This window comes from Onychostruthus taczanowskii, unplaced genomic scaffold (genome assembly GCF_017590055.1).
Source record: "Onychostruthus taczanowskii isolate IOZ18803 unplaced genomic scaffold, ASM1759005v1 scaffold8, whole genome shotgun sequence".
NCBI lineage: Eukaryota > Metazoa > Chordata > Aves > Passeriformes > Passeridae > Onychostruthus > Onychostruthus taczanowskii.
Window position 1 is genome coordinate 1,556,007 of NW_024505892.1, and position 255,803 is coordinate 1,811,809.

General features: G+C 38.3%; 5 protein-coding genes across 10 annotated transcripts; 3 read left to right on the forward strand and 2 right to left on the reverse strand.

Annotated features, from left to right (window-relative positions):
* Window positions 1–5,945: 5,945 nt before the first annotated feature.
* FRK (fyn related Src family tyrosine kinase) lies at window positions 5,946–52,774 on the reverse strand. The gene is made up of 8 exons (XM_041423748.1): window positions 52,347–52,774; window positions 30,521–30,642; window positions 23,749–23,909; window positions 22,967–23,135; window positions 15,238–15,396; window positions 10,134–10,315; window positions 8,037–8,202; window positions 5,946–6,139 (listed from the first exon to the last, which is right to left on the reverse strand). Exons 1-8 carry the CDS (start codon window positions 52,772–52,774, stop codon window positions 5,946–5,948), a joined length of 1,581 nt encoding a protein of 526 aa, XP_041279682.1.
* A 14,902-nt stretch (window positions 52,775–67,676) lies between these two features.
* NT5DC1 (5'-nucleotidase domain containing 1) lies at window positions 67,677–193,619 on the forward strand. The gene is made up of 12 exons (XM_041423881.1): window positions 67,677–67,920; window positions 69,833–69,924; window positions 71,561–71,632; window positions 73,148–73,254; window positions 74,911–74,990; window positions 78,704–78,785; window positions 148,824–148,998; window positions 153,463–153,560; window positions 175,160–175,278; window positions 176,103–176,261; window positions 182,220–182,388; window positions 193,398–193,619. Exons 1-12 carry the CDS (start codon window positions 67,828–67,830, stop codon window positions 193,511–193,513), a joined length of 1,362 nt encoding a protein of 453 aa, XP_041279815.1. The 5' UTR covers window positions 67,677–67,827; the 3' UTR covers window positions 193,514–193,619.
* Window positions 84,465–91,046, reverse strand: COL10A1 (collagen type X alpha 1 chain). The gene is made up of 2 exons (XM_041423880.1): window positions 90,908–91,046; window positions 84,465–86,392 (listed from the first exon to the last, which is right to left on the reverse strand). Exons 1-2 carry the CDS (start codon window positions 91,044–91,046, stop codon window positions 84,537–84,539), a joined length of 1,995 nt encoding a protein of 664 aa, XP_041279814.1. The 3' UTR covers window positions 84,465–84,536.
* An 11,286-nt stretch (window positions 193,620–204,905) lies between the features above and the next one.
* DSE (dermatan sulfate epimerase) lies at window positions 204,906–239,566 on the forward strand. Of its 6 annotated transcripts, none has more exons than XM_041423993.1 (7): window positions 204,906–204,998; window positions 205,581–205,650; window positions 217,611–218,079; window positions 229,496–229,749; window positions 233,454–233,693; window positions 234,687–234,894; window positions 236,559–239,566. In XM_041423993.1, the coding sequence occupies exons 3-7, from the start codon at window positions 217,664–217,666 to the stop codon at window positions 238,318–238,320; spliced, it is 2,880 nt and encodes a 959-aa protein (XP_041279927.1). In that variant the 5' UTR covers window positions 204,906–204,998; window positions 205,581–205,650; window positions 217,611–217,663; the 3' UTR covers window positions 238,321–239,566. The 6 variants fall into 6 exon arrangements, with proteins under 6 accessions (XP_041279927.1, XP_041279926.1, XP_041279928.1 ...); XM_041423992.1 differs by lacking the exon at window positions 204,906–204,998 and adding an exon at window positions 205,046–205,162; XM_041423994.1 differs by lacking the exon at window positions 204,906–204,998 and adding an exon at window positions 205,258–205,283.
* A 10,251-nt stretch (window positions 239,567–249,817) lies between these two features.
* On the forward strand, window positions 249,818–252,586 carry LOC121346306 (calcium homeostasis modulator protein 6-like). The gene is made up of 2 exons (XM_041424027.1): window positions 249,818–250,351; window positions 252,191–252,586. The coding sequence occupies exons 1-2, from the start codon at window positions 249,818–249,820 to the stop codon at window positions 252,584–252,586; spliced, it is 930 nt and encodes a 309-aa protein (XP_041279961.1).
* The last annotated feature ends 3,217 nt before the right edge of the window (window positions 252,587–255,803 follow it).

A 255,803-nucleotide genomic window follows, 5' to 3' on the forward strand; every position in this document is an offset into this window, starting at 1 on the left:
AGTAAAAGTGTGGCTTCAGGTGACACTCCCGACTTTGGAGGACTCAGGCCCATGTTAAGAAGAGGTACAATGAATGATGAAAGGTAAGTTTTTCCAACTTTTTATTTTTGGTGTAAATTAATCAAGAGTTAAGGAGTTCTAGAAGAACAAACAGGTTCAGGTTCCATTCTTCTGGCTTCTGAGAGGGCTGTGCAACTAAGATGCTGGTGATGACACAGAGCAGGCAGCTATTTCTTATAAGAAACTGCCTCAGAGAAAAACAACCCCTCAAATCTTTGTGTTCTTTTTTGATCTTTTTAAACCTTTGGCAGAGTAATAGAGCAGTTTGGAATATGAGTGGGTTTTACTCTTTTCACATGTAAATAAATAGATCACAGCGTAAAAACATCCAAGCAAATGTTTTTAAATATCAAGGACAGAAAAAAATAGTGGGAGAAAAAATTATGTTGAAAACCATTAAAATCATCATGACCAACAAAAGAAACTTTAGAAATTTTTTTAAAGGTAGTTTTAGGAATAATCTTTATAGCTCAACTATATTTTTTTTTTTTTACTTTAGAAAAAGAATAGAAAAAACCTCTTTATCTCTCAGCATAACTAAAGAGTCTTTTTACTCAGTGGTAACTCTAATCTTCCTGTAATGATATCAGTAAATAAATGGGAGAGGGAGAAAGAAATTAAGACGTTGTATCTGTCTTCTTCATATCTGCTTAATTTTGGAGAATTTATTTTGTTGGAAAGGTACAATTTGTATCACAGTTTTTAATTCTAGTGATGCTGAGATCCAGAAATTGGCTAAGATTCATTTCTGGGCTACTGAATGCTTCAAATATACATTTTAATTTTCTCTATACCAAACTAAGGCCAGACCAAGTCCTTCAGCCTAATATAGCTGTGAAGATTAAAATGCCAAAGTTTTTAGTGATTTCCCCAGCTTGCTCATACATGCCATTGATTTTTTTTTTCTATCACATTAGTCTTTCCTGAGAAGCCTGAGACTAAAAAATAAATTACATGGACCTGCTAATATTAAGTGTGGATAGAATTAAGTCTTTTTTCATAGATCCCAGTTCAGTATTTTGTTCAAGCATAGACAGTTCTTCTGAGAAAACTTTTGCAGCAGTGGCTGAGGTACACACTAGCCCAGATCTTGTTGGAACAGAATGAAAGCCATGCAGCTTTTCATAAAAATATACCAGATACTTATACCCCTTCAAGCACAGTGGAGCAGCTCCTACATGCAGCAGTTTTATTTGCTCCAAGATCTATACACTACAAGTAGCTGACCAGTCACAATGGCTGGGGGGCACTGAGTGGATGAGTTGCTACAGCAATTTTTAAAGTCATGAAACAGAAGCATGTGGGAGAGAGAGCACAAGGAGCAATCACTTGAATAAGTCATGTGCTCCATTTCTCTGTGCTGATAATTTGTTGAGTCTGAACCACCACAAAATAATGCACTCGACTGGTTCAGTTCCTTGTTTGCTGTAAGTTACAAAAATACGCAAAGAAAATTTCTTCTCATAGTCAAGTAATTTGGAGAGCAAGTATGGCATACAATGGATAGTAAAAGAAAGCAGTATGAGAGACAGAAGGTTTCCTGTTACCCTATCATGTTTAATACCCCTGCATATGTTGTTGAGTACAGATTAAGTGAAATGAGTTCTCCAAAAGAAGTAAAAAATAAACACCAGGGACTCTCTAATACTTACTTCTCAATTGCATTGTTCCATAACTTTCTGAGGAATGGAGAGTTTAAGAAAAATAGAGGTTCTTTCTTTATGGTTGGACATTTTTAAGTTATCATTTGTAAAACCACATAAAATGATTTAGTTGTCAAAGAATAACTGAATTACATAAATAAAACATTACATAAAAGACATCTCAGCGCAATTTATGTGAAGTGAATTTCACAAGAAGCAGTCTATTGTAGAAAATTCAACTTATCTCTTCCTGATCCTTTTATTCTATCTAAACATAGAAATTTATGTCAGTTCAAAAAAAAATCTATTACTGTTTCTCATAACTGAATCCATTATTTTCCCTCCATGATCCATCAGGTAAAAACAAGTGCAATAGACAGTTCTAGCAGAGCCTTGAACATAAAAGGCCTCAAGAATAGAATGAGATCTGTTAAACCTATCTTGCTGTGCACTATAACTGGAAATGATAACCTTGAGGTTTAATTTAAAACAAGTCATAGAAAAGACTTCTGACTGTAATTGTTATCTGTCACATAAATAAAATTATTATAAAAGGTACAATTTTGCTTGTTGCATTGCCTGTAAGCAAATTGAACTCTGCGAAGGTTTATCAGTCTTTGCTGCCTTCTTCCTCCAGTCTTTCTTAATAATGGATCCATTCAACTGCAAAAATATTGAAAGAGCTGAAAAACAATTATTAATTTTCCCTATTACTTTTTATTTCTAGAGCTTTACTGATTCTGTTGCATTTAGCCATTTTTGTCTCCTTTGTTCCCCTGCTAGCCCAAGTTAAAACAAAACAATCCAAAATTAGACCTCATATTAGTGGCAGTGTTTCCCTTGCAAGGCAGCAGTTTCCAGACAGGCAAAATGAGGGAGTCAGTGCAAGTGTGTGGATTAAGCCAGAAAAAGAAACCAATGGATCTCAGACCAGCACCTGCAGTTCCCAAGCTTGGCCTCCACTGGATTGTTCACAGTGGCAAAGGAACTCTACCAGGCACCAGATGTAGTGTAATTAGAGCAAGAGAAAAATGAATAGCCCACTTTCCTTCTTTTCTTTGCTTTTCAATTTGCTGTGAAAATAAAGTGCACTGGTCTCAGCACACATAACAGTGAGGTGAAAACAGAGCTCAGGCTTAGCAGACAAAGATTCACCACACCTTTTCACCTACAGTACATTTTGGGGAGGCCAGACATGCACAGGCTGCCTCAAAGATGAACACAAAATTAATTTACTTGCTGTAGTGCCTTGATAAGACACACCAAAACAAAACTACCTGCCACTCTTCAGACAGCACTGCAGGTCTCCCACCCTGGGCCAGCACGTAGGAGAGGCAGCTGGCAGACCCAAACTTCATTAAGCAGCTGCAGCTGTGCAAGCACACAAAGAAAAAGTGGAAATAGGATGGCAGGATGCAACAGGAGGGAAAGGTGCCTGCTGGCAGCAGCCCAGTGTGCCAGGCTGCATCACTTGGAGGCCATCACATGCAGGTGCCTGCTCCTCACACAGCTCAGCAGGGTGCAGCTCACCTGCAGTTTTTGCTCCTTTCGGCCTAAGGTGGCTCCTGAGGCTGCACTTAGTAGAAGGAGCTTGAAACAGCTGATTGCAGTTTGCAGCAAGTGGATTATTACACACCCTCCCCAGCAAATTCCTTCACAGCAGCGACCACAGAGAACTCTGCCAAGGGTCCTTCAGAGGAGAAATGAAGTTTTGGGTCACTGCTTCATCATCTCAAGGAGCCTCTCTCTCCTTTGACTATAAGAGAAATTAAGGAGACGAAGAAGTCAATTTAGCTGGACAACCAGACTTTCTACTCCATAAATGTTTGTTTCACAATATATTCATTGTGGGATTTCTTCAGAATTACTGATGTTACTTCAGTGGAGTTCTGCAATATCCTGTTGACTTCCACTCAAGGGCAGAGGCCAGCACAGAACAGCTTGGACCAAACTGGTGTAATTTGGAATTCTGAAGACTTTCCCAGCTGTCAATTTTTTTTTTTTCCTGGTAGCTTTTCTCCTGTGAAATGCACACATCTGTGCTGATCTTTCATCAGCAGTTTTGGTTTTTGGTTTTTTTGGTTTTTTTTGGTTTTTTTTTTTTTTTCTTTTTTGGTTAGTTCATTTTTTGTTTGTGGTTTTTTTTGTTGTTGTTGTTTGTTTTTGGTTTTTTGTAGCTTTTTTTTTAATCGGGTAAACTCAGCTTTTATTTGCGACATTCTTAATGTCATAAATCTCAAAAATCGGGCTAGAAATACTGCTTGAACAGGAAGGCCACAAGTTTCATGCAGAGATCTCTCCACATAACAGCATCCCTATTATCACAGAAACCCATTCTGTGGGGTTGGTTAACCTCATACTGTAACAGAGTTAAACACAGCTCCTAGCTAGACGAGAGATGCATGGATTGATGGAAGTTTGATAATCATAAACAACAACTTGTTGAGGTCATGAGCCAGAAGCTAGCACAAGCCTCAAAACAAGCATAGACGGAGGACAGCAGGAGACTTTGCCTGGGAATCTCCCAGGCCCATCCATGCCAACTCTTATCAGATGGGTTTGGCAAAGCCATTCAACCTCTTCTTCTTTCAGAGTGGATGATTACTTTCCAAAATCACATGGATGCTATGACAGCTAATTAATTATAGCTGTATTATGCTTTACAAATTTAATTAGTATAAAGAGGGTTAGTAGAGAGAAATGCTGCACAGAAAATTAAGTTTAACATAGACACAGTGCTGGAAAGTCACTGTAGTGAGATAGAAAGAGAAGAAAAATGATAAACAAGGAAAGGGCTTTTGAATAATGAGTACTTAAGAGGTATGTATGAAAGACATGAGCAGTGTGCTGCCATCCAAAGGCAGAGGAGGGGGAAAGCAAATTAAAAATTAGAAGCAAGGCAAACAAACTAGATGAATAGATTTGAAATATAAAGTGAAGATAATCATATGGAAAATATGTAATAAAAGTCACCCAGATCCAGTAATGGATCTTTCTGATATTAGAGGAAAATGGTAGCACACTTGTATTGACCTCACACTATGTTAACACAATACAGCTCATAATTCCTGAATTATGCTGTTAAATAATTAACTGATGAATCATAAGTAAATAATTAAAACTTGGTTCTGTAAGCCTCACAACTAAGAAAATAAAACTGTCACAGTGATACCAGATTTTAGCAGAACGGATATTGTAGTTAGGGAAAGGGCAAAAAAAAATAGCATCTATAGCTAGATATACAGACTGCTAGAAGAAGCACCTGGGCTGTATTTCTCCATGGAACAAAATAAAATGGATCATCTATTACTCAAATCTCCTCTATTAAAGTTGAACCTGAAGAAGGTTACTCTGCAAAATACCTAGGGTTGCCCTGTTGGAGAGGGTTTGTGATTTGGGGAAGTAGGATTGAAAAGGCTGTTACTCTAAAACACTGAGACAGTCTTGAGTTCTTGTTAAAATATATTTTCCTCCAATATCCCTAAAATTAAGAACCATAAAATAAATCCTCACAGTTCGATGGACAATAACTCATAGATATTTAACAATCTTAAGAACAAACAGCTTCTAATAATAATTCAAAATAATAATTTTGTTTATTCTTGTAAAAGGAGTACAGTAGACAAAATATAAAAAAGATCAGCCTTTGCATCTACAAAACCAAATAATTCCTTTTCTCCCATGAATATCTGTTTATTTTCAGATATAGCAAAAGCACATGTACTTCAATTCTAAGCAAGGCAATTAATTTGGATTCTGCCAAATCAGAGCCATCACAGTCACAGGATTACTTTTATTATTTTTTACAATGAAAAGACTCTGGGAGCACAGATCCTGCTGTGTAGAGCCATCACATTCCTTCCCGAGAAATGATAGGAATGAAAAGTCTAACAGTAAACAATTATTTCAATAAAGAAATTACAAAAAGCTACAATAGTTTCTTAGCTAGACTCATTTCAATTGTTTGTTCTTGCAACATGGCATTTTCAAATAAATAGAAGACTATCATTAAGAAACATCCAGCCTCCAGCTTCCTGATGCTTTGTTTTGCAAAACACTTGCCAGCAGCAAAAAAATTAAGTCTTTGAAGATCAGGGAGGGGATGAAGTGTGCCAGGATTCTTCAGCACCCCCAAATAACCCCATACCTGGGGTTAGGCCGACTCCACAGCCTCCTTTAGCCATGTTGGCTAGGACATGTCCTTCAGGAGCATCCTGAGGGTTCATGTCCCATGGCCTGGGCCTAGGCAAAGGAATAGAGCTCGTTGTTGAAGTAGTTCTCCAGCTGGTCACTGAGGGCCTCAAAGGTGGGCCGCTCCTCGGCCTCCGCGCTCCAGCACTGCTTCATCAGCTTGTACAGTGGCGCTGGGCACGTCTCCGGCTGAGGAAGTCTGTACCCACTGTCCAGCAGCTGGATCACCTGGTGTCCTGGCATACCTGCAAGCCAAAATGAGTTCATCAGGCTACTCAGGATCTGCTTCTGGGTGCCATGTGTTCCTCACTCTTCAGCACAGAATCACCACAGAACACTTTGGGTTGGAAAGGACCTTAAAGATCACCCACCCGGTTCAAGACCCTGCCATGAGCAGGGACAAATTCCACTAGACCATGTTGCTCAAAGCCCTTCCAGCCTGGCCTTGAACGATTCCAGGGACAGGGCCACATCTCTTACTGTTTACCGGCAATTAAAAACCACCTCCAACATTTTCCCACCACCTCACCCTGACTGTGCCAGCTGCAAAGCATCGCAAATAGGTTTGTCTGCGTGTGAGGCTTTTCTTCCACCATTTGGATTTCTCAACAATTTTCTGGCATCTATTTAGCTTAAATAGATCCTAAACGCCTCTAGTCTCAGTGACTACAAAATCTCCTAAGAAAACCTGACCAGCTGCTGAATTTTCCTCACATTTAGAAACTTTTTCCTAAAGTCAGCCCTCATTTCTCAAGGGCAGCTGAGCAATGGTATCCTTCCTGCTCCATTATCACCAGTCATGGAGAAGACTGGTGATCATGGAGAAGAAACCATTCATTTCCCTATCTTTGCTATACCTTTATATACTAAGATTAGTGTCCAGTTCTCTTCCAATTTTTTATTCTTTAAATTAAATCTTAAATTGTGCTAACTTCTTTTCCCTAGATCTCTGATGGTGTGTCCTTGCACATTATCCACTTCCACCACAAATCAACATAAACTCTTCTAACTGACTACTGGGAACAAACTCCTGAAAGTAATACCAAGTAAGCAAATAGTAAAATGACATTTTCTACTTTCAAGATACAGATAAACTATGCCTTTGCAAAGGGGTAATACTGAATGGGTTTTCAGACAATATCCAGAGCCACAGTGTTACATATTTTTTATACTAAAATGATGTATTTATGTGTGTGTGTGTCCATATGCACACGACTATAGTTTATATAAGACTTCAGGATATTTTGCTTTGCTTTTTTTTCTTCAGAACAATTTTGCAGGAGGTGAGGGTGGGAATCAAAAAGCAAAATCAATTTTTCCTTTTACAGAAAATATCAGTTTGGGACCCTGTGAAATGTAGTTTATGGCAAACGCACCACCCCTCAGGCCTGTACAGACGCAAAATAACTTTTTTTTTGCTTTAGTTCTTCCCTTGTGTTCTACTCACCAGCACAAAATGAGTCACAGTCAATCATCTCACTGATATCTTGTGTTATTGGAGCCACAGTTCCTTGAGCATTTCTCGCAGTACTAGAAATAGTAGCTGCTCTCAGACTACTATATCTACTTTTGAGGTTGGTGACATTTTATTTTTTAATTATTTAATTCTTGTGATCTATTCCTTTATGAAGACTTTTCACTGCAACAATCATATATGATGGAGGGGGGTAAAAGCACCCTGATTTATTTTTCAGACACTTCTTTCTGAAGTGCCTGTGCAGCACTTCACACATAATCTATTCTTCCATGAGATATACTAAAAAAAATTCAAAAAGGGCAGGTTGGGGAACAAAAATCCCTTCCTTTATTTCTTTCCTTTTTCACATTCCAAGAGTTGGCATCTTTGATCTGATGATGGAGGAAAATAGCCAGCTGGCTTAGGTGCCTCTGCAGTGCAGATTGACTCCATCAAGAGGAAGCTTGAATGTGTGCTAACCACAGCCTTTGCAAAGCTGCCAGGAGGCCCGGGGAAGCCAGAAGGTCTGCCCCACTACATGGACCTCATCTGAACAACCTTCTTCTTCTCTTTAAAATGTTAACCCTTTAACATGCCTATAGTACAGGCATTCAACCTTCTTTTTTTGTATTATTCTGAAATCAAGAAAAAAAATTAGACATCATTCTTTAGGTAAAAGTACTTACCATGATAAGGCATCTGCCCATAGGTAATTATTTCAAACAGAAGTATCCCAAAGGACCAGACATCTGATTTAATGCTGAATCTGTTGTAGCGGATTGCCTCCGGGGCTGTCCATTTCACTGGGAGTTTTGTTTCAGTCCTAGCTTCATATATTTTTTCATTTTCTACCTATCATGGGTAAAACAAAACAAGCCCAGTTTCAGATTTGCTTCAGCAAAGCACTTTAAGCATCTCGCTAAGCTCAGCGTGTGCTTAATCTTATCTTTTAACCAAACTCTTATTTTTCATGTAAGTACCCATTTTCTGAAGTCTACCATTGGATTCAGCTTTGCAGTTCAAAAGTGTGGAAGCTTCATCAGAGGAATTTGTAAAGCATTTTTCATTTCAAGCAAGCACATAGCACTGGAATGGCTCCTGATTAATTATGACTTGCTGCTGTGAATTCTGGACCTGGCATGCAAGATTTCAAAAGTCTGTCAGGAGTGGCAGTGTAAGCATCCCGCTGACACTAGAGACCAAATGTCTTCATGTCTGGTCTACAGTAAAGAGAGAAGGCAAGAGCAAGAGCTAATGAATTTCAGCACCTTTCTTCTGTGGTTTATCGTGATGTTGAAGGGTCATTGACTTTGATAACAGTGGCTTAAGCAGGTTTTTGGGGAAGAAAGAATAAGCTCTGGCTGATTCAAATTAACATATTAGTTTCCAGTGAGCTAATTAAGGTAAAGTGTAGGTGAAAGACGCAAAAAAATTGTTGAGTTGCAAATAAATGCAATCATGTCCTTAAAGGTTTATCACACAGACATCTAAATTTTGTGAACATTTATTCTCTCTGTAATTCCTACACATAATTTAGTGTACACAAGTAACAGTTAAGCCTCAGTCAAGTTTCTCACATGCAAGTCCAGATGGATGTGTAGCAGATTTTGCTTTTTTGATTGTTTAAATACAGAATGTATGTTTCCCAGCTGCAATGCTCATTAGTTTTGAAAGTACTGATTGTTATTGATTTGTATCTCTATACTTATACAGTTGGCATCTTGACCATAACACTAATCTTTAGAAACAAGAAACATATCCATTATGAGCAATTTTCATTTAAAAATATATACTTATGTTAAAGAACTAGTAATATGAACTTATGCATATTTAGAACAATCAAAAATTAAAATAATTTTCAAATTCCCTTGATGCCTTTGTTAAGCTATTATTCTATACTTCAGTATGTAATAAATCCAGTTCTGTTATGAACTTCAATTTCTGCTGTTTGAATGGAAAAACAAAATGAGAAACAGAAGACTTTTTTCTCTGTTTTTCCTTCTCAGTGCAAGAACATAAATAAAGAATAAAATCCAAGCGAACACAGACTCAGAAATTATGGATTTCATATTGAAATCCATAAAATTTGGTAAAAAAATCTTTCCAACACTGATTAAATCGTTTTCAGAGGTAGGAAATCTCATTTCTAAACCACAGCTCTTCCACAGGGTTACTTTGGCCAGTGATCCTTGGCATTCTCTGCCTTCAAGGACTAGAGAAAAAAAAAACCAAAACAGTGCAGTGGCAAAGAATTTGCAACTGCATCAGACTTGAAGCCCTGAGAGCTCACTTTATGAACTTCGCTGTGGAGAGGAATAAGGTCCTTTTATGATCACCACCTGTGATCACAAGCACTGTAGAGGCAGAGGGGAAGTGAACAAGTCAAGAATGTATGTCTAAACATTTTTATGTGCCTTCCTTTGCAGGCCCAGGTGTACAATCTTTCCATCATTCCACTCCATGTTGCAAACACTGGAACATGTTGCAAACACTGCAACATGGTCCAGCAAAGGGTATTGCTTGCCAGGATCCTTCCTGGGTGGCTGGGTTGGAAGCAGACCCCAGGATTCTTCAGATTGGCACAACAACACAGAACAGCGTCTAACCTTGCATGGGATAATGCAGGTAGAAGGTTCAAGTGAACAGGTTATGGGTCCTTTTCTCCCTGGGCTTGCCTTTGTCTCAATCCATTGGTTCAGGGCTACAATTCATTCTTTACTTGGCCTTTTCCACCTTGTTCTCCAGAGTTAAGAGCAGGGACAATTAACCCTTTCACAACCTACCTTAAAAACTCTTGCAAGTCCGAAGTCTGCCACTTTGTAAACATTGTGCTCACCAACAAGAACATTCCTGGCTGCCAGATCCCGATGGATATAGTTCTGAGATTCAAGGTATGCCATCCCAGAAGCCACCTGAGCAGCCATGTCTATTTGATGTGTCAGGGAGATTTGAGAGCCTCCATCTTCTGTTTAAAAAGGAGATGACAAGAACATAAGAACAAGAAAATGTTGATTTCAGACATAAATAACTGAAAACCGGCCTGGTTCAAAAAGCCAACACAAATAAACCAAACCATGCAATACAATAAAGTAACAGCCCAGCCAAATGACAGGGATTACTGAATTACATTACTTATTTCCTAATAACTGAGTAACAGTGTTTGTCCCATCTTCTCTAAAAGATAGTAGATAATACATGCAGGAGTTAATCTAGGCCAGGAATGAGCTGCTGACACAGTCCAAAGAGAAAATATTTTATCTACTGATAGTAACACAATATGCACCTCTTTGACATAAATGTTTCATAAAACTGTTCCAAACTGTGAGTAAGAGTTAATGTCAGTACCCAGTGGTTGTAGCCAGAGCTTGCTAAAGATGGAAAAACACAGAATTACCCTTGTTCCCGTTCTCCAATAACTAGGAAAAATACCCTCTGCTGTCAAGTATAACTCATTTTCACTTTCCAGTCCACTTGACTGCTTCACGCTGTTGTCTCTGTTGTTGCTACTCAAGAGTAGGACTCCTTGAGATGCTTTCAAGCTTCCTTCTTCTCCAGTAGAACTTTTTGAAGCAATGTGCATGTCATTCCCACCACACTAACATAAGCAAATTCCAGAAATTGAGATTTGGAAATCAAAGATCATCATTCAAACAATGCAGTAGATGAACTTTGAGCTGAGCAACTTGCCTCTACAGATGAAGGAAAGTCTCAGGCTGTGAAAAACTGCAGCCAAAAATTGCAAGACAGATAACAAAAAAAAAAAAAAAAAAATTGTGGTATAACACATTAGAGTACAAATTCAGGGCTTTTGTGGCATTTTGGGGACAACTAACCAACCTTCTCAACACAAAGAATTTAAACCTTGAGGTAATTGATAGTAAACCAAATCAATGTTACATTCAAGGACCACTTCACCCAATCCCAAATGCTGCATGACTGAAGCATGGCTTTCTACCTCTGTACCCTCTAACACCCAAAACTATTTCAACTTTGTTTCAGAACCTTAATATCAAAAAAGCTGAATCCTTGCTGCTAGGCTTATTGGCAGTTCTTTGCCATCAGGTTGGTGACTTTTACTTACTGCCTCTGTGTTAGAGAAATAAAACTTTTGTAGCTGGCAGTTTTCTCTCACTTACTTTTAATTGATTTGCAGTGATAGTGTATCTTAGCATTGTTTTAAATAGCCTCTTACCATTGTTTTAAATAGCCTCCTCCAGTTCTGGCATTTTATTTGATGGAACTTTGTCATCCCACTTTATGAAGAATGTGAAATACATTGTTTACTAATGTATTCTGCAACCCAGCCCTGAATTTCCTGCTTATCTGCATGCTCTGACATAATTAAGAAAAAAAAATTTATCCTGTATGTGTCATTTTTAAGGCTAAAAATTCCAACACTAAGATTATTTACTTCTATTGTTGACTCAGAATGTCTTTTCCTCTCCTACACATATGTTTCACACTGCCTGGACTTTTCAAAGAGAGAGGTACAAAAATTGAGCTGTGTGAAAATCCACTCAGTCCACAGAACAATACAACATTTTGAAGATTTTCTGTTCTGATAACTGGCAGGCATCAATGTTTATTATTCATCTTGTTAGACAAAGATAAAATCGAGAAATGATGCTGATGTTGAATTTAATTGGTAAATAATTAAATGTTTTCAAGCACCTTGCATTAGTACTTGGGTTTTGGAAGTTAGCCTATGTCAGCCAGCTTTAAATATTCTCTTTCACACAACTTCATCTGCATTTGTTGTGAACTACCTGCTGGTGAGAACAGACAAGGATACCAACAAAGTTGATCACATGTTTGTCACTGGTTGCTGATGCTCCAGGACAGCCTGACTTAAGCTTGCTCCAAGAGGCAAAATAAGGCAATGCCTTAAGGAGAAAGGGGTGACTCATCAGTCTCCTGTTTAATGAGAGCTTCAGTGCAGAACAGGAGTTAGAATGCTAAACCCCCCTGGTTTATTCCCTGCAGACACTCAGGTGCACCATGCTGAAGGGCAATGTAAAGATCCACCTCTAACACTGGAGTGGCACCTGAAAGACCATTTATTTCATTAGGGCATGTTTGGAATACCAGACTGGGCTAACCTACTGCCTCTAGCCTGTGGGCTGAGGGAGGGGAAGAGGCCACTGTTGCCCTGGCTGCTGCAGTATTTTTTGGATGATCTCTCTGTAAGCTGGTTCTGCACTGCAGTTGTTCTGGAGCGAAAGGGAAAGCTTTAATGAAGAGCCTCAGCTGACCAGGAGCTACAACTTGTGCACAGAAGATGAAATCACAGGTCTCTTTGGGATCTGAGGTGCAAATCATGTATGTCTGTCTCATAAAGATTTCTCCAGGCTGGGCCATTCAGAGCACGCAAGTTCAAGCACAACTTCTCTGGACAAAGTATCCCAGTACCTCACCACCCTCACAGTGAAGCATTTCTAAGAATTACCTAATTTAAACCTACCATCTTTCAATTTAAAGCCATCCCACCTTGTCCTATCACTACCTGGCCTTTTAAAAAGTCCCTCTCCAGCTGTTCTGTAGGCTCCCATTAGGTACTGGAATGCTGCTCTAAGTTTATGTCTAGCTAGCTAGCCTATAGCTATAGATATGTCTATATAACTTTCACACTCAAAATCAGGCACAACTGCTGAATTTATAAATTTATAAATAATCCTATGGATTGAGAAAATGTGGCACCTCCATGTCCTTTTTTACTAATATTTTTTTGACAAAACCCTCAACCTCACATGAAAAATTTATTAGAGAAAATATTAAAGAAGTCTTGGGGTCTGCACCCTGTTCTAAGCAATCTATCAAAATCGCTCATATAGAAAAGACAGGAAAATATTCTCATTGACAGATATCTGACAATAAAAAAAGAGAAAAATAAATAAGCAACACTTTCTCCAGTGAGGGCATTGCCTCCACAATAATTCACTGAATTGCAAGAATACATACCTGCCAGAACAAGCCCCAGGCCCATCAGAATTGATAAAAGCACTCATACATTTATGACAATTTCATTCACTTCCAATAACAAAGAAAAGTTTCAGGTGCATTTTTCTCATACTGGTGGCAGCTCAATAACTCTGCATAGCAGTGCTCATCAAGAACTCTCCCAAAGAACATTTACAGCATGCACAGGGAATTCCCATGTCCATCATTATTAAGTAGCTGTCATTATGGTGAAATGTGATAGTAACTGTGAATAAAATATTAGGGACTTTTAAAGCTGGAAAAGCATACCATATAGTTCTTGGAGGGGAATAGGAACAAAGAATATCTCTGGACTTTTCTCCACTCTAGTTTGCTTTATTTACCCATCGTGCACACAGAGACAGAAGCCTTCTGGAAATATTTTCCTGTTTTCTGCAGAGGCTGAATCTCAAGAAAACTTACCAGGAGCAGTGCACTCCAACTGATATAGATCACTTCCAGTCACAGAGCTCTATAAAAATTTCAAATCTCTTTCGTTATTAGTCTCACTGAGAGTAATGACTTTTCTCTGACCACAATATGTATCAAAACCCTTGGATCTCTGTCTCCACCTCTTAGTTCTGTGCACCTCCCTGTGCATCGGCCATCAGACAAGGAGGGATACCACTAGACTGGGTTTCAACTGGACATTTTTATAGATATCTTGATGGCTGCCTGGAAACCTGGTGACTTTCCATGGCCTCTGATGAAGAGCTACAGGAGTGAGCACTTAGGCAAGGAGCAGGGTGCTGTGCAAATGCTGGCAACTGATCCACACACAGGCTGCAGCACTGATATGCTATGGACATGTTTACTCTGTGCACATTAACAGACCAGTTTTCACCTCTGCAATAGCTGTGACTCATCCTGGCTTTCTCAGGAGATATTTCTCCAGTGCAATAAATGTTTCCATGCACAGCAATCATTTCCTGATGTGCCAGGCTCTTTCAATCATATAAGCTGCAATCTGCACACAAAGGTACCAAAGATGAGAATTTGAAGGAAATTTGTGCCTTGTTACCTCTGGCCAGCAAATGCCTACAAAACTGTGGATGATCTGGCCCAAGGTCATGGCAGACCCACTCTGGGCAGTTCCTGGTAGGGCTGTCTCTGTGTCAGAGATTTCTTTAGCTGCAATTGTGCATGGACAGACCCTCATTTAAAAAAGGTTCTGCAGAAAAGATCGGGGAAGGCATGTGTCTGTGGTATTACACAGGGCTTTGCTTTATGGGCTGTAAACAGAGAATTCAGCATGACAACCATGGCAAACATTTTGTCTTCAAGAAATCATTACAGCTTTAAAGACATTTAGCATCTCACAGACATCTGCTAAACTGAAAATGGGTAACAACGCTAGAATCAAGCATTTCCCAATAACAGGAGTGAACTTAAAAGTGAAATCATTATGCTAGTCTGTTCCAGGCTGTACAATTTTATTTTTAATTATTATTTGCCTTCAAAAGAGCACTTTGAAGTGCTGCTGAGATAAAAGCCCTGATAAGATAGGCAAGGGACAAATCTGTAGTGAAAAGCTATCCCTGACTAGTAATAGTTTTCAAAGCTGTTAAGTACATTTTGTGGAAGTGCTTCTATTTCATGTCAAATATGATGACCTATCCTTCTGGATACTTATATTTTTATTCCTTTGTTTATGTTCCCATCTACTCCTAAAACTGGATGAAAAAATATGGGCCATTATAAGGCAAGAATCAGACTGTGGATGTGATTCTTTCCTACTTTTTAAATATTTCAGTTGTCAAAAATTCATAAACCTTTCTACTTTTCTCACCCCCACAAATGGCAAATAATGCAGCTTTTACATTAAACCAGGGTGTTGTACCTCTGTCTTTTATGTTAGTGTATTTACTAAACTGCAGCATCCTTAAAATGAGGTTAGAGTAATTTGCTTACTTTTAAGGTATTCTAGAAGACTTCCATATCTCATCAGCTCAGTAATAATATAAATTGGATCCTCCAAAGTGCAGACAGCATAAAGCTGTATAAGCTTTGGATGTCTCAAGTTCTTCATTATTTGCGCTTCCCTCAGAAAGTCTTTTGGATCCATCGAACCTGAAACAACAGCATATAACAAAACTGAGGTTATTAAAGGGCTTTCTACCAGAAATCTTAAGGGAGAAACTGATATTGTTTTCTGTCTTTGAAAGTACATTAACATCTCAAATCTTCACAGTTCCCACAGAAAACAGACAGTGCAGCTGAAACAAACATTTAATGAGTGAAACATGCCAGTTATGTAGGGACAGAAAACATATGTGTACCAGCCACCAGAAAAAGAAAGGCTAAAATCAACCACCCCCAGGACTCCCAAAAAGAGGAAAAAAAGTGAGGCTAGAATGTTAAGGGATACCTTTTAAACAAACAACTGGTTAATGAAAGGATCAGAAACTGAGGTGAGAGTGTCTAGGTAATGAACATAAAATTTCGGAGAGAAAACTAGTTCTGCAATAAAAATTTGTTGCACTATATTTTCAGCTTCACCAGTTAAAGCCTGAAAGCACTGAAATCAGTTTAGCATATGCAGAGATGATGTGTGCATTTTATATATACAAAAACAAATAGCTATTTTTAATGATCATGCAATAGAACCCTATCAGAAATACCAATTTATGCACAGAGGTAACATTAACTTTACAATCCCTTAAATACCAAAGTGTCTTAACAGCAAATTATGCCAACTTTTTAAGTGTTACATAAGATCATAACATCTCTAGTTCTATTCATATATATATATATATATATATATATATATATATATATATATATAGTGAACCAATGCAAAAACTATGTCAAAGAAGCAGTCAGAAATGGCACAGGAAGCTAAAGTCATGGCAAATGTGGGATTAAAGGTCATATGTCCTGAATAGGGGATTGATTAGGAAAACATGAACAAATAAAGAATCAAAGCTTTCTAGATGAATGATCCAGTAGTCATCAGATATTGTCAGATGTTTGAGGAATTTGGTGAATAATATCTCCCTCAAAATGCCTGTGCAAGCAAATTTGAAATTATTCACTTACTCAAATGTCTCCTTCGTCACAAATCAAAATACTTTAATTAAGAAAATATTATGGTTAAGATTCAGGAGGAAAATATCTAGTTATCCAAGTTATTCTGCTCTATGCCATCAGTTTAAAAACAAACTCATCTTACTCAGTAAACAGACTAAGTAGTTTGAGAAGCCAAGGCTGCAAGAGTAGGAGTCTTCATGGGGTTTTTCTATATTAGGTAACGTATAAGGTTCATTTGGGAGTTTGATTCTGTTCCCAACATGGATGCTTAAATTAAGTTAAACTCTTGGAGGATGTTAAATGGCTCAGCAATAAAATTCCAACCGATAATCTGTTCTACAAAAAAGACTAGAAAATCAGCCTGTTCACCCAACACCTACCTTGAATGCTACCTCCTGAAAAATGCTCCAGCCTATTTCCCAAAACATAGGAATGATGTGTGATTTCTTATCCTCGATACAAGAGGAATGATTCAGAAATGCTTCTGACACAAACTTTATGAAAAAAGAGCCACTTGACATTGCTGCTTGGGAGAGCAAAGATTACATTGCAAGGAACAGGTACTCCTCACTTCTATTTCCTCATACTTCCCTTGGCAATCCCATATTGACCAACTTGGTGAGAATTTATAGGATGTCATTAGGAGGCGTGGTCAAAGTATTTGGATTTCCATCAATAAATGGCAAGCAGCCAATAATACATCTCCTCAACAGGTCCAAGCTATACTCATTTTCTTTACTCACTGTCAGAGGAAAGTGGGGGCCTGCACAAAGAGGAAATGACCACACCTGGTCTGGATAAAGCAGGGATTATGACAGGGAAAAAACCCAAAATACCTGTGATGCTTATTCTATATCCTTTTCTTGTTTAGAACAGCACAATCTTTACAGATTTATTCAAACTTTCCATAAATTCTAGATTAAAAAAATAATTTAAGAGTCATGGGTTGTCTTTATAGGGTTTGGACTCACTTTGATATTGATTTAAAATTTTGCCCCATTTACTTACTTGTTTCAAGATACATGCATTATCATGAAAATCAACCTAAAATCTACAGAGAAGCTGCATGGTGTGAAGCATTCTGCCTCCAAAAGCAAACGCATCAGCATGACTCATAATTTAGCATCAGTGCCAAAATTTGACAAGTTGATTCTAAAAAGGATGAACTACTTGCTCACTTAGGGCCTACCAAATCATGGACCCTCTATGGGTCTCTATACAGGATTTCTTCGCACCATAGAATTTGACAGTCTGATTTGTTTCCGCCATCAAAGTTTGCCTACAAGGAATTTCTCAGTTTAATCATGCTATAAACTTCTCCCAACAAACTGAAACCAAACAACATGCTTTCAGATATGACAACTTTCAATAAATTGATCAAGAAAGAACTGTTCCATTAGCTGAATAGCTGCAAATCTTTTTCTACACTGTAAAAGCAAATAACAGTGACAATAATTATAACAAACCAGAAAAAAGATCAATAAGTATTTCCTGCATGTTTTACAGAGCATATGTAACCTTCAGTTTTACTTAGTTTATATCTTTAAATAGTACAAGTAGCAGACAGCACCCCAATCCCCCACAGGCCTGTAGGTCTTATATTGCACTTCAAAAGAAGATTGGATGCCAAACGAAAAAAAATTAAAAGTGTCTTTATGATTGTTCTGCCTAAGATTATGTCTCAGCAACTGAATAAGCAAATTAAAAACTGCCTCTAAAAGCAACCAAACACACTTGTTACAAATTAGTTGGATAAAGCCTGTCACAATAGTGGCAAAGAATTTACACTACATCCCTTTGGGGTAGGAAACACATGCCAAAATGAGTTTCAAATAATTGAGGGCATTTTAGCTTGTAGTTGAATATGTATGTTTTTAATGAAATATACATTTTCACCTATAAGTGGTAAACACAAGACAAAGAGCAGGTTACTGTAAGTAGAAAGAACTTGGTCATAAAACAATTAGTTAACATAAGCTTTTATTGAAACAAGTGGACATTCCTTTTGGGTAAGATACCAGTTTGGGAGTGAATTTATCAGGACCTCAAGAAAATATGGTCTTGATAATCTGTTTTTTGAATGAAAAATGTTCTTCTAAATGTCAAAGTCATTCTTCAGAACAAAATGTTGGAATCTCTTTCTTTGACATGTTCTATATTGTGCTGCTTTGCCAGGAATCACTTCTAACTTATGCCTATTTAAAACAGATATATCAGTTCTGATTAACTTCTCTTTGAATATATTTTGTTCTAGATTGGAGGAAGCATTACATTCTAAGATAAACACTGATAACCTGGAAATGAGTTAGAGGGGAAGGTCAGTTGTTTTCCACTGGCCTAAATGTAAATGGCCCTTAAATATTTGATAAACCCACCACAAGACCCTTTGTTTGCAACTTTTCAATAAGCCTTCCCAAATTGCTTCAAAATACCCTTGTACTTCAGAGGAACCTAGTCTTCTAAGTAAAGTTTATAGAAAATTAATTTATGTGGAGACGGCATTAAGTACATAACTATGATCTTCTGAAGAAGTTTATGAGTAATAAAGAAATAACACTTAAAAACTAAGTATTTTGCAATACAAGAAACTAAAATAGCCTATTGATATTAACAGATGAATAATGTAAGTTTCTGAACATTCTCAAGCACCTTTGTCACCATGTAGAAATAAACTTATAAGTCAGTGCAAGGCCGCATTCTGAATTAAATGGAATAAAAAAAAAAATCTTTCTTTTTCAGGCAAACTGGGGTACTTCTCTGAGTGCAAAGCTTTTTATACTTCATATGTATTAAAGATATGAGAAATTAGAGAAATTAAAATGTTATGAAAAACTTCACTGGCAGTACCAACCCAGACAATATTTTGGAAAAGCCTCATGAAAAAAAAATCATGCTTGGACAGTTTCCATGCAGAGAGAAGCTTGGGAGATGCTTTAGAATGTGATAATGACAAATGTATGCCTCAGCTCCAACAGGCATAAGGAACTTTATCAGATACAATTAATTGGTGATGATAGATGTCTGCTTCACATGCTGACAGCTGGAGAAGCAAGCTAGCCCAGACAATAGGTTCTAGAAAATCCATCACACTCAACACAGGACAAAGTGCAAATCCCTGCTGCAATGATTTCCACTTAAATAGAAAAATCCAGTGTCTCAGTGAGGAAATAAAAAGAAAAATGTGCAATGACATGTTCAGGGACCTGCATCAAGACTGTGCTGTGCAGAGCCAAAACCAGAAATAGCAACTGCTGGTTTCTAGACTGTTTTCCTATCTACTGATCCCTGCACCTCTTTGAAAACTATGGGTCAGCAGCTCAAAAGTCAGAGATGTTCCTTAAGGCAAAGATGTTCTCATGTTTTGTTTTTTCATTCACACATTCATGGCTATGGTTGTGGCTGGTAAAATGTCACAGATGTCTCCAAAACAGAGACAAGTGAACCAGTGAACAAATAAGAGAATTATGCGAGCAAAAGCATCACATTACTACCACTTTCTGTTTACAGTCACACTGATCAACACATTGTAAAAGGAATAAGGAGAGGTAAAGGGCAAGACATTGACAATGATATTTGAGAGCAAAGAGTGGAATGACCTCAGGGAATTTCAGCTGTAATTGTGCTGGAGGGACAAGGGGTGGATTGTGTGCAAATTGTTGACTTTGGTTTTGTGATTATGGTGTTTTGCTTTTGACGTGGGGAATTCTTTTTCTGGACACAGGATCTGAGGTGTGGCCTCACCAGCACTGAGCACAGAGGGACAATCACTGCCCTCATCCCCCTGGCCACACTATTGCTGATACAGACCAGGATGCCATTGGCATCACTGGTTTTAAGCCTTTTAGTAGCAATAGCTAGAGATTAGTTTAAGCCCAGAAAAAAATTGCTTGAGAAATGAAAAGGACATTATATAACCAGAAACTGCATTTAGCCTTTCTAAAGACAACAGAAAATTGGTTTAACCCATGCTGTGTTTACCTCCAGAATGGAAAGAACAATTAATACATTCAAATAGGCTTTTATTTTATTACAAGAAGACATAGCAAGGGTTAAAGAGAAGACATCAGGCAAATTCAAATGTGAAATTAGGTGCAGATTCTTACAGTGCCTTCATCTTAGGACTAGAGGACTTCTCATTATTGTGTAGTCAAGAACAAGCTGTGTTTTGATTAAATATAAATGCTAATCTCAGCAGAGGGATGATGTGTAATGACATATAACAGCAAATTATACTGACTATATGTGGTCTAGAACAGATGTACACTGCAAAATAATGTTCAACAGGAAAACCCAAAGTAACAGAATTCCTTTCTGGCCTTAAGATCTATAAATCTATGACATTCTGATTGCATTATACTCTTCTCTATTGTTCACCATATGATTACCCTTGATCAACCTGCTCCTGCTTGGTAATAAGAGCATTGTTCCATTTCACAATTTCTCTGCTGGCAAAGCCTTTTTAGCAGAACCTTTTCCATTTCAGCCCCTTGTATTTGCCAGATCACTTTGAGTTTAACACATTCCTCTGTTTTTCTGATTACTTGCTTGTCCAGAGAGTCTACACTGTAAAACAGTGTAGTGAAAAGTCTGTAGTTTAAAATACACCCTCTCCTGCCCCAGTGTAAAGACAAGAGATTCAGGTCTTTGAGCCAAGAAACAGAGAGGCGTACTTTACAGTGTGTTACACTTGAAGCCTGAAACATTGCTTATGTGAATATTGGAAGCTTCAGTGATCAACCCAACGTATTTCTTGATTAATCATTAACTATATTATATATTATATTTTCTATTCATTTGTCAACTTTATGTTATGGTGAATGAAATTACCAACCCTTCCCTTTGCTGAAATTTTATTAGTACCAAGGTAAACATTTATTACTCAGATTAGGGTGAGGGTATTGTGGTTTGTCTTTAATTAGTGAATTGTTGTTCCTCATGAGTAACAATGAGAATAAGCTATGGAAAACCAATGTGCTGATTACTGTAAGGCACTCCAAATGCCTTTTACTATACAGTGAAAAACAAGGTACAGAAGAGGATAATTCCCTGAAGAAGTGATACTATAAGGTTAATTGCTTACATTTGTGACTGTTTGAACTGTTTTCGTAGAATGAGATAGTTCACAAAGTACAGTGATAAGAGATTCAACATTAACTACATAATTTATCAAGGTGCCTTTGGGAATCAAAGTCTTCATTCTGAGCAACACTCTGTGCAACTCACAGCTTCCTTATCTCAGTGTTAGGTCACAAACTCTCTGCTATCCAAGCACTGCATCCAGGTGGAGCTTCTGTCTGCCCTAACTCAATACAACCCAGCATGAAATCAGTGAAACTACTGCTGTTGACCTTAGCAAGAGTCAGACTAGAGAGGAAAAAAATGAGATAGAAAAAATATTGATTAATCGACCCCTTTTCCCAGGTGAACTATGATACTACAAAAAGAATCACAGTAGAAGGAGTTTCTTCCATTATACTGTGGTAGTCCATACATGATAACAATTTTGCAGTGACTCTTATGTTTATTCCAGTGAAAAAGAGATTTCAAGATGGTTTCTGTTTGCTGAGTCACTAGGGAGATGCACCGGTTCACTGAAAAAGTATTGTCTTTCATATGAATTATAGAAGGTCTTTAGTCTGAACAGTTTTTATATTTTCAGTTAAGCAGAAAAAAAAAAAAAAAAAAAAAAAAAAAAAGGTGCTTATTTTCTTTCAGTTTGCATGTCCCAAACCACGAAAGATATCCCAATACAAGAGAGCCTTAAAACATATGCTTAAATTCCTCCCTGTTCAGGAGACCATTCAAGCAGTGCTCAAGCATATTGACGTTTTATTGAATCAAAGGCCTGAATCTGTTCTGCTTCCCGAATCAGGCTCATTAGTGCCCAACACAAGCTTTTTCAATTAACCACAGCTCATGTTGTTATCTCTTTTTAAAAAACATGTATATCATCCAGGCTGCCTCTCTTATCTATGTGGTTCTTGCCATCTGCTGGCAGATATTTTATGTTGTCAATTGAAAATGCACAAATTACTTGAAGTTAATGAAACATAATTAAGAAAAATGCTAAAAGCTGTATTAGTTACAATCTTATATTACATGCAAATAGTGGGTATAAATGTTGTGTATCAAAAACTTTGAAAAATTTGATTCAGGCAATACTAAGATTAAAGCACTCCTTAAGTACAAACTTAGCATAGTAAATATTCTATTTTACCAAAGAAATCACTGCAGTATAGCACCAATCACTGGAAAAACCCTACAGATGACAAAGTGCTTGTAAATCAATTACTTCACCTACAGATTATTCAATCTACAGTTACTCATTTCCACACAAACAATACTGTAAAAAATAGGTACAACTCTTGCTGTGGTTGCCTTTTTATGTGATACAGATGTTGAATTAATTCAGCTCATCTAGAAACAGAAAAATGTATAAAATTCTAATTCAAAATACCAAAGACTATCTAGACCTAGACCTTCATGTCTAGGTGTATGGATTTTAAGAATGAATTCATACATACAGATAGACTCTGTTTGCTGCAGCATTTAAAAAGTAAAGAACCGCTCTTGCTAATAGCTCATTAGCATTTAAGAATAATTCACATACCTGGTTTTAATGTTTTGATTGCCACGGGGGTGGTATTATTCCACAGTCCTTCCCATACTTCACCAAACTGACCAGATCCTAATTTTTTCACCAATTTCAGAGATCGTCGGTCTATCTCCCACTGATCAACAGTTTTGTAAGACAAATCAAAAGTAGCAGGAGTTTGTATCTCATAAAAGAAAATAAATAATAAACTTCAACAACATATACAAATCATTGTTAACTATTTCATGTAAAGCTGGAACAGATATAAATAATGTTTCCTTAGAGTATACACATGCAATAAAGTGAGCCAAGAACATAAAATACAACCCTCATACTGGGTGCTCTTTGTTAGAAATAAGAAATATGCTAAAGAAAATATCCTCCCAATAACAGTAAAAATTAGAAATAATTCCTCTAGCAAGCTTTTTGAACAATGAAGTATTGGTTGCCAGAACCTTGTGGTTTTGTCTTAGTAATTACATATGGACAGCTAGAGTTATGAAGTTGGAGATTTCATTTCCATATATATTTATAAAAAGGTATTCATAAATCATGATTTGGCATATTTTCCCCACCCCCAAACACTTGATGATTTTTTCCAAGACGGCATGGTACTTTATTATTAATTTGTCAACCTCAAGAACAAAACTGTAACACTACCCAGAACTTTCTGAAAACATGCAGATCATTAACATTCTGAAATAGTAGAAGCAGATATGGGGTCAACACTTTCTGACAGATATCTAATGAGCTGGCTCACTAAAAATACTTTGCACAGGGCAGCATCCATGCCTTACCTTTAGGCATGGCTGTCCAAGCAACACACAGAGGCCATCACTGTTCTTGCTGTAATAGTCAACCAACATATTCAAAGTTTGAAAAGTTTTCCTTTTGGTTAGGAAAAAGCTTCCATCCATCCTTTTGATCCTGTAGTGCTTCACAGATGTGCCATCAAAAACTAAAAATATTTAAATAGATTAATTGTCCAGGAATTATTGAAGTGGTGCAATATCATTTATACCCAAACCATCATAATGTTCCTAAATATATTTATATATTTATATTTAAAATAAATTATTTTAGTTAAAAATACAACAACTATAAAAAAAACCTTCTTCAAACCAAAGCCCATTGTTCACATAGGTTAACACATCTTGCCTATCACTCTTCAGCTATTCAGATTTGGAGATTCTCCACCAAAAGAACTGATGTAGAAGTACATAAATGTATCTTCTGTGAGGCAGCTCATGATTCCCATATTTGAAGACACCAAAGCCAGCCAAAAGCATTTAACTGACAGCAATCATTTAGTCAGTTTTTAATATTTTCTTCATCCTCCTTTATTTTAGTGTTAACATTCCAAATAGCAGCTGCTAGGCTGGCAGGCATTTTAGAGGAAACAGATACACCCTCCACATAGCTGTGGCTCTCTGAAAAGTACTCATGTCTTCCAAGGGTTTTTTTAAATTTTGTGCATGTTTGGAATATGTAAAAATCAGGTGAATAATGCTGTGCTTCAGGTAGTTAATTAATTCCTTTTCAGTGGAATGTTTTTTATTCTAATCTGTTGTGTCTTAATCAATAAGGCTATTCCTTACCTCCTGTAAGTTATCTACTTATAATGACAGCCAAAGTGTCCCTCCCTGTGACCATTGGAGCACTCTTTAGCTGTGTCAGAAAAAAAGGCTGAGCCACTGCATGCTGGGGCTAGACATGGACCAGCACAAAGTTCAGAGACAAAAAATGTACATAAATCACACACACACAGAGACACACACAGACAAAAAAAAGTTTGGAGACCACTAGTTTAGAGATCTTTACAAAGGAATATCAGTAGAAGCAATAGCAGGCTCAGAATCATCAAGAGGACAGTTCAGAAGAGCTGAAAAGGTATTTATGTGGGTGTAATTTCCTAGAACCTCCATTATTTAGACAACACTGTCCATGTTCAGTGGGCAGTAGAGAGTTTATATTACATACAGAAGGGTAACTGATTCAGCTCCAAAGAAGTCCAGAGCTGTTAGCTCTAACATTAACAGAGTTCTACAATAAACCTAGAAGACAGATTCTTTATACTGTACCACTGTGTGCATCTTGGCAATAGCTTTGGTTATTATAACAGAAGAACACATGGTTGGATATTGTATGTAGAAAAAATATAGAACTGGTTGCATGAAATAAGCAAAGCTGATAGGAAGAATCAATTCTCTCACCATTTAAGTGGTGAAATCAAAGAGGAAATCTCTCCTTCCTTAAGCACTATTGTGGGTGATCAAATATTTTTGCACTGTACTGTGTGATTGTCATCCAAGACCACCAGAGAGCAGACAGGAGCTTTTCAAAATATTCCACCTCAGGTAGTATTTTTAGGAATCTGAGAATTTATAATTCTGCATGAGGACAGGAATGAGAATGTTTGTAAACAAAATCCATATTGCATTGCACTTTTCAAATTATATTTCTTTTTGAATTAACACCCATAATTACTACTTTTTAACTGTAAAATTTATGGATGTTTTTGTGATGTGTCCTTTGGAAATGGTGCTGAAGCAAAATGAAGGAAAGAGTAATTCAGTAAAAACAGACTGAAAATTTAATGACTTTTTCAAAGTTTACAGGAAAATTAATCCAGACAAATAAATTAGTCTTTATGATGCATTGAACAAAAGGCTGACAGGATGACTGTGTTAATCCAGTCTCAGTTATATATCACAAGTAATAGTAGTTTGACTACCTGATTTATTTATTAGCAGGATTATAACTATTATTTGTGAAGTAGCTAGCATTAATAATGCAAGAGCTGGTTTGAAGGATGTGCTCTAATTTCTTAAATGAGTCTTTTACAAGGCCTTATGATTGACAGCATGCAGGTCAGGTGGTGATTTGTGTGGAGAAGCTGGAGAAGATTTCTGCACTGATACTGTCTCATCTTGTAATAAGTATATTAAGCTGAGACTAGTGCAGTATTTGACAGGGTGTTGTTTACTTTTATTTTAGGGCTGAGTTTGGCTGTACAAGTCCTGCAGTACACACTTGGAGTTCTGCAGCATAGTGTGCCTCTTCTGCCAGAATTATACAGAGCACATATCACTCAGGAAAGAACTATCCATAACCCCTTCCAGTCATCTCTACATCCATGCCAGACTACTAACCAGGACAGGACTGTAATTTCAGTCTCACACAGTTTGACAGTAACTTGGTTTGAAGACTGCAGAGGTTTTCTCCTCAGCTTGCCCTTTCCAAAAGAATTACAGCTCCCCATTAGATTTCTACATGGTTTCAGTCTAGCAGAAGGATTATCCTCTCCCAGCTATCCGTCTTCACATGATGGATTAAGCAGAAGTAGATTTTGCCACCTGAAGAATGTGAATAAAATAATTTACTACTCTTTCCTCAGGGCACAAAAATTTATGGTGACACCAGCAGAGTCCACACCTTCACTAAATGAGTCATGGAGACACTAATGTTCCATTACTGCCAAAAACGATGTGTCCCAACACAGCTCCTGGGAATGCCCTCCCCCAGCACTCAGCATGGAGCACTGCCAACAGCACAACAGCACCACTGCTCTGCCTCCATGCCGAGAGTGGATGTGGGGGGAGGGTGACTCATGAGATCACTCTCACCAGCACAGAACAGGTACAGAGGCAGATCCAAAATCATCCCCTTAGTATGGCCATGATTTTGCCAGTTCCGTGAGTCTGCTGCCTTAAACAACTACCTGTTTTCCCTGTGCTGGAACCCAAGAGGAAAACACACAACATTCTTTTAGGAGCATGGAAAAAATAGCTGAAGAAAACACAAACCATTTACATTGTTATTTAATGCAATAAGTCTTTTCTTTTAGATACCATTATTCAGTGATGGACTAAGTACAGAGTCTGCTGCTATCATTGGCAATGACACTCAATTAAGCTGAGCACATCTAAATTATGGCTTTTAATTAAAATGAGGCAACATCTAAGATGGCACCAACATGCTTAAAATTTAATGCATTTCACACCAGATGCTGGAGTCATCAACATAAAAATCTGTCGGCAACATGTGCATTTTTAAAATGGGAAAACCTATTTTTAAAATGTCAAACACCCTAAATTTATAGTAACACATGTCAGGGGCCTATCTGGCTTGATGAGCTTTCCATTTCACTATCCACAGATGAAAAAAACCTTTCTGAACATGAATTTTTGTTTTTAATTTAATAATTATTTATTATCCAAATCTTACAAATTGAGAGTTTCCTAACAAGACAATTTAGAGGTTAAAAGTGTAATTTTCATTAAAGATTAACTTTTTTTTTTTTTTTTTTTACTAAGGAGATCACTTGTCTCCATTAACATTAAATCTCATATATCTCATTGTCTATATGAGTATGAAATCAAGCACAAAAGTGATAAAATCAGTTTATGGGCTCTTGGGTAAAATGAAAAAATCTTCCTCTTCAGCTTCTTTTTTTACCTAAATGTCATGTGGGATGCAGAATTAAAATATTTTCTTAAAGACCTTAATACTGAAAGCTAGATTTTCTCCTCAAGACATTATCATCTACTCTGCAATGAAACCAAAATCGCAATAAAAGCTAGAGCAAAACCAATCAGACCTACAGACGATGGGACTTTTGAAGTCTATTGTTTCTGGACTGAAAAATTGGAAACAGAAATTAGGGACGTATTCCAAAATATTGGGTGTGACTTCTCCCATCTGTGTATCAGCTACCATGGAGAGAAGCCATCCTTCCACCTCAGCTTTAGTGTCTCATAATTCCTACTGATAGCACAAACAGGAAAGATTCAGGAAAACTCTCTTCTCCACAAAACCTGGTGAACTGAACTACCTTCTTTCCTACTAATGCTTCCCGCTATACAAACTATTTCATTGTTTGCTTTAGAATGCACTAGCTTTCCAAGAAAAGTAAGAAATGAGATAATGGACATAAAACATCTAGACCATGATGTGTACTATTAGGTTGGAAGAAAAATACAAACAGATGCCATTCAGCTAAGCTGATTCAGTAAGCAGCAAATAATATTTAGCTCTTTGGGATGAAGTAACATGTTAAGGATAAATTATGTTCAACTCTGGGAAGCTGCTAAAGAATACAGCAGCACTGGGAAAGAATGCCACTAATAGCATCTACAGATTGCTTCAGTTTATCCTATTTCCTTGCTTAAAAGAGCACAAACATTTAATAAATCTGAGATGATACATTACATCCATGCATGCATTTTCAGAGTATAACCCATGTTTGTGCATGAAGGAGAGCTGGCTCCTGCAGCTGGAGCCTTGCCTCTCTGTGTATTACTTTCTTCAGTGCCACTCTACTATCTTCCTTAATCAAACAAACCACCATGAAACAAACCCACACTGTTGGTTTCATATCTTCCTCTTATCATTCATCATCAAATCTCCTTTTCCCAAATAAGCTTATAAAAAATGTAAATAAATGTCTACCACAAGCTTTCGTAATTGAATCAAATATACTAGATCAGATGGAATAAATTTTCTATCCAAAATTTGTAACAAAAAAACTAAACAGCAGCATCAAAGGATGATTTTATACCACTGCAAATGCTGGCCAAATATTTATTTTCATTGTCTTGGATTTTTCTCTAGTTTACCTAAGATACTTCTACTTTCCCGTTAGAGAAGTGGTCAGCGTGCAGGATAAATAAATAATATTTTAAATTTTTCCTAAAAGGAGAAAGAATAATTGTCGCCCTGATTTTGTAAGACTTTGTTAAGCCTTCTGATGTTTACATTCTTTCAACAAACTTTCTCACACACAGTTCTGTAAATAACCTATGTTTTGCATTCTTTCATGGAGGTGGAGAGAATTGATGGACCCTTGGTCTGTCCAGTGGCATTGGAGAGGTGGCACTGTCACCCTCCAATCCACTGTCACCTTTGGAAAACTATAAATGTTGGAGTCAGAAAATAAAGTTCTTCTTTTTTGTTCCCCTCGAGAGCAGCAGTGTCTGTGTCATCATTTCGTGCCTTATCACAACAAATAATAAAATAATTTGCATTTCCACCCCCAGGTGCACAAAAGAAAGATTTTTCATTGATGTTTAGTAATATTTACATGCCATCATTAAGAAGATAATACACGCTTGTCTTTCCTTCCTTGCATAACACCACCTTGTCACCAGTTTAGCCCAGTTCTTGGATAAAATCAGCTCACTGATGAACTCGAAGGAAGCTGAAACATGTAACACAGCAATAACTTGGCACATGTAGAGAAAGCATTTTGAAACGTCTGGGGCTGTAATACAGTCCTTGGACAAAAGTGTGCGCACACAAAGGGGCCACTTCTGCTCAGGAGCAGTCTGATTCCTTGCTAAAGGTGGTTTTCCTTTAAGCACTTCATGGCAAGGACCAACTTCCTTGAGGGCAAACTGAAAACTGTGGAGTAACCTCTCCCAGTACTGTAAATATCACATTTATTTCAATAAACATCCCTGTAATTCACATTTCTTTGTCTTGGCAATAAAAAACATTCCTCACATTACCACAAGACACTGCAGGTACATACACTCTAGTTATAATTGGGAGAGTGAAACCAAGAACATGTTTCTTCACAACCTTAAGCTGTGTTTCTGTGTATGTTCAGAAGGTGAGTGACACATAATCACCCAGGCAAAAGAGGAGTCAATATGAAAGAATCTGGTTATGGATAAGGTGCTTCTCATTTCACTTACATAATTCTGCACATGACTACTCATGGCTTTTTCACAAACATCAAAAAACTTTCCTGGCTCTGGAATTAGTATAGGTAGAATATATTAGGAAGTTTGGGTGTATAGCCCTGTTGTCACAAGTACAACACTATACTCGTGACTCGCAGTTGTGTGACAAGTTTGATGGGAAGTGTTCACAGAAAACAACCAATGAGCAATCACGTTTACTATACAAAATGGCAAATATGTACAGCATGAAAAAACATGATGTACTTAAATGTGAGTAAAATTATTAATGAATGTGTCCTAATTTGATAATAATTCAGATTCAAATAAAGAACTTAAATAAATTTCAAAATTATAATCAATCTAATTTTTTGCTGACATTTACAGTGAAATTTTCAATGAAATATCACTGATTCTAAAGTACAGCTTTGAAGACCTTCCTACAATTTTATCCCTGAAAACAAATAAAGACAAACCTAAGTGTGAGCTCTAACAGAAATCTCCTTTTCTTGAATTGAAGATATCTGTCAACATGCTTTTATTTTTATCTTTGTTTTGTGTAGTCAGAGCTGTAGTGTACAATGTTAATGTAATTATTTATGCTTTGGTCATGAAAATATATTAAGGCAGCTAGAACACTGGAAGTGCTAAGCATAAAAAAGTTAATTTCTGTTCTGAGTATATTGATAAACAAAGTCTATAAAATATAAACTCAAATTACTTTTGCCAAGTTTTATTTATGTACCTCCTGGGAAAAAAAACCCCCACATTATTATGAACTTAATTTCATTTTCATACCCACAGTTTATTGCTCTGGAAGATGAAAAAGCCCAGACCACCTGAAAAATTTTTAAAATATTGCTTCAGATGAAAAACTAGAATATACCTGAGAGTGAGTATTCGCCTTTTAGACTTTCACTTTCTCGGATTAGGAAGGCTCCTTCCTTGTTTTCTGGGTACAACAGTTGTCTCTCGGCATCTGCTCGTTTGATTGGGCCAAAGAACCATCTGAACAAATAAAAACCATTAATTTTATCACTCAGTGAAACATACCAGGAAGACAGTTTAGCTTTTATAAACATGCTGCATATTTACTAAGAGATAATCTGTGCTATGTTAATTAAATGTCAATAGTATGGGGGGGGAAAAAGCCAACAAGAACTGCAGAACAAATTTATTGCTAGAAAACATCGCTTACGCATTTGAGTGAAATCTGGATTTTATTGCTGATGAAAAGTCTTACTGCTTTCAAGGCAACAAGCATTCAGAAATGACAGACTGGTCTTGTCCCAGAAAAAATCACCAAAAGAAAATTTGCCAAGGCTACAAGGGCAGAAATTGATGCCAAGTCCATTGATGCCACTTGAACTAGGTAGAGGTGCGGGTATGTGCTAACAACCCAACATCTTAAAAGACAAAAATGTCTCAAACTGCAGAAGAGTTCTCAGATTCCAAGGTGTAAATCACCCTGCTTCCCCATTCCACTGCCACGTCAATACCTCAAAGGAGTTACTGGCAATTTTTCAGCTTTTTTTTGACACAAAACCAGTGTATCCCTCAAACCACTACAAAAATCTCTGCACCTGTGTTCTGTGAAAATCTACTACAATCTCTTACTTTTAAAACATTTTTCCTCACTCAACCCTGTAGTTTACAAAGGCTTGTTCAAGCAATAATTTTAATTTGCTCCTCTAAAGATAAGATTTAGCTCTCTTGCTGCTTTGTGCTGAGTTTAAATTAAAGAGACATAAGACACAGATGAGTCAGCATTTTCAGCTGGGGTGGTGTTCATCTTCCTTGCAGAAAACATGCAAAGCTCTTTCCAAGATTAGCTCCACCTCTTATTTGAAGCAAATGATGATAAATAGGTACCAGAAAGATGCCATAAGCTCATAGGAGAATTCCTTTTAAATTAATCATAGCTAAAACTATTATACAAACTTCAAGTATAAATCAATGCACCACAAGTAAGTCGCGTACTTGATTTGTAAATTACTAATGAAAGTACAGACGGAGTCATCAACAAACTATTTTAGTATCTGCAAGGCTTGTAGTCATCAAGAGGAATGGAGGAAATAAATAAGAATACTGGGTGATGCCTTAGCTGATCAAGCATGAGGACTGATAAATGGGTTTGTGTTAACAAAGAGGAAATAAAAAGAGGCAAATACAGACAGCACTAACCCACACTGAGTATGCTTTATTAACAAAAGAAAATTAAAGACAGATTTTTCCAGATCATATTCCTGTCTGCTGAGCTGAAGATGATTTGGATAAAATAGGTCTTGATACATATTTGGCAAGCAAAGTAATCTCACCAGAAAGCTGTAATGTGTTAGAAGTAATTTTAATTAGTTAAATGTGTTCATTAATTCAACTAATTAATTTAATTAATTCATTCATTAGACTGCAGAAAACTAAGTAATCAATAAATGTTCAAATCCTTGAGTAAGGTTCTTGTCAAAGGAAGGAGAGTACAAGTTCAACGGTATTCAAGTCGCAAAGAAAATCTGTCTGCCCTAAAATCTAAATTAGAATCATTCTGAAATTTATAAACATACTTGCTCTGAGAATGACATCTGAAATCTAACAAACTATATGAGCCAAAAAAAATGAATATTTTTCCCCTTGAAGTACTAGAACATTCAATCATGTTCAAAGTGACTAATCCTCATTAGAGTGTGTCAGAAGAGTTGTTCAATTTTTTGTCTCCTTTCTTTGTGGGTAACAAGGATAGTACCTTTTCAAAAGAATTTAATTTTGTACCAAACCAAAAGAGCTTCCAGTGCATTGTTAGCAAGACTGGATTTTATAGCCATAGTTACAATATAGTCTTTATGTGACTCAACTACACTGTTAGTAGTGCAAACTTCTAAAGCTGAATACTTGAGCAGTAATACAATCTATGCAACTAAAGGAAACTGTTGGTTTATTTTGAATATATTAATTAATACACTATTACTCTGTGTATGTAAAAACCACGTCTACAATATAAACCATGATTTGGGAAAATAATATGCACATAAGTGCATCACATTTAGCACAAGTATCTGCTTCTTTGATTTCAAAACATTTCAACTAATATGCTTATTTTTATTAGGCTGGAAAAACTTCACTGAAATCAATATGAAATTACCATTAAAGATTATATAGAGGATATATAATATGTAGGTTCTGACACCAGATGAGCCTAGCAGTTAAAAAGATCCTAACTTGCAAAATAATATCATTAGAGCAAAAGTATTAGAGGAGGTAAGTGTAACTGAAGCAATTATTATGAGGGTGAAAAGTGGATACATATTGTGTATTACCTCATTTGCCTGACGTTATATGATCTGATTAAAATGTTTCAGAAAAATACAGGGAAAATTACTTTTAATAGCACTTGAATATTTGATTCTTAGTTCAAAGCCATTTGGTTTGCAATAATAATTATACAGTACCAAAAGTAATACTGAATGTGAAAAAACAATCTCTTAACTTCAAAGCAAATAATTTAATTTGTTTTTCACTTTTTTTTTTAACTAAAGCACATCTGAATTTAAAGTACTATTTTCTGTGTAATGGAAGTTTAAATTCCTTTTATAAAGCGTGAAGAGCTTATTTCGATTTCTAGCAATTGAACTTCTGCTTCAAAAGGCATAACATTTTACTTCATCCAAAAGTGTGTATCTTAGAGGGAAAAGCACTCTAAAAAGTAATAATGAATCAAAGTAATTGCTCACCACAAGATATTGCTCTGCAGGATAGGAAGGTCAGACCAAAACAACACCCAATCCTCAGTAAATCTATTCATGTTTTATGGCTCAAAGACAGATGAACGTTTTAAAACAGAACACTTAGAAAACAAGAACTAAACATGAAGCACTATCCACTGAGCTGGTTAAGTAACTTCTCTGACTCCAGTGCAGTGTATTGGCAGCAGACAGTCCAGGAGAAGTTCGAATTAGCAATTCTTACACAGTATCAGCCTGAACTTCAGCTCACAGCCAGACGACTTTGGGTCATGACTATGGGTGCTGGATTACCAGGTACGGCACAAATGAGTGCATTCAGAATTGGGCACAATTTTCCACTTCTAGCAGGAGCTGTCTGGCTAGCACAGCAATAGCGCTCTTCTGTCAGCAAGACCCCGGAACATGCTTTCTTGGCCAACACTGCATCCCACACCCTAACTCCCTTTGAAGTGTAGGATGCCAGATCTGGTTTTTGGGGATTGTTTCTAGCAGCTTCCTCTGAATCTCTTGCTTACACCATCATTCATAGCTATTGGGAATGTGTTCATTAAAAATTATAGGGTATTTCCAGGTCATATAGACCTTTGGAGCCAGAAAACATGACCTTTGTATAGGTCCATAACAAACACAGTCCTCACTTGTTGCAGATGATGCTCAATACTGGAATACCAGTGAGATCTGTTGTGGTTATTGACAGCATAGTAATCACCTCTGTTTTGGCCACCAGTTCCACTAGCACATTTATCATCACCATATCACATCATGGATCATAGCAGGTTTTGTCATTGGATGTTCTCTGACTGTGACAGTATCACTGCTGAGACCTCTGAAGACCTTCTTCCAGCAAAGAAAATCTTCATCTAGCTGAATGCTGGTGGCTATACCTGAAGGGCATTTTTTTTAAAAAACAGAGATCACATCACCTTGCACTCATTCCTGCCTACCTATTCAGCCCAGTTTGAGTTAAGATGGAGTCATGAGCTCAAGGGAAGTTGGTAGTGCTACCTGGCTCCACCACTGCCGTTCCTGAGAAGCTTTCTGTCCTCCATGGTGTAATGCACTGCTGAGTCCATCTAAATGTCAAAGTCATATTTACCTGGCTTTGCTTTCTGTCTCCCTGTGCTTTGCTACATAAAAAATCTGCTAAAATAAAAGTAGTCACTCCTACTTCTACACTTCTTATAGCAGGAATATATGGCCAGAACTTCTGGACAGTAGAAGAAAGGAAAAGTAATACAGGCTAAGAGCTAAAGTAAAGAAAAATGTGGAGGCAAAATTCTCCAGTGGTATATCACTGGCACGATTTCCAGTGCCTGGTAACATGCCTAGAAAAGGACAAAAGCCTCAGTGGAAAAAACAAAACCCACAAATATCCCCATAACAAAGAGTATGCAAATGAGTTTTCTTCCATCTCATTAATGCAAAATCCACCTCTGATGAAATCTGTGCAATCCACTTACTTGTCTGAGATAGAGACTGAAGATTTTACAGAAGATCTCAACTAATCTGGGAACTATGGGCTTTTTCTGTTCTGAAATTAACTCTATCCAACACTCAGAACTAATCTCCTCCCAGAAAAAGGATCCTCAGCCATGCTCCAGATGAAAATGCTCTTAAGGGAAATATTTTTTTGGCAGCCAGCCGTTCCTTGGACACCCCTTTCACAGACCCCACACCTCCCTACATTCAACCTGTCTCCTTGGTCTCTCCTGAATCCCTAACATGCTAAATCCTGACTCTTAACACAAGGTGTGTGCTGAACCTTAGCCAAAGCACTTCACTCATGGGCCAGACAAAATATTTCTTTGGACATGACACTCCTTGGACAGATCCTTCACAATTGTATTCCAACAGAAACTCTAAATTTATGATTAAGGACTCTGTGAGCATCCTCCTTTGGGATGTGGGTAAAATGCTCACAACCAAGCTAAACATTGAGCCTGAAGTAACATCTGCAATCTTTAACTTTCTTGGAAATCCCAGCAGATTCCTCAATGCTCTTTTGCTATTCCCACTGAAAACCAGCAGAGAAAATGATGCAGAAGTTTTTCACCCATTTCCTTTAAAGTTCACCAGTTTCCCACTTTTATCCTCTACCGTTATTTAGATTTAATATGTACAGGAGAAAAGTCAGAATTAACTCTACAATATTATATCTGAAGTCACTGAATTTCCTTTAGTAAGTAGTTGTAGCTGGGAAATGAGGAGATTATTTCAGTTTTTCATTCAAGTTACAGGATGCTGGAGGTAAGATAAGGCTAAAAGCAGAGATCTGTGACATACTCCTAATTTTGTTAATGTTCAGTTAAAACCAAAAGCCCTGAGGGCTGAATCAGCAGTAAGGTAAAACAACATATAGAAGCTGTCATCATTACAACAGGAATGAAGAGGGAGGAAAGGGCAAAATATGCTGAAAAATAGCAAGGAGTAACAACAGAATGAATAACAGCAGATAAGTCACATAATATTAATTTTCAAAAATTACTGAAGATGTTAAAATGGACTACACAATCCTATCCTGGATCAGCACTTTGTAGCATAAGGGCATCTTGCTTCTCACTTTTCATAAGTGCTTACAGCTGGGGCTTACTTTCTCATGTTGGGGTAGGTCTCTTGAGGCTGCTAAATGTCAACAGCTGAGAGGGTTTGTTGAGATTCCTGTAGTTCTCAACCAGAAGTCTCCATTAGAGAACAAATGGTGCTGACAAAAAGGTTATCTGGCCCTCCAGAAGATTAACTCAAGTGTGTTAACTGTGTCTGTAGTACTGGGCTGATGAGAATGGGTTTCTTTGACTGAGAAAAGCAAAGAATTACTGCATTTAGAGCAAAATTCTTGGGTGAAGACAAAAAAAAAAAAAAAAAAAACCCAGATACTCTCTATACTGAAACCACATATATCCCAGTTTCTTCTGGAATGAAGAAAGCTTGTGTAAGAGCCAAAACAAATACAGAAAAGCTCCAACAGCATATGAAGCTTACATTTTAAATACCTCAAAATCTACTGTCATAGAAAGCTCTAACTGCACAGTGAAGTACTTCAAAGTTAGGAGATGACAATATTAATATTGCTTTCATGGCATCCACTCAGCCATTTTCAGAAGATCCACTGTGATACCATCTTTAATTACATGGTCATATCCAGTGCTCCCTACAGTGTTAATATGAATGCTGCTCACTGAATAGTTACCCTCTATTTTGTTTTGTCATTGCATAGATAGAGTTCATTTACTGTATTAAACAATTTATATTGTTTAGCATCTGCTCTCCATGCCAGTTACAAAATTACATGAATGGCTTCTTTCCTAGCAGCCTCTGTTACAGTGTTCATTACTGTAATATCCAAATGCTCTACAAATATTCTTTAAATACTTTTTATAGCTCTTTTCCTTGTAATATACTTTCTGCAGTGGAGAAACAGCCCAGAAAGGGACTAAGGCAATATGAAAATACTGTGAGTATTTTCTACTCATTTTGTATGTCCAACTTGAATTTAACATTTGCAGTATGTAGTGGTTTATTCGGACAGCAATAGGTGCTAACTTCTGTGCCACAGAAGACAAGGAGAGATGCATGGAAAGCTGAAGAGACAGAGACAGAGAGATCCTCCAGGGTCTTATTCAACTACTTTCATCATGTGACCACTGCACTTACTCAGCACATGGAAACCTGAACAGACTTGTGTGCACCACTCTTCTCTGCTGTCATCCATGCAGGACAAAGAAGGCTGCTGAACCAGCTTTTAATCCATGCCACGTTTGCAGCCTGCTGTGGGTAAAGAATAGTGCGGAAACCGGGGCAGAAGTTTACCAAGGGAGCCACAAGCAAGTCCTCTCTATGCTGACAGGAAGGCTCCAAGCATTTTTGGGTTCTCCCAAAATATCAAAAATAGAGAATGTAGATGTCAAATTTTAATAATATGTTCAGTTACTACTATAAAATATAATTTTATTTTAAAAGCCTTTGTTATTTTGAAGCAAAGTTTTCTTAGATAGCAAAAAAGCACACACTTCTAGCGCACCAATCTTCCCTACTAAATATCAGGCTCTTTCTCCAACGAACATGAACAAAAGATTTCTTGTATTGTTCTGAGACATATTTTTTGTTTCCAGGCAGAGGAAGAGGCACCCTGTGCCTCGTCAGTGCCTGGTATCAATCCTGGCATCAATCCTGGAAATCAATCCTGGAAAATTCACACCCAATCAGGTAAAGCCAGGAAAAGTTAAAAGCAGCTAAACAAGCTCTTCTGATAGAAAATATTAGGTTGTTTTAATTATAAGACTAATGAAGTAACAGCATTGCTTCAAGAGCTGATTTTTCAGAAAATTAGGAAATATCACTGCATAGAAGAAAGCCTTCCAGACATAACATACCTAAGAAAAAAATGTGCTTTACAAATGATGAGGTGTATGCATGAAAGAGAGAATGGGAGATGAGTGCTGGCTGATTCAATTTTTCCCTGTATAGTTTACAGTGAACCTGATGACAGTTTCCAGGGGGAAAAAAACAAACCAAAACAAACAAACAAAACAAAAAAATCAACAAAAACTCCCACAAAACAAAACAACAGCAAAACCAAAAAACCCCAAAACATATGAGATAAAATCAGCCAAAACCAGAAAAATCTTTAGTCTGGCTAAACCATAAAAATGAACACTTGCCAGCAAGATTCCTTTCAAGAGCATTTTCAAAAACACGGACCTTCCCATAAATGGCCTAAGAATCTAAACAGTGGGAATTCAGGGATTTCTCTAGGGCTTGCAGACTTTAACTGGGCAGAATCCAGAAAACCTAAGATTGGTTTTCAGGCAGAGCTCTTCCTCCTTACTTCTTTCTACACGCACGCCTGGGATCATTTTTAATTCTCTTTGTCCCCCACTGTCATTTACTATCAGATATTGAAGGGTACATGGAAGGACAAAATTTAAGAGGAAGGAATCTAAAGCAAATGGTAAAGGAAGTCATAGGACATTACAGGAAGAACAGAGAAAACAGAACAGTAAAAACCCAAAGCTGAGGGGACCATAGAATTAGCAAGTGGGTGGATTGAGAGAAGAAAGTCAGAGTAAGTAGACAACAATGAGAAAAGAAAGACATAGCTGAGGACTTCATTCAGTGCCCAAGGGCTCTAGCCTGCTGCTGAGCTGCTGCACTGCTCTGTAAATGCTGGTTTTCATCTTACCCTGTTCCCACAGGGAGCCTGGCCTTTGGCAGCCATTTCAGTCCTACTTGGGAAAACAATTTTACAGAATATCCCTTGAAACAATTTCACAGACTAACTCTCACTGTGAGGATTGCTCTAAACAGATCTTTTCTCTGTCACTTTCTTAGTTCATCACACCACTCATTTTTGTACTTGCCAAAAGAATGATTTGACATCAGTTTTCATCAGATATTTATTGTCTAGGAGTCTTTGCTTTAAACCTCATTCACCAAAATACCATCAGCAAAAAGCGAGTCAGTAGAGGTTGTGCAAAAACATTTCTATAACAACACCCTTCTCTGTCTACACAAGTAAATCATCTGAGATCTTAACACATTGCAGAGAGTACCTGACTTGGAATTGAATAAAAAAAACATTAAACTGTTTATATACAGTGACACAGCACAATTCTGATTGCTTATTTACCACAATAAAAAATCTAATTCCCTCCAAGTGAAACCAGAAATTCAGGTTTTCAGGAACAGTTATGTCAGGCATCACACTTAACCTTTGGCAACTACAATGAATTTGCTTCATACGGAAAGAACTGGGTCATGCATATTGCTCAGAGCCCTGCTGTTGAATAACTTATCACAAACTAAAATGAAGACTGTCTTGTGTGCGTTGTGTGTGGGACTTGGAGCTTCTGAGTCTTCACAGTGGATGGAATAAGTTTGTTTTCTTTCCACAGAGGAAAACACAGAACATGTGAATAGACGTATATAAAATAGTTGTGTAAAAAAAAAGGCTCATTTCTACACCATGTAAGCAGCAGAGATCTATCAAAGCAACAGAGCAACACTAGTTTATGTTTTTAAAAGTCTGTCTGTATGTTTGAAAGTGACTGTCTGTCGTAACAAGCACTAAGTTTTTCTGTATTTTCCACACTTTGAGATCAATACTGCGATTTTTCTTTGAATAACCATTACAGTGTGAAATACAGTTTTGGAAAATAACAGATCCCATTTTGCTCTTGGCTTTTGGATAACATTTTCATAGTGTTCTTGTCAGCAGATATAGATGACTGGTTGGTGTTTTTCCAGAAACACTAAATTTATGTTAGACTTGAGAGATTTTTATTGGTGAGATGGCAGAATATAAGAGGAGATATGAGAAGAGGCATAGAAGCAAAAAGGAAAAGAGAATTAAATTATATTTCTCCATCTATTTTCTAAACAAAATATTATAGTTTAATTTGAGAAAGTACTTCATTTGAATACTAATAAAATGTAGAGGTTTTGTTGTTATGTTTTCAAACAGAAGTTCCAACAAAATATAACCATTTTTTTCCTTTTAATTTTGTTCAGAAGTGATTATGTTATCTGAACATAAGACAAAACCAAGCAATACTCTTTACATTATTTTAGGGAATACTTTGATTTCATATAAAGCTAAAATGAAGGATTCTTGAGGAACCTCTCTGCTTCTTTCTTCCAGGAGAAAGGAGACATTTTTCCTTTCTCGTATCCTATACTTATTTGATAATGAATATGTACACTAGAATACAAGTGATACGTTCATCCACATAAAAGAGGATCTTTAGCTAAAACAAGGCAATTTAAACCTATGTTTCTAATATATTATAGTCACTATCTTGCTGGAATTTACAATGAGTATAGATGCTTAAACACTGTAATATGGAAAGCATAGTACTTTAATAAACAGAGGTAATATTTTGGGGACAGAATGTCTCTGAGCCTACCACCAAAATTAGGCATTACTTTTGCTATCATTTCTTTGTAGCAAGATGGGAATTTGCAGGTTATTGCCAGAAAAAAAGTCTTTATACTTCTAGACTGAAGGAGAAGATTCACCACATTTTCATTGTGTAGTGTATGGTTGTGTTCGAAGGGGTCCCAAGGCGAGGTGAGAGATGAGAATCTTGACTCCATGTTTCAGAAGGCTGACTTATTATATTATGATATTATATTATATTATATTAAAATGTGGCACTAAAACTATACTAAAAAGAATAGAGAGAAAGACCCATCAGAAGGCTGGAAAAGAAAGGAATGATAATAAAATCCTGTGACTGCTCACAGCCTCGACACAGGTGGCTGTCATTGGTCATCAAGTAAAAACAATTTCACGTGCTGGGTAAACAATTCTCCAAATCACATTCCAAAGCAGCAAAACATGGAGAAGATGAAGCTTCCCAGCTTCTCAGGAGAAAAGGTCCTAGCAAAAGGATTTTTCATAAAATATGTCCGTGACAGTAGTGTCTTTAAAAACAGATGGTTTCAATTTACTAATCACTGACAACTGGACTGTAATACTGAACAGTAGCTTACTCCACAATCCCAATGGCTGCAAACATAAAATTCTCACCTACCCTGGCAGACTGACCATATGTGTATCTGAGACACAAAAGGAGCCCCAGGCTTTACTAACAAATCACTGGGGCAGAGATGAAGAAACAGCAGGACATTACTTTCTCATGTGAAGAGGGCAACAGATGTGTCAAAAAGGACTCTGAGCCCCTAAAGTCTGTTTTGGTCCAAGAAATATCTTTGTTTTGTGTTACGCCACTGTTTTCAGCACAATAAATAAAGAGCTGTGCCCCAAATAAAGGACTCTAAATAGAGCACCCTAAATAAAGGGCCTGTCAGGGCTTCACAGGCTTTTACAGTAAAGTAACTGTGTGGGATTGTTTAGAAGAGGGAAAATTCAATAGCGAGCAAATTGGTTTAAGCCCATCACAATGGCAGGCATTTCCTCTTCCAGTCTAAAGCAAATTTACTATCTTGCAAACATAAACACCAAGGTTACTTTTGCATTGGTCTAAAAATCTGTGGCACACTGTGTGTAAACCTTTCCCACAAGGACATGGTGGGCCATGACCCTACTGTCACCTGTTGTAAGCGATTACAAATGATACTACACTCATTTTTCAGTAGTTGATAATGGCAGCTGATCACTCTGCAAACATGGAAATTTATTTGCTCTGAGTCTGCTGCAGGATGACAAACCATTGCACCTTTGGCCACCCTTGCACTCAGTAATGACTGGAAGTGACTGTTTCTCCTGTAGGAATAGTTTTATGAGGCCAAGGGCATGAGCTATGTAATTTAGTATAGCTCACCCAATACTGGGTTCACTGCACAACAGGAAACAAATCACAATCTGATAGCATTAATTTTTGGAAATATCCATAAATTCATCTCATTTTGTGAGTCCCTGTTTAGCTATTGTGTAGTTACTTTTAACATTTGTATTCATTCTCCACAATATTAGTAATCTGCATGCTGTATTATTTAATCTGCTCTGAAGTTCTTCTATATGAGAAAACAAACAGTAGGTGAAAGTGATATCATATTGCTTTTTGTGATGTTTTAGTTACACAAGTCCCATTTAAGAGATTAAATTCAATTGTATACATTTATTCTCTGTTATAGTTTTGCTAGTTTGTTTGTAGTTTTGAGGTTCCGTTGCACTTAAAGCTTGTTCTGAAATGACTTGCCTTTGGAGTCAATAAAAAGCTACCACTGTCTTTAGCACCCATTGCTTTAGGATTTGGAGTGTGAAATACAGCCATATAGTCACCTCTTTCAAAAAAAAAAAAACAAAACCAAACTTAAAATACATTCTTGAGATCTTATTTCTGCTGCACAGTCTTTCAAATAAAAAAGTGAAATCTTGCATCAATGTTAGTAGTACTTGTATACATTTGTACTTTTACACTGATATAATATACTGTAAAAGTAGCAATAACTGCTGTTCATAAACGAGGAACAAAGTGGAAATCTTGAGGTAGCCTTAATGTTAACATGGTACAGAGAACACAAATAACATGAATTGATTTAACACCATGGGAAACTCAAATAGACAAGAAAATTTTCAATCATACATCCACTTAAACCATTACAGCTTCCAAAAGCACTCAATTGATTTTCTTGAGAAAATCTTTCCTGAGAAATTATTTTCTTTTCTCACAGAAAAGAAACAGAAATAATACAGAAACCCTGAGAAAGAAATAGCCCCCGTGCCTGCCCAAGACACTGGTGGCAGAGCAGATATCTTCACCCGTATTGTGTAGAGCTCTCTCTTGGACATTCACTTGGGTTCACACCTCGGACTATTGCCAGAAGTGTGGTAGACTTGTGTCCTCTGCCAAGTCAGCTTTCAGTGGTGGACAATCAGGACACTCTGTCCCCAGAGGGAATCATGAAGAAACTGTGCAGTCTGGCATCCTCAGGTGACTCTAAGTCAAAGGACAGAATGGTTCTTTCATGGTGGGACAAATTACTTAAACAAAGGGTCTCCCACCTTTCAGACTAACCTTTTCAGGGTGACAGATGTGAAGGGTGACACAATAAATATACCTTTGACTTCCAGATGTAAAGCTGGAGCACATCAAACTCCATATCACTGTGTGTATTATCAGACCAAGACCCTCACACAGATTTCTTTTGCAGGAGATCACAACACCATGTAAGAGTTCTGTCAGCATCACAGGAAGTTTCTGGGTGATTTTTCAAGTATTTTAGCTCTGTAATAAAAAGATCTCATTTTTTCTTTTCTTTCCTTGCACATATTCAGAAAACTAATAATTATCTTATTATTATAATCAAGTTGTTATTCTGTAATAACATCCTGAATCCCCAGGTTTACATCCTTATCAGCTGCATAGTCCGAGTTTGCCTGTCATTTCCTGGTAGCTCATCAGCAGGTGTGACTGACTTTATGTCTGCTTATTGTCTTTGTTAACATTAACTTGTCAGTTTTGCTGTCTGTGTGCTTGTCTCCCTCCCTTTCCTTGTTGGCAAGGTCCTCAGATAATCCTGAAAAAAGAAATGTTCCCACACTCCACATACCCTCCTCTGTCAGTGCAACTGAGCAGCTCCTCCTCATCACCACACCCTCCTCGTGTGCCCCTCAGGTTTGTCTGTGTGTGCTTGTGTATGGCTCCCTTCACTACACACCCACAGAGGAGCAAAGGCTCCTTCCATGTTCCTTTACAGAGACTGATAAGATCAGTAATTTCAAAAGGAAAGCTGGGGTTAGTGAGTTCTCAACATTTCTGAAATTCATGGTACATACTCATTCCCGCATGTGAGTCTTAGATTTCTTTTTTTCTCTTCTTTTGCAGTGAGGTTTAATAAGCTGTGCTGCAAAAGTTTTTATGGTATAAATACAGAGGAAAAAAGTTAATTAAGCTAGGAATATATCTAATTTAGTGAGAAAAAGCTAAGGAAAAATTCTTGCTGACATTACTGCAGATAAATTTATAAGGTTAATTATTACAGAGTACACTGCACAGTAGTGGAATGTCAATTACTGCAATCCTTTATGGAGCTATCACTTATCACTTAAATCACTGATTTGTTTTTCCAGTTTTTATTGATCAAGATTAGTGTACCAGCATGAAAAAAAAAAAAAGTATGTATTTCTATATGGTTTAAGTTATAGAGAAAAGTAATACTTTTTCATTATCAATGTTTTGATCTTCTGAAGAGCTGCTTCCAGATGATTTCCAGGCCTGCTGGAGAACTGAAAACTGCAAAGACGTAAATTTCCATTCTAAATTCTTATAACACTCATGGATTTCTTTACACAGATATGAGTTGAACACCTGAATGTCAACATTTAAGAAAATTCTGGTGAAGGACAAACTTCTTATGTAAAGAAGTTTAATCACTTATTTTTAAAGTTTTTACACAAGAAGGATCTTTAAATATATCATATATAGTATTGTTTAAAAATAACTGAAAATTTATTTTTCTCCTTACACAGAGTAGTAAATATGTAATAATATTTTGTCCTTTTTTAAAATATTATTCAATAAATTATGTTCTTTCTCTGCTATGCATACCTTGCTTGAAAAAGAACAGAACATTTTACTACAGAAAAGCATCTGAGTCTGATGAATCATATTTTCTCTACTAATCTCTTTTAAAATTAAAGTGCAGGCAAATTTTGTGTCATCTAAACTATGCTGCTGGAAGGTCGCTCAGTATCAAGATCTTTGAAATGTCTATTATAGCCTCATGTTGAAGCATAATGTCTTTAGGGTAATAACATATTCTGGGTTTAGCACTGCAGCTTTGGTAGGGAGCAAAATAATTGATGGATAAATCTGTGAGGCTAAAGTCATTGATGGCTGCAGCTCTGGGTTGACTAAGAGGCATTAGTGTAGATGGGGCAGATAGTTGAGTTCTGTAAAGGACCAGTCCCTGAATGTCATAGGGACCTGTGCAGTGCTACCATTTCCTTTTGTGCCTATTTTCAGCGTGTCTTTTTTTTGTGTCACTCATGACTAAGCAAGCAACAATCTAGGAAAAAAAAAGCCAAACACTTGTTTAGAAATATAAAGTGTTCCACACAGATGAGAGGGTTTTTTGTGAGGTTGTTTTTTGTCCTAATAGCTTGGTGGTTGCCCACCAACAGAAGTAAAGAGTTGTGCAGTGTCAACACCTATGCTTTTGCTAAGCAGACTTGACAATAGGTCTGTAATTAGATGTGGCAGTGATGTACCCTTGACTTTGCTTATACAACAGTTCCAGCCTGCAGTGAAGTACAAAGGTAAGAAACCAAAGAAAGTAGATGGGCTTGTGCACTTTTCAGAAAATCCTTTCTGAAAGCAATGGGGTTAGAGAGAGCCATTGGTTTAACCTTGTAGGGTATCTCTTATATTTTTATTTCTTAATCTCTTCAGTACAGATAGAATCTTACACAAAGAAAGTCTTCTGTAACCAACAGTGCTTTTCACATGTGACAAAATAATTCTTCACAGAGATACCTGACCTAGTTTGTTTAAAATGAGCCCAGCTTTGGGATTTCTTAGCCTGGCTGAACTGTTGGTTACCATTTCTCAGTTCTAAACCTGCTCAGAGATCACTCAGCTCTGCACAGCTCTGTATTGTCTTGGGCAGAGAGCCATCAAAGACAGCTATTGAAGAAACACTGTACAATACCTGGAAAATGTTTTTGCCAACAACATTACTCAAACACAACTAATCTATGCTGGCATGCACAGTGTTTATTCATACTGAGTCAGAAAAAAAGTCCCCACCAAACAGGACTATCAAGTTGTTATGACCAGTATGTGGCCTTTATTTTTTTTTTTTTCCTCTAAAAGGCACTGTAAAGGCCACAAAGCCTTAGGGAAAGCTAACTAGCTGTGTTTGCAGGATGTGTTTTAAGAACATTTTTTTTGGTGTTCACATGATTCATTGCCATATTCTTCACAATAGGGTAATGAAAACTAATAGCTAGTAATTATAATATATAATACTCACACTAATTTTGAATAAAGACAAGGTAGGATAAAACTTCCTAATTTCTCAGAATTTGAATAGACAAAGACATATATATTTAGAACAATACATTGCCAGAAAATGGATGACCTTAATCAGACAAGTTTTCAAGAACTGCTTGTGTACAATGCCATAACTCTTTCCACTTTTCTGAGCAGAGACACATTTTCTGAACGTGGATATGCACATGGATGTATAAATAGTACTGGCACTTGAAAAAATGTGTCATTTTACAGTTTGGTAAACCATTTACTTCTGTGTTCTGTATAGTCTTTCAATATTTAAGAAATAAGCAGAAATTAAGTCAAAGTTTGATATGTGCTTGAAGACAGGACTGGAATGCTTAACCATCATTAAAGAAGTTAAATTATTAATTTAATGGTCTTTTTGCAGTATTCCATTGTTTACATTCAAAAAAGGCACTCCCAAGTCAAAAAACATCAAAACCATGATCTAGCTTAGCAATACACACCTCATCTCACAGGGCTTAAAAAGATTGCAAGATCTTAAAAATATCAGTCTTATAAACTTTCTCTATATTGTGTGTGTGTACACATGTATGCACACACAAAAACCAACCCCATGGATAAAATATATCAATTGAAAAAAAAGATGAAATTTCACATATAGGCTTTTCAATGTTTTATACTAAAGGCATATTTTTGGTGATAGACATCTTTTCTACCAAAACAAAAAAAAAAAAAATTAAGAATGACTTTTGTACTTGGAAGGTTCCAAGAATGTGCAAACAAACTACTAGAACTTTGTGCAGTCATTTATCAATGAACAATTTTTACAAGTTCATTTCAGTACAAGGGTTAGTGGTGATATTCTGGTGGTGTCCTCAGGAGTTTGCACTGTGACAGAATAAGGAACTATGACAGCAAAAGAGAGGGAGCACACAGAAGCTGCAGTGGATTACATTTCGTTTTCTGAGGTATTCAATAGAATCCAAGGTTTCACTTTTAAAAAATCTTCTAGACATTTTGACTGTAAATACCACTTTGAAAAAATGACCCACATGAACCAACGAAACCCCAAAGCCTGACTTCACAGGAAGTCTAAAACAAGTCAGCCCAGTGAGAGCTGTATTGTTCTCATACAGTATCTGAAATTCAGTCAATGTATGAAATAGTTAAAGCTGAGGCAGGTAACAGAAGATGAAGCAACTATGGAGATTGACAAAAATAACCTACTAGATACTTCTGCTTTCAGACAGTTGTTTATAAAGCTCACTGTGAAATTAACTGATGAGGTTTCATTGATTAGGTCTGGGGCTCAGTTTCCACCAACTGGGAAATAACTACATAAGATGTAAGAGAGAAATATTTTTGAAACTGAAAAAAGTTAAAAGTAATTGCAATGATCTTCTTTGACCCAATCTACTAGGAATTTGTATGGAGCTGCTTCTCTCAGCACAGCAGTCTTGTGTCAATAATGCTGGCATGAACGCATAGAATGAATGATGGCCAATGGCACCCTGGCCTGTATCAGCAATGATGTGGCCAGCATCAGGCCAGGGCAGTGATTGTCCCTCTGTACTTAGCACAGAGGGAGTCCTGTGTTCAATTTTGGACTGTCTCATTACAAGAAGGACACTGAGATCCTGAAGCATGTCCAGAGAAGGGCAGTGAAGCTGGTGAAGGGTCTGAAGCACAAGGAGGAGGAGCAGCTGAGGGAGCTGGGGTTGTTTAGTCTAAAGAAAAAAGGGCTCAGGAATGGTCTCATTGCTCTCTGTAACTACCTGGAAGGAGGTTGTTGTGAGGTGGGAGTCAGTTTCCTCCAGATAAATGCCAAGAAGAGAAGAAAAGTTGTGCCAAGGAAAGGTATTGGTTATTTTTCATGAAATTTCTTCATGAAAAGGATTGTCAAGCACTGGAACAAGCTTCCTGGGGAACTGGTGGAATCACTATCCCTGGAAGTGCCCAAAAAGGCATGTGGATGTGGCTCTTGGGGCCAGTGGCAAACACAGTGGTGCTGGGTTAATGGTTGGACTTTTAGAGGTCTTTTTCAGCCTCAGGGATTCTATGATTTTATGATTGAAAACTGTCTTTCAATAAACAGACAACAAGTCCGTCAGGATGGCAGGTGAGAGCCCTCTCCAAGAACAATCTATCTTTCCTCTATCAAAACCAGAATTCACGTCACTCCAAAAGTGAGGTGTTTTCTTTTATTTTTGCTTCATTAAAATTAACTGTAGACCTGGGCTGTATTTCTTGTCCAGAACAATTTGCACTATGTCACTTTCTTGTTTAGTTTAAACAACTGGCAGTAATAAAACACGAGCAGATGAATATGTTACTATGGTTCCTGTTTGTAGTGCAGAATAACAGACACAGAAAAAGAGCACTGAGACAGGAAGGTCATACTCTGCCAAGAAGATCTATCTTTTAATTCAGATTTTGGTATTTGTCAAGTTGATCTTTCTGATCATCCTTTGTTGGATGTGCAAATTAAATTATGTGATTCTATCTCAAATAACATTTTTTGCTTTCCAAGTGTTATATGTCTAAACACATAAAGAAGAGCATTCCAGATTCATGGGATGCAGCAGATACAACCTCATTCAAACTACCTTAGAAATGAAAAATCTGTCTGGCTCATGGTTTTGACTACTACCTGTGACACAGAAAGAAGAAAAGCACCAAGTGCTCTCACAGTTTTTAATTTATCATTAGCATAGTTTTTGTCTGCTTTTGGTCAGATATAATATAAAAGAATGTTTTCATGGTACCAGATTTATCTCCTCATGAAGAGAAAGTTCATTATGTGACTATGGTTTGCCAGATTAATGCTTCCACTCCCCAGCTGCTTTGTCCCCCTACCCCAGGTGAGACCAGGAAAACACACCTGTCTCCAGAGACACTAAACACAATTCCTTCACGATGTCTGCACCTGACAGGTTGTTTTTGGTATAAGAAGTACAGCAGGTGCTAGAAGAGCTCAGCAATGAGAAGATGCTTTACTGGTGAATATAAAAATGAAAGGCCATTTTCCCTCAGTCTGTCCAAAACAGACTTCATTGTAGCAGGTGTGCGCTCCTTGGATGCATTTCATCTTGTACAGCACATGTTTGGACTGAAATGATGCAGCAGACAGAAGTCATGCCATGGATTTACCTTTTTTCCCCCTATTCACACAGATTGTTACTAATTTCATCCAAGTCATCTGCCTACAAAGAGATCACTTAAGCCAAAGGAAGGAAGCAAAATGACATTTTTTTCTTAGTAAGAAATCGTGCACAAATAAGAAGTGTTTGACTTTTGATATAATTTAGTTCTATTATATAATATAAATATACTAGCAAAATATAAAAAATGTCCCCTTCAATTGTAGCACACAACTCCTACCAACAACTTCTACCAAGAACCTTTGGTCAAAAGAGAGCAACTCAGTAAAGAAATCTCATTCTTTCTCAGTTCTGATAGCCAAGGATACATCAAAATTGCCTTTGTTGTGAATAGTGTTTATTTTTTTGTTTTTCCCAGATGAGATATTGCAAATCCTTTCTGCCCTTTCCCCCAGGCATTGATCTGCCTTATCAGCTCTACTTCAGTCATATCAGACAGTCAGAGACACCCAGGAAGAAAAAAGAAGTTATCTAAAGAAGTTTCTTACTTTCCTTCTTGCTTTACTTCATTCTCTTTCTTACTCTAAGTAAAAAAAAAAAAAAAAAAAAAAAAAAAAAAAAAAAAAAAAAAAAAGCATGTCTTTCCCTCTGATAAAAGTTCACAGACAGCAAGGAGACAAACTGGTCTACTGCAGCACTTGTTGGGAACAAGCAATGACCCAGCATTATTCTCTGCCAGAACTGACAATTCTGTGCCAGATATCTGATCTCTAACTGTCTCTATAAGAAAGACCATGTCAATATGTTGATAAAAGAGGGTGAGATAGATTTGCTTGTTCATACTCTTGAAGGTCACAGGCAAAACTGAAATGATAAGCAAAAGAAATTTGACTGCTCTGCAAGCAGCTCTCAAGCATTTATTGGCTAAACTTACTGAGTGGCCCTGTCATCTCTCACTGTAGAACCTTTCATGCCCCTCTATTCCTTTGTTTGAATGACTTTACAGAGTAGCCATGCATGCATATGAATGCAATTTTTAAAATAGTTTCTACACAAGCGTGCTGAAATCAGCTGCTAAAGAATGTGATCAGTTTGGTTTTCTTTCCAAGCTTCCTAAGAGTCATACCATGAATTGAGTCTGTTTCTCAGAACAGAATAGCCAGTGTTTCTTTGTCTAATGAGATGGAGATGCAATCCGGAAATAAAATTCCTGTTGTCTCTGCAGATGTACAGAAGCTAGCTGCTGTTATAAATGTGCATTCAATTAAGTCAAAGAATGTTGATCAACTGTGCCTGGAAAATATTGCAAGCATAAAACCACACTGCAAATATATGGTAAATGAGCATTTTGGCAGGTAAACACAAGATTGTGAGTCTTCCATTCTTTGCCAGTTCTGTGCTGGGACCATAAAAGACCCTGCCATACAGGATGCAATGACACATTAGAAACTTTGCGTATTTCCACAAACGTCTACAACATGGCCATGAAAAATTCGCCAACACCTAAAGGAATTAAAACCAAACTAGAGAGACGAGAGAAGATAAACTCAGGTTGGGGTAGAGAGAATTATTTAATCTTTAAATTTTAATAAAAGAGATACTAGAACAACCTTTTTTTCTAATTGCAATCTTTAGGGAAAACAAAGGGTGGCTCTTTAAACCATCATTACTCTTGTTCTTACTGTTTCACTAGGATAACTGAGGTGAAAACTACAGAGGGTGGATGAAAGGGAATTCTTGGGAGAAACAGTAGCAAGGGATTTTCCAATTTGATAAAAAGCGATAAAAATCCTCATTTTGATGATGAACAGCTCAACTGGAAATGCCTAACAAAGCAAAGAAGTCTATCTTTATTTTGGCCATGTTTGAGTTGTGATGACTCTTCTGCAACATTTCTTGTAACTTAGTCTTTACTATAAAGGGAGAAAGGTATATAAAAAAAATAAAAAATAATAAAATTGATTCAGTAACAAGTAAAAAAAGAGAGGTACACAACAGTGCACTTTGGCAAACTTAACTTTGTATTTGAAGCTCTAGATATAGAAAAATAAGTACATTAGGAGCTGAGATGTTGTATAACTGAGAAAAATTACTTTCAAAGTATTAACAGCATGAAGAAATCTGACGACTTCTAAGAAAACTAGTTCTTGAAAGAGAGCAAAGGCCAACCTGAGCTAAATTAGAGCCTAACACCATTTATCTAGTGATTCAGAAAATGCCTTCCCTGCAGATTAATTTCTCCAGTTGGAAGAATTTTTTTGAACACGACCATTGAAAATGTTGTCTGCCTGAATACAGAAATAGAAACAGCTGGACAAACTGGAAATTAAGGTCTTCAGGTTAGAGATTAATCTTAGAGCTGCCCTAAAATGCCTCTAGCAAAAATCCTACAGCTGATAAAAGACTGGTATAATCATATCTGAGCCAATTTTCCTAGCCTGTGGCAGTACAGTGGGCAGATCAGGTTGAAGATGATGTTTCAGGTTCAAATGAGATTTAACTGAAAGGCTGCATCACCATCCCTCTAAAGTCAACATCCATTCTGAGACTAATAATGAATGTTGCTTATGGCATTTCTTTACAGAGTGATAAATTTTTTTTCCAAAATATACCTCTGGAACTGTAGTCAGACCTATTTCAGCAAACATTGACTCTGACTTCAACACACAGAAGTAACTGTGCAGCCCAGTCTGATTCAGACCTTACTCATCATTACTAGGGAGCCAAGTAACTGATTCTGTGTGATTCCTGATCTATTTCTGAATATTTAATAAGATCTGACATGCTTTGAAGGGGCAGAAGAAGATGGGATGGATAATTAAACTCTGTGAAAATTTAATAACTTCATCTCTACTCTGTTGTTACATCTGCTTTTGCCCTTTGCAGTACTTGCTGCAGTTTTGTCCTGAGAGCAGAGATTTGCCTCCAGAGAATGTGCACATAGTCTAGAGGGAACCATTTGAAACTTATCTGCTAGGGACTCGCCCATCATTTGGAAGAAGATGAAAAGGTGTAGAGGTAGCTTGCTTTAACTGATTAACTGGTAACTTTGCAGCTGGTTAAGCTGGACACTTATTCAGGGCAGGGGTCATATACTTCTACTCTCTGGGTATTGTCTGATACACATTTACTCTTATACAAATAAAATTAATGAACCATCGCAGCAACTTGATCTTCCCAGGTGATTTTTAAACAAGTGATTAGTGTATATCACAGGAGGAAATTGTTTAAAACAAAATAAAACCCCTCCACAATCTGCCTTCAGTAATTTATTTTCCTGTGCCCACAGTGTCTTTTCCTTGCCCATGCCAACTAGTGCTACCACCTCTAGGACCACCAGAGGTTGAGTGTGGCAGGGTAATACCCAGCAAGAGAAAAGGCCTGACCTCCTGTCTCAAACCCATTTAACATAACAAAGAGTTTCATTTCACACAGCGTGGGTTACTCACGGCTCAGCTTCAATGCTCTGGTCAGCAGCAATGTAGTTGGCAGGGATGTAGCCCGTGAGCTTGCGGCCAGGACAGACTGACCACTCTGGCAGGAGAAGCTTGGCATACCACCATCCCTCATGGGATGCATTCAGCACTTCCAGCTTATCCCCAGCTCTGAAGCTCAAGTCATCCTCAGTGCGAGCGTCATAATCGAAAAGCGCCACAAATTTGCAAATGTTTGCTAGCTCCTGGCCAGGCAGTGGAGGTAAAGGTTTCTCTTTTATCTTACTCTCTATGTCCTTCTGTCCTGCTTGAGGGTCAGGTTTTATCACAGCAAGGTTGGCGAAGACTTGGCCTCCTTTGTCTTCCTGCTCACCGTTTCTCCCAAATAAGCAGGGAAGGTAAGGCTTCAAACAGGCACAGTGCTTCCGGAAGAAGTTTCCCATCTTGATACTTTGTTGCTTCCTCTGCTTCTGCTTTTCTTTTGCTTTTCCTGGTTGCAAGACCCTTAGACCAATTTTTGCACCATCCACATATTAGCTTTTTGTGGACTCCTTCTCCCCCTTTTCCTTTGGCATAAAATGAAACAACTCTTGGCACAGCTGGAAGCTCCTCTCTGGGTCCCACGGAGAGCTCATTACAGACGGCTCCCAATTAGGGAGTGAAACCTAAGCATTCAACTGCCAGCACACGTATGGAGGGAATTTTTCACTTCCTCTTCAGAAAATGGAAAGCAACACAACAGCTGTGCTGGGCTGAGTTCTGAGAACAACGGCAAAGTGTGAGCCTCTTCTGTTACAGCACAACAATAAAGCCAGAACATGTAAATAAGGGAGGCTTTTCAATTCCTTCTGCTCGGGATGGGTGTTTTCTTATCTCAGATGTGGTCTGGTCATATGATCAGCAGTGAATGTCTGTCTTGGCAATGATTAACCAAACTGACCTGCCTGCTTCCCCAGCAGTCTGACGTGGACAGCTTGAATGAATATTTCTTTTTGCTTCCCGATTTGCACTGGTTTCAGTTCGCAGTGGGAAGCCTTTGCTCACCTGAGACTGGCAGACGCCCTCACCAGGAGTGCACCTGTGGCTCCTGCCCTCGCTCACACCCAGGCACATTCCCTGCCAAGTATCCGCCCCTCAAACAAACTCTATGGCTTTTTTTTTTTTTTTTCAGCTGGGTTGGGCATATTTTACAAGGAAAACCAAATATATATGTGGCTTACAGTAATAAAGCAGTATATTTTAAGGCATTCCTTATTCTGCATTTTAAGGAAACCAAGGCACTAGCCAAAAAGAATTTCTCTAGTTGGCTGGCTGATTGAATCAACCCTATATAAAAATAATGGCTGTCAGCTTGTAAACAATGACACTGCTTGACCAGTACACTCCTATTTCTAAAGTATCTCTAATCCAGCAAACAGACCAAGCATGGGTGTCTGGATACTGTGTGGCTGTGGCAAAGCAGGCTGAAGGGTTGGCCGTCCTATCACAGTGGTGCAATCCAAGCTTTGTAACTCCTGGAAATCACCATAGCCGGGGGGGCACAGAATGATTGGAACAGGAGCAGGAAGCACAGAAGATACAGCAATAGCCTGTCTGCACACAGCACAGTGGTGGCATGTCAGTAAGAGACAAATTCTTACAGATCAGAGTCTATTTATTGAGATCAATCAAAACTCACACATGGACTTATTCCGGGTGATTAAAAAAATGGAGGCCTATATTTTTCTTTTTTTTTTTTTTTTTTTTTTTTTTGGTCAGGAAGCTGACTTCTATGGTTTTTATTTTACTAGAAAGAAAATACCTAACGGAAACCAAAGTCACTTGCTTTCATCATGTCTCTCATTCATTTGAGTGAGGAGACCAGTGGCAGAGGCAGTAGTATACTGACAAACTAAAGACTGTGGGACAACTAAAAGATATCACCATTGAAAGTGATAATGTTAGTATCAGGTGCATCTCCACTGAAGAGGAATGGGGAACTGCTTACACACACTTCTGCAACACTGCAAAAGAAATTAAATAAAGGAGGAAGTATCATACACATAAGTCACCACTAAACCTCATCATCTTTAGGATGTGATTAAAAAAAGGTATGCTGATTCGGCAGATTATGATAATCTTATTTCATTTCTGAAGCACCACTGGAGATGATTTTTCACCAGCGGTTATTGCCACATAATAGTAAGAACACAGATATCCAAGAGATATTTGCTTTTCCTTGGTGTGAATAACACTATCCAAAGGAAGGAAAAGCCTATATTGATAAAGAAACTATCCTCATTAGTCTTGTTTAAAGAATTAATTACATTTACTGAAATGAAAGAATATTAGAAACTACTACTAAGTAATCTCACAATTTTCAGTTTGCATATTTGATTAACTTTTCCTGTAATGGTTTTTGGTTCTGGCAACTTGGGCATTAATTTGACAAAGCTTTGCAAACTCATTTACTGCCCAGAATAGTTTCATCATGACAACAAAGCTGTTTGCATCATACAGAATCAAGCTGTACAATGCACAACCGTTTTCAGGACCAAGTCCCACCTTTACACTCAGGAACCAATATACAAACACATTAGAAATGACACTGCATTCCCTGAGACCACTCAGATAAGTATTTATAACTGTAGCTACAACAGGGCTTAAGCCTACAAATAGTTGTGTATATGACTACCTTATCTCAAAGAGCTCCAGACATTAAATTCATCTTCTCCCTCAATCTGTGTCCCTGCTTGGCTTTAGAAGAACAGAAAGACTTTTTCTGGAAGTGATCAATAACTATAAATCAGATTCTTGTCATCCTGATCCTCAGGACCAGTTCTATGTATTAACCAAGCAGACTTTAACAAATAGCCATTAAAATCATTAATCAGATTTAAAAGACTTCTCAAAAAGACAGAAGATTGGAGTTGCTGAGAACCACTGAGCAGATTTCCCATCCTGTGTGGGACAGGACAGTAAGTGAGCCGTGGTGGCCACACTGCAGTAACTTCTGCAAGGGTCTTTGTTCCCATCCTGGTGACTTTATTGAGGATTCACTGCATTTTTGAAAATGAAGTAGTTCTCTTAATGGTTAAGAGACTATATAATTTTATCACAGGCAAGAAAAGAAAATTAGCATGTAATAAAAATGTTCTTGCTGGTTTTACAGAAAAAAATAAAATCTGATAAATCCCATAATCCTGATTTTCATATTCACAATTTGGAACAAATGAGGGTAATCATATGTATTCAGGGGCTTTTCAATACAAACTGCTGTCCAAGTCCTCTGCATTTGTATTACATATAATTTAATAGAATAATCTTTGCATTACCTATTCCTTGGCTAAACTTATTTCTTTTGCCTTGCTTCCCACTATATTCTCACTTTTTTTGCAAAATGAGGCCAAAGAGTTCTGCATTGCTCTTTGGCCTTCTGTATCTTTATTTAATTTCTTTACAAGTCTGAATATCAGAGCAGAAATTGTTCAAAACAATAAGCCACTGGAGGCAGAGTGACTGTAAAAGACTTAATCAGAGATATTGAATAATTTTATTGGCAAAGTGCTTTAAGAAGAATGCAAGGGGCTCACCTCCTTCATGCCAACACTAGCTAGCAAAAAAGATGAATTTATTACAACCAGAATGGCACATTTACAGTATGAATACTGAAATTTAGTATTCTGGTCCATATATTACAATATTGTAAGTAATTTCTTAAAATATGCAACACCTTGAAACAAAGATTGATCGTTTAAAAGCTGGGTCTGACAGTACTATACAAACTTAGGCTTTAGAAAATAGAGCAAATCTATTCAATCAAGCAGTACCTTCCCCCATCATGCTAGGTAATTTCCCATTGCTTTTAATGTATATTTCCTTGCTCCATAAAGAGAAGAGTGTACACTGACACTGTAGGTTTGAGGATGACAGATATCTGAAGTTATTTTTACATTCTATACATAGCCTATAAAGTCCAGTATAAGTAAGACTCTTGCAAGGAGCTTTGCACCTGCTTAAGCAATTAATTTGAAGTTCTCTAAATCCATTAAATCAAATTCTAATTAACTTAGAGTCAATATCCCTCTAGGCCTTACTCTACAAAACAATCCCGTTTAAACGTGGTGGTGAAACATATTTTTCTTAGTTGACTGAATGGACAGAAGAATAATGTGCTAACATTACATCCTTTAGTAAACTTAGTACAAAACTAATCTGCAACACTGACATTAATTGAAGTGATCTTAGAATCAGGTCCTGCTCTGCATGAATTAGGTATCAGACTTAATATACAACTTAAGTTGTATAAAATAAGTACAGATAAGATTTGAATCCACAATATTTCAAAAGCTTTGTTTTGGTAGAAGTTCTATTTTTGCTACAAGCCTTCAAAAGTTATTTTGTATGAGTTTGAATTACAGATATTTCCAACAATTATTGGTTTGTATGTGCTCTGTATGGAACTATTGGCATGAATACATAAAATTTATGAGTTTCAGAAAAAATGAACCCTCCTTCAACACACAAATATGCTGGTTCATATTTCAGAGACAAGGAGAGCGCATTACTGAGACTCAGTCTTCAGTACTGATGATACATGGTGTTTGAAACCATTCCCCTACGTCATGCAGAGAAGAATTGTAGTCTAAACAGTTCTGCTGGGAAAAAAGGAATATTCCAAGGCAATATCCATCAACAGTTTTTAATGAAATATAAGTCAGTTGAAATTGGAAATTGAAAAAGACAGTGGTTTTACTTAATGAGATCACAACAGAAACAAACATTTTCATTCATAATTGTGTTGAATTCTGTAAAAGGAAATAAAAAAATCCATGTAAGGAAATGAGAAATTAAGGTCTAAAATACAAGAATTATAATTAAATAATCTATGATGCCTGTTGCATCACTTTCCATACAGTATAATCTCTTTCAAGACAGAAGTTATACTGCTGTATTTAATGTATGCTAGTTTAAATATTCAACTTTATTACTTTTCTTATAAAAACTTCATAATGCATTACGATAAAGCAAGTCAAACCTTTCAGCAAAGTAAAATATTCAAATAATGTGATCTTTAAAGAAGTTAGCAGAAAACCAAAAGCATATTGCTTTAAATCTGTTCTTGGGAAATAATTTAAATTACTAACTATTTTAAAGTTGTGTAGTTTTTTTAAGGTAACAAACTGAAATAAAGCACAGTGATTTTTTTTTATTACAGCTGTCTTTTCAGCTATATTTCTTTCCATTTGCACACTCAAATGGAACACATTACTACCACTTTGTAGCTTTTTTATATTCCTTTTAATCAGCACTTCCATTTTGTTTCTTTAATTTGCAAATTGCCTTTTTTTCAGTGAAAATAAATTATGTGCATAATTTTACTCTTGGCAAAATTGTTTACTCTTATTGATTAATCACTTTCCTGGTTTTGTCTATTATCTTGAACCATAAATCCACAAAGACGTAGAGTTACATTTGATTCTGCATTTTCCAACTTGAAATCTTCTTGCATTTGTAATGAGAAAACTCTGGCTATTTATTTCCAAAAGGCTGATCCAGTAATCCATCTCCACCCTAGAAAAACATTAAAAGTGTACTTTCAAGTGCTTTGGTGATGAGGGTTGCTTATTTATTAGATGAATTTGAGCCTGAAACACACTACATCTGACAACAAAATAACAGAGAGGAATAAGGTTCTGTCAAGGATTGACAGAATAGAGACTTCTTCTATTTGTTCAAACAAACAGATCCCACTTTGCTCAAATTTAATGTGAGTTTTGCCATTATCTGCAATGGGACCAGACCTCAACCATTATTTTTCATTTCATTGTACATTATTCTAAATGATATACAGCCCACAGTGTTAGAAATTGCAACTTAATTTGCTTTCTATGAAGCAGCCTCTCTGAATAAAACCAAAGAGCTCTGTCTCTCTAAGGCATGAAAAAACACTTCCAATCAAATTTATCTCTGTGTGGGAAAAAATATGGCAAGTGGATGACAAAGAATTATCAGCAAACATGACTTTGCCATTCTTTTAAGAAAATGTATTCCAAAGCTGACCCTGCTATGAATAGTTTTTAAATTTAGAATGTGCATTTATTTATGAAGATTTTATGATGGGTCAAGATCATTTCTCACATAACTCTATTATAAAGTCTGCATGTTAAAACATAGATGACTTGTGAACATGATTTACCATTTATATCTGAAGTTGGAATCGCATCAAAAGAAGTAGAGAAGTCCAAAGAGAGATGGATGTAAAGGAGCAGCGTATCAAAGTACTGTATTCATTGTTTCACCTGTGAGTGAAAGTGCTTGGGGTTCTTTTTCCAAGATTAAACCAGCACTGTCTCCTGAGCTTCACTGTACCTCAAAAAAGCAGCATCTCACAGAGAGCTGGAAGTTACTATTAGAATATATTGATGCACCATATAAAGAAACACATCTTATTAATTACTTTAGATTACTGAAATACGACATGCAAAACAGTAGAAAAACTTGCTGTTAATTTTAGAATAGAATAGAATAGAACAGAGCAGAACAGAACAGTTCCACTGGAGGTGACTTGTAATGATCATCTGCCTGACCACTTCAGGACTGGCCAAAATTTAAAGCATGTTTTAAAGGACAAAGCCTAAACACTTCTTAAATACTGACAGGCTACTGGATCTCAGGGACAAGAGATCAGCATCTCCCTCTCTCATCCATCTTACTTTTATTCTCCCTGCTAGATCATATTTAAACAAAACTCATTTCCATGAACTGTGCATACATTAGGATTTTATACATCTAAAATCTTTCTGTTGGAAAAAGACTGGTTCTGTAATCATGTTCTATGACTATATGAATCCTGTGCATGGTCCACTCACCTTCCTGACTCAGTGTCCCTCTCTCTTCTACGTTTTCTAGGTAGTTTTCTACTTCTTGTTCTCTTTCTGATGTATTTGGCTTTCACAGTGAGATGCTGTATAAAGAACATTACCCAAAAGACACTCTTCATAAGCCAGAGGAAAAGGAATTGAAAGCGCCCCACAGCAACCTCAGGACGTGCACTTATATATTCCCTATGAAAAGAAAAGGATAGGCAGAAAGAAAGCTATAAAGCTGGGATATACTTCAAAATTATGTTAGAAAGTAGCAGACAGGTATGTGTTAAACTCTGGAAACTAAAATCTAAAACACCATAGTTTAGCCGTGGCCAAGGGCAAAACTGATTTAAAAAACATCTTATCTCCATCTTCAGATACATGGGTACAATCTGAGGGTCAACAAATATCAATATTTAGATTACTAATTTCTATATTTGATCCAGCGTAAAAGGTCTTAAAATCATGTTTATCTTACTGATAAGAAGCGACAAGATAGTGGTTTAACTGAGAGTGGGATTACCTTTTTACATTTAGTTCATGTATCATTGTTTTTAATCAGTTTTTGACTTATATTTAGAATAGTTTTACTGTAAAAGTAAAAATGCAGTATATGAATTTGTTTCTTTACTGTGTTTCAGCATCAGTCTGACCTGTTTCTGTGTGTTTGAAATTGGAAGTTTCACAAACTGAAGAAACTTGTCTTGCAAAGATGTATCTTCTTACTGTTCTTCCTTTTGTTTCAGTATTCTTCTCTCTCTAGAGATGTAGAAAATTTCTGTATAGTTTCCTGCCTCCTGTTTTCTTTCTGCATGTCTTTCACAGATGTATAATGAGATGCTGTACAAAAAACATTACCTGACATGCAAGACTTGATATTTGTAAACACAGGGAAAGGGGATAGGAAGCCAGCAGCTTTGGTGATACTCACTTTCAGTAAGGACTTCTGATGAAGAATTCTGTCACCTTCTTTCTCTGAATTTTTTTTCCCAAATTCATATTCCTTTGTCTTTGCTTCCACAGCTTTAAACCTCATCATAATTGCCCCTCTCCCTGTCAAGAAGATGAAGGTAGCTAAATGCAAACACATGGTTTTCCTAAAAACAGAAGAGGTTTCTCTGACCTGCTTCACAGACATACATAGAAACAGAGTACAGATATTTTAACAGTTATATCAGCATGATGGACTTTTCTTGATGCTTAGTATACATTCCTCTACATCACCACCTTCTTATCAAAATACAGCACACTTTTTTTTATCCTTCCATCAGACCACTACTAAACATCTTCTAGAAGCAGAACAGTAAACATCAAATGCAATTTATATTCAAAATAAGCTCTTGTATTTTAGATTTATAAATCTAAAATGCATTAATGTTAGCTTTTTGTTATTGCAGCCCCAAGAAATATCACTCTCATTATAATCAGCAATGAACACATACAGAAGAAAATATGTATTGAATAGAAGATCAAATTCCTTATGAAAGAGGGTTTATAGTTAAAGACGGAAAAAATTCTCTCTACTTATCATAGCAATAGGATAAAATCTGGTCTTGAAAATCCAAAGATGGTAAGGATTGTAATTAATTAAGTAACTTGTATGTTAGTTTGAAAGCACAGATTTCTGTGTTACATTACAGTGGGTTAAATTTTTCTGTACTCAGTCGTAGTAATACCAAAATTAGAACAATGTGTCCAGTTTTTGTTCCTGTATTCCAGAAAATTTCATAATGACCAATTTGATAATGGACTGATGAATGTACACCATCCAGACTGAGAATCAAAGACAAGCAGGCTCAAAACCCCTCAGCCTTTAAGGAAGAAACTTAAACAATTAAACAAAAAGAGTCAGTGGGAAAATATAGTAGCAGACTTCAAGTAGATGGAAGTCTGGTGCATGTGGTTCTCACATCTGCTAGGAGTAGGACACAACACAAGAAAAAAAAAAAGAGGCATTAGAGCAACAGAGACTTTGTTTTAAAATGAAGGGAGGGAGAAAACCCTGTGTTCTGCATGTAAGGACTATTAAACACTGGAAGAAATTGCCTCAATGGGTCTTTCAAAGGGGTACTTTTAAAGAAGTAGACAGTTGACCTCTAATGATGTTTGTAGTTGGATTGATCCTGTCCCAGAGCAGAACATGGCTGTTGTTAGATCTTTCTTAGTTCTGTTATCTTCATGTCTGCAGTGTTATAGTTGTGGCATTTCTCACTGGCCATTCGATAGCTCTGTTCTTTTGTGAAGACTGCGTATTGGAATACATTAGATTTTTTTATGCAATAACCAGCAAATGTCAGGCTTGAAATGCACACTTGTAACCTACTTGGACAACTCAAAAATCTTCAGAATGTCTGAATTACACATATTCCTGGTTTACTCATGAAGAAGTTGAAATCATAAGCAATTCATACTATCTGTCCATGACTACACCACAAATGAATGGAAAATGAGGACTGCAAACTGAGTAATCTTCTGGATTTTATACTTCACATTGTAAACATAAGAGTAGGCCCAAATGAACAAGAAAAAAAAATCCCAAACAAAGGAAAAACAAACAGTGTCCCATAGATCATAGAAACTGCACTGTTCTCTCACTATTAAATACAAAAAGGTGTGTTTTGGAAGCATATCTTCCTCAAAAGTCCATATAGTGCAATCTCTTTTGACTAAATGTAACATTCACCCAGGTCAAAAAGAAAAATCTTTCCAAGTACCTTTAAGCAACTACGCAGAGTTTTAAAATATATACTCACTAAGGGCCCAGCAATCAGTCTTGGTTATTAATCACTCTGAAAAAAAAATTGATTTTCATTTCCTTCTTTCATGTTGCATGGGAACAGCCTGAGGTAGATTACAAGATCTGAGAGAGATGATAAGGACAGTAAGAAGGCTTTTGAGAGACTCTGAGCACCTAGTGGATTACTGTCTGTTTAACCTTTTGATGAACTACTGGGTTTAGTTTTGGGAGTCTTGTCTGTTTAGCATCCTGATTTTCATTTCTACGCTGCTGAGATAGAATGTAAGGAATATAGCACTGAAGTGCCAGATGTAATGAGATGTCCTAATCCCAGCAGGACACTATAAATTTTATGTAATTTAGTGTGTAATTCCACTAGAAAGTTGATGTGTCCATATTTTGTACTATATAAAAAGGCTGCTAAACATCCCAATAAACAGTAAAACTTGTGAAGTCACTGGAATTTAATCGAATATTAAATCCTGATCAATACTTAAGTATATTCACCAAGCTTCTCTACCTAGTAACAAGGCATCCTGTGTGCCACAGAGGGATGCCTTGAAGATTATATAGTATTTTGTTCAACTTTTAAAAGTCTACTAAAGAAATAGTAAGTGCTAGAGACAGTTTTTCAAAGAAAATATATTCTTGACAGATTTCACTGTCTTGCAGAGACAAAGGTTATCCTTAAAATAAATTAGTGTTGATAGACCTATGTTTCCCAAAGTATCACTCTGTAAAAAGTCATAGCCCTACTTCTGTATATCCTGAGTTTATTCCTGTGATGGTTCCTAAACAAATGTTTCCTTCTTAGTGTCTTAAACTCAAAAGCAAGGAACCAAACACAACAGTCCTGTTTAAATGCACGAAGAATCCCACTGATGCATCATACGACGCTTCAGGGTGGGGATACTGGGCTGTGAGGCATTCTTATACCTGTGCACTGAACAACTATATGGGTAAAAAGCTAAATCAGGTACCAACCTGATGCTCATATCTTAGCAGGATGCTAAAATTAAATATACTTTAAAAAAAAACAAACCCCAACACTTTTTGGTTTGGCTAATGTTACTCCAAAAGTATTTTCATATGTTTTTTGAAAACCAGCAAGGAAAAATCTAGAATGTTCTGACCTCACTTCTGCATAAGAAGGTGTTCCTTGTCTAAAATGAAAACAATCCATATTTGTTCAAATTCTTATTCTCACCTATCACTATTGCAAACTCTTCTGTGACAATACGAGAGTCTCTCCCTTTTTTAAACTGAAAAAAACCCTTATAACCTTTGCCAAAATAGACAAACTACTACAACCGCATAGCTGGGACAAAGTCGACTTTCACAGTCCTAGGACAACACATACGAAGTTTAAGGGAAGTGAAATAGACTAAGGAGCAGACGGTTCCCAGCGAATTCCGAGGGATGCTCCAATGCATTGTACTGCTGCCCCCTTAAGGATAAAGAAAGCGAGGAGCTATGATGCTTGTCTTGCTCAGGGGCCTACAACTTCTGTGTGGCAGCAGGATTTTGACACAGTTCTCATGCCTTTTTGTACATTACCACGCTCATTTGTGTCCCGTTTGCTCTCCAGGCCACATTAGTATGCTCTCGTGCTTTAAAGCTACATGGTGTTAGGAGCTTGTTCTGCATGGAAAGCAGGCATGATGCAGCACAATGGAAACCAAAATGCTCCCTTTCCATAGTTCTAAAAGGCTTTGACATGTCAAATCGCCCACTTCACACGTTTCCTGCAGGTTGCTAAGGGTGCTGAGGGTGCACAGAAGCCACAGTCCCCTCCTGCAGGCTCCATGGGGATCTGTGCATCAGGGATTGAGGGCTGGAGAGGGAATGACCCTCCAGGCAGCCCCAGCCTGAGGGATGCTGGTCTTCAGGTGTGCCACACCACAAGTAATTCCATCTCTGTGCAGAGTGACCAGTTATTAATTTCCCCTACTAGGACAGGATTTGTGATTTTTCCCAATTTGCCAATTACCACATATTTACAACATAAAAGAAATTATTGTGATGCATAAATTAACCATGGGGCAACCTAAAATAAATTCAATTAGGACCTGATAGCCCAACAGCTCAACTTTAGTTATGTGGACATCTCTGAGCATCTCATGGTGCCATTAAACCTGAAGGACACGCCTGAAAGTGTGCTGTAAACACAGTAAGGTACTTCAGTTTTGCAGAGGATTTTCATCAAAGGCAGCTCCTTTCTGAGGAAGGCCCTAGAATGGGATGTCAGTATACTTAAAGAATTCATCTGAAAGGAAGAAACTGAGAGAAAAAACACTTTTAAGACAAAAGAAAAATAAATAAAATGTGATGTATATGTGCTGAAAGTATACGGCCAAGAGAGTTAACAGGCTTCTGCTGCAAATACTGAAGATAAAGTGTTATTCTCTCACTTACCTTCTCTTTCCCCAGAACTGAAAACCAATTCTCTTCATTAGTATTTTCTCTATTTCTTGTTGTCAAACTTCTGATTTAATCTTCAGCTTCATGTACCTGAAGTTTAACTTGCTGAATCTCTCCATGGGTGAATATTGTTCCCTACACAAAGTGGTTTAAGATAAGTATGATTAGTACCATTGTGTTGTAAATTCTATGATCGCTTATCATTGCTATCAATATAATTGTCCAGCATTCACAAAATCTGGATGTTCAAGATTACATTGAGTTGACAGTGAAGACAGTGACCAGAGCTTGGACTATATGATCTTTTAACCCAAAATATCCTATGATTCTATCAATGAATACATAATTTTCAGTATCTATTCAGATGCTTCAATAGTTCAGTGTGTTAAGTTGCTTTTTTAGTGAGTTTTTTGTATAAAATGCTTTACTGGCATAGCAAGAAAATGCCATAACCTAAACACTATATTGGAAGCTACCTGAATCCTTTTCAGGAAAAAAAAAAAAAGTAACTGGAATAAGATAGCTGTACTGATATAATCTGCAAGGCAGACAAACTTTATATAAGAATAGCATAAAACACTAACTGTGGATGACCTTTTGGACCCTCTGAAGTCAATCAAAATTGAGGCCATCTGCTTCAGTAGCACAGGAATTTGCTCTGTGTTTTCTGAAGTGAGCAGCTTTAGGAAGGTAAATTGTCTTGTGCTCTCAGTTCCCAGCTGCTGCATCATCTGGATAGTTATTACCCCTGTTGTGTGTGAGGTCCTGGATGTACTTTTTTTTGTATGCTCAGGTTTCACACATGTTAATTTTTTTTAAATGTATTTAAACATATATGTATTTCTTTAACATATGTCTAAAACACATGCATGTATCATTATTTATACATAGTTTATGGTGAGTATACATATATAATGTATTGTGTGGGTATATATTATATAGTATACATATATATACATATATTAGAAAGTATATTCATGTCTGTGGGAGATTCTGAGAACCCTTGAGGAAAGCTGCTGTACAACAGGCTTTGGTAAAATTATGTGTAATCCATTTCTATCTTGCTCTGACACCCTAAATGCTTATCCTGCCCTATTACTAGCATTTTTGAACTTTATTCCTAGTTTCTATATATTTTCCTGTCTAGTTCATTTCCTAATCTGATACTGAATTTCTCAGTAGAATTTTTAAATGCATGTGAGAGGTCATGCTAATAAATTTCTCTCATCTGTGTCCACCTGAACATAGCAAACTGAATCTTAATATAAAAGTACCTTGTAGCTCTTAATATATAAGAAAACGGTGTCTATTTACTACTTGAATGTATTTTCAAAAGTGTTTTTCTCCATAATACCAAAGTATCATTGAGTGATCCTGCAAAAATCAAATCATAATTTGATATAAACAAAATTTCTGGTGCACACTACTATGGTTATGAACTCCAACTTATCCACAAAGCACAGCACTTACAGCTGTGCAAAGGTAGACAACACTGGAAAAGATGTATTCTTGTATTAAATTACTTGTATTAAATGTTTTTTTAACAATTGCTCTCAATTCAATTACTTTTTATACTATTCTATTTATAGCCATACAAGAATTTAAAAAGAAAATAGATATATTTCTAACATATCCAATTAGAATTTTTCATGTTTTGTGAATCAAAACAAAGTTTTGACGGTGTCTTTGGTCTACTGAGACAAAAGAATTGAAGAATAAGGAGGTCCTTCAAACAAGGCTGTCAATCCCTGTTATTTTAGCATCCTGAGTCCAGTCTTAACTAGATTCAAGTTCAACCACTGAGAACAAGCCTACCTCAATACAACCCTCATCTGCAGGCTTTTCTCCAAATGCAGTACTTTCTTTCAGACAGCACTTTCTTTCTAATTGCTCTACAGCATTATTTATTTAGCAGATACTTATCAAAAGCTAATTTGTTTATGTATTCTGGACACAGACTGTACTGTTCTTAATATTATTCTTTTTTGTTGTTGTTGTTGCTGTTGGTTACCAAAACTGTCAATAAATGAAAATGTAGCTATGGAATTACCTATGGAATTTTGGTTTTTCCACAGCCAAAAGTACAGCATAGTGCTGTTTACTGTATGCAGTACACCCTGCAGGGACTTGGATACATAGAATCATAAAATGGCTTGCCTTGGAAGCGACCTTTAAGATCATCTGGTTCCAGCCCTCCTGCCATGAACAGGGACACCTTCCACTAGACCAGGCTGCTTGGGGCCCCATCCAACATAACATTTAACTATTCATGGGATTGGACATCCACGACTTCTTTGGACAACCTGTTCCTGTGCCCCACCACCCTTACAGGAAAGAATTTCTTCCCTACCTCTAATAAAAACCTACCCTCAATTTAAAGCCCCTGTCCTATCACTGCATGTCTTTGTAGAAAATCGCTCTCCAGCTTTTGTGTAAGTTCCTTTAGATACTGGAAGGCTGCTGTAAGGTCTCTCTAAAGCCTTCTCTTCTCCAGGCTGAACAACCCCAGCTCTCTCAGGCTGTTTCATAAGAGAGGTGCTCCAGTCCTCTTTGTGCCCCTCCTCAGGAGTCACTCCAGCAGATTGCACATCTTTCTTATGCTGGGGGCCTCCGAGCTGGACATAGGAGTGGAGTAGATGGGCAGAATCCTCTCCCTCATCCTGCTCCCCACATTTCTTTTGATGCATCCCAGGACACAGCTGGCTTTCTAGGCTGGAAGTGCTCATTACCGAGTCATGTTGAGCTTCTCCTCTGCCAGGTCCTCCTCCTCAAGGCTGCCCTCTGTCCATTCACTTCCTAGCCTGCACTTGTGCTTGGGATTGTCCTGACCCAGGTGCTGGACCTTGCACTTGGTTGAACTTCACGAGGTTCGGACAATCCCACTTCTCAAGCCTGTCAAGGTCCCTCTGGATGACATCCCTTTCCTTCCCTCCAGGGAGTCGACTGCACCACACAGTTTGGTGTCATCACAAACGTGCTGAGGGTTCATAACGAATAAGTAGAGTTTTTCTACTTTTATATACGCTAATCGTCCCCGGGAGGTGTGGCACCGGCTGTCCTGTCACTAACCAAGGCTGGCTCCTGCTCCCTGCCTGCTCCCTGCTCACCAGGTCCCAGCGCACACCCCGCGAAGACTCGCGGTCTGCCAGGGGAGCGGTCGCGCTCCGTTCCCACGCCGGCTCCCAGGCGCACAAAGCCGCGGCGGGAAGCGTGTTTTTCGAATTCGAGCGCTTGGACACGCCTCCGGCCATCCTCCCTGCGCCCGCCCCTCCATCTCCGGCTCGCCGAGGGCTGTGCCGCAGGTGCCTGCGGCCCCGCCGGGGCGGGGCGGGGCGGAGCGGAGCGGAGCGGGCCGGGCCGAGGGTGTCCCGGGGGCCCCGCTCCGCTCTGCCCGGCTCGGCTCCGCAGGAAGCGCCGCCCGCGCTCCTTCGTCCTCCCGCCTCTTTCTCCTCCTCCTCCTCCGCCCGCCTGCGGCGGCGGCGGCTCGGCGATGCAGCAGCACTTTTCCCTGGCCGAGTGCGACGTGGTGGGCTTCGACCTGGACCACACGCTCTGCCGGTACCACCTCCCGCAGAGCGCACGGGTGAGTCGGGGCGGCGCGGCGCGGCCGCGGGAGCCGCGGGAGGGGCCCCGCTCCGCCCCGCTCCCGCAGCATGCCCCGCCGGAGGCAAAGCGCCGGGGCGCGGGGCCGGGACCCCTCCAGCGGGGGCAGCGAGCCCGGGGCCGGCTGTCTTAGGTATCCGCGGAAGATAAGAGAATCGCAATTGCATCTCTCGCCGGGCGCTTCCTCAGCAGGCCTCTTTGCCCGAGCGGAGGGGACAGCCATGTCGCGTTCCTTGAAAATGCTTCTTCTTTCCTGGCCGTAGCGGCGATGAGGAAAAGGTAGAGCCCGCCGGCTAAATCCGGAGATGCTGCAGAGTGAGGAGCCCGCAGCGCTTTGGACCTTTGCGAACTTTGTGGTGCTTGTGATAAAACGCCGAGTTCAGAGGCACGCGGCATCTCTGACTTAGCCCTGTGGTCTCTTTCGAAGAGAAATTGCTTCCTGTGCTGCACGTTCCCGCCCTTGTCACTTTCGTTTTTCAACTCCCTGGTAATCTTACATTGACTCGTCCTTCTCTGTTGATGTCACGACTCTGTTCTGGAGCTGTCTTGTGTCGCGGATGCTCATGGTGTCGCACTCTCCCCCTTTCTTTGTCTCCATTCACTTACAGTACATTTTGCACTGCACAGGACTCCCACGCTAATTGCAAGATAATTTTAGAATTTGGTATAGAAACAAATGTTTTGAGCTGTCCCATTTATTAATAGGCATCCTGTGCTGAAAAAGTGCATTGCTTCCCTTAGCTATGTGTGAACTTAAGTGGAGAGGCATCTTGCTTCTGAAAGCGGATTCAACAGTAACAATAAAATGTATGAGCTCTTAAATTTCTAGGTGGAAACTGTGTAACGCTAGGCTTACCTTCCATATTCTTGCCATACGCAAGCATGTTCTTGCTGACACAAATTCTCTCTGATGAAGGCAAACATTAGACAATTGATAACTATAAGAGTTTTTTTTAAAAAGCTAAGCAACCGATGAACAAAGTGGAAAAAAAAATCCCAAAACTTTTACTAAATTTGGTACACTCTTCATCTTCTCACAGGAGACAGAGGCAGATTGACACATTCTCATTGCATGCCTCCTTATCTCTTGGAAATAGGAAATACTTTAAAAGGTTGACAGGCCCAGCTGAAGATATAGTTAGTTCTTACTATTCCAACAGTGTCTTTCATAATTTGTCTTTCTCAGACGTTATTCATACTAATTCCAAGAGCATCTGTTGTAATTAAAGAAAAAAGGCCAGGGAACAACTTTAATGAAAGAACCATAAGAAAAAGAGAGCAATTACTATTTTTGGATAGTCTTTAAGGACATGGCAGCATCTCCATAGAGCTTCTCGTAAAACTTTACCAGCACAGTACATTAATACATTGCTGAGTGTCATGCTAGGCCATTTAAACTTAGAAAATAATTGTTTATTCAGTAGTTGCCCATTTTCTTCAAAATTAATTCTTTCAAATGCTTTTAAAATGCCCATAAGGATAAATATTTGCTGGTTTAGAAGCTGCTTGTTGAATCTCAGTAACCACAAAATTTAAATTGAAAAAAAAAATAAAGCAAAAAGGATGATTGGGGAGGGGAAAATATTGACTAGCCTTTAAGTACTTACCATCTTGATTTCCCAACAGTCTTGAAGAACAGGGACTGTAAAGTAGAATGTTGTAATCTGGGTTGCATTGCATCAGAATTCTTGTATGTGTTCCAGTCATGACTGAAATAACCTCAGGAACTATTTGCCAGGGGAGGCAGTGGGACAGGGCCCCTAGCTCCATGGTTTGATTTTGCTTAGGAGGCATTAACACTTGCATCTTGCCCCTTTTCAAGGAAGCAGTGTCTTTGGATCTCACTTAACTGATATAATGAATGGAATGTTTTGGTTTTTTTTAATTTGTAGCTAATATATGATAGTTTTGCCCAGTACCTGGTAACAGAGAAGGGATATGATGAAGACTTGCTGACTCTGGCTCCAGACAGCTTAGACTTCTGGTGAGTACATTGAAAATAATGTCATTCCTTTACACCGTAACTTTTTTACAAAGCTCAGAACAGCTTCATTTATTAGGCAGTTGATGTTAGGATTGTCAAGCCCAATAGATAAATCCAAAATTACAGTTTCAAATACTTGTTCTAAGAAGTATTTGTCATGAGATACTTCTAACATGGTATTTTGAAGAGGGAACTGAGCATCCAAGCTTGCTGTGTCTGTGCTTCCAGCTTCTGGACACAAGCCTTTTAGTCTCGCTCTCTTATTTTATGTATCATCTTTGTCTTCTACATTCTATTCAACAGTAACCATCAGATTTTAGTCCCTGTTACCTCAATAGATGTCGTTTTGTTTGTGTAAGGCAGATTAATCCCAACAGCCTTCGGAGAAGCCACGGCAAGGTGACATGCCAGCAGGTAGTCCTTGGGTGGCACATCAGGCACAAAACTGTGATAAAAAAGACTGAAACCCAAGTTCCTGCTCTGAACTCAGTGGTCTCTGAGCAGGAACTTAACTTGAATCTTGATCTTTTAACTTTATGATGTTATTAGCTAGGCTGTGGGAGAGGAGACTTGAAGGCGAAATAATCATTAGATTTAGATACACACAGATTTATTTTTTTAAGAATGTGTGTATTCTTGTGTAATGGTTTTTTACAATTCAGTATTTGACTGGACAGTTTCCAATGAGATTGGTTTCAACTTGCATGAGACAAGCAATGTATCTATTTATCATATTTTGAGGCCTATGATGCAAGAAATCCTTTTGTCAGCTCTAAATATCTTGGGTTTGGTCTTTTATTGAAGCAGGAGGTTCATTAACATGGACCTGCAAGTCCTCCATGGACCTGCAAGTGCTGGTAGCAAGTGTGTCATTACTTCTTGCCCAGGAGTCATTCATGAAGTGTTGGCATCTGCTTGCTGCTTTCACAGCATATATTCTTTCCTTTGGGGGCCTCATAGAGGATGAAGGTGCCATTGCTTCCTCAGTCTTGTTTATTCATTTGTATTCTAACCACTGAACTCTGAATTAATTTTTCAAAGAACCTAAGCAAATCTGGAAGATAAAGATTTATTAGGGAGAATTAGAAACTCCTGCCAAGTGTCTCCAGCGCTTTCAACTCTTCCCCTTGTTTGTGCTGGCTAACATTGCAATGCTTCTGATTCATGTGTTCTTAGCTTATTGAGTTGCCTCATTTAGAGTGAGGTTCTACCCCTCTTTTCTGTAATAGCTGGTGTAATCAATCAAGTAATAACTAGAGGAGTTACCACCAAAATAAAAAATTCATTAATGGAAGTGACTTAAATATCACATTTCTTAGTTTTATATGTTTAGACCTTAAACGACCAACCAGTCTATATTAAGTCCCTACCTTTACTGGACATGGAACTGGCTTTATTTAGTAGGATATTGCTATGTAAGGAAAATCCAGTCCTCATTGTAATAATACACACTTGCGTATAGAGAGGATTGTTCAAGCGTGGAAGTATTGGAAGTATTGGACTTGTTTGGTTTTCTGTAGCATCATAGCTACAGAAGCACCATAGCTTCTGTAACTGCATATCACTGAGAGATAAGAAGACAGTCCTCTGAAAGCATTAATTTTTTGTTTCTTCCTTAAAATTAACTTATTCTTAGTTGCAAAGGCTTGGTGTTGGACTTTGAAGAAGGAAACTTCCTGAAACTTGCAGAAGATGGAACAGTTTTAAGGTAATATTGTTAAATATATGTTGTATTGTTAAATACATTAACATTTTATCTCCTTCCTAAATGCCGTCTCTCAATTTTATAAATATTTCAAACACTTATTTCAGCATGCATTCATTTATTAGATGTAAAAGTTCGAATACTCTTTGGTATTGTGGTGCTTAGTTTCTTTTAATGTTACATATGGAATCTTTTGGTAATGTTTTAATGTTTGCTGGTAGTAAGTAATGTCTCATTTTTAATAAAATCTGAGACTCTGAGGACACATTGATCTCAAAAGTTAATTCCTTTTTTTGGTGGTTACCAGTGTACTGTTTGTCCAGTTCTGCTAAAATCCTAGGTAAGGTTTTTCTTTGGATTGAGAGTTACCTGGCTTGGGAGGCAGTACTAATGACTAATTCTGATGACTGGAATGACTGCTTTCTTTGTGCTGTAGACATTCAAAATGTTGCAAGTTTGCAACTTATAATTTAAAGAGCCCGAGATAAATTAACCACAGAAGCTGATACATTCACTTTCAGAATTCTGGGGGGTTTCCACTTAAAAGCTATTTTCCTTTCAGTCGTCACTTTCAGTAAATCCTTAGTTCTTCTTTCTTGCCTTCTTCTTTTTTTTTTTTTAATATAGAAGACTGCTATTTGGAATCAAAAATCTGAAAAGTAAATGTATCTAAAATATATCAATTCTAGTTCCATTTCTCCCTAATTTTTTTGCAGAATGAAAGTATGTGTAATTTAGAATGCAAGACAGACTCTACTTTTTTTTTTTTTTTTTTCTGATAGCTCTCTGAAGGAGCTTAGAGATGCTTAGGAAAGTCAGATCTCATTAAAAGAAGAAATAAATACTTCTGAGTCATTGCTGTGTATCCTAAAATTCATTTAATAGCATGAATTTTGGAGTACTAAATGCAGAAATCAAGATAACAGAGTATACCTCATTAAAGGGAAGAGTAGTACAGGGTTACCTCTCTTGGCATTGCCTGCATTTGCTTCTAAATGGGACCAAATTTCATGGTCCAAGTAGTTAATTTTTAATGCCTAAAAAGGCTTGTGTGTACTTATGTATTAAAAAGCTGCTGGCAGGGCTCAAACTAGCGCTTTTCCATAGTTCTGCCCTGCATTCTTGATGTTACCAGGCTTCAGAATGATGTATAGGCTTTCTGCACTGTGCTTTATTGTGCAGTGTATATTGATAGCTCAAGTATAGCGAGTGTCCTGACACAATTGAAAACATTTGAGCAATACAGAGTGATTGTGTTAGCAGGTGAGGCACAGTAGCTGTGCCCCCAGCCAACCAGACCTTTGTGTAGTAAGGCCTTTATCAACAACTGGAATGTGTATGATAAAAGCTTAGTAGGTCCTGGGAAATTTCTAAGCTGTAAAGAGAGTCAGTTTTGATCAGCTTGCATGCACTGTAATACAGTTGCAGTGTGTTGCTTTGCAAAAGTTGTAGTTTGGATGTTTTCAACTCTCTTCTGTTTTATTTTGGTTTTTTTTTAATAAACAATGCATCAAACAGGGCAAGCCATGGTACAAAGAGCATGACACTTGAAGAGATCCTGGAGATATATGGAAGGAAGGAATGGAAGCATTTTAATACAGTCAGTGGAATGGTTTCACGCACAGGTAGCTATACTTTAGCATGTCCTCTTCTTTGAAATTGCTCATCAAAAGGTCCCATCAGTGCCTTGTACTGTTAGTTCTTAACACAGATTTGTAAAAATACTTGAACTGGGAATTATTGGAACGGGTAAATATATTGGGGAAGACTTGTTTTTTATGGTTTTTTTTTTTTTAACTTCTAGTACTAGAATTCACCTTAAATTTATTTCATGGTATTTATTTTATGGTAAGACAGATGAGCTGACATTATAGGCATGTTTTGGTTATAGTGATGGGCACAGTGTCTCTTGATGAAGTAGACTGGTACAACCAGTGTCATGACTTAACCCGAGCCAGCAACAGAGGACCATACAGCTGATCATTCACTCCCACCCTGCCCAGGTCCAGTGGGCAGGAGAATCAGAAAGAAGGGTAAATCTCATGGGTTGAGAACAGTTTTTAATTGAAATGAAATGTTATAATAATAAATATGCTAATACTACTACTAATAATTATTGTAATGATAAGGAGACAGAACCTCAGAACCCAAGAGGGGCAAGTGATGTACAATACAAATGCTCAATACCTGCTTACTGATATCCTATCTCATTTAGGACAAATCTTAAATTTTTCTTAATTGTTGACTTGTTGCCACCAGTCCCATTAGTGGAGGCCTAGGTGCAGGTGCAAAGAGCAAAGCAAGTCTAGAAACAGAACTTCTCCCCTTGCATTTGAAGTTCCTATGTTTAAGGTAGGAGTCATTTTGAAGGAGCTGTGGTTAGGTTTGCATTCTTGCTCTGTGTTTCCTCTCTGTTTGAGTTTGATCTTGGCAGTTGAGAGTAGCACACAGGAAGTGATCATTTAAGGTGCATTTTGTTATGTAATGGAGATACTTTCCTTGAGATTTTGCTGAGTGCAAATGTAATGCTTATTCTAAACTGCAGGCAATCTTTTGCAAAATGGAGGAGGAGAGAGGTTTCCTTAGGTCGTATAGGAAATGTGATTTTCTTTTTCACTGAAACATGCACTTGGTCTCTGTTGTGAATATTAATCCCCATTTTGCTGAGTTGTTCTTGAATTTACTTAAGAGACAGCACAGACAAGATCATGGAAAAAAATTGCTGGTGAAGTAATTTCACTTTTTGAAGAGAGTTAGTTGGGCATGACCATAGTCTGAGGGGACATTTGCACCCTCCTGATACAGTTCTGTTTTCAGGACTGATGTAATAATGTGAACACACTTCCCCTTGGGCCAAGGTGCTGTCCACAGCATGTGTACGCAAAGGACATGAGTGTGTCAGACCTGTCCAAGTGTCTGTGAACTTCGTAAACACTTTCCTTGTGTTTTCACTGCTAAGGAAATAGATATTTTGGAAGAGTTGAAAGATACTGTCCTGAACTAAAACTCATGGTTCTCCCCCTTTTCTTTCACCTGGGCTTTTAGAATTTTAAAATGTCTTATTGAAATCTCACTGCCTTCATATAGGTAAACAACTTTTAGTTGCCAGTTATGACAATCAGAAGTTAGCCTTTGTTAACAGACATTGGGAAACAGATAATGCTTATAATCAGTAAAATCCAAATGGGAGCTTATATTATTACCTAAATGTAATTTTTATTTGTGATTGTAGCATACAATACAGGGGTGTTTAAAGTATATTTTTTAATTATTTTTTCCAGCTAAATACTATTTGTATGATAATTATTTTGACCTGCCAGGAGCTCTTTTGTGTGCAAGGGTTGTGGACAGCTTAGATCAGGTAAGAACTGAATTGTTTGAAAATTTTGTATTGCATTATCTTTTTCTTCCACCACCACATCTCTTGCATGCATTATTAAATGCATACAAATTGGGTATTGAACAGCATCAAGGTCTTTTTCTATTTGGACTATTCCATGTTGGACTTACTGTATTAAAGTTGTCTCTGAAGATAATTGTAGCTACATGGCATGTGCAAACTAAAAGTTCTTCCACCAGAGGGCACAAATAACTAGGATACTAATGGAAACGTGCTGTTTCCTCAGGTTTGCCCTGTGATATGCACAATGTAGTCCTTAAGGTCTCCTTTAATTATGCTTGATTCTACTTGAAATTAATATAGTGTAAGTTTCCTGAATTACATGATTTGCTAATTTGCAAGTTGTTAAAGAGTGAATGAAGCTTCATTTCTTCCTTTTTTTAAGCTTGTTTTTGTCCTAAATACATTGATCTTTGTACACAGGTATAATTACACCTCTGGCATAGTATCTTTTTTTTTTTTCTTTTTCCCTCTAATAAACAGTAAATTAAATTCTTAAGGTGGAAAATACAATTGCTTGAACCATTTTTGTGCTTTTTAGGTAGGTAGAATGTCCTAAATTCTGCTTTTGAAATTTGGTAGTAATTGTTTTGTTGTGTAAAAGAAGATTTGAATGTTTAACTTGCATGCAGCTGAAGGTAGGAGAGGGTTCTTCTCATAGAGTAATAGTGTTGGTGTCAAAAGAGTACTGAGGTAGTCTTCTGGCCAGAGGTACCAAAACGCTGCAGGCCTGAAAATTATCAACTTAACCTTGCCTGCAGAGTGAAAATCCAAATTGTGAGATGGGTGTCTGGGGTCTTACTGGATATTAGGTGGCTTGCTGCTTTAACCTTCTCTCCAAAATAGCATGCTGAGTAGATTGCTGCCTAAGTCCAAGTGCTGCATGAAGAGTTAGCTAAAACGAGCTTATCAGGGAAGCGTGCAGGACAGGTGCTCAGTAAGACTCTTAATTTTCTGCCTGATTAATCTCCTTCTCCTAAGCTGTTCACAGCTTAGAAACCTGTTGCAGTTGTGACACCTGTATTGTGTTTACTTTATATTTAATTTAGACTCAGCACAAATCACCCACTTATTGAGAGAGCAAGCACATCATAGCATGCGTGTAGTAAGCTTTCACATCCAGGTATGAGTTCGCAGGCTGGAGCGCTGATCCGGGATCAGTGCCATGTTCAGCCAGAGGGAATTAAACCCGTGCTGTTTCTCCGGAGAGCCACGAGAAGTGGGTCATGCAACCTCTTTATCTCCTAGCAGTTCTCGAGTATTTGATTGGATGTCAGCCCTGTTTCAACAGGAGGGCTACAGTAATTCCCTGGAAGGTTAGCATCAGCCGCTTGAGAAAGATGCAAAGCCAGGAAGTGGTCAGCCTTTTCAGCCCAGAATTCATGCCTGCAAAATGCTGCATTCGAAGGATTAGAAACCATCACATTTTCTTCTTCCACATTTCTAAAAGAAAATAGAGCCTTCTGTCTCCCGTTCTGTGAGCCTGCTTACAAAGTGCTATTTTCTTACCATTTCCAGACAACATTATAGATCCAGGAAAGCTTTCTACTGGAAGCAGATGCAAGAATTACTATGTTTGGGTTCAAAATGGGTTTGGATGTGAGTTGGATGCCGTACTACCCTGCACTGTTAAAAATGTATCTGTTTTTGCTGTGTAAGAGCCAGAACTCTTACTGTTTTCAGACGAAGCATGGGAGCTTTTTAGTGTTTTTGATCTTCACACTGATGAGCTAAACAAAACAATGCTTTGTCTTGATGGTTCAACTAATAAAATCACATTTTGTAATAACACCAAAATCATGGTGGACTGGATGGCTGTGCATGCAGTTTTCTCTCTGCTTTTTGGAATTGGTCAGTTTGTCAGTTTTTCCTTTATGTCTCATATGCAGTGGCTGAAGATTTGCAAGAAATTAGTTTAAGTTATTTTAGTCTCCTCTGAGTTCAAACGTTTTGAAGGAAGTATATCCAGTTTTAAGCTAGTATCCATCTGCCCTCAAAACAGCACTCTGAGGAGCTTTGGGTTCAGTTCACTGATTTTTTTTTTTTAAGAGAAGCAAGCAAAAAAACCCAAAACTCCAGACTAAGGGCTAAGTCAGCCACATGGAGTGTGAGGGAGGAAGACAGTTGAATCTGTCTGTCTTGAGAAGAGTGCTAGCTTAGGCTACTTGCATTGCCACTAGAGAGATGGTCCCCACTATCTTCTATTCATAGCTTTGAATAATCACCCTTGGTTAGTATCCTTGGCTAGCTGAAGCTGACATATGAAACCTTTTCTCTTTATTAGCTCTTATATCTATTTCTGTAGCAGTTTGCTATAGGAATGGATTAAAAAAAAAACTTCTGAAAGCTACAGCACCATATCTTTCCTGCCCTTAACCTGTAGAGCTGATGGGGATAAGCAAATTATGCTTGTCAGTTATGCGCAAAAGACCTTGTTTGTGTGGCTTGCTGATTGTGAAAGTAAAGGCAGACTGTTCTCTGGAAGCCTCCATGACAGGTTTGGACTGAAATAGCAGTTTGCTTCAGTATATATAAGCCACGTGGTTTTGGTTTTTGTTTGGCACTGATAAGAGTCTTGGTTTGGAGTTTTTTTCAGTTTCTGAATATTTCCCTCTCTACAAAACGCTTTATGCTTACCAAATGGCTCATTATTCAGGTATCAGTGCAGGTTTCAATACACAGAGGGCAGCAGTGCCCTGAAACTGCTAACAGTTGCCCTGAAATTTATCCTGAAGTGGAAGGCTTGTGACAGCATTACAGAAATACTTTCCATGACATATAAACTCAAAGACTATACCACCTGCTTTACTGCTGCCAAATTACTGTGTAACTGAGCACCTCTTACAGGATCTGTAGCTAATCCTCTGCCCTGTAATACTGCCTAGCTGTGTAATTGCATCTGTTTCATTCATCACTACTAAAATTTGTGGTGTTTGAGAGTGCTGTGGGGCTCAGCTGGTTAGGGTTTTCCTTTCCCATGTGAGAGGCTGAAGGGGAAGCTGAGGTCAGCTGGAGCTCTGCTGTGCCTGGGAAGCTTTTTAGGAATGGCAAGTGTCTGTTCAAAATCATGGATCACCTTCCCTTGTCCTTCTACCAGAGCTAGGGTTTGGCAGTCTTCAGAGCACAATGCCATGAAGTGCTGCTCAGCCAGGCTTCTGGATGAGTATTTGATACCATGTTTGTGGTAGGGTTCTTGGCAGAAGGGCATTTCCTCTAAATTATAGCAAAGGGATTTGCCAGTTCTTAAGGTGGAAGGTGATATGAATGCCAGGCTGAGGATAATGTCAACATGCTAATTAATTAATTCAGTATCTGCAGTCCTGGGCACTTCTTTTTCCCAAATGTCAGTGGGATGGAATGCTCATTCTGTAAGTTGCTGTTATAGCTGATGCCCCTTTTGGCTGTAATGTTTTAGAGTTCCTCACAAATATTCAGCGTTTCTCCTTTTCCCTTCCTCCTCCCATCGTAACCTTCTAAGAGGGACATAACTTGTCTGCAGTTGTCCACAATTAATCTGGTACTACTGAATCCTGATGTCCTGAATCCTACTGTCTTAAGACTGTCTTATTCCATATAATTTTGTTAATTCATGGCATTTCTGTCACTGTTTCAATATGAAAGCTTGTAATAGCTGATACTTGATATAATGACTAGGTTCCTTTTGACACTTACAGCATGATGGTCAGAAAAAATATGACTTCTGGAAGGACATGGTGGCTGCTATCCAGCATAATTATAAAATATCAGCTTTTAAAGGTAAGTGGGTTCACTGAAGACTCACTGTAACAGCTGAAAATATTACATGTGCTTGCCAGAGCAAATATGTTTTGCAAGTACACTGTAGGCTACTCAGCACAGCTTTTACTTTTCAAGTTTATAAATAGTTTTATAGTAAACATATGTTTTTCCTGGAATAAAACATCTTTATCATAACTATTTCGGTTTCATTTCACTGCTTTGAAATCTTTAATGACTTTTCTGATTTGCTATTTCACTCAATATTTCAATTTTTATTGCTATTTCAACTCCTTTTAGAAGGACAAATAGTTTCTTACAGTGATTGATATGGTGATGTGGACATCCTTGAACTGTGTTTTGAATCTATTCCTTATGATCTTGTAATAATATATAAAATCCAAAATGAATTGGGGAAAGAAATTCAGGTACTAATATTTGATGGTTTTCTTTAGCGCTCTAGTTTTGATTAGAATTCCTCATGTAGTATTGACACGATAGAGAGGTTTTGAACTTCCTAACATTTGCAGAGGACCATTTTTAATAACAGTGTTTCTCCACCCAAAACCAACATTGTAACAGTGTAATATAAATTAGAGTTGGAAAACGTCTTGTATACTGTTCAGCAAGAAATATTTTCCTTCCTTCAGAGACATAACTTCAGAGTTACTCTCAGGCATATAAAATAGTAAGTTGATAATAAAGGCTAACCATTGTTTGTGCATGCAGTTAATTGAAATTATTTTTAACAATATTTCTTGTAAAATGTTTATATGCAGCTCAGTTCTGAGTTCTGCACTACTATTAGAATTACCTTGGTTGATGCAACATTCCCTAGACACAAGGTGTAGTTTGGACTTTCTTAAAACTCACTTTTTGTTCACCTCAGCTGTCCCACTTGCTGTACTCCTTTCAAATGTAATTGACAAAATTGTTTCAGAGAGATTCCAAGCAAAAATGGAAATTGATACCAGGATGCAAATGGTAAAAAATCAGCAAGATATTCCCAAACTGCTTTGTTTGTTGTTACTGTGTTTCCATTGGAGCTTAGAGTGTGGCTGGTAGTTCTGAATTTCCTTGGGAACTCATTTGTACACAAAATAAGTATATCCTTTCTTTTCTGCTGATACAAAATCAACACTAATCAACTGTAATAATTTTTTTAGAATTTTTATTAATTCTTTTCTTCAAACTGTGACAGCTCTTTTTTTTTTTTAAAGGTGTGGGTCATGCAACAAAAAGCATAATTTTTAAAAGTGTTCTTTGTAAATTTATGAGATCCGAAAAAAAGCCTAAACTTTGAAGTCATACAAGTAATTGCTCAGTTTTATTTATATGCGTCTGCTTGTGTGTACAGTTGGACATATATGTTTATACCTATCAATCAGGTACCTATTTCTATATGTAAATGTGGAATCTGCAAACAAAATTTGTGATATGACTTCATCCTTTCTAGCTTCTGTCAGAGGCACATGCATGCATAAGAGTGTTAAAAATACCGGAAAGTCTAGTAAGTGACAGGAACAAGTTTTCTTGGATAAAGCTCAGTGATATCAGAAGTGAAAATACAGATTATATGCACTACTCAAATATTGTAATACAAGGAAGTGATATACTCTGTCATGCGTCACTTTGAAAGGCTTCATAGTGGTTTTATTTTCCATTTAATAACATAGTCCAGTAGCTAAAGCACTGAACAGGGAGTCAGAAGAACCAGAGATATCTTCTTCCTGTGTCACTTACCAGTGATATTCCCATGGAGCATCTCTTTTTGCTTCAGATCCCTCTGTGATACAAGAATAAGGGTACTAATCTTCTATCACTGCTGACAAAGTAATTTTTTTCTCTCAATTTCACATCTCACATAACTTCCTGAGGAAACTCTCAAACCTGGATCCCAGCATCTACATACCAGGAAGCCACAGTGTCTATCATAGCCCAGAATCTGGCCTGAAAACCACATCCTTTTGACTTCACTCCATGTCTTGTAGAGGGTTTAACCCTTCAGAGAAAAGCAGTGCTCATTAACAGTTAGTCAAGGTAAAATTTCAAAGGCAAACTCATTAAGTGGTCGGTTGAGGGGACAGAAAGTTCCCAACTCGAAACGCCGTCCTAGTGGTGCCATTGTCAGTGGCGGAGCAGAACGACTGATCGCTTTATTTTTTAAAATCCACTGAGTGTTTGCAGTTCACTTTGATTTGTTGTCAGTATGCCCTTGTGTCTCTATGTCCCTTCTCTTTTTCACAGGATTTTTTTTGATCATAATCAGGTGTCTGATGGATTTTGCTTTTCATTGTCTTAGCTATGGTAATTGCCTTAGATAATTGCCCTATGATATTTTTCTTGGATGGCTCTTTCAGATAGGCATGATTGTCCTGACTCAGCTTGATGAAGAGTATTAACCCACTCTTCTCCTTGGAAAGAAGTGAAGAACTGAGGCTTGCAAAAGGAAGAGGGTTCCCAAATAGTCTTGTGTTATTTTAGACATTCTGTTGTGAAAAATAACTCAAAAAATATTTTCAAAAAAAAGAAAAAGAAAGGAAAATCTTTGAAACAATACTATCAGAAAAGCATGGTGTCAGATAGTAATGAGCACAGATATTTGCAATGTGGTCATTTCTTAGCTAGTAATAGCTGCAAGAGAGCTCTCTGCAATTGATATTCCAGCTAAGCATTACATTACGTGAGAATTCATTTTATTCTCAATACTTTATTCTTACTACTGGAATAGTTTGTGACTGTAAGGTGATTAACATTATCTTGACTGTGTTTGATTTAGTGGATGTTTTATAGATAGTACTAAAGAGCAATTTTAAAGAAGACATCATGAGGCAATGTATTTTACACTGTCAAGCTATGTGGATGTATTATGGAATCAAAGTGTGCTCTTGAGAGGATTAGTAAGAGCTTGAAGTACTGTATAATTTTTTCCTTGTGGAAAATTTCCAATGTCATGATTTTTTTTTACAGAAAACTCAATGGCTTTTTTAGGGGAATGTTGCCAAATATAGCTTCTTAAAGCAGAATTTTGTAACACTTCTTATCTTAAAGGCTACTTTCTCTCCAGAAGACTTGCCTTTCCCTGTAATTTTCCTAACACTTCTGGAAACTGTAGCATCTCTGGCTGTATAGTTGAAATTACATATTTGTAGTATTTTCAATCAGTTTATAAGATTGTATTTAATTTTGAAAGTAAAAAAATCATGGCTGGTATGGCAGCAGACTTCATAAATTGCCCATAATAAGGCTTGTTAGGATATATGTTTTTGATCGCAAGTTTATGGTCTTGGCAGAAGATAATGAATCCAGATGTCTGTGATGTGTATGTTTTCTTTTTACTATGCAACTTCAGATGTAAGGAACAAAAAGCAAAGATGCTTTTCTGGCCAAAATAGCAGTAGTGAGATATCTTTATTTTTCTTAACTGTGAAAACTGCACCAAAGAAGCAAGTGAAAAGTAAATTTGTTACATTTCTTTACTGTGTTTTCCAAGTAAATACAGAAGGGACTGTTTGGGTGCTTCTTGTTTTTGATCACTTAAGACTTCAGAAATTTCAGTACTTCTTTGGAAGTGATTTTGTACAATAACAGGCTCTTAAGTTTTCATTTGAATCTCATGTTGGATTTTCTTTCCTTTAATATCCAAGATGCAGAAGAAATAGTGGTTTTGGAAGGGCTTTATCTTTAGATAGATTGCTGATCTTCTTGTGGAGAAAATATTAAAAAACAAACTTAAAAATCTTACAGACCTTCTCAGGGTCCCCTCTAAACTGAAAATCCAAAGCTAAAATCAAAGTATAAGTTGTGCTTTTGCCACAGTTTGCTGTATCATCTCTAGCTTTTCAGTTTTAAGAGTTGCTTTCTTAGTGACTTAATATCTGAGACTTAATATGAAAATACTTAAAAAACCAAGCATGAGATTCCAGGCTGTAGACTTATTTGAAGTCCCACTTTGAGGAACAAAGACAGTCACAAAACCTGATTTAAAGTAGATGGATGGATGGATGGATGGATGGATGGATGGATGGATGGATGATAAGGGTTAGTGAACTATGCTTTTAAGAATGCTGCCTGGGCCCAGTTTCTTCTAAGTTGATTGGAATCACAGGTCAGTGTGGTCCTGAGCTGCTGAGCACCAAGCATCTCCAACAATTTCAAGCATGTGCATTGGCAGAGATTTCATATGTGAACTAGTTAACCAAAAAACTACTATTTTCCAGCTCCCATATCTAGTTTCTCTGTTTCTGAAACAAAAGTTCCAGGTTGGTAGAGTGGATGGGCAGCAGGATGTGCTATGTTTAAATACTGGGAAGTGCTGTTGAACTAATGTTCATTTATTATTTTATTGAATTATAGCCTAAACTACAGGTTTCCTTATCCAACAGCACTTAAAAGAAGGAAGAAAAAAAATTCTTTCAGTTACTTTCGTGGTGGGTGTTTACAGTTTCCAAAACATTATATAGTTTTGCTAATGATGGATCAACCATCAAGCAAAAGGTATCCTAGCTTTTTTATTAATTCCGGTGTATTACCAAGTATTATAAAGATAATTCTACATACTTTCTGTGCAAGTGATTAAAAGCTTCTGTTTTAAAAAAGCTAACTGTAGTAGATTTAAGGGTTCATAAGGTTTTGATGTATACAGTATTTTTAAAGCACATGAATGGCAACTGTCACTGGAAGAAATGTGTGATCAAATGTTAAGGTTTCATAACTCATTAACTTGTCATAGTAGCATAACAAGTTGATGAAATGACAACTTTTTGTGAGACATGTTTGTACAGTAAATATGGTTGTGTCAACTGACTAATTATTGCCATCATCTGATAAATTTACCAAATAAGTAAAATATATTTCCCGCACTATTGTGTTTTAGGAGTGAACTGTTCAGGAAAAATCAGGGCAAGGATTATCTCCAGTTTTGGGGTGGTAAAGCTGTTCTGTTTTTGTAAGTGTCTGCATGCTTGTGAGGATATGTTTTTAAGGTTTGAATTTGGTCGATGTTGCTTTATGGTACTCTGAATGTTACAGAATGTTAGGAGATTTAAAAATATTGAACTAGTTTGTTGCATCAATGTGCATTAAAGTAGGTCGGAAGGATTTTTAGGCTTCAAATCTGGTTGCTTTTTCATATTGTGAAACTTTAGGTCTTCAGTAACATGTAATAATTTGTAAATCCACCTTTCTGCAAGGTAGTTAGTAATTAATAAGAACAGCAGAACTAAATGAAAACTGTGTTTATTATATGCACTCTAATAGGGTTGTAATTCTTGTCTCCTGTTGGATAGCTTAAAGATGAAGCTGGAGGTAGAATGTTCCTGAAGTGTATTGTCCAGCTGTTGAGGTGGCTGTGGTTTATTTGAGGCCATTTACTTGGAATAAAATGCCTTCAGTTAATTAAAGTATAGTGAAGTATGATCTAGCATCCTTTATTGTGTTATGAGTTGTGATAGTTAGACATTCTGATTTTCCTCTTAAAAGAAAAAAAAATGGACAAAAGGACAGACACTGGTGCATTATATTAATTCATAAAATTTTTATGTTGCATTCAGTCAGACAATTAATCATCATTCAAAACAATTATTTTATGACAATTCTCTAAAAACATATAATATTATTCTACTATGTTTGAACCACTCTCTTCCACTTTCTCACTCCCTCCTCCATTCCTGTTGCAACATTGAAGTTGCATGACCTGCTAAGGACAAATCAGAGCAGTGCCTGGTTAAAATGGTCTGAAGGAGAATGTGTCAGGATAGGGTAAGTGGGATATTAGATGTGAGCAAACAGGAAACCTGAGAAAGAAGAGTGAACATATTCAGAGGAGTAGAGACCATTAGATTCTGAATTGGGCAGTTGGAGCCATACTTGGTCATTCTCCATGAGATCGATGACAGCACTGCCAGAAGCCTGGTCAAGGTATCCTTTCTTGTACTCATCATAGGTGTACATAATTGGGGAACCATTTTTGTAGAGTGCAACCCAAACATTTGTTCCTTTTGCGTGTACATGGTAGGAGAAATAGTACAGTCCAGGGGTCCTGCAGGTGAAGATTCCTGTTCTGGGGTCATAGTGTTGCTGCCTATTGTACAAGATTTTATCAAATTTGATGGGCACAGTTGCCGCAGGGTAGGCTTTTGAGAGGATGACACTGAAAGCAGACACTGGCATCCCTGTCAGAGCTTGGTTTACTCCTCCTGCTTTAACATAGCCTTCGGGCATCTGTGGGATTACAGCTTGGCCAGGGGGACCAGGAGGACCTGGGGGGCCGGGCAAGCCAGGCTCACCACTGCTGCCTTTGGGACCGGGGAGTCCAGGTGGTCCCATGGGTCCACTTAAGCCTTTCGTGGAAATGCCTGCTGGGCCTGGCAGTCCTGGTGCTCCTGGCTCACCCTTCGCACCAGGGGCTCCTGGCAGGCCAGGGGGGCCGATGGGACCTCTGATCCCAGGTATTCCTGAAGGCCCTCTGGGGCCTGGCTCACCGTTGGTCCCTGGCACTCCCTTGGCTCCTTGTGGACCCATTGGACCAGGTAGCCCAGGTAGCCCAGCAGGGCCTGTATCACCCTTTGGACCTGGGAGACCTGGGTGTCCCTTAGGACCAGCAAGACCCTGCTCACCTGGGTATCCCGGTTTTCCCTCTAATCCTGGTAGGCCTCTTTCCCCCTTGGCCCCTGGGAATCCCGGGTGGCCTGCAGGGCCCATGTCACCTTTGGGCCCAGGTAGGCCATTCTCACCAGGCAAACCTTTGAGTCCGTGCGGGCCCATGTTCCCTGGTGGCCCAATCGGTCCTGGTTCTCCTGGCACACCAGCTGGACCTTGGTCTCCTTTAGGTCCTGGAAGGCCAGGAGGACCTTCAGGCCCTCTGTGTCCCTTCATCCCCGGCAATCCTGGCTTTCCAAAACCTGGGAGTCCTGGGGATCCAGGCAACCCTGCAGGTCCAGGATGTCCCTTGGCTCCAGGGATACCTGCTGCTCCTGGTGGCCCCATTGGCCCAGGCTTGCCAATGCCAACTTCTCCGGGTTCACCTGGGAGACCCTGGGGACCTGGGAGACCAACTGCTCCTGGTGCACCTGGAAAACCTCGGTCACCTTTCAGACCTGGCTGACCTGGCAGGCCGTTTTCACCAGGCTTCCCTATCCCAGCAGGACCAGGGGGACCCCGGGGTCCCTGTGGGCCTGGAAGACCCCTGCCACCTGGGCGGCCTGGAATTCCGAATCCATTTTCTCCCTTTTGTCCATTTATACCTGGGATACCTGGCTCTCCCTTTTCACCAGGGGGTCCCCTTGGCCCCTGAGCTCCTGGAGGGCCTTGCGGTCCTGGCTTGCCAGGGACAGTGAGTCCTGCAGGGCCGGGAGTGCCGGGGGGCCCTTGAGGTCCTCTTGCTCCCGGGAGTCCGGCAGGTCCAGGTTCTCCTTTCTCACCATTTAGTCCTCTTGCTCCTGGCTTTCCTGGTAGACCTGGCACTCCTGGCTTTCCAACTGCAGAGAACCCAGGTGGTCCTGGGGGACCAGGGGGGCCTTGGGGACCTGGACTTCCAAACCCTGGCTTTCCTGCAGGACCTGGTTGTCCTCTTGGTCCAGCGGGGCCTGGGGGACCGGGAGGTCCTTGTTCCCCCCTTACCTGCACACCTGTGAGAGAGAGGAAACCAGATCAACCAGGGCATCTACAACATATTTGCAGGCAATGTAGTATGGCGGTAAAATATATGAAGGGTTAATTTAACTTCAACTTCATGAAAGTCAAGTTTCAGCTGCTGTGTTTGTCATTGAGAACCTGACATTCAGAGTAAAAGTGTTTAAAAGCCCTTACAAGTAACAAATGCAAATTTGTTGGAAATGTGAGATATAGGGCCTCTAGAATTTTTTTTTTTTTGTTTTTGTTTCAATAGATTCAGGGTCATCAAAGAGCTTAAAAAGTGCTGTGCAAGTAGATGCAGACTATTAAATAAGGAAAAAAACAACCCAGACAGGTCATCAGACTTGATGAATGAAATCACAGGAAGCTGTCTGCGCAGGTGCAGCAGCTTTTCAGAAACAATTTGGTTCTACATTTAAGTAGTGAGAATTTTGTTCTTCCCTGCACTCTACTTCCAAAAGTGGCCCATGGCACTAGTTCTTTTGTAAAGATATGAATGTTATATTTTCAGATATTGTCTGAAAGACTTTGTCTGTACTAAAAATTTCATACTATGGCAAGGTCACAACTGATAATTCATTTTATTGCTGTCAGAATTCTGGCATTGTTATAGAGATTTTTAGTACTACTTCATTTTCTTAGTTACCAAAACAGCAGGTGGCGCCACTTAACCAAATGTCACAAATAGAGGACTAAGCAAACAAGCTCACTGTTTTGTTTGTGTGTGCTTTGGAGAAGCCTTCAGCTTTATGTTGAAATTAGCATGCTGATTTGTTGGACATTACATACAAGTTTAACACAGAGAGACTGTGAGACTACTTCAGCAGTTTGCAACAAGTGGCAGCAGTATAGAACAAAATGACATATCTGTGATGGATGTTCATTTAAGTAGTTTTAAAAATAAAAACTGAAGGATAGAAAAAGAGCCTGAGTTCTGTTTTTTTTATAATGACAACACATTCTATTGAATGCTTATTTAGCAAATATTATAAATTGATCAACAATTGCATCAGCTACAATTTTTCCTTTCAGTCTCTGAAAAGACCAGTGTATGTATTACATATACATATACACACATGAAAGTTTATACCATGACTATTTGCCTGCCTTTTAGATAATAAACTGCATTTTCCAATATGTGGCTAGTCTTGTTGAGCCAAAAGTGAGGTGAAGGAGGAAACTATTATTCTACATATTGGGTTTGTTTTTTTTTTTTTAAATAATAGAGGTTATGAAAATGAAATACATTTGATTTTGGCTTGTTATTGGATCTGCAAGGTTACCTTCTTCCTGTATTGACAGGGAAATTTTTCTTATCTAGAAAATGCAGAGAATGCATTTTCTTTTCTGCTGATGCATAAAATGAGCACAAATGCATATCAGCTTATTTTGCACATCTTCCTATCTCATCCGTCTTAAGGCCATGAAAAGGAAGATAGCTGTTAAAATCCTACACATGGAAAACAAGCATGGCCTGTGGTTTATTTATGATATATTGACAAGGTGAGGTTTTTTGGTGACAAATTGCATCAGACTTTAGCTCAGAGTGTACCTCCTTATTACTTTTACCATATTTCAGATGCAGATATCAGTCCTAGGTTCACAGAGTGGTGGGTCCTGCCAATTTTGCCTAAAATGCTAAAGGCATTGTCCACACTCATGTTGTTGTAGAGATTTTCTGTGAGTGTATTGTTCCAAAGTTGTGCTGCTTTTAGATTATAATAGTAATTGTGCTGCCTAAAAGCAGTGGTTATTCCTGTGAGGAAAGGACTGCTAAATCTATTAATGAAGTAGAATTTATACCAAGAACATTGAAGTATTGATTGGCTACCCTTTTACATGTCTCAGCACATACCTTGATGTAAAATTGGTTTACATTCTCTAGTGCTGTTGAATTAAATATGTAAACTTTAACATAACCGGCAGTATTGTCTTATTTAAGCATTGCTGAATAGTGACACTTCATTCAATTATTGTTTTCAACTTGGGCTTTTCAAATATTTGAAGCCAAAGAAATACTAGTTAAAAAATTATGTTCTGGAGAGCTGTCAAGACCATGATTTTTAAAACAATTTCACCAAACTAGATGAAGCTTTAATAGGCTTTAGTTGCCAACAGAATTTGTATGGTCTATTTTGTGTTGTCCTGACTCACCAGTTTGGGTTTAGACTGAAATTTCAGTTCCAGGCTGCTTTTTGACAAAGCTATACAAAGCAAAAAGATAATTTATTGGTAGCTATATCTGTAGAAGTCAATGTTTGGTGATCAAATTGAACAAGTAAACTATGATGAAAAGCTTACCATTGCTACTTCAGATACTTGCAAATGGAACAACTCACTAGACAAAAGCTGGATTTATTTGGTTCTGTAGGCTCCTGTTTTATTCTTCTGAGATCATCTCACATTAGAAGTGATGATCTTCAGCAGCCTTCCCTCTTTAAATTCTTCTAAAAACTCTATAGGATGCTTGTTTTCCAGACTCAGGAATAACAGTCCTTCTGCAATGCTTGCTCACCAAGTCAAAATTTGTCAAGCACTTTGAATGACTGGACTTTCATGTCTCTAAAGATGTAGGCTGTTCCTGCTATGGAGGTCTAGTCTTCTGTTACATTTCTTAAACTGAGAGCATTTTAAGCTTCTCAGTTTTGATGTAATCATTCTCATTCTAAATATGAATTTTCACCCACATTAGGTTCTGTGTTTGTATATAAAGTGAAAACTTAGTTCAGGCCAATTCATTTCCCCCTTTCACACCATTTTCTGTCTACCCTGATTCTTTCTTACTTGCTTGCTGGTTTCCCTCTTCCCAAATGTTTTCTATAGAGGGGGAAAGAAGAACCACTATTAGGAGAAGTGGGTGAAGTATGGTAGAGAATAGCCAAGTAAATATTATACTTCAGTTAAAAAGAGTTATAAATATGTAAATTATTCTGAGTAAGCTCATGGAAAAAAACACAAGAAAAGTTAATGAGGAAGAAAGAAGGAAATGCAGCATTAAACTCAGTGAGAATTCTAGTTGTACGTGCATGTACCTAAATTTGATCCGGGAGTGCTAGGATTCCAGGAAGTCCTTGTGCTGGAGACAAGGGATGAAACTATGACAATATTTTGGTACAGCCTGGGAGAGTATTTTGGGAGTAAGGTTCCCAGCCATTCTACTCTCACTTGTTTCTCACTGCAGGGATTCTTGGAGCATGTGAGTTGGAGCTGATTGGTATGGGGCCAGTGCTGACACCACCTGGTATGAGACCAGAGTTTCTTTGGACTCCATGTGTGCTGCTCATGATCACATAGTCCCTAGGATCTGTCTGCAGGGCTATTCTGAATCAAAACCCCCTGAATGAAGGTAATGTGGATGCAATGCCCTGAACAGCAATTCTGCTCTCCAGATTTGCCCATGTCCCTTTTCTGGAGAAAAGAAGCTTATTTGCTATTGCTGTTTTCTGAGCCCCTCATTCAGTTTCCTCATTTCCGCCCAAGTGTGATTACTACAACTAAAAGTGGATGGGGTGCAGCAAAAAAAATAAAGCTATTTTGAATAGCCTGATGATGTCTGAAAGAAAATAATGCTGTTCTCAGGGGGTAAGGTGTTTACAAGGAAAATTCACTACTCTTAATTTTAGTGATAACAATTTCGAATAGTCATTATGGATCAGAATCTTTGAGTTCAAGTTTTTTAAAGAAGATGTTGGCCTAAGCATGGAAAAATAAAACAAACTTAAATAGTTTCAAACATTAGGGATAGCCACCTGCTTGACTTAAAGGGACAGAGAGGATGACCAGAAATAAGATGAAACAATGTAGCATTGCAGTTACATATTGCCTATCCAAGCTGCCGTAAGACTGATCTATGCAATGAAGAGGGTTTTTAAAATATATTAAAGCTAGAATTGTTATATTAGTATGTGCTTATCCTGACAATTAAAACATAAGCTTAAATCACTCATGAAAAACTATACAGAAGTTTATGACCCATTTGTACAACTATATGTACGTTTATTTCGCCTTTTTAGGCTTTAAGTGAGTCTTCATTTGCCCATGTGTATCATATATGTGTTTAAATTCACACCTAATGCCTGTCTTGGGTACAGATAACATGACAATGTAAAAATTCTTCCTGAATGTAGGTAGGTGTTAGGTGACAGGTCTGCTGCTAGAAACCCCAGTGGTGAATCAAGAAATTAATAATTACCATGTTGTACATCATTATGTACACAATCATGCTGTGTTACTCCCACTGTTGAAGCAGAGATCTGGAGCTTTGTTTCTACTCTATATGCCTTTGGTGTTTATTGTGCACAACATTTGTCTGACAGGCATGCATCTTTGTCAGTAGGAGGTAACTCCAGAGCCACTGTAAATTCTTTCTGCAGTAATAAAATTATTTCAATAAACCTAAATTATTAGTGAAATTTGAATATCAGTAATATAAACAGAGAGCCTTTGTTCATGTATTGAACCTCTAGGAATAATTGTGCTAGTTTATTATGAAAAAAGAGTAAACTTACCTTGACTCTTTACATTGTATGGTAGAAAATGTGGCCCCTTGATGCTGGATTGTTTCTGATATCGCTCAGAATAATATCCATCACCACCATGGACAATGTTCAGACAAAACAGCAGCAGTAAAGATACTTGTAAATGCATGTTTCCAAATTTGTTCTGTGTTAGAAAAGGTAGAGAAAGTTTGTTGTAAAGAAAAGCTGTTTAGCTCTGGTTTTGGAGCATGAATAGATGAGTTTTCTTAAATTATTGGTATTAAAAGTAACAATATTTTATTCTGACTTCTGTCTGCTTTCACTAGTTATGAAAAATGCTCTAAGAAAAAGGGAATCGGCATTCCTGTCACTCTGAAGGATGGAGCTGTTGCATAGATAGATTAGAGACAATAGTCTCACTCTTAGGAAAATAATAATTTTGATTGTGGCAGCCTATTCAAGACAATAGTATTCAGAAAGAGTGACTATTTTAACTAGACCTCCAAAGTAAGTTCAGGAGCTCCATATACCAAAACTCCTGAAAAGAAGAAAAGTTTTCAGTGAAAATACATAAACACTTCCATGATCTTACTACATCTGTCTAATGCTGTAGCAAATGAAGGATGAAGTCCTGGTTCCTTCAGCATCAGTGGCAAAAGTCTCACCAAGGTTGAAACCTTACAAAGAGCCCCTGTGGCAGTGAGGATGCTGTCACTGGCCCTTAAATATGAACCCTCTTCCCTCCCCAGACAGAAAACAGGCATCCTGAAGAAGTTACCTTCAAAACCAAAGAGAATAAAATGAAATAGTGACATACCATTGTGGAGCTCCAATGCAGAGTGGCAGAGGACTGAATCCTCCTCTACTGAGGAGGAGTTCTGCCACTGGAGAGTGAGCAGAAGCTGATGATTTCAAGTGCCACCCTTGAGTATTTATCTGGTCTTCCCCTTAGTTGGGTGACTGCTGGACATAAGCTCCTCCCCCAAAATCTGTAAGCAGTAATTACCTGTGTGTGTAAGTGTGTTTTTTAGGGGTGGGGGAGAGATATTTTGAGCAGTCATCCTAGATTCTCTTAAGGGGTTTTTTTTGTTAGTTTTTTTCTCATTATTTTATTGGATTTCTTATTATTTATGAGGTTGTATTGCTCATAACTTGTTTTGCCTAAAATTTTATGGCCCCTCTGTTTTAAGAATTGATACAGGTAACACTGGGAAAAATCATGAACTAGTAAGTAAGGTTAGTAATTCCAAGTGTTCATTTAAATTTCTCTGTAAGTGTTTTAAGGAAAGATCTATATACTTTGAACTTTGGTGAGCTGTTACGTTCAGGAGTAACCCCGCTAAAGTTTGTAGGCACCATTTATGTGAGTAAGTAAAGACTACTTATGTGAGTAATTGTTCACTGGGATACAAGTGAAGAACTTCAGATCAATTAAGGTGGTAATAAGGGTGTTGTCAGAAAATTTGATTAGTTTAAGACATTATTATTATTATTTTAGGAGATTATCTTCATGTTATATCTCTAGACTTCTGTTTTCATGTTTGAGGTATACTACTACATATATAATGCAAGTAATGTTTCTGTATTATGAAATTTTGAAATGTGAGTTCACCTTACAAAATGAGAATTTCATTGTGTCCAGTTGTAACAAATGTACTGAAATGCACCCTGCTTTATTTTGCAAATGTTAACACAGGGTGATGTTTGGGGGTTTCAGTTTAGTAAACTTAAACTGATGCTGGTTTTAGTGTTGGTGGACAAAACCTGGTTGTAGTTTTAGCTCTTAAGAGATTTTGTTAAACTAATCTTGCTTAATGGACAGTGCCCACAGACTGCAACAGTGATTCAGCATCGCTTTATTGAAGTTCAGTCCTAAATAGTAACTCTCAGTTTTTGAATTGTTTGTGACTCTGAATAATCTTTTAAAACTGAAGGTTAAAATAAGAAACATCTTTTCTGATTAAGGATGAAACTGTAGAATTAAATATGTAGTTCACTTTGCTTTAAGAAAAAATACCTACATATAAATTATCTGTGTATTGAAACTCTTTTGCCAACTGCAGATTTCTTTGATATTCATATATGTATTCAATTTTGTGGGAGTTATAGGTATACTAATAAATAATGTATACTACTGTCAATTCTCATGCATGGTAGGTGCAGAAGGAACACCTGTTACTGTTCCAACCATTCCAACCAAAAGACTGGGCTGGTGGCCCTGAACCCTGTGGCTGTCCTCTGGAATGACAGGTTAACGTGGGCTGAATTTTACCTGCTCCATGTCTTTGTTTAATTCCACACTCTTCAGCTTTTTTGGCTTTTATGTATTATGGCAAACATCCTAGAACACAAGTTACTGTACTGAAAGGGACCAGTGGACCATCAAGTCTGTTCTGCTTCCAATTGTGCTAATACCTTTGCTTAGTGGAGGACTGGATTAATGTTTTAACTTACACTAATAAGTGCAATCTTTTATTCAGTGTATTGTTGAACAGTTCTTCTATTCTTCTTCCTAGCCATCTTCTAAACAACACTGTTCTTGTACTATTTTTGTAAATAACCCTTTTTGCTACAAGGGTCTTCAGACTAAAGCCTGCTTTCTCCATTAAGCTTGCATGCCTGACCTGGTCAGTGATTTTCAGAGAGTTTGCATATCTGAGATGGCATTTCTACTCCCCACATATGTATTCAGTTTCTTTTAGTCTTTCAGAGAAAGAAACTCTGTCCTCCGGTTTTTATGTAACTTCTTAAGGTTCTTTATTTTAAAAATTAGTCTCTATAAACTCAAATGAGAATCCAGTCATCCACTTTTGACAGAGGTAGCAAATATTTGGGCATAAAGTTTATTTCCTCCTTGAAAAAACACAGCTCCAACCCCTTTTTTGGTTTGTATAAATCCAAAAATAGCTTTTGATTTTTTAAAGCATTTAAATATACGGCCTTCAGTGGGAAGTGTGGTTGTTGCTAATTTGATAATATTTGGTTAAGAACAGCAGGCGACAGTTTAATGCACACACAGTTTTGTGCTAATTTCTTGCCTAATTCATAAATACCCCCAAAGCAGGCACACTTATGTTACAAAAGCACCAATAATTGACACTGATATTTGCCCAGCAGCCTCGCTTCCTGCCTCTTAGCTCCCTCTGGGCAGGAAGGTGAATAATCTCTATGTGTGTCTGCATAAATTGGGATGATTGTGGGGTCAAAAGGTATATACAGGCAAACCCATTGTCCTTGTGATTAACCTGACCTCCACCCTATTATGCTATCTTACTCCTCTTCTTTGGCTTGAGGTTTTGTTTTTTGTGAGTGTAGGAAGTTGAGGTAGAGTTGGAGTTCACAGGTTTTTGTTTTCCCTGTTGCTGTGGCTATTTCATATTGACAGTGCACTAACATGCATTTAGTGCTGAGTGCAAATGAAAGGTGTGCTGTGGCATGTATTTGCCCTTGCAAAAATACGTGCAACAGACACACTTGAGTATCTCTATTTACAGTAACAGCACATGGTAAACTAGAAAGGTTATTTGCAAAGCTGTTCTCAAAAAGCGCATCTCAAACCTTCAGATGCTTTTGTTTTATAGTAACACGTTTAGAAAGTTGTTTTTGCTTACAAACGAAGGTGTCTTCACTCCCTCCTCCCCACAAGTGTAATAGTCAGGAATAAAATTTGATCCATTCTGCTACTTCAGAACTTTGTTTTTAGTAGTGTGCTGGTGGCATCTTCCTATTTAAAGGCAGTCACGTTATGGCGATGCAATAGCTGAAGTCCTAAGCTTACCTGCAATAATGACTCCAAATATTCTCTATGGACCACATGAGTGGTACTGAAGTCAAAGCCTCCAGTGCCATTTGCAGCAATCTGCAGTGTTTCATGAGAGTTGCAGACTGGGTGTTCAGATTGTTGTTGAATGTTGCTGGAAAGCGTGCACTTACTCATGCTTTCCACAACCCCTTTTTGCTTTGGTCTTACTCCCACAGAGTGAGTGGAAATATGTAGCATGGAAGTGACACCATGATTTGGGAAAAGGGAACTGACTTTCCTCACAACCCTGCAAGTTATTCACAAAGTGACTTGAGTGAGTCCTACAACAAGTAACTCCTTACAAGGAAGAGGCATGGAACATCTTAATTAAGTATAAATTGTAATAAAACAATAAACCACTCCCTGTCGTGTACCCTCCAATAAAAAAAAAAAGAAAGCTGAGAAGCAGAACTCCAGAAGAGCTGTGCTAGGTCCTTGCAGGAGCTGGGAACTGGCCAGTTATGTTCTTGATGCTGAGGATACTCAGTGTGAATATATTCATTGTTTTGACTTGGCGTATGTGATCTTAAGTTTTGCACCATTTAAGCACAAACCATGAGCTTAGTTTTAAATAACGGAGTTCTCTGAAAGTAATAGCTCACAGCTTTAACTTGATATATGTCTTATTTTTAATAATTGGCCTTTAGTCGTAATCCTGATTTTTTTCATAAAATTGCTGTTATGGATTATAATTACTGTTTATTGTAAAAAATGGTACTCAAGGGACCTGGTGTGTGGAGGGATGTTTACTCCCTTTATTTGGATTAGTAATCTCAGTTGTGAAGAAAGAGTCAAGAATGTGCTGGTGGGAGATTTTTCCTTTAATTTAAAAAGTAGAGGGAAAAATGGGGAGTAATTTGTTACTGACAATATAAAATCAAAACACTGTCAGCAGCAGGACACAGTGCTTTTGCTGCTTCTGGCTCAGGTCCAGTTTTTTACCTGCTTGAAGTAACTTTGAAGAATGTCCTTGTGACTAATTAGTCTGTGACTAATTTTTTTCTATTAAAATGCTTGTACTCAAAACACGTGGTAGTTTTGGAAAGGACTCTAACAGCAAAGCACTCTAACAGCGAAGGACTGTAACAGCTTCTAGCACCATCTCTGGTGAAAAAATTTTCCAGTCTCCAATTTTAAGTTTTCAAAGAAAGGTGTTTAAGAGTTTCCATGAGAAGTTTGAAAGCCTGCCATGAAATTAAAGGAATAATTGGATTTTCTAGTTTGTGGTATGCTTTATGGCACTTTGGAAACTCCTAAATCATGTCAGCTCCATGGTTTAAAGCTGTCCTCTATCCCTTTCTGTCACACAGTGGTGAGAAGTGTTCTCATCCTCCCACGGTAGCAGCCAGGTAAGCCCTCAGTGGGAGTGCAGAGCAACAAAGTGTTCCACTGAACCTGACAGGCCAAGCTAATACAGAGGGGTTCAGCTTTTTGTTGCCCACAGTCAAATGGACACAAAGGAATAGGAAAAGGGAAGATTTGTTAACTTCATAGCTGTGGGAAATCTGGGTGGTTGTTTGTTTGTTTTGTTGCTGTTTGTTTTGTTTTGTATTTATTGTAACATTCTATTTACATGGAGGTATTTTTTATCCAATGCTAGCTGCTTGGACTGCACAGGACTAGAAAACATCTTGGTGAAGGAAATATTTACCTTTGTAATTGAAAAATAAATAGGATTTATTTTGAGTTTTAGAATGCATGTTGTCTTTTTTAATTAAGAGGCTTGTTAAGGTAATGTGTAGAGCTGTGCAGCCCTATCTATATCCGTATTTTGAGATATAATAAAGAATTCTCTTTAAACAAACAAAGCAAAGCAAATTCCGTTACTCCTACAGTCCTGTTGTACTCTTTTTATAGACTTTAAGTCCTTATACTCTTTTAACACTTGTAATTGTGGTTGAGTAAATGTCCTCCTTTCAAGTAGTAATGGAAAGATGGTCTGTATTTTTTCTGGCACTGCAAAACTGACTGCTGACCAGTTTGTTCTGTTCAGCTCAAGTGACTGTTGATCACAAGCGCTCTATTTAGTATAGCAATATATTTAAATAGATGACACCCAGTTAAATATTTATAGTCGTATTCTGACTAAGTTAACTTGCAAGGACACTGAATAACCATGTTGAAACCTCAAGAGAAGATGTGTTCTACATAGCTTATAGAGAAAGCTTTGAGATGGACATGAATTTTTGATGGAACAGTCCTCTGAGACAATAGTATTATTGATTATTGCTTTCTAACAGCACTACATTGTTTGTCACCGTGTTCACTAGGCTTGTATAAAGATAAGACAGTCTTCACCCATCTTTGAGAATTTCTGGTAACTGAGTAAAAGATACCAAACAGATGTACTGGTGTTAGAAAAGGTGTTTTCCTTGGGTATCCTGTTGGCCTGACATTATTCCTCCCTCATTTTTATTTCTCCATCCTTTGCTACTGAAAGTAAAAACAATATTATTTAAATGAATGAATTAATTAGAAACTCCTATCAGATATGTGGGTTTAATTGAAAACCGATCAGTTTCGAGATACTGAAAACACAAAACTGGGTTTATATATTAAATATTCATCCTTTCTTTCACAAATGCTTTTCTAATTAAGTAGTGTAAATGTTTAATTATATTCAGTTTTGTATTTTCACTAGTTCTGTTTAAAAATGCAAACATGCAGCTGATGACAGGACTTGCATGGAGAGGAAGAGCAGAAATATTTCGTTAACTTGTTGCACAGTTCAGGAAAACAAAATTTCCAGGATCCTGGTCACTGAATAGCCTGAGTAAATGCAAAGATTTTGCTCTGGATTTTGACAAGGGAGTTCCACAAAACTTCTTTCTAGAGCTACTTAAACATAACTAGATAAAGAGGTTTCCAGTTCATTCTAGCTGAAGATGCTCATTTTCAGCCTTCTGGTTGAGGTTGATTACACTCCCAGTTGTGTCAATACAATGGTTTATGAAACTTTTTTTTAAGAATTTGATTTGGATTAAAATCAGTCAGACTTTCTTGGGAGTGATGGAGGATGGAGGCTTGTTTTCTGTAGGGCTGTGTCATTTCACAGTATGTTTAAAATTATTTTTAAACATGTTAAATAGATCATTAGCCTTCAAAAACTGTTGCAAGTCTTCTTTCTATTTTAGTAAGTACCTGATGTTCTTGTTTGAAAAGAGTATTCACATAGAAATGTAAATATGCTAAGTAGTCATACTTTCCCAGTGAGGACTATTTTTATTAATTTTTTTTTAATTCATGCTCTATTTTTTTACTGATTTTTATTAGATTACTTAATATCTTTCTCTGCCTCTGTGCTTGCTGGACTCAAGGTTTCTGTCAGAGTGCCCTGAACCACAGCAAATAAATTAGAAACCATGGAAAAAAAGAATGGGAACCGCTTCTGCTATTCCAAAGGTGAAAAAGTTCATGCAGCTTCCTTTGGTATCCCTTAATTAGGGAAATCTTCCAAATACTTGGTCAAAAATAGGTGTAACTGAGCTACTTTTTCAAGTGTACCCACTAGAGCATGTAGTCAGCCTGCTGAATAGTCTTATTCATTGACTATACTACCTGCTGTGGTTTGGACAATTGGCACAGAGTTGTTTTTAAACTTCCATGTTTAAAAACAGGTGCCAGTGGGGGAAATCCAGACTTTTACAACCAGAATAAATAAAAAGTTGTCTGAGTTCATTTTAAAAATAAGGGATTTGTTTGTTTTGTTAAGTCTGGCGTTTTAAATATTGCTGTTTTGTTTTAGTTTATTTGAATTGAAACTTTGAAAAATTCTTTTGGTGGGTGCATGTACATATGGCCGGTGCAAATCCTGTGAGGAGTAGTTGAGGAAGCTGAACTTGTTTAGCCTGGAGAAAAGAGCCTCAGGGTGGACCTTATTTCTCCCTACAACTACTTGAAAAGAAGTTAGAGTGGGTTCCAGTGTCTTTTCCTAAGTAGAGAATGATACAACAACAGGAAATGGCCTCATGTTGCACCAGGAGTGGGTTAGATTGGATATTAGGACAAATTTCTTTACCAAAAGGGTTGTCAAGCATTGGAACAGGCTGCCCAGGGAAGGAGTGGAGTCACCATTCCTGGAAATATTAAAAGACCTATACATGTGGTGCTTAGGGACTTGGTTGCACTCATTGATAGTTGGATTTGATGATTCTAAAGTCTTGTGAAATCTAAATGATTCTATGATTCTGTATAAATATTTTATACTCTCTCACTTATGCAAAATAAGCTTGAGTCCATGAAACCTAAGTGTTCCTGATATTAGTAATAGACTAGCTTTCATTTCAGTTAGCTGAAATCGAATTTTTACAAGCATTATATTGTCACATAGGAGAGTCAGAATTGCTTGCTTTTAATAAAGCACTAATGCAGTGTCAGCTTTTATTATTACAGAAAACCAGAGCTACAAACTTTTATATGTGACTTTTGCTGTATTCAAATGACAAGTTTCAATGTCTCCTGTATGACATCATCCTCCCTAGGAGGAAAACCACATGAATATTGGGGATGATCTCTTTTTATGAACTTTACCAGTAGGCTTTTGCATTCAAAGCTTTGAGGACCAAAAGAGAGTTATATAAAGAGACTCATATAGCAGAATATAGTGAAGATAGATAGATACTTTCCAAACTACTTATAACAAAAACCATATGAAGATACCAGGAAAGATGGGGACTCCTAAACTCATGACAGACAGCCTGACCAAACGTCATCCTGTTTCCAATTTCCCTGCTGATACTGTACTAAATGGTGAAAAAACAAAATTGAAAATTTAACCCCTGCTGGAGGTGATGTGAAATGACTTCTGCACCCATTGACAGTGGTCTCCACAGATCAGAGATACTCCACCAGTATGATTTTGCTGCATTTATCCATGTCACATAGTCCAAATTGTGATGTGGACTCTGAATTGTATTATTATCTCATGCAAAATCTCTAAAAAGTCTTGTAGAACTTCTGGGTTTGTCCTCCAATAAGCCGTGGATTCCAGTTTGAGAGCTACTGTAAATATTTGTCTGCAGTAAGAAAAAGTATAACTTGATGATTAGGGGGAGGACTTTCTAACAGTAGAAAATAAGGGTTGCTCTAAATTAGTTTTCATCCAAAAATAAGTATGGAATCTGGGAAGCTGTGGCTACAATAAATGCTGTTACTTGATATGGTATCTATGCTAGTGTCATTTAACATTGAATCATTGAATCTGGTACATTCAATACAGTGGTTCTATTGCGATTGCATGGCTTATCCAATTAGTATCTGCACTAGATATCCCTTTCTGCATTAGAAACAAGGCAAGGTTCTATCTTTATATCTGCATCTTTGCAATCTCATTCTACATGCTGGCTTTCCCATTGTTTTTTTTAAAGATACCTCACATTTTTCCAGCAATAGACTTCAGTATTAGATTTAGATGTAGTAGATTCAAAAAGAAGCCTTATATGCAGGAGATCCATCTGCAAATTTAGTAGAAGTTACAAGAATGAGATTTAGAATTTTATTTTTTGATTGAAACTCTTTCGTTTACCAGCTTGAAATATTTTTAAATATAGCTGAGAATCTTGAAACATTCTCCTTATTTCAGGACATAAACATAACACTATTTGTTTGTTGAAATATTAGTTCACCAAGAATGCATGTTAGTTCATTCAGAGAGAGTTTATTGTTTCAGAAAATAGACCTCCTGTGTCTATAGACCTGTGGTGGGATGTATTTGCTTACTTAAATATTAGTAAGTAAAAGCAAAATTAAAATACTAGAATATTTTTCTCCTGTTTCCTTTTTATACCTGTCTAAATCCAGATCTTTTCTGGTATGTCCTGTGTACATAAATTGTATTTAAAAATTGGCTTTCATAGTTGGATTACACCTTTGGCTGTGCTGATGACCACAGGATGTTTACATGAACTATGGCAGACTTTTCCCTCTGAGCCTCTCCTGCAGTGCTATATCCCTGAGACACTCAAGTCGTTTAGAACAGGGGGTTTTGTTTGTTTGTGCACCAATAGTTTGCAGGTACTTTCAGGGAAGATATATTTAGGCTAGTCACATAGGGAGTGCCAACACTGTTGGAAAACTGAGCTGGCAAGAGCATGAGCAGAATTTATTAGATATGTGAAATAATCTCTGGTCAACCTTACAAAGTATTTCATACTGATATAGGATAATTTTACTAGCTTTACCAGTATCTAGAGATACAAATGCCAAATAAAAATAAGACAAACTTTTGCATTTACAAAGCAAGATCTGTTTTACAAACTGAATTGGAATAGTGGACACAGTTTTGTCACATTATTACTAAAACTGATTTGAATTGCTTAAAATTCTATTGGATCATCTTTTAGAAGGAGTGAAAGACCTCAGTGAAAAAATTTGTATTCTCTAAGAAAACAATCTGAAGTTTCTGGAGAATTTGATTAGGAGCTGTTGTAGTGATGCTACATATGAATCTCACAGAGCTAAATGGTCTCTTAGGAGCACAGAGACCGTTGGTCTCTATGACCAGTCTTGGTCCTTTGACATGGAAAAACCAAAAATAGTCATAGATGTAAAGGACCTGTTTCTGTTGAGACTTCAAAACTGCAGATTCAAAACTAGAGAGCAAGTTAAAATTCCAGTATTTTTAAACCATTTTTCTATGGAATGTTAATGCAGGATGCACTACCATCCAGCTGATCCGAGGGAAAACTGCCTCATGGCATTTGTTCTAACTTCTGGCATAAGCCTCTCTCCAAAGTTGTTAAAATGCTCCTTAGAATCCTTCATTCCTAAGTTACCTGAAGGACAAATATGACACCTCAGATGCAAATGCTTTTTTGTGTCTAGTAGTTGGGAGAAGTTGGCTTGCATACAACTGCAAAAAAGTGATGATCAGCAAGACTATGTTTTGTGTTTGGAGTTATTTTATGACCTACATCTAAAATGTCTACTTGAAATAAAACATGATTTTTCCAAGTTATACTAATGTTCAGGAAAGGACTTTAGGCTGTCCAAGTCTCGACCATCAGATTATAATCAAGGCCTGATGGCATCTAATTACATTTCAGATGACTGCACAGTGGCCTGTGAAGTAAAATATTCTGGTTTTGGCACTGGTTTATGCAAATGTGGACCAGGCCTCTATGTTTTTTCAAGGATATATGCCCTAAGTATGTATTTAACAGAAAATGAATTTATAATCCATCCAACAACAGGTTCTGGGTTTCTGCAGTCAAGCTTATAGCCCATTAAAGCTTAATCAGCTCCCTATACCCATTCAGCACAGCATTTTTGCTTGACTTCTGCATTTATGCCACATGCCTGGAAGGCACATAGCAAGCATCTCAAATTTCAGTTCTTGTGCTAGGAGGACAAAGTAGATGTGATTATATTCTGTCACTGCCTCTTCCAAAAGAAACACAGTCTGTTTCTTTTGGAGAGTGCTCCATTAAGCAGCTAAGTAGGTGTGAGATCTTGACACTGAAGGTGTAGGTAAGCTCTTTGGGGCATTTAGCTGCCAAACTCTAACAAGACTTTATTGTGCAAATGCAATCAGAAATCTGTAATAATTGCATAAAATTTTGTGGTAGTGGCAGATTGGATATTTTGCACATTATACCACTATGTCCCAAATTCCAAACCTATGGAAGGAATTCATGCCTTGGAGCTGCTTTGCAAGATGTATGTACAGGACTAGGGTAGAAACTTTTTTTCCTGACTTTTTATTAAAGGATGAACAAACAGTTTTAAATAAATATTTTTGAAAAAGCAACAGCATGGGGTATAAGAAGTTGCAGTTATTGCATGAACGAGGTATTGAGTTGGACTGCTGAAAATTTGGCAGTGTTTTATCTGAAAACCTGATCCTGATGAAACCTCACAGTTCACACTAAAGATTAATTATATATATTTCCTGTTATAACATCAGTTATTTATTTTTTAATGCTTAAACTCTTTTCTCTTATGCTTTTACAATTCAGGGCATCAAGGGTTTTTTTTTTAAGGAAAACTATTCTCACAGTCTTTGCTTTTTATTTTTAAGGATATAGTATTTCATATTGTTATTAAAAGCTGTTTGGTCTACGAAAACTGGTATTGAAAGTTGTAAACTATCACTCAATTGCCATGAAATGAAGTCTTAAAATTAAAATGAAATTAAAATGAAATTAAAATGAAATCTTCCCAAGAAAAAAAAGCTAAGAATGCAAATGTTTCATATGTCCTTTGTAGTACTGTAATTTAAAGCATGATCATGGCTTGTTATCTCTGTTGTCTTGTTGAGAGACTTGTCTCTGTCCTTATTAGTAACTGTATCCCTCTGAGATCCTCTTGCCAAACAGATGCTAGGAGTAAAAAACTAGTGCTTTGGAAAAGTTGAAACTCACAATTAAACTAGCTTCAAGCTTGTCATTTCCTCCCAAAGGCATTTTTTTCCTTCTTCATTCCAGATATTTATTAAATTTTCATTTGGAGAACCTTTTAAAGATGAGTACTGCAATGTTCCTGGCTCTTTTGGAAGAACAGTGGATTTTTAATTTTTTTTAAGTATGAAAAACAATGGCAAAGTCCATAAGAACTGTATTTTTAAATTCTGTTTTCCCAAGGTCTGTAATTTTTTTTCTTAGTCTAGAACAGAATGTTTGCTCGGAATTTCAGTTATTGTCATTTTAAATGACAAAAAATTTAGAAAAGCCTTCTGCATTCTCTGTGGCTTGGAGCTGATTGGACCGTCTGTTATTGTCTCCCTCCTGTGTATATCAGAATAAACTGTAGAGGACTATGTTTAAGAATACCAATATATCTTTTGGGTTGCATCCCATGGGGATACTTTCTGAAACTGGTTGGTCATTACAACATGGAATTACAGAGAGAAGATTAGGTTTTTAAAACGCTGAATATGAGTGCGTATTTGATTATTTTTAGGACTCTTCTAGGTTTTTTTCCCCTGCACTTTGTTTCATTATGGATATTGTGACTAGGCAGGGATTAAGGATTATCATGCTTACACAGACCTCCAGCTTTTCTTAGTGTCCTCATGACAGGAACCTAGCATGCCAAAGGCATATATATAGTGGAAAATATAACACTGAAAGGGATTTGAGTAACTGTGGCTATTGCAAAGAGTCTCACATCAGTAAAACTGATTCCTGTAGAAATTGCTGCCTTGTTAGCCACCACACATTCTGGCGTAAGTTTTGAAGTGTTTGAAGTACTCACAATATTACCTCTGTTTAGGCAGTTCAGCATTTAAGCCCTTGTGCCAGATAACCTCATCCTAGGTGAGGCATCCTCTGAATGCCACTTTTACAGAGTCTGCTGTCCTCAAATGAGGCTGGAGATAAGAATTCATTATTTTCTCCAGTGACTGACTGATGTGTTCTGACATTCAATATACTGTCAGTTAGAAATCCATTCTTAAGTATCTGATTGTGCCATTATTTATGCATTTATTATATCTATTATTATTCAGTACTGAATGCTCTGTAATGCCTGCATTTCTCTGCATCTGGCCCTTAGTCTGATGATGTTGAATGGCATCCACTGCCTGTAGGCAGAACTACCCAAAAGGACTAACTCAGGCCAGGTGCTGTCCACATTTTAGTCAAACCTTCCTAAAATGCAGTTGTAAGTACCTTCATTGATGGAGGATGATAAGATTGTATAGCTGACTGCATTTCTATTATAGCCCCTATTTAGAACAGTTAGGCAGTAGAAGATAGGGTGATTAGTTTTATTTCTTTGGACTTCAGCGTGATGTTGGGTTGTAGGTTTGTAGTTTGGGGCAGGGGGATTAATACATTTTAAGAATAGCCCTCTTTCCCTTTACTGCTATTGCTGCTATTTTTTTTCTCAGCCTGTCACCTCTTGAAAGTTGCTTTCCAGAGTTTGTAAAATGGCAAACCATAAGGAAACAACAAAGGAAATCTGTGTTGCTTTCAGGCTATTCTCTTTCCTCTTTCCAATACCACATCAGGATGTGGTTTTACTCCCTTTAGAGCTGCAGGACTTCTTCTCCTGAAGACTCTCTAGGCTGGTGGAAGTGAGTGTAAAGGGAGAAGACATTTAGCTTGTAATTAGAAATGTGAACACTGTATATTTCCTACATAGAACATGCAACCAATATGTATAGAACTGAAGGCTTATCTCAGTTTTTCAGTAATTTTTTTTCTATGAATTTCTTTCCAATTTCCATTTCTTTAGCTTTGCTCTCTGCTTCTCAGTGTATTTGATGCTTCCTCTTACTATTGTACTCTACCATTCACCATGGTGTGGGTGGGGTAATAAAGCTCATGCATTGTGAAGCAGGGGTTCCATGGAGCCAAGCAGCATAAGTAGTGTGAAAGGTAAGGCCAAAATAAAAAAGGAAATGCATTTTTGAAGCTGGCTAGTACAGAGTCTTTAGGTAGCAAGAAACTGCTGCATTGTATAAAATGTTCTTGCTGCAACTTGTCCAGTCTATGTTGACATAGAATCACTGCTTTTAAATGGAAAAATTCAGCCAGACATAATTAAGGTCATATTTTATTTCTCTTCAAAAACACTATATACAAAACTCTGTGTTTAGTATTAGACCACCAAAAATTATAGTCTGTCCATTGAGTCACTTTAAAATATTTTCCTCTAAAAATGCAACTTGAGACAAAACTCAGCAATCCTGAAACTTCAGACAGAATCACTGTCTACTCTTGCTGAAGGCTTTGGATTTTCTAACTTTGTTTGTTATAATTTCATGCTGTCCTAGATCAGAATTTTCAATGTGTCTCATTGCAAATACCATATTTTTTATTCAATAGAACTGAAGATCATCTGAGTTTGAGTCCTAGCCTGCACATGCTAAATAAAAATGAGCTTTGAATTTCCCACTCATTTGATATGTATAGATGCAAAATGAAAAACCTGCTTCCTGGCTCTTAGCTCCAAGAAGCTGCAGAGAAGCTCTGGTGATGAAATCCTGCTGTAGTGGCAGCTCAAGAATGCTGTCCACTCCATCAGGTCAGGTGTGGAATTCGGGGCACTTCTCTTTTCTTTGTGTCTGTGAGCTTGAAAGAAGCTTTTTCCTGCAGGAAACAAATATGGATATTTTTATGATATGCCTCTCGTTTCAAGTTCCTTCTTGTAGTTGCTCAGTACTTGTTTTCTTCAAATTCATTTAAACTCTTTGGGACTGAAGAGTCTTCTTGCTATCTGAGAAATCACTACCAGGTTTCCCAGTAATTCTCTGGAGTTTTGACATGTGTCTACAGCTTATTCTCCCTTGAGCAAAATGTAATTTTAAATATTTTCAGTGTCTAAAGCCAAATTGGGTCATTACAATAATTCATTCCTACTGTCATAACACAAGCCAAAGAAGCTTGCCCAGAAGCTTCTGCATCTACCCAAAGCATATTGTCAAGGACATAACATTCTATCCTAGCCTTTATCTAGCTGTGGGTTACTCCGGTTGCTTCACAAACTGCTCCTGATCCTGTTTCACACCACAGAACAGAACTCCCTTTGTTGTCACATCTTTCAGTTGTTTGTCAGGTGTTTCTTTTTCATCTCTTTTTTTCTTTGTTTTCCTTTTTTTCTTGTTTGGTTTTGTTTTGGTTTTTTTCCCTCTGCATTGGAGTGTTGTACGATACCATTTTAGCATGCCAGGAGCTATATTAACTTGTTTTGATTTGGAAGAATCTAAGCATCAGAAACTGTCATAGATGGCTACTACAGACACAATCTCTTCTACACATCCAAAAGAACTGTCTTAGCTTTGTATTTTGAGAACACCTTTCTCAGTTCAGTGGTTTTATTTTCATATCTTTCTTTTTCTCTTGATCAATTTCTTGTCCTGTCATTTTCCTGCTTGTTTGGATATGTTATATATTCTGTCTTTTGGATACAGCGCATATGTTCCTATGAAAAAAATTCATGCATATATATCCATAAACTGTATCATATGCACACTGAATGAATAACAGACTTAAGCAAATAAAGTTTAAAAATATGCTTGTTCAATAAGACATCTTTTGTATATATGGAGATGAAAAATTATTAAGTGTCACCTAATTTTCAGAATTTAATTCCAACACAGTTTTCAGGACATACATAAAAATCATACATTTTCATTAAGAAATATGAAGTAGTTTTTGAAAAGTAATGTAAAAATTAATCCAGCTAAAATGATGAAATTGCATTAAAAATATCTAACCATTTTTTTTTCTAATCTCTGATTGCAACTAGTTCCTGACTTAAAAATTCAACTTTTATGCTAATTGACATCCAAGAGATATCTGTCAGAATTGGGTATACTCTAGAAAAGCTTTATAAAAATTCTATTTAATATCTTTGTCTGCAAATTCAAAAGAAAAAGAAGCATTGTTTCCTTATCAGAGGAGAAACATTCCTTGAGCTGTTCTCTAAGACTTTACCCTTAGGTTCATGAAAACCTTTACTTTTCCAAGTGTCTTTAATTTCCTATTTTCCAAAGTAGTTTTAAACAATGTAATTCTATTTTGATAAATATTAATTCATGCTTTCATATATAGAGCTCAATTAACTCCTATGTTATGCATCAGAACAGCATTCATCTCCTTTGGAAATGATGGGGAGCAGAATGACAGACTGTACTGTTGACCAGAGCACATGTCTGGACTGCATTTGTAAGTAGAGTCTGTTGGATCCTAACTTCATCTGTATTGACAAAAGTCCTACCTTTGTCAAAGGTTTTCTGTTGGGGTATTCTGCTAAATTAGCCTGAAGTGTAGCTTTCAAGCCAGAAAATTACTTTAAACAGGAAAGGCTAAAGTGGAAATAAGGCTGTGACTGAAAATATGAATCAACAAAGGAAATCTGGCTGGCCCAAAGCCTACATGACCTACGTGAAGCCCTTCAGAATGTTTCTGTTGACTGAACTTGCATCTGGCAAGTCCTGCTGTGAGACACCAAAGCAGCTCCTTTTTTGTTGACCATAAGAGTGGGTATAAAACCCTTTCTGTGACTTGCCAAAGGTACACAAGTAAATTTGAGATGCCAATTTCTATTTGTGTCTGTGGTAGCAGGTTGTACTTTTCCTCTGACTGTCATTTATTAACTCTTCACAAGTCCTGCATTCCATCTTCCATTGCTAGTGTCTAGCTGACCCCATGAAGATTTGTTGTACTTGTATTTGGGTTCTTGAGAGATTGTCTTTTCTCTAGAAGCTTCAGCTTTACAGAAAGGTGCTCCTCAGCATATTTTATGCCTCTGGCCAGCTACACAAAGCAAATTCTGCATTTTTCTGTTTTAACCTCTGAGCACATTGGACGTGTTTATACAGCTGGCACCAGACTTTTGCAATCCTGCAGAAGCCAAGTAGATGTGAAACAGGCCTTTACTGGAAGCTGTGTGACCATCTAGAGTGGTGCAGCACAATACATGTGTTAGCAAGGGGACATCCATGCTAATGCAGCTTTGTGTGCAGCCAAACCAGGGTATAAGCAGAGTCTGGTTGCACCTGCCTGCATAGATACCATTGCTGTATCCAAGAGATTGTGTAGAACTGCCAGTTCTGGTCACCTAAAAATAAATTATCAAATTACAGCAAAAAAATAGTTGTACTGTTGCAAAATACGAGGAGAGTGGAAAAAAGAACATGGCTGGAAAAGGAAAAGAATTTTTTTTAACACCAAACTATTTCCATCAAAATGCCAGAGCACACAAAACTAGGATTTGGCAGGAGCCTTTTCCACACAGCAGTTCTCTGTTGGATGCTAGGGGGAAAGTGGCTTTGGAGCTGGATGAGTAAGGAGGCTGGAAATTCTATTGTGTGTGCTTATGATTTTGAACAGAACTTCTTCCTTCTGAACTGCAAAATATGGCAGTTGGTATGTGGCAAATTGTCGGGTTTGTAACAAATATGCCTAACCAATTATGGAGTATTCTATGAAGCAGTGGATCTCGAAAGAACAGCTTTGGTGTCTGTTACAGTGCGTTCCTAGAACTTCACTCGGTGATTGAGCGATTTTAAGTGAAAGATAAATCCTTCCACACCCATTGGAAAAGCAGATATTTTCCTTTTAGCAGAGAACATCTGTTGTAGTTAAACTTATATATTAAATACTTATTTTCTGGGAAATCAGAGCAACTGCTGTTTTTACACAGTAAAGACTGAAGAGATGAGGAGTACTTCAGTATTAAAGATCCCCTTCTATACAGAACATAAACGCTTCTGTTGTGTTAAGAGATATTTTACCTTAACCTTATATCTCAAGATAACATATGAAATTACTACATCCATAATCTCTGATTCACATAAATTTACAGAAAACAAGAAAGAGAACAAAGACATAACAACAACAAAAAAGACTACACAGCCTCATTCCCACAAAAAACTCCAGAGCTGGTCTTTCATCACTTTAAACTACTTTTAAATGTAGTTTGTATTAGTATTCTGGAAATGTAGGTGTATCAAAAGACCTGCTTTAAACAGCAGGCAATGTGAAAAGCTAAATATTTGTGTAAGTGACATTAAGTAGTATTAGTCTTTATCTCCTAAAAAGGCTAGTACACATAATAGTGTAAGAATCACCTTCTTTAGCTCAAAAGCTGACTCATGCTTTTAGTTACTGGTTCAGCTGAACAGGTTCTGCTTACAGCACACAAACAGCCCTGTAGAATTGCACAGACTGCTCACATGATTCAAAAAATTATTATCTTTTTGGTTAGCATGATGGTGCTTTTTTCCCTCCATGATGAAGAGGATCAAGACTCACAGAAGACAGTTTAACTGATCTTTGAGAAATGTTCGGTGGTCTACTGATAGAAGCACTATTTTGGGGCTGATTTATGGCAGGAGGGACCTCCAAACATGAGTTAGGAGAAGTAGTGGCATCCACCAGAGATATTTTAGAAGAGAAATTTTGGGACTTAAAAGATAATTTGATGAGAATTCCTTTAAAAAAATAAATCCTAGCTAATGGTTTCTGAAGACTTTTTTAACTTATTCTAGCTATTGCACTTAGATAAATAGGTATAGTTATACATCAAAAAAATGTGCAGGATCAGAAAACACTATGAGTGTCTTCTTTGAGGACCAGTCACAGCTTTGATACTTGTGGCATTGACTACAACTTGGTGCTTTATATTGGCCTGACTTAATTCAATGAATTTGCCCAAAGTAGGTATTGATCAAAAAAGGAAAAAACAAAAAAAGTGTCCAAATTGTTTAGTGCTGCTACAGCTAAATACCTAGTTCAATCTATTGATTTTCAGTTTATCTATGCATAGTTTTTACCCTGTCATGGATTACTTAAATCTACCAAATTATCCTAACGGAAATCTAAAATATTGGTTTGCAATGCTGCTAATGCAATATGAGAAGTGAGCTGTTATACCTTGGAAGAGCAACAGGAGTAGTTACATGCAAGATTTGGTTGCTTTTATGTGGATGGAGATAAAATTGATAAGGTTGATGAAGTGAACTGTTGAGAAATGTCATGGTATTTCTCTGTAACTAAATTCCCTCTGTCCCTCATAAATGGAAACTTATCTCAATAATGTTTTAAAATTTGGGGTTCTTCTTAAAAATCACTTCTTATGCCAAAATACTTTTGCTGGAAAAACTTTAATATGTTTTTTCCTGAAAACCTTTTATTTCCCAAATGTTACTTTGAAAGATTTTGAATTTTGTGGCTAAATTTCATATGTTCTTCATTTTCTTTTACTAAAAACAAATTAAAAATTGCACATATGTATGTGCGTATGTGAATTTATAGTGAGAAAGGGACAGGAGGGCAACCTTCAACCTGGAAAAGGTTTTCCCATCACTGATTTAGCCATTCCAACTTATGGTCAACTAGTAAATTTCTCTTTCCAAACTGGCTTTTGCTAGTTAAACACAAGATGTTTGCTTTGGCTGCAAGACCTCTAGGCAGGCATGGTATGAGAGGCAGACAGTGCCAAGTTAGCTGAAAGGTCTGTTAAAACATTTGGAAGTGGCCAAGGAGGAACAATACTACTTATTTATTTGAACTATCTGAAGTATTAAAATATGAAACTGCTTTCTGTGGTAGTAGAGAAAGCGTACTGGTTTCTACCTGAGAATGAAGTACAACATTGGCAAATGTCAATTATTTGTAGACTTTAAAAAAATCATTATCTTCTTATCCTACCTGGAGATCTATTTTGTTTATTTAGCAGTTTGAAAAAATGTAAAATTCATATTAATGCTGAGGATGAAGAAAATGTTGATGTTATTAACAGTAGTTTGAATTTAGCCTGGCTTTTCTGCAGCTGGAATGCAGTTGTTTTTCTTTTGTTTGCACGAGAATTGAGTCCATAAATAATTGCAGCTCAGCTGATCTGCAGATAGCTTTTCATTTATAATCTTAATGCATAAATTGGTATCTTTGTCATTGTATTTTGAGTTTTAACCTAAAAGGTAAAAAACAATGTAATGAAATAGAGAAAAATAAGATTTTCACAAGGCACCTCATAAGAAGAAATAGAGCATTGTGTCAAAAACCAATTAAAACAGTTGCACTATATTTATCCTTATCCATCTTTGTCACCATTATGTACCTTTCATCTCTTGTTAATCTCTTTTCCTTGTGGTTTCCCTAATTTTGTCCAGATTATAATTTTTATTATCAGCAGCATAGTTCATTACAGCCTTTTTTTTTAAATCTACATTTGTTTTTCTCATTTTCCATGTGTAAGGATATTTATATATGCTATTGTGAGAGATAATGACTGATATGAAATTTTGATTTAAGTTGGTTCAGCCTAACAGTACAATTTCTCTGTGTGACCTTTTGAACACCTTATGTCCAAGTGATTGTCCTTATTTCAGCTGGACAAAAGTGTGTAGTGAACCAAGATCTCCATGGCTGAAAAGAGGTTTTGTTTATGTAAGCACACCCCAGCCATCATATCGAGGCAGCTTCAGCACTGTCAAGTAGCATTCATATATTCATGTTCATCATATAAAATATTCCTTTTATTTTTTGTGTTATTCTTTCTCATTATAGTAAGAGAAATTAACAGAGATATGTTCATACTAGGTCAGCACAGGGGGCAAACACAACAGAGTTTCTCTTCCTGCCTCCAGACTCCTCTCTTAAAGGAAAAAGTGTTTGTAAAGAGTAAAAATACCTGAGTGCTAACGTATTCTAATATATCTATTTAAAACCAAACGTGTTTGAGCTATTCCCACAGATACAACATTACAGTTACCTTTAATAACTCAGCTTACAATTTCATGTGTACGTGTTCAGTCCAGCACAGAAAAGGTCATCTACATGGGACAAGAGAGACTGCAAACAGAAGATTCACCCTTTGCTTACTGGAATACCAGATTCTTGCCCTTTTTTCCCCAGTGACCATATTTTGAGCAGTACTAGCCCAGCTAGGAAAAGGGGGGGTTCACAGTTGAAACTGTAGCAGTGTCATTTGTTTCACAAAATAATTGTTTAATAAGAAAAGAACAGAAGTCAAAGGAGATAATATCTTCAGCATCTGCAGCATTTTCTAGTTACTTTCCATATTGTAAAAGTGTTCCATCCCTTTTTCTTTGTAATGTAATGCTGCTTCCTAATTTAATAATTTTCAAGATAATATTTGGCCTAAGAAATTACTGGAATACACCTAAGAAATCTGTAACACTAAAAGACATTTTTGCAAAAGTTAACCTTAACATCTAAAATACCAAGAGAGGAACTTTCTTCCAATTTTGACATCTGTCTCTTATTTTTAAGCAATGGCTTTAAATAATTTTCCAGATGTTACACTGCATTTTTATCAAATGCATGTTTTTATACCTCCTAAATTGTATCCCCTACGTTTCTGCAAGTTATGAATTCTTCTTTCTTACTCAATAAGCCTAATTTTTTTCCTCCTCACAAAGTGTTAGAATCATTGCAATGGCTTATGTGTGTTTCCATGTACTTGGAGGTTAATGTTTTATGTGTAATATGTGCTACTGCAGTCTGTTAATTCAAAGTAATGTGGAGGCAGAAGGATAAGCCACATGTGGATAAAGTCCAAATCACAGCTCTGGTTGTCATCCCCCTATTTCTGTGCTTTAAGTCTGCAGCACACCATGAATTAATTATCTTGCATCAAAACAGAAAGGTGTGTTTATGCACTTCGTAGTCTGTGGTAAATGTGGAATTAGGAGTGTTATCTTTATGGGCAAAGCCAGAGTGACTGCCACCAAATGCTCAACTTCTCTGTCCAAGCTCTGTACTTTAGTCTCCCTCCTGTGTTCTCCTCATTTCCTTCCACCATGTGTGGCAGTTGTCAGGTTCTTCTGGCATCTGCTTTAGCTAAGGTAGCTAAAACTAATCAAACCTTTTTACTGCTTTAGTTTTCTTCCATTCTAGAAAATTGAAAGAGCATTATAGGGATGTTCTATCAGCATTAGGTTGAAAGAGTGAGCAGACAAGGAACAGGTCCATAAATCACTTTGAATGCTCCACAGTGCATATTTTTAATTCAGGTCTTTGACTCTAGCCATGAATACAATTTTTATTTTATTTTTTTTTTAAACCTGCACCTTGTGTATGAAGCAGAGACATTTGTTGCCTCGTGTGGTTAAAGGTAAACTGAAGTCCTGAAAATGAGCTGTGTTGCAATTTATCTTCTATGACTTTAAAAGGTTGATTATATCAGTGCACTCTAGATATTTGAAAGTTTTGGATTACTTAGCAGTTTGAGACATCTTGAGTGAAAATGCGATGTTCTGCAGGAAATCAAACTGGTCTGGTTCAGATTTATAAAGGCTAGTTAATTTCAAACTGTTTCTTACTGGAAAACAAAAATTAAGAGATGTGTGTGTTGTAGGAAGAAGTCAAGCATTTTTCATGTTTTTGATGTTGCACATTGGGACACTTTTCGTACCAGAAGAGCAAACCAGCTTAATTAACTTCAGCATTGTGTCTTTTCCTTTGCAGCTTTTTGAAAGGAATCTGATACTTGGGTAACTGAAATGCTAATATACTAACAAGGATGTAATAGTCTTATTTCAGTTACATAGATTATATTTAGAAAACCTTGACCTAATGACTTACTGTTTTCTTCCGTTCCGTGAAATGGGGTCTGACTCTTATTGACTGCCCATTTTGAGAATAGAATAAGCTGTCAATCTCTATTCATCCAGACCCCAAATTACGAGCACCTGCCAGTTCCTGTGCATCATATTTGCACATGCACTGCCATCTGCAGAGTGGCCTAAGAGAAGATTACAGTGTCCTTAATGCCACCCATCTGGGTGGCCATCCTAAAAAATTACCAGACAATGCTACTCAAGGTAATGCCTCAAGCACATTGACTTCAACCACTGCCCTACTGCACTTCCTAATAAACACCAGGCTATCATCTATTATGTAACTATCTATTATGGGCAAATAATGCTCAATCAGCACTGTGTTTGGGAGCAACAATATTGTCTAGTACATTCCTCTCTCACTCTATCTTATATTATTAAGGATATGCTCCTGTGATTTTTGTCACAAAGTAATTTAAGGCACAGCTGTCAAAATGCATAATTTCTTCTTCCAAGCTTATTTTAAGTGGCAGAATTACCAATTTTCATGGTAAACCATGCTAATCTCTTACCAACCACAAAGGCTTGAACCTTGGATTTCAGGGATTCCTGGTACATCTCTTTTAAAATGTTACATCTTTGTAACAACTGCTTAGATCTTCTACACAAATAAATTTTTTGTAACACATTTAAAAATACGTTTGCCTGCTTTATATGCAAAAATCTGTTTAAAAGTAAGTGCTTTTAAATTCTTAATGCTATGTGAAGACAAAACCAAATTAGGCACAAAGGAAGGACATTTTTTTTGGGGTGCTGTCCAGCTTTCTTTCATTTTAGTACTGCTCCTGTTGGTATGGTCTGTGAGAATAAGTGTGGAGGTAGGGTTCATGGTCAGTGGGCAGATCTTTGCAGGTGATGATTACTTGCAGCAGACCTTTGGATCCTCTACCTCATAATTGAGGAGTTTCTAAGAACATGCCGTGGCATGTGGCATGACCTGGTTGAACAGACCTCCTCCAAGAAGTTGTGAGCAGTTACAGAACTAGTATTATTAATATGTCTGCAAATGTCTGGAAAAAATACTGTTAATTGGCTTTTCTGAAGTACAAATCCTAATACTCAGTCTTGAGCCGTGAATCAACCCCTAAATCAAGTTTAGGGGCATGCCTAACTTCAGAATTGTATATCACTTTCTAAAAGTGTCTTTGGTAGTTTTATTTTGTTATACAGAAGTGAAAACACAAAAAGTAGTGAGCACATTGAGCAATATTGAGTAATTCAGTGTCATGGCTACAAGACCAGTTTGGTGAAAGGTGGGGTTTGGTGTTTGTAGATTTCAGGTGCAGTGTGGAGTTGGAAGAAGTGCATCAGGAAAATAATAATTTTGGGTGGGAACTTGGATGCCACAATCTTCTGTGGGAGAGAATTTGATGGTGGCACCTCAGGGGATATGCAGACTTAGCATTAGGACATATTCTACTCAGTGAGTAAAGTACTGGAATAAGCGTCCTAGAAAGATGATCAGTGTCCCAAACCTGTCAGTTTTTAAGAGGCATATGGACAATGCCCTTAATAACGTGCTTTTAACTTTTGTTCTAATCTGAAGAGATAAAGCAGTGGACTAGATGATCATTTTAAGTCCCAGCTGAACTAGTTTAGTTTAGTCTAGTAGATTCTGGTCTATTCCAAAGGATTGGAAAGTAACTGGATATAGAGTGGGAAAAGCAAGAGGGTTTGAGAGAGCATTTGGAGAGTGGAACTTTTGGAGGCAAAGCGTTGGCACTCTGGGGTTGGGAAGATTAGATTTGTGAGGAACTAGAACAAAAGATATAAAGCCAGAGGGTTTAGGGAGAGAAGTCTGTGGGAGGAAGGCTGGAAAGATGGGAGGCTCTGCAACAAAATGGACCAAGCCAACATCAGCTTCTGGTACCAGAGGCAGTTTTCCTCTCCCAGACATATGCATAGATTTGAAATATCTTTGCCCTGACTTTTTGCCTCCATAAAGTCCTATATTTTAAATTACAGGGACTTTTTAAATTGAAACAAAACTCAAACAGCTTTATTATTCTGATTTTCCTTGGATTGCAAAGAACAAACAAACCCAGCATTGGTATTCTGTCCTCACTCCTCCTATATAGAAAGTCTACAAACCATAATTGAGAGCTATAGCAGTGACTTTCATGCTTTTACAGATGTGTTTTGGGCACGTTGATTGATGTGTGTCCTGGTGTGTAAGTTCCTGTTTGAGAATAAGATACTTCTGACAGCTTCTGATAACGAAAGCTGTAGTACAACTGGGTCAAATGTGTTTAAGTAAATACACTACAGATACAACACAGTTAAAAAAAAATCATCGGCAAGGAGCTTAGGTGTGAAGTACACTGGTTAGTAATGAGCAAGCTAATTCTTCTGAGTTATCACCATGCATTATTTAATTTCAGGTATGAAGAAGGTGTTTGGCAAAGATAAGCCCATACCTGCAGTTTAAAATACGAGCTGTAAGATAAGACACAAAAGAAGTTGTATTGCTGGCTTCTTATGCCAAATCTGGGCCTTTCTCTATTAATCTATAACACAGTAACTCTCTGATAAGAGGACTTTTACTTTATTAAGGTGAATACTTTGAAAATATTTCAGCTTAGTCGAGCTGCGTCCATAGATTGCAACGATAATAGTTGGCATGGTAAGGGTCATCTGGAATATTCATTGAAAGTTAGTTTTTGGCCCTTCAAAGGACAGTTTTCAAATCTTAAAATTTAAGTAAATTAAGACAAACACCACAAGTGGCTGCTGAGAGCCTAGGTTCAAAGTAGTATTGTGGAGTAAAATTTATAAATTAAAAATTACTGTCTAGACTGTGAAAAATACCTGAAGCATTCCCTCCCCCTAGAAATAGAAAAAACCCAACTTTTGTATAAGCTATCTGTTCAAATCTTGTTTAAAGGCAAAAAAAGTTAGAGACAGTTTTTAATGTAGCCTCAGTTGCAAAGCTGTGGTAAGCTGCTTCCCCCAAATAAAGGTGATAATTTTTGTAACCCTATTCTTACACTTTTTCATGCAGATACATTTCCAATGTATTTAAACAAGAGCAGACATCAAAACAGATAAAAGAAAATTAAGTGTTTGTTTTCAATCTAAATTTCACTGCTTTTATGCAACTCACGCTTTTTTGTAAAGCTCAAGTGGTTTTGCCTACTGCTACTCCCAAGTGTTACAAGGCTACTTTGGAATATTTTAAACAGAAGTCTTTTGAACACAAGGAAATGTTCATTGTTAGTACTTTGTTAAATGATCAGGCTAGTAAAAATCTTAACATATTATTAATCTGGGAGCCAAGTAGTATTTTTTTCAATTGGTTTAACAAGTAGGACAAAACCCCTATTCAAAATGCATTGCCTTGGAAGTGTAAGTGAATAACAGCAGAAATAGTTTTCTGATGGTGTGCATTGCATGGAGGAATATTTAAAGCATTGGAAGGCTCAGCTAAATCATTATGCAGTTCAAGCACTGAATATAACTAAGTGGCATACTTAGTGCTATTTTAACCTTTTGTATCATTTTCCAAGACTTGAATAGAATGTCTTTTTCCAACTTGCAATAGTGTTTATTTCTCAATTATTCAAATGTTTGCTAGTATAATTATAAAATATAAGCAAAAATCAGCATATTTTATGAAGCTTCTATAATCAACATTTTTCTTTTTATAGAAAACCCTGTGGTTGAAGGGAGAGTTGTAATTGCTATGTATTTTAATCATTGATTTAATTTCTTTTTGGTGTCCAGCTACAGGAATTGGTGTTTGTCCTACCTTTTAGTTGAATGAAAGCTGTCCCTCGATAGAGGGAGTGTCTGCTTGCAAGCTGCCACCGAAAATCCCTGCTTTCTTAACTCAGATGTGCTCCTCTTGCAGCAGGCGTGATTTGCAGGAGTGCTTAGTAGGCAATTCAAAAGAGTTAGAAGGAAGCTGTCCTCTCATTCAAAAACCCTTTTTTGGTGACTTTTGGACTTTCTCACTTAATGAAAAGCTGAGCTGAATCATATACTGGCTACTGACTGATGGGTCTGCCTTCTCATTCACTTCCAGGAGAGAATAATTTTTTGTTTCCCAGCAGAAAATGACTGCATATGAGAGGTGGAAGGGGATTGGGGATTCTCACTTGTTTAACCTCCATGTTCTCATTTATCTGCGTTAAAGAGGAGCGTGAAATTTATTTGACATGTCTCTCGAACGGGATGGGCTTTTTTTGAGATTAGAGAACAAATTCCTTTATGTTCTGTAACTAATAAAAATTCCTTTTTATGAGAAAAAGTTACAGCATTTTCCTGAATTTTTCAGTCTGTTCATATTCTTGTGGCAAAACTCAGATTTCAGAAAGGGGAAGTAAGCATCCTGGAAGATCTTACACAAATGCCTTCATGTCTGTCATCCATTTCTCTGCTTCTGTTAATGTAAAGGTCAAATAGCAATACATGTGACTTTTTTTCCATATTAAGGAATGAGGGTAACTCTGAAGTGTTAGTGTTTCCTGGAATCCAAAGAGTAATCTCAAATCAAGATATTTTTCCTCCTTTTCATTACCACTTCTGAATCTATTAGTTCCAGTATTGAATTTGGATTATTTGAAAATTCCATATTTTGAAAATTCCATCTTCTGAACACTGTTTTCATGGCTGTGATAGTCCTGTAGCTGACTTTCACAGATTACTATGCTGTGCTTTTTTGAGTTCATATAAGATCTCTTATGCTGATACTTTACTTCATTTATCCTAAACAGTTATTTGTTATCAAAGGTGAAAACCTTGCCTTTGGAGTAAACTCACTCACTGCCATAGCCTTTGGGAGAAAACAAACAGAGGAAAGTATAAACCTTGAAGATGACAGTGCAGGATGTTTATTGTCATCATATCCCTTGGTTGAGGCAGATTAATCTTTTTTACAGTCATGGTTTCATCTAAATATGACAGGCAACTATGACATGATGTGTGACACTGTTTTGTTGTTTCAAAATGCAATGTCAGAAAAGTTACATACTTCTATTCATGCATATAGACAACTAATTGTCATGTTCCCTGCACCTTAGCTTCAGAGATATTTAAAACCATTTTTCAAAACTTAGTGCAAAATACTTCATATTTTAGGTATCAAAATTTTAGTCAGCTCCATGGCCTTGGATTTTATCTACAAAATCGATATGGGAAACACTTTTTACTGTTGATTCTTTTGGGCAAGTAGCCAAAATCATGGGAGTAGTTTGTCTGCACTTTTTGATCTTCCTGCTACAGGGAATGAATTCTTTGAGAGCTGCTAATCTGCCTGATTTAGTTCAGTTTGAGTCTGTCCACTCTAAGGATGAGCCAGTTTCTGAGATAACATTATCTTCATTCAAATTACAAGTCAGTTACGACTCTAAACCTAAAACTCACATTTGACAGAAAATTCTAGTTTAGTGCCATAGAGAAGACAAAGTGGGAATGCCCGTGCCCAAGGCACTGTTGCTTTGGGGGCAATGATCCCTTTCATTTCTATGGAATTTTTGACACTGAGTTCAGAAAAGACAAGTTTTTCCTAAACTGCAGAGCTTCTCCACATTTAGAGGCACAAGGTTTTCACAAGGCACACTTTTTTCCAGGTGATTCTTCATTTTTTGCTATACCTTTCATCATTGTTCAAGGACTGAGGGCTTGACATTCAGAAGGGCAGAACAAAAGGTCATAGTACCAATACATGGGATTTCTCTTTATTAATAGGTTTGGAAAACAGTAAAAATGTCGGGGAAAGGGGCAGCCAGAATTAGTGGATATATGTGCCACAGCACCTGTCTACTCAGTGAACTGGTGATTTTTGTAGGATGGGAATAGTGAAATGCCAATATCTCTTAGGAATGTGATGAATGTTCATAAATGTTTGTAAAACTTTTGGATGCTTAATGGGTGGTAGTGCTGACAGTCATAAGAAAGCCAATATTGTTAGATTTGTGTGCAGAGTATATGTGAGCATGTAAAAAAAAACCATAGGAAAATAAGATAACGTGAAATACCATGGGCAAATAAGTGAACATGACATATTAAGTGGAAGGAATATAAGATCATTCTTTCGGAACTTCAGCCTCGGATGTTTGCTTTATTTAAAGGATGCATGCCTTTATTTTTATGATAAATCTTATAATGAAAGTGACATTTCCTGTCAAGTATTTATTTGGCATGTATCTGAACTTCCTTCATTTAAATTCCCAGCTTAGGACTGCAGTATCAACAGTACACAGTGGTGTTGCAGGAGTATTGTGAAAGATAGACATTAGGAGTGAATAAACTATGAATTTCCATAAAATAATTTCTGTGTATAAGGTTCTGAATTCAGTTGAGGTCCATTCTGAGTTGTTTTGAGTTGAATGCACTTTTACTTGGCCTTTCACCCAGCACTGCTGGGTAGTTAATATGGCTTGTATAAGGACAGGATAAACCATCATTCCTTTGCAGTAAATCATTGCTTCCCCCCCGCCCCCGTCTTCCTGGTCCCCCTGTCTTATGTCTGTTTCTTAGAAGTTTTCACCCTACTTCAATGCAAGATTTGTAATCTTGGGAGACTTTCCTCTCCAGTATACCAAGGGAGCTGAGAACTGAGAAGCTCATTGCTTTTGGCTGTGGCTGCTTCTCCACTGGGGACAAACTTGCAGATGAAGCCCTCTTCATGCCTCAAGGAGATTTGTACTGAGTTTACAGGCAAGAATAGTGAATTATGTAATCCTACTGGCACAGCAGCGCTATGTGAGAATAGAAAATGCATAGGAAGAATGGAATCTTTGAAGAGTTATATTACCTAAATGCATAATGCAAATTTCAGAAGCATGTATTTTAGATTGTTGCTGAAGTGTAAAACCAGAGCACTTAAACACCAGGAGACAGCTTGTTGCTGTTACATAAATTTTATGGATTTATATTACAAAAAGAAGTCTTATATTAATATGATTTTTAGTTGCCAGTGGTTGTTACTCTTGCTTAAGAACTTTTGTTTCAAGTTTGCTTCATTGATTATATTTTGCATCATGCCTATTTATACCACCGTATAAAATATTTTTCACAAATGAATGCCCTTGAGACATATAATTTTGTATTTCACCTTTACTATCATCTGTATTTATTTTAGCTATAGTAATTATTTCAAGTAGATGGTATTTTATTCAAATGGTTAAATATTTTTCAGTAGACTAACTTCAATAGAGATTGGTCTTTCTTAGAAATTACCCGTGTGTCTTCTGGATCTCCTTCTATTAAAGAGAGAAAAATCTGTATGTCTAAAACTATCAAATAATTACATCTTTGCCCTGTGTTTTATTCAGTTAGTCATTTCAGACTATCTTTAATAGTTAGTCTGAGAAAATAATATTTACAACTTCTTATTGTTTACAGCAAGATTTAGTTCTTTATCTGTTTTGCAGCAACATTATCCAAAAGTTAACATTTATTTCTAACATCTCAAAAAGCCATGAGGCCAAAATGATATTGATTTTCTAAATCTCTGAGTCAGGATAAAAATATTCTTGGTATCTTCTTTGTTTCAGTGAAGAAAGAACCTTTATTTTTGCACAGAAATTGAAATGACATCTTAATAAAGATTATTTAATGTTGTGTTCTGTGGTAAAGAGAACTGGGTGTTTCTTCAAAAAGTGGAAAAACTTGTGGTCTCTCTAAAGCTCTGGTTGCAATTTTGTCCTCGACTTCACTTTCCTGTACTTAACTGACACTTCTTTCATCCATATGCTTGAAGACTGCAATTCCATTCATCCATCAGATATGGTCCTCCCTTATGTATGTTCTTATTTCCTTTGCATACAACCACCTCCCTTCAAACAAGCACCAGGCTATAAATGCATAATAAATTATAGCTTGAAAAAATATTTTACGTCCTTAGACAATCCTAGAACTTAAAATGGTTAGCTTGATCCCAGGCTTTAGCTTGGCCTATGCAGGTTTTTAAATTCTTTTTGCCATAGAAAAATGCAAATTAATTCTGAAAAAAATAAACAGATCTAGGGGCTGGGTATAGTCTTGTGGTTAGGAAGGAAAGAATATACTATACATAACGAAAACCAGCAAAATAAAATAAATACTCTTGGGTTGGTGCAAGCATTGCTTTTCATCATTTCCAGTTACGTGATGATAAAAGCTACACGTAGCAAAGTTGGCGAAGAGGGAATGATGCTGCAAAATGTTTCTGACCATCTGCTTTGCTTAGGGAAAGCACCTGGATAAGGAAGTATCAGACAGGAACTTGTAAGTTTGATAAGCTTTTAACAGAGGTTCAGACAAATGTACAAAAGCTGGAAGAGCAAGATTGTTATCTCAGGAGAAGAATCTGTGCATTTCTTGATCAGGCTGCTGAGTATTTCACATGGCAATAAATAGTTCTAGCCCAAAGATCCCAGTGCCTGTTACCAGACAGAGTCCCATAAAGCCCTTGGCAGGTTTGGAAAATAAATGCACTGGCATTCATCTAGAAATTTCAGTGAGACTCTCCATAGAAATAGATAAGCAGGAGGAAAGAAAGGCACACAAAGCTTGAAACTGACTTTGTTAATGGTAAAGAGATTTAAAGGTACAGCTTAAAGCATTTGAGTAATCTACTACATGATATTGAAACATTGTAAAACTAATTAGAAAATACAGGCAGATAGATAGACAGGAATGAGATAGTAATGGCATGTATACTTCAGTCTGTATTTTCCTACATATTTTTATTAAAAATATGCAAACCATATTTTTTCCTGAATGTGTATGAAATGTGAACACACTGACACTTTGCAGTGATTTTCTGCTCTCCTAGAAAATGTACAGCTTTTCTTCAAAAATTAGTCATAAAACCATATTCACTTGGCATGTTACAACCAGGGTTTGACATACATCATTTTACCTGAGAGTAGCTCAGTTTGCTTGGTGCTAATAACACCAAGATTGTGCATTTGATCCCTGCATGGGCCATTCACTTACAAGTTGGACTTGGTGATCCTTGTGGGCCCCTTCCAGCTGAGGATATTCTGACACAGGTTCACATCAGATCTATTTTAAAAGAATTTGTCTGTCAAAGATACACTTAGTAGATAATATAGCTAATGACAAACAGAGATCCAGCAGTGAAGACTGACTGTCTATGTAGTTGTTTCTCTGTTTTGGATAAGATTGCCCCTAACAATCAGATCTTTATGTCTTCAAAATGAAAAATTACTCTGTAACTTCGCATGAAGGAACATAGCAAGTTCATTCCAAAACCAGTTATTACGTTTTCAATCAGTACCATGTTCACATGATACATGTTTGTTATTTTTATTTAATATGCAGTGTGGAAAAGCACTCTAGTTGCAAAATAGTAAATTGATGTTTATTGATCTCTGAGAGATGCTTCTTGCACACTGATTTTTCAGGGAACTTTGCCTGCTATTCTGCCCTGCTTTGAAATCTTTACTCTTCTCTATCATCATATTTAGATATACATTTCTGTACAATTCTGGCTTTAGATCATAATTTCACTGTTATACTGATCCTTGGCACCTTTTGAGAATGGCAAAGGAATCTTGGATGACATTGTTTGATTCTGTCCTCCTATCTTTAAATGTTTAGCCTAACTTTCTAAGAAAACACATATGGAGTCCATGTGAGCACAAAAGGGCAGCTTTGTGCATGTCACAGGGTAAACTGAAGACCTTTGGGAAATTTCAAAGGAGTTTTACAATCTCAAATGTAACTTAGTTCCTTTAAAAACTTTGTTGTGAGAATGGAGAGAGCATTATTGCGTGAGAGCAAAGCTTGAGGCTGCAGTTAGGGCAGGTTGGCCTTGTCCCTGCAGCATCCATATAGCTCTGACTGCTTAAGAGTTACTGCATCTCTGCACAGGGCAAGCAAGATCCATGATTAAGATAGAAATCAATAGATTATTTTCTTTATGGCCAGGTTGAATAGTCTGTAGAACAATACAGATAAAATAATTAACTTTAAGACATACATATCCTGTGAAGAGTTTAATTGATAACCCTGGGTTTGTTGGGCTTTTTTTTCTTGGTTGCTACAGCACAGAGTAATCAAGTGATGTCTTGATTTCTACCTGTATTTTTGCTTTTGTGGAAAGCTTATTTGGATAAGCATGATTTTGGATAATTCACTTAAACTTTTCATTTTTCCATTTCCATTATAAATTCAAGATCCTGTATATTTGCTTCAAATGACTTTTCAAAGATGTATGAAAGAATAGGTGATATATCAAATGTAATGTATTATCAATATCTTTTTATTAATTCTCTGCTTTTTCTTTGGTGAAGTAATGTAAGATTGGGAATTAAAGACTAACAAATATCTTTTTTATATACATTTATTTTATAGTTCCAGTATTTTTATCATTAAATGTTTGTTTCAGCATGTTTTTCCCCAGATCTGTGCTACAAGAACATACATTTGTAAGAGAAGAATAGATTCAGTCCTCAGATGTTTGATACTACTAAAATTGTGACAGGCACATGGCAAAATGACAAAGTGAGTTTTCAGTTCCTAGGGGAAGAAATAGAATCTGATTATTCATAGTCATTGACTCTTTACTTACACTGTGATGATTTGAACTGAACATACTACAAAACCATCAGGTATCTGTGTAAATAAATGTTTTTCTATTAAACTCTTCAAACTGTCTTTCAAACTTGCATAAAAACATCAGAAATTAAATAGCTGTGTCTCATAACAAACTTTAAACCTCCTATTTTATATGAAATTGCAAAAAGTTACTGAAAAGAAATCAAGCTGTAATGCTTCTTTTAATTATGATGTATTATTTTACTAATTATTTACTTTGTTTAGGAATGTGTATATACCAGAAAAGGTCAAAGAAAAAAAAAGTGAAAAAAGCTCTTTAATAAAAAGTCCACATGCTTGATCTGACCAAATGGAAAATTTATCTCATTTATATTGTACAAATCACTCTTCCTTTGTATCTTTCTTTAAAAAGTAAATAGATAAATCAATAAATAAAACCAACAACCAAATATTTTATATTAATAAATTAACACACCCCCATAAAAAGGAATGTTAGCTTTGAATTCAGACATTTGGTTCTGTTACTGTCATCAGAATTGACCAATCTGTCATTTCCCTTTGAAAACTGTACAAATATACTAGGGTACACTGGAAAAAATATTTTAATAGCTTGGAAGGTGTTTTTTTCATGCTGTTAAAATATAAAATAAAGGTTCTCAAGGAATTTCAGCCCATTTCCACATTATAGTTAGGAATTTAGCTTTTGAGGTCTTCTTTCAAGCCAAAATAAAGCTAGCAAGATTCTTCTGGCACACCTCTTCTTCTCAGGCCCTGCATCATATAATTGTTTCACAAAACCGTCCAGGTCACTTAGAAACTCTTCAGGTTTCTGGCCGTCAGTAGCTCTTCTGGAAGGCACTCCCACAGCCTCACTGTTCTCATGTTCAAGAAAGTTTCCAGCCTAAATTTGTTCATGGCAAGTTGCTGTTGAGGGTTTTAAGATGAAACTGTCCTTCTTCCTTGTGAGAGGGGGGTGTCTAATGAAGCATTTGACTATTCATATAGTTCTTGCTCTTGCAGTGTTTTCTTGCAAGACAAGCTGTGTTCTCAAAGACTCTTGCAGAATATGGACAGCCAGATAGTGACTCAGATGAGATTCCACTAGTATTTTTACACTTGTATTAACTCTTTGCTGCTTCAGTTGAATTTATCTTGTGTAGCATGTCTGAAGAAGTTATTTGTGTTCTGTTGAGACCTGGGTCAGAAAAGAAAATTGCATGTTTTTCTCTTACCTGATTTCTGGCTGATGAGCTACTGAAAAGTAGTTTTTCAGTATTCCTTGGGGAAATTTTTTTTTTTGTTTATAGTTAGGCATCTAAGGAAGACTTCCAAATGTACCTTATGAATGACTGTAGAAAGGTGGAAGAATCTCCATTCATCCCATTTAGACATGGGTCTAAAGTAGATAACATAAAATATCAGTGGATTTGTTCACATCTTTCTATTATATAAAGAACTGGGAAGTTAGAATGTTGTTAGATAGCTTGGATGAGTTGAATACCATGTCAGCTGGGGGGCACTGTACTTTGTACTTCCATCCCATGTTTAATATTTTTTCCATCCCATGTTTTTTCCTTTTCGTGGTGTTCTTCTCCCTGTCAGTGCTTCCCTTCTTTATCCCCCCCCCCCAAACTTTTTGTATTCATTTCTGTTTTAGGGGTAAATCACAAAAGTAAAATTAGAAATAAAACTAATATCAAGACTGCTTCTGGAGAAACTCTACTGGAGTAATCTCTTTTAGCCCAGAGATTTCCCTTGCAGCACAGTTCATTGGCATTCCCTCTGCAGCTGTCGGAGTCCGCTGTTATGTGTCTCTGCCCCGACACGGAGAGAGGTGGTTCTGGGCGGCCGCGATTGCGAAGGAAGAGTCTGGACTCTTAGATTTTCGGTCTTCAGTTCTGTTTATTATCTCTTATCTACAAAGTTTTCTCTCTGCCCAGCCGAGGTCCGCTCAGCAGGACAGTCAAGTGCACTCTCCCCCGCCCACAGGGCGGCTGTGTCTTTTATAGTAAAAATTACGTGTGACATATTTACCTTTATTTCCCAATACTATTCACCCTTATAGACAAGTGTACCTTCACCATGAACCAATCCCCAAGTGCCAACATCACCACACAAAATGGAAGACATGAAGAAGAAAGAAGAACACAGGACCACGCCCTGAATCCTCCATCTTGCCTTCATGACCCCCCTGTACCTATTTTTCTAAAATTTATATTTCCCTCCATAAAGGTATCATTCACACCCAAGAAGTTCTCATTTCCTCCGTCACAGGTTCTTCTCCTTTTGATGGATCGAAATCCAACCACCAAACCCTTTTGGCATCATTCCAGGGTTTCCGAGCCCCCCAGGGGCTCCCCTGGTGTCTCTGCACATCCACAGTGATGTGCTGAGATCCCACATGCAGCAGTCACTTTAGTCAGCACCTTCACAGTCTTTTTCTAACCTTCTTTTTTTTTCCAGTTTATCAAGTAATCTCCATTGTGACACCTTACCAAATGTTCTGCTGAAGTTCAGATAACATCTAATCTCTCTGTGCAGTTCTTTTGTCTGAAAAATCGGGTATCCTATCAAAGGAAAAAATCAGGCTGGTCTGACATGACCTACCTTTTCTAAAGCCATGTTACATTTTATTCTATTGTCCACTTACCTTAAAGCCTTTAATTATTCTTTCCTTCAAATTTCATCATGTGATTAATATGGAGCCTGAGGTGTGAAAGGATAAAAAATTTTGAGTCATTTTTTATTCTCCAGTGTTGGCCCAGGTGCTATTATGACTTCAGCATATTTTGTAGCCCTGCCTAAGTAACATCTTCATTAAAAATCTTTCTGTTGGGTCTGGTATTAATTACATGGCCATTTTTCAGAATTCTGAGATAAAAGGGAGCGTGTGAGTAGGCTCAAGTGCATTAAGCTGTTTAAACTTAGCTTGTTCCTTGACTATGGTTATGGACATATACTTACATCACACATTGACTTCACTGAAGACTTCCATTTACCTTGGGAATCACATTGATTTCTACTGTGGTATTTCAACTACTTTGCTAGAGTTACTTTTATTTCCTGGTAGGTGAAAAAGTTGTTGGCATTTTCTTGAACATTTTTTTTTCTTCAAGGAGCAATTAATTTTGCTATTTTAAGCTATTTCTTTGTATCCTGTCACTTCAGGCTTTCTGCTTTTTCAAATATTGTTCTCCTTCATCAATGTTTTTTTTTTACCTTTTTTCTTTTTTGTCTGAGGGGACTAATAAATCTCAAGAGAGCTCTTGAAAAGTTGGTTTAGAGTATGTCCTCTCTGCCAAGTAGTTATTTTCCCAGTAAAATAAATAGCTATGCACTTTTAATAGGAAAAATAAGCTTATATTACTTGCACAATTTTAAGAGAGCTTCTGGTTAGTCAAGCTCTTTTCCAGCAACTGTATAATTTTTTAAGCGGGAAGAAAAAGGCCTTGATCTTGGTGACAAGACAACTTTTGCAAAAAACTTTGACTGAGATGTGAAATGACTGTTTCAAGTCGTTAAAAAGTAATAGACTTAAAGACATTTTGCAAAGGAAATGTAAGATAATACGGCAGTGGCACCACATTACTCAGTAAAAAGCACAGAATTACTGTGCTCTCAGTTCTACAGATGGATACAGAAAGGAAAAAAGAGCAAATGCCTGTAAAAACATGCCCCACAGTTGTGGATGTGCTTCTCCCATTACATGGGGCCTTTGGCTGTCTACATTTAGAAGTGCTTTGAAATGCCATCATGTTGAGCTAATTGCTTTACAGGAAAGGAGAATTGCAACTGATTAATGCCATTTTGGACTCAAACTCCTTTGTTTGTTTCTCATAACTGAGTAGACCATGATCCAACCAACCTAGTTCAATAAAAAAGGGAGTACAGTACAGTTACAAAGACCATCCCAACTGAATATTTTCTTATGAAATTAAAATACCTCACCATCAATGACCGTTGGGTGTATATTTTTACTTCTGTATCAACTGGAGAGAAAGATAATTATTTACCTAGTTTGTTCAAATGTTTAGTCGATGAGGTTTTGGAAATTTACTAATGAAGTAGAGAAGCAAATATTCTATTTTGCAAGTGTTAAAGGAGGCTGTTATGTGCCCCATTGGGAATATGCTGCACCATTTGGTGTCTGCAAAAATTTTTTCATGCCAATCAGACATCACCAGTTTCTTGATCCAGGTTATGGAATGAAGCAGAAACAGCTGTTGTTGCCTGCTGTGGTATCCTGATGTTTAGGACTGGGACCAGCCAGTTACTCTGGGCTGTTTTGTGGTTGTTTTTTGGTTGTTTTTTTTTTAATTCAGTTTTACCTGATCTTAAATAGATTTTAATTTTATCTAAAAGATAATGATTTGGAGAATTTGCAGTAAAAGGCATAATACAAAGTTTAATGAGAAAAGTGAATGCAAGTAAAAGGAGTAAGCCCACATAATTTTGCTTAGCATAAATGCTAGTTCAAGGGTTACTTTTATCCCCATGACCTCTGACACTGTCTGTATTCAAGCTAAGACATCTCATTTTCCCCAGATTATGGATGTTTGCAGGAGATAGTTGAGATTTAGGGCATGTCTTTCTTATCTGCATAGTCAATGTTCATCTTTCATGAAAGAGAGGAGGAAGAGGATATAAAAGTAGATAATTTATTTTCAGACAGTCTTATGCCTCTAGTCCTTCGGTGTTCATCAATCCTATTAATTCTAATCATTGCTGTTTGTCCTGTTTTAGAGATCTTCATGTTTAATTAGCCCAGCTGAACAAATCACATCCTTCCAGCCAGACTGGTTTTCATGCAAGTGAACTCTGGACATTGACAATTAGGCGTTTGTTCTCTAGATTACTTTTTTGGAGCAAAGGAAAGAAACTGGTATTTGTAGCGTGTGACTCACACAGTCTATTTTAGACATCTGTGTACACTCAAGTGGGAAGAGCAACATGCTAGAGACACTCATTTGTCTCCATGAACTATAAAAGAGGCCTTGCCATCCTGCACAGATTTAGGGATTGTCAGCCTTAGGTGGGGTGATTCTCATCCTTGAGGACTGTCCTTTTACTAGGCTAGGTTTTTACCCAACCAGTGATTCATGATGAAGTCCTGTCCTCGTCTTGCAGAGCTGGGAAATTTCCATGTCCCAGAGAAAAACTTCACATTCTCCCTCTTTGCTTACCCAGCAATTACAGTGTAGCTGTACATTATGTAGCTGGGACTGTGTGTGTAACTCAGGGGAGAGCTCCTGCTTAGGAACAATCCTGGAAGGGACCCCTCAGTGCTGGCATTAACTGCTTTGGGAGGTTTTGGCTCTTTTTCATGGCACTGGGGTAAAGGCAGTGGAAATCTGCTCTGCAAGACCTGGGCCACAGACAGGAATTCCCAGCACTGCTGTTCTCTGTGATCTCCTAGTTTCAGGACTTTGCCAGCATTCCACTTACACCTGCAAATGTTCCCATAGCAAAGGGAAAGAAATTCAGGTAATCTGTATGGAAACTCAAACAAAGCAAAGCGTTCACAGAAACAGTGTTTGCAGTTAGTAGAGCATTGTAGCTACTCCAAAACTGGTGTAATGGTGGACAACTGTAGAAGGGAGAGAGCATTTAGAAACATCCTTAGTGTCTGAGTATGAACATCTTCAAACACTTTCATTTAAGCTGAACCTGAATGTGTGTGCTCACATTTAGTGATGAACTGATGCTGGCTTAAGGCTCCTATGGCCTCATGCAGAACATCACATTAAATAAAGCATTGGTGTAGGGTGCTGATAAGTTTTCTCTTCAAAAATATCATCAAGGTTAACTTTGTCACAGCAGACTTTCTTTGAGGTTCCCATCACTTCAGCTTTATAAAGCATCAGGTGTTTGATCTGCATTTAGCATAAAACCAACATGAAATCATAATGTCAGCATAAGGAGTTTATTGTAGTGAGCTTTGAGAAATGTGGAAAGAAAAAAAAAAGTTATGATGTCCACACCTGACCTGCTGCAAAATTTTATGATATTGGGTGACCTGCCAGAGGACAGATCTGATATTATTGTCTGTGGAGCTTAGATTTTATGTCACTACACTTCTGTGAACTTACCTGCTTATTCCAGGGAGCATAAAGAGATAAATGATAATAAACCACCTAATAGTGAAGCTATTAGGATGACAAAAGTGCTTGTATTGCAGCTGCAGTAGTATTTTCTTTCTCAAAGGAAAGCTAAATAAAGTTCTTTGGTGTCTGGCGGGAATAACAAAAAGGGGGCATTCTCATTGTAATTAAAATTAAAAGAAAAAATTATTTTAATAAAACAAGAGTGATAGTGCTTGATTTACTCATTTTATTTCAATATTTCCTAGTAGAAAAAGAATCAAGAAAAAGTAGACATACAGAGTCTTTAGTACCCCTTTGTGATTTAAACAATATTCCAATTTCTTGCAGGTGTAGTTTTCATTAATTAAAAAATCTGATAATATTATCAATATCCTAGCTATTCATCTGTGTTACAAAGCACACTAGGGTTTTGGTTTTGAAAGCTAAAATATAGCAAGCTGTTAATGGAATTTATATTTGTGCTCTCAGAAGGTTAAAATGAAGTCTTGAGGGTAACCACAATCCCTGGCGAGAATTCTTTTTCTTATTAAAGCTGACCTGGACAGGACTTGCTTTCAAGCCACATTGAAATTGTCTAGAGAACAGGAGACAGCACACATTCTTCTTGTCCCCCTGCCAGCCTAGCATAGCACTGCATCTTAGTCATTAGCAAGGGAGGGAAAGAAACCAGTACTTCCCAGTTCTGGAAAAGAAAACCACTAAAGAAAAAATACTCTTACTAGATTCCATAAACTAATAATGAAGGTTTGCTTGGTCACCAACAATTTATTCCTGACCTCATGAACGGGAAAATATTTTCTGTTGTCCTTGGGTAAGTTTTGTCAGTGGATTGTCTCAGGGTTTCTTGAGATGCATGGAGTAACTTAAAAGGTGATTTGCTTGGGTTTTAAAACTTTTATTTATTCATTACACTTCCATTTGCTAATTATTTAGCCCAAGCAGAAGCAATTAGCTGCCAGTAAAACATTAGCAATAAGCTTTCTGTGATATTCCCTTTACAGAGTTAGCACCTGCATAAAATTCCTGTTTTAAATCACCAGCCTGGATCTGCCTCAGTCTCTGCATTAATAAAGTAGGAAAAGTGGTAGAGAAAAGTTAATCAATATACACAACTGCCCTTCTAAAAAAAAAAAAAAGTACTATTTGTATACATTTTTTTATCAAATTGATATTTTAAAGTACATTTATTTTTGCATTTACCTGGCTTGAAGTTACTAAAACTGCTTTATAATTCTGAAGCTGAGATTTCCTAAGTAAAAACTTGCCTGCTGAATAAAAGTTTTCTAGCTAAATTTAAAACTGAATTCTTATGGTAAAATGTATGAAATTATTTGAATTTGGATTTAGAGTGTTATTATTGTGCTACTTTTTAATGAGGATGCAAAAGAAAGAACACTGATGGAATACTTTATCTAACTGTGTGCAGTACTTTGTAACTGCTGTCAAAGTTTAGGAAGAAGAGATCAGCTTCTTTCTAAAAAGAAGCTGAAAAAAATCCAAGTACTTAGGACAGGATTGAAGATTAAACGGAACATAAGTGTTGTGTGCAGTTTTTAATGGTGGTAAGTGATTTTCTGACAAAACTTTAAAAAAAATTATAAATTATCATGTGCTATTTTTGGAGAATTATAAGAATCAAATAAATCTGTCAGGAAGGCAGATAACTACTTGAAGACAGAATTATCACCCTGGTAACTTACATCAACCTTAGAAGATGATTTGAACTGTCTTGCTGGTAGATTTGAAAACAGTGTGAAATATATCCAGTCACATGCCATATGGCATGTATCCACCTTCCAGCATGAAAGCCAGTATGTGGCACTAACGTGTATTTCAGAGGCAAACTAACTTCCAAATGGCTGAAGGATACCAGCCTGCTGCCTGCATGGACAGAGAGAGAAACCAAAACACAAGGGGAGAGCACTACTGAAATCCTTGAAGCCTCCTGTGCCTTTGCACCAGCTGATCGCCTTACAGAGCGCTGAGCAAAACCAAACAGGAAAGATCACAGACCTCTGGCACGGCCAAATATTTTGTGGTCTCCAGGAGCTTGAGAGTTGAAGTGTGAGACCTGTGTGGTATGTGAGAGGGCTGGAAAGGATTGTTTCAAGTGGGCAGGCAGTGACAGCGCTGCTGGGTCTCAGTAGCCTGCTGAGGTGCCAGCAAGCCTCTTCCTTGGAGCTTAAAAAGGACGAGTGGAGTGATCCTGCTGCTAGGTCAGGTGAAGTACAAACTCCCTAATTACAGTGCTTACCAAAAGGAAGGGAAGACACTCTGTGGAGTTTGCAAAATCAGAGTTAAATTTTCTACTTTCAAATATACCCTCCAATCTTTAAAAGTTCGCTGAGATAGTTTTCCTTTTTTCATCCTGTACTTTAGAAGCAGGAAAATACTTTTTGTCTAGGCATTAGAAATCCTCCTAATGCTGCCCAAAGGTGGCCTGGGGCAATAAAGCATCTTCTGATACTTTTTTTGTTTGACAGACTTTTAACTTACTTAAATACAACTGGAGGGTATGTTGTGAAGTACTGTCATTTAGGCAGTTTTTGCTTGCTCCTTGCATCCAGATATTTGTTTTTTGTAGTAATTGTGATCAAATCCTTGGGATGCCTTTCTCCTGTGGGGTCATAACGTGTTTGGAGTGAAAGAAATACGTGCTGGTTTGCTGCAACAGTACCAATCAGACCAGTTCAAAAAAAACCTGTTATAAATTCTGCTTTTGTTCTTGCTATTCCCTGACCAGAAACTCTACTCATTCAAGAGGCTGTTCTTTTTCCCCTTCTCCCTCTGCTTCCTTGGCTTAGTCCTATGACTTTCTCCTCTCCTCCTCCTCCTCCCTCTTTTCTAAAACTCATTGTTCTTAGATTGAAAGCGGACACTGAAACCACCACAAACTATTTTCTTTGGTTTGAAACAGCCCTTCCTGTGCATTCTGTGTATACAAAACAGTTTGCTAGGGGTTCGGATCAGGCACCATTCACTGGAGAAAGCAGGAAGGACTAAGACCTGTGCATGCTGAAAAATTCTTTATGAGGGGAAATTGCACTAGTCATAATGTAAAGTCTACTCCTGACCTTAGACATCCCTCAGAAGCAGGGCACCAGCTGTGAACAAAAGTGCCTTGGGATCTCACCGTATGGTGGCGGGCAATATCTTCTGGCCAAACTGGTCCCAGTGTAATGACATAAAAGAATTTTTATCCCTGATAAATTTTAGACTGTATTAACAATGCAGGCAGGCATACATTGCCACTTGATCAGTCCTTAAGAGCAGCCCATTTAAGACTCAGCAACAAGGTCTCTTCTGAGTGAGACCTAGTTTTTTCACGTGAATCATCAGAAAGACAACTGATTTGGGTTTTTTTTTTCTTTGAGCTCTGCTTAATTTAGTCCCCAATGAAGGACAAGAGAATGTGGTTTTTCCAAGTAACTCAGTTCATTTCGTGGTGGATTTGACTTTGTTCATATCTATTGTTCTTTTTTTCAGTCTTTTAGAGGGGTCTGTCACAACTGAGTGTGATTTGTGCTGTGTAGGAGGAGTGTGAGTCAGTTTTTTTAAATTAAAAAATACCAAAATAATCTTTATTAGGCAAATACATCAAGGCTGTTAGTTTTTCCTCCTGTAGTCAGTAACAGAAGATTTTTCAGCTTTGTGAATACAACCCTGTAACTGCCCAAATGATGCACATCCTCACTTTCTCTGCTGTTTGGGGCTCCTTGTTACACATTTCATCACAAGTTGAAGGGCTTTGTATTGAAGGGCACATTCCAGCCACTCCAGATAATCGGACTAAATTCTTTTCTATCCTTCTAAATTATGAAGCACAGTAGCCAGGAGGCTGCAATAAAAGCATTCACTCCTCTGTGAAACTTGCTCCCTCTGGTGTTTCAGCAGAGCCAGTGCTTTGTGACTTTTAAATCCAGAGTTATAATTCAATTACATTATAGTAATGAGGGTATGTGTGATCTGTAAAATTATTATAAAAACTTACTGTATCTTACTTTAAAAAAAAAAAAGAGAAGCAAAAAGAATCCCAGAAACAAATGAAAAACAAACAACAAAAAAAATTTTGTTCAGTCTAGAAACAGAAACACCCAGGTGTCATTGCAGTGAATACAAAGAGCCACACACACACCTTCCCATCCTGAATGCCATCTTCCCTTTATATAACCCTTTCATTTTACTGTAGTATTTCATTGTATTCCATAGTTTTCTGGATTTAAAGTAAAATAATTTGTCTAATTTTGGAAGCTTTATGTAGAAAGCACTTGTTATTTGGTTTTTTAATATAATGTAAAGCTCTTTGTAGCTGACAAGCTAGAAAAAAATAGTATGTAAGCATACTTCTGATTTAAATCATTCTCAGTTCTGCTGTATTAGAACTTGGACATATTCTTAAAACTCAAATAAGATTGACTGGATAAAACATGAGGCACATATCATGTAGGCAAAATTTGTACATAGCAATTGAAGTGTTTCTTGCATGCTTAAGATTCTAAGTCATTCAGACAAGCTTCTTACTGCACTGTGGGGAAATGCTGCCACCTGTTTGGTTTAGTTCTCTGCACTTAAAAAGCCAGAATGCTTTCCCTAGTCTAGGACTCCTGCAGTCTCTTTTATATCCATTTTGTTTGGCTCAAGCAAAGGATATCTTAAACAAGCTGGAAAGGAAGAGTTTAAGTTTCCCAGGTGAGCATTGTGAAAGGTGTTTTTAGACTGGCATGTTGCAGGGCATGTTGCTGAGCTTGCAAGTGGCATAAAAAGTTACTGCCTGTCAGGTGAGATGGAGTGACTGATTGGATATGTGTACATTAAACCTGTCCCCACAGTGAAATAAAACACTCGCCTCAATGAAGGAGTAAAGAAAGCAGGTACAGGTTCTCATCTGCCAGATGCTTAGATTTGCTTATTTGATCTCTTGTAATCATCTGCAACAGAAAATAAAATGAGAGCAGGAGTAGGAGCAAAATCAGCTTGTGTCTTTTGAGTGAATATTAGCTAATGCTCTGTTTCTTGTATTGAGAGTAAGATCCTTGTAAACCCTTATACCACTGAAGTCAGTGTGAATTTTGTCATGGGACTATCAACAAATCATTCAGAGGCATACTTCTGTCAAGCTATAAAATATCTTACTGTAGTGCATAGTCAGTCAAATAACAACCAAGGACTTTTATTACCCCAGTGTTTCTGGTGAGCTAATCACGAAAGAGCATGAGATTTAATAAAAATTCCAAGAAAACTCATATTATAAACTCTCTATATTTTTTCTTTTCATAACAACTGTACTCATACTTTCTAGTAATGCATTTCTGTAGATAATTTTACATGTAGAAAAAGCCATAAGTAATTCAAATGCCTAACAATTAAACAAGCATATAAGACTTTATAGTCCTTTCTCTAAAGAATCTTGAAGTCTTTATGTATAATTTAAAGTTTCTTTAAGTATAGTTTATACTGTTTTATTCTATCCACTAGCCCATAAACTTAGATCTATAATGGTAATAATGGCATTTTCCATATAAGTGTGTTTTATCTTTCTCTACGAATACATCTTGGATGCATATGTGTAATATATGCAAATTGGATTTTGTTTTATAGCAATTTTTAGTAATGAACACAGGAGCAAATTCTTGAGAGAATATATGTCTCAGGAATATATCTGTTATGCTATTGTTGGAGTTATGTCTTTGATACTCAAATGGTTTCTAATGTTTGAAAATTTGCTCTTAAAAAGGAAAAAGAAAATATTACTTCTAGTTGTCTTTCTTTTTATTTATCTTGAGTCCTTATACAGCTGAGAAATTCCTTTTATAATAATAATAATTGTTATAATAATTATATTGCTGATATAATTTAACATTGGTCCTGATAGGAGTATTTTAATGAAAAAAAAACATACTTTGTGTCTTATATCACTATAAACTGTCTAAAACCAGCATTCATTCAAGAGACATTTCTGTATTCACTTCATTTCTTGCAGCAGAAAGGTAATAATAAAAGAAAGCACATACAACAAATGATATTAACATAATAATCTCACATTAATGTTCAGATGTCAGTCCAGAAGAATAAATGAATGAGGATGTTGTCTGATTTTTGCAGAATGTAAGGTGCTGAATGCAGACGTGGTGTGCATATGTCATTGGCTTTGCCAGGAATGGTAATTTAAAGACTAAAGGAGAAGTGGGTCTCCTTATATGTCTGTTTGCTTGGAACTTAATAGCCAGTCCCACAAACTGGAAAACAAAAGAGCTGTTTGTGTGTCATCTGGTTTCTTCATAAATATTCAGGGAAGACTTTTGTTGCTCTGTGGAAACTGCCTCTACAAACATTTTAAATATACAAATACAAATTGTTCATGCAGTCTTTGCTTTCATAAATACTCTATCCTGTTTGGCTAAGCCCCATGTAAGTGGAATTTGAATGGCAGGACTTCCTTCCTTGAAGCCTAGCAAGGGTTCGAGTGGTAAACAGGCACTTGCTTTTTGCTTCAAACTGTTTAATTAAGGTTGTAGTGAGAGAGCAAGAAAATTGCAGTAGGGCTGTTGTTGGTGGAGGTGCGTGGAAACCCTCCTGCTCCACAGCCTGCCCACCCAGGAGAGCAGCGTGCCCAGGAGTGCCCACTGCTGAGCAGGGTGGGTTCCCAGCCACCCTCTGCCAGCCTGCAAGAAACATGAAACACTGAGTCCTGGGAAATCTGCATTAATTGAAACAGCAGCAACATTTTAGGATATACTCTGTAAATACGCTATAAATGTAAGAGATACTCTGTACTCACTTAAATATTTTGAGGGAGCTATGGAACTACATGATCTTTAAGGTCCCTTCCAACCTAAACCATTCTATGATTCTATTATTTTATATCAAATATATAAATTGCCAATTATTTCCAGAATTTCCTGCTAGTAGCTGCAGAGATCCATACAAAAATGACCTCAGAAAGCCAAGAGTTCTCATCTGTTTGATGTGTTGTTTGGATAATGTTAAAACAGGTGAAGAATGAAACCAGGAGAGATAAGAATACAGAGTCACAGAGCACCCAGAAATATTTTCTTCATGACTTTTAAATAGATTTCTGTGGACTCTCAACTCCAAAAGTCTTGCTGCCAGCTTGACCAGCAATGACCTTTTCAGTGCTTTTGGTATAATTTTAACTAATTTCTTCTTTTCCATTCTCCATAAGAGAGTGATGAACTCAGCACACAGGCTCTGCAGAAAATCATTTCATTTAGTTGTGCCATTTTTAAGCATTTTTAATGGAGGCCGTTCATCTTGTTAAATTTCTGGAAAGCAGCTTTTTTTCTTTGTTCTCAAGCTGATGGCTTGGCCATAAAATAATGGAGTCTTTGTGTTCATGAAGATGGCATTAGGGAGTGCTCCTCTCAACCTTCCTGTGGCAAATGAGCTGGTACAAATGGGAAAGAGATGGTCTGCAATGAAAGTCACTGCAATGAAGTCAGCTGTCTATCTCTTTTGTTTGAATAAGTTTCAGACTTCTTGTTCAGGTTAGCAAAAACTGTGATTTACAGAGCTGTGCTGCTGCTCTTTGCTGAATTCATTCCTCTTACTGCCTACTAGTAAATTTTTCTGACGTGACCATAAGTGTCATTATCCATATCACATTGATAAACATGAACACTAGCATCACTCATTAAAGCAATGGATGGAGGTGGGGACGCATATTCATTGGTAATATGTAAACACAGTACTTTAAGGAACTGTAGAAAATAACTTGCATTTAGCACACCACTGCCAAAAAGGTGGGTTAGGTGTTTTAACAGATGGCTTTCTAGCCTCTTTAAAAAGACCTGCACTGACAGAGATCATACAACTTCCTTGGCAGCTTTTCCAGTGCGTCAGTACCACTCAAATCAGAAACCTTCTTATCATTTCTAATCTAGGTTTACAGAAGTATAAGTTTATTGCTTCTTGACTCATTGACCTGTGTCTCAGAGGACAGATTTTTTTTTTTTTTTTCTTGCCCCAAGCATGAGCTTCTTTTTTTTTTTTTTTTTTTTTTTTTTGCCCCAAGCATGAGCTTTCTACGTGCTCGCAGACTGTTATTATTTCTCACTTAGATTTATGTTTAAGCCATCAAATCACCTGGTGTTTTCCATGAAGCCTTCCCCCCACACCCGCACCCTGACCTCTCACACTTGCCGTTTGTGGCTGTGGAACTCCACGTTTCAATTCTGTTCCGTCTTTTAAAAGTTTTGTCTCAAAATTTAAGAAGGTTTCAATAACTAGAGAAAAGGGAAAAAATTAATAGCTGGGAATTGTGCTCCCGACAGCCGTGGTGTCTAAACCAGGACACGGTTCTTGATAGCAGAGCGGCTGCGGTGCTTTGAGGTGCCGGCGGTGCCGCCGCCTCCGCGGTGCCGGCGCCGGTGCCGGTGCCGGTGCCGGTGCCGGTGCCGGTGCCGGCGCCGGTCGGTCCCGCGGGGCTCCCGCTCCCGGGCCCCCCTCGCTAGATGGCACCACCGGGCCGATGGATCGGGAGGGAAGGAGCGCCGGGAAAGATGAGCTCCTGCTCCGGGAATTTGCTGTCTCTCTCCGCTGCCGTGTGGCCGGACTGTTGAGATGGAGAACAAATACGCACACGTGGAGGCCTTGCTTCCTCCAGCTGTGCCGGCTTCTTAGAGATCAATGAACGCCTTTGTACTGCGTTTCACTGCGCAGTCTGAATGTACCCTGGCTCCTTGTCATTTCAACTCTTTGAGTCTTATCCCGATGGCCCGTCTTGGTACATCTTCCTGTTAATAGTTTTTTAATACACAGGGACTGAAAATATTCTTCTGCAGCCAGATCTGTGCAGCTCTGTAGGCAAGAACCATGAAATGCACTTGGTGTGTGTGTGATTTGAGAGCTGTATTAACAGGATTGCTAGGGTGAGATCCCAGGCAAGAAGAGTAAGGCTTTCATTTTATGTATTAAAATGTGATGGTAAGCATAACAGCAGGTGGTACATCACCTACAGTATGAGTAGTAATTGTTGAACACTACTTTTACGTTGTAAAAATAATGAGATCACAAAAAGCACATGACCAGTAACTTTGTGTATACACAGGGTAGTCATAAACGTGAAACAAATCTCCCCTGGTCACACTCTTCTATAATGTCTTATTTTCTGATAGGTTTTTCTGATACAATTTTAAATGCCTCACTTCACACGGAGTTTTTCTCCCTACTCCATTCTTGTGGTACTTGTTGCTTGAAGTTTCCCACTGCCAGTCAGATTGTTCTTGAAATGTACATGTGGCATCTGTATAGGAATGTTATATAGGAAGTAAAATGAGTCTGCTTACAGCTCTTGGTCCATCAGTATCCATTTGGAAAGTTTGCAGCTGTAGACATGGAGGTTGGAATTAACACCATTTGTTCTTGTCAGTGCACAGCGTCTTGGGAGACAGAAAATTATTATTTCTTCTTTTAAGAAAAAGTATTGTTTTTCTTTAATATACATATATACATATCTCTGTTTGTGTGTTAATACCTACATGTGCAAATATAAGAGGTAGATGATGATGCTGCTTCCAGGAAAAACATTTCTGAGAACTTAAACTTCTTTCTTACTGCAAGAAGTGCCTCAAAGTAGCTCCATCCAAAGCTTCAAAAAGAGTTTAATCTCTTCTCCAGAGCTATTTTAATTTGAGATCTCAGAAGCAGGGATTCCCTGTAATGTCTTCTTAGTAGCACAGGACAACTGAGTAGGATTTTTAGTTTACCAGCAGCTGTAGTCTGTGTCATTGTAAGATATTTACCTACTGTGTTTTATTTCTTCATTATGCAATTCATTTCCACACCAAGCATAAAAGCACATTTTACGCAAGCTAATGGACTCAAGTAACCTTCATCAGATTCATAATTGAATATTTTACCTCTTGCCATATTAGACTGCAGCAGCATCCTGAACAGATCCCATTTCCCAACTACTTAGCTGCATTCAGTTGAACAAAACAATTTCCTCCTTCCATCCCAAGTTGTTTTACAGGTTTTTTTAGGATGTCTTTACCAAGGGATGTATTTTAAAGGCAAGTGAATTGACAACAGGTAGAGTTTAACAAGCATCTAGTTAAGTATGTAAAATTTGTTGGGAAAGTTGGTGTTGAGTGCAAATAGTTGTAATGTATGTAGAAGAAAAATCTCAAATATACTACTATGGCAAGTTTGTATGATAAATATGTGTATAAGGATGAGTAACTTCAGCAGCCTAAGTATAGGTGAAGATGGAGATTTCCAGAATTTTTATGGTAATTTCCCACTGATAGGTTGTCTTCCTGTAAGTATTAATACCATGGCAATACTTATATAACAAATGATCATGTAAATCTTTAACAGGAGGAAAAAGTGTGGGTTGTGTTGCCTTGAGAAATCGCTATGCCACCTTCCAGTCTTTTACTTCCAAGCATAAATAAGTGTGCTGCATAAATCCTATCAGAAGACATTCTTGACATTGGAAAAAAGCAGATTTTTCCACCTGCAGATTGTTCACTTTAATTGTTCACACAGTGCAGTAGGGAGGATCTGGAGAATCAGACTAATTTAACTGAATGTTTGTCCAGCAAAGGATATTTACCTCTGCACAAGTTTGGTGTTCAGCCGATGGGCTGTGAGAGTGTGATCAGAAATTGATTGGTTTCATACAGTTTGATAAAACTGGTCCGTTATGCTGCTAACTAGCATGGTAATGTAAAGCAAGGAAGTGAATTCTTTTGAGAAATAAATAATTTCCTCTAAAATATAGCAACAGGTCCTGTCCTACCTCCAAAGTACATCCTTCCTGCTTTGTAATGCTCTGGGGAAACATTGCTACAAATAAATATAAATATAAATATACATTGCTACAAATAAATATAAATATATATTGATATAAATATTAACATAAAAGCAGAATGAAAAGAAAAAACAAGGAAAGAAAGAAATACTCTCTCCAAGTCTTGTGTATGTAAAACTATGGAAGGTCATTCAAACTACCTACACCAAGACAACTTCCTTATAAGTGTCATGTGTCAGCATCACGGTGAAGTCAGGCTGGAGACTTTGCCACATACCTGTGCTTCTCATAACTTCTTTTATTTGTGTTCTTACCCTTTTCTAAAGGAAGGGATTTGCAAACTTGGGATGAGATGGGGCAAGGACTGCAGAGTGGAGCTTACTCTGGCTGTGGGAGCAGTTAAATCAGACATTTGGGAACACCAGTAAAAACAGAGAACATATGAGAATAGCCTGAACTTCTCTTTCAATGTCCATGGACCTTAGTAAGAAGTAGGAATAACACTACATGGAAAAGCCATGCCAGCATCTGGCTGTGGCATTGCATTCCTAGGAGTCTTGATTGTTCTGCATCCAGGACACTGCCAGTGTGGTGGGAGATGAGGGAGAGCTAGCAAGAAGGAGGGTGAAGATTAGAGGCAGACTGAATGGGCTTCTTCCTGATAGGAATTGGTGGGGGGTATCAGGAAATGGTACTTTTTAAGCTTGCTTGAAAAGTTTTTGGGGAAAAGTTGTTGACAAGCTATTTTTCCAAGAAATTGTACAGCCTCACCTTAAACCTGACTTTGGTTAGGGCCAGCCCTTAAACCTTGCACAGCCTTGAGGTTCTGGACTGTCCATCAGAGGTCTTTGGTTCTACCCCCTGCTACACAGGGGGAAGAAGGGGGTAATGTTCACCTAGGAAATGTCAGAGCAGTAATAGCTTATAATTTAGACATTAGGACTTCCCTTTAAATATAGCTAAAGGTCCTGTGCTATCCTGACAGCCTTTGTCATGGGAACCTCACATCAGAAAGGAGGGAGAGTGGTGGTCCCTGCCTTATAATATTAAAGCCAGAAGAAATAATGTCTGCTCTTAGCTTTCTTAGGAAAATTTCCAGTCAATCAGACCCTTTTTTGTTGGAGGCCTATCTTTAGCTACTAAAGCATTTTAAATCTTGCAGTATATTTCTCATAGGCCACAGGAGTAGAAAATAAGTAGAAGAGGAAATGACCCATGAAATATTTGCAGAGGTGATGTTTTGTGTGTGTTCTGCTAAAATGTTTCCTTCAGTGTAGTAAGTGTTTATATAGCACTGCACCCACTATTAATCCAAGTAGTTGTGTTTTTCCTAGCCCACCACGGACCCTTACCTTATGGTCACCCCCTTGAAATTAATCAAAGTGAGCACAGAGTTGTCATCACTGGAAAACAGTTTATTATTTTAGAAAATGTGATCTATTTCTGCCTGACCAGAGCTGGATGTTGCTAAAACTATTGAGAATGTTAATGTTACATGGGCGGTAAACATCTGCTTTAACAGATACACAGGCAAAAGAGGCAAGTGAAGAACCAGTTGATCCTGTAGTACAACTGGTAATATGTGATTAGTTCAAAACTCAAGTGCCACATGCAGAGGGCTTACACTGTGATGATGAAAATCCCTACTTTTCTGAGAATACAGGAGGAAAAGTTTTTTCTTTAATTTGATTTGACATCCTGATATATATTCCCTTTTTAAAAGTGTGCATTGCTAATAGAATGCAACCTATCCTTAGTACTGGTTTGGTTTTCATTTCTCCTCATATTTCCTACCTCCTCTCTTCTGTCTGATTTTCAGGGTTTTTTTTTTTTTTGGGTTTTTTTTTTCCCTTTTCTGTCCCACTCCTGTTTCATTTGTATATGCAGGAGCAGCTTGAAAGATACTGGTGTGTAAGCAGCTACTCGTATATCTGGCACATAAGTTAATTCTTAGCTACAACAAGCAGAGGTTCATTGGGTTGCAAAGTTCAGCTTCATGAGAGGCATAAACTCACTGAAGTGTTATTCTGAATTTCTGGTCTCCACTGGCCAATTCGCCCATGCTCCTTTTTTCCCCCTCTTTTATCACAGAAATGCTGCTTCACTCTTTTTTTTCAGGTGAGAATGAGAGATTTCATACCCTAATATTAAAACCTCCTTTGTCTCCAAACTTAGTATCCTCTTTTCGTGTCTGCTCCTAATAAATGAAGAAGTGTAAATAGCTGGTGTTCTTCCTGCCTGAACTCGACCAGGATGTTTAACCCTTTGGCCTTTTAAGAAATGGCACAGTTTTTCTAAAGAATTTCTCAGTCTTTCTAAAGAATTGGGACAATTGCAGAAAACATAAAAGCTCAAAATATGTGATATCTGTCACTCTTCATTTTTGCTCATATGACATTTGCCTCTTCCTAACCTCCTATCTTCCAGGACTGCCATCCTTTTACTCTGTTTTTAAAAGTTTTTATCTCCTGGGGGAAGAAGGGGATGATTTATCTCTTCCTGCTGCTCCCTGTTCCTGATATCTGCCTCATCCCAGGCCTCCAGAATGTAACCATATTTTGTCCAGTCATTCCTGCATCACCCTTCATTATCTTTTCTTATGTTGCTTTATGTAAACATTTCCTTCCCTCTGTCTCTCATTTTGCTTCTGCTGCTCCTACTAGAACACACACTTCAGCTTGCCAGATGTAATTTTAACCAACACCCCCTTTCTCCTCTACTTGTTTTCATTAGATGAAATTTAAGTTCTTTTCCAGAATCTTCTGTGATGAAGTTACTTTTTTTGTGTTTCTGTTGAATGTTCATGATAGATGTTGTATTAGTTTATTTAGACAGGAGAAGAAGACAGCAACAATGGTCAAAGAAGTGTCTTTGTTCACTCTAAATACATGAAGTGCTGTAAGGCCACAGGGGATAGGAATATACAATGAATATAGTTCTCCATATCATGGCTGATTATAACATTTATTGCAGCTCTACTCTGTTAATCAAATTAATAACTGTTACCTGCAAGCCAGCATTATGACAAAAATTAGGGAAGAACTAGAAGTTCTTTCTCATGGCAGAGATGCAGAGAATTTGGCTATGGGTATTGATAGCTAAGCTATCATATTGCCTTTGAATTTAAAAAAGAGAAAAGTCACATTTCCAAATACTACTTTCATTGTAAGAGATTGTTAGTTGTTAAAGTCACTAAATACAAGCTACAAATTGGTAGTGTAAAGTTTGTTTTTCTTGGCTGAATTCTAGGGACTTTTTTTAGCCTCATACTTCTCTGCTTAGCTAAACTGTATAAATAGCAGATGAATTATTTTTAATTTAGCCAAGTAGGTGCCCCTTAGAAGCAGTGACAATACTGAGAAATACACTGTTCCTGTGTTTTAGTTCTGGACTAAGACCTTGCCAGAAAGGTGCCTCTTGAACATTTGCCCACTTTATAATACAAATAGCAGTTAAGGGATGAAAACTGCAGTATCCTGGCACTGCAGATTCACTGACATTGAATCCAAAGGAGTCCAGGGCCAGGTGGGTGTGAACTGACCTTGCCAGGGAGAACCAGTGTAATGCAGAGCACAGGTGAAATCCAGGATTTTTTCCATGAATACAGGTATTATGTTAGAACATCAAATTGTATACTTCAATAAAGAAATTGTGTGACTGTAGTAGAGGAAGGTCATTGGTTTAAGGACTGGATTATTATTTGTGCTGGAAGACACGACAAGCATTGTGCAGTCTCTCTCTGAGTATGGTCTGAGAGTTCTGCATTTACAGCTGCATAATTCTCATCACACTTGCTATCACAGCTCTCACACAGTTAAACTACAAGTCAGATAAACTTAATAAAATTGTTAAATTACAATGTCAGATAAATGTCAGATTAAAAGTCAGAATAAATGTCAAATTAAAACGTCAGATAAGAAAAAATGAACTCCAAACTGGACATGAAAGGAACCTCTGGATAATATAGATAGAGGAAATGATACTGCTTTGAAAATACTCCAGGATGTTGATCTGGTAAGAGGCTCTGGCAGGACCTTCCTATGTGGTGGTTCTAGACAATTCATTTTAATTGCTTCTATTTCCATTTTCAGCTTAAAAAGTTGGGGTTTTTTTTCCAAAAGGATACTTGGTGGACTGCAAAAGCAATAATTGTTTTTGAAAGTATATTTGAAAGATTATTATAAATCCCTTCAGAGACTAGTTGCTAATTTTCTATTCCAGGCTGTATTTCAGAGATTTGAGATAAACTTCAAGTTGTTTGGTAACAAGAATGGAAGTTGAAAAAATTCTATTTGTTCCATGGTGACATATACATATTACATTCCAAGGTTGTGTATAAAATGCTTAGATATTCACTTGCCTGCTCCACACAGTTGGATTCAATTTTCTCATAAAATCACAGGGGGTAAATATGTTAATTGTTGTGTTGAATGTCACGGGCTTCTTGTTTTGATTTTTTTTACTAAATACTTATTCGTATTTTGTGTAAGTGTTCACGCTGCCAAAGAGCCAGAGGTTACTAATGAAGGCTTTGGCATGCTTGAAGGTAACTGAAAACAACGGAGAATTTGAGGTGAAAGTTGGAACATTTGTTTTGTTAATGTTTTGCTTTCACTGATTTATGGGTATGTATTAACATATGTCAATGTCCCTATAGCTGTATGTTAAGTGATATTCACAAAACAGAGAGAAAAAAAGTAGAGCTTTTATTTTAGGCAGTGTACAGATAGCAAACCATCAGTTGTAGATCTGGCAGTGACCACAAGTTCCCCACTTTGATACACTGAATTTGTGGGCTAACAAAACTTTCCTAAAGTTTGCTTATATTTCCATTTTTAAGAGTATTTTCCAATTTGGATGGCCCATAAGCATTGTCAGGGAGATTTTACAGGCTAGAGAAATTTCTTATTTCTCCAGAACAGTGTTATTCTGATGTACTTCTTTGTTTTTCAAGAATCGAGCTGTATGACAGTTGCATAATCACTCATTTTTGCTTTCCTCTGTTGTCTCTGATAAAATTATTTCTTTTCTGATTTCTCACTCGTGCTTTGATTAGAGTTTTCTTCTTATTTCTGTTGTTTGTTTGCTTTAGAAAAACATAGTAAAACCTATACCATAATTGGAAAATGGCTTAATTGGTCATTAAGAAATCATTGTATTTGATTTTGAAGGCTTGGTGCGATGCTATTTCTCCATCACATGTTAAAGCTTCCACAATTCTTTCTGCCAACAAGGTGCCTGTAGCTCTGCTATAGTCATCAAAATTGGCTCCTGCCCTGGGTTAATGAACAAGTTTTTTTGCTTTTATTTTATTTGGCTTTCAATCAAATCTTGCAAGCTTTGGTGATTAAACTCATTTACAGGTATGAGTTTGTATTCCACCAAACTGTCTTCACCAGACACACTAGTATGTTAGGAATTAAGGCAAACTCTGCTTTCCTGGGCCATGCTGGCCTAATTACAGTAGAGTATGCTTTAATGAGGATTCTTCTGAGCTGCCTCTGCCTGATATGGCAAACAGCCCAGAGGAAAATTTCAGATCCCAGTGTCAAGAACTGATTCATTGCTTGTCTGCAGGGCTTCAAGGTCGAGATAGAAAGCTAGAATAAGACTCTCTTTCTGCTCATGTATTGAACCCAGAGTTGTTGACCTTTTCCAATGCAGATGTAGCTCAAAGGCCAAATATAATATATTTGTCACATAGAAGATACTGCACATATTTTGGAGAAATAAGACAGTTTTGATTAAATTAACTCAAAGGCTTTAAATTGTACATCAAATAACGGTCACAGACAGTGGAAGGGATTTCAAAAGGACAGAAAAACAAAGAACATCCAGGAGTAAAACAGATCTTTTCGAGTGAGAGTGATAAGAGTGATAGGTCACTGGTTATATAAATTAACTTTGCCATCTTTATTTTAATTGCTTGTACCTGTAAGAGCTAATGTGAAGCCTGCTTTGTTTTGTGTCCCCCTTCGTTCTCATCTAATGTTGTGCACTTTGCAAAACACAAAAAGAAAAATTGTCATAAGATAGCATATGAAATATTATTGCTATTTATAATATGGAGAAACAAAAACGCAGATTCTGCTCCTAGAAACTCTATTGCTCATCCCAAACAATATTCATGCCTCAGGAAAGAAGGAGGGAAAATACAACAGGAAACCTCTTTCATAAATCTGCTTTGTTTAATCAAAAATATCATTGTTCTTGGCTAGCTCTCAAGGCAAATGTCATGGTATCCCATAATGCCGGCTGCAGGAACAGGCTTGTATCCCTGGTAGACATTGTTACACAGCCTGACCTAAATACAGCGAAGAACTGGAACAGTAGCCTGGTTGTGAGTTGGGAGATTTTGTTTGAGAGACTCTTCTCAGATATGCCAGTCTACTTTTTTGGAAGAAATCTCCCAAGTTGTAGTACAGAATAATACATTTTTGCCTCCTGTCTAATTCCAGGGATAACAGCCAATTTGAATCTTCATTTGGAAGACTTTTGTTCCCTGCCATCTGTAGATGTTTGAATGTGTAGTGTATGGAACAATGTTTAGCACCCAGCATCTTTCAATCTTTCTTTGATACTACTGTTTCAAGCATGCATGTTCTCTTCCATTAAATAGCTAAAGTTCAAGTGGTTTAAATCTTATTTTTTCAAACTAGAGAACAGCATTACTCACATACCAGAAGGCTAAGTAATGTCTGGGATTTATTAAATCATTCAGCAAAGCTGACCACAGACAGTTGCATATAGAACAAGTGCTGGAAGAAAAATAATCTATGATGATGTTCATTATAATATAACAGACACAGACTGAGAGCCAAATACTTGGTATCATTTCTGTCTCTACAATTATTATGTTTCTTTTTAAACCTTTAACTATCTTGACAGTTTTGGTTATAGAGGGTTTGAGCACAGAGGAAATATGTAGAGAAATTTAATGTTGATTTGACGTCTTGGTAAAGCAGCTATGGGCTAAAACAAGATGAATATTTATTGGTGACTTTAATTAACAGGTAACTTTTACTGCCAAGTTAGTGTTGTTGCACACTTTTAAAAATCTTACATTCCAAGTGTATTTGCAAAATTCTATTGCTGTTTTATTTGGAAAAAAAAAAAAAAACATTATTGAAGCTGAAATTGGAACAGGGCAGTTTTTTGCATCTGTTCCTAGGATTCCAAATACTTACAAGTCTTTGCCAGTTGATCAACCTTTCATAGATAAAGTGCTACTTGAGAAAAATGCAAAAATAATAAAATGGATATTACTGATCAGTCAATGCTAACGTAAAGTGTCAGAAAAAAGCGAACAGGTGTTCTTTGGAATTTTAGGCCCTTAATACTTTCTAAACATGTAGCTTATTTTACAATCACAAACTGAGTATCCAAAAATTGAGCAAAGGCAAAAAGAAATAATTATTTCCTGCATGAAACTATAATCTGAATTTTTTTTGCTATTAACTATTATGACCAAAAGAACATCAAATAAAGTCATTATGAAAATTCCACAATAAAAAAGTCATGCAAACTTATTTCTGCTACAGTGAATCCTCTTGGTTTGATTGGGGGTTTTGGTTTCTATTATGTTACAGCCCAGAGAAAATTTTAAACTTTGCTTTGCCTTATTTTAATTGTGTTGTTTGCACATGAAAGGATATTTGTTGTGTGGATTAATTGGTTTGTGAGCAAGATTGAATAATATAATTATGTTTTCATTTTTTTAGAAGACTGTGGGATGTATTTCCCAGAAGTGAAAAATCATCCAGACAAATATTTACAAAAATGTCCTGAGTCTGTAAAAAAGTGGCTGAAACAACTGAAGAATGCTGGGAAGATTCTGCTCTTAATTACCAGTTCTCACAGTGACTACTGCAGGCTTCTGTGTGAACATGTTCTTGGGTAAGTGCAAAGTCCATTTCAAATTATATCTGCCCAACAGCAACTGGAGATAAGCCTGAGTTATTGGGAAGCTAATTTGAGTTTTGTTTACGTATGGTGAATTATTTGGTTCCGAGTTTTCCGCTGGGCCCCTCTCCGGTAGAGTGTTCCAGGGTAGTTGAGACAAAGTAGTCCATCTGTGAGCCTGTGAGCTGTGTCTGACCCACAGCACACTTATAGCCTGCATCCTTTTGGAGGCATTGTGATGGGATTTAAGATGCTAGGAAATTATCTTTCAGGCCAATATCCTATACACCATCTGATCCCTAATTTTGTTGTAAACTTTTGCTAGACTGTCTTATTTAAGCCACTTCCTTTCTTGCTTCTCCAGCAGTGAATGCAACTAGTAGTACTACTGCATTTCCTTGCAGTAAATTTGCAGGACAATCTTACAAATACTTTTTCCCATTAGTGGTTTTCAAAAGATGGATGTGCTTCATCACAGCAGAAAAGACAGAACAGGCAGTTCATTGCACTTGGCAACTGGCTAAGATTGTAGTTGCTGATCACAACAGCTGTTTTTAGCATACTATTAAGAGCATGGCTGGTCAAGTCAAATTCAGTGAAATTCAGCAGAACTATCGCTTACCTAGAAAAAAAATTTATCACTAATGCAAATAGTGAGACTGTTTATTTATTATTAATCAGAGAAATAAAGTAGTTCAATGTCAGCCTACCTTGGCTATCAGGATGTGCCAGGGAACAGCAGAATGAATACAGCAACACTGTAAGAAAACCACAAGTAAGGTAAAAGACAGAGCTGCCTTCCAAAACCAGTCCTGCCAGTATCACTTCTCTTTTGTACTCTCTAGGCTAAATGCTAAAATGAAGCATCAACTGTGCCAGTTCTCACTGCTTTCCATGAGCATTATACTTGCTCATTTGAAGGACAAATCTACCTCCTGACAAAAGGCAATTCTTCTTTATGAGAAAGATGCCTGTGAATTAACTCTTTTCTGTAAATCTGTCTAGTTATTTCCTAAATGAAAATTTGGTATAAAAGTAAATTCTTGGCCACCTATAGTGATTTTGGCTTTCTGTTCCTTGGTGAAGAGTGTTCAGCTGTTGAAGGTAGCTGTAGAAACCCTGCTAGAAGACAGTAAGCAAGACATCAAAGACATCAGAAATGATCAGTTGCCTTTCAAAACACCAAAAAAGATACCCTGCTAGAAGGACACTGTGTCGCTGTCTCTTTCCACAAAAGTGTAGGATGTTCTATGGTATTTATTACAATCTTATTTTCCAGTGATTCATGCTGTGTGGCTTCCAAGTAGCTTTTGGAGAGCTGAGTACTCCACTGTCCATTAGACTTTAGTGAAGTGGGGTTATTTTCCTGAAAATCTAAACTTTTTAGTAGTTTTGTTTGTTCCATGCCTCTCATATCAGACATAAAGACTCTTTGTACCTGTGGTGCTTTTTGCTGTACTGGAATTTAGTTTAGGTTCACACCTATTATCTCTGCCCTTAACTTTATTTGACCAGGCTAACTGGTTTTTATTCTTGACATCAACACTGCATTTTATTCTTGATAGCAACACTTATGAACTGCACCTACATAATCCTTTATTAATTTATATTCCCACTCTTTTCAGTTAATCAATATGATACGGAAAAGCCCAAGATTTTATAATATGAAATAAAAAAACCCATAATGATAAATATGAAAAACAGAGATGCATGTAAAATTTTAGCCTCTTACTCCTAATATCCTTACCTTGTAACTGTTTACTTTTTTGCCCTTTATTAAAGAAGCTCCTTTTTGGCGAAGGAATTACTGTCTTCATAAAACCTATGCTGGGAAATTTATGTTTAAGTGTATCATTTACCATTTCATGAGAAAAATATCCCAATTGTGCTCATCTGACAAAATTGTCCTTAACTAGAACACATTTTGGCCAGGAGAGGAAGTGTAAGAAAAAACTTCATTTTGGAATAAAATGACAACTGTTTCCCAGCCAGAGCACAGACATACTGCTGGGATCAGGATACAAGACATGTAAACCTTAAAGAGCAAGTGCCACTTCATTCACACAGCAGCATCATGGTGTGATTTTTCAGTCTTACCTACCACGAGGATGCTGCCCAGTTAAATGAACATTTAAGTGTTGGCAGGAGCACACCTAAAGATGAGTCAGTCATCACATAGTCACTGAAGCCAAGTGCATTTCACTTTTTCAGGAATGTTAGCCGCCTAAAAGTGGGGAACTTTTTGAAGCTGGTCATTTTGTTTCCCTCTGTGGTTAGTGGAGAGAAACCACTGGGCATTATCCTTGGCAATTCATTCTGCATTGTAGAATTACATCTGAAATAAGTGGGATGAATTACCTTTCAAGAATGTGGATGTTTCTCCACTGGCTCTGTCTGTGGCGTCAACCACTATCCGAATTTGAGAGTGTAATTTTTAGAAGGTGCAAGTTAAGATACATGTATAAGATACATCCTGCCCATTGTGCTAGCTACTTACTGTAACCACAGGCCACCCTACCAATCACAGGCAGCAAGTGGAGCAGATTTGCTTTATATGTATAGTGTTACATAATAATGTAACACAAAGTCCCTCATAAAAACAGTAGCTTTGTACATGAGATTGAATATATTGTTTCAAAAAAGGCCACAGATAACGCATCTCCTCACACAAAGCAGCTTTTCAACAGATCAGTAAAAAGTTACCAATTCTTCTGAAAAGTCTGTTTGTTGTGTTTCAATTTTTTTTTAAACAGAGCACTTGCCACTTTTCCCACAACTCAGAGAATCACAGAGTCATTTAGGTTGGAAAAAAACCTTGAGTCCAAGCATTAACCAAGCACCTCTGTGTTCTCCACTATGCCATATCACCAAGTGCCATATCCACACATTATTTGAACACTTCCAGGGATGGTGACTCTACCACTACCCTGGGCAGACTTTTCCAATACCTGACCACCCTTTCTGTGAAGAAATTTTTTGTAATACCAAATCTAAACCTGCTCTGGTACAACTTGAGGCCATTTCCTCTCATCCTCTCACTTGTTATTTGTTCTTTGTTGTTCTTCTGAAATGCTTGCTTTGTTATGCAAATTCAAGCTTAATTTACCTGTAGATTGATTATTTGCACCAGCTGCTAATTTGAAAAATTTATTGCTGTTGATATTTTTCACCCGAGGACAGAATAACCCAGCAAACCCTGTTTGCTCAGCATCTGGAATCTTCCACATGGAAGCAAATTTTAAAAACACATAATTGTAATATTTGACACTGGTTCTTTTAAGAAGGCAAAGGTTTATGTATGGTCACAAGTGAATAAAAATTAGACAAAGCTAAAATTTCATTAGAGAAAGGAAATTTAATGGACTTTTTATTTCAAGGCTGGAATGTAATTTTGAGCACAGCCCAAAAGCTGTCTCTCATAGGGAGAGCATTCAGTTTTTGATAAGATATCTCAGTCCCATGGAAGATCATGAATTATTTGAAAGTGATATGGTTAAATGGTTTACATCCAGCAAACTTCCTCTACTGCTGATAGTATTTCAGTGCCTGTGTCCATCCTGGACTTGCCATCTGTGATTTCTTTGTTCCATGCAAGAGTATCCATCACTTTTTGGATATTGTAGGCAATGAAGTCACCTAAGCAATGAAATATTTCCAATAAAATAAAGTGTGTCACAGATGAGGAATGTTTTCTTATATACCATGCTGAGACATTCAGACCCATTTAAACTGATGGGATTTCCACAGTTCAGGTAACAATCTGTATATATAGACCAAATGATCTTGTAAAAATCTGAATTTAGTTGTGGGATTCAGCTGGCAGGTGAAGACTTGAAGCCAGTGGCTGTTTATTTGTGGTCACATGTCCGGCCTCCCTGTAACCAGCAGGGATGCAGTGAGGGCAGCCAGCAGAGTCTGAAGAGGGAATTCAGCTATCAAAATGGTGCTTCAGTTTTAGAATATGTGAGATTACACTCTAGTTTCCATTGACTGTAAATTAGATCTCAGTTGTCTGCCAAGGGCATCTTAGGCCTGTGCATACCTTCAGTGTGGATACCTACAATATAAGCACCTGTGTTTATGTGTCTTCAGTTCCTTCCTAACCCATCACTTCAGATTTTCTTCTTTGAAAAGAAAATCCCTCATTTGCAACTTTTGATCGATGTCTATGCATATGTTGCCATCTCGGATTAAAAAATGTAATCTGTTCTCCTGAGATCAAGGAACATCTTTTTACAAATAATGAGTGTTCCCAAAGATAACTCACTGTGGGTTTGACTCTCTTTTGACAGCCTCAGGAAAAGAAGAATAATAGTGACATTGAACAAGCGTTGAAAAAAAAAAAAGTGACAGAAGCCTTAAAGAAATACTGTGATATTTTCTTAAGTTTTATAGAGTATTTCATGACATCTTAAGTAATTTGTTAGTTTAATTAATCACATTTACTTTACTTTCTAGGAATGATTTCGAAGAGTATTTTGACATTTTGATCACAAATGCTTTGAAACCTGGTTTCTTCTCCCATACACCAAATCAAAGACCTTTCCGAACTCTTGGTAAGTTGCAGCTGTAAGTCCCTTCTCATCTGCTTACTTCTATGGAAAAAAAAAAAAAAGAAAGAAAATTAAGGCAACTGAACACTGGCAGGGGTGTGGGAAGTGGACTAAAATTCTGTTAAGAATGAGGAGCACTGAGGAATTTAAAATTACAGTGTTGAGGACAACTAAAAGTCAGAGCTGTGATAGTAATTAAAATTACATTGGGGCTCAGATATTTCATCATTAATGAAAAAGAATCTTTATTGTTCTCACAGGGTCATGCACAGAAAACAAAATTTAATTCTGGGAAAAAAACAAAGTAGAAATATTTAAAAATTTAAAGGAAATTAGGAGAACTGTACAAATAAAATTGTAAGGCTGAAGGAAACAATTTATGACGGAAATCTGACAGCATTAAGTGTGTTTCCTTTGGCTAAATAATGAGAGAGCAGGTGAAAAGGAAGCGCCTCTGTACTCACTTAATTTAATTAAAACAATCTGAAACACTTGGCAATGTTGTCCATTAGGTAATTAAGGTTGTAACACAGGAGATTTATAAGAGCAGTGTTCATTGAACTACAAATAACACTAAAACATTGCTGAACACTGTTAATTTTTCCATATTTTGGTAAATATGATTAAGTTACCTGAAAATTAATCTTATAGCCAAAATAACTTAAGTCAGCATACACTAAACCACAGTTCATCATTAATTTATGGCAGGAAGGTCACCGTTCCAGCCCAAAAGGAACTTTGCTTGTGGAACTTCTACGGTAAAACTGAAACAAGCAGCAAAAATACAAATTGAAACTATATTTTAATGTTTCACATATTTATATAGGAAAATAAGAAGTATCTTAGGTGTGATTTTTAAAGGATTAGTTCAAATAGTTTCCAAGTTGACAATTCGAGAAAAAAGTAATCTCAGAAGGGAAATTGGAATTGTTTATATGAAAGGAGAAAGGGGAGTAAAATCATAAAGGGTGAAAAAGGCTTAGGTCTGTGTCCATTTGATTTAGTTTTGTGTAAGGCAAATTGAAAATAAAATGTAATTCACTTTGGATTTCTTTTAAACAATCTGATTAGCCTGACTTCCTGAGGAAATCCTGCTGTGTCCTTCTGTCAGTAATCCAGCCAGCAGCTTTTGGACCTGTTGGTCAGTTTCAGTAAATTTAATAGAAAGCCAAAAAGCTCCAGGATACTTTGAAGAGGTGGGGGGGTGTTTTGTGCAAAAAAGGGACAGAATAGAGGGAGAAGGCCAAGTACTCTCTCCATTGATAATATTGGCATAATCACCACATTGTAGTGTAAGGACCAGGTTTCATGAAGATGTTTCTTTCTCTGCTTTCAAACAAGAATAGCATTATCTGGAGTCCTCTTATTGACTTAGTGGTTTTCATTCAGTTTATATCCTGACAACACAAAGGAGCTCAAATGTCAAGTCAATCACTCATTACGTTAATACCTTATTAATGCAAAATAAAATGTAGTTTCTGTTCTGGACACTTCACTGTCTAAATAGATAAAGGACACAAACATAACTAAAGCAATAATCAGATAAATAATTTGTTGAAACTACTAACCTGGGAGTGGTTTTTTTTTTCTTAATATGTTTGTATTCCAATGCAAACAGTAACTGGTTTCTTCTGAAAGACCAACCACAACATTGAAAGCAAAGACTTATACACATAGGAGAGGTTTTTATAGATGTTTAAAGTACTGTAGAGCTTTAAGAGCACATGAAGTTTACATCATAAAAGTAGGAGCATTTATGATGTAAACATATATGAGAAAATTCCCAAAATATTAATACATTTCTGTAATGTTTATTTTGCTGCCCTACCTCTGTGTTCCTCACAGCAACTGAAACAGTGTACAGTGAAGCTTCTAACACATTGATGGGGAGCAGTTTTCCAGTTTTCAGAATGTTTTAAGGCTTTCTTTCATATCAGAACCAATGAAAATTCTAAATTCCAGTTTCCAGTTCCTTTCTTCCTGCTGGCACTGCAGACTTCAGGCAGAAGAATTTGGCCACTGTGCTGCAGATCAGGGGGACAAAATTTTCATATTTTTCCTTTGAAAAATTAGAAATCTATAGGTGGACATCATAGTAAATATTTTATTAAAGCACAGAGACTAACCTTTTGCTAAGATAATTTAGGGAAAAAAAACCCAAACAGTGTTCTAGGAAGAAATGTGTTGTAGGAAATGAATTGAACTGCTTATCATCGTTACCCATTTCTCCAGGTCTGAGTCTCAGCCACATTCTTCTAGCCATTAGGTCTGAGCTGCAATAAATTCCTAATGATACCATATATCATAGTGCTATAAATGGACTTAAGGATAAGGCACCAAATATGGAATGTGTTCTTAATTTCAAATATCCCAAGTGTTGTATTGTGTACTGGAGCTAAATGTTATTTCTCTATAACAGGAATTCTGCTACAGATTTACTGAAGGACAGGTTCTGAAGTTTACTAAAGAGAAGGATAAGTTCTTTTCAGTGAAGAAGTTCAAAAGGCAATTGTATTCAGTAGGCATTTGAAGGAGAACGAGAAACAGGACAAGATGACAAAGGAGGCATTGTCTGGAAATGTGATATTGGGTAACAGCTCTGAGAAAGTGTTTTTTTCAGCAGACAAGTAATTTTAGAGCTAATCCATTTAGAAACCATGAAAAATTATTTTAATTGATCAATTAAAATTGCATCACTCTTTCTTTTTCATTTCAAGATGTGCACCATTTAAAGCAACTAAAACACTGTTTGAAAGCCTAAAAGATTTGTGTGACTGGGGCACTGAAAAGCACAATAATTATTTATTTAAGTTTGCATCATTTTCTTTCAAAGTACCATTCTGTTAAGTGAAGGAACAGTTTATATGTATCTTTACAGATTTTAGGACAGCTACACTTATTTTGATCTGGCAAAACTGTTTTTATGCTTAGGGGTAACTTATGTAGCAAAGGATATATTTTGTAAAAACAGTGCTGCACATAAAAATACCCCCAGACTTTGCTACCATAATATGAATACTCGATAACTTGCTTGTTATTCATGAGGTTGTATTTTCTTTTACATAGGAAAATTCTTCTCATGGTTCTTGAAAGTACTAATAATATCTTGAGCTACAAGACCTAAGGATCAGGTTGAAAATGTCTGCGTAAATCCTGTGTTGACAAGGAAGGATTTTCTTTGCTTTCAACAGCTACATCCAGCTTAAAATAATTTCTCATTCCACAAAGGGCTTGAAGGAATATAAATAGACAAGACAATTGTGAATTATATGATAATCTGCAATACATGAAGCTTTCTGTAACATTTGACAACAGAGCTTTCCCTTTATCACATCACTTTTTCATGCATATCAAATTACTAGCCTGACTGCCAGTCCTGATCATTGCCAGATACATCTTTTACAATGCAAAATTATAATTGAAATGCTAAAGATAACCCTTAATTTCCTGGAAGCCTACTCTAAATCTGTATTCACAGGGAAGTCTGCTTGGTCTTAAAGAAGGCTTATATATCTTTTATTTTCAGCTCAGGCACAGCTGTGTTTTCTGATCTGGTTTGTTTTTCTTTGTTTTTTGGGTTTTTTTTTTTTTTCCATAAATTGGAAATGCACTGCTGACTGTTCAACGTCTGTATTTAAAACACACACTTAAAAACTTTCATATAGCTTAATGTGTATGTGTATGTATCTGTACAGGCTGAAAACAATCCTACAGATGTAGTGCCAGTGAATACCACTTTCAAAGCCTGCTTTCATTTACAATTCCAGGCTGTCTTCATTCATCCTGAACTTGAATTTCTGTCCATCTTAAGGTGCCTCTGCTGCAGAATATAGCTTCCCATTTAAGAAACATTCAGTCCTCTATTTTTTATGGTTTTCTGGTAACTGCCATTGTAACAGTTCTATACAGAAGCTTCTTCTCCACCTTTCTAAACATACAAGAAAATTCTATAAGCTGAAAGGACCAATTAGAAAAGAAAATGCGGAGATGGGATGTAAAACACCATGTCTCTGGAATGAAGACCATCTTTGGTTATTAGGGACTGCAAGACTTCAGAAGGTGGTGATCCCATATCTGCTACTTGAGTTTTCTTTTGCCATCTTTTGTGAACAGCTGGGTTTGACTATGCCAGAGATGGGCTGGGGGATCCAGCTGGTGGGAGTCACGGGAGGAGGGAAGTAGAGCAAGAGCAGAAGAGTGCATGGAAGCATAGAGAGGAAAGGGATTTCACACTGATGGGGTTTTCTGAATGACAGGTCTTTGCTTTTTGACTTCTACTGTTGCCTCCAGGAGGACTTTTGCAATAAGGCTAGTGTGTCAAACATAGCTTAAAATGATGTACCTGTGTCCTGGGCTGAATGGGGCTCCCAGCTGGCCACATCCTCCAGCCACAGCAGGGGACACAGCACAGACCTCCCACGGGTCTCAGAGCTCAGGAAGCCTTTGGCAGGGAAGCCCACAAAGGGCCTCATCTTGCATCTCTCAGGAGGCACAAGCAGAATAACAAGAGTACCAGCAAAGGGCACCTGTGTAATCTTTTCCTCCCCTGGCTCAGGGTGTTCCTTTATCTAATGCAGCTGTGCTTGTTGCCATTCTTCTGGAGATGGTGCCTCTTCATATCAGTCTGTGTGGATATGTTCTGTTACATGAGACTACATAATAATGTAATTTTGCTGGGAGCTTGTGACAGAGTGGCATGTAAAGGGTGCACTGGCTGCACACTGCATTATTCAAGAGCTATCAAGTCTATAACCATTTCCCATATCTCTTCTACAAGAAGATGTCTTTATATTGTTATAACATTCCATAGTGGCATATGGTCCTTAAAAGCCACACTACTCTTTTTAAGGGTGACTTAAAGAATTTTTTAGCAATTCTTTAAAGTGTATTGGCATTGTTTTTCATGTGCTTTCCAGTTTTTTAGGAAAGAAAAATGATTAAAACTAACAAGTAATGGCACTTTGTACTCTAGTTTTTGAAACTCAATATTCTTGTACCTCACAGTACATGACATTAAGAATCTCTTACTGCTCTAATATCAGAAACAGATTCTGTAATAAGCTGACAGTAGGAGGTCCACGGTTGAAAGGGATAAAGCATCTTGTTCTATACCCAAGCCACCACTGAGAAATAATTCCCTACTCTAATCTCAGCCAGGGATTTTCATTTGATCCATGGTTTCTGAGAAAAAGGAGCTTCTTTTTAAGCAACTGGTTAGTATAGATGATTATGTAGACAGATCTTCATATTCAGTGATAGGACCTGACTGGTTTTAATTTTTATAATGAGAAACCAAAAGGATTATGGAAGTACCTTATAAAGATGCTTCCTTCAGGTGACACCCTCTTTGGCAACATGATCAATGCCTGACTCCATTTTCTGAAAAGCAGGCTAGGACAGGCCCGTAGGGCTGACAGTGGAAGACACATACAAAGAAATTTCACCTCATATACCAAGGTTTGTTATCATACAGATATTCATAATCCACTGAAGAAGCTCAGAGATTGTTTCAAAAAATCCACAATGTCAGGCTTCTTGGATGACTGTTTCACCTCCTATCCTTAGTTTAGATGATCTTAGTCTAAAACTATTCCACTTTGTGTACTGCCTTTGCAAAGATATCAGCCAATCCACAGATTTTTTTCTGACAGTGTAAACAGCTGTCTCAGAGACTACTGGTTTCCTGATATTATTTATGTCCTGTAGACAAACATTTAAAAAATCAACAGATGTTACCTTGTAAGCAAAGGGATTTACCAATTAATCTTTTTAAGGTTTGCTAGATAGTACCTGTATGTAGTTTAAAATCAACACTTTGGGAATCATTTGAGAACAGAGGTGATAATTTCCTAGCATGTCCTCAATGTTTGTAATTAAGCCATGGGATACATAAGATGGGAGTCGTTTAACTGTCCTGATGGATTAACAAACTCTTTTCTAACAGTTAAATTTTATTTAATTTTTGATAAACATAGTAGATGGTAACAGTTTGGATTTTGGGTTTAAAACAGGTGCAAAAAGCAGAATAAAGTTGGGCCAGCACATGCTCACATCCTTTTGTAGAGCAGGTTACTAAAGTCACAGCCTTCTTTCTTTCTGATAGTTTCCAAAGTCCTCAGCTACCATATTTGATGGTCTTTGCCTCATAAAAACGAATGCTTAGTACAATTTTGTTCCATTACAGAGATAATGAATTAGAACTTGAGGACACACAATTGATCACTAACTGGCAGTGTATCATGTGTAAACCTTTGGTCTAAAGCAAGAGACACTGCAGTTTGCACTGATAGTGTGTGTATGCACTGCTGCAGTGACATGGTTAAACTGGTGTAAGTTCTTCAAGTTGTGGCTCTGTAGTAATTAGACCATGTGGAAGCCAAGGAATGACTTCCTCTTACAGTTCATTCCTCTTGGCAATCTGAGCTGCAAAGCCATTCCTTTTCTTAGGAAGAGGAGTGGAGTGAGTGTGTTTTGTTCTGTTTGTTTGGGGTTGTTTTTGAATGGGCTTTACTGGTACTTGCTTCAGAAGTGCTGGGAGGCCAGATTGTCATCACATCATTTATACAAATTTATTTACACAAATGGTGGGTTTCACTCAGGCATTTTACAGCACATCAGAAGCTGGAGGTTGAGGAACAAAGCTCTATTTCTGTTTCTACCAGGAGGGCCCTGTGTTGGCCTGACTACAGCAATTCACTGTAAACCTGGAGCACGGACCAAGGACTGGGATTTCAGCTAATGCCTGAAACTGGCCACAGCAGGTACCTGGTTATCAGCTGAACTGGCCAATGAAAATTTAGTTTGGTGCTCCTTCTTGAGCTCCTTTGGCTCAACCATATTAGCCAGAAGAGCTACCAGGACACAGGCTAATTCTTTAACATTTACTCTGTTTGCCTAAGCACTGAGGGTTTTGCAATCTCATGGTATGTGTGGGTAGGAATTTCCACCCATCCCTTAGTGCAAACCTCTATCAATACTGCAATTTCAACCACATTTGAGTCTGGCCTAGAATTCTACGAGATATTAACCCTCAACAGGCTGCTGAGGAAAAGACGGGACTATCACTGCCAACACAGAGAAAGGCTGCAGTACAAACTTCCCCTTTATTAGATATCTGAGTATTCATCCATGAGAGCCCAGCTACAAATGACTCAGCTACTGGAAAATCACCCATGAGACCCCGCACCGTAAGAGACTTTCAGTGAATGCAACAACACGAGAAAACTTTATAGGAAGATACTCCACATTATTTCCATTGCTGTTCATAAACAACTCTCTATTTAATTTTTTTCCAAAGAAAAAAATTAAACAGCATTTGAGGTACGGCATCTCTTTGTTGCTGAGTATTGAGATGCGTTCTCCAATGCCCATCCTTCTTTAAAAGAAAAAAACTTACAGTAAATACGTCAGGCCAAGGTCCTTATATGTTTGCATAGTGTTCAAAGTACTTCAGAGGATAAAAGGAACAATAAGTTATTCATCCAAATATCAAAACAGTGAAAAACTGCAACTTGCTTCTGCATAGAGACAGCAGGGGTTGCTTCAGCTGATTACCTTTGATATTAAATAGCATGTTTGGCACAGAGCTGATAAGAATATTAGAGAAAGCTAGTTCAAAGAAAGTTTAAACTGCTGCTTTCAAAAGCATGGTATCTACAATATTCCTTTTGTTAAAACTGGAAAACATGTTTAGCATATTTGCCAAGTACTCCAAAACAGAATTCTTTGTGTCTAGAGATTATATTTTCATTTTTAAAAGGCGTTACAGTAACTACTACAGTAACACTGCTACAAAATCCTAGCTATTGATTACATCATGTTATATTCAAGGCCTTGAAGGATAAAGCTCAAACCCCTTTTCTTTAATCTGTTGTGTAAGGATGTGATAAGAGTCACTTTCTGTCTTCTAGGAACCCACATGCAGACCAGATAAACAAATGTTAGAAAAACAAAAGCACTGGCTTTTTTGTTTGAGCTAAAGAACCAAGATATTGAGTGACCTCCTCTGAATCGTATCTCTGCCAGATATGCATGTTCACCTAAGATATCTAATGTCCTAATCCAGAAGCAATGAAGAATTGTAAACTGAGTTTGAATAAAGACTCATCAGTCTTTATTGTGAAAATCCTTTTAGCTCTTTTTAAAGATTTAGCATAATGGAAAAATTGACATTATTTCAATTAATTCTGCTAGATTTAATTTTTATGGTTCATTAATGTGTCCTTTGTAATTTCAAGGAATTGGACCCATGAATTTTATATGTTCTACATTAAAATTAATCATATTATTCTGTAGTTATCCAGCAATTATTTCAAATTATTGGAAGTGATAAGCTCAATTAGTTGTTTATTTTAGAAGACAGCTGCATTCTGGTGGTTCAGGCCATGTTTGTGTTTCATTTTAATGAAAGAAACTTCTTTCATAGAGAAGGATGCTAAATGCCTTGAAACACACACACACACCATGTAATTGGGAGGTCATTGAAAGTCAACATCTACAGAAAATCCTCAGTCATAGTTCTGTGATCACCTTCTGGTGTTGTTTCTTTATCATCTTTTATTTCAGGATGCTAGCAGAGAGTAGAACTGTAGAGCAGTCTGATCTGGATTGTACCAGAGAGATAAGGCAGGGAAACCCCCACACTTAGTAAGCCAAATTAATCTAAAAAAATGCAGCTTCTTTTTACAGCAGAATGAGATTAGGGCCTGTCAACCCAACCCTCTTCAGCCAGTGGGAACTCACAGAACATAAATTGCCATAACCTAAGTCTGTGTTTTCAAAACCAAAGCCAAAATGCCTAAATGACCACTTTGTATTCCAGACAAAACTGTGTTCAGCAAATAGATTATCTGGCTTAAGGGAATTCTTCTCCAAAACATGAAAATATTATTAAGAGAAGATGATTTCCCTTCATATTTCTTTTTCCCTTCATATTCTGTAAGAAAAACAGAGAAGCTGTAGAAGCAAAGCAGTGAGCACTCAACTTAGACTACATTTATAGTGTGATAATAATATGTGATGCATAAAAATGCTTGGGACTCATGGAAGATTTTACACTGAAAGTGGAGACCCAGTTCTGTATGGAAGATAAAAGCAAATGTGTATTTCCATACGTGAGCAAGGCTTGCCAAGCCTACTCTTACTAGCCCTGAGATGAGCTCAGCTGGTTAGAGCATGGTGCTAATAACACCAATGGGTTTGTTGCAGTAGTAGTAGCAGCATTCTGAAATAATACCTTGAGTTCTCATGTTTATGTTTCCACAGAAATGCTAAAGAATGTCCAGCAAATTTTAGAGAGATTATTTGATTCAATACCCACAATTCTAGACCAGAAGGGTGGAATTATGGTTATGAAAGTTTTTTCACCTTCATTCTGTTTCCCAGCACATACAAGACTGTCCGTGTCTGCGGGAGAAGAACTAAATTGAAATTTCAAAAGACTGAAAGGAACACTAGGGAGGGAAGCCATGCACAACTCAGCAGCTGTTCTGGCATTAAGAGAACACATATTTCCATTTTATTTGTTTTGTACAATTTTATTATTAGATGGTTAAACAGATACATTTTATTTTGTCCATGGAATAATAAATGTCCCACTGGAAAGCTTATGAATTTATGTAGATTATTACCAGACTCTACTGCTGTTTCTACGTAGGATGTTACACCCTTGGTATCTAATTCAAAATCTGGCTTTTTTTACTTGCCAAATCAGAGAAATGGATCATTTTAAGAAACTTTTTTAATATGGAGTTGTAAGCCTCTCACTGTCGTGGTTTCACCCCAGCCAGCAGCCAAGCCACTCACTCACTGCCCCACCAGCAGGATTGGAGAGAGAATCGGAAGGTAAAAGGCAGAAAACTCATGGGTTGAGATAAAGATGGTTTAATAAGTTAAGCAGTTTAATAAGTTAACTTTTGAAAGTTAAAGCAAATGCTGCACACTCAAGCAAAACAAAACAATTCACAGCTTCCCATGGGCAGGCAGGTGTTCAGCCATCCCCAGGACAGCAGCACCCCATCACATGTAACTGTGACTTGAGAAGGCAAACTCCATCACTCTGTGTCTCCCTTCCTTCTTCCTCCCCTCACTTTATTTACTGGGCATGATGTCAAATGGTCTGGAATATCCCTTTGGTCAGTTGGGGTGACCTGTCCCAGCTGTGTCTTGTCCCACACTCCTATGGCACCTCCAACTTTCCTTGCCAGCATGGAAGTACTAAAAGCAGAAAAGTCTTAGACTCTGTGTAAGCTCAGCAATAACAAAAACATTTTTATTTTCATTACTGTGCTCAGTACAAATCCAAAACACAGCCCCCTACCTACCACTTGGAAGAAAATTAACCCTCCCCCAGCAACAAGACAACCACCATGCTCCCTGAAACAAAAATTGACTCAGAATTAGATTGTAAAAATTAGATGTCTTTTTTGAAACAATGACGTACCAGGAATAGATACTGAAAGCAGCATGTAGAAACTGCTCTGGCTGTCTATCCTTTATCCTCAGCCACCTCCCACTGCTGGCAGTGAAGGGCCAGCAGTCCTGGTCCATGGAGGCTTTGCAGTGCCCAAACAGCAGTGCCTGCGCTGCACACAAAACATTGGCCACTGACCCAGAGCTGCGTTTCCTGTTGCAGAGCCTTCACACTGTGTTTCTGTGCCTGGCTCTGAATCCCAGCTGAGGTGTGCTCATTGCTAATTACAGACCTTCAGTGCTGAGCAAGAGCCCCAAGGAAGCCAAAGGTCTTGCAGAAGTGGCTCAGACCCTATGGAAGATGGGGTGCCTGAGGGATGGATCAGTAGTACAGATTTGTGAACTTCACTGGTCCACTGACATTTAGTGCAAACCTGTGAGAAATAGCTTTACATTCTAGTTCTTAAAATTATGTCAAAATCCAAACAGAATTCCTGGAAGAAACTTGTGAAATAGGGGACTTACCAGTATGACTTTGCAGGGCAAAAAACATTCTTTGACATATATAACATGTGCATAAACAATACATGATAGAAGTAAGGAGTTTTTTTCTCCATGTAATTGTTTCATCTGTAGAATTCAAAAGTAGATGAGTAGACAGAGAACCTCATAAAGAGTTACCTTGTGATTTGATTCAGAACCAATTTGGAAATTTAAATCAAGGCAGTTTGTAGTAAAGCAAAAATAAAAATTGTGTATGGTACATTCCTGGCAAAGCAAGAGCTACTTGCTCTGGCAACTAATGCAGAAAGCTTCCCTTCAGCATAGTTTCCATGAATCTGAATGTGCTGGTTTTGATTAAGGAGCTTTAGAGTTCTCTTGTGTGTTCTCCAAAATGTCAAGCTTTTATTAAAGTTAGTCTGTAGAACTGATTTTTGCAGAAAGCACATTTTGCTTTTTTGATCTGCTGTTGGAAGCAAGTAGTGAAAAGAGCCCTAGAAATTAGCTGAGAGCATGTGGAGAATCATAATCAAAGCCTGGGCTGAGATCTCCTTCAGTTTGATATGACAGTTGATCTCTGCCTCAATTTCCCAGTCTCTAAATACTGCAGATTACCCAATGTTCATGAAGCAACCAGGAGAACTGCAAAGGGGTAAGTGGCAGAGGAGACCTACAACAAACAGTAGATATGGATTATACATGAGGTAAATATCAAGTGTGTAGAGAGTCACCTTGTTCAGGAGCAATTCTGCCTCTCCCACTAAGTTCAGGGAAATAATAGGTCAGAAAATACAAGCATGGACATTTCTTGGTTAGTAAGCAGTCATGGAACACTGCATTGTTTAGGTGAGCCTACGTCCTCCATAGCTGATGTTTCAAAAGGAATTAGTTCTTGCAACCTGAACGTTCAAAAACACAAGTGATGTACCATCTTCTTCCTCGCTTTGTTCTTCAGTCTGTCTTTATTATTCACATTGGGCTCCAGATGTCTTAAACTTCAATATGTATGCTGTATGTTTTGCTAGGTAGAGTTAGGAACCCCAGGACTTTTTCTCTTCATTAGCAAACATGTTCATTCTAGCTTGATTCTTATTTGCTGTGAAACCACTTCATATATTATTACTGTCCACAGATTCCAGGTGCCTCTGTGATACTGCCAGACTAAGGCTGAATGCTCCAAGATTATTATTTTTTCTGGAATAATGGTAGCAAGAGATTTTTATCTGTGAAATTCCTGCATAGAGAGATCTGGCACAATGCCCTTAGTTCTGAGAAACAAGATAAAGCACATTTTCATATAAACACCCAAGTGGTTTTGCAAACCATACAAAATGCACAGATAAGGATCAGGAAAGGTAATCATAGATTGGAAGGGGACCTTGATGATCATCTAGTTCCAACCCCCCTGCTGTGGACATGGACACCTTCACATAGACCAGGTTGCTCCAAGTCCCATCCAACATGGCCTTGAATACCTCCAGGAAAGGGGCATTCACAACTTCCCTGGGCAACCTGTTCCAGTGCATCACCACCCTCACTGTAAAAATTTTTTTCTAATATCTAATATCTCAATTTAAACCCATTTCCCATTGTCCTGCGGCTACATGTCCTTGTAAATATTCTTGCCCCATCTTTCCTGTAAGTTCCCTTCAAGGCTGCAGTTAGGTCACCCCATAGCCTTCTCTTCTCCGTGCTGAACAATCACAGTTGTCTCAGCCTTTCCTTACAGAAGAGGTGCTCCATCCCCCTGATCAACTTTATGGCCTTCCTCTGGACTTCCTCCAGTAGGTCTGTGTCCTTCCTGTGCTGAAGATCCCAGAGCTGGATGCTGTACTCCAAGTGAGGTCTCAGGAGAGAAGGATGTTGGGGGAAACCCCGTCAAAGGCCTTACAGGAGTCCAGATAAATGACATTTATAGCTTTTCCCTTATCCACTGTTGTCGTTACTCCACTACAGAGTCACTAGGTTGGTGAGACAGGATTTTCCCTTGGTGAAGCCATGCTGGCTAGCTGGACTCACCTCCCTGTCCTCCATGTGCCTTAGGAAGTGTTAGAGGAATCACTTCTCTTTTACTTCTTCAGAAGACTCATTATTACAGATCTTTTCATATTAGTCTTCCCTTCAAAGGGTAACTAAATATACTTTGCCAGAAAGGAATAGTTTCCAGTTTTGCTTGCCATCTCCAGCCCAGTTGCATTGTTCTGAGATTTACAGGGACTGTTTCACACGTAAGAACTCTTCCTGTTTGCTAGAACATTCACTTCCTAATATTTTTCATTTTGTTTATTAAATATGAAGTTGTACTGTATCTCAACAGATCCTACAGGAACAAGGTTTCGTGTTGATTTTCATTATGGTGTCACCTGACACACCTGGCTCTTTAGCAGACCTTAAACAGCTTCTTAAATCTCTGCCAGTTTTTCTTACCCTGTCATATTCTTTGTCCCTCCTTTGAATTCATCCAAGACTGTGATCCACAAGGCCATGAAATTGTCCCCAGACCTCAAGAGTGAACTTGTTGTCACATCTCTGTCTTCCATCACATACTAACACCTTCTCCTTCCCTTCTCTTGTAATGTCTTTATCTAGAAGGGATAGTAATAATAGAAGATGCAGTAGAGACTAATAAAATCATTCTCATTGCAAAAAAAAATTGTGAAATCACCATTAGGGTTCTTTGATGATACATGAACAGAGGTAGGACTCCAAGGGGGGAGTCTAAAGTGAGTGTTAGGTCCCAAACCCTTTCAGTGCCTCTTGAACAATTTCTTAAGCAAAGGGAAACAATATATAAGGCAGAAAATATATCAGGAAAAAAGTGTATTTGCTGCTGAACAAAACCACACAGTGTGATTGTGGGTATATTTCATATTCTTGCATATATATGATTTTAAACTATTAGTGGCAGTTGCTGTATATTCTGGGAGAAAATGGTCCTTAACTATTTAATTCCATTATATTCTAATGAAATTTTTTTCTTTGATTGTTACTTGAGGTGCCAAGTATTATGAGTAACCTAAAAAACTACTCACTATTTAATACATGTGTGAAGCAATGCTGAGGTAGTGTCTTCCCTGACAGACGTATTCAAATAGGTTTAATATCAGTATGATTTTTACGTGTGCAATGAAATGTTTCTCTGCTACAGTGAGATAAAAAGAATTCTTGGGTCAACAGAAGCCAGAACCCCTCTCTCAATAGTCTCAGATGTTAGCTTGTACTTCCAGAGGGGAAAAAAAAAAAAAAGGATTACTCTAAGGCATCCAGTTCGTGCAAGAAATACTGGGTTGGGTGGGGTTCTTCTTTTTAATTACTAAAGCTGAGCAAGGCTTTATTATCCACTATCTGCAGCTATACTTGTACAGTTACTAACAGGCAGAGAGCTGTGTGGGTTTATTTGTTTATTTATTTTTAATTCCCAAATTTGTCTTTCTGTATTTAGAATCTTAAGTTAGTCCTTAAAGGTTGATATCAAACTGCCCCCCGTTCAGAGGCAGCCAATATTTGGAGCTGGAACTTCAGACAGCATAAATCAATAAAATTAAAGTAGGGATTTGAGGCAGTGTAATAAGAGAGGAAAAAAGAATGGAACTACTTATAAATGATAAATCAACCTAGTTGTATAAATAGTTTTCATATAAAAGTTAATGAAAAAGTCTATTGTGTATTCCAGGTAAATCAGTATGTGCAAAACTATGCATGCTCATGTCTCCTGTGCAATCCTTATTCCCTTTGAAATTACATGTTTTAGGGAATTGAAAAAAAGAAAAGCTAAGGACCTTTGCAGCAGGGTCCCTATATTGCTTTGTGGGGACACATTTCTTCAGGATCAAATTGTCTATTCCAGTTTTCACATATATTTTATACCTGAAGTATTAAGATACAGGGGAAAAAAGGTCTTAGTTTTTCTGTAAGTGAGGATTAAAGAACTTTTGTTCTTTTTTTGGTCCTTGGTGTTTGTTTTTTTTTTAAAGTCTAAGGCCAAAGTAAATGATGGCAGGGAGGTTTTTCCCCATTACACTTCAGTGTCAGTTTTCAGTGGGGAAAAGTATGGTCCAAGAGCAAATTTCAATATGCCTTATTTCAGGAGGTAATACTAGAGAGACTTAAAAAGTTCAGATAAACTGGACAACTACAGACTACACAGTGCAAAGAAGATGCTTTGTGTGTTTCACTTTGATTTTAATTGAGACATTTTTCTGAAGTGACATGTTAGGTCAGAATTGTCTGGTAGCTCTCATCTCATCTTCTCTGTTTCCCTCCATGTTCTGCTTCCACCTCATGTACTCCCTGGTAGGACCAGCTATGGACAAGTGCTTGAACTGACCTGGAATGTTCATATCAGGGGCTTTTTCCCAATTACCTACCTTTCCTAACTTACTTTAATTGGAACTGCTTTCTGGAAAAGCCTGTCTCTCTCCATAATTATATAGGGATCTCTAGGAAGACTATAGTACTAATTTTAACATGGTTATTTTTTCTGAATATTGAAAGTTCCTCATTTATAAGGCTCTGGATCTTTTTACAAAACTAATGAGATTCAGAATAAAACTGCTCTAGAGAGGGAATTTATTTCTTTTCATTCCATTTTGTACCTTTCCAAGATCCCAATTTAAAAAAACAAAACAGAACAAGAAAACTCTTACAAAATACATGCAATGAAGAAGTGAAATTGTGTATTTATGTCCATGTTACTCTTGCAGAGTATAAGTGTTCTTTTTTATAATTGCAATTAAATAAAATTACAGAAAAGTCTTGCCAAATTTGCACATGAACTACAATTAAAAATGAACCTGTAGGAGAGTCATTTTCCAAAAAGTGATTTTTCTTTCCTGATAAAAAATGGCCTTGCTTGTATTTCATCTTATCAATGTTTCAAACAGAACAGCTTTGTTAACCACACTGTTTCTGGGAAGGCAGAAAGTTAATGCTGTGACAGTTTTGAAAACAAATTACTGTTATTTTCAGTTCTTGTAACACAGCAATCAAAACCTTCTAGAGAAACTTATTTGCTGATTCTTCTCTAAAGAAACTACTAATTTTCTTATGAACAAGAAAAACTCCAGAGGAACTTACTTGCTGACGTCTCTAAAGGAACTGCTGATTTTCTTGTAATCAAGTAAAGCTTCAATCTTATCTCTACATAGCCTGTTACTTGGCACAATTTAAGCAGTAAGGCAGATTTTAATAGAAGTGTAAAAAGTTTTGGTAAAACTAAAAAAAATTTTTTTTTTTAATTTCTGCTCAGAGGATTCTGTGGTTTTTATATATGCCCAGGGCAATTTGAGAATACACAAATATAAATACACAAAATACAAATTTTTTTTTACTTTGGTTTTACCAGGCCTTGCAAACTAGTGGAAGGACAGAAGTCCTTCCTGAGAAAAGTAATTGTTGGTAATGTGATAAACAGTTACTTATGAATTATTATGAAATAGTTTCTTTTTTCCACAGGGTGGTATCTGTATTTTTTCCTCAGCTTTATTTGTGGTGTTCTTCCAGAGCATTGCCAGTTTTTAGTAGTACTGTTATTTAGTCTTCCATATGACCGAACACATTCATATTGGGATTGCTAAGCATAAGAAAGATGTATCACTGCCTATGTAAATTTTAAAATCATGTTCCAATTTTTAAAACTGAATTTTTACTTTGATTAATTCAACCTCCATCTCACCAACTACAAGCCACCTCAAAAAAGGCAGAATGATACAAAGGCAAGAAGGGGAGGTGATCTTCAGGCTTTTACTGGGGTGGGGTGGGGGAAACAAAAAAACCCACAAAAAACGGATTGGACGGCCAAGAATGGAGATGGCTGAAATCACCAGTCACTTTGGGAAGCCTTAACCTTTCCTTTCAGCACATGGAGTTAAGGGAATATTTTGTTCTTTATCATTTCCCTGCAGTCAGACAGGGGACTGGCAAGTGCTGGTGCACAGGCAGATGGATTTCACAGCTGCTTCCAGGGCACAGAAGCGATTCAGGGATGGTAAAACACACACTAATACCTGAGTGAATTGTGGAAACCACACAGTAAAGTTGATTGGTCTATACACAGGAGTTTTGGGTGGTGCCCTAAGAAGGGTAGCCACAGGATATGAAGTTTTACCTCCAGTAGTCTTGTAAGTGCTTGCTTTCTTCATGGAGAACATGCCCACAGGGAAACTGTACAGCTTATGTCATTCCATCTTGTTATACCCTTAGATGTGGAAGAACCCACCTGTGCAGGTCCCTTTGTCCTTGTAAAATGAAGCACTTTCCTTCTGTGATTTCCCTTTTGGAAAGGAGTTTGTCTCTCATAAGAGAGCTCAAAATGCTATCCAGAATCAGACTGTGTTTGCAAGTCTGAAACATAACCCAGCTTTTATATTAATGCCCTCAGGGTCTGAAATGGCATTATTTTAAATTGCAGAGAGGCATATCAGTGTGATAGTTGCGGACCAGAGAATGGATTTGTTTTACAGTAACCCCCATGTTGGTAACCAGAGCTTCAGCGTGCTGAACACGAGCCCACCTGCACGAGGTGCCCGCAGGCAGAGAGAGCCCACCAGAGCTGCCCATGGGCAAGAAGAAGCAGGAGCAGCTACAGGCACGAGCAGCTACATAATTGTCACATGTTTTTCATACTACTGTACAGCTCAAAGAGAAAAAAAATAACCCTAATAGACAGTCTGACTAGGTCTGTGTGGAAAGGGGTTAAAGGCTGTCCAGAGAAAGGCAGAAGGAGGGGCTGTAGTGGAGCTGTATGTGCACTGTAGTTAAACCCAGCACAGTTTCAGCTGGCAGGACCTCTGGGCACCTGGAATTGCTTTCTTGCTCCAGTGTCTGCCCAGTCAAGTTGATGTGAGCTGTCCTCAGGCTTTTTGGTGAGTCAGTGGCGGGTCCTGGCCCCAGTGTGCAGCCAGCACTCACTGCAGGGCATGCAGCCAGAGGAGCAGCACAGGTGGTTCCTCAGGGGTGGTGAACTGAAGAAAATTTACCTGGGTGTAGGTGTGGCTCAGTATAGGTGAGTAAGTGTTGAAGCATAAATTAAACCTCATCTCAGCTTCTCTCTTAACCTTGTGCTTCCCAGCCAAGGGCCCTATCCCATGGCCTGAGGTGTAACAGTGTAAACAGCAGCCAGGCTGGGGATAGATCCCCAGGCTCAGACACTTTCCATCTCAGCAGGTATAACCCATAAGAGGACACAGAGCAGATGGCGCTAAGCAAGCTGTGCAAAGTCGTTCCCAAAAAGTGACTCTTTGCCAAAGTAAATTACCATCAGTTGTCATTTAAATGAGAATAAGCTTCACTGATTACTTTTTGCATAATCATTCAGAATGAAACCAGATGTTCCTCAGGCCATGCTTTAAAGCTGCAATGCACATTTAGAGTTAGACAAGAAAATTCTCACAAGAAAAAGGATATTGAGTCTTGTTAGTGAATTGGTTTATCTGAAAAAAACTTATATTTTGTTGGTGATGAGAGTATATTTCTGAATCAGAAACCATTTCCCAGCTGTTAGACAAAGTTATATGGAAATTGCCATCCCAGCAATGTTAATATTGCCCCAGCATGAGTTAAGCTTTCGTTTGTTTTTAAAAAGGAACAGTAACTTCCCTTCAGGAAGACTGCTCTGAATCACAGTTAGGTTTGGGCAAGTGTTTTAATAGAATGATTCTCTGTGTTTAATTATTTTAATTTTACTTGCTTGGTACGTTTACATTTCTTGACCTGGCACATTTTCAGTCTACAGCCGGGAATCTGGTTTGCAGTGTTGTATGAGGCTTCAGAAGGAAGCAAATCACTCTGTCTAAATCATCAGAGAAATTCTTTTTGGTTACCCAGTCTGTTTGAAATTGTCAGGACATCTCCTTTTCCTCCTAGCTTATAAGACCTAAAGCATCCCCACCTATGTAAGTTTCTTCCTGCTGGAAGAATATTTATAGCATTTCTGACCTTTGAATGAACTTCTAAGAATCAATAACAGCAAAGTGGAAAGCAGGGCAGCAGCAGTTTTCCTCTTGACTGAGTGTAGCCAGTGTTCAGCTTGGAATATCTTATGTGTATTAGGAACTACCATAATCACATTTAAGCAACATTTTTGCAGGAAATTTGCAGATTTCTTCAGCGCTGTCATGTAGCTACCATCTGAAGGATACAAGGCCAGAGCCATTGGTGTCATTGATGGGTTTTTAAGTTGTTGTGTATCAATTTTTTACATGGCAGAACTTCTACAAAAAGCCTTGAAAGGTGGTGCTGAAGTATAATTTTCTTAGCTGTATTTTGCCACTGGACAAATGTAAGCAAATTAGAAACTGTTCTCGTTAATGACTTATCATAACTAAAACACCTTCCATTTCCTTCCACTCCAGATTAGAGTGATAAAATTGACAGTCGCCCCTTGATGTATGAGCACAAGCAGCCATATGAGATGGTTCAAGACAAGATTTGTCCATTCAGAGTTGTTATCCCTATGACCCTACAACTCAAATAATTTAAAGGACCTTTCCTAATTCCTCAAATTTATGAAGTTCCTTCCAAAATCGAAGTGTTCCCATAATGAACTAGACACTGCAGTGCTGTTTGCTGCCTCCTTCTAAAGGGGAAATTAATTTCCCTTTATTTCATTGCCTATAGTCAAAGTTTTTCACTTAATTAAATCCTTTCCTTCTCCAGAGCTGGCACCCCAGAAAATTCTTTTTGCACCGTCTTTTGCCTACCACAGGTTCCTGGCCAGCTAGGTCAGATTGTGAAGCATTAGAAGCCTAAATTCCAAATGCCTTAAGTGAGATGAATCTCATTGCTAGGGGAGACAGTAATAGTTCTCACAGAGCAAGAGGTCTTCTACCTTGTAATTAGAGTGAATTGTTGCAGCCAGGACTTCCCCTCATGCCATTCCATAGAGGTGGCAAGCAGGGTTTTGCTCTTTACTGGAGCCTCCTGAAACTGCTGTAATACATAGGGCTTCTGTTTGCAAATGCAATGTCATTATTCAGAAAATACCTCATAAAAGCGTAATTTAGTCAATTTTTCTGATTGACTAAATGGAGAGACAATGATAGCTATACAAATCTTCAAAAATTTCAAAAAACTTTATAGCATCTCAAAAGAGTTGTTTTCATATATTTCTTTTTCTATGTCCATGTAATTTGAAGATTGTGTCTACTTGTTCAGCCAACCATCCAAATACGTCTAAAAATACAAGGAATATAAAATAAATTTACTGTTACGGCAGCTTCTGTTTGTTCAGAAGTTGTTTGATCAAAGATTTTAATAGTCAGGAAATTAAGATATTTTTTTTTAACGGATGCCATCATATTTATTGTTATTGTAATTAGTGTTACATTCCAAAGAACAGAGGAAAACATTTCCACACAAGTTCTGCATGAATTGTTAATGTCAACTTTGAATTTCCTTGTTTTTTCCTAGTTTATAAAACAGTCTTAATATAGAATCATTTTGTCTGCATTTCTTCAAATTTGTAGAGTCATAATATTAAAGAATGTTTTCATTCCTCTCTCCACATGCCCATTTCCCTCTTTTTGCTTCTTTTTTAATTTCTTTCAAAGATAATGTATTGTGCCATGTACATCTTCAATGCTCTTAAAACATAAAGCTGTCTTAGCATTTCACTGTTCTCCAAAATTTGCATTTCAGCTTTCAGCAGTCTCTAACCAAGTAGAAGTTGCTCTTTTCCACTTATTCCTAAAACATTTTAAGTACTTTGAAAAATTCTGTAAAGCAAGAGAAAAACTGAAGTTCAGATGTTACACCTAAGTCAGATCTAAGTACTGTATTGTTTTCTAACTCTTCTGTCTCTAGCATAAAATTAAGACATGGTTGAGACTAAATAACAAAATCAGCCTTTTGTTTCATGAGTTCAATAGACAAAAGACATTAATATTAATATTTCTGATGGAATTGTAGTTTCTCGGTTCATTGAGACTGCTATTTTGGCTCCAGCAAGAAGCTAAAGTTCATTTGGCAATAGCACATGGATTTGAAAAAGCAACAAGTTTACGTGGACACTGGGACAGATCCATGCTTTGAAACCAGCCAGAGACAAAGCTTATGGCAGAGCTGGGTGATGACCAGGGAGTTTCAGTTTCTACTGAATTTTCTAATTTGCTGACACTGCCAGAGTGGGTACATGACAATTTGAATTATACCACCATCAGCAACACTGGGGCTGTTGTCCTCTCATCATTTGTCCACTCATCATTTCTTCAAAACTGTATGATAACTGGAACTGCTTATTTTTTATGCTGATCCAAGGCTGGTGAATGCCCTTAAGAGCTACTTCAGTCTGTTTTGTTGGGTTTATATCCGTGCTTAAAAACTGTGGGTCACTTTTATGCATCATGGTTTCACCTTCATCTGTGGCAGCTCCATCAGTCTGGTCTGTGTGGCCTCCTGCCTTCACTGCTGCAGTATTTTGGTGGCAAAGTCCATGAATTTAAGTCCCTAGGTCTTCTTCTGTAGCCAGTGCACACAAGGCTCAGCTGCTTCTTTTCTCACAAGTGTCTGCTTACCTCCAGCTGCCAAACACCTTGACTGAATCCACAGTCAGTACCAGAACTTGAGCCAGACACGGGAGCTGGTTTAATGTCAAAACAGATCAGCTTTGCACAGGCAGCTTCTCACACATCTCACAAGTACAGGAGGATGGGCTGGTCTCACTCATAGCGTGCAATTTGGCTTGGTGATTTCAGAAAATGACGAGGAGCAGGAGGCTCTGCTGTCACTGGACAAGCCTGGTTGGTATTCCCAAGGTAATGCTATCCAGCTTTATGATCTACTGAAGAAAATGACTGGCAAGTTGGATCCCAAGGTATGTTGCAAGTGAGATTCAATCTTTCTGAAAATACCCTGTTTCAGTCAAGAATTCACCAGACAAACTTTCATTAAAGTTATTGATGTGATTGGTCACAAACTTCTGTTCTGGTTACACTTGCTGCTGTCTAACAGCCTGTAGCCCAGAAATGGAAATAGCATATTTGTCTTATTGGTAGAATATGTAAACTTTCTAGATGTAAACTTTCTGTGTGCAGGGTAAACATTTCAGCAGCTTTGGGAAGAATCTGTTGTAATCAGGAAATGTCCCTGAGGAAATAGATCATATAGATTAAAAGGTGGCATCACTAAAAATTAGGAGTGTGTTAAGTACAGGTTTGGATCGGTGAAAATGCCACAAAAGATGGTGTAACAACATTTTTCATAGTGAATAAATTTCTCCCTAGACACAGAAGAGTTTTGAGTCACCAAGAAAAATGTTCTGTCTTGTTTCCAGTGTAGTCTAGAGCTTGTTCCAGTTTAGTGTATTTTTTGGTAGTCTTTCTACTGCTTCCCGTCAGGCTATTTCTGTCAGCCAAAATACTCACACTTCCTTTTGCTGGTCCCTGTTAGGCATCCCTCTCCAATGCCCCTGGAGGGTGAGAGCATGGAGGTTGTGTGGGGCCAGCCTTTCCCTTATGGAGCTGGTTGAAGATAAAGCCCTAAACTTGACATTAATAGGATCTCTGCATGTCTTGACCAAGCGTAAACATGGAGGAATTTTTTATTAGGTCATTTTAAGGCTCTCTTTCTCTCTCTGAAATAAAGTTTGCTTGTGTTTTCCTCATGTACAATGCTTCTAATTTGCTTCTTCTCTCACAGGTTGTTTATTTTGGTGACAGTATGCACTCAGATATTTTCCCAGCTCATCACTATAGCAACTGGGAGACTGTCTTCATCTTAGAGGAACTTCTAGGGGACAAAGGTACAGTGCCTGCAAAAGCTGAATCTGAGCCCTTGGAGAAGAAAGGAAAATATGAGGTAAGGGCTCCTGCAGATGTTTCCTGGAACAGAATAAAGTAAATTACAAAAAAGCCTCATGTCACCTGCACTAAGAATGAACCTGCTTGTCTTACCAGGGTGCTGGCAGCATCAGCATCCCCCACAGATGTGTCCTCCTTGTCTTATCAGGAGGATGCTGTTCTGTCCCAGCTCAGCAATGTGTGGGTAGCACAGCACCTCTACCTAGAGCTCAACCAGATCTCAGAAAAGGAGCTGTGTGTGCTCTCCCTTAGCAAGAACACTTTTAGTAACAGGATCCCTCCATCCCACAAGGAAAAATTACAAGCCCAGTTGTCACAAGTCCAGTGCCTGAACTCTGCTGAGTTCATGACGTTTCCCTGTGTGTTGTGAGCAACTGTAAACACAGAGGAATTTTTATTACATTGTTTTGAAGGTTGCTGTCTCTCTGTGTGAAATATGGTTTGTTTGTGCTTTTCTTATATACAAATAACTTTTAATTTGCTGCTTCCCTCACAGGTTGTTGTTTTGGTGACAGCTGTGCTCAGATAAGAGGGACAGCTTCAAAATCTGGCCCAGTGCAAACTTACTGATAGTTACCTCAGATAAAATGATTTTCAGGTTGATCACAGTTAGGAAGCAGGGCCTTAGCACTGCTGTTACCCTCTAATTCTCCCACAGAAGGTGGGAAGTTACTATAGTTTATGCTTTCCTCTGCTGCCAAAGAGCAAAGTAGATTGGAAACAGCACTGAGATGGGTGATGAGGCAGCACTGTACCTCCAGTATGTCCCATGTGGGTAGGAACTACAGCGAAGCTTCACTCTCCATTTGGAGTGTCTCTTCATTTCATATGTTACTAAATAAATAGGTCATTTTCTTCTAATTGCAGAGAAATACAAATGCTTATCACACTTTTCTTTGTAATGCACTAAACTTTGTTTTTCTTTTAAAATAATTAGTCTTTGTGAATAAAAGTTAACTTACCAATAGAGAAGATTTGGGAGTGCATTTATACTTCGTATGTTTTTAATCCAAGTGTTATAAAACCTCCTGTTTTTAATGGAGAAAAGGGTCTCTTCAATGGACTAAAACAATATAGATGTGATATCTGTATCTTATTTTTTTAATAGAGATATCTCATATTTTCCCCCACTATCCTGATTTCTAAACTAAGGTCAGACAAGGACATTACAGTCACTGAAATGAGGAAATGTAATCTTTAATGTTCAGGTTTTTTCCTGGGTTGTAAAAAAAAAAAAAAAAGAAGTAAAAAAATTTCAGTATCCTATCCAGAGAATGTGTTTCTCAGTAGGAAAGGAAGGTGGGGGAGGAAGAGCTAGTAGCACATACAGGTTAATACAATTCGATTTAAATAATTAATGCTTTGGAAACAACTCAAATCCTCCATAAATTTGTTCATTCTCTGACTGGAGATTCTGTTGCATTGCTGCATAAAACTTAAGGTGTGGGGGATTTGTTCAACATGGTTTCTTAAGCATGTTCAATATATGCTTTTGAAGCACACATTTTTAAATAGAGAGACAGAAGGTGGTTCTTTTCCTGGAAGTACAAAGAGTAATGGATTGATTTGTTTCCGAGCCCACGATGATGGTTTGGTTTTCCCTTGTTGCAACACCTCTGCTCGACTGCTCACAAGATCCATCTTCTCTATCGCAGCAGTTGTCAGGCAGCAAATTGAGACTTTTTAGACAGGTGCTTGACATTTCACTGACACTGTAGCGTTCTTGACAAGAGATTGCAGTATCTCAAGGAGACACCACCCCTACCACATACAACCCCTGTTCCGTTTACATCCGCCAGCAGTGACAGCGAGCAAGCAAGGGAGAAATGAATTGTGTTGATTAAAGGAACCTGAACCTGGGGGGCCGTGGCAGGTCAGTGGTGTTATTTCATTACCATGCTGCTCACTGGAGTCTGAACAACAGGTCACATCCATATCTCTGCAGTTGACTGGGCACCACTAACTTAACAGGACTAGTTCAAAGGGACTCCCTTTACAAACCTATGAGAGTTTTATTTTCATTCCCCCAAGAAACTTCTCCCATTAACCCTTTGGTTAAGAAGGGAGAAAAGCCAATTCAAAGGATTGTACAAAGTCAGGTGTTTCTGGAAAATTAGTGACAAACAGATTAGATGTCATCTAGTTAATCGGCCTTAGGATTCATCGGCAATAAAATACAGTGCTACTGTAGATATTCCATGCCATGTGCAGTGTGCAGAGAGGGACTGAAAGTTTAATACATGATACAACTCTCAATTCTATCACTCTTTATGAAATACTATTAAAGTAAGAAAGTATTACTTTAATTGGCAATTGCATCTTTCACAAAGAAATTACAAAAATCTGGTTTTAGTTGTTTGGCTGGTGTTTCATCACTAACACTAAGAAGGGAAGAGAACAACCACCTCACACACCAAGTGGGAGACTTGTGATTTCCATTTTCATTTGCAGTTTTTGTCTTTTCCCTTCAGTTAAATGCATGATATAAGCCAGATACACATAACTGTGAAATTATGGTACCAACTGCAATTCTTTTAAGTACATGAGTCATAACCAAGTAAGCAAGAGAATAGTAAACTAAAAACTATTTATGCAGTTACTTGGCTCCTAAGTAAATTGCAGCATGCAGGGCGAATAAAAATACAAGGCATTGTGTTGAAATAAGATTTCCCTCCTTCCTAGAATTGGGGGTTTGTTTGTTTGGCTGGAGGCTTTGCTTTTGCATTCTGTTCTTTAAATGCGTGATCAGTTCCATCAATGAAAACTCAAAGGAAAGCTGGAATTTGTCCCAGGATTTCGAGGAAAATTATTACAGAGGAGCTGCCAGTGTGTAAGTGAATGGCTTATATGAATGAATGGAGCAGAAATCAAAGAATTAATTGGTGGATATAGATGATAATTTTGTAGTTAGAAGGGAAAACTTAATTTTTACAATATTGCCTAGTGACTGGTTTGTGGTAGAAGTCAGGGCTGTTATCCCCCTGTATTCCCATTAACTCCCTTGGTGTGACCATAGACAAGGCGATTTCCTTTATGCCTTTTGGTTCTGTTTGTCTAACAGTACTTCCAGGAACAACCTGATGTGCTGTTGTGAAGCCTGGTGAGTTAAGCAATATTCCTAGGGCAACACCCTGAAGTGCAGCACATTTTATTTTAAATTTGCTTATGGTAATCCCTGTTGTAGTTTAGGTGCAATTTCATGTGTGAAATGTTTCATATTTGCATGATGTGTAGGAGGGCAGGTTCTGTGCAACAGAATTCAGGCCAGTGGCTGCCTTGTCCATTTGCGTGGTTCAGGAACATCCCGTTGTTGTGGTCAGCACATCTCAAGTACTATTACACCAGAAAAACTGTATTTTGAGCATTGATTTTTTTCTGGCATCAAGAGTCAGGGGTGTGTAACTACCTCGGGACAAAGCATAAAATCATCAGTACCATCACTCATATTGGATGCAGTAGAGTATTCCTCAGGCTCTGTGCTTGCTATGGCATAGATGGCAATTCTGCATCTAAATAAAGCCCTTAAAAATACTAACGGCTTGATCTTCCACTCCTGTCTCCTTTACATCTTTCTTTCTTTCATCCCTTTACGAAATGTAGAAATTTCAGAGCTTGGCTCCCTGATAATTAGTATTTTTAAAAGGTCATTTGTAAGCTGACAAATCAGTGTTACCCAAGGGTCCTATTAACAGTAATTGATTCTGTCTATTCTATTAACAGCAAAGATGGTAACAAGTACTCCAGGTGTTTTGACTTTGTGGAAGGAAGGCCCTGGAACTTGGGAATTTCTGGTACCATCCCTGTTTCCCTGAAGTGTAGATGTTTTTTCCAGTCCTTGTACCCTGAACTGACACAATCAACATCTGATCTGCTGCTGTCTGACCAATATGCCAGAGAGTAAACCCATATGCCTGGGGGATTTGCATGAGAAAGAGGGATTGCCCAGCACTTTTCCAGGGTCTGATGTCCTGCTGTGAGAGCCAACTCTGTGTCTGGGGACTGCAGGAGTGGCTGATGCATCTTCCAGAGCTCCTCAGCCCTGCTGCTGGGCATGTGCCTCCAGGCTTGTGAGCAGGCACAGTAAGAGGAGGCTTTTGCCTCATTTCACAGATGTACTGAAGGCCTGTCCTTCATTGCAGGCTACAATGTGTACTGCAGGTGAGATAAGGACATCTTCAGAGCATCAGGTAGGGATGGAAGGGGCAGCAATGTCTGATGTTCGTAGGGATGTGGTCAAAGTTTTGACTGCTCTTTCCAAATTTTAAATCAAGATTTAGCCTACCAGACCAGCCCTGTCATGTGCAGATAAGCCCAGCAGCAAAATGATGGAAGCTCTGCACCAAGTGACTTGATGGCAAATCTCATATCTAACTGGGTTTGATTTCGCTAAGGTCTTGGGTTGTAAATCCAAAATTTAACTCCCTCCTCCTTAATAAGGAAGAAAATCCCACTCTAAAATCAAACTTCTGTAAAAATCAGTTCATTTCCTCAGGTTACATTTTTAATTGTCTACTGAACTAACCATTCACTTCAGAAAGCAGAACCCTCACATCTTTTCTCTTGTCAATAAACAGGACCCTGTCTTTTGTACAAATGCTTTTGTGGGCCAGTAGTGGGGTGGTTGTTTTGATTAATCACCTGAATAGATGTAACAGCCTTAAGAGTTTCCTGCATGTGTCATCCAGCTGGCAAACAGATTTTGATTCATCAGAGCATCTAAACTTAATTATAACTGATGTAAAGTCCTGAGATTGGCATGGAAAGATAAGATTTACTAGGGGGAATAAAGAAAGTGCCTTTGTGTAAGGCATTAAAAAAAAAACAAAAAAAACCACAAAAGCCCAGGACTTCAGTTAAATGCTTATTTTGAAACAAATTATAGGAGTTTTTTCCAATTTATTTACATCAGAAGACAGAAATTAATATCCACGTGTGTTGAAATCAGTACTTCCCCCCTCATCTATACTCAAAGGAAAAACTGTAGCACAGGCTCAGGGAGAGAGTGGCTCTCTGTTTACTGGTGTGGTCTGTTCAGCTGCCTCAACCACTTCCTTGTGATCAAAAGATACAGACCTCTGTCATAAACACAAACGATTCCAGCAGATTCTCAAAACTGTTAAGAGAGAGGTTAAATGGAGAAAAAAGTACAAAAGTTCACAAACCTGGAGGCACAAACTGCAGTATCTGTTCTGTGCTCTGCAGGTCTGACTGTTCCTTTGCACACAAATTACTTTAACAGATTTTCTATAGTGTAGTTTTGTTTCCCATTTTTTCATCTTTCTGTAGATGTGTCCTGGCATTTTTTTCTGATTACTCATGGCAGTTTATAGCAGGTTTCAAGATGAACTTGTAAAAAGTCAGTTTTCCCAATGCTGCTTTAATGGTTTCTTTAAAAAGTATGTTGTTGTCTGAAAATATACATTAAAAAAATAGTATTCCACAATTTTCTAGGCAACCGAATGTCTCTCCATGGATTCTGTGGCTGTGTTTTTACTCATTCCTCAGCTCGGAAACAGATAACACAGGTGGCATGATGCATTCTTTGCAGTTACTCCACCCAGCATGACGAAGCTCCTTGTCCCCCAGGAGGAGATCCCAGCTGTAACACAGCCTCTCCAGTAGAGAAATACAACAAGCAATTCACACTATCATAAACAGAAAAACCAGGGAAAATAGAAGGGGTTTTCTTGAAAAGGTTTAAAAAATATTTACAGTTAACTTTTTATGTCCTACGGAATCCATAAATTGTATAAACAGGAACTTGGGGACTTATGGGAAGAGGATTGTTATTGTATTGTTATTGTCTTTATATTTTAAAGTTACATTGCTCCTGAGATACGATATAGGCTTCAGAGCATCAGAAAAACACTAGAGTTCCCTAAACTAATGCTTGTCGATAAAGAGAAATATATATTTTTTTTTTTTAAGCTTACGTATTTATTTATTTTTCTTTCAGGGAGATCAGCTCAAAGTTCCTTACTTTGTATCTAAACAGTGGGGCTCTTTCTTCACGGACAGATTGCCAGGCCTGGAAAATGCAGAGGAGACCTTAGTTCACACGTGGTCCTGTAAATGTATTAGCACTTACAGCACTATTGCAATCCCTAGTCTGGAAGCAATAGCAGGTAAGGAAGATGTTTGTGACTTTTTTCTAATGAACATGCAGTATTCATAGTAAGTTTGCAGTTGTGTAGATCTGGTTTTGAGATTACGTATATCTAAAACACATTTAAAATACTCTGTTCATATGATGCAACACTTAGCACTAATGACCATTGATTAATTTGATGTTTGTGATTTTAATTGTTGCCTGATATACCAGAGGTTTTGTTTGTGCCTGCAAATACGAGGTGTTTAATTGATTCACTATTATAGATAGGGTGCAACATTTACTGGACTGTAGATTAGTTCCTGAATTTAGTCCCTACTTCCCCACTGTGATTTGCTGTTTCTACTTTCAGTGGTGTGATACATTCAAAACAAAAAACATGCAAAGTTACTTGGGACTGTTATACTCACAAAAATGTTTCTCACTGATCTAGCTTGTTACACTTCCCCTATCAGTGACTTTGCAGCTACAGTACATACCTGGGATTGCAAAGTGATGATGAGGACCCCCATGTGCTCCACCTATCATTTTGCATTACGGAACTTTGTAGAGACCCATACCTAAAGGAATAAATTAATTATTAAATGAATGAAGAATACAGCAAGCATTTACTTTACTAACCCCTGCATTCAGCATCTGTTGCCTGCTTCGTGCATAAGACCAAGGAATAAAAGGTTTGTTGCAAGAGAGCATTTCAGGCTTGCCCAGCAGTGACTTCTACAGCAGGACCTTTTCTTTGCAAACCATATTTTACACGTGTACTTACATTGTATGGATATCTCAAAACAGAAAAATCATAGAATGCCACAATTTATTTATGCCTCTGATATTTGCCATTTTGCAATCTATTTCAGCCTAAAGACACAAAGCCCAAACATACAAAGGGAAAATGCCAACAGAGAGATAATTTCCATAAAACTCCCATCTAATACCCTTTCCAGGGTCATGCTGTGGCTTGCTTTGGAAGTGTTGACCAAGAGAAGATGGCCAGCCACAGTCTGAAACTCACCTCCCAACCAGATCCCCACCAACCACAGCTCAGTTTAAAGGACAAACAAGGCCTCTCAACCTCAAATGTATGACAAGCTTTCCAGCTACAGATGAAAGGGTGCAAACCCATAAGGCATATCTGGGCAGTTAGTGAGTAGGATAGCTGCCTGCCATCAGCTGTGGAGCTTCTGCAAGGCCTGATTCTCCATGAGGAGGGACACCATGTGCTGTCCCTCACTGCATTGAACCACTGCTGGGGCAGGGGGTCATGTCCGTAAAAGCTAAACCCCAGTGCTAAGGGGCAGGGGAGAAATAATGTTTTAAACTTGCAGCTGTGCGCTGGACAGCAGACTCAAAGTTGAAGGTATGAGAACATCTCTGCTTTCTTACAGAGAGAGGTATTTCTTGTTTGTGTGAAAGAGCAGATGTTCATTATTATGGATGTTAAGGAATTCCTGACTCCTCTTGAATACCTTGTCTGACTCCTGTCACAGCAAGCTGTTGAGAACCCCTGCTTTGGCAAGCCCCAAAGTTTTTGGTTGCAGCTGTATCATATCTTAGCTACAGCTATTTGCTAGAAGAGATTGAAATGGGTTATGCGAGTTTGGTGCTCTCCAGCTTTTCCTTTCCCATTCATCTGCTTCAATTACCAGCAGAGGACTTCCCACTGCGAAGCTGCAAAAACTCAGGCCTTTCCTCAAGATGCCCTGAGCCCAAGCGTGCAGCCAGGCTGCCACCATGCTGGCCACATGAGCCCAGCTCCCAGCCAGTGATGTGCTGACTGTGTGAGCTCAACTCTGGCTGGCGCAGCCTTGGCAGCACCTCGCTCAGCCTGACCCAGCCAAACAAGCTGCCACCTCCCTGGGGTGCACTGCAGCCTCCTGGGAGCTGGGGGCTGACAAGGGCTTCTCTATCAACAATGTTTACCTGGCTTTTGTACACCTACGTGAGCAGTAGTAAGTGTCACGTACAAGTCAGGATGCTTGTGGTCTGAAAAAATATTTGGTGAAATGTGGCAGATGGCTGCAGTGCTGGCTTTAAGATTGATTCTTGTCATTTGGCTGCAGTGAGTGTCTGTGCATAAAGAACAGCTTGGTTTGCTTCTCAAGACACATTGAAAAAGATTATTCCAAAGAATATTCAATATTACTTAATGCTAGTAACTCACTTACTCAATACCAGTTCAAAGATGCATTAGCTTCAATCTCGCCTCTGGCAAGGAGGGTGTTACTGGAATTGCAGATTATTGCACCACTGTTCATCATCTAAACTCTCCTCAGATTCCCTGAAGAGAAACTGGCATTTTCTTTGTGCATGACAGAGTATATTTCATTTATTGTTAAAATTCCCCAAAGGAGACCTTCTACAATTCCTTCTCTGCACTTCCATCGGTTTGGACTGGAAATCAGATACATGTTATATTGACAGTACATGGTTAATAAAGTAGTGGAAGCCAATGTCCCTACTTCTATTCTACATGCCTGACACACAAATCCATCTGTTTCTCCGCTTTTCTGCTGTTGAGTCTCTCCTCATTTACAACTCCCTTGCAGATTTTTAAAGCACAATGATATCATAAGACAGAATTTCCAAACTGGGATCCATTACCGTGGGAATGTTGTTTTAGGGCTCCCACATGGAAATTAAAGGTGTAGGGGTCTCTCTGAAAAATGACATTCTGCATAAACCACAGTTTTCAGGACATCCTTCTCCACTTCAGAAGGTTAGGTATGAGCCAAGTAGAGGAGGATTAGTCTTGTCTTTCCTACCTGAATAATCTGAACTTTACCTTCAAGCACAGCAGCCACTACTCTGTGACCACGTGACCACATTTCCAGATCTCCATGTTAATAATTGTATTTCCTGCATCATATAGATATTCCAACAGTAATTTCAACCATTTCTGACAGGTTTTTTGATTAACAGTTCTTTGATTGAAAAATATGATACACATATTTCAAGCTAATGCTTTGCCTTTCAATCTCACTATATTTGGTATTTTTATAAAAGCCACACTTCAAAAAATTCCATGAGGAGTTTTAGAGCTATGGAGGGGATTTTTGTAAGTTTTTTTTTTTTCCTTCATTGTAAAGAAAAGGTTAAGAAAGTGGGCTGTAAAATGTAATAAAGAGAACATACAAAACTTTTTTTCTAATTTCATAATTCTTAACCTAATGTTGTAAATTTGTCTCATAACCTCTGACTGGTGAAGTTTGTCATAGGATTAAAAACTACTGCAAGCAAGAAAAGGAGATTGAGCGATGTTGCAGCTCAAGAGAATTTCATTTCAGAGAGGAATTAGTGCAAATATAAAAGTTTTATGGAGACAGAGTTCATTTCACACTTTGGAGATTTGATAACCAAGCTTGTGTCATGCATGAGTGTAATGCATTTTTTTAAATCTTGCATGAAATATGAAATTGTATCAGGGTTTGCCCATATGGCTGCATAAGTTTTTCTTCATGCCTTATTGTTATTTCAGTTAGCTAGAGCTAAAGAAGAAAATCTCCATTACAATTAACCAAAGCTGTCTCTTTAAAGATGCCTACAGATCCCTGCCACTTTCTGCGGGAGTTTGAGTCGTCAGCCTGTTTGCTGTATAAATATAATGATAAAATTGCCAGTGAACCATGACAAAGAAGTTCATGTTTCTGCTTAGAGCTGCAAATTATCTGCACAATGGAAAGCTCAAGGCAGCCGTGGCTGGGGCTCCAGAACTGGCAATATGCAGGTTGCAGATACACGGGTCTGCCCAGCAGAGATCAACTACAAATTGCAAACTTCACACACCATCTTCCACATGTATTTTAAAGGTGAATGCCCTGGAGGAATCAGCTGTTATCATGGAAGACATGAATTTCCCTAATCTTGTGATATACTAATCACTGATCAGCCATATACTGATTTCTGTATCCTGAACAGCAACATTTGTAATTGTTGCTGAAGTGAAACAAAAAAATCCCATGTTTTTGCACCTTAGTTCTATGTTTTTTCGTTGACATTACATCTCCTAAAGTAAAATCCAACTCATTTGATAATTAAATTAGTCCTTCCTGTAACTGGACTGATAACTGTGCTCTTATTCAAATGATACAATAATATATAATTCCCTTAAACACATAGAACTCTCTATATTATGCATTGCTAGTTAGCAGTAACCTTTCATATTTAATGCCTTATCTTACAACTGCACTTTTGCTTGCCAACTTCAGTGTAAGTCTGTATCTGTACAATAGCATCTAAACACTAAGTTTATCAAAATGCTTTGAGGATTTAAACTGCTTTGGGAATATGCTGTTACAAATAATAGTTGCTGCTACAAGGCCAAAGAGGTCATTTTTATAATTAAAGTTTTTATGCAAAAAAAAAGTACTCTTACACCGAGTGGAAAATTGGTGTAAATACACATCAGTAACATTTCTGAGGTTTTCTGGCCCTGAGGTTTCATACAAGGGGGAAAAAAACAGATAATAAAGATAACTGAATAGAGAGAAGATATGTGTTCTGAGTGTATAAACAGTATCTTGATCTATATGTCAGTTGAAAAGCATCAGATAATGTAAATCTGATTCATCTGTTCCAGGAAACTAGTTTCAGTGTTCTCCTTTTAGAAGAAAAAAGAAAAAACATGCCCAACACAACCAACAAATATAAGGCATCTATTTTTTCATCTGAAAAATACAGCTGAAACCAAAAATAAATGGCATTTTAGCCATTAAAAAATTATTGTTCAATAAATCAGGACTAGTTTATAAAAAAGTCTTCAGGACCTAATTACTTCCAAAATGGTCTGAGACCTCGTATTTACCACAGGATTTGACCACTTGATAGTGATTTTCAGTGTAGAAAAGACAGTATGCAGTGTATTACCATTTGGTCAGGCTTTCCTTCCTCCTCCACAAAGGTGTATTGACTTGTGCCCCTGAAGACTGTGTCAAATCATGCAGAACCCAAAAGATTACTTCCTAGCCAATAGCTGACAGAAATGTTCCTGCCATCGTTATTCTGCTCTATGAGATGTCAAAGTACAGCCACTTCAAAAAGATTAAAGGGAGAACTCATGAGCAACTCATTAAGAAAGGGGGAACCACTCAGTCATTTCTGTTTTAAAGTTATCCTTCAACTCAGGCAGCATAATTTCATTTGCAGGCTGTAACTAAAGGTATAATTGGGTTTTGACTGGATCACAGGCTTATGGGGTGGGTTTAGATTGACACTTTATAAACCCTGGTTGGAATAAAAAGTGTTGATAATTTTTGAGTGTGAAAATAGGTAAATCACCAAATATTGAAAATACTCGTCTGACCAGGTTGAAATTGTACATAACCTGCAACCTCACATGTAAAAAAAACATTGCTGGAAGGACCTTTATGTACTCTGGACTGGTGTATAACATATTCCCTCTAGATTAAAATGGTCACACAGGCACAAAAAACTATGTAAGCCTTGTCTTCATGTGTGTCTGTGTGGATTTTTATTTTAAGGTAAACAGTGTTTGTCACCCCTCCAGATAAAAAATCAGGGAAAGGGAAAGAAAACAATTGTTTTACAAGAGAGGGGAACATCATGAGATTAACTCATGAGTTTGGAGAGGAAGGTTGATCTTGGTGAGTTTACTTCAAAATGAAAGAAAAGGAGTGTATCATCTCTGCATTTGTCTTAATGTAGCTCCATCACAGTCTCAAAATGCATCTCTTTTTTGTTTTTTTTTTTTTGTTTTGTTTTTTTTTTTTATCAACCAGAAATGCCTGTCAGCTCAAACAAAAAATTGCTTGTTTCCAGGCTAATTTCTTGAACCTATCTCAGAAGCCCTTCCTCCTGCTCTGAGATCCAGAATGAGTCATTCACACACAGAAATTAATTAACAGATCCCTGAAAGACTAACACACCCTGGTAGGATCTTGGCATTTTGTCAACTTTTTTTTTTTTTAGATTAAGTCTTCACCTAGATATTTCAAAATATTATAGTCCAGTATTTTCTTCTGATCAGTTCCATATCAAGCAAAGAACTACATGGAGCTATTTTCTTACAAGACTCTCAAAAACCACTATTTAAACTAAAACAAAAAGGAGAAACATTTCCCTCACGTGGAAATAATGAGTTTTCTCATGAAAACCCAAAACAGCAAAGGAATTCCTAAGGCTTTCCTTCACTGCAGACCCTTATCAGGCTCAGCTGCGAGTTAGTGCACGCCTTGTGCACAGCTGTTTTGCTCAGGAAGGGGTCAGCAGTCCCTTGGCCATAGGGTAGACCCAAAGTAATGTGACTTGTTATTCCCAAGATAATTACAGTAAAATTGCACACCACAAGCAATCACAGCAGCCATAATGGGACAGTCATTCCATTTCCCCAGGCACTCGTCCATCTGCAAAACTGGTAGTGAAGCTGCTGCTGCACATATATCCCTGCAGTTTGCCACTTGGGTTTTCTCCAATGGCACTGTCTTCTGTGTTAGATACCACAGAAAAGTAACCAGTGACAAACTTCAGTGGCACTGAAACTCTGGCTCAGGCCAAGCTCAGGCCACAGATGTCTGCTGGCAGTGCTACAGGCGTGATCTCCAACCAATACACCTGTGTTGGCAAAAGCTCTTCTGTAAGTGCAAGGAAAGCAGCAAACCTGCACTTTGACTGAGAGTAGTTTTAGTCTTTATTCCTGCATGGCCAGGGGTAAACTGCACTGGCTTGTATCACCATCTATATCCAAACTCAGAAGCTTTCTCCTGTGGAGCAAACCTATATTGAGGAGTCCCCCCTCTCCCATACAGCTCCCAGATACTCTCCTCCTCTTCATCTTCTGAGTTATGGAGTATGCAGACAGCAGCACTGACATACATGTAATTGACAGAAGGACTGCTTTTCTCATGCTGACTTCACTCTTTTGGGAGCATTGCTTTAGTACAGCAAACATCTGACCTCCAGTTTAGGAAAACCAACCTTAGAAGTTTTTCTAAAAATAACTGCTATCAGAGAAATCTATTTGTGGCCTTGGGATTTTTTTCTTATTGCCTCTAGTATGCTGTCTCACATCCTGAGCTTCTAGTGCAAGTGCTGCTTTGACTGTTACAAAACAGAGATGGGTCAGGAGATAAAAGACATTTAGCATTTAAGAAAAAGCAACACCTGTTACAGGTTACCCAGAGACTGGCAAGCCAGACCACTCAAAGGCACAGCCAAACTGGTGGGTTCCCCTGCAGCAATTGTACTTACTCCACTGCTAAACAGTTATTAGAGGTTGTTATCATTAGGAAATTAATATTTTCTTTCAGCAGTGATTTTGAAATAGAATGAAAAATTCACAATAAAGCTTCTAAGCCAGCATTAATTATGGAAAGTCCTGTAAAAGGAAAAGAATTTATACTAGCTGATGGTTTGTCCTCTGCCCCTATAATTACCTCACACGGATGATGAGATGTAAGATAGAGCTCTAATGGTGTTTTCTGAAATTTTGCACAATTAAGCAGTGTAAAAATATTTTTCAAACTTGGGTATCACTAACAAGGTTTTAGTTCTCTTCCTCATGTCTTTTCCTTGGTGATAATCGGAGGATATATTTGGATTCACTTAAGAACACAACCCTGCTGTTTACTAGGACGCTTCTGCAGCATCTGGCGCCAGCCCTGCTCACTGGCAGGGAGCAGACCTCAGGGTGGGAGGGGGAGTTCTGCTTTCTGTAAAGCTTCTCACTTATCCCAGGGATGCTGCTGTGGTGTCATGGTGAAAAAATGTTGGCTTTGCTTTTGTTGGTCAATACTGAAAAATGATTCCTGACATTTCTGCTGTGTATTTTGGGAGAAATCTGTTTCAGTCTTGGACTGTGTTTTTAATTGAAAAACAATGACATCCACCTAAAGTGCTTAGTTAAGATTTTATTTGTTTAATCTATTGGTTTGTTCAAGGAAATTTTAAAAAATTAGAGTAGTAAGTTTATCAAGCAGGCCTGTGTCTGGATTAAATTAAAATTGTCTTCCATTCAGTTACTCAAATACTTTCCAGATCACTCATTGAGAATATTACATTTTCCCTTCTTCTTGTGGTTTCTCTTTCTTGCTTGTGGGTGGAACTCCAAGTCTTCCTGTGATAAAAGTTTGTGGCACTGATTTAGCTGGCCTACACTAAGTGCACAGCACAGGAGACAGTGAGATGTTGTAGCTGTGACATAAATCCATCCATAGCTCCTGAGTACATGCATGGATATGAGTATACTTAAGCATCAGAACACAGTGTTGTACCTAACATCGCTTAATACCTGGATCTGGATAACTGGAGCACAGTAACTGACAGTAGCTACAGTTCAGATTCCATTGTTGTAATTTTGCTCACACCATGGCTGCTGGAGGCCTGTAAGGGAGGCAGGGCAGGGCAGGAGCTCTTCTGAGCTCAGGTGAAGCCACGTAACCTGTGAGGGCTGCCCAAGCCATTGGGAAATGCTAGCACCACTGAGTGGTCACCATCAAGGAAAGCAGTATTCATCACTCACTTGCACTCAGGCTGCTGTGGGAGCCAAGAAAGGAGTGGGACAGGAACTCAGGGGCATACATCTGATAACTGGCATTTCTGTAGATCTAGGACCTTCTGTATTCCTCTGGAACCCTCTTGGTACCCTTCATGTCTGAAGTTTCTAGGAGTCTTTGGCTCTTAAAGGGAATATCTTTTTTGCCTTGGGTTAAAAAAAAAATTAGTCTGGATGGAATTACCTGAGAATGATAGAAAAATTCTGGGACTGTGGTTCTCAAGAAATTGGGTAGAGTCAGCTAGTTCCTTCTTCCAGTCTCAGGCTGCTTCATTTGTTCAAGTCTATTTAGGGTTTTTTGTGATAGTGGCAATATTGGATGAGTTTTGTGCTGAATTCATTATCAGTGCAGGTTAGGACTTATTAGAGCCTTGTTGTCAAACTGCCCCCTCGTTGTCATATCTACCCTCTGCCTAATTCATGACTCTCCATCAGGGTTAGGTGCCAAGATGCAAAGGTCTATCACCACAGCAGCGGCTGTGAGCATGCACAACAGCAAACACTGAAGAATTTACTGGGAAAAAACACAAGACAACAACTTGGAAATAAGCAACTATTTTTTCCCCAAGATTGGCTTTCTTATCAAATACTGTATGGCTTTGGGTTTTTCAATGCTTTTGTAAAATGTATATGGATATTTTTTAGTCATCTTCCAAAGTCAGTTTGCTGAGACAAAAGCAACATTTAAATTGATAAACCGAGGTGTGAATATATAAAAATGTGATTATTCTCTTTTGGAGCATTTTGCATTGTATATAGAATGGTGTGGGTGTTTAAGCTGATTCTTGTAGTTTACCAAGAAATACCAATGATATTACCATTTTGATCCAGCTGATTCTTTTCCTCAGCAATTATCAACTCTGTAGCAAGTCTGCCCCATTTGTGCTGCTCTTTGATTAAACTACTCTTGGGAAACTCCAGACTGCTAGACTATTAAGCTAGTAAAAGCTTTTTTATAAAAGTAACTGTATGACATTTCATTTTTATAGCTTGTAAAGATATTTGGAAATATTTGCTTTCTTTTTCCATTTAGTTTGTCATTTTTGAAACCTTTGTGTTAAACTGAGTGTCATAAATAGACTCAGCAGCCAGTAAATCCACTGGGCCTTCTGCATACTAGGAAAACATCTGCCTGTTCTTCCATGCTCACAATGAGCTCCAGAGATTTCCCTGACTCAGACAAAATGAGAAAATTAACTTCTTTGACAAGCTAAAATCACCCACTTAAATAATTCTCTTCCAATTATCTTTCCTACTATTCCTACTTTATTCCAGCCTCTATCTGATTTTTCAGCTTTATCTAAGTACTCATTTGTTGCTCTATTAGTTCAATATGAGTTTGAAGCTGCAGACCTGGATGCTGTCCTGGTGCCTGCCTGCAAATCACTTGTGAGACAGAACTGGATTTCCTGTTGTTTTTGCCGAAACTACTAAAATTGTGGGTTTCTGTTTCATAGAAGCTGTTGGGGGGGGGGGGGGGGGGGGGGGATTTTGCGCGCGTGTGTCGATAGTCCTACAGGCACATGCGGGGGGGGGGGGGGGGCGTGGAAATTGTAGCATGTAGTGACAGGATGTCACTTCCCCAAATTTACTCCAAATTTAATTTTAAAAATAAACTTTAAAAATTGCAATTCATAAGCTATTGTACAGATAAGCCTAGTAGTCACTTTTATGCATTACTTTCGTTCTGTACAGACACCCTGAAAAGGAGCTAACCCTGTTTGGGGGGAAGTTGTTTTTTCTTTTCATTTATTGGAAAGGTAATTGTTTCTTAAACTAAGTTTTATTTCTATGTTTTTTAATTTGGTTTCTTTGAGTACGAGGTGAGCACAGGAAGTATCAGTTTTCTGGCTGTGAGGGTGGGTGGGACACTGTTGGCAGCAAAGGCTTTTGAAAAGTTACAGAAAAGAAAGCTTTGACTGTTCAGAGCTATTTTAATGCATTCAGTGTTCTTTACAAACTGGAAGTGATGAGTACATCAAGTTACAAGTGCAGATTTCTAAGAATGCTTGATACAAAATAATGTTGTTAACACTGGACTGCAAGAAGGTCTGAGTGGGTGCCTTTTGGGAATCCTGCTTCAATAGCCATGAAAAACAGAAAAAGGAACTGATTCTTTGTTTTAAACGTAACCCTCTTATGGGTAGATTGCTGAGGTAAAAGAGAAGGATGACTAATTGAAGAATGAACTTTAAGGTGTATTGGGAGAAAAACTGCATCTAGGCTCAATGAAGATTTTTGATTAGTATTTAAGCACTCGTTAAATAATTTTCTCTGACTAACATTATTTCAGCAATCAAGGAACTGAATATCCTTTACTGCAGTTGAATAAACTCTGAAAGTCAATCCTTTGAACAGCTGAAGATGTCAAATAAATGTGTAATCATGCAATCAAATTGAATTCTGATGCCGGTGAGCAAACAGCTCAAGGTTTTAAGAAGAACTGCTATTCATCACAGGCTTGTTTTTTATGTGATACAGGCTGTGTTGCTAATCAGATGTGGTATGTTTCTGTCTTGCAGATTTACCACTGGATTATAGATTTACACGATTTTCCTCAAATAGTTCAACTGCTGGGTACTACCCAAGCCCTCCAAGAGCACTGCTGCCAAGTGTGGACTCAGTGATGATGAAATAGGTTGTCGGCTTTTTCCTTAGATAACCCTGTGGCCCTTACTTAAACTGCTATCAAATGCTAATTGCTGAAAATGCTGTGTGATGCTTCATAAAATAGAGTGATGGATTAAAGCAGACTCCTGTGTAGATTTGTGTTTCACTTGTTTCTCACCTGGAACAGGTGAGTGATGTATCCTTCTCTCTAAGTCTTCTGACCACCACTACCTTTCACAAAGTGCTCTTGGCTTTTTCCGTGCACTGCCCACAGCCTTCAGGAGAAATGTAATAGTAAAAGCTCATCCCAAGTTACATACTACATTTTTGAGGTACTCTCCCTCAGCCATATTTCAATTAACAGTTGCCTTGGACAGCGCAGGTTATCACCATACACCAATGTTTTGCAAGCTCTGAGGAATTTGTTCTCCCACTGTAACTGTTCTTGGAGACAAAGAATCCCAAGAGAAATATCATCATACTCAAAGAGAGATTTGAATGGGATTTAGGCAACTAAATACAGACTGATAATTCGGAAAGCCTTTATCATACTTTGTATTCCTGAAAATGCCTGACCACTCTTCAGCCATGAAGTTCCCTACATACCTTTTCATCCTTTAGTCTGCAATATCTCAAGCATCAAAGCTCTTGTGCAGAAGGAGGGAAACCTGCATACGTTTCCCTTCTCTGATGGAGTGGATTCAAACCCGCATTCTCCACCTCCCTGGGAAAACCTCCCAAGAGTAGGAAAGGTATAGCAACCAGCCATCTTTGCTAATTACAGCCTCGGGCAGAAGGGGAGCAGGACTCAAGGCATGAACTGAAAATATGAGATTTTTACCTGCTTATTTAAACAAACAGGAATCCTGTTCTCTGTGGATTTAGGTTCAAAGGCCTGTTCTCCAGCACTTAGGACAGGAAGAGCTCAGTAACTAACACAGGCTAGCAGATGCAAAAAGATGTCAAATACTTGTTTAGTCAGAAGTTTTGCCACACTAGGATGGTAGATTTTTGCATAGACTTCCCTCAAAATTTAAAGAACAATAAACAGAAACTGAGTTTTCTTGTTTCCAAGGAAAATAACTCACTTTGTTAGGCCTAGATAATTGCCAGAATGGATTTAACTTGTGTCACCACAGCTCACTCTGTATCTTCGTGCCTTCACTGGCTAAAATATTCTATATCAGAATCAGACACAAGCACCATTCCACCTCATTTCGGAGATACCAGTCTCTATCTGCATTTTTTTTTCTGCCCTTACATAAAATGTTATTTTTACATTCTTGTGGACCACTATACTTGCAAGTAATAAACAATATTTCTAAATAGCATCAAGCATTGGTTTGTTGAAAGGGAAACATTAAACAAATGGGGATAATATTGAGAAAAACTTCCTTTAAGACACAGTGAATGAGGAATGAAAATGAAAGTGCCATTTGCCTTATAAAATGCAGGCTGAAAATATTTTACTTAAGATGATAACAGCAATAGTTGAGTTTATTTGGAAATCTTTTAATTAGCACTAATGTCTTCAACAGCAAATCTGGCTCATGACAGTGCTATGATTTGTATTAAGGAGAGAGATACCCAAATTAAAATCTCAGATTCCTGATTGCATCATCTTTGAAATTCTAGCCTGAATCAAGGAATCCTCTGCAAATAATTTCTAACTAATTTATGGTGCAAACCCATATTATGTACCCTCCCATTTCTGTTGTTACAAATTTGGAACTGATTTTTTTAGGTTGGGGATTTTTTTTCATGATTTTTTAGAGAAAACTAATTGAATTGTTATGGAAAATCAGACTGAAAATCTTCTGAGTCCTTCGGTCCTGGTGTCTCAGTGGAGAAGCGGTATTTTTTTAATGTAAAGGTGGCAGATTCTCAAGACAGCCTGAACACAAAGCTCACCAGAAGAAATACAAATGCCCATCTTTGACAAAGGCTGTCACCAGCCATTTGCAGTTGCTGCCAGAAGAATCTCACAGTAGCAGAGAAGGAAGAGGATAACAGAAAGCTGCTGTAAGCATGACTCCATGTGCCACTGTAGTCTGTGGCTGCAGGAAGGCCTGGGAAAAATAACTGGTGTGCTTGCCCAAAAAGTAGATTTCCTCTTACTTAAAGACTCTTCTATTCAAGAATCTGTGAAAATTATACAGGTCTTGTTACAAAGCAGAGATTGGCAATGGAGAAATGAGGGGGCAGTTGGTGCTGTGGCCAGAGGAGAGCTGTTGGAACTTTTTTTTTTTTTTTTAACCCCTGGAAATCTCTGAAATTTCTTGGATTCTCTTGTGAGATGCCATTGACAGAAAGATTGCCAAAGTGCCTGCAAAACTATCTTGAGCATTGGCAGGGAGACATAAAGTTGTAAAGTTTCCTTGAAATCCCTGTGTCTGGTTAGACAGCCATGAAAGCCACAGTTTTACTTAAAACCAGAGACGAATACCAAGTCTCCTTTGGTGTCTGTTTTAGTATAAAGCACATATGTCTGGATTTTAAAATAAAGAGAATTTATTTCTAAAAAAAAAAAAGTTCTCTGAATTTACTTTATAGTTGAGCAGCAAAATGAGAAAGGGGAGATAAGCTTGTCTCAAAGCAGTGCAAGGAGAGGTTTTGCTACAGCCTTGAACAAAACAAAATTTGACCTCAGCATAAGACATATAAAACAACCAAAAACTGTAATAAATTAATACCTTTAATTCTCATAGGGAAGTAATCTTTGATGCACGAAAAAGCTCAGTGTAGGTCTCCTGACTAGAGCTTCTTCATGGGAACTGAAGGCTTCTTCATCCCTGGTGAGAAGTTAAATAAACAAAGGCAGGCAGGTTATCTCTGGCAACCACGGGGCACCACTGGACACAGGATTTGCCCCTTCCCCAGGCTGATGGGGCTCACTAGCTTACCTGAGTCCTGGATCTGTGGTAGTGCAGAAGCAATTCTTAAGGGAATTCCCAGGAAAATTTCTCTGATGACAGGCACCCAGAGCCAGCATTCCCAAATCTAGTTTAAGTCTTTCCTCCTGTGGCCAACTATGCATTAAATCATGCCAAGGTAAACAACAGCAGAGTGTAAAATATGTTACTTAGCAGAGATACCACCAGCAGGAAGGTGACATCTGAACTTCCCTTTTGCCACCACAGGGAACAAAAACACAGTAAACATAAAACATACTTTTGTACACAAACGTGATGTTTTCCAGCGCAGTTTCCCAGAAAGTCAGGGTTTAGAAATAAAGCCACCTCTGTGCAAGAAGGTAGGAGAATGACACGCTTCACCACAGGGATCTGACGGGAAGATGTTGCTTTGGACTTACCTGGGAAGGGAGCATGGCATGGGGCAGCCTGCTGCTCCTCAGCATCATGGAAGGAGCAAGACAGGTTTTACAGTACATTTAAGCAACTGACTTTTAAAACAAAATCTGCCTCTTTCTGTACATATGCCTGGAGGCAAATAGCATTTCAGCTGACTCATGGCATCGGGTTTAGGGGGGAAAGCACACGGCTGAGCTACAGGAACCTTACCTCTGTGGGGAGTGCCAGCTGTCATGGTATAATGGCTAAAATGGTGTAGCCACAGACTTCTATTGTTAACAATTGGCCAGAAACCAGCCCTTCCAGCAAGCACATAGCTGATCCAGAACCCCCAGGGGAAAGTCTAAATCCCATTATAAATCCAGTTGCCTGTAATTTTGTTTTCTGCAATTCTAAGTGGAACATCAAACCCCCTTGGTGAGTCACAGGAAAGAAAAAAAAATTAAAAGAGGTTTTCTTTTGAATGTTTTTGGTGCAAGAAACAAATCCTGTTTTTTGGTAAGCATTATAAATAGGAATATTTTACTGGAAAACAGAGCCTGGATTAGAGCCAAAATAAGATGGAATCCAGGAAGTTAAACAGACTCGGTGATTTCCAGCCCTAAAAGCCTGCTAGCATCTTTACAGGGCAAACTGGGGATTCCTGTCTACAGGACTAGTGCTGTGGCCAGCATGGCTGATCATTTTCCTGAATATGGGACAAAGGTGTGAGGTAAATCTTTCCAGTATGAAGCGGGTACCCACGGCCATTCTGTGGCAGCCATGGCAAGACCACAGAGGTTTTACAGCTGGCCAGATGTCACAGTTCACAGAAGGGCAAACATTTGAAGCAACACATTTAACTTCTGTCCCGCTGCAGCTAAACTGATTTAATCAGAACTGTTCTAAAAATCCCTCATGCCTCCCACTCCCGCTGCCACAGCGCACACGTGGCTCTCTCACACATGGCCATAAGGACTTTTAAGTGCTTGCACAGGGGTGAGAAACCATCACAGCCACTTCAAAATGATGTGATGGCTTCCAGCCCCTTCTGCAAATTAGAGGTTGCAAGACACAAAATGGTAGCAGCACAAACGGAGCAGCAGCTCCAACAGCCCAGCCTTAAACACTCTGTTTGATTCCCCCTTAAAAGGAACTTACATTCCTTTTAAGAGTGAAGAAAATCATAAACCACCTTACACTGTGTACAGGAAAAAAAAAATTAAAAATAGGTGTTCTTGTTCGAAGTTCATGTGTGATATTTTCAGGGTGTATTTTAGGAAGTAAGCCCATTAACTTTCAGTAGACCTTGTTCTGTCACAACAATAAATGAACTCTAAAAATTGGGACTCCGTGTGCCTAATAAATTTATATTAAACAATTAATTTCTAAAGCCTCCACAATCTCTTAGGAATAAAAGTACAGGTGAATATAGCAATTATTTTCTTGCCTTGTCTCAAAATAATTCCTGAGAGTTTCAGTTTTCTTTCTGTATCATCCCCTGTAACCTCAGCCCACAATGAAAAATTAAATGTGCACTCCTGGGGTGTGCTAAGCAGCCTGTAAATTTTATTAAGCCAGAGAAAAAAGATGCTACTGTAAATTTTGTGAAAAGAAAGAATATGTTATTAAATTAAGAGATAAAATATTTGTTATCTTTTTCTGACAGAGGCCTCAAAAAACCTACTGGAGGGCTGCTGTTGAAGCAGCTGCAGCAATATTGGAGACAGCAGTGTTGGAGAGAGCAGCAGCAAACTTCTTCTATCCCTGTTTTCTCCCTCAATGCTGCCCAGAAAATGTATACACACAAACAGTCATGAATTAAAGGATAGGATGCCAGGACATGGGAACTCAGAGACTGAGGGAATGAGGAATTATCTGCATTTTATAGAAGGTGTGGAGTTTTAGGTCAATTAAGTAAACTAAGTGCTCTTAGGCAATAAGCAGGGAAATCTCTAGACCAGTAGTAGACAGGTGATGGAAAATGGAGTATAGATGAAAGCTGAGGACAAAAAAGCTGAGAGTCAGCATGAGCTGACAATAATAGTTCAACAGGGCTAAAGGGTATCAGGGAAAGGAGTTCACATATATCTCAGAAAATAATAATTGCCAAAATATATCTATTGTGTGGGATTTTCCTCTTTCCTCTAACCTTTTCCCTGTTGCTGTGCAGGACTTGGAGATACCTGGTACATTACTGATATTAATCCATACACAAAATGGGGCGGGGGGGGGGGGGGAAGTAACCTGAATATGATTACATGAATTTAAGAAAATAGACTTAATGTCACCCTTGAGTCTTGGCTGCAGCAAATAGAACACAGTAAATCAGAGGGAGAAGATTACAAAGAGAAATGGAGAATCAGCGAAAAGTTTGAATACAGTCTCTGAGACAAACCTTTTTCATGCACATGTCTCTACTGTAAGGAAGAGGAGAGAGACACGGGATTATGAAACTCTAGAACTGGGGTGGGGATAAGTAAGCAACTTGTAAAAATTTTCATGAATTCCAGCAGTTGTTTAGTTGTCTGCTTGGCTTTCCGCATACCAAGTGACTCCATAAAATTGGTGGATTCTAGCCTTAAAACTGCATTTCACTGAAAACAACATTCTACAAGTGCTGTGACATATTTGGCATCCAGAGAGGGAGGTTGTGGCAGTCAGCTCTAAGAGAACACTGATGAAGTCTGGCTTTGGAAGGTTCCTCTTGGTATGAGCATTAACAGTCTGGGCTCCCAGGGGATGATGCTTGGCTTGTAACATCAAAGAAATTTGGAGGGAAAGAAGTTGACACTCACCATACATGTTGAGAAAGGTCACACATTTGAAAACATAAGGCAATGACCAATTCAAATAAATAAGAAACCACACACTGCTGAAGAGTTGCCTCTGCAACCTGCTTTGGTCATCAGCAGAGAAAACATGTGTGCTAAAGAGCAAGAAGGCCAGTTAGGCAGATGAACCGCTGCTAGAAGAAGAAAAACCCTGTTGACATCTAGAGCAATGTAAAAGCAGTAATATGGATTCTGCGGTTAAAAGGCACAGAACAGATGATGGAACTAATTTTTTATTGGATCAAGGTATTTCTTGGCATTTCCCATTTAAGTGCCTATGTACCTGTTTTATGGTTACTGTCTTCCTGACATGTCTCAGGACCATGAATCTGTCTCCACTCACCAATGTTTTATCTCTGATTACTGATGCTGCAGCTTCCCATTCCTTAAGAAATCGGCAGGATTTTTTTTTTTCATCAGACTTCCTCTCTGTTGGCCTCAGGCTAAACCAGGCTGAACACATGGTGAGTTCAAGAAAGAGGGAAAGAAAGGAAATGTAAAGCAGAGAAAGATGTCCCATTTACATACAAAGAAGATCTGTTTAGGAAATATCTAGTGTTTTCCCCTTCCAGCTACCCTACTGATAGTTTGGCTGCCTTGAAGTAGAAGAGTAAAAGGCTGCATCTGTGGGAAAGAGAGAAGTGTTTCCAGTCTGTAGATGTAGAAGCAGATGAAGGATTTTCCTGGGAGAGAAACTGCTTTGTGCCACACTGAATGTGCCCCAACCAGACAGGTATCCTGATGAGCTTAGACTAGATTTCCAAATTTCCAAAATTTGATGGAAATAAGCACTAAGTATCAGAATATTTCTGATTCTTAAGGCTGATTTCAGGCAACTTCTTTTCATCCTAGTTTTGGAGCTGTGACTATTTCTGTCCATTGCCTGCAGTGAGCCAGAACCCCAAATGTCCAAGTAGTAAATTGAAAGAATCATGCAACAGCCTCATAAACTTGAAGGATGTAGCAGGAACAACCAAGTTGGGACACTGTCTGGTCCACACCCTGGTTGGAAAATAGGAGATGGCCAACATTCTCCCATATAAGGGATAAGATTGGAAAATTAAAACTGCCTTCATGTGGCTCTAATAAAGTCCAAGGAGAAGAGTTGGGCAGAGCATCTCAGATCAAGAAGGGCAGAGTGAGCAATATGCAAGTATCCAGCTTTGCAGTTCTGCAGGTCAGCTACAAGAAGAGACTGGCTTAGTGCTCTTGTCCTACACGTTTCAGCTCACAGCACTAAGATCAGAAATCATCACAGCTGGACACAAAAGGCAAAGAAAACACAAGGGTTATGGTCATAACCAAATCAATTGTTTTGAAGAATTACTGAAAGAATCTGGAGAACTTTTTTGTTTCTCTCTCTTTTCATTAGAAGTGTTTTGTCACCTAATGACAACTGTAGAAGTATTTCTTACATGGAAATTAGAACCCAAACAGATCACATAGAGAGCACAGGGGTCTTTAGTGAGAGGCGGGTACCTAAAACAATAAAAAAACCTGAACCAAAACAAACAAAATCAATCAAACAAGCAAAAGAAGACAAAAAAAGCCCCAAGCACACAGAGGAAAATTCAAAGAAGAAAAAATGCTATTGCATAGACTGGGCAGGAAGAAAGAAAAGGATAGCCAAAGCTGTATATGTGAAACAGGTAGAATGACATACAGTTTCCCTCTTTAGGCTAACATCTTCAGTCAGCAAGGAAGATACACAAATTCCAAACATCCCAACTCCAAAAAGTGAGAATCAAAGGTTTATAAGAGTATGAAGCACCAGCAGACCCTTGGTATCAGCCCCAGAATGTGCCCTACATCACTTGCTCCCTGTGGTCCTGCTACCTTCCTTTCTTGCTGTCCTACTGAGGCAACAGGGCTTTTTCCCTCTTCACATCCTCCTGATCCAGCTTGCCAGTGCAGCAGGAAAATAAAGTGTGTTTCCCTTCCTTGCAAGCCAGATAACTGCTGGGCCTTCTTGCAAGGAAGAAAGCTTTTTCTCCTCAAAGAAGAAAGGATAGATGCTACCAAGAGGTGGCTGCTCACAGTGTGTCTGATGCCACAGACATTGGCAAGACATGCACCGTACTTAGGTGCACAGTGATTTCTCTGAGTATGACCTAAAAAATTTGCCATTGTTGGAAAAGAGCATATTTCCCACATATGTTTGGCTCAGTCACACAGACACCAGACATTGCATGTAACGTGGCTTGCCATAAAGACCAAGGAAAAATAATGAGCATGTGACGTAGGAGTAGAATAGTGTCTGACCTGAACAGTTTTCAAACAATTTCCATGAAACATACTCTGCACAAGTGGCCAAGTTAATGGTCTTAGCTCCAGTCGGTAAATTTAACTCCTTTCCTAAATCCATTCTGGAGCAATGTCACCCAAAGTGTCAGGTTGCTGTATGTTTCAGTGTCACATGATGCAATTTAGGGAAATGACAGCTACAAAACTATTAACCTCAGTGGGACTTGTCCAATAAAATAAAATTAAAAAATAATGGAAAAAAAAAAGGAACAAATAAACTATGTGTTTGTTACTTGAAAGGAGAAAGGTAGTGAGAGATTTCAGGGACAGAAGCACCAAAGGAATGGAAAATACATGATGGTATGTTACTGAGTCAGTCTTTTAAACCTACTTTATGGTTGGTGGCAAGAACAGATAGCCTAGGGACATGATTCATCACATCCTAATGAAGACATCTAAAACAGGTCAGATGAATTCTGCTGTAAAAGAATTTATTTTTCTCTGCAGTGTTATAAACAGAGTCTAACATGACTAGATCAGAGGTAGTTACCAGCCAAGTATAGAACAAAAGTGCATGACACGTTCAGAGGTTAGATGGATCCCACCCAAAGCTGCTGCTCCAAATTGACATTGTTTCATTGTTTAATTGTTCTCTTCTTGCTGTCAGCGCTGAATTCACTGGCATGCTGCAAGGCCAGCAAACCACTGAGAGAAACTCAACCTCAGCAAAAGGAGCTATACCCATGGCTGAAGAAGTGAAGGGCAGAAGATCAAAGACGATCTGTAATCTTGCCTGTGCAAGTAGCATTTTGAACATAATCACACGAAACAAGACCTTGACAGGTCATCTGGTCCACCCCTTGCTCTGAGGCAATATTCACCAGACTTTCTAGATCTGAACTGTTCTTGTCAAATATATGTCCAAATTGCACTTAAAAAGCCTCCAGGGGGAGAGGTGCTGTTCACTTCTCCTTACAAAAACTTTTTTTTTTTTTTTTAATCCTAGCTAGCCTTTCTCTTACTGCATTTTACATGTTGTTTTCAGAGGATGAGGAAAATTATCTTGTTTTTAGCAGCTTTTACATAGCTGAAGGCAATCTTCCTCCAACTTCTATTCCTGAGGCTATTTTTTTCAGTCTTTCACTGTACATGATGCTTGCTAAAGCTGGGGCCATTTTCATTTCAAAATTATCGGTGCCAATGCTGAAATTAATGTAGTGTGGACAGATCTTACCTCTCTTAGATACTGCTGAATCATCCCATAAATGTTAACTTGTCTATTTAGCCTGACAAGCACTCTGAGTTACTGGGAAGTAGAACAAGCCCTGCTTTACACAAGAGGACAAGAGGCAGAGGGGATTTGTGGCTCTTCACCCTGTTGGTATCTCCACCACGTTCTAGCTGCGCACCAGAGCAAGATCCAAGCAGCACATCCAGTCTCATCGCTTGTGAGGCAGGAAGCCCATGATGTAAGGGAGCCATGGTGTGCTTTGCCTGAGCATTTGTGATCACAGGGCAACTTTTCTACAATGCAGAGGGATCCATGCACAGACCAAGGGCAGGATTTCAAAAGTTTTTCAGACATTATGATTTTCAGAACTGTAAGGACTAATTCCATTTAACTTAGAGTCAGGTACTGAATATATTTACATACCTAATGATGCAGACATGACAAATACTTAAACACCTTCCTCCTGATCACTTTAGGCACCCTGGTAATTTTAGAAATTCCAGTGGAATCAGCCTATCCACATCTGGTCTGACTGTGAGGTCTGCACTTCTTCACATGTTCATTTGTATCACAACCTCCATATTTTACAACTCTACTATCAATTCAGTGGGTCCTAATACCATTCAAATAGGTGTTCAGAAAGATATCTTCTAATGATTAATCTAGTGTTTGCATGACTGAAACTGAAGCACTTCATGCTTTCAGGCATGTCATTACTGGTAAAAAAGCAAGGCTTCATTCCAGGTTCTGGCATAGCTCTTGGAGTTTGCAGCAACAACTTGTGGATCCCTACTCTTTAGGGCTGAGATTGTCAATAGATATTGCTGAGAAATACAATAGGAATGGAAGGGTGAAGGGAAATGCACAGTTTCTGGTTTTGTCTAGCTTCCACAAGTTTATTAGTCTTGATAGAACAGCAGGAAATCACACTTTAAACCACAATGAATCTGTTTAAAACTATCCTCAGAAAATACAGATTTTGCATTTTAGAACAGGAAACTGAGCACTTATGAGCCTGCTGACTGATACAGTAACATCAGTAAACACATTACTAAAATGAGGAATACCCTTTGTGAGACATAAGCTCCAGGTAACTGGAGACTATCCTGATCTATCACATGTAAATATTTTTATTTTCATTACATAATCGATAAAATATGCTCAGCTTTCAAAACCCAACAAGCATTCAGAATTCTTCACGTCGAACTTTGTCTTGGCTACAGTGACTGAGAAGGAAAAAGGAATGTTCCAAAGGATCATTTATTTTATCGTCTTTCATATTGCTTTCTGAAATATCTTCAATTGTGTGGCTACGAAAAATGTCGGGATGGTTGACCTGAACAGTCACGGCGTTTCACTTTTATTTTTTTCCTCTTTTACATGAGAAACGTTTATATAAGTAGCCACATACTTGAAAGAGCAGATTGACAAATCGGCTTTTTGTTTCTTTGCTGGCTTGAGGGGACTTTTGGGTGGGAGGTCTTATTCCTGTCATGCGGTATGGTGACAGCACCAGGGATGGACAATGAATATGAGAATGGGACACCCGGGATGCTGTCACCTCCCCAGCCACCCTGCCCGCTCCGTGGTACCGCTGCCGTACTCCCGAGCTCCAGGGAATCCTCTGCCAGCACTCTGGTGTTGGAGCCAAAACATTCCCTGCGGAGAAACGAGTCCTCCCGCTAAAAGAGAGAATTAGAGCATTTCCGTGAAGTTCGAGCCGGGGAGGAACGGGCGGGGGAGGAAAGCCGTGTGCGCCAGGGATAAACAAACACGGAGGGCACACACGGAGCGAGCGGAGCGCCCGGGCCGGGCCGGGGGAGCTGCGGGGCGGGTTCCAGGGCCCCGGGCCGCCATGCCGTGAGGGGCCGGCGGAGCGGCGGCGGGAGAAGGAGGAGGAGGAGGACGGGAGAGGTACGGAAGGAGGGCGGGGAAGCGGGAGGTGGAGCGGGAGGGGGGAGTCACTTTCTTCCTGCGTTGAAAAACGCACCCCTCACCCCCCTCCCCGCTCCGTCCCCCGGGGCTGCGGAGGAGAAACTTTCTGGCAGGCGGTCGGCGCCGGGCAGGGGCCGCGGGCGGTGAGTGCCCGTGCGGAGCGGGCAGCGCTCCCGCGCCTCCATCCCGGCGCTCCGCCGCGGCTCCCGGGGCGCAGCGGGGCGGGGCGGGAGCGCTGCTGGCCGGCGGGCTCGGGGAGGGACGGTCAGTGCGAGCGCTGCCTCCGGCACACGGTCCCCAGGCCGTGCGGCGCCCGGGGCAGCGGGGAGCGGCTCCAGGTGCCGGCGGGGCCGGGCCGCGGGAGCGGGGCCGGGGCGTCCCGCGGGGAGGCGGGGAGCAGCCCCGGGCACGCACGGGCTTTTCCCGGCTGGCCCCGGCGGAACGGAGCTGCTGTCGGGGCCCCGCGAGTCCGAGGGAGGTGGGGGCGTGCGGGGGACGTGGCGCTTGCTGTGCGAAGCTTCACCTGCGGGCGCCGTGGGTAACAGCTCTGCTCCTCCGCAGCGCCGGGACCGCGGGAGCCTCCGAGCCTTTTGCTACCGAGTTCAGCCTCCCAAACATGCCTGTGTGAAAGGTAAGCAGTAGCATCCTTGTCTTGCACCTAGGCAAGCTGAGAGACAGGAACAGAGCGACTTGCCCGATGCAACTTCCTGCCACTTTTTTTTTTTTTTTTTTTTTTTAAATTGGGAAATTTTTGAGTGACCTGGGACCAGAACTGTCAACTCGGGAAGCTCCGTCTTCTCAGCCCCAGGCAGCGAATTGCAATTCCTATAGCTAGTATTACATGAAAGCAGTGCATCATCACTTGGTGTGTCTCATGCCAGCTCTTAAAATTCAGTTTGGTATGAATGAAAGTAACCACCCTCTCTGTTCTTCTGTTGCTCGCTCTTGAAGCAATATAAAGCTGTGACATTTTCCTGTGTCTTCAAGTTGGAGTGGCTTGGGTTTTAGCCATTAGCAATGGCAACATGAAAAGTAGTCACAACTGTGAATAAAATTCAAGAAATATTGCTCAACCCTTGAGATTTTTTTGGTCACAAAAAAAAGAAGATCAACTGCAATTTAAATTACACTAAAATTTTAATGTAGTCTAAACAAAGACAAAGAAAATCTCAGCCTAAATATTGCCACATTATGTTTATCATGCCAACTATTATTATAACTCACTGCAGTATTTAAAAAAAAGGAACAATTCAGCCGAAGGGCAGCAGTGGGAGTCAATAATTCAGATGCTGTTTATTATTCTGAAAGACTCTAGCTGGGTACCCTTGGGCAAGTCACTCCACCTCTCCATGGCTCTGTTTTCTTCCTCATAAAACAGATAAATCTGCTTGCTTGCTTCACAGGGGTGTTGAGAAGTTTAATTAATTAATTAGTTTCATAACTACTTGTAGATCCTTGGGTACATCATTCTGCAGAAGTGCTAAGTATTATTTCAACTAAGAGTTCCCTTACTGTGTCTCATCACTTATATGTGTTTTTTTAAGTGACCTGAATAAGTTAGTTTTTAGAGGAAGTCAACAAAGTAGCAGTTTTGGATTGGGATTGTCTCGACTCTGTAAACTTTACTGAGACGTGAAACTGAAATATACTAACCACAATGTATTTTAATGGGGCAGAGCTACTGGCCTTTAAAAAAAAAAAAAAAAAAAAAAAGTAATTTTCTTGTTGTTCAAAGTAAGAGCACCACAATGTATTTTAATGGGGCAGAGCTACTGGCCTTTAAAAAAAAAAAAAAAAGTCATTTTCTTGTTGTTCAAAGTAAGAGGTTGCCTTTGTTACTTTGTTTGAAGTATTGTGATTTTTTGCATGATTTTGAATTGCCATGAGAAACATCTGAGTGCTCTTAAGATAATAGGAGAGAAAGATATGAGAATAGTTTTTAAACACATCTGTATTGTCTACTGTGAACACTGACCTCAGAAGACACTTGGTGCTGATTTTCCACTACACACTGATATACAGTCTCCTTTACAACGTGTTCTTTGGTTATAGATAATGTTGCAAGAAAGAAATGCATAAATTGAGCTATTGATTACCTATGGTGAAAGTTGATAGATGTTGGTTGCCTAGGCAAACTCAGTTTTTATTGCAGTGTATGTTAGTTATTGTAACCAGGTATTGAGTAAATATCTGTACTACAATGGTGAGGAAAATGCATTTTATTACCTGGCCAAATGTTAGATGTGATTTTCATAGGTTGCATACAGTTATTAGAAAAAATGAGTAGCTGAAAGCAGGTTTTAGTGACATCTTGGGTTTGGTACTTTTTAAAGGCTCATGAGGTCTCTATGTACCATTTCTTTTCCTCAAGGACAATGACAGTACATAAGCTTTTTTTAAAACTGAATTAAAATAAAACCTAGATCAGAGGTGGTAAAAAGTGATTCATATCACCAGGCAGCTGTTGGGTTGTGAATGAACATAGAAAGTTTATATCTTAGTAGAGAAATTACCACATCCATCAGTACCCAGCAGTCTAAGCAGTGAAAACTAGGGTTAAATGAGGAGGTAAATGTCCATAAAACTGAAGTGTCCCTTCTCTCAGAAGTGATTGCATTTAACTAAAATTCAGTTACATTCTTAGTTTGTGTATGGAAACTTGCACATCTGGCACCCACAGCATACTGTAGCAATGAGCAGAAATAAATCTAGTTACTATTGCTATTGTTCTTGGATATTTTGCAAGAAATAAAGCCCTTTGGGGGGGGGGGTGCTGAAGAAATTAAAAAATAAAGGAAAAAAAGTCTTTCTGTAACCATTGTTTTCTTGCTTAGACTTGGTAATCCAAGTGTGTGGTGAGTGAAAGAGGTTATGACTTAGCAAATTGTATTTAGTTGGTAAATATGGCATCTCAGCAGCAACTTTGTCCTGGCTGTTCTCACCTCCTTTGCTGTCTTCATTCAGCTGAGGTAGATCAAAGAGTGTAGTTACAGCGCTGTGTTCTCCTGAAGCTGTTAAACCATGGTGCCAGTTCATGTTCAAGTCTATAGCCACATATATATATTAATATAAATAGTTTAGTATAAATAATTCTGCATTTGACTCCCTTTGAGCCAGTTTTCTGTTTATATGGGTAAACTTTGTACTGATGTCTCTTAGCCCAGCTGGGATAGGGTGAGGTGCAACAGTGCTGCATTATTAAACCCCCAAACCCCTGTGCACTGCACTTTGAGCAGATTCTACTATGTGCTCAGGATGAGAACTGGGCAGAGAAGCCTGCTAGGAAAAGGGAAATTTAGCAAATGCCACCAGAGATCTCTCCCATGAATGCTTTGTCAGTAAAAGTTTAGCAGAAATGAAGTGCTGGTAACGGAGAGCTGACCAAAGGGGTCAGGTCATTTTGGGAATCACACAAAGGAGAGAGCACTGGAAATATTTTCTCACATCAGGTGCTGGCATGACACTTTCACCCATTCTTGGGACATGGTCAAGTGTGGAAACACAGGTTTATAATAATATGATTATTATGTCCACAGTCTTGAAATTACCTTTGTTTGGTCTTTCTATTTTTCCCCTTGCTTAGACTCAGAGTGTGCAGGAGGAATCAGCAGTAGCATTGCTCAGAGTGGGCAAAGGATTGTAGGTGATTTGACTTTGGTAGGTGTTGTATCTCAGTACAAGAGAAAAGTAATTTTAACGTACAAGCTCTTTTACCATGGTTGTCCTGGTTTATGCTTTTATTTTGTGGAGGTTTTTTTATCAGAAGTATTAAAAATGCTGAACATTTTATATAAACCTGGTATGCCTTCTTCAGCCTTCTAATCAAGTGGCTGCTAGAGTTATTAAAGTATTTTGAAAAGTTGTTCACAAGCATTTTTGTGGATATCGTGTTCCTTTTAATCATATCCTTGCAATCGTGGTTCATCACACTTTTTACCAAAATGATCTGTCCAGTTTCAGTTCTGCTATGAGAGCCATGCCTGCTCAACTTACAGTCAGAAATGAGATCATAAGATTCCAAATTTCAAAATTAACCCATAATTTAATGGTTGTGTTGACACCTGCTCACAGATTGCTCATGCACACTGTGAGTAGCTACATTTTGTAGGAATCGTGTAGCAGTTTAACACCATCTGCAGTTGAGATTTCTGTCCTTGAAAATGTAATGACAGTGTTTTTCAAGGCTTTTGTTAAGGGTATTCTGGGGAGCACTGGAAGGACAATAATAGCCCTGAAGGAACTACAGGGCAATACATTTTATTGTCTGTTCCAGTTTGTACCCTGAAAAAAGCAGTTGCATCTGGGTATGTGTGTATTATTCAAATTTCTCCATATGTTACATCTATGCAGAGAGAGATAAGAGCTCTCTCTGTGGAGGAACCCTAGATAATGAGATGACAGCAGAGGTAACAGCAGAATTGTATCAATAATAACGAACAACACACTCATCTGTAGAGAGATGCAGCTGCCAGGTAGGGTGGTACAATTTAGGTCTATGACCACAGTCACATTTATCCTGTAACAAATGACCCATGGTTCTTCTGTGTGAGTACACATTTGGGGTCTGCATACTCACACTCCAATGTTATCTGTAGATAATATAAAAGCAAGTGTTTAAATTGGTTAGATTACAAACTCCTTAGGTTCAGAAACTGACTAGCATCAGCATCTTTGGACTTTGCTGGTGCTCCTCTATGCTGCCACAATAATTTAACATGTATGATTGCCATGTTTTTTTCCCAGCTGGCAACTCAGCCCAACATGGCCACTTGTTCCTTCTCTTCAGTGGGATGAGGAAGATAATTGGAAGAATTAAAGTGAGAACACTCATGGATTGAGATACAGTCTGTTTAATAGATAAAAGCCACACAAAACAGAATTCATTCACTCCTTCCCATGGTTAGGCAGGTGTTCAGACATCACCAAGAAAGCACATCCCCAGGCTCTGTTGCATGGAATAGCTACTTCAGAAGACAAATGCCACAAATGAATGCATCTCTCTTTCTTCTTCTTTGCCAGTATTGTATGCTAAACATGACATCATAAATTATGGAATATCCCTCTTGTCAGTTGGGATCAGCTGTCCTGACTCTCCCCTCCCAACTCCTTGTGCATGCTCAGCCCCCTTGCTGGTGGGGTGGGGGGAGAGTAATTTATTTTGACTCTATAAATGTTGCTCAGCAGTAACTAAAACATCCCTAAATTATCAACACTGTTTCCAGCACAAATCCAAAACACAGTCCCGTACCAGCTACTATAAAGAAAATTAACTCTACCCTGGCCAAAACCATCACAAGGAAAATAATAATAAAATATTAATATAGTTTTCTGTGCAACACTGAGTCATAAACAGGATATGGAAGCATAGTTAAAATGAGTTTTGATCCCATAGCAACTGAAGGATATGATGCATGTTAGAATTCCTGTCTATTAATATGAAGTTCTGTGGAAATGCTTTACAAATAAAAGATATTAAATATCTTCAGCTACCCAAGTTTGTAGATATAGATACAGAGAGTGAGAACTGTTTTTGTAACACTACAGCAGAATCACATAATTTATTTACAACATCTTGAAGACAATCAAATGAAGGACAATTAAAACAATAAGCAGGGAATATTAAAACTGTTCATTATACAGGTCAAGAAGAACAAATAAGGGGACTTAAAACATTTACAAGTATTTGGAAGAGTAAAGGTCAAGGCCAGCAAATTGGAAAGAGGATAAAAGTCAAAGTCTGAAATTAAAACACTTATTTTGGTATCAGAAGTTTCTGGTGTTGTAATCAGCCTCCTCAGAAGTGAGGGAAGATGGATGGCATGCAATTCCCTGGGGCGGGTTAGGCACAAGGAGGAATTCTGGCAGCAGTAAATTGCCTTTCCCCTTTTGCATGTAGGATTATTTTTTCCTGTCCTTTATTTTTGCCTCCTGGGCCTTGCCATTGCCATGTGAAGTTTTTCCAGTTCCTCCTGCGCTCCATGACTGTACCACTGGATCCACACAGAAGCTCCAGCCTGCCCCAGGCATCCTGTTCCCTTGCTCTCTTCTTGTGGCGGGTGGCTGTGCCTTAGGGCTGTGGGCTGCTCTCAGAGGAAACCCTAAACATCATTCCTGGTACCTGACCCCAAAGGGTTCACAGCCTCACTGACCCCGAGTGGGGCTCCTTGCAAGGGCCAGGAAGACGAGTTACTTCTCAGTCGTTGCCAAAGGAATATTTTTTCACCACCCCAGTTGTGCAGGAGCCTGTGTTCTGTGTTTCTGCAGTGCCTGTTACTGTCATAGTCCTAAACCCCAGAGGTGCCCTACAAGCTGTAATAGTGCAACACGTGGATGAGTGGTTTACTCAGTTTCTGGGACATTAATGGAGCAAATATAGGGAGTATATCCTCTAGGCCTAGATGAAAATTCTCAAACAGCCTTCCTATAGTGTTAACATCTGTGAAAGCACTTCTAAAGTAAAAAACAAAACCTTATTTTAATTATTGAAATGGTCCTTTGAAATCATGTCAGCACAGGATACAGTGCTGGTGTTCTAGAAGGAATCTTTCTCTGGTAGCTTATTATAGTTTTAAACCTTCAGTGGTAAAAGTGATTGGGTTTTCATTCACTGAATGTGGATGCCTTAACAGGCATGTCTGTACTGGTTGGGAATGATCATCTGCAGGATTCTAGATGTCAAAATTACTTCTTTATTCATTCTACAGAGTGAGATGTGGAATAAAGGATCCTAGTAAGGGCTAGGAATAGACTACTATTATTTTTGGTTACAGCAACCAAAAAATTACTGAGAAAGTATTTTTTACAGGAAGATAAATTGTAAAATGGAAGGAAATTCTAAATTCCCAGATTATGGTTTGGACATGCAGAATATTTAAATCATGTTTTCACTTGAGGCGGAGAGAAGATTATGCATTCAGTGTGTCTGTGTATGCCCTGTTAATTTATATATACAGTGATAAAATAGACAAGTAATTTTTTAACTGGAAGGAATTAACAGATGAAACTTCCATCACAGATGTCTTACAGATCCTACTGGGAACTTACAAAAATTGCAGTTGCTGTCTTACCTGCAACATGGTAATGAATGAATGCAACCCTCCATTCTCCTGGAATTATGGTGTGACACAGCTGTGTACTGCTCTACACAGAGCCATTTAATTTTGTGTTAGATCAAAGGACAGACACAAGTTTAAATCTTGACTGCTGACAAGATGGCATATACTGATAATCCCTTTAGGAACTGGCTGTTTCTGGTTGCCATTGGGATTTTCACAGCGCAGCTGTTAGTCAGACATAAAAGCTGATACAAACTTCTTTCAAGGTATTTCCAATCATTTCAGAACAAGTGCAGTACTAACACCTGGGTACCTGAGCTGTACTTTATTTATGGCAGATGTAATTCTGAATTATATTTGGGATTTCAGTCTTTAAGTTTTGAAATACCTTTGAAATGATATAATTGTAGCATGTTTTTCATAGTGAAAAAACCAGAAGAAGAAATGAAGTAATGTCCCCTGGTGGTTAAGGTTGTAATAGGTGTTTTTCAAGTTTTAAGCAGTGATTTTTACACCTTTCCAGTATTTTACTGGAGAGCCGTATAGTCACTGGTTTTAGCTTACCAGTCAAAAGATGGGTGAAGGACTCCTGTGACTGCTCCTGTCTCTTGGGACATGGGAGTTTCCCATCCTGGTGTCCTGCTCCATGGCTTTGAAAGGGTCTCAAGAGTACTGCTTGTTGATGTAGAAGCCATTCAGCATGGGACTTCAGTCAATAGATTGATTGTGATTATTACAGCACAAAGATAAGTTTGTATTTTTTTTTGGTTCTGCCCCATCATGCACTTAATTATGCTGTATTGGATATGGTTCTCTGGAACCAAATGACATATATGTATGGGAATTAGTCTCCATTGACCCTTTCACCTCTCCGTTTTCATGGAATTAAACCTGCATTTTTTTTTGTACTAGAATGTCATTGGATTCAGTTAGAAGACTAAATTGCTCTCCCATTCTTAAATATGTTTGCAAAATATTTAGATTGATGGTGAAACTGACTTAGTTGAAAAAAACAGCTCTTCAGTTGATGTAACTGGCATGATTTTAGAATGCTACCATTATATAATGGTACCAAAAATTCCAACTGATATATTCCATGTTATAGATTCTGCTCCTCTCATCAGCAACAAAGTTAATTGCAATGTGTGTGAAAAGATATTTCAGATATCTGGACAAAGTGCAAAAAAAAAAGAAATCCTACTGAAGTTTGCTTTTCTGTGCTGTGATCTAACCTACAGCTTTTTGTGTTACATTCTGGAAGTTGCCAGCATTGGGATAAAGATTTGCACATCCTTCTCCATTTAATGGAACAACATTCCACACGCATCTCATTCCAATGTTATCTATTAATTTCACAGTTTTGGTAGGACAGCATCTGTTTCTGGTGGTTGACCATTTCTTGTTGAAATACCTATGGCTTTCTTACCTGTTTTAGCACTGGATTCTAAAATTGCTTATTTTAGTTTTAATACCAGTTCTTGTGATGCAATTTGTGACAAAACTGTAGTGACACTGTTGTTCAAAATGAAACTGCACGTTATAATATTACAAGCATTGAAAAAAATTGAGTAAAAAAAGTTCATTTTCACTGTCAATAATTTATGAAGTGCAAAGATACTATGAAATTTAAGTCCATGCTGACTCAGAGGTCATTTTCTAAGGTAAAAGTTTGCACACTGAACCTGAAGATTTGATTTTCGTCAGTATGGTGGAACAGATTTTCCTTTAAGTATTTGAATGCATTTCTTAGGCAAACATTTGTTTCTCAGGTATCTCAGGTAACAATAATGAGAACTGTAGCCTCTGTGGAAAATAGTAGCTTCCCAGAAGAAGACAAAGAGTCTGATGTGTTCATGTCCCAGTCCTGGGCTCTGGGAAGATCTTTTATTCAGAAACCTGAATAATCTGTGGTGTTGTAGTGCCTCTGTTTTGTGGAAGTTTTAGTCACCTGAAATCCCACCTTTTTGTTCCTGACTGTAAATGTCGACAAGGTGCCCATGTCAGAGATGGGTCATGGCTGGCATGGGAGATGCCAGCAGAGACACCTGCAACTTCTGCTTTTTAAGAAGTGTTACAAGTTTGGTCCCAGGTAAAAGCAGTTACAAATCAGAGTGTCTCTTCAGAACTGATACTACAAAAAAACACCTGTTCTTTACCTGTTTTTAATTTTTAATCACCCACATGAAGGTCAGATTGCTTCAAGGACAGCTGTGCAAGCTGGTGATCCTAACAGTGCCATCATTTCCTCTCCCTCCTCCTCTGCCCCTCTCTGACTCCTCTGCCCCTCTCTCACTCCTCTGCTCTCACTGATGAAGCAAAGTCTCTGTCTCTTTTCTTTTAAATGTTTATTTAGTAAAGTTATCTGTATAAACAAATGTTTAATTTAGTTAGTGGTTTCAGTTTTACAATACTTTTATTTTTCCACACATCTACCAGTTGATGCAGATGGGGAGAACTAAAATTGTTAAGATTTCATCTGTGTTGGATGTTTTTTTACTGTTTGTTTCTGCTGGCAGTGGAGTGGAAATCAAGCAAAATGCTCTTTCAATCTAGAACTAAATGACAACATTTTCAAAGCACACTGTATAATAGCATTTTCTTCTGTGGGCAAGCATCCTTCATTCTCCTTTTAATTTTTAATACTTAATCAGATCATGGTTTCCTAACTGAATAAAACCCCCTCGTTTTCAGAAAAGGTTGAGTTGCTTGGTAAAGTTTTTCTTGGAAGATGTGACTGGTAATGATGCAGTGTAATATGAGAGTAAGAAATTCCTTTAGCTTTAAAAAATGGTATTGTGAGTGCACACTGAATGATCAGAAGGCCCAGACTCCAATTCTTTCAAGCCCTGTATATCAGGCAGACCTGTAACAAGCTCACTCACAACTGGTAAACTGGAGCTTATGTGGACATTGCCTGCACAGATCCAGCTTCACCTAAGCTATGCTGATAATCAAGGCTCAGAGGTTTGCATGGAAAGGAAGGTGCACTCCCTTCCAGCTGCCTCCTGCCATCCTGCAGTCACACCAGGCTGAGCCCTGCAAGGTCACGGGACAGGGCACACTGTCCTTAGTGAGTTGTGGCTGCTGAGAGTTACTGTCCTCATATCACAGTAAGTCTGCCAGGATAATTTAACCAAGAATAAATGATTTTGTACTCCTGCTTTTGCCACTACCTGTTGACTTTCTTCCAGATCATGACCCTGAATACATATACAGTAGGTTGGTTTTCCAGTTATTCTGTTGTTAGCCTATACAATGTGGCACAAAAAAAGGGTTTGCTTTCTCAGTGAAATGAGCACATGAATAAAGGGTGAAAATGTGGGAGGTTATTGGATACTTAAGAGTACAGACTATGACTTTTTGGCAACACTGGATGTGTTTGATGATGGCGTAATGCTGGGAAACGTGTGTTCAGATTTGCAAAGGAGTTCTGGGAAACTTTACTGTATATTCCCTAATGGTTGGTCACAAATAATTTAGGGAACACTTAAAACCATCCCCAAATTTGTGTATGTTCTTAATTGTCACTAATGTGCAGAACACTTACAGAAATCAAACGAAAGGAAAGAATGCATGAAGTCCTTACTGTTAGCTGGGATTTTTTTCTGCTTGTGTGAATCAGGAACTTTTTTCAGTAAATGCAGAAAAAGCTACAGGCATTTTTGGCTTTTTTTGAGGTATTTTTTAGGTTCTTTCTTCTGCCCACAGTTCAAAAGGATCACAGAGGCTTTAAAAAATAAAACTGTAGTGGGTTTTTTTATTATTATGACAAAGCAGTTTTTTCATCAATTAAAAAAATTACATCATGTTTCAACCACAATATATTGCTTTCACTGATTTTTACCTCCTTCCTCTCAAAATATACTATTGTGTAGTTTTCTTCAGCATAGAGAAGAATACAAGTAGATTTTAGTAGGTCTGAATAAACTGTAGTGCATGTGTCTTTTTGTATGTGTGTATGTGATGAGAGACTATGTAGATATAGTAAAAGTGTTGCCACATAAACCAGCTTGTGATAAAGTGTCTTGTAACAACTGGTTTACATCCAAAACAGTGCAAAATGTACTTGAAAAATGCATTAAAATACTATGATAATGTCATCTTCCCTTATACTTTGTTTAAGCAATTATGCTGCTCGCTGTAATAGATAAATTTAAGCAGTTACAGGGTAAAATATTATTTGTAGGTACAAATTCACAAGAAATTTTGTATTTCTTGGCTAAAGATATTTGCTCACAAATTAATTTTAGGATGTGGGCACAAAAATCTAGAGGGTCTGGGCACCCACTAGTCATGAAGAGTCCTTGTCTGTCAAAGTTTTCTCATATTAATGACTTTGTTGAAAGAGGATATGGGTCTCTAAATAAGGTTTTAGCAGCCTCAGTTCCTATTAGAAAATTTTGCCTATGGAATAGGGACCTGTGGGAAGAAGTAAAAGGTTGCTTTGTACTTTAACTTCTTACAAGTTTTATGACTGAATCCTATGAAACTGGTTTTCCATGGGAGAAAAAAAAAAGTATCTGTTTTTAGGTTTTCTTTCCTTCTATTTCTCCTTCTAATAATTGAAAACTACTGTTCATTATTTACATAAAACTGTCTCACTTGAGCCTGCTTTCCATAACCTTTTCCCTCATAAGAATTCTAGGAATTTGCTGGCTTTCCTCAGGGGGATCTTGGCCATGTTTTATCTGTGACTTTAGGCCAGATAGTTGGTAATTTCTACAAAGTAACTTACTATGTTTAAATTGCATTTGCCTCTGCATAGATTTCCCATTTAAGCACATTTCAAGAAGTAATGTATATAGAAGAATATGCATTTTAATACAATGTTCAGCCTTCTTGGTAACTGGCAGTAAATCTCCACATGTAAAATGGAAAGCCCCTTGGAAAAAAATACTAATAATGCAAACCCTTAAATGCCCGGAAGGCAAAGTATTTCAGCTGTTTTTCTAAGACTCTTTCACTTACTGTTTCCCTTTTTGACTCCTGACTTGCTCTTTTTTTTTCTTTTTTTGAAATGAGGACGTGTCAGAACTGGAGGCCTTGAGCCCTGTATAAAGTGACCCCGGCGCAAACCTCCAGCATTCCTCATCTTTCCCTCTCTCCAGCTGCTAACATCAGCCAAGGCAGCACGCAGGCTTGGCTGCCGCCAGCTTCCTGGCTCTCCCCCTTCCTCCTCCCTTCCCGCCCTCCTCCCTTTGCCAGTGCAGTTCAGCGCTGCTTCATATTAGGCACCGTTGCAATCATTTGAAATCTCGAGTACAAGAGCTGTTGTTGTGTCCCTTCAGCTGGTATCAGCTACTAGAGGGCAAGGTGTGGGAAGGAAGGGGCTTTCTTCAAGGTGTACAGCTGTTTCTCTTGGGTGAATTGCTCAGTAGATGTTTCATCTGAAGTATTCAAAGAGAAATGACTTGAAAGTCACCTGGAGAATACATGGGGTTCTTTAGATGGAATCATATTTCTCAGAGAGGCTCCTGAAGGATAGTGTCTCACAGATTCATTCTCTAACTCATTCTTTCACATCCATCTACCACAGGACATTTCAAAGATGGTTTGGCTGCCACTGAGACCTGGAGATCTGATGCCACAATGAGGACTCACACACGGGGAGCCCCAAGTGTGTTTTTCATACACGCGGTTTGCTTTGCCTTTGCCTGCGGCGCCAGGGAGGACCAAGATACGATGGTTCCTTTTGTCAACGCCAACTATGACAGCTACCCCATGCTCTACTTCTCCAAGGGGGACGTGGAGACTCTGCGGCTCCAGGCCAGCACCACACACCAGCACATCGCGGCTCGTCTGATTGAAGCAGTGCAAACCATGCTGTCGAATCCCCTGGAGTACCTTCCTCCCTGGGACCCAAAGGAGTTCAGCGCCCGCTGGAATGAAATTTATGGCAACAACCTCGGGGCCCTGGCAATGTTCTGTGTGCTCTTCCCTGAAAACATGGAGGCCATCAATATGGCCAAGGATTACATGGAGAGGATGGCGGCTCAGCCTAGTTGGTAGATTTTTGTCTTTTTTTTTTTTTTAAGTTGTTCTTACTGTATAAACTGCTTACAGGTGGAGGAGTGAGTGGATAAGTGATATAAGTGGATAAGCTTAAATTCTGTGAGTTGTACTAATATTCATTTTAACAGTGACTAACTTGCTGAATGCATTTACCCTCATCTGGACCAGCAGTGACACACAGCTTTTCACCTTCGCTGGACATACCTTCTTGAAAGTTGACGCTGAAAGGAGCATGATCCTTTGTGCACCACCCTGTTCGCTGTAAAAAAAAAAAAAAAAAAAAAAAAAAAAAAAGTAATCTAAGTCATTCTAAATCAGAAGGAAGAGTTTCACATCTGTTTTGTGGCAAGAAGTACTAAAAGTGTTACTTTTAATTTTCTTTTTTCTTCCAGATTCATAATATCTTTTGGGTAACTGATTTTTCCTTAGGAAGAATTTAGAAAAGGGGGATCTATGAAAAAGGTATTATTAGGTATAGATAAAATGAACTCCTGGGCTTCTGCAGTCTCCTCTAACATATGTCTGAGCTTTAGCTCAGGCTGGCAGCTTCCCTTGGCTACATGGTTCTTGGGCCTCTCCTTAAGACCTACTAGGACATGATAGTTGTCCATCTGATTGCTGGAACTGCCTGAGTAACTGGCATTTTGATGACCACCTCCTGGATTAACTTCCCCTGGATTTGAGTTGTCATCCCTAGAAGTTACTCTGTCTTCTCTGTGCCACACTCTTTCTGTGGGAACAGAAGTTAATGTTCTCACTGTGGGGATGATTCTAGGGACCCCAAGGCCTCTTTTTCTTACCCACCTGCAATTTATCTCCTCTTTTTGCTCAAGCAGATGCATGTCCCCTACCTCCCTGCAGCAGCTGCCGCTTGGTGCACCTTGTAGACTGTGGTCTAGGATTACTGTCACTGTGAATAGGTCAGAGGATGGGAATATGGGCTTTGCCAGGACAGTGGCATGTGCCCAGGGCAGCAAGATGGGGCACTGCTCCCTGTCTGTCATAGCTGCTCTTCTACAGCTCTGTGGTGACAGCAGCTCAGCAGAAGTGTGAGTCAAGATTGAAGTCAGCATGGGAAGAGAAGCATTAGCTGTTCAAGCAGTATTCATTGCTCAAACTCCTATTCCTTACCTTATAGTGACCAACTAGTAGTGTCCTATAAATGTTATCCTTCCATGGGCCATCACTAGAATTATGCTGGATTTGTGCTAGTATAATTTGGGATCAGTATCCTCCTGATCAGCATGATTGAAAAGCCATGATAGTGTTCGGGTTCCCTGCACTAAGGATTGAAATGGTGAATGCCACAGAAATACGTCAGCTAGAGCAAAAGTGATGGGAGACAGAAAGGACACACTGGCCATATATTGCCTGCACGTCACAGAAGACAGGACATGTGGGATTTAGGAAGGAAAATATTGTCTCAACAGTGATGGCAATTTCCAAAATCTTCCACTGAAGCATAGCAATACAAAGCTTCAGCCTTAGCTCTGGAGACAGTGTGGAGACAGTTTCTCTTGGCACATTGACAGAGGGATATAGCTTACAGAGGTGAATCCAAGGATGTGAGACCATCTCCAGTAGGAGACAGACTGCTCCAAAGTCAACACCTTCCTCCTTAATTTCATTGTTTACACTCTTTCTTAACTTGTTTTGGGAAGGCTGTAGTTACATGGCCATCTGTTTCAATGAAATAAGAGAGAGGGGGAAGCATTATTTTGAGTAGGAGGACTTGTTTGTGTCTGTTTTTCTCAGTTTCCTACATCTTAGTCTCTGTCTCAACCTTATGTAAGTTCCTATATCCTGTGATTCCTGTCCTGGATTAATTGTGGTTGTTCTGTCCCTTGTTATAATGCTCTCCTTTGTTCCAGCTGATCAGATACCAATCAGAACCAAGCAGATATCCCATTTCCACTTGGCTTTGATGTTATTTACTTGCCTCCAAGTACTGTTTTTTCTCAAGCAAGTATCTTGCATTACCTTGGTGAAAGAGAAACCATGCTTTTCCTGTCTTTCCTTTCTGGTGTAGACATCCCATTCAGAAATCAGTCAAGGTTTAGTCAGGGTTCTCTACTTGGCAACAGAAGTGGCTGCATTATGCTTAGTAGTAATGGAAGTGCAGGAGGAAATTTTAAACATAGGCAGTAGAGCTGGGCTAAGCTGCCCTTCGTATAACCTCCAGCTGGCCAGCTCCTCAAATGCTGTGGCAGGAGCATGGATCTGGTTTCCATTTTTGTTTCCCCCCTGAGAACTTATGTCTGAATGCTGTCAGCATGGAGTTTATACTGTAGCCCCATCAGTGGTGGCAATAATACAGATCTTTCTCTCTTGTCCAACAGTGGTTTTCAGAAAAGTAGGAATGTGACATCTCTGAGGCATGTACTGCACTGTCTGGCTTTGCTCAAATAGGCTGGACTCAGAGGCTGAAGGACTGGGCAGACAGATTATGTAAGTCTGTTTTTCCTAAGAAACTCAATTTAAAAGTACCAGAAAATGTTACTGCACATACGTCTCCACTTAGGATCAGACTAGGAGAATAAACATGATAAATAGGAGTTATGGCTGTTGTATGAGCTGTTCTGGCAGTGTCAGAGTGGTGGAAGTTTTTGTCCAGTCTATCTAGGCATGTTTAGTTTTCCTCAGACTTTGGGAAAATACCGTTCTGGATGATATATTATGATTATTGTCCTTCTTAAATAATTTGAGGGCACGTGTCTTCTGATCAGGAGGGTGAAAAGAAGGAGGAATCTTGATGTTGCCTGACTTTGGAGCCTTGCATGTTAGGAGAGTCCTTTGCCATAACTTTTTATTTCATCAGGAAAGAGGGCTTTTCCAAAGAGGTATCTGTAAGGTAAGTAAAATCGGCCTCTCCTTAGACCTCCTCAGTAATGTAGGTGCCAAGACTGACATGTAAATTTTCTAGAAAAATATCTTTTTTATCATTGACAGATTCATCAACATGTTGGAAAGTTAAATCTGGCATTAGCAGCTTAATTCTTTCAGCAGTATAATCTGGATTTTTTTTGACTTCTGCTGTCATGACATTGGCTCTAAAATAGCTTTAAAATTAAAAAAAAAATTCATCTTAATGAGTTTTCTCTAGTTTTTGTGGCAATGTTGAGCAAAATTTAAGGCTTACCAGAAAACAAAAGTGTATGTTTTTAGCATACGCAGTAGTTGAATAAAAGAGATATGGTTTAAAATGTCACTGGTTATTTGTTTCAGAGCACTAGGAGATTAAGGAGACTGACATTTTAAATTTCTTCTTTACATTAGTGGAATCCTCAATAGTCCAAATATCCCAGGATACAATTATGAGAAAGTCTACTGGTAATTGATATATACATGGAAGGGGCATGTAATTAAGAACTCTGGTCCTTTCTCATCTATTAAAGTAGTCATTTTATGTCACATAATAAAGTACACCCATAACTGAGGTCCCATTTCTGTCAACTAACAGAGGTTGAGCCGCTTGTCATAACAACCCATGTGGATAGGCATGCTGCTCATTAGCAGAGCATCCCTAATGGCTACATCCTGGAGTAGGTTTACATTTTAAAATAAACAGAGGGGCACTGAGTAACAGCTAACTATAACAATCACCCAAAATAATCTGGGAACTACACTGTTGCGGAGACTAGCAACAGCAAACAAAAATGCATTAATATTTTAGTTGTAACAGATGAGCATTAATGGTTTTGCTTGTAAAAATTAAAAGCTGGTGTTAAATAAACCCCCTTGGTTTTCCATGGATTGGATATCTAGTTACTGTCTAAAATCTTATGGGAAGTTTGTCCTTGTATTTGAACCGTATTACCTTTTTTTAGAGGGAACAGAGGATATTGATGTGTTTTCTGGCATTTTATCTCTGACTGGCCCCTAGAGCACTCCCCACCAGAAGGGCGTTTTGGCCAAGGAGATCTGTGCTCGTGATTCTTTCCATATGCCGCTGTCTCGTCCTGTTCCCGTACTGAGCGGAATGATGTAATCAGAGTCACACATTGTGCAGAAATAACAGTTCAGTCTGACTCTCTGGTTTGGACAAAGCAGAGAAAAACTCTCTTCTTTCCTAAGCCCACCTTACAAACAAATGCCTTGGGAGTTCACACATTCTGCACCCTTCTTGTAGCAAGAGAGATGTTCTGATTTGCAATGGCCCGAAAGAGATCTCTGTGGGTTTGTTTTTGGGTTTTTTTGCACATAGTTGATGCCCCATTTTTAAAGACAAGTATGTTACCAATGTGCAGTAAGGTGTGGGATTTAACAGCGGCTCTGTGAGTTTCACAGAGCAGATAATTACTGTCAAGCACATGCAGACATTCCAAGGAAGCAGCAGCAGCTAAGGAGAAGCTAACAGGAGGCTTTGGAATAACAAATCTGTGACCTTTCTGCTGCTTTCTTATAAACTGGCAATCATGTAGCCTTCTGTTAGTCACTGCTTATTAAAAAGTGTTGGAGCATCCTATAGGACCCTTGCTGTTAGTATCCCGATAGTGCTAGATGTTGAACAATATAGATTATGAGGTAAAAATAGATATGTGTAAATAATTAAACGTGTGGATAATCATTTAACTAAAATAAATTTGTATATGCCAAGCTGAAATAAAGCAAGTCTCTGTGCTGACACCAGAAATTTATAACATCTGTTTTACTCCCAACAACCAACTAGAAATCACATTCAAAGAAGACTCAGAGGGGCTTTGTAAGACTGTGGAATAAAAGTTAGTATAAAAGAAGTTCGGAGGATGCTGATACACTGTCTCCTACAGAGAGGAAGAAAAAGAAAAGGAAGGGTAGGAGGATGAATTTGATATCTGGAATATATATTATGTTAGTAAGTGAAATATCAGATCCTTATGCTGTTTTTATCTTCTACATATGTAGTGTTTAAAAATAGAAATTGTGCATGTCTATGAAATTAAATGGCTAGCTGGATTTTGGAGAGCTTCTTTAATATCTAAATTGATATAGAAGATATATTGGTGCTGACGTTCTGTGGTAGCTACTGGGAGCTCACTTTGTGGCATGACTGGTATAAAAATTTGCTAAAACAAGAGCTAGAGACAATCTCCTAAAATAGCATAATTAAATTTCTGTGCCTGCTTAATATGACACTGAGAACAACTGAAACAAAGTAAGTTCTAGTTTATTAAAGTGTCAACACAGAAGCATCATAAAAGCAAGCCCTGTGTGAGAAGGACTCTCTTGTGATCAAAGCCAAAAATGAGAGAAGATCTGAAAGAAGCTTTAGAAGCATCAGAATGATGATCACAGACCTATGAGGAAAGAGAGGGAAAGAGGTTAAAAAGTAGATTAAGATTTTTAAGGAACTAAAGTTTACTTTCCTCCCCATAGCACCTAAGCAGTTCAACTCTATTTTTACTGTAAGCTCTTAAAATGTTTGTCTATATGTTGCCTTTTTTCCCATGCTGACATGAATGTAGCCTTTTACATTTAACCACCCCTTTGCCTTTCTTCCTGTCAACTGAGCTGCAATGAACACAAGCATGTGAGATTGGCTGTTGCTGAAACATGACTGGTAAAGAGAGAGGGGCAAACCTTTTTCACGTTAGACACCAGAAACATAAGTCATCCATTTTTCAAGTATGTGGGTTTTTTTTGTTTTGTTTTTGTTTTTGTTTTTGCAAAAGACTGAGCACTAAGGCTGGGCAGATAATGGGGTTTTTGCTTTGGCAGCCAGTCAGAAAAATGTGGGGAGGGTAACAGCTGAGAAGTTTGGTTTTTTTCAAAGAGTCTTCTTTTTTCTTTTTTTTTATCTCCAAAATGACAAATGTAGAGTATTGCTCCATTTATTAAGAAAATATTCTCCTTCATCAAAAAAATACTTTGTTTTGGAAACTTTGTAAGAAAAATATTTAAGATTTGGTCTGGTTTATAAAATAAATATTGGTGGTCTCATTCCCCTTGAAAGGTGTTCTCCCCCTTGATAGGTATGCTTTATCTTAGCATAAGAAGAATATTCTTCTTAGTAGAAGAATATTTCTCTTTCTTGCCTGGTGGGAGGATTAAAGCTCTATCTTCTTCCCTCAAAAGTGGGTCAGGACAATAGCAAGAGTGCCAAAGCATTGCCCTTGGCATTGGGAAGACTGTACAACTGCACAAGCGATCAAGAGATCACTCGGCCCCATTGTGTGCCTCGTTTGCATCCACGCTTGACATTTTGTGTGCATTAAACTCAACCATGCTCACAGCTGGCTACCATATCTGAGGCAGATGGCATCAAAATGCCTTACAGGGCTGTCTTAGAACTAATTTTCACCTCTAAGCTATTGGAAGAGAGCTCTCACTCATTTCCTTTCCTTGCACCTAGTGAGATTGAGAATTTCAGTACTGGGGAGCAAGTACTGCCATCCTTCCTTCAATCTCCTCCTCCAGAAATTATTCTGCAACGATTTGTCATGGGAATGTTTTGAGCATTAAAAATCAGGATGTGGATTACTTGTGTAATGTAAGTGTCAGGATGTGCTTAATTCTTCATTTTTCATGCACTCATACTATGTTACTTGTTGACCTAGAGGCCAAAAATCAGATCTCACACTGCTTGGAAGGGTATTCTGTATCTCAGATTAAAGATGGTTATTTTCCTATTTACTTCAATTTGTTTTTAAGAGCTGGATACACAGTGAAGGAAAGATGAGTATAAACACCCCACAGGTCATGATCAAGGAACTCATGCTGCAGAGTTTGATTTAAATCCTGCCTTGAACTGGCCGGATAGTGGTTTTTCCTTCTTGGCTTGTATTTCTGAGAGAAATGCTAATAGAATCATAGAAACAGAATTGTTTGTCTTGGAAGGGACATTAGAGATCCTCCAGTTCCAAAACCTCTGCTCTGGGCAGGGACAACTAGGACAAGACAAGGTTGCTGAAAGCCCCATCCAGCCAAGCCTTGAACACTTCCAGGTTTGAGGTATCCACAACTTCTCTGGGCAACCTGTGCCAGTGCCTCACCACCCTCACAGTCAAGAGCTTCTTCATAACTCTTAATCTCCTTTTGTAGTTTAAAACTTTTCCCCCGTGTCTTATCATTATCTGCCCATGCAAAAACCCTCTTTTTCATATGTCCCCCTTTAGGTACTAGGTTACTGTAATGTCTCCCTGGAGATTTCCAGGCTGAACAACTCAATCTCTCTCAGCCTGTCTGCATAGGAGAGATGCTCCAGCCATCTGAGCATCATTCTGTATTCCTCTGGACTCACTCCAGCAGGTCCATGTCCTTCTTTTGTTGAGGAGCCCAGAGCAGTTTGCAGCACTCCAGGTGGGGTCTCACCAGGTCAGAGTGGAGAAGCAGAATCCCCTCCCTTGCCTTGCTGGCCACGCTGCTTTTGATGAGCCCAGAACAATTGGCTTCCTGGGCTGCAGGTGCATATCACTGGGTCGTGTCCAGCTTTTCATCCCCCTGAACCCCAAAATCCACCTCTGTAGGGCTGTTCTCAGGGAATTCTTCTCCCAGTCTGCACTCATGTCTCAGACTGCTCGAACCCAGGAGACCCTGCTTTCAGTGAGGAAGTAGTTCTTTGGTAGTGAATTGTGAGAAATTAAAGAAACACATTTCTACACATCTCTAGAGAAGAGGCAGTAGTAGCATCAGGAATGTTGTCAAGAAATTGAGAGGTTGTAGTGATCTTGGCTTTGTTGGTAATACTGGTTTTTACTTTCCATCCAAAATTTTATGCAAATGGTATACTTATTTAGGGGTTGGAATTGCACTGAATGAAGGTGCTGTGTATACATAGAACAAATGCAGTGCATGCATGATGGTTCTTGGTGCCATCAATTGATCAGTGGAAAACAGGGTCTTAATCCCCCTCTTCATAGTCATTGTTCATTGTAGAAGGTGGCAAGTCTAAAACAGATAAACCACATTGCACCATGCTAAAATTCTCAACACATGTAGGAAAACCATACTTCTTATCCACAATTCCATCCTTATCCATGATCTCTTTATTTCTCCAGTTTTTTCATGGAGGATTTATATCAAATTCTAAATGTAACAAAAATATTTTATAGGACACAGATGAACACAAATTTAAAGAACACACCAGGCATGTATTTATCCTGTGCCATTCACAGGATTTGTCCAGACAGCAGATTTTTGTGCAGAACAATGCGTATGGCTTTGGATGTTTATGGTGTTTGCTCATGAGGTAGCAAACATGTTCAGCACTTTTTCCTCTTTCATAACCTTACCTACAGATACAGGTATATAAGTGCAAAAAGGTACTTGTAGGGGCGCCTTTATCTTTTAGAATTTAAAATATATTTTAGAATTTTTAAACAGTTGCCTTTACTGAAAGTTCATATGTCTGCAACTAAGTAGTTGTTCCATATAAATGAACCCATTATTTTTTTATTTACTTTGGATTTGTTTGTTTGCTTTTGTAACATCGGATGCCTTTAAAGGCTGACAAGGCTAATGCAGCCCTGAGTAGAGGTTACTTGCTGTCATCAGACAGTTAATTGTGAAGCTGAAGTTCATACTGTGTTCATTTTTAGCCTTGAGTGGCTTAGAAAATAGCTTGTTGTACAGGGCAAAGTGTGGGCTTGTTTTTACCTATCTTTGTATAAATACATACCGCTTTTCTTAGTAGTTAATAGTTAGCCCTGAAAACACTTTTTTCACTTACGTTCAGGGCACGCCTGTCGCTCTGTGCTTCCCCTCAGTTTATCAGCCAGGCTCTTTACCAAGTCTGACACTGGGAGATGCATTTGAAAAATATGAACATCATTTAAATACAAAACCATGTAATGCTTGCTACTTGATCATTCTTCTTGTGAATCATATTCCATGTTTGGTGTACATTGCTTGGTTCCCTTGAAACTAAGTTAAGGGGGCTAGCACTGATTTATAGCAACTAAAGAGTTGTTTCTTCAGAAGAGCTTCACCTTAAGAACAGATGTTAACTGTGGGTTTGTGTGTTTAGAAATTAGGATCTTTAAATCATCTTCTTTAATTTTCTCTATTGCTTGTGTGAATCTCCTCTGTACAGAAGTGCAATTTGAGGGCAGTTATGACAAAATTGCTTGTCTAACCCAAGCTGGGTAACTGTGTCACTATGTATGATAAGGGTGTCTAACATAAGGGGTTTTACACAAAAAGGCTGTGGGGTTTGTTTTGATTTTGGGGTTTGTTTTTTTTTTTTTTGGGTTTTTTTTTTTTTTTTGCTCTCCTGAAGAGATCAGGAGCCTAAATGCAATTATAACTTCTCAATTTATCACCTCCCATGTAGAAGACTGCTTTCTATTTTGTCAGAAGCAGTCGTGGAGACTATTCTATGCTTTTACACTGTAGAATTTGATGTGGTATTCTATTAGAAACTAAACATAAAGTTAGCATACATCTTAACAGTGAAAGTTACAATAAATCAGTTCCACTGGCAAATCCCATTTTAAATTTAGTCAGGTAAAGATCAGGTTTAAGCAGAATAGGTTTAAACAGAATCTAATTAGGAGCTTGTGTGTTGTTAAAAGGATACTGGACTTTGAATTAAATATTTTAAATTAGCTCAAATTCTTTCATTGTACTTTTCTTCCACCCTAATGTATAATGTAGCCTCAAACTCTTTGTAATTGTTCCAAGCAGATGCCTTTAAAGTGAAAATTCCTGTACCTATTTGAACTCTGATTTCTGAATATGCCCGGGTTTAATGAAACTAAAAATACTTTGGAAATTAGAATTCATTATGTAGCTGATCAAAGGAATTTTTCTGCATCAAAGGATTCCTGATAGGAATCATTGTGCCAGAGTGTTTCATATAATTGGCATAGAATGTAACTTTAGTTTTATGTATAGGATCAACAATATTTTAATAGCTTTTCAATTATAAGGAAAGATGAAGAAGCAAAAATAGATAATTAATTGAGTTTGACAAATAACCAGATAACTCAGACTGATGGATTTAATTTAAATCTGTAAGACAAATATTTCATTTTAAAAAAAGGAAAAAAGAATGTTTAACTTCACTGCAAGCAGAATATGGAATCAAAACTGAGAGAAGGTGAACAGTTAAAACTATTGGAAATTCATCTGATCAAAAAGCATACAGTAGTTTCCTTACATGGCAGTATGAATGGGCCAAACTTGAGTTCTTCCAATGATTTAAATATGCTGAAATAAAAATTAAAGGCTTTTTTTTTTTACTTGCACAGGATATCTTTTACCACCATTGCAGTGCCTTAGGCTGATGCTCGTAATTTCTACGTGTTTTATTAGTGCATTTGGAATGCCAATAAATGCTTCTCTAGCAGAATTTATTTGGTTTTATCTTACTCTTTGGGGATTTTTTTTCTCATCTGTTCCCACTGCTGCTTACACAAATGAAGATGAAATCGTATTTGTAGAGTCATAAAGTAGTTGAAACTGGAATGTGTGTGCTTTCAGGAACACAGCACCATTTCTGCTGATTGCAGTAGGACACTCATCTCAACAATTTTAATTCATTTCTTTAATAAAAAAATAGATTGCCAAAAAAGTGAAAGAGGAGAACAAGTGTGAAAGCAACTGATGATTTTTCAGTTTATAAAAGTTTACTTTCACTGTGTATTCCTTCGCATTTTATTTTCTGTAGAACCATGACCTAGAAATACTGTAAGTACTGCAAAACTGAAGTCATTGATACACAATATATGCTTGATTTAAGAGGAATATTTGCTCCATACCACCTATATTATGAATTTTCTTGGTGAAAATGTACTATTTTGATAAGTTCAGTGTAACCATTGGACACAAGCCAGTAGTTCCTGGAAAAGAATTTTTGAGTATTGACAGCATTTTGCCTCTTTTCTATCTTATCATAAAAACCCCCAATGTTTATTAAGAATTTTAATTCAAGCTGTAGTAAAACTAAGTTTCCTCTTCCCTACTTCTGTCCTTGAATGCCTTTAGGACATGAAAAAAACAGTATAGTGAGTTGTTTTATTATACTTGCTGTAAAGACAGCTTTAGTCTCATAGGCACCATTTATCATCAACTGAATCCTTTGGAAAATAAAAAATATTTCTTACAGGAGGTTGGAGGAGTATAAACCACGGCATATTACTTTATCACAAAAATTATATTAATCGTACTTCAGATTAATAGATTCTATTTCTGTACAGTCAGTATTCTGCCTATTTTTCTCCTAGCAAAACCCAGAATATTTCAAACATTTTTCTAATATTTAGCAACTTAATCTTTCTAATAAAGTTTTTGAGCTTTGAAGATTAGTGTTGTCCATGCCTAGGATGGGCAAAATTAGTTTAGAGACTTGATAAGTAGCTTACAATTGTGTTAAAATTCAACACAAATCATCTAACTTCGGAGACTTTAAGTCATATACATATCACAGTACAGTAATGGGGAAAACTAGCTAGGTGAACTCAATTAATTGCTGTCTTTGTTTATTGACAGGCTGGTAAAGGATGCCCCCTGGGATGAAGTCCCTCTTGCTCACTCCTTGGTTGGTTTTGCCACTGCTTATGACTTCTTGTACAGCTACCTTAGCAAGATTCAGCAGGAGAGATTTCTTGAAGTAATTGCGAATGCCTCGGGATACATGTACGAAACATCATACAGACGTGGATGGGGCTTCCAGTACCTTCACAACCACCAGCCTACCAACTGTGTGGCCCTGCTGGCTGGAAGCCTGGTTCTGATGAATCAAGGTATGTGCTAAACCATGGGAATGTTTTTTCTAAAGTGTATCAATTCAAATCAGCCACTTATGCAGGAAAGTTCAGGATTTGATAAAAATGCTTCTTAGTGTACAGAAGTACTGGGTTTGCTCTTTTGCTGCTTAGTAAAATTTAATCTACTGAATAGAACTAAAGTCTGTGGGCAGATGTACAAGTCATGATGTGTGAGTATAGAAGTTCAGTTTTCTAAGTGATTCTGAAATTCTTACCTCACAGTTTATAAGAGTTAAAAATCCCCTTGTGTACAGTTTGTCCAGTCCTGATTGATGGACAGTGTCTTTCAGAGTAGATCATCAATGCAGAATGATGCTTGGTCTTCTTACACAAAGCATTGTGAAAGTCAGCAGTCAGAAACACCCAATGCTCTGACCTGGGAGCCAGACAACAGGATAACCTGGAATTTCATCCAAGACTTCTGTTCTGTCACCTAGAGGATCTGCAAAAGTGCAACTTTATCCACCCAAGTGCCACAGCTTGGGACCCCTCTTCCTAACAGCTTTTTCTATGGGATAGCCAAGGCTGTACTTTTTTTCTTCTGAATTCTATTGCACCTCACAACCAACATTTGTGCCTGGTTTCCTCCTCTTCTTTGCTTCGGGGACATAAAACCATCCTTCCCATTTCCAAGGTGAATACCCTGGCCAGTAGCTTTTGCCTGCTCTGTCGAGGGGCTATCCCTGTCCTGCTGGAGAATGCAAGTCACAGAGTGAGAAAGCAGCTGAGCAATCCTGACTTTAAACCCCAGAGGTACTTCAGCTGAGAGATGGAAGTCATGGAGTCAGCTCCTGATTTTATAAGAATGAATCCATATTTCATCAGGTGATTATTTTATATGTGCTAGAAGTATTTTGAAAACATGATTCCCAATGGAATTACTTATGCACTACAAATCAAGAAAAATCTAGTTTCTGGATGCAGTTGCCAAGCTGCTCAGCCCTGCCAAACAGAGGCACATCTGCACATCACTGAAGCTTTCAAGTGCCCAAAGAAATGTGACAAAAAGCTGTGGCACCTACTGTGTTTGGAGGGTCATTTTTTACTAAGTGCCTGTCAAAACAAACACACTGACTGATGTGTATATGTTGAAAAGTATCAAGGGCATGTGTGGAAGTTATTCCCTATCCTCCCATCTTGCCTTCCACAAATTGAAGACTCAAGCCATGTTTATTCAGTGGGTTTACTAAATTTCCTATAATTCCATCCTTCCCTAAGCCTTTTGTTGGTGCTGGCAGTTTGCAAGATTCTGCTTTTCATTAAGGTATAGGCCATAAGTATGCCTTGTGAAAAACAATGAAAACACCACAAAGCTGGGCAATATTTTTTTCACTAAAGTGATGGTGTTTGGGGGTGAGAGGAAGGAAAAAAGCACGAAACTAATGAATTCTTGAGCAATTTGAAAATAGTAATATTTCAAATGAAAATAGGTCAAAACAGACTGTATCTTTCTAAATTAAAATGCTGTTGTTTTGATATAGAGAAACTTTATTTTTAATAGCAACTTAAATGAGGTTTTTCTGCTAGTCTAAAATGAAAAAACAAACTGTAGTTCCAATATGAAAGAAAATAATCTGAAGGAGAAAAAAAAGGGAGGGAGAAAAGGAATGAACATATACGCTTCTGTATCAGATATATAGCAACTGCAAATAATGTATCCCAGGGTAGACCTTTCTCACAGAAGGTTTGAATTCCGACTGATAAGTTTAAACACAATTCAGCTATTGAAGCTTGTAGAGACTAAACAGCCAATTTAAAAGAATGTAAATGTTGCCAAAGGAATGAAAAATGAAACTAATTGAAGTTAATTCTAGGCACGTGCATATGGCGGAGTTTTGCACTTAGACACTCAGATGTTCAAAATAGAAACTTGAGTAAGGCCTTGATAGATATAGATAGCTGACTTATATACTGCTAAATTTAGATGAGATTTTGTCTTGTAGCCTGACAGGGTGTTGAGTCTTTTACTTTTTTAATTTCAATGTATTATTATTCCTTTAGTGTACTACAAGTGTAGTGTTATAGCATAGATATACCTGAAGTAAACAGAACATTAATGCATTACAGTGGTAAAGGCACTGTGCTGAACCACAGCAAATCACATTCTTGCAGCAGTCAAAAACTAGCTTCTCTTCTATGTCACAAGGGAAAACAGGAGTGGAAACATTCAGGATTTTATTCTGACAGACCACTGTGCTGCCAGCTCCATGAAGAGTAATGAAAGAGTGTCTTAGTAGCTGGGAGTGAAGTGGAAGTAAGTAGTACCACTGCCACTGTTGCTCAGGCCTTCCCCACCACAGTTTTCTCTTCAGTCAGGCATTTAAAGTACTGTGATAGACTCAGGTTGTCTGTTTTGCTTAGACACTGCTTTTTTTTTTTTTTTTTTTTTTTTTTTTTTTTTTTTTTTTTTTTTTTTTTTTTTTTTTTTTGTCTCTGTTAACTGAGCAGAATTTGGCAGCCTTGACTAGTAGGATGCCTGAATTACTCATCACTCTGCTGAGCATAAATACAGTGTTGGTGGCAATGGGATGAAACACTCTGAGTAACAGGACTGAATGTAGCTCCTACTCCCATAGCACATGTGCTTCATTCAGTAGGCACTGCTTCACCACGTAGTGAGGTGTAACCTGTGCCAGGTGGGCTTTGCTATAGGATGGAATTAAGTCTGGTTCAATCTGTGTCCAGACACTTTGAACTCGGAGAACACTAAGCTGCCATGTAGAAGCACAAGGCAGTTGGTGTCTGTTTAGTCCTACCTGTCTTGCTACTCAATCCAAAAAGCCTTTCCTCTGCTGGGTTCCATATGCTGACTTCTGCAGTGTGAAGGCCCCTCATGCTTGTGCTTAGTGAAAGCTGACTGGCACTGAGAAGGTTTCACATGGCGTCTTCCCAGGTCTTGATTTGTGTAGAGCAGACCAAAACAGAAAAGTCTCTGAAATGCTTTTCTTTTAGAAAAACTGAAACTGCTCAGGGCTTGTATATGTGGAGGCTGAGAATTTATCTGCTTGGAAGATTAATTTTATTCTGGAAGTGAGGAATCTACTTTTGGAATTACGCATGCAAAGGTCTTCCAAAATAGCTTTTATTTGGATCACCCTTTAGGTTGTACAACAAACTGAAAATATAAGTGGAACAGAGCAGCTCTTAAAATAGAGCATGAGTTAGCTTATCATCACATCAGTTAACTGCAGCTCAAATGTGTACTTTTTTACTTTTTTAGTCTCTGTGGATCTCCTTACCACACTGGTGATCCTGACAGTCAAAAATGACTGATCAGAATTGTTGCATTATTGGAGCCCTCTAGTGGGGTCATTGGTTTGTTTTCATACAGCTTTAATTTGAAATGCAATAAATAGTCTTGGTTTGGCTTTTCCCTTTTTTGCACGTCCTGAATGCATTAAGCAAATTTTCTTTTTAAGCTGTAAAGCATAGCCCCATATTATTAGCAATAAAAGGTGTTTGATAGATTTTCCCATGCTCATGTGACCTTGCTTTGCTGTGTTTAAATACAGTATTTTATTTTTCACCTTAGAAGTAAGGGATGCTGCACCAGTAGCTTGTATTATAGACCCCTGGACTGCAGATTCCTTGCTGTGAAGGATCCGTCTGTGGGAGTACAGGCAGCACCATCTGTGAACTGTTGTGTTGTAATTAGTTTTGCCATTGTTATTTTCTTTCAGGCTACCTTCAGGAAGCATACTTGTGGACCAAGCAAGTGCTGGCAATCATGGAGAAGTCAGTAGTCCTGCTGCAGGAGGTCACAGATGGCTCCCTCTATGAAGGGGTGGCTTATGGCAGCTACACAACCAGATCACTGTTTCAGTACATGTTTCTTGTCCAAAGGCATTTTGACATCAATCACTTCAGCCACCCCTGGCTCAAGCAGCACTTCGCATTTATGTACAGGACTGTCCTGCCAGGTGGGTCCTTTGGGTGAATGAAGATGAATCTCTTTATTTTTGAAGCAGCAATAAATTTCATACTTCAAATAGGCCATTCTAAAATAGCACTCTATTTGGATTTTTTTCAAAGTAACCATTTCCTTGGCTTTTACCTTCAACAGTTATCAAAACAGTAACACCCTTGTTTATCACTGCTTATTAATGAGGGACACTTTCCACTAGCACAGGTTGCTCAAAGCCCCATCCAGCCTAGCCTTGGACACTGCCAGGAATGGAGCACCCGTGACTTCACAGCCTGTTCACATGCCTCACTATCCCCACAGGAAAGAACCTCTTCCTCATACCTAAACTAGCTCTACCGTCTTTCAGTTTAAAGCTGTTACCCCTTGTGTTGCTTATTTGCAGAACACTTCATTAGGAACTTACACTGCTCAAATTACAGGTTAAAAAATTTTAGATAACTCTCTTGGAACCCCAGATCTACCTATGTATGTAAGGGGGGCTGAATGCAGCTTTGGTATGCCAGCACAGGCACATAAACAATTGTGCTGTCTACATGTGAGACCTCAGGCATCCTTTGGGAAGAGGTTCTTAAGACCAAAATGAACTCACACTGATGATTTCAAGGTGAAGCTGATTATTTTGTTCTTTGGGGGCACCTCTGTTTTATTCCTTTGCAGAGCATAGATTCACATAAAAACATGAAAGCTGTAAAGGGAAAGTTACCTTTGCCAGACTTGAGAGAGGAGAGGAAGTGGATTGAATCACATTTGGTGTAGTCCTTTGGCTGTCCATAGCCCAAAGCCAAAGAAGGTGAATATTCAAGTTAGCTGCAGCAGAAGGAAACCACTCCTGTGTAACCTATTTACGGCTCATTTACAAGCAGGTCTATAAACATTATAAACATCTGAAAAGGCTGTTTGTGTTTGCACTGCTTGGCTTCACCGGCATGCTCTTCAAAAGCATCTTTGTGTGCTTATTTGTTCTTTCTCCTTCTCACTTTTCCCCTAGGGTTCCAGAGAACTGTAGCCATCGCAGATTCCAACTATAACTGGTTCTACGGGCCGGAGAGCCAGCTGGTGTTTCTCGACAAGTTTGTCATGCGCAACGGCAGTGGGAACTGGTTGGCAGAGCAGATCAGAAGGAACCGAGTGGTGGAGGGCCCTGGCACACCGTCCAAAGGGCAGAGGTGGTGCACTCTCCACACTGAATTTCTCTGGTATGAAAGGGAATGAGTGGGCTCAAAAGGAATCTGGCAGCTGTTTGCTGTTAGGGATAATTCATTATCTTTAGATGTGCACTGTAGAGGCCGGGCTCAGGCTGTCCATGTGCCACCCAGGGTCATGAGGCACAGAAGAACTTCTTCATTTAGCACAGGTTGCCGCAGGGAGCACCCTGGTCTTGTCCTGCTTCTGTTTTTATGGTGTCTTTCCACTGTCTATTACTTTCATAAAATACAGGCCATTCCAAAGGAACTGAAAATTTGCCTGTATGTAGTCTTTATTGTTTAATTTGGTCTATTCTAATGGGGTTTAATCCTGTTGTGTTCTTTTATGATGAATTAGATGAATATTTAAAGCATAGCTTTCATTCAAAAATTCTGTAAAATAGTATAAATTTTCTTTTAAAAGCTAAATAATCCAAGCAGTAAGGCTACTGTTAACAGGATTTGCACACTAATTAGCAAGTTATACTTGGGGAAAATGCCATGGTAGATGGATATTTTCCCATGTAATTTACAGTTATGCTAACTTTTCTCTCAGTCTTCTTAAAGTAAGAAATTAAAAGACTCACGAAGCTTTAGATCCACATATGAATTCCCTTAGTTTGTGGAGGTGACAAATATATATCCAAGGTAGCTCTCTCTCCCTTGCAAGAAAAATCTTATTCAATGTCTGTTGGTTTGCACTTACAATGTGCACATCAGAGTGCGTCTTTGTTAGGCTCCAAGCAGCCTTCATCTTGTTACTTGCAAAATACAGGATCTCTCCTCTACAACCTCATCCCATCACTGTTTTCTCCTGTGTATCCATGGAAATTCTCGGAAACTCCTGGTTATTTGTAAGAATAAATCTGATTCTGGAACCGTCTAACAGAAATGTTAGTGGGCTTAATATGGTTTTGTTTATCTTGGTTGCTTAAAAACAATGCCAGAAAGTTAAGTTTTGGGTTGGATTTTTGTTGTTTTAACTCCCATAGATAAAATTGTAATAAGTTTAACCTTTTTTGGAATTAAGGCTTCTTTTTAAACAAAATGTCTTACGTCTTACAATTCATACAAGAAAAAACATGAAAATTTTTCGTTAGCCTAGTTTGGAAAAAGAAACTAACATACATTAACTGATACAAATAATAAGCATTTATCCTTCAGAATGCCTTTTTATTAATTTTCAATGTATTGCCTATTCTGTTTGAAGACTACAGACTTCTGTAATCATAATTTTGGGGAAAAGATGCTCCTCTTCATTAAGTAGTCAGTAGATAGGTACAAATGCTGATGTCTAGGCAGTGTCTGGTCTAATCTGCCTTTTTTAAAAAAGATCTATGTTACAGTCAGTAGTTTTATGACTACCTAGGACAAAACATGGCTAGTTTGAAATTAGTGGTACTCTAATTTTTGAACTGCAGAAAGACTGCTTGTTTGAATGCAGAGCAGATGCTTTCAGCTATTGTTCTGTAAAAAGTGCACAACAAATTTGTATAGTTGTTATAGGGATTACTATGATGAACAGCTATATGATTACAAAGCTGTAACTTCGGGCTTTATATTGTTGGCTTACTCTTTGATGTAAATAGGGAATGGGTTCTTGAGTTTTTTACAAATGCTGATAGTGGAATCAGTCAAGTGATTTTTAACCCCATGTTTCCCATCTTTTTTTGCAGGTATGATGCAAGTTTGCGCTCTGTACCTCCACCAGACTATGGGGTTCCTAAGCTGCATTATTTTGAGGACTGGGGAGTGGTGACTTATGGAAGTGCTTTGCCAGCGGAAATCAACAGGCCTTTCCTTTCCTTCAAGTCAGGAAAGCTGGGAGGACGTGCAATATATGATATTGTTCATAAGAACAAGTACAAAGAGTGGATCAAGGGGTGGAGGAACTTTAATGCTGGCCACGAACACCCAGACCAGAACTCCTTCACTTTCGCTCCCAATGGTGTACCTTTCATAACAGAAGCTCTGTATGGGCCAAAATATACTTTTTTTAATAATGTGTTGATGTTTTCCCCTGCTGTGTCTAAGAGCTGCTTCTCCCCATGGGAAGGGCAGATTACAGAAGACTGTTCCTCAAAGTGGCTTAAATATAAACATGACTTGGCTGGCAACTGTCAGGGACGAGTGGTTGCCGCCATGGAGAGAAGCGGGGTGGTTTTTGTCAGGGGAGAAGGAGTGGGTGCATACAATCCTAAACTGAAGCTGAGAAAATTGCAACGAAACCTTATACTTCTCCATCCCCAGCTTCTCTTGCTAGTGGACCAAATCCACCTAGAAGATGACAGCCCTCTGGAGGCAGCGACCAGTTTCTTCCACAATGTGGATGTGCCTTTTGAAGAAACAGTTGTTGATGATGTCCATGGAGCCTTCATTAGGCACCGTGATGGGATATATAAGATGTACTGGATGGACGACACTGGCCACAGTGAGAAAGCCACCATTGCCTCGAGGATGTATCCCAGGGGCTACCCCTACAATGGAACAAACTACGTGAATGTAACGACCCTGCTGCGGCACCCCGTCACAAGGGCCATCTACCTTTTCATTGGGCCCTCTGTGGACGTGCAGAGCTTCACCGTGCGTGGAGATTCCCCACAGCTGGATGTTTTTGTCACCACTGGTGAGCACGCCTACGCCGTGTACCTGTGGCCCGTCGAGGATGGCTCCCGCTCTGCCTTTGCACAGGTTATTGCAGACCGCCAGAAAATTGTCTTTGACCGAGCCTCTGCCATTAGGAGCTCCACAGTGCCAGAAGTGAAGGACTACATAGGGATCGTGGAGAGGAACCTACAACATTTTAAGCCTGTTTTCCAGCAGCTTGAGAAGCAGATCCTGTCTCGTGTACGCAACACGGCCAGCTTTAGGAAGACTGCCGAGCGCCTGCTGAGGTTTTCAGATAAGAGACAGACAGAGGAGGCCATTGACAGGATATTTGCAATCTCTCAGAGGCAGCAGCAGCAGCAGCGTGGCAGAGCAAAGAAAAACAGAAAGGTAGCCAAAGGCTACAAATTTGTTGATGCCGTTCCCGACATTTTTGCACAGATTGAGGTAAATGAAAGAAAAGTGCGACAAAAGGCACAGACTCAAGCACAAAAAGAGTTGCCTGTAGACGAAGATGAGGAAATGAAAGATCTTCTGGACTTTGCAGATATCACTTATGTGAAACACAAAACTGGGGCGTCAATCAAAGGCCGATCGGGGCTGGCACAGATGGTGGCAACTGCTCGAAGTGCCCCATCAATATCAGCTTCTTATACTCGCCTCTTTCTAATTCTCAACATTGCTATTTTTTTTGTCATGCTAGCAATGCAGCTCACATATTTCCAGAAGGCCAAGAGACTGCATGGCCAAAGATGTCTGTATACAATACTTTTAGTAGACAGCTGTATATTATTGTGGCTGTATTCTTCCTGTTCTCAGTCACAATGTTAGCAGAAGACCTCTACTAGTTGACCAGTTTATGGTCATATATGTCTATGCAAAAACATTAACCCTAATAGGGCCAAAGTTTATATCTTCTCTTTTTTTTTTTCTTTTTTTTTTCTGAAACATTCGAAAAACATATGAGGAAAGATTGTTTTCAGACCAGAAGGGATTAAAGAATAGGGCAAGCAATTAAGATCTCAGAAAAATCAGTACTTAATAAGTATTCCTCCTTTGTATTTTGAGTTGGGCCTCAAGTCTGAGGGAGTGTTATGCTTTGTTCATCAGAGTTCAGTAATGTAAAGTTGTAATTAATTTTTTGGTGAGAAGAGCCCTCTTGATAGGTTTGTTTCTAAGGGCTTTTTTTATACAAAATTTGATTTGCATGTCGTGAGTTTTCATTTCAGGCTGCTAGGGATGTCTCTGGACATTCTCCTAAGACGAGGACATTCAAACATACGTATACAAGGCAGATCTTAGCAGCAGACTTCATTTCTGTCTGCCAAACCAAAGAATGGCTCAATATGGGACACCCCCATATCATTATTGCAGACCCTTACATTGTCCCATCTCTTCCATGCTTTACAATCTGGCACAGTGGAGAAATGACAATCATGTCAGTGCTTGCCAAGTCAGAGGCACATCAGTAGTAGGTAGTAGTAGAAGGCAAATATGGGTTTAACTCAAAGTAGAACAGTACGCAATTCTCAGGAAAATAAAAGCATTTATATTTTAGCCAAGTGTAGGCTGTAGAATGCTGAATTCTGTAGGGTCTGTTCTCCATTTTACAAGGCAGGGTTTCAAGAAAGTTTTCTATAGTTTGAAACACGTCTTAGTAGGGAAATAATGTCCTAGATCACTGCCCTTCCATATTTAATTTTAAAAATACAAAGAACCAAAGCAATCCTGTGGTAACCTCAGCAACTGACAGTATGGAAAAGTATGTATTAAGAAAGTATTTAAGTATTCTTTTCAAATGGCTAGAAAGAGGACAGTTAACATTTTGTGAACAGCCTGTTCTCTATAAAGCACCAGCAAGGATTCTGAAAGCTCTTGGTGGCCCCAGGTCAATTATTTGGGGATTAGTGGTAAATAGAATCATGTGGTTTATGACAAAAATAAGTTTGACATCTCCACATATATTCCCCTCTGTTCATTAAACTAATTTCAAAAGCTCACAGCTGTTTGAGAGAATAGGAACTGTGGAATTGGGGCATACCTGTATGTCTTTACAGAAAAACAATTCTTCAGTACATTTGCTAAATAAAAGCATTATAATTATCTTTATGGAAAAGTTGTTTTTCTTTTATTTAAATATTTTTCCTGATAATTGCAGTAATTATGTTCATGAGTGCTTGGTTCAAGCCACAAACCTTTACTTCCTCTTCTTTACACCATTTAGATGTATGTTATCTACATTACTCCTGTTAAGCTTTCTGCAAGTCTGTGTTTTGAAATGTGATGATCTTTCCTTGTCTAAACATCTTCAGTGAATAGGTCAGAATATTTTCACTAGGCTCCAGCTCCTGAGTCAGTTTAGAGCGCTGTATTCACATAAATAAGCCCTATTGCAGTCTCCAATGCCTGGATTTATTCAATGAAATTGGCTACATTTTATCTGAGCAAACATTTAGGTACCCGGTTAATTTCTGATCCATGCATAGTCTCTGGATTATGAGAGCCTTCAGACAGCAACTCAGCACACTGACGACCTTGGAACACCTTCAAGACATACCTTGTCCTTTTCCCTGATTGCAAAGGACATGTGAGGTGGATAATTGTCTATTTCAACCACTCACTTTGTTTCTTAAGGCAAGGGAGCTGGGCCTGGGGAGTATCACCCATACAACTCCAGGTTGGTAATGGTGCCTGCTGAAAGCAACTAAACTGTGACAGGCTGTGGATAACTGGAAGCCTCTTTATTTCTGCCTTTGCACTGTGATGATATAAACACATGCAAAAATAGCTGTTGGCTTATGCACAATTTTAAAGACACTGTTAGTTTTCCAATATTAGGTGATACTATTATTTGTCATGAAACAACAAAAAAATCAAGAGTTTATTTATGCACATTTCCCCTGTGTCAATTTGCTATTGCACATTTCCCCTGTGTCAATTTGCTATTGCTTTGAACAGCCAGAAAGCCACCCTGTAGTCTAGAAGACTAAGAACTGTCTGCTGTGTAGTGTGGCTCTAAGTTCTAGCATGGGATTTGTGTAGCTGTCAAGTGAAATTGCAGAGATTAGCAATTAAGGTATGGTTTTGTATGTTAGCTCTCATTTATGCTATGCTTCTCTGCACTGTTCCAGCAGTGCTAAGGGAAAGAGGTGGCTGCAAGAGCTGCCAATGCTCACAGCCAGGTCTTAAAGCAGCTTTTAAAGCAGACCAGTATTCAAATGAACAGTGTGTGTGCAGTGATACTGTAAAGGAAAATGAAATGCAGCAACCTGACCCTCCTCAGTGAGAGACCAGATCCATTTCAGCATGAAGTGTGCATCCAGGAGTTTTGCAGCCTGTGCTTGGTTTGCATCTGTTAAGGATTTATGTGTATATGACTGTCATTACTTGCTGCTCTGAACACCACTTGCACAGATGTGACTTTGATTCAGATTGGGCAACTAAACAAGCAAATTAGGCCTTAATTGTGCTGACTGTCTTTTAGATATGAAAAGAATCCTTAGTTATTCTTTTCCAGGCCAGAGCCTTTAAAAAGGCCCTCTCTAGTGGTTCTGTTCCCACTCTTTTTTTTCCATTCTTGTTTCTCACATTCCTTGCCAAGGACTGTACCTCTTTTTGATTTTGGTTTTGATTTTGAAACAAATGGAAGAACAGATTGTTCTATGCCATCAATAATGTGGCATGGGCAGTCAGGTGTTAGCTAGAAGTGTCTGTGTCACAGAAAAGAAACAGTTCAAGGCCTCAGGTGGCAGGACCCTGAAAAATCCAAGCTGCCCTTGTTTCACTAGTAAGTACAGTGAGGAAGAACAGGTAAATGGGATCAACCCTACAGCCCTACTGGCTTGTGGGAGGGCTGGAGAAAGAGGGTGTTCCTCTACACTTGCTTATGCAGGAGGGAATGATCTCCTCACCTTTGTATCCTTTGTCTGAGCTGCAGAAGACAAGCAGCCTCAGTGGGCTCTGTGTCCTTGGTAGAAGCATTTAGCACTGGGTTCATCTAGTCTGGGTATACTGAACAGTTTCTGAAATGCCACTCTATGGCACCCAGCAGCAAAGTTATTTTTCGCTCCTTGTTTTAAATGGAATAAGAAACCAGAGGTGCTTCTGGCACATGCCTCTACTCCCATTCTTGTTCTGCTTCTTCTTCATTGCTGAAAATGTTCATTTTTCTGCATCTTCTGGCCACAGGAAGAAGTGGCCAGAGATGCAGGGCTCGGTGTATGTGGATGGGTTCCTGTGTTCATCTGAGACCCTGCTGACTTCACTCAATTTCTCTTCAATAGCTGCTCTTCAATCATGCGTGCTTCATTTCAGGACTGCAGTTAATTTAGTCTAAAGTTAATTCACTGTATTCTGAACAAAGTGAATAGCAATTCACCCCACAGGTAGTGGTGTTTGAGGGTGGAAGTGGAATCTGGTTCTTAGATTCTTTCAATTATTTTTTTGAGTCCAGGCAAAAAATATCTATGTTATATACATCATTGTGGCGCAAGGAAGCAAAGGGAAAGGAGCACATTACTTCATTTCTTAAAACTTGTAAGATGAAAGCTTATTCTGAAGAATTATGTGTCTGAAATTCTGTTGGTCTATGTATTTTCCACTGATGAAAAGCGTTTTCATAGTGTTTGAAACCATATAGATTTCGGAAAATAGCTGTATTTCTGCACCGGGACATTACATTCACATTTACTTCGTCTGCAAAAGGCTCAGTTTGGATCATAAATACTTTTGTCTAACTTCAATCCCTTTGCTTGGGCTAGTCTGTTAAAATCAGTAGAGTAACTTCAGGCTGGTAAGTCAGACTGAGCTAATGAAGCCAAGATGTCACTTTCTGTCCTCTCTTGGCAGCTGACTCCAGCAGCTCTCTGCAGCAGAAGGCCTATGCAATCCAGTGCTGGATATGTCTGTACTGTCATCAGAACAGAGACTGTTTTCCAAATGAGTTCAGCCTTGAAACAATGTGAAAGCACTACAAATAAGAGCCCTGGACCCTCTCAAGTGAGAAACAAAACTATTCCATGCTTCAGACAGGCAGGAGACTGGACCCAGCTACACAATATGAGTGCATTCCTTCAGCAAAATGTATGCATAGCATTTTCCCCAGATGCTACCTTTCCTGCCAGGTTCTTCAGGCCGATAAAGCATTCATAATGTTTATGATGATTTTCCAGAAATTTAGGATGCAGAGAAAAATTTCTAGCTGAAATGAATTATTGTATAAGACATTTGTGACTTTTTTCCCCTTTGACTTTTGTCCAAAACCACCAATGATTTTACTGGTTTCCTAACTGACCCTGGGAAAATCAAGAGGAAAACTGTCCCACTCCAACCGCCAGGGCTCTGTTACTGTGAACAATAATCCATAACAAGTATATATGAGTTTATGACTGTCCCCAAAATATTGACAGACATTTTTTCACCAAACATTCCATACTCACTCTAGCTTCATACCTACCTCCAGTTGGAAGGCTTTCTTCAAGGAGGTGGAACGCTGCTAAAATCACGAGTATAAAATCCCTGGTTTCCCACGTCGTTAATGTAACATAGGAAGCAAGGAATGCCAGGAAAGCTGGGCACATTGGATATGCCTACAGGAAATGCTAGTGAAGAAAACTTGAGGAGTATTGGGGCATGGAAATTTCACTACACTACCAGGCTGCTGTGAGAGTAAGCTAGAAGAATTTGCCCTCTGGCAAGAGGGACTAGGTGATCAGCATATGCATTTCTTTCTATCCCTAAAGAACAGGACTATCCTTGGGAGGAGGAGCTGAACTCTTTGGGACATGCTAAGGAAGGCCAAGTTTCTCCATGACCAAGAAAGATGCTACAGCATTTATAGTTGACCTTTGCTAGTAATTGTAGTCTAGAACTGTATTTACTTCTCTCATGCTTGTCCTTTTTTTATATGACATAACACTTATTTTGATCAGGTAAAGTAATTGTATTCTTTCACTTATTAAGTTTGTCATGGAGTTTCCTCTGGTTGACCCAACTGCAGGCTGGTAGCAATGGGGAAATGGGCAGAGGACCAGAGTCCCTGGAAGGGTAATTGAAGAACTCCACCTTAATGGAAGCTAGAGGAATAGAAGATGATCAATAATGCTATAAAATATAGCTGCAAATGCCAGGCAAATAAAGTGACAATGATGATGGAGTATTTGAACATTACAGAATAAATGAGGGCAGACTGAGAGACCTGGAAAGTTACTGCTAACATAAAATATAGACAACTGGGAATGTTTTCTCCTTATGTCTCATATATCATTCTTTCCTTTTGAATCATATCTTCCCGTTAAAAAAAAAAAAAATGGAAAGTGCACACACAAGTGCTGCTGAGTGTAATAGAGTTCAGCCTTTAATACAAGCCAGTCATGGTTACCAGAGAGCCTGACACAGCTTGTACAGTAGTGGTGAGCTGAAACAGCTTGGGTATTCTGTAGCTAAGGATTAGATGGATTAGAAAAAAATATATGAGCACGGGAGGTTGAGGATCAGAAGCCAGAATCTTTTCATTTCTTTGACAACTTTGAAAAGGATATGGTCTCAATTCTTGTGCTGCATTACTATTAGAAAACATTCTATGAGAAACAAAATTTAAGCAGCAAAGGAACCTGAAATGGGAAACTGGAGACAGCAGTGTACTACCATGAACTAAAGAACTAATTAGTTTTTTTCAAGTTTGAAAGAGAAAGAAGGATTAATTGAATGGAAAAATACAGAGCATGTTTTGTAGCACATGATCAGCCACCATTAGGACACACAGACTCCCACACAGAGTGGAACAGATCAAATTCTAGGACAAGGGGGAATGCCCTTAAGATGAAAGAAGGCAGATTTAGATTAGATATCAGGAAGAAATTCTTTACTGTGGGGGTCGTGAGGCTCTGGGACAGGTCATCCAGAGAGGTTCTGCCCCATCCCTGGAAGTTCAAGACCAGACTGGAAGGGCCCCTGAGTGCCCTGGTCTAGTGGAAGGTTCCCAGCACATGGCAGGAGGATTGGAACCTGGTGATCTTTCAAGTCCCTTCCAACTGAGACCATGCTATGATTCTGTGACTGTAAACTCAGCTATGCAGCAATTCCAAGGCAGCAAGGTGTGATGGTATAACCTGAAGAAAGTAAGGACACACAAAATACAAAACCTCTATGATAAGAGCATAGAAATATTTTAGGTTTAATGCGCTTAAATTTGCAAAGTCATTTTATGGTGTTTAATTTTCCATAGTAAATGAAAAAGACTGAACTTTTCTGTCTTAGAACTGACTAGTTAACTACCCAGGGTGATTTTCCTGATTAGTCTTAACTATAATCTGCCTCAGCAAGGCTACTTAATTTCATCATAAAACATGAAAACTTCTACCTTTCTAAGCCTATGCTTCTATCATATATTTTCATATAAATTCTGCAAATATTTGTCACTTAATCTGCAGACGGCATTAAAGAATCATGCATATTTGTTCATGGCTCATATAGACTGCTGGCTGCTGTGGGATATTTGGACTGGGTGACAGGAACTTCCCCATACAGAAACGAGACCTGTAGTGGACCCACAATGTTAAAAGAGCAGCAGTAAATAATGGCAAGGGACAATTGGTGCCATGTCTTATGTGATTTCTGTACAGAAGTCACTTATGTGACTTCTGATGGGTAAGTTCTGGTACAGACTTCTTCTGTGAGTCTGTACCAGAACTTACCCATCAGAGCCTCCTTCAGAGCCATGCTTGATTTTCCAGACCTGTTCCCTTCCTGCCTGCTAAAATCCATTTTCAGCCAAAAACTGCTAATAAACGTAATGCCTTAAAATAGCAGTATAATGTACACAAATGCTTGTAAGCTGTGCAGGCCCAGGCACAGTGCTACTTCTCAGGCTGCTGTTCTACTAAGAATTAGTACTATTAATGATTTATGTGGTGCCACTGAGCTGTGTGACACTTCCTAAACTTGTAAGAAGGCTGGTTTAACCATAAAGTCAGAATAACTTCCACAGTTTCACACAGTGAGGCAATGGGCCTCTGGGGGAGGTCAGTCCACCTGGAGGGTAGGTGCAGAGCTGCTTGTGGACAGGACCTCCAACATTCTAAGCATTCATTTCACCTGGAATGAGACAAAAGGCATTAACAGAATTTTCCTAGAATAAAAAGACTTATTTTCGATGTGTCTTTCTGAACTGGAGAAATGCAGCTTACATCTCTTTTAGTTTAAGAAACAAGTGCAGTTTTTATAAACAGAAAACCAGTGAAGAGGTGCAATTTCCATTGCAACCATGGATGTACAACATACTACAGTATTAACATGAAGAGGGAGTTGAGCCTTTTAAGACTAATGGGAGGAATTTAGGACAGGACAGGCCTTGGATGTAACAGCTGGAAGAAGCATGACTTGTAGGAAAACAAAACAAAACCAGTCTTTGGCTATTCTGAACAAGTAGAAAAAGTTCCAGAAAAAAAAAAAAAGAAAAAAAAAAGAAAAAAAAAAAAAGAAATAACCTACTGTAAGGATTTACTAATATAACTAAAACAAGATCTGTACAATATGTACTGGTAAAGCCCTTCAGTGTGTTTAAACACACCTATACATGCTGCATTTATGACCAATATTATGCATTTTATTGAACCACAGAATTAGTTCAGACTACAGTTTTTTCCATCAAGAAAATGTTTCAGAATCATTCATCTGCAAGTGAAAGGATTGATGTTAAAATGGCAAGGAGAAAATAAAATATTAAACAAGTCCACTTGTTTTCAGCTGCCCTCTTCATTTTAATAAAGAATATTTCAAAGCAGAAAGATGCTTCAAGTAAAAAAAATAGCATTTTGTTCTAAAAAACTCCATCTTTTAAATTCTCACATTGTTCCCATCCCCCATGGAAGACTTGAAATTTAATGCAAATCAATGTAAAAACAACCATTAAATTGGAATTCTGGGTCCTTTAACAGAAAGCTGTTTTTCTGAATACTTTCCATATAATGGTTTGCAGCTGTTGTGGCCAGACAAGTGTTAATTTAGAGGGCAAGAAAGAAATGCCCTGGGAGAAGAGAGCTCTGAGTGAACGGGGGCTCTGTAACTCCTGGGCCCCACAGCTCCTCACACCCTTGGGCTGCTCCCCAGCTCCCAAAGCTGCCACCAGCTGGGCTCACCCTGGCCACTCCTGCACCCCACTTGGCTGCCAGCACAGCTGCTCCCCCACTTCCCAACTAGGGTGGTCTCTCTTCCCTCGCCCACCACTCTGTGAATATTTACTGGAAACATGTTTTCTTGGAGGAGAGTTAATCCTTTTTCATGCAGAGCTCCCCTCCCTTTTCCCAAGAAGCTGGTTCCTGAAATCGTATTTTATTATGGATAAATAAAACACTGCTAAAATTAGGCTCAGAAAGAGAAGTAGCAGGGTTTCTTGGCTCTATGCTTTCTCCTGTGTGGTCATAATCTGTTCCAGAGAGCTGCCTCTGGTCCTTTGCCTCTCCAGTTACACCAGTTCAGTGCAGTTCTTGGAGGCATGTCCCTGTCTTTGTCAGGATGTGTCCGTGCAGCAATTTCACATTGCATCTGTTTCTTCTGCTGTGCTGACAGAGAATCACAGAATCATCAAAAAAGATTGGCTGGAAGGGACCTTAAAGATTATCCAGTTCTAACCCTCCTGCCATGGGCAGGGACAATTTCCACAAGACAAGGCTGCTTAAAACCTCATCCAACCTGTCCTGGAACACCTCCATGGATGGGGCATCTGAATCCCAGTTTCACATCTTTCTAACCTCTGTCTCTAACTGCCTCTAAGTAAAAATCAAGGTAACAATACTTGCCAATAATGCAAAGTTATTATTGATATTTAAAAATGAATCACTGCTTTAAAGATCTGGTGAAATACCTTCTTAGGCTGCCTAATCAGAAAGCAAAATGGTATGTCTAATTCAGTATAGAGGAAATGGTGTTCAAAGTGAAACCAAATCCTAGCTTCATATAAATAGTGATAGACACTGAGCTTGCTGGGGTTATCCCTCAAGGACTGAAGGGCTTTTTATTTTCATGCATATCTTGTTAAAATATCGATTCATGGATGATAAAAAAATCTAGAAATTATTTCAAGGAAAGAGAAGACAAAATAGTCAGTAGATGTCCTGGTTTAGGGCAAGTTTGGGAGATAACCCCCAAAGGGGCTTCTCTACGAAAGCAGATTCAATTGCCCCTCCCCCCCCAACCGGTTCGGGAGAAAATATCTCCTTGGAGAAAAAGTGGAAAGAAACCTGTTTATTAAACAATAGAACCCAAACAATATTAAACAATAAAACTTCTCACTGCTCCAAACAAAACCAAACTCAGAACAGTCCCCTCCCCGGATTGCAGCTAGTCTCACTCAGTTTTTGATCAGTCTCTCTGGTGCTGGAAATGCCGCGGCCCAGGCCCGGCCAAGGGGCCTCAGGTGGAGCTGCCGGTGCTCTTCTGGGTGTTCAGTCCAGAGCAGGCTGGATCCAAGAAAAAGGAAAAATCACAGTCCAGGGAACTTCTTTGCCTCAGCTAGCTAAAACTAACTAAAAGCCAAAAAAATAAAGGGGAAAAGAGGAGCTCTGTCCTGCTGTCTGTACATCCGCAGACAACACAGTCCGGGAGCAGGAATGTGGAGGAGTGAGTGCAGTCTGAAAACAAACTGCGAGCTTCTTCCCTCCCCTCTTCACTCTCTGGAAGAGTCTTAAAGGTGTAAAACTTATTATTCAGTATAAACAGAACAAGACGATTGGGGATAAAAGCATCATATAGTCAACCCAGGACAGTAGACAAGTCAGTATTCTCTTGAAGCAAACTGTGATTCAGTTGCATCTTCAATGCACTGGTATACTTCCTATTTCCTCTCATGTGGAAAATGATACCAGAATCCTAGAGAACAGTTCAGGTGGCAACACGGATAAAGAAAGTACGCAAAGGTATACATCAGATGAGGAATGACTATATTAGGGTTTCCCCAGCCTGGGAAATAGAGGGCTGTGGTGAAGGTGTACAAAACCCTGAGTTGATGGAGATGCCAAGGATCCATTCTTTTTTCTCTTTTCCTTCCAGATCTTGGGGACATCAAATGTCATTCATTAGAGAGAAGGTTAAGCACACTTACTGTACAATATTTTGGATTTCAGAAAGTCTGCATGGGTTAAAACAAAAGGCATTAGATACAAAGGAAATCCCTGAAATCACACAGGGTGCGAGGGCATTGCCAAACTTCCTTTCCCTCTCTCTGTGCTCCCCACTCAACTGTTGGCTGTACCTGAGATGTGGCCAGACTAACCTTCAGTCTGAAAAAATTCTTCCTGGTTTTACATCCTTTTTTGATTGCTATTTCATTGTACTACAAGGGCTCCTCCAGGCCAAGGCAAGCATTTCATTTAGCAGCACATTCTCCTCTGCAGCAGCAGCAGCAGCAGCTCAGCACTGAGCAGAGCACATCTGCTGTGAGCCCAGCAGCCACCTGAACCAGTGCTGCCTGCTCTGGAGCCTCTGTGTCATCCTCTCAGCTGCCCAAAGAGCTGAAATGGGAACTGTGAATTTTCAAATTCCTGACCTCCAAAACACCTTTTTTTTTTTTTTTTTTTTTTCAATTGGAGCTTATCAGGCCTTGTCCAGCAAGACTGAAACCCTCAGTAGTTTAAAGATTAAACAAAGAACAAGGTGCAGCTGCCCTTCCCCTTGGGAAAGACAAACAAATCCATTATAAACTTTTAAATGATAAAGTCCATTCAATGTACTTTATATATCTCTTACATTTTTTTTACTTTAAAGTACATTAAATATAATATATACATTATATACATAATATATATGTATTTATATACATTCAACAATGTATATAAATAACAATATAAACATTCAACATAACTACTTAAAAAAAAGAATTTACATCATTATAGTTGAATTTTCTTCCATAAGAGAACAAGCCGTATTGTATAGCTAAAAATAAGGCAGGATGAAAATCTGTATATGGTTCTGGGTGTTTTTTTCACATTTTATTAACACTTTGAATCTGGTGCCTCACTGAAAAGCTGATAATATTTAAGCAATTGCTAGTTACAATGCATGTGTGGACAAACACAAACTATTTTTATAGGAAGAAATGTATAGGAAATTATTTTGCTGTTGATAACTGGAGTGGTTTTCCAGTGTAATCTCTGCTTGACTGTGAACTGGGTATTATTTCCTCAATGAAGGGTTGTTTCTGTGCCTCACTGCATCACCACAAGAAACTGAAAGCTCTGCAAGCCTCTATAAGCTGTGGGAGCTGCAGAAGACTTGTCTCTCTTCCTTTTCTGACAGAGATTTTGCTCTTCTCAAAGTAAGGAAAGGCAGAAAAATGCAGAGTTTACAGAAGGTAATGGATTTCTGCATCCTCCACCAGACCACTCTGAGTTGCAGCCTCGTGTCCCTGCTGACGGCTGGCAGCGAGTACATCTTCTCATCTGTGGTGTTCAAGTGTCCCTGCAACTCTGGAAACATGCTGTATGGTTATTCCTTCCTCTTAGCACCTGCCTTTGTCCTCTTGCTGCTCGGCTTCATGACGAGCACCAGGACATGGCTCCTGCTTACAGGCACCTGCTCTCTGGAGAAGCATCCCCAATGCTGTTCCGGCAGATCCTGGGCCAGTTTCTTCCAGGTGTTGGTGCCGATGACAGTCAAGGCCTCGGTGGCCCCGCTCACCTGGATAGCGGTGGCCCTGCTCGGAGCCAACTTCTACGAGTGTGCGGCCACTGGGAGCAACATGACAGCACACCTCTTCTGTAAAAATAATACAATTTACAACCAAGAGCAGCTGTACAAAATGCCCTGTGATAAGGAGTTAGCAGCAGAGATGTCGGATGCATGCCTCAGCTTTCAAGCACAGTCACAGGTAAAGCCTTGCAGCTCTTCTCACACTATGGGCTTCAACCCTGGCTACTCAATCTATAGAGGTGCCTTCTGGGGACTGTAAATAGTCCTTTTCTCTTATGTTATATAATATCATGTACAAAAAGCACATGGCTAGCCATGTTTTTATTCTTTGGCAAATAAGCAGCAACAGAAAAGCAATAAGTGTATTTTTACTTTCTGGTTTTGCATGTTTGCATGGTAATGGTTTGGCCCTGCCATTACAAAACCTCATGGACAGGGAACCAGCCTAGAGAACGGGACTTTGCACAGCAAGTTTTCTTCTCAATTAACTTAGACATGGTGTGAACTCTTCTTCTTCTCCACTTTTACTTCTCTGAATACCTCAAACTTCTGCAGATAGGCATTAGTTGAGGGGAAGCTGAGATCACTAACAGAGGAAAAAGCTGATGTCTCCTTGCAACAGAATGGTTGCAAGTAGATGTCTGGAAAGAGAAGCAAATACAAACAGCTCGTTTGACTATAAACTCAATGCTTGAACCCCTTAATAATTTCACACTTGTGCTCTAGCAGAGTAATTAAAATATACATCTGTCTTGCTAAAGTTTCTTGTTCTGAAGGCAAACTGCATGATCAAGCAATAATACATGTGGATTGTTTTTTGTTTGGTTCATTGACAGCACACCAGTTTTGTTTCTACATTTATATGGATTTTGTCTTAACTCCAGTAAGAAAATCATGGTTTTCAACTTTTTCTCAGTAAAACATTGAGTTGGTTAAGGGAGTTAAGTTTATAAGAGTTTATAATTTCTTGAATTGTTGTAAGTTCCTGTTAAGTACAAATGCCTATTAAAACAAAAATGTGGTTTCATTTGTTAAATACTTAGCAGGCTGCTTCTCCAAGAAAAAGGCTGTAAAGGGGCAAACTCTATACCATTGATTTTAGACAGGGTAAGAAAGGAGCACAATCAAGGAAGCCTGATTGTTACTGACATTGCAGTGGAATCTAAAAGAGACATCCAGTCAAACAAAAATAAGAAAGTGTGAGTGAATTTTTATTACTGACCACTATTTTTAAAATGCAATCCAATTTCAACAAAATTAAGAATGAAAAACAACACAAACTTCTTTTTGTTTAGCACTCAATACTTTTTCTTTTGAAGGAAAATTCATCCTGAGGTAAAAGAGCATGTTGCAGGATCTCTGCCTGGAGCTTCCAGCTAAATACCCCTGGGTAGAGGAAACACCAGAAATTACTAGGACACGTGGTTTTGATGGGACCTCTGAGACTTGTCTAAGAGTGTTAAAATCAGTTCGAAAACAATAATGAATTCCCATATTCCATAGCCAAATCTGTGTCCTGTCTACAAGACATACAGGACACAACCTTTCCTCTGCGTTGTGCAAAAACCAGCTGTTTTTGCAGGCTCAGACATCAGGAAGAGTAACAACGTTCCATGAGAACATATCCAGCAGGAGGAGCTCTGATTTGCAGCACAATGCACACAGAGTGATTCTGCACCCTTTGTACCATAAATGTGACCACAACTGCAGAAACTGATGGTCAGTATCTTGCCTTAAAACATAAGAAAACTGGATATGACTGAGTAAACAACTTCTTTCCATCTTCTCTTTTTCGGTATTCATCTTTATTCTGACAAGATCAGCTGAGGGGTGCAGAAGGTCTGTATGTCTGTCTGAATTGCATGCATGGGATCCCCTACTTTAGCAGCAAGCAGACAGTTACAAGCACTCCAGGGTGTCTTTGCTTACAAGTTTTCTTATTTTTTCAGTGTTATGTTCTATACTCCCACATATGACCATGCAAAACAACCATTAACCTATATATCCTTTTTTCCAGCTGATAGGATGGTTCCTGATAGGCAGCATCATAACTGTGGCACTGATTTCAACATGTGTCACCTACTGCTACTCCCCGGTCAGCTATCTTCAGTTCAACTTCTGGAAAATGTACTCAAAAAAAGAACGTGAACTCTTTGAGATAAAAGCCAATGAGCATGCAAACAAGCTAGCAGAAAGAAATACAAATTGCTTTTTTGAAGCCACTGACCCAGCACCATTTTATACACCCAGGAACACAGACTGGCAGAAGATTTCAATCTTTCATACCTTTAATTCACAAGAGCAGTATTACAGCATGATACACAAGTATGCGAGCACCAAGAGATGCAACAATACTGGATTTGAAAACAAAGGTCAGGATCTCGACTGTTTAGAAGACCAGGCAACCTTATGAAGGTTGTAATGAAACAAATCCTTTGCAGTGCTGGAAGTCTTTTAACTCTACTGATATAAGAAGTCTTATTCTCTGTTCTAACTGAAATCTATGCAAACCAAAGGTGAAAGCTAATACTTGTAATCCTCAGTAGATTTGCTTTTAAATACACTTTAATCCTTTTGCTTAGGTACATTTCAATGAGAGTTTTCTTATGTTGTTATCCATTAAGAAGAGTTGTATGTAAAATAATCAGCATCCACAAAGATGTCAGCATATATTATGTCAAATTATTACCAATACCTTAAAAGCACTTGGCAGGTGGATTGATAATAGCAAATCTTACCAAAGAGACAAAGATTAGAATGGAAAATTTGATCAGAAATTCAGCTTAGTTTATTTAAATTTTATTTTAAAGAGAGAGCTCTTTCTTTAAAATGAAGCTTTCAGTGAAGCTTAGAGCAAGCTGTAGATTGAAAGATTTAGCTTGTTTGAGGGTTTGGGCTCATGCATAATATGGCAGTGTAGCTGAAGTTTATATATAAACAAACATTAAAAGCACATTCATACACTTAAGGACATTAAAAATCTGCAATCCAGATTAGCAAGTAGTAGTATTCTTATCAAACAACTTCTCATTATAAGAAATAGAGATAGAAGTTTTGAGTGAAGAATAATAAAGTTCACTTTTGTCCTGAAAAGCTGTTGCTTAAGAGAGCGTTTTATGTGTCAGCAGCTCTCTGGCCTCAGAGAGCAACACACAACTTTCCCAGGTATTGTCCTGGGGAAGGCTGTGAGAATATAAAAGAAAACAATGATAAACAATTCTTTTCTTCACTTGCTGCACCTGTTGTTGTGAACATGTGTTATGGAGATTTGTTTACCAAAAGGTGGTTTCTTAATTAGCCAATGGTGATGGTGTTTTAATTAAAGGACCAATTAGGTCAAACTGCATTGGATTGTCTGTAAGGGTGATGGGTTTCTTAATAAGTATAGTATAATAAAGCAATTGATCAGCCTTCTGGAATCATGGAGTCAATGCTAATTATTACCTGGCCAGGGATGCTATGCTATGACAGTTTTAGATATGTAAGTCAGATTGTTTGGTCCAGGCTGTCCATTTACTTCTCCCAGAAATTCTCTCTTTCTACACAATAAATTCAGAAATCATTCATACAGGCAGGCAGGAATCCCAAGAAGTTATTTATTACATTCATTTTGCAAGGAAGAAAGAAGGGGAGAGCCTATTTTAACTAGTTGAATATAATGAGTTTGAAACTTTTTTTTTCCTCACAATAATCTTGAAATATAACACATGAAGACAGAACCAAATTTAATTCTGCATGTAGAAAAGAATTTTTTAAAAATATTCATCACAGTCTCTTACTTGCTCAGTGCTCTTTTCCTTCCAAGAAACTGGATGATTATGGAGTAACAGTGCAGGCTGGGGGCTGATCTCTTAGAGAGCATCTCTGTAGAGAAGGACCTGGGTGTCTGGGTGGATGGCAAGCTGACTCAGCTCTGGTGAGGTCACATCTCAAGTGCTGTGTCCAGCTCTGGGCTCCTCAGTACAAGAAGGACAAGGAGATACTGGAGAGGGCCCAGCAGAAGGGCCACAAAGGTGATTTGGGTCTGGAGCATCTCTCTTATGAAGGGAGACTACGGGAGCAGGGCCTGTTTAGTCCAGAAAAGAGAGGATTGGGAGAGGATCTTGTTAATACCTCTCAAAGGTGGGTGGCAAGAGGGGGGTGCCAAACTCTTTCCAGTGGTGCCCAGCAACAGGAGGAGAAGCAATGGCCACAATCTAAAGCACAGAAGTTTCACCTCAACATGAGAAGAATTCTCTCACCATGAGAAACTTTACATTGAGGGTGGCAGAGCATTGACACAGGCTGCCCAGGGAGGTTGTGGAGTCTCCCTCCCTGGAGATAATCCAAACCCACCGGGATGTGTTCCTGTGTCACCTGCTCTAGGTGACCTTGCCTTGTCGGGGGGGTGGACTAGATGGCCTTCAGGGATTCCTTCCAACCCTAACAGTTCTGTAATTCTGCAAGAAAACAAGGACAGTCTAGGTTATTCACTTTAAAGATAATAATAATTTTTAAAAAGAGAATATTTGGTTTGTGTTGGTGGAAAAAGTAAAAATGCCATTGCCAATAAACAGCCTTTATTGTAGTCAGCCACATGTACATCTCAACCAGCAAAAACCCCACTGAGTGCTCTTGTACAGGCAGTGAAATCAGACAAATTCCACAACACATTTCAGGTCTAATTAAAAAAAAACAGTAATAATAATTTTTTTTTAAAAGGCAGGGAAACTTGTTACTGGTTACAAGCTATTGTTACACGTACATGTTGCCACTTCTTACTGCTAGCAGGTAACAGTAGTTGGGCTGAGACCAAAGCTGGGTAACAAATAATTTAGTTTTTGTTCCCTACAAAATTGCTCACTTAAAGCTCCTTTCTGCTATGCCACCACTGTACAGTGGTGGCATAGCAGAAAGACAAACAAAGGGAGAGAGATTATCATGAGGACTGTTCAGGTCTGGTGAGAAGAAGCCCAAGGTAAGAGACGCCCTCACTTAGCATGATGAAGATGTAAACAGACTAAGGGAAAAACAGAAAAAGAAGGTACAAAACACAGAGATAAAATCAGAGTTAACTTGGGGCTACACACTTAGGTGTTGATTTCAGTTTAAAACAAGTATTTTGGTGAGAGGACGGTAAGCTGCTTTGTGGGTAGGGTGGTGCTGTTCTAGTTGTTTGATGCGTTACAACAACTTTAAACCTTTCCTATAACTTGGGTTTCTCTGAGGCTGCTCCTTCTCTACTTCCCAGTCATGATGGAGTAACAAGTCCACTGCCAAGAGGAAGACGTTCAACAGCTGGCGGTGAAGGCCAGGTAAGAGCAGAAAACACAACCACCAAACCAGTTGTGTGGCAATCTCAGAATTTTAATTCAAGTTTCCTTAGGCAGGTACAGACCCACAATGGCTACACATTAAATATGTCATGCTTTGTTCAGTTTGGCCACAAGATCAGTCTCTTGGAGAGAAGGCTGACATGAAAAGGCACATAGCTTGGTGAGACACAAGCACTGCTGCAGTTGTCAGAGTGCTGCAGCCTGGTATGTGCACAGGACTGAGCAGGAGTGTTAGCAAAACTGCATGTGGAGCCTGAAGAGCTGGAAAGAACACCACCAGCAGCAGTGAAGACCCATCCCTCCCTGGTTTCAAAG

Excerpts from the sequence above, each read along its gene's own strand:
- FRK (XM_041423748.1), bottom strand. The coding sequence starts at position 52,774 with ATGGGAAACTTCTTCCGGAAGCACTGTGCCTGTTTGAAGCCTTACCTT. Across the intron at positions 10,316-15,237 it reads TCTTCTAGAATACCTTAAAA|AAGATGGAGGCTCTCAAATC; the intron begins GTAAGCAAATTA and ends CTTTTTAAACAG. Across the intron at positions 8,203-10,133 it reads GACTTGCAAGAGTTTTTAAG|GTAGAAAATGAAAAAATATA; the intron begins GTAGGTTGTGAA and ends TACCCATGATAG.
- NT5DC1 (XM_041423881.1), top strand. The coding sequence starts at position 67,828 with ATGCAGCAGCACTTTTCCCTGGCCGAGTGCGACGTGGTGGGCTTCGAC. Across the intron at positions 71,633-73,147 it reads GAAGATGGAACAGTTTTAAG|GGCAAGCCATGGTACAAAGA; the intron begins GTAATATTGTTA and ends TGCATCAAACAG. Across the intron at positions 74,991-78,703 it reads TTGTGGACAGCTTAGATCAG|CATGATGGTCAGAAAAAATA; the intron begins GTAAGAACTGAA and ends TGACACTTACAG.
- COL10A1 (XM_041423880.1), bottom strand. The coding sequence starts at position 91,046 with ATGCATTTACAAGTATCTTTACTGCTGCTGTTTTGTCTGAACATTGTC. Across the intron at positions 86,393-90,907 it reads ATACAATGTAAAGAGTCAAG|GTGTGCAGGTAAGGGGGGAA; the intron begins GTAAGTTTACTC and ends TCTCTCTCACAG.
- DSE (XM_041423993.1), top strand. The coding sequence starts at position 217,664 with ATGAGGACTCACACACGGGGAGCCCCAAGTGTGTTTTTCATACACGCG. Across the intron at positions 229,750-233,453 it reads CCTGGTTCTGATGAATCAAG|GCTACCTTCAGGAAGCATAC; the intron begins GTATGTGCTAAA and ends ATTTTCTTTCAG. Across the intron at positions 234,895-236,558 it reads CTCCACACTGAATTTCTCTG|GTATGATGCAAGTTTGCGCT; the intron begins GTATGAAAGGGA and ends CTTTTTTTGCAG.
- LOC121346306 (XM_041424027.1), top strand. The coding sequence starts at position 249,818 with ATGCAGAGTTTACAGAAGGTAATGGATTTCTGCATCCTCCACCAGACC. Across the intron at positions 250,352-252,190 it reads GCTTTCAAGCACAGTCACAG|CTGATAGGATGGTTCCTGAT; the intron begins GTAAAGCCTTGC and ends CCTTTTTTCCAG.